The sequence below is a fragment of the Pituophis catenifer genome, unplaced genomic scaffold (assembly GCF_029215685.1).
Source record: "Pituophis catenifer annectens isolate HBS135680 unplaced genomic scaffold, rPitCat1.0.hap2 SCAF_6, whole genome shotgun sequence".
Lineage (NCBI taxonomy): Eukaryota > Metazoa > Chordata > Lepidosauria > Squamata > Colubridae > Pituophis > Pituophis catenifer.
The window spans coordinates 35,397,877-35,604,212 of record NW_027256886.1 but is presented as its reverse complement, the minus strand read 5'-3'; the positions used below and the strand labels follow the sequence as shown (position 1 = coordinate 35,604,212).

At 36.6% G+C, this 206,336-nt stretch overlaps 6 protein-coding genes across 11 annotated transcripts; 3 read left to right on the top strand and 3 right to left on the bottom strand.

Annotated features, from left to right (window-relative positions):
* Positions 1 to 4,486: 4,486 nt before the first annotated feature.
* On the bottom strand, positions 4,487 to 23,783 carry SEPTIN2 (septin 2). 3 transcript variants are annotated; one of them, XM_070946379.1, is made up of 13 exons: positions 23,714 to 23,783; positions 21,308 to 21,337; positions 19,784 to 19,907; positions 19,318 to 19,404; positions 18,538 to 18,661; positions 17,961 to 18,095; positions 14,994 to 15,111; positions 14,548 to 14,649; positions 13,487 to 13,632; positions 11,964 to 12,047; positions 10,387 to 10,444; positions 8,741 to 8,853; positions 4,487 to 7,332 (listed from the first exon to the last, which is right to left on the bottom strand). In XM_070946379.1, the coding sequence occupies exons 2-12, from the start codon at positions 21,314 to 21,316 to the stop codon at positions 8,749 to 8,751; spliced, it is 1,092 nt and encodes a 363-aa protein (XP_070802480.1). In that variant the 5' UTR covers positions 21,317 to 21,337; positions 23,714 to 23,783; the 3' UTR covers positions 4,487 to 7,332; positions 8,741 to 8,748. The 3 variants fall into 3 exon arrangements, with proteins under 3 accessions (XP_070802480.1, XP_070802483.1, XP_070802481.1); XM_070946382.1 differs by having other exon boundaries at positions 19,318 to 19,353; XM_070946380.1 differs by having other exon boundaries at positions 23,676 to 23,728.
* A 273-nt stretch (positions 23,784 to 24,056) lies between these two features.
* Positions 24,057 to 90,428, top strand: HDLBP (high density lipoprotein binding protein). 2 transcript variants are annotated; one of them, XM_070946182.1, is made up of 28 exons: positions 24,057 to 24,123; positions 54,277 to 54,341; positions 56,821 to 56,933; positions 58,278 to 58,429; positions 59,012 to 59,227; positions 62,802 to 63,008; positions 64,893 to 65,108; positions 66,265 to 66,471; positions 66,937 to 67,044; positions 67,606 to 67,710; positions 68,133 to 68,211; positions 68,619 to 68,758; positions 69,790 to 69,894; positions 70,370 to 70,483; positions 71,663 to 71,749; positions 71,931 to 72,062; positions 73,861 to 74,079; positions 75,390 to 75,611; positions 75,725 to 75,943; positions 77,079 to 77,217; positions 78,920 to 79,074; positions 80,589 to 80,693; positions 81,663 to 81,797; positions 85,941 to 86,084; positions 86,279 to 86,464; positions 86,941 to 87,057; positions 87,177 to 87,305; positions 88,265 to 90,428. In XM_070946182.1, the coding sequence occupies exons 3-28, from the start codon at positions 56,858 to 56,860 to the stop codon at positions 88,349 to 88,351; spliced, it is 3,801 nt and encodes a 1,266-aa protein (XP_070802283.1). In that variant the 5' UTR covers positions 24,057 to 24,123; positions 54,277 to 54,341; positions 56,821 to 56,857; the 3' UTR covers positions 88,352 to 90,428. The 2 variants fall into 2 exon arrangements, with proteins under 2 accessions (XP_070802283.1, XP_070802284.1); XM_070946183.1 differs by lacking the exon at positions 24,057 to 24,123 and adding an exon at positions 32,989 to 33,061.
* Positions 90,429 to 90,709: 281 nt separating this feature from the next.
* On the bottom strand, positions 90,710 to 137,866 carry ANO7 (anoctamin 7). The gene is made up of 23 exons (XM_070945105.1): positions 137,582 to 137,866; positions 135,823 to 135,886; positions 134,285 to 134,445; positions 131,698 to 131,805; positions 129,753 to 129,892; positions 126,989 to 127,046; positions 126,686 to 126,796; positions 125,236 to 125,401; positions 114,689 to 114,779; positions 112,532 to 112,628; positions 111,245 to 111,388; positions 111,026 to 111,163; positions 109,745 to 109,843; positions 109,556 to 109,658; positions 105,746 to 105,857; positions 104,162 to 104,216; positions 102,902 to 102,999; positions 99,489 to 99,628; positions 98,693 to 98,898; positions 97,883 to 98,025; positions 94,303 to 94,393; positions 93,566 to 93,685; positions 90,710 to 91,345 (listed from the first exon to the last, which is right to left on the bottom strand). Exons 1-23 carry the CDS (start codon positions 137,864 to 137,866, stop codon positions 91,283 to 91,285), a joined length of 2,793 nt encoding a protein of 930 aa, XP_070801206.1. The 3' UTR covers positions 90,710 to 91,282.
* Positions 137,867 to 145,986: 8,120 nt separating this feature from the next.
* Positions 145,987 to 164,102, bottom strand: PPP1R7 (protein phosphatase 1 regulatory subunit 7). 3 transcript variants are annotated; one of them, XM_070945879.1, is made up of 10 exons: positions 164,003 to 164,102; positions 160,827 to 160,949; positions 156,918 to 156,973; positions 154,230 to 154,295; positions 153,343 to 153,473; positions 152,161 to 152,323; positions 151,248 to 151,364; positions 150,455 to 150,559; positions 147,694 to 147,780; positions 145,987 to 146,382 (listed from the first exon to the last, which is right to left on the bottom strand). In XM_070945879.1, the coding sequence occupies exons 1-10, from the start codon at positions 164,070 to 164,072 to the stop codon at positions 146,206 to 146,208; spliced, it is 1,095 nt and encodes a 364-aa protein (XP_070801980.1). In that variant the 5' UTR covers positions 164,073 to 164,102; the 3' UTR covers positions 145,987 to 146,205. The 3 variants fall into 3 exon arrangements, with proteins under 3 accessions (XP_070801980.1, XP_070801983.1, XP_070801981.1); XM_070945882.1 differs by lacking the exon at positions 151,248 to 151,364; XM_070945880.1 differs by lacking the exon at positions 154,230 to 154,295.
* Positions 164,103 to 168,284: 4,182 nt separating this feature from the next.
* Positions 168,285 to 194,994, top strand: PASK (PAS domain containing serine/threonine kinase). The gene is made up of 17 exons (XM_070945477.1): positions 168,285 to 168,450; positions 169,015 to 169,250; positions 171,440 to 171,610; positions 173,709 to 173,849; positions 174,401 to 174,535; positions 174,733 to 175,044; positions 175,875 to 176,025; positions 177,348 to 177,519; positions 179,817 to 180,970; positions 182,612 to 182,793; positions 185,490 to 185,657; positions 186,943 to 187,068; positions 189,283 to 189,417; positions 190,842 to 191,041; positions 191,690 to 191,823; positions 194,340 to 194,486; positions 194,804 to 194,994. Exons 1-17 carry the CDS (start codon positions 168,285 to 168,287, stop codon positions 194,992 to 194,994), a joined length of 3,921 nt encoding a protein of 1,306 aa, XP_070801578.1.
* Positions 194,995 to 199,119: 4,125 nt separating this feature from the next.
* Positions 199,120 to 204,797, top strand: MTERF4 (mitochondrial transcription termination factor 4). The gene is made up of 4 exons (XM_070946559.1): positions 199,120 to 199,188; positions 200,970 to 201,471; positions 202,566 to 202,750; positions 204,083 to 204,797. Exons 1-4 carry the CDS (start codon positions 199,153 to 199,155, stop codon positions 204,425 to 204,427), a joined length of 1,068 nt encoding a protein of 355 aa, XP_070802660.1. The 5' UTR covers positions 199,120 to 199,152; the 3' UTR covers positions 204,428 to 204,797.
* The last annotated feature ends 1,539 nt before the right edge of the window (positions 204,798 to 206,336 follow it).

The window sequence follows — 206,336 nt, the reverse complement described above, 5'->3', positions numbered from 1 at the left end:
CCAAGTGTCTGAATTTTGATCATGAGGATACTGCAATGGTCATAAATGTGAAAACATCATAAGTCATTTTTTTCAATGCTTTTGTAACTTGGCACTAAAATGGTCACTAAATAAATTGTTAAGTCCAAAGTATGATAATTTTAGCCTTGCCATTTGTGCCTCCACTAAGAACTGTGGGTTGATTTGTATAATTTTTTTAATTTTCTTGGCTCTTGGTATTTTCAGTAGTTTAACAATAGATTTCAGAAGCAACAGTATTCTTTCTATCCTGTTTCCTCAAAATCTCATTTTCATACAATGTCACAGAAAACTTGCCTGAATGGATATATATTTTATTTATTTATTTATTTATTTATTTATTTATTTATTTATTTATTTATTTATTTATTTATTTATTTATTTATTTATTTTTCAAACTTCTATACCACCCTTCTCCTTTCAGACTCAGGGCGGTGAACAGCCAAGATAAAAAACATTTATACATAAAAGTTAAAAATAGATTTAAAATAAATAAATTTGGCCCGTAATTTAAAACTTATCAATTAAAATCCATATCAAATTTTAAAACCAACCATAAAATCAGGACAGTCTGGCTAACTGAAAAAAATAGGTTTTAGGGCCTGACGAAAAGTCCGGAGGTCGGAGATCACTCGTATCTGAGGGTAGATTGTTCCAAAGGGTAGGTGCTACCACAGAGAAGGCTCTCCCCCTGGGGGTTGCCAGCCGACATTGTCTGGCCGACAGCACCCTGAGGAGGCTCTCTCTGTGGGAGCGAATTGGCCGGTGGGAGGCAATTGGTGGCAGAAGGCGGTCCCGTAAGTACCCAGACATATCACAGACATCTCTTCCAAGAGGTATTCTACCATATGCTAGCCTGTGGTATATTTTTTTTATTCCTATTCCTTTACTGTTGACAGCCAACCTGGTCCTGTCTTGTGTCAGAAATGCAGGAACTAGAAAGGGGGAAATTATTAAATTTAAAAAGATTAAAAACTTTAATAAAAACATAGATTTATAGCGTTCTAGCCCAATGCCAAGCCACATCAATAGCAGGGATATTTCTGACCAGCAAGTCATTCTGTGTGCATGTTGATCCCAGGGGGATAGCTATAAAAGATTGATAGCTATTTGAATAGAGCCACATTTGCAATAAATATCCTAGTCGTTTAGGAGAAACCTCCATTTTTCCATGTCCTTAGTTCTAGCCAAACTAGTGCACAGTCTATTTAAACATTCTTATAGTGGGGACGAATGAAAATCAGGATGGTTGGGCTAGTAGGATATGATGTACTGTGACATCACTAATGGTGACTGAGAGAAAGGAGGAAAGATGTTGAGATCAGTGGGTGCATGGCTAGTGGGATATATTGTGTTTGGAGCTGCTGAGACAATTGAAAAACATATACAGGCCATTCAGAAGAGGCATCAGTGGCACCATCTTTGTTTCTAAAGAAAGAAAGACTGAAGCATACTTGGCTTTGCTCCAAAAAATTCACCCAGAATCACTTTTTTCAACTCGGGGCAACAAAAACATGTTGAATTTTATTTCTGCTGCATTGTGACAGATCTAAAAAAGTGTAGAACTCATTGAACGTGATGTATTTGTTTTGGACTGAAAATAAAATTCATTTCTGATTTGTGCATATTGCTAATACACATTAAAGTAATATTTATTGTGTTTAACATTGTAAAAATAATTTTTAAGTAACAGAGCAAATAAAATGTGAGTTAGGATTACTGGAATCAATTACGTAGGAAGATGGTAGACTCCCTTTTAATAGATGTATTCAAACAGAGACTAAGTACTTAGTTTTAGTTTCTGTAGTTATACTGGACGGAATTGGACTCTATGTCCTAGGATTTCTTCCAATATTCTAATCAAGTAGCATAGGTAAACAAGCAGTTAATGGAAGAAGCAGAAACTGTTAACATTACCTATATAAAATCATACATCATGCAAAAGGGTCATTTTTTAATTTCTTGTATTTGTTATGTAAACACACACATTTGACATAGTCTGTACTGGCCCCATTACGGGGCAAAAAAGTTAACCAGAATTTAGACTGTTATCATCAAGTCTGAAAATAAAATGGCCTTTTGGTTGCCAAAAATGAAGTCTTTTTTTGGCTCTTATTCCACCACAGTATTAAAACCCCTAATTTGCAATGCTTGCAAACTGCACTTGGGCTCCTGTCCACATGAACCAATGTAACTTTGTAAACTTAAAGAGTATTGTAATCTTTTTAAATACTAAATTTAACATTATGCGGTAAGCTTGAATGATTGCTTTTGAATCTCTCCCACACATTTGCATAGAGTAGATGCAAATCAGAGCTGCAAATGGTGTGATGTACTCACTGGCCTACTCTATGCTTCATTTAACTGTAGATTAATGAATGTAGAAACGGATGTTCTTGGAAGCATCTGGTGATAATATAGCATTTTCCCTCTGCCTCAATTTCATTCAGACTTCCTCAAAAACTTGAGGCATCTAAGGAGACATGATGAAAGATGAACAATGTTAAGGCACCAAATGTGTCTGGCAAAAGCTTAGCTAGACTGTCACATACTCCAACACCAAAACAAAATAAAGCCAAATAAAATGGAAATGCTAGAACTAAGTTTGCCTGATACTTATTTGCCTGATACCTTTTCTTCAGTGTTGTACTTATTGTGGGTTATTTAAAAAATGGCTAGAGTTTACAGTAGCTTACAGAATCTTCAGCCAGGGTAAATGTTCTGGTAAGATTCTTCCACGATTGAAAATACAGTTCAATCATGTTTGGTGCTTTTATATCAAGAAACATCCTATAATTACAAAAATGAAATATAAGTAAACAGACTCAGACACATGTAAAATAGTAATTAAGTAATAAATACACAACGCCAAATGAATAGATTAACCAACTGCTAAAACAGTTCAAATTATTCAAATTAAAACCACTTGTACTTGTACTTGTACTTCTTGCTTAACCCTGAAGAAGTTACTACCCTGCCCAAACTTACAACCATTGCAGTGTCTCTGGAGTCACATAAATAGCAGATGGGTCACCTAAAATGTTGTGTAGTGTCAAGTTTGACGTGTGTCATAGATACACCATTGCTGGTCTATATTGTGTGTTTTTTTTGGCAAGCAATTTTGCCAATATCTTTTTAGTACAAGAATTCACCTTTGTGATTCATATCAAGTAAAAAAAGTATTTCAATTAATTGATTTATTACCTTTATATCTGGCCTTGGAAGTTGGTTAACATGACTGGTCAAAAATCAGAGCTAGCTTTCATGACAGAGAGCTACAACTTAAGTCTTCCCAATTTCTAATCTAATACTTTCCACCACTAGTACAGCTTCACTTCTACTCGTGACGAGTAGAATATACCCTAGCATTCTGCCAGAGATTCACTCCTGTGAACAGTTTTCACTCGCAGAAGAATGAAACCGATGTAAAAGGTGGTGGGAATTAAGATCCCAGAGATCGATAGACAGAAATTACCTGAAAAAGTAGAATTTGACATTAAGACAATTGGTACTTTTATTAGTAAATATAGAGCTGTCTATACTTGGTGTGTGTGTACGGTGGCTAGTGGTTGAAGATACTGAGCTTGTCAGCTGGAAATGCTATGCGACAGAGTGAGCTCCTGTTCCTTGCCCCAGCTCCTGCCCACCTAGCAGTTTGAAAGCATACAAATGCAAGTAGATACAGTTGCAAAAAAAAGTATGTGAACCCCTTGGGATTACGTGGAGTTTTGCATGAATTGGTCATAAAATGTGCTCTGAACTTCATCTAAGTCACAACAATAGAAAAACACAGTCTGCTTAAAATAATACTACACAAACATTAGATGTTGCCATGGTTTAATTGAATATAACATGTAAACATTTTATGACCAATTCATGCAAAACTCCACGTAATCCCAAGGGGTTCACATACTTTTTCTTGCAACTGTAAATAGGTACTTCTCCGGTGGGAAGATCAGTGTTCCATGCGCCTCAGCATGTTGTCATGCTGGCCACAACCACAGAAATATCTTTGGATAAGGCTGGCTCCCTTGGCTAAGAAATGGAGGTGAGCACTGCCCCCTAGAGTCCAAAATGACTGGGCAGGGGAAACTTTACCTTTATCTATACTTGGGAAACTTTTTATGCATATATCCAATCATTGTTGAATTAAGTATTAACCTGTAATATCATTAATGACAATACTGGAAGTTCATGTCAATATTCTGAAAATGAAAATGGGATAATAACAGTTGTGAAACAATGAGGTTCATATGGAACCGAATGTTATGTGTATTTTGCCCAACTTCTAAGAGTATCAATATTTTGGTAACACATGTACTCAGCAAAACAACTGGTTGAGGTAAATGTTTCTGTGTAATGGAACATATTATTTTAAGCTCTGTCATCAACAGTTTTTGCAAGAAACTATTTTTAATTAGCCACCATACCACCTACATCACTCACTTAATATAAACACACACTTCAGCAGATTTGTACATAACAGTTTATTGGGTTTATTAATAATTTGGGCTAAAATAAGGTACAGAAAATCAATTATAGGTTAATACTGTCTTATACAAAAAGTAGCCCTTTGAATACCCCCGTTATAAAAATCCAGTAAAAGTGTTAAAGAATATAACAATATAATCCTAAAATTGTAATTATATTAGTTCGAAAAACAAAGACAAAGACCATTTGTGATGCTAACCATTTTTCAGGTTCCCAAAACCTTGAGAAATTCATTTTTAAATTGTAGTCTGAATATTTAAATGTAGCTTAGTTCATAGAAATAGGTACAGATACTTTGTTATTCCTATATCAGGTACAGACTGGAAAACATCATTCAACCTCATGGAAATACACTGTTAAAAAAAATTAACCTTACTTAAAAGGTACAGTTTAAATTAGTAAATTACTGCTGTTCAGGAATTAACTTTTAGCAGTATGGATTTTATAAGTGATCATGAAAGCCAAAATTCTTAAAATGTAGCACCACAAGTAGACTAAGTTACAGTATATAATGAAGGTCTAATTACAGCAAATGATACATGCAGATGATGTTTAAAAATACTGAACAATTCTTTAAAGTCAGTTAATGAAAACTAATGTACAGTAGGGTTAGGTTTATACTAGTTATTTGGCACACATATTCACATTTTCACAGGTTTTCAAAATACTAGGAATTTTTCTCCTTGCTATTTAATTATAATTACAGCTTCATACAAATAATACCGAAATCAGCCCAGATCTAAAACATTCTAGGTAAACAAGTGTGTTCAAATCAAGTAGCATAATTTAACCCAGTAATATAACCTATGTAGGACACAAAAAGATTGTAGGTGTTACTTCTGAACAGAAGAGGTATTGAACAATTATCATCTTTCTAAGGGGGGAAAAGTACTATTAGTGAAAACTCTTCAGATTAGTATTATATTTTCCAAATAAATTACAAGATCAAAGTGAAATCTTTCTGTGATCCCATTTTTAAAATTAAAATTCTGGATTAATAAATGGCAGAACATTTTTACTATGTTTATATATCATTCATTGCAGATTTCAAGAAATATAATTTGGATTTTATTTTTGAACATAGTAAATACAGACTAAAATATGGACATCATCTGGTTATCCTTATCTGTGTGTAACAACAATCAAAATGAAAATGCCATAATTACTTTTTTTAATGTTAGAAGCCTGAAGGACATTAAATTAAGTCATTCTCTTTCCAGTATTTCCAAGTACAGTATTTATGTCTGTCAGTATGTATGTATGTCATGGGTATACTGGGGTCATCAGGGAGTAGCTAGTTTCTTCCATGATGAATACTTATGCTCTTCCTTTGTAGAAACACATGCCTCGGGTACAATTTGACCTTGCTTTCTTCGAAAATTAAATACAAATTTGAAAATCTGAAAAAATACACCTAAAAAGTCTGAAAAAATAACTGATTTTTTTTTTCTAAATTATACTACTTTTAAACTCACATACGTCACAAAATGCTATACACATGGAAATTACTTGAAAATATTTACTGTATAGCACTGGTAAAGTACAGCAGTCCACAAATAGTCAAGGCATACTGATACGTTACTTCATACAGGTAGTTCTTGACTTACAACTGGCCATTTCACAATTGATCATAGTTATGATGGCCTCGGAAAGAGTGTTTTTCTAAGCCCGTAAAGCACTTCCAAACATTGTAAAGTGTAGCACTGCCCCCCTAATCACATGACCATATTTCAGGCTCTTGGCAGCCTATTCGCAGTTACAACCAGTTTCCAAGCGCCCTACAATCATGTGAATGCCATCTGCTATCTTTTTTCCTGGGAAAGTGGCAGGGAAGTTGCAAGTGAAAGGGACAGAGGGGAGCAACTCACCCAGCCACCTGCAGCAGCTTTGTACATGCTGGTAGCTTCCATAGCCAGCCTGAAGCTCCCTGGGTGGCTGAGCGGCTGGATTGGGAACCAGCTGAAACCTCACAGACATCAGCAGGTTTATGTATCCCTGTAGATCCCAGGCCTCCCTACCTGGTGCAGCATCCCCTCATTCTGCTGAATGATCCACATGGTCACTTAACAACTGTAAATGAATGAGCCAGGATGGTAGTCATTAAGGGAAGCAGTTATGTGATGTGTCATTTAACAACTGCTTCACTCAACAAAGATTCCAGGCTCAATTATGGTTGTAGGTCAAGGACTACCTGTATATAAAAAGAGTAACATTGAAAAAAATTGCAAATATTATCACTTATTTTCTTGTAGGTCAGTCTGCACGCAAAGGTCTCTATTCCAAAAGAAATGAACATTCCTTTAAGACTTTCTTAGTCTTTCCTATGAAAACCTTTACAATGATTTCAAAGAAATAGGCAATACATAATATTTATAGGGTAGGTAACTTAAAGGGACTTTCAAACAATCATGTCAGCTGCAAAAAGGAAATCAGGAAAAATTAAGAATAAGAAATTAAACCATAAATATAATGTGGTTATTATCAATTTATATATTGAGTGCAAAAAAACTCCAAACCCCTCAGTGGCATTAATCCATAGTATTAGATGAACAACAGGTTAGGGAAAATCTAAACATTTGTGTAATCTGCATAGTAAAATCAGGTCAATAAAATATTAGTAAATCTTAACAAACTCATATTGCATTTAACATTTTAAAAAGATTAAAGAAATCTTATTTGTTTATAAAATAGAGAATACATCAACTATATATTTGTTTGCTGAATGTTAAGAGACCTTCCAAGTGACAGCAGGATAAGTAGTAACTCTCCCCACAAAATAAGCTGTGTCTTAAATCTTAAATGATTCCAATTAATGAAAGTTATCTGCAATGATGAAAAGAGAATATTGACAGGTTACATGGTCGTGCATATTTTTTAAAAATGAATAATAGTATATTTTATAATGATATATTTAATTATATAATAATATAAAAATATAATTAAAAGTAACAATGATAACCAAACTTTTCATTTACAAATCTGGGAAGTAGCAATACCTATAGATTCCTCCTACAAATTTTTACTAATAAAATAATAATGGCACCATCTCATAGATATATACTATAAAGAAAGATTACAGCATAAAGATCACAGGGAATCACAAAAGAGTATATTGTTCTAGTCATCTTTCCTCTCTCTATTTTTGTTAGCCTATGTTAACTCCCTCTTGTTTTTTGCAATGTATTGCTAAAAAAAAGGAAATATCCCCAACTATCTATGCATACACTGTCTCAATTTCTTTTGGTCGCCATAGTAGCGACCAAACATTCCATTGTTACAGAATGTTACTGCATAACATTCTGTGATGCCCACAGCCATGCCTGTTTTTATGACCTTTTTTTGCAGTTGTCGTTAACCATATTAAGCATATATCACAGTCATTAAGCAGACGTGGCAGATATTAAATGAGTCTATTTTTTCAATGGGTATTTTTTTTGCTGGAAATGGGAAGTGAATGTTGAAAACCAACAAAAACACAGAAAATCATGGTCATGTGACTGCAGGACACTGCAAATGGCTATAAATGCAAGCTGGTTATCAAGTGCCCAAAATGTGATCACAGGACCGTAGGGGGAAAAAGTTGAGGTGGTTTGGCCCCCAGAACTGTGGAACTGGATCACAAGTAGCTTTGTAACTTTGACTGGTCATTAAGTGATTGGTCATTAAGTGTAGACTACCTGTATGCTGTGTTAAATGTTGCAGTTCATTACTTGCTTGATCGTTTAGGAAAAAAAACAGCCTGCCCTGCTCTCTTCCCTGTTTCATTCTATGTTTTGTTTAGGTTCTTTCAAAGTGAGGAAGGGAAGTTAAATTGTATTACATGCTGGTACGATAGCTGAGGAAATACAGAAAATGGACAAAGCACTATCTCATTTTTCTTGATTTTAAAAGCTATTCCTCCCCTGAAGAACAGGATATAGCATACAGGGAGCATTAGTAAATTGTATGCTGTCCAAACATTTGCAAAGTTGATTGAGAATTGGTTCTTTAGTCTATTAAATTTAATTTTTTAAATTTAACCCTTATGGCAAGTAGACAACTGTAGCACTTGAATGAATGAGCAAATAATTAAATAAATGGATTCCTTTTTGTTTCAGAATGAAATATTTATGTCACTCTTAAAGTTATTTATCTAAAAGTCAAAATCATGATAAAAAGATCAAATCTGTAATACTATAATTTTCAAAGCAATATTTTATATATAGTAGTTTGAATATAAAAGTGTTCTTACCAAATAATTCAAACTTTGTACCCATGAGTTGCACTGCTATCTCCTTCACCTCCCTGCCTTTGCATCTGCATCTGTGCCTGCATCCTTGCAATCATTTCCTGCATGCGGCGAAGCTAAAAACAAAGAATATCATTTCTACATTGGCTAGAATTCCTCCAACTAAAGGAGTGCTTTGGCAGCTTACAAAAACATTAAACCAGAATATCACCAATTAAAAAAACCAACAGATTTTATATCTTTCATCTAAAACTATGGTTCTTTTGTAGTACCAGTGTGTGATAATGGTATCATACGGCCAAATTATTTGTCCACTTTTATCTTCTACTCCCTCCAACTGATGTGCAGTACAGGTAAGAAACCTATGGCTCTCCAGATATTTTTGAATTATAGATACCATCATAACCCAAAGCGAAGACATTGGTTATAGATGCTGAGAATTAAAATTCAGCAATTTTCCAGTTTCTGGTTCAGTTTTTACATTTTTAATATGATGCTTAAACAAATTCTATAGAGATCAATGGATTCAATTCACATGAATTAACATCAAGACCATCATGAAATAAGGCTTTATTTCATTATACAAATCTAAGAGATACAAACCAGATCAATTATGCTAACAGGCAGCAATAAACCATAGTTTGAATGACAAAATTCAGTATGACATTTAAATCCAAATAAAGAGTTACCTGTCCATATTTGGTTATTAAAAACTGGGAATGAAATCTCTTTTGAACTGAAAGGCTGCAATAAACTGATTTTAAGTCACCAGTATCAATTTAAAATTCCGTATTTTGTATACCTGAAGAATTACCAAATGATGATCAAGTTTCTTTCAAGTATACTTTTAATTATATAGTTGCATGAATTACTTTCCCATTGCTACTATATAAATCTAATCTACATAGCATTCATGATTTTCTGTCAAAATACATAAATTCAGTTTTTACTTGGAAAACAGTCATAGTAGATCACATCAAATTAGGGATTTATTTATTTATTTATTTATTTATTTATTTATCGTATTTATATGCCCCCCTTCTCCCATAGGACTCGGGGTGGCTCACAAAATAAAACAACACGACAATAAAATGATATTAAAATAATCCAATTTAAAATCCCCAAGCAATTAAAACTCCCGACAGATCAGGGAATTTGCTGAAAAAGCCATGTCTTCAGGCTGCCGCGAAAAGTGTGGAGGTTGGGGGCCATTCGGAGCCCAGTGGGTAACTCATTCCAGAGGGTCGGTGTGACCACAGAGAATGCCCTCATCCTGGGTGCCACCAGCCGACATTGTCTTTGAATCTGGATTAAGCCTTTGAATCTGGATTAAGCCATACAGGTCCATTTGCCTCTCCTTTCTCACTAATTATAAATCAATAAATGGCTGTAATTGTTTTAATTTTAAATTTATGGCCCCTGCAAAAGGGTACCTTTCACAGAATTCAGATTGAGAAGTGTTTGTGCTAAATGCCTTTTAAGTTTTAATCTTTACTTAAAAAGCTTACTAATAACTTTGTAATTTCTTGGCAAAATCCTGCTGAGTAATATTCTGTCCCTATGGTGTAGGAATTCAGAACTGTTTATGAATATCACATAATTTGAAGATCCAAAATACAGTATATTTTTTTAAAAAATGAAGTCCTTACTTCTGCTTCCTTTTCAAGCAAGATTTGATCTTTATTAACTTCTTCATCTTCAACTTTTCTACATTTAGGAGGGGGAAAAAAGAAGGCTTAGAAATATACAGCAATATTTTCTTAAAAGCAGCAACTTCTTACAAAGGAATTTAATGCAAACATGTAGTTCTAGCTAAATACTGTTTTCTATCTGATAGTATTTAACTACTACTGACCAATATTTTCAAAATGCAGATACAATGGTAGTAAAAGAAGGAAAAAAGATTGAGTAGTTATTACTATACTGTATGTATTTCCTAGGTGATGGGATTTTCTTTTATTTATTAAACTTATATGCTGTCCATTTCATTCTACAAAGAAACCTGCCAAAGGAATATTGGTTTACAATGAAATCTCTATTTTAGAGATACTGGCTACACAGAATAGCATGGGAATGCTTAGACTAGAGTAAATCAGTATATGACTTATCAAAACTGACTGGAATTGTATCTTTAGTGATAGCAGAAAATTCTAGTATGGGTATTAAAGCTAGTAACCTTTAAGAGTCATCTGTGATGAACATGGGAAGAGCACAACTTGGAAAGAAAGAGGAGTAGATAAAGAGCATGAATTCATCAATGAAACATTACAAAGCTGAGTGTTTCTAATACTAAGCGAGAGTAAGAATGTTGTAGATGTATATGAAGGTGGATCGATTTTGGGAAATAGAATTGAGGAATATATGCATAAATTATGGAAGTAATATAGGTTCAATAATTATTACACGGTAAGTCAGAAAATGAAATTATATTATTTAAATTATGAAAACAGAAATTAATATATTAATGAAGGTAAATTTTACTTTCTACAAATATTTCAGGTACAAGTATATATGCACCTTGCTTGAATAGTGATAATGAAAGAACCAGGGATGTGATTTGTATATAAATGTCTTCCTGAGGAACAAAGCTATTCTATTAGGTAACACAAACAGATAAATGGGAATGAGGTAGGAAAATACAGCAAAAATTATTGGAGCATTCAGACATTTCAAAATGAAAAAGTATAGCTATTGTTTTTGAAGTATTTTAGTATTTTGAAACTGGGGGAAAGGGCTAACAAAGAATCTCCAACAGAATGAAATAAAATAATCAATAAAATCAATAAAAAATAAAAATTACCGAATGGAAGTACATTTTAGAATGGTTGGGAAAAAAGTGAGATGTTAAAGTGGAATTAAAAAAAATACTTTGAATCTTAGAATGTTAAGAAAATTGATGAAAAGGGAAATCATTAATACAACGAGAACACTGAAAAATATCATGGCTTCAGGTTTAAATGGCATAACTAGAGAAACATTAAAATATGAATGAAGTTTGCATACAACATGTTTAACACGTGTGAAAATTGCATCTGTTCCTAATAACTGAAAGAATGCTTTTGCTGACCCTTTACAGAAAAAAATATAATAAGAATAATACACCCAAATACATTGTTAGATATGCTTGGAGAGTATTTGACATATATTCAAAATGGTAGCAATCAAAACATGACAAGAAAACCTGAAATATAATGGAACCATAGACCATTTAGTAAGAGATGCTTACCTGCCACCCTTTTTAAGTCTTTCAGAACGGAAGTTCTCATAGTGAAGATCTTGAGTCACTTCTTGAAGATCCTGCATATGAGTGCTGGAATAACAAAAAAACTATGGTATAATAATTATTTAATACAGCTCAACAAATTTTATTTTAATCCTCAAATAAAAAATTATGCATTAGAAGCAGTGAAATGGAAAACAAGATATAAAATTTGACTACCCCAATGGGTTAAACATGCTCAGAAATGCATACATTCTACATTGTTATTGTGTTTGCTACCCATCCTTTAATAGTTATATAACATAACTTCATATATAACACAAATAATCAAAATTTTTAAGAATGTTATTTTTCCACAAATAGATGTATTGAAAATATGAACACCATGAATGGACATTTTATCATGAGTGATGGACATGTAAAAAAACTAAAAAAAATGGATCCAAATACATACTTTAATACAGGCAATTTGAAAGATTAATATTCAATTTAAGCCACAATTTTTCATTTCAGGACTAACAGGCAAATAGAAAGGGGTCACGGAAGATTATTTCAATATATGATCACAGCAGCCAGATTACTCTATGCATAGAGATGGAAAGATTCGACATTATGGGAGAATGGTAGGTGAATTTAATAGATTTTGCTGAAATTGATAAATTAATTTCATTACAGAAGAGGCATTATCTACATTTATTGCTGATTACCAGCCTCTTACAGACTTTTGTGTAAAAATCAAAAGAATGAAATTTTGACTTATGGTTTTGATATTTAGACAGAATGGATTATAGAAAGAATAAAATGATGTAACTTTAAAGGTCAAAATATATTTGCCCTTATATCTGCTATGAAGAATACGTGAAGCCATTATTTTGTCTTTTTCTATTTTTAACTTTTTTCCTTTTCTTACACTTTTTTCTTTTATTTATTGCTTTGTTTTCCGTGTTTACTTCTATTAATCTGTGTTATCTTTTACTTTCTTATTAATAAATTTTAACAAAAATTATACTCATTATGATGATGTTGGAGGATGAGGGAAGAGATGCTTTTTAAGAAACAATGAGTCAAGAAAGGGTGGAGTCCCCTGTGACTTAAGATAGGAAGAAATTTGGGAAAGACCTGTCTTATTGATTGGGCAGTTAAAAGTAGCGGGGGGAAATTTCTACCTTCAGCCTTGCAAGATTCCTTCAATGCAGCCTTACAATAAAATGGAATTATTAGCCTCTAATTTTATTTCCGATCTGGTTTACCTGGAAAGATTGATATGTGAAATCTCACTTAAGAGACTATGTGTGATTCACTTTGTAATAAAAAAGGTTGTAAAAGTGGCCACAGTCACATAGTGCCTCACTTCACAATTACACTCCTTAACAATTAATTTTCCAGTCTTTACTGTGGTCGTAAGTTAAGAACTATCTGTATCTCCTGTTTAACAGTTCAACAAACAATAATCATTTTGCTTTGTATTGTGTAGGATAAAAAAAAGGTGAACAATGACCAAAGTACAGGGATAAATGCACTTTACTTACATCAGCATGGTTCTTAGTTTTAAGAAGTCATTATGTTCTGGATTTTCCACTTCAACAACACCCCAGGGATAAAGACGACCTCTAACTTTTTTACCCTTAGCTTCAATTAATTGATTGGATCCCACAACACAAAATGGAATGCTGGTCTGGAATTGAAGAGAAAAATAATCTTACAATCTCACTGTGCTTTGCAATTAGAAGTTTGATAACAATCAACACCAATTTAAATTTCTGAAAAGAAAGCCAACTATTTATTAAAAACACAAGACATGCCATTGACTAGAAACTCCTTATGGACTTTATGCATAAAACAGCAAAAATGCGCTTATGATTTTGTTTTGATAATCAGATTATAGACAGAAGGATAAGATTGTAACGATAGAGTAAGAAGTAAATTTATAACTGTACTTACAACTGCTGTAAAGAATATCAGAAGCTACTTCTTTGTATCTTTTTTCTTTTCTATTTTCTTTACTTTTTTATATTTATTTTCATTTTGATTTATTTCTTTTTCTTACATTAGTTTTTATCTTCCTTTTTAAATACTTTTCAATAAGATACATAACCTCTTGTATCCTACCATTCTCCAGTTAAAAATTTCTTGCCTAACCTTACTGCTTTCATCTTTTCTTCACAATGATTTCTGATAAAAGTTCTGCTGGTTACATTCATTATCTTCTGTTGCCATCATCTAATTCTAATGCTTCTGTTAAGTTTCTGTTACTGCGCCCTTGCATTCCTTTTCTATACTTTTAATTGCTACAATTTACACTGTCAAAAAAGATGCAAAGAAAGCAAAATTAAAAAAGGAACTCTTGCTACAAATTCCTGCTCCATACTCTCATTCTGAACTCATATTAAAAAAAAAATTGCAATCAAATTTGGATGACAAAGCATTTTCCAATTCAAAGATCAAAATTCCCTTTAGTGTGAAGAATTCTCTTCCTTCTGAGATTAGAAACAGATTAAAGGCACTAGCTTTGATAAGCAAAAATAATAAATTCTAGAAATTAAATAAGATGACAGGATAAACTATTTCTGACTTAACAAATTGTCCTTACTTTCAAAAGTCTGGTCTGTTCTTTAAAATCTTCATCTTCGTCTGATTCTGCATCAGGCAAGTGATAAATCTTGATGCTATGTTCTTCAATTTCATCCAAAATCTGACCCCAAAGGACAGTAAGATATAATAAAACATGGGCTGAGATTCAACATCTGCAAAATCAACAGGGATTTTTTGCTTGCTTTTTATATATGCCCCCTCCCTTCTCCGCTTACACCCAAACAGCTTCTGAAGGCCAGGAAACCATACCCCTAGAATTACACATTGTACAAAGTGCTGCAGTTGGAGAAGCCAGCAATTATTCCCCTTCACTTCAATACATTACAGCTATACACATTACCTAAAAGTTCACAGTGTTCATTAGATTCCGACCGGCCTATTATGCACAATATATGAATCATGTTTTTCTTTATGCTATGCTTATATTAAAGAAAAAAACCTCACCCTTTTCTTCAGTCTTTCCCGCTCTTTCAGCGTTAGGGTATCAGCTTTTGCAATCACAGGTACAATATTCACTTTGTTGTGTATAGCTTTCATGAACTCAACATCCAAAGGCTTGAGACTAAAAATACAAATTATGAATTCCTAACATTTAGACTATTTCTTTCACAAACTAAAAATCAACAGAAGCAGTTAACATAGAAACTTAAACATTTCTAAAAACATTCAGATTCTTAGATCAAATTACTGCTTTGTTCACATCAAGGAAGCAATATGCATTATTATTGTAAAACATATCTCATTTTTTAAAATGTAACTCTATAAAATAGAGAAGTTGTGATTTTGGCTATCATCTCAAGTATATCATGTCACATGGACATCCCCTGCAAAACTATGGGTGGCAACCAATAGTTGTGACATATTCTGTCCAATATGCCACAAACACAACCAAAGCCCAATTTTATACCATTACTGAAACCATTATATGCGGAGTTGAAACCAGCCTGACCAAAATCAACCCCGACCACGCTAACAGAATCAGACTCGAAATCACCAACATCCTCTGCACCAGCAAGCCACCCAAAAGCAACTTACCCAAAGAGGAACAGACAGCACTACTTAACTTGAAAGAAGACACCAGCATAATAATCCTACCAGCAGACAAGGGAAACGCCACGGTGATTATGAACACATCTGACTACCAAACCAAATTAACCAACCTACTCCAAGACTCCACATACAAACCCCTAAACACAGATCCCACCACCTACCTGGAAAAAACCACTAGATCCAAAATAAACGCTTCCCCCATCAGCGAAGAGATCCAGCAAAGAATCATTCCCAGAGATAAATCATCCAGATACCCTAAGCTCTATGGTCTCCCCAAGATACACAAAGAAGGAACCCCACTTAGACCCAAAGTCAGCTCCATAGGCTCACCTCTACAAAACCTAGCCAAATTTCTCGCCAAACAACTACAGCCCTATGCAGAATCCATCACCTCACACGTAAAAAACTCATTCCAGTTCATAGAGATCATAAAGAAACAAAACTTACAGCCCAGCGACCTACTCGTGAGCTTCGATGTCATATCCCTCTTCACCCAAGTGCCAAACAAAGAAGCCTTGACAGCTATCCAAAACAAATATAACCCCCCCAAGTACATCCTAGATCTGACCAACCACTGCCTATACAACACATACTTCATCTATAACGGACAAAAATACAAACAAATAGAAGGAGCACCTATGGGATCACCCCTCTCACCTGTCATTGCAAACCTCTACATGGAACACTTTGAAACCCAAGCTCTAGAAAAATCTGATCACAAACCCAAACTCTGGCTCAGATACGTAGACGACACCTTCATAATCTGGCCACACGGGAAAGAAAAACTGGACAACTTCTTCACACACCTCAACAGCCTACACCCCAAAATAGAGTTCACCATGGAAACAGAAGCTAACAACCAACTTCCCTTCCTGGATGTCTTAGTCTACAAGAAATCCAATGGCTCCCTAAGACACACCATCTACCAGAAGAAAACACATACAAACCACTATCCGCACGCACTCTCACACCACCACCCAGCACAGATCAATTCCGTAGCCAAGACACTCATCTCCAGAACAAAATGCTTAGCTGACGAACAACACCTAAAAACCGAACTACACACTCTCACTAACGTACTAACATCCAACTGATTCCAAAGAAATAAGATTACCAACCTAATCCAAAAAGAAACCCCCACTAAAATCCAAGACAGAGAACAAGAAAACGGCAAAGCCCTCCTCCCATACATAAAAGGCACCACAGACAGAATCAGCAAGATCCTCCACAAACACAACATCAAGACAGCATTCTGCACAAACCGAAAAATACCCACCATCCTAAGAAACCCCAAAGACAAAATTGAGTTAGAAAATCAAGGAGTATATGAAATCCCATGCACTGCCTGCCCCACCACATACATCGGACAAACCAACAGAAGAATAAGTGCACGCATTGAAGAACACAAGAACTCAGTCAGAAAAGAAGAACCAACTTCTTCCCTGGTCCAACACCTTAAAGCCACAGGACATGAAATTGACTTTAAAAAGACCAGAACTATCGCCAAAACTGAACACTTTAACAACAGAATAATCAGAGAAGCCATCGAGATAGAAAAACGCCCACACAGCATGAATAAACGAGATGATACCTCCCGCTTACCAGCCATTTGGAAACCCGCCCTTATTGACAAATGAGTCCCTAACACAAAGAATGACACCAGACCCACACTCACGAAAACCACACAGGATGTCACCACCACACATCCATGCAAAAAGCAAACCAAAACCCACACCGATGATGAGGCACAACCACAAACCAGAAGCCAGACCACAGCTGCATCATTAGCCATTTTAAACCCCTCCAATCCATACATGAAGCAAACTGACACCCACCGTGAAGATGTGGCATGACCACGAACGTGAAGCCAAACAACAGCAACACATCTCACCAGCTCAAATCCCCCTGCAACTCAGACTAACCCGAGCACAACCACGCCCCCACCTAAACAGAACACACCCCCACCCAATCAGAGCACAGCCAACCCCCCCCATCCAATCAGAGCACAGCCAAGCCTCCACCCAATCAGAACACATCTCCACCCAATCAGAACACAGCCAAGCTCCCACCCAATCAGTTCACACCCCACTGGCAGTTAAAAGGAAGAAACAGCTGCGATCACACATTGCTCTTAGAAGCACAAAGCCGAAAACACCAGCCTGAAGATGATGAATGAGACTTCGTCGAAACGTCGCCAAGACACTTCCAATTTTACGCGGGAGAAAACCCGAATAACCAAAGACCATTCATTCATTCATTCATTCATTCATTCATTCATTCATTCATTCTGGTATGAATGCACTGATCCCTTATAAATTGCCTTTTTGGAATTGAATCCAAAGCACTGTTCCTAGTACTTACCCATGACCAAATGGTGAGATGAAATAGAAGCAGCAATGAACTCGGTTATCCACAATATGCCGTCTATTCAAGCCACTCTCATCATGAAGATAACGTTCAAACTGCTCATCAATATAGGAAATAATGGTCCTGAAACTATTAAAACAAATATGAAACATGATTGTTTAAATGTTCATTATCAGAGATGCTTTATAATTGTTGTTTAAACCTAAGGAAATAATAATGTTTAAAAATAATAATTCCATAAACTGAATTGTTGTCAAAAGAAATGAATATGCATAATACAGAAAGAAATAAGAAGGCATTAAAATGTTTTATAATAATCCAAATCCCAACACCTTACAAGACTTTCTGCTATTTTCTATAGAGTTTTGGTTGGTTAACTGTTCATCCATGAATGGTATCGTTTTTATTCTACATATATCTCATTAATCTGGAGACTTTACATAAAAACATATGAAATATGTAATTAAATTTAGCAATTCTTAACATTAAAGCTAAGAATTATAAACAATATAACTCTGTTTATATTATTATAGTTTGTTTAAATAATTTAACACATCCACTGAATACATACCAATCTCGACAATTAATAGCATCACCATATCCTGGTGTATCTACTACAGTCAGACGGAGCTTTACACCTCTTTCCTCAATTTCAACTGTTGAGGCCTCAATCTGTACAGTTCTTTCAATTTTTTCTAGGAAAGGAACAAAACTGGATTTCAGAAGATTGCTGACATCGAGCCTTTATGGCAGGATCAGGAATTAATTATTCTCAGTAGATAGCTGATTAAGGTATACCTCATAGACAAATCAATTGTGATGCTGCAACCCAATATATATTTTCAATTATAAATTATGCCATAGAATTATAAAGCTGAAATGTTCCAAGGCAATCTAATTCAAATATATGGTTATTACTCCACATTTGACAAACCTATCTGATTTAGATAGGAGCACGGTTTGAGATGAATGATTTTCTAATAATCCAATACATGTAGCTGATAAAAAGAAAAACATCCTACAACTGAAACAGCAAAAAGATCAAGTCTTGTGCTGCAAGAAAAATTAATTGCAAAATGTAGATCAGGTGGCAGATTTCACCAAAATTATTGCAATATACTTTTTCTATACTTTAAAGAATCATAAACACCTTTTTTGAAGAAGGATGTTTTACAATGAATACATTTGTGATTCTATATAGAAAATTATGTATATAATAAAAATGGACAATTTCTAAAACTATACCCCCTCAAACACTTCACATAAATCTTTTTGCATTAGAATCCATTTAATTTTTCTATTGCAATATTAAGATACAAAAGATTGTACTGAAAGGACAAGTTAATCTTACCAGCTGCTCCTGGGATTATTCTTTCTGGGTAGAGATCTGTTAAGAACAAGCTGTTTATTAGAGTAGATTTTCCCAATCCAGATTCACCTATTAAATAATATAAAATACAGTCAGAAACAAGCTTAATCATAAATAATTACCTTAACTATTTAAATGGACTATTATTATTCATTGAATTTCTGCATTGAAGCTCATATTTAGTGTTCAGATTTAGGAATTTAAAAACCAAATACCTTTTTGATTATAGATCTAATTTTCTGAATGAGCAATTATAGACCATATATAACAGGCTCTATGACGCAGTTCTTTGAAAAATTTATTATTCTGAAATATTGATGCATCAATTAAAAAGAATATACCACAAGAAATTTTTACAAATTAAGAGTACATTTTACTACAACAATTGAACTGGCATCTTGAAGGGTAATAATGCATATATCAATTTAAAAAATTGTAATAATCTTACCAACTACCATAAGGGTAAATTCGAAGCCTTTTTTCACAGACTTCCGATGAACCTGGTTTGGAAGGTTTGCAAATCCAACATAACCAGGGGTTTCTGGATTTGCAAACTTTTCAGCAGGCTGTTGCTGAAAAGAAAAATAGAATACTAAAATTAAATAAAATTGTATAATTATTTTTGTAAAATTATTGAGGAAATGGTTAAAATTACAGATTCACTAAATTTATTCATTTGGTGTTATTTGAAAAGTATAGTTCAATAATTGGTTTAGAATTAGTAATTAATAACAAGCTATCAGAAGAAATGGTTAAAGTTACAGGGGGTTGGACTAGAAGACCTCCAAGGTCCCTTCCAACTCTGTTGTTCTATATTCTATCTTGACTTTGCACAATCATTATTGACTCAAATCTCATGTTCCATTTATTTCACATTGGTTTCTGAAAATATAATTTATTGTGAAAAATGTCCTAAGAAATATTTAAGTATAACAGAAATATGATTTTAGATTCTGATTAACTTGGTAAAATAGATTAGCCTTGACATTTCTGAAATGAGTCTATTTTTATTACACAATATAAACAAATTATATCTTAAATTCAAGGATACAGAAAGTACTGAATTTATTATCTTTAAGAAAAATGAGCCTTTTATAGAAGAAGAGCAGTCAGAGCTAGCTGCTGTAGTTAAATGCACCATCAGTTTAGAGTCCCGGAGTTACAACAAAAGATCCAAATCCAGCCACCTTGAATTCTGTTGACTATTATCGACCACCAATTTAGTGTTGACCATTAATTGATCAAATTCTTTTATATGATCAGATTCTTTTATAACTGTAGCTCAGATTTATGAACAATAAATCTGAGCTACAGTTCAAGCAAGGGTCCTGATCCTTTTTGCCTGATACTCTTAAAATTAATGGTCTGGCTCAACTCCTTGAATGCAGATTCAATATAAAAAAGTATTTTAACTGGAATTGTATCAAAAATATCACATGCAAAAATGTGAGGATTTAAAAAGCATTTTTTTCCTGACTTTTAAAAAGCATTTTTTTCCTGACTTATTTCCTAACAATCAACTCAAGAAATTCAACCATTATTAAATAATCTTCACTAGCATATTAATCACATTCTTTTAAAAATGTATCACCTGTAAAGCTAATGAATTTTAAAAATATGTGTTCTTTAAATTAAAAGTTTTTTGCTTACCACATTAGCAAATATATTTCTTTTATTGCCAGTGTAATATATGGAACTAGTATAGACTGTAGGAATATTAAATAAATGCATCCATGAATACATGAGTAGTCACAAGATGAGAAATTAGTTTTTTAAAGTATTTTTTGCATAAACATTAATTATAAAAATATTTAACTAATCTAATCTATTAATTATAAAAACCTACATCTCATATTATGATTCACATGCTCTAAAATAATGAAATTATAGAATATAAACTACAATTTATGTATACAAATTGTCTATTATATGTAGAAATCAACAAATACTCATTAACAAAGGCATTCTTTACCTTAGACATGTTTCTGTAGATTCACACAAACTAAAAAAAGCCCAAAGTAATATATTGTTAGAAAAGACATGTCTTATGATCAAGTTAGGTTTGTACAGCAAATATACATACATAGATATACTTATATGGAAATAAAGCTAGTGAACTCTAAGAGATTCATTTGTTGATAAACATGTAAAATATACAAATTAGATTCTAGCCCATCATTCTCTTGGATAAGGGGAAAAAAACTCTGATTTTAAATCTATAACCAGAACTGCAGAAGCTGTGAACTGAGGCTGGGAAACTTCCCAGCAAACCTAAAATTAATTTATTAAAATCTGCAGGAAGTTCAGGAAAACTGAAGCAGAATAATATTTCAGGTAACATTATTTCTGGAAGAAAATAAAATAAAGCATAGCAGAAATTGTCTTATTTTTTCTTTCTGTGTGGTATAAATTTATTCCTCTGTAAAAATTAAGATATTATTTTACTATGTATTTATTTTAGACTTGAAGCATATCTGCATGAGGATATTCTTTCTTTAAAATCCTATAATCTCTCTCTCTCTCTCTTTCCTTAGCAGTAATGCTCTATTTGTAATACACCTGAGACATCTTGTGACCTGCTGGTAGCATTACATTTTCTAATTTTTTTAAAAAAATTCAAGCTACAGATCTTTTCTAAACATCTCTATATTTATGAATGAAGGCAAATATACATGTCCCATGATAATGTTGCCGAATCCAATCTGGGTCTGTCTCTAGGACCAGAGGTCTTCCGAGCTTTTGGACCCATGCTGTAACCCATCTTCAAGGAACTTCTCTCTAGCAATGTATATCCCCAAATGAATTAGTTAAAAGGACAGCAAAAATAGGACTACAAAAGGCATAGCAAATGCAGATCCATTTTGATAGAAATAGAACCCAAATGTTACAATGAATGTTAGATTTTATTATATAGAATAATTATATAGGCCCATTTTTAAAAAATAAGTAATATTACATGTCAGTTGTTTAAACTGAAAAACATACCGAGAACAAAGAACATGTCAGTTATTAAAGTCAGATTTTCAGTATATATCCTTAAATGGCAAATGTACCATTACTAATTATTCAAAACAAAAGTACTTAATAAAAAATTGAGGGAGTAAAATTAAGATATGAAGCGTTGTGAAAATCAGTTTGAATACAATCAGTCATTCCAGATTTCTTTACAAAGAGAGAACCAGAGAAAGAACTCATCTGACAAAGGGTTCCTATACAACAGAATGGACAAAGGAAGCCTTTGAGAGGTGATTTTCTTCCTTAAAAAATCTGGAATGCAGGAAACAACAGTCCAGTGCCAGATATAGAAACTATACTCTGCTACAGAGAATTTTTCTGAAATGCCAGGATACTTGGCCCAAAAGGAATAAATAGGGAACAGAGAAAATCCTGACTCGTATTATTACTGGAAATTAATTTTGTGTGATCTGTAGGAACCACATTGATGTTTTCAAATGTTGGAAAAGAAAGATGCCCTAAATTGTAAAATAAATATAATCAAGATTTCTTTGCTTAGGAATGACCTAGGAAAACATCAACATCTCCAATGTAAGAAAGAGGAACAGTATCTTTCTTATCCCAGAGGTTAGACTCCCCAACATGTCAAGCCGGGAATGTCACTTAAACCGAGCAATTTCTGCTTCCTCTCCTCCCCACGCATTTTTAAGTCTCTGCCTCTTTTCCACTTCTAACGGACTCTTTTGCATCCAGGTGACTTTTAGATGCATGAAATCCAAACTATCATGACTGTGGCGGTGTGTGTGTCTGTGTGAGGAGAACAAAAGATCAAAATCCGATTCATCGAAATCATTTCTTAAGACAGAGTGGGAGGGTCCTCCAGCCAGGCACCCGAGAAATATATTTTTTTTCTTTTAACACCCAGCCTCTCTTCAACACACTTTGTTGGGAGTCCAAGATGGAGCGGCGGAAAGTATGTTCAAATCGTCCCCCTCCTCCCCGCGACTTTTTCCTATATATATATATATATATTTATTTTGAGAGGCGGGATCCGTTTCCTAATCGTCCCCTGGAAACTGAGGAATGCACTGCTGACTCGCTAACCCTCTTGAACGAAATAACGCTCGTTACACCACAGCCTCCCCCCCCGATTTTCCTCACCCTCCCTTTCCTCCGCCCCCTTTTCCTTTATTGCACACCCAGGTACGGCAAGAACGGCGGCTTTAGAGAATGGGGAAAGGGGGGGGGGAAGAATGCAAAGTAGGGAGTGGGACGGGCAGAAGGCGTCTGCTTAGAAAAAGCAGGAACGGTCCCCGCTCCCCGTTTGTCTCAGAATAAAAAAAAAACTGCGGCCACCGTCACCACCGTATATCCCTGCAAGTTACCCAGTTCAAGAGAAGCCGCAGAGCAGGAGATGCCGCACCTGGGAGCCGCCCCAAAGTCGATCCTAAATCGCCGCCGCCGCAATCTCCGAACCCGCCCAACCGCTTCACAGGGTCCCGCAACGCATGCGCAGGCTTGCCTCTCTTCACAAACGCATCTCCACTCAGCTCACGAGGCAAAATCATTTCTCCTCCCCCTTGAAAAAGCTTTCACGGCTTTCGCGCGCGACAAAACAACGTCAGGGCTGCTGGTAACAAAAGCGCGTGCGCTACCCTCCTGCCAACACGTCACCTCTTCCGGTTGCTATAGTGATTTATAAAAAAAAAAGGCAACGATGGAGGAGGAGCTTCCTCCTCCTGATATTAGCGGGTGACGGATAGCTTCTTTCCTTCACCAAGATGGCGGCAAGCTCTTCCTATTCGGCTTAGGAGTGTTGCGAGTCCATGCGAGGTAGGTTTGTATGGTTTTTCACATTCTGAGCACTATAAAAGAAAGAAATTAACAAGAGGCTGACGGAAGGATTGTTATGTAGGCACCGCTTTTATAAAAGATTGTTGTAAGGTCGAATTAGTGAATAGGCCTTCAAGTGCGGGAACTCTTCGGTAGTCCTCAATTGTAACTCTATGGTGTCTTTAATTTCAATTGGTTTCTGAGGGACACGTGATGTCTCTCGAGGTATTCTCATTCTGCACAGTGGAACGGTTTAGGCAAATGTATTATTAGAGGCATTTCTTGAAAAATACGAATCCTACCAATTTTGCCTTTGAATGCAATTCACCAAAAAGTGTGGACTTGACGAAGAATGTTGACCTTGCCTTTAGCAGCCGTGTAGAAACAAATCGACCTTGTAACTTTCTTACATACAATGCTCGGGTGCAAAGGAAGAAACGCCCCGATACCTTTACAGCCGACATAAAAGAAGGAGGCACTGTAGCTTTTTTCACTGCAGCATGTCACCTAGCAAAATACAGTTTTTGAAAATACTAATTGGCCAGCTGTTATGGACACATGATTTTTCTCCAACTGATCTATCGTTGGAGACTTCTAAAGCAGAGAAATTAGCAATTGTACTGATTTTAAAATATGTGTACATCTATGTGCTGTTAAAAGATAATCTTAATTTTGTGCTGTTGAAATTAATGACAACATTTAGTGTTCTATACGAAAGTATATTCCCACTAGAATGAGCCAATTCATTATTGCTTCCTAATATATGTTGTACATTTATTGCTATATTTATTGAATATTCAATACAGGCAGTCTTCAAGTTATCACTATTGGGACCAGATTGCCTCTTGCTAATCAAGGCAGTTAATTGAGTCATACCCAATTTTACACCCTTTCTTTGCACAAGTTATTAAACAAATCACAAAGTTCTTAAGTGAATCATGTGGTCATTAACTGAATCTGGCTTCTCTCATTGACTTTACTTGTTGGAAGCCAGCTTTGTAGGTTGCAAAGGGGATCACATGACCGTAGGATGCTGCAACCATCCTAAATATGTGTCAGTTGCCAAGTGTTAAAATTTTGATCATGTTATTTTGGGGATGCTGTGACTGCTGTATTTGTGAGGACTGGTTTTAAGCCATTTTTTCATTGCCATTGTAAGTTGGTCACTGAATGGTTGTAAGCTGAGGACTATCTGCATAAACAATACATTTTATTTATAATTTAGACTTATAAGGCCACCCAGCTCAGGATGGTGCACGGATTAAAAAAAGTTAAATGGGGAGAACACATTTCTTTACCAAAACAGATACTGAATGCCAGATAAGCACCCCAATCTTGGGGAAAGCAAACAGACTTTCCATGATTGATTAAAAGCTTATGGAATTGGTGCAGTCTGAATCTGGTGGGATGGGGTGGGTGATGCTTTGACGAAGAAAGTACATTTACTACGTTCCATCAGATGGCATTTCTTAGTGGATGGAATCTAAAGCGCCATTGTGTCAGATTTTATGGGGTGGATAGAAATAATGAATGAGAAACAGCATGTCAGATAACTTGGCCATAGGGCTATATATATGAATAACTAGCAACTTGGATATGTAAATTATTAAAAGTAATAAATAATACTAGTGAGAAAATATTTTAATCACATAGTTTCATATTTGAAACAGTTGTTTTCTATTCAAAATTAGTTGTTTTAGTTATATTGATAAGGTTTCAAGCTTAAACTGGTGCCAGTCTCTAAAATGGCCCAAAGAGCCAGTTTCACATATGAAGCAATTATTTGGAATTTCCTAATTCTAAAGCATATGATTTGAGTTTAATATGGTGATTAAGGTATTAAGTTAGAAACCAGGAGTTTACGAGTTCTGGTCCCGCCTTGGGCATAAAGCCACCTGGGTGATCTTTCAGACAGTCATTCTTAGCCCTAGGAAGGACACAATAGCAAGCCACTTCTGGGGAGCAGTGGGGGGAGGAAAGTTGCCAAGAAAATTGCAGGGACTTGTCCAAGCAATTACCAGGAGTCAACACTGAGTTGAAGGCACAAAAAATGCTAAATCATGTAAACTAAAAACAACTATATTGAATGATACCTTGGGATAATGGTAAAAAAATATTTGAGAAGGTTATAGTTCTGCTTTGCTGTCTTACTGTGGCAGTGACTGATCTTGAGAAGAAATGAAGCAAGTTGGGAGCTTATGTCAAGAGTACATACGGCCAGCAGGGTCACCCAGGGTAATGAAGGTAATCTCAGATGTCCAGCTAAAGCAAGCAAGCTTCTATATTGGGCAGGAGTGATACAGGAAAATGCTAGAGGTGGATATTCACTTTAGTGATATTGGCAATGGCATCATTTCAGACTGCATAGAAGTCACTGGTAAACCTCTTCTGTACTTTATACAAACATACACACACAAACATGAATAGACAATATAAAATTATTGACAATATAGAAGCTGTATGATGGGTCCTTCAGGTCTGATGGCATTGACTATGCTACTAGGAGCAACTAAGGAGCTTTTAATATGCCAGTGGTAATTATGATACAGCTAGACTAAAGCTTCAAGAGGTATAATTGCAGAAAAAGAAAATTCAAAGCTGCTAAAGCAGAATTGGGAATGTGGAATGTATGAAGCTGAATGTGAGAATGGTCAATACAGTGAATGATGAAATGAAGCATTTATATTTTGACATCTCCAGCATCAGTAAATGGGCTGGAAATGGATGCTTTTGATCAGAAGATCATAATGTTTATCATTTAGACACAAACAGGAAAAAACAAGGAACAATGTTGATAAAGTTCATGCTGCATCTTCTGATATAGCAAAAAGGGAGCTTGGTCAGCTTTATCCTCAAGTTCAAGCAAGCAAGGAAGATGTGCTGCTTGTGGGTAGAAACTGGAATACCAACGTTAGAAATATTGAGAAAAATGTAACTTATATGACTTAGGAAACTAAAATGATTGAGGAGAATTATTTAAAGCTCAGTTATAACCGCAAAGACATGGCTACGAAAGGAAACTGGATGTTGGAACAAATGACAGAAATTGCCAAGAAGAGAAACCAAAGCCAAGAATGACAAATATCTTAGAACAGAAAATATCAGTAAACTATTAAAAGAGACAAAGAAGGAATATTACAACAACGTATTTAAAGACACCAAGAATCAAAGTGAACAAAGTAGCCAAATGAGATCTCAACACTCAGAAGATGATTCCAACTTTCCATTGGTGTACTAAAGGTTATCAATGGACAGATTAAATGATTCAAAGAAGATCAGAGGTGAAAGTATACTGAAATTCTGTACAGTAGAAAAGTCAAAATTAAGACATCTTAGAATATATTCCATATTTACAAGAAACTAGTACTAGAAGTGAAGTTAGGTCTGCAGTCTGGTTATTTCAAAATTAGAAGGCTACAAGAATTGTCAAATATGTAAAGAAAATGCAATGGAAGAAAGAATCTGTAAAGGTTCTAACCCAAGTATGTCAGCAAATCTGGAAAACGACAGTGGCCAATTGGGAGATTGGGAGAGGTTAGTATAAATACCAATATCAAAAAGGGGAAAAAAGGAGACAGTGTGCAGACTATTATACAGCATTCTTAATTTGATATGTTAGCACAATTGTGCATAGAGTTATACAATGCTGATTAGAGCTCTTCATAGAAAGGGAAATGCTTGATATTCAGGCTGGCTTTAGAAAAGGCCGAGGAACATAAGACATTATTGCTGATGCTTGCTAGATGAGTGAGAAAGCAAACAAAAAGAAGTCAATGTGTACTTTGTTGATTACAAAAAGGTATTCAAAATATGCTTAGGAAAATGGGAACCCCAGAGCATCTCACTGTCCTCAGACAAAATCTAGGCACAAGTCAGGAAGCCACAGTCCAAATGGCACACGATCAAATAAAGTAGCTGTAGTTCAAGGGAAAAAAAACAATAACTCTGAATGTAGGCCATTTAGACAATATTATTCTCCTTAAGACACATGTGAAGACCTAGTTCTGGATAAGGCTCTAAGACTGAGAATGATGGAAGGAAAGAGAAGATAAAAGGCAGCAAGGTGGATAGACTCACTTAAGTAGTGATGAGTACATTATTGGAAGAACTGAAGACAGATCATCATGGAGAATATCTAAATTATATGGTTGCTAATAGGTGACATCAACTTGATGACATGTAATCAGATCAATTAAATTTTGTTTTTAAAATTCTTTCTTTTTGAGGATTTTTATTTAATCCCAACATGGTGTTCCTTTTCTTCTTAGCTCATTCATTCTTAATATATTTTTTGTGATTCAATCCTCATTTTGTCTGAATTATAAAACCGCCTCAAAATACTTCATTTGTTCTAGTTGTTTATTTTTCTATCCATTCAATGTTCATTTATCACCCCTCTGTTTTTATTATTAAAAAGAAAAAAAAAGTGAAGCCGTGCCTCTATCATCGTCAAAGGAATCACACAATTGCCTAATTCTTTTTACTTAATAGCATTTCATAGGGATATAAAAATATAGACTTATCTACCAGCAATTGCATTACTTAAAATTTGTCTATATATCCCCCACCCCTTCAGTAAACATTTTACCAAGGTACGGTAGATGGTATTGTCTCTATTTTAATTTATTTTTTTGCTGTTTATTATAACTTGCACTTCTTCACTTCATTTGTTCTATAAAATATACCTACTTTATTCTTTGATGCATTACTTTTCAGATATATACTTCTGATTGCAGCATTCAGGTTCTCATCCAACAGCTGGATGTCCTTTGCATGCAAAAATTTCAATGTCTCTAAGTGATGCACTTCTAACTTCACCATAAAAATTCCATTTACATTTATTCATAATCTGTTAAACAGTCAAAGGGACATCATACATTCCAATTCAAAGGGAAATAATTTAATATATACTCCATTAATTACACACATGCTTTTCCATTATACACAGTATTGCCGTAATTACATTCAACAAACCAATTTTCTACTCCATGTCACATGAAACATTTTCTAATTCAAGCCTATTCACTTTATCACACGTCTAAAGTTAACAATGTGAAGTAAACTTTCTTTTCCCACATTCATACTTTTCTGAATTAGTTGGTGAAAAACCAAAAATCTGGTTTACACACCTCGTGCAAGATATAAAGTCATATTGCACCTTTTTACAGTAATTATATATTGTGGTTGTTACCTCTCATACTAATACAGGTAGTCCTTGACTTACAACCAGAATTGAGCCTAAAATTTATGTTGCTAAGCAAGACAGTTAAGTGAGTATTGCCTCATTTTATATCCTTTTTTGCTACCATTGTTAAGTGAATCACTGCAGTTGTTAAATTGGTAACAGTCTGGCTTCCCCATTGACTTTGCTTGTCATAAGGTCACAAAAGATGATCACATGACCCCAGGACACTGAACTGTCAAAAATATAAACCAGTTGCCAAGCATCTAAATTTTGATCCCATGACTAAGGAGATGCTGCAGTGGTTGTAAGTGTGAAAAACATTCATTAAGTCTTTTTTCCCAGTGCTGTTGTAACTTCAGTCACTAAATGAAAGGTTGTAAGTCAAAGACTATCTGTCTTAGTTCAGTGATTTTGTTGTTCTGTTTTAAATAGTTTTATATATTGTAGTCTCATATTATAGACAATGAGAAGAAATATCTATTAAACATAGTTTGTTTTGCCCAAACCAGGAAAGTGTGTTTTATAGAACAAAATTGGATGGTAAATCATCACTGAAGCTGGTGCAGTCATTACTCCTTTATATCCTTTACCTGAAAAAGTGCAGAGTTAAAAATGCTGGGCTGCATTCCAGTAATTGGAACATTAACTCATATAGCTGGTTCTTGTCTTATTATATATAATATTTGGGTTGACATCCAACATGATTGTTAATATGACTTTGGACAATCACAGTGCATTATATGCTTTACTTGTTATATATTTTCAGTATATATCAAAATATCAGTAATTGGATTCTCCAGCAAGGGAGCTAATTAACAAAAGTTAATTACAAAATTACAAAAGTTTCTCCTTCCAGACTGGAAGGAGAAACTTATACCTGATATGTCGTGATGGATTGTTGATGTATTGTCTATTGTTGATATGTTGTATTTTTTTCCAAGAAGCAGGTAAGAAGACTTTGAACTATATTGTCAGAGTTCTTGGAGTTGTTTTGTTTGTAATTTTTGATTACAGTAAATGCTATCAAGTCATTGCTGATCCTTAGCAGCCACATAAATTGCAATGTATTTACCAACCTATTTTTGTATTTTTTTCCTTTTTAAAAAAGTATTATGTATTTTTAAGTTTGAATTATTTTATTTCCTTGTATATTATAAAATGTATGCTTTTCTCTTATTAAAGCAACAAAATTAATTAAAAACTGGATCCATTGAATTAGCAGAACTGACATTGCTGACCTGTGTTGATTAATTGTATTTTTCTGATTTGGATGAATAGAGAATAATAGCTGTCATTTAAAGATTTCCTTTCATCCTGGGAAAGGAAAAACCAACAAAGCTGCAAGTGCAAACATATAACATCTTATTAAGTAAAAATGGAATTATTTGAACATGAACATGTTTATTCACATGATTAAAGCAAATCTTAAATTCTCCATTTGGAAAATTTACTTTTCCTTTATGTGCACCTAGGAATATGTTTGATATGCAGTTTAATGGCTTTGGAAAGCCTTGTTGATAGATATGTTCAGCGCAAGCATCCAATGCCAGGAAGTGTTACCATTCCTCTTGAATATGACTGTTTCATCTGGTTATATCTCATACACAGGAGACCCTACATTTAAAAAATATTTTGGTCATTCTGATAATTGGAGAGTGGTAATAGTATAGAATTAACATTTTTATTTTAAGAATAGAAACTATAGGTATTTAGGCATGAAGTTGGTGATCCGTTGAGTTTCACATCTCCTTTTTAGTTATATACTTTGATGCTTGTACCTAGTGAATGCATGATAGGAAGTTAGGCATCTTAGATTATGAAACTTTAAGCAGTCCAGATGCAGCCTATCATGATTCACGTATATTAAGCTATGGTTTGCTTAACATATCATTGCATAAACTACAATACCTAATTTACATTATACTAAGACATAGTTTATGCAACCATATTATAAAATATGGTTGCATAAACCATAAGCTAGCCATAAATAAACCGTATTTTAATTTTATTTATTTATTTATTTAATTTTTTATACCGCCCTTCTCCCGAAGGACTCAGGGCGGTGCACAGCCGAAAATAAAAATGAACACATATAAAATTTAAAACAGTTTAAAAGGAATTAAATAATTTGCCCATTTCAATTAAGACAAAGACAACCCATATAACTTAAAATTGATCTTGGTATTCAGGCCAGCCCAGCTTGTTGAAACAACAGCATCTTGAGGGCACGACGAAAGGTGCGTAGGTCAGGGATCATTTGTAAATCCCAGGGCAATTCGTTCCAGAGGGCAGGTGCCCCCACAGAGAAGGATCTCCCCCTGGGATTTAGTGTGATTTAGTGTGGCATATAAAGTATTAATGAAAATTTAGGTGACTACCAGCAAACATTCAAAAATAGGTTCAAGAATGATTGTATAGTGCAGAGAACTGAAGATGCTAATATGATTCTTGGCATTCTGGTTATTAAGTGTGAAGTGAATCTCGCCAACATTTCAAGCTCTGAATTATAGAAGTATAAAAATCTTCAGTTTGTAGAATATGGTTGTCAAAAACAGTTCCCACTGGGAATTTATCTTGTTGACAACTGTAGCTAGCAGATTTGAACAGTGCCATGTTGGGGATCATTTTAAAATGATGGTTGATTGAACTGTATACACCCTGCAACATGCCATTATTACTGTGTTTGGCTCTTTATTGCTTTGGAGGGATGGGGTTTGCTTTTTTTTTTTACAATCTTTGAGTATTTATTAGAAGGGCCAATAAATTGAATAAACAATACTGTAACTCCAATAGTTGTCAACAAAAGAAAAATTGTAGTTGAAAATTAGAATGTGCTTAAAATTTACTCCATTGTTCCAGCAATGTGGCTTACAACTGTGCCATTTATCCCCACCACTACTTTAAATGATTTTCTTTACCCTTGCTTACAAACAACCTGTGAATCATACTTCAGCAAAGCTGAATACAGTGGTCAAATGTGTTGACAAGTTATTCCCAAGTGGCTATCTGGATTTTGTCTTTTAAGAGTATCTTAGAATTCCAGAAAAAATATTTTAATGTGGAAGACCTTGAGGGCCGTGTGTGCAGAGGGGGACATATCCTGCAAAAAAAAATTAACCTAAAAGTATCCTCAAGTCCTATGAAACTATTCCTTAATCTATTCACACAATACATTAAATTAGTTTGTGGTACAATGTATTTTGTGAACCCAGACAAATTAATTCAGTAAATTGTAATCTGGTTAATTATGAATATGGGAACCCAGCCAATGAATTTAAGAATAAAGCTTGCAGTTCGTGTTTGCTATTAAGTCGGTCTTGCAAACTCATGTAACTTATTCCTACATTTTACTTCTGTTTTAACATAAATCAAGTAATTTGTTAATAAAAGTAGGTTCGCCCTAGAGATGGTTGGCGTGTACATATATTACAACTTGGACCGATCTACTTGCTTACATGTTATTGCGACTCGTGCTCTTCTGGGCAGCTGGGGAATCAGACTAGGGGACAGGGTCCGGATAGTGTCGATCGTGGTTACGAAGCATTGCTTCCACCCTCACCGAAGCTTTGCAGTTGCTCTCAGCTGGGCCGGGCCTTCCCAGGAAAGGAAAGGGAAGGGGCTCGGCTTTTCTGACGTGTGAGCTCGGGATTGGCAATTTCGGTCTCATATAGCAGACGAGAAGGTGCCTCACCGCTTTCTCGGGAGCGCTTCGGGGCTTCTCAAGCAGAGCGAGCTTAGCAGGCACGGGCCGGAGTGAGTGCCACGTAGGGGGGCAATCGGGTGGGCCAGAGAGAAGGGGATCAAATCGCTGGGGGAGGGAAAGGAGCCGGGGGTCGATCGCTTCGGCAGTGGAAAATCCGGAGCCTTGCTCGGTGCCTTAGGAGGAGGAATGGGGTCGGGCGGGATTGCCGACGTGGAGGTAGAGAGGAGGTTCTGGCACCGGCTGCCCTTCTGTGTCCTCCAGTATAGCTGCCCCTCGTTCTCTCTCTCATTTCCTTAGTAGTCAGAAACTAATCCGAGCCAGGCGCACTCTTCGCGTCTGGCCGCTCTCTTGAAGAGGAGAAGGGGGGCGGGGAAACGGATCGGACTACGTGTCATAGGCGCGCACGAGCCGGATCTTCTCCCCCTCCCGACTCAGCCGCAAAACTTTTGCACTAACTTTGCTACCTAGTTTCTGCCTGGATCTACGAGGAGACGTGGAGGGGAAAGTAAGCCTACCTGGCTTCAGCTTATGCTGTTAAGTTGGGCGAAAGGGGGGGGGGGGGAGAGCGCGATTTGGGACTTGGTTGCACTCTGTCTTTCTCATTCGATTTACTTTGGACTGGGCCCTTGGCAGCTTTCCTAATCTCCTGGAAGATTGAAGTAGCCATCATGCCAGTTAGTCCCGTGGCTCTTTCCACAGTTGGTTCCAGAGCATAGAGCAGACTTGGAAGCATCCATTAGGGAATACTCTTCAGGTTCCCCCCTCCCCTTGGAGATGTGGCAAAGAGAACGTGGCAAATAGACAGTAAAGGATTGATTGCTGGCATGGTGGTAGACTGGAAAGTGTTGACCTCCATGATATTGTCTAGAATCCATGAGGGAGTTGTTTGCTGTCTTCACCACTGTGATATTCATAAGGTCAACGTTGGCATGCAAGTAGGCAGAAGTGATTGCTTGCACAAGGAACTGCCATTTCCTTCACTAACTTGATCATCTGCATTCTCCCTCCAGCCAGAATAGGAGTAGGAATTGAGCCCCATGAGTACATGTACTTTTTTCTGCATTGCCAGAAGTAGAGAATGAGGGTTGCAAGGTAAAGGTAGTTTCTCTTGTAAAATGAAGGTGTTTGGCTTGCTATGTTCTACCTAATCCTTGGGCCTAGTTGAATTTACCAGCAAATTTACAGCCCATATGATACTGTTATCTGATGAATATGATCAGTATTCAGCTTCTAAATAACTTTGAAGTTTTAAAATGGGTGGACATGCATTTGCCTCCTGCTTTTGTGACGGTCACCTCCCTCCAATATTGAGAAATAAGCTAGGAGTTGTTTGGCAGCTTGGTGCACAAGGTAATTGGCAATGCTTTCCCCTTCTCAGGCTCTCCAACCCGAAAGCTAGAAACACAGAAGGCTGGGTAAGAATTGGACACAATATCAAGCATCTTTAGTTGACCAGTTTAATTTGGTATCTAGGTCAGTTGAAAAAACAAAGAATAAATACCACATTAGTTCCAATCCCCCACCATTGTGTGATTCAGAAGCTAAAAGCAAAACAGCAGGCAGGAATATGTAGTTCCTGAATCTTGCTCTCCCTTTAGGTACTGCTAGGAGAGGATTGGCTCTACAGAAGCAAATCTTTTTGCAGTATGCAAAGGCATTGAGGGCAGGAATGTAGAATTTGTGTGCCCCAAGTATTCTGAATTATAGCTCCCAGCAGTTCTCATCATAGGCCACACTATCTGGGATTACTAAAATTTGCAGAGTCCTATAGGATTTTTGTGTATGTAGTGTTTTGGTAATGTATCAGTTAATTTCTTTTGTGCTGACTAAAGAGGTGGAAATGTTCAAGTCTGATTTCCACGCTCTGAGAAATCCAGTTGTTTCAAATTCTCTGTTGCCTTTTTATGAAAGAAGATGAATAGGTGGGTGTAACATAACTCATGCTGATGTGTAGTCTCCGGGCAGCATTATGCTTCATTTTCTAAACTGAGAGGGCAGTTAAGTAATTGGAGATAGTAGCAGTTCTGTGCAACCATACCCAAGTTTGCATTATAGGACATATAAGCACTGTTCATTAGTTTTGGTGTTGGTGGCCCTCCTGAAGCCTTAAAATGAGGATACTGGAAGCTTGGATAGCTTTGATTTTATTTTCTTTAATTTGAGCTTTTATATCTGTTGGGAAATTTCAGATCTCGCATATGTAGGCCTGACCTTCATACACAGATTGATTTTCTATGGACTATTGCCCTTACGTTTGTATGGGCAGTTTTCCAGGGATTACAGTTTTCCAGGGATTACTGTAAATTACTTACAGCAATTCGGCGGTTCTAATACCTAGTATAAGTCTCCTGCGTGAGCAAGCGGTTAGACTAGATGACATCCAAGGTCCTTTCCAACTGTTACTGTTACTGTAGAAATGCCAATTTTTTTAATCATTCAAAACACATACTCAGAGTATGTGAAATTTCATTTTTATAATATTCATTGAAATAAGTCTTCTTGAAAGTCTCCAGTCATTTCACAAAAAAACCTGTGCCTTCCTGGCAAACATAGTTCCATAAGTGAGTTATTGCAAGGTTTAACTATATATCTTGATTTTTTCCCCAGCAGATACATAAGAATTGTGTACAAAAATCTAAGGAAAGGGACATGTGTATTACAAAATCTGTATTCTGTTACTTAGTGACATAAGAATAAAAATGGTTGATTTAGAATAAGTCCTTGCTCTAAAAGTAGTTCACATACAAAAGTAGTGTAGAAGTCTATCATAGAGGCCTTGCTATGCTTTAGATGTTCTTGGACTGGGTGTTGTCTCACAAGGATGTGTATATTTTTGTGCATATTAATAAAATGTCAGAGTAGAATGTGAATGTATTGGATGTTTTCAGTTCATTCATTCATCCAATTTTCAATGTTCTTTGTGTCTGGCCCCAGATTTGGAAGTAAATTGATGTCATATCTGAAAGCATATTTATGATTTTGCTGATTTGGCAACTCCATATCTTTAATGTCAGTTTGGATTTGATCTAAGCATGGAAAGCTGTGTTTTTTTCTTTAAACTTCCCCCCTTTTTAAAATGTTGGAATTAGTGTTAAGATTTCAGACATCATCAGATAGAGACCAGTGACAGATGTTTAGCAATTAAGAATTTATGCTTTAGTCATTTACTGTTTGGATTACTGCAATGTGCTTTATATGGGACCACCTTTGAAGACCATCTAGAGCAGGGCTGTCAAACTCACGGCCCATAGGCCAGATACGTCATGCGCTGGCCACACCCACATCTGGTTTAGTGAAGGGGGGGAAAGTTGCTATACATCACGTGACACCGCCATGACGCCACAAGTTTGACACCCCTGATCTAGAGGTTGCAATTGGTCCAGAATGCATCAGCATGCAATTTTGGGTGACCCAAATTTACCTGAGTAATACTATTGCTCTGTGAGGTATTTTAGCTTCCGGTTTCTTTCCAGGTACAATTCAAGGTGCTGGTTATCACCTTTGAAGCCCTATATGCCAAAGGGCCAGGTTACTTCTCAGGATGCCTTTCCCTGAGTAGATCAGCCCATCCTACTAGGTTAGATAAAGTGAATGTGGTCCCCTCTCTTAAATGTTGCCATATGATGGGACCTAGGAAGTGTACTTTCTCTGTGATTGCCCCAGTTCTCTGGAACAGCCTCCTGAGATAAGCGGGACTTCTACCATTTTAACTTTCTGAAGGCTGTGAAGATTTGATTCTTCCTCCTTTCCAAGCATGGCTAGGATGAGGGGTTGAGCTGTGAGAAGTTTTGTCTGCACCTGAGGAGAAGAATACCTTTGTTTTTAACTATGATTTATGGATTGTTGTGTGCCATCTAAAGTCATTGTATGAGATAGGACAGCCGTATAAATCTTATAAATCTGTTGAGTGAACTAATGAAAATTTGTGATACGAGATGTTTGTATCTTTGTTGTTCATGGTATTCTAAAGAAAAGTGCTATAAAACTATTACAGTTTTGTATCTGAGTATATTTTCATTTTTGAAGCTATTTCTCAACATCTTTTTTTTCCTTTTTATGCAATTTCAACAATTTTTAAGGCTTTATATAGGCTAGGTTCTATATAATCCTAATTAGTTTAGTCGGCTGTAGATGCAGATTATTAAAGAAATAACCGCTCTTTAAAATACCAGCATTATTGTTTCCGCTTGAAATAGCTGTTTGTTTCCTTCTGACCCATTGAATTGTTTAAAAACAAATGTAGCAAAGCATAACTTTAGTTACCTTGAAGTCTTCCTTGATGATGCCTAGAATCTGTAAGCAGCTTAAAATTTAGTAATTCTAAAGAAAAAAATAAATATTGTAGCCCACACAAAAAGATATTACAATGCTGTTTAGTAATGACCTCTGTGAAGAGACTTCTATTATTTTAGTTAGAATGATTTGTGCTCAAAACACAAAACTAAACATACACCTTTAACCATTATTATACCATAATTTTAATAGGGTCAGCATTTTTAAAGAGCAAGGCAAATTATGTGTTATTTTAATTTATTTTAAATGGCTAGTCTAGTATTACATGTAATTAAGTGCAGTACAAAAAAGCTGAAACAGTGCACAGCTATACTTTGAAGCTTTACAAGATCAAATAGAACAATGATCTAAATTCCTAACTATTAATTCTGCGAAACCAAAATATCCAAGAAACATATAACACATTTTTCCAGATCCTTAGGTTAAGTCACATAGAACACAACCTCACACTTTCAAAAAGGCAAGGACTATTGAACACAGTGTATTTACATCTATAAAAAATACGATACTCTCTAGATCTCAAATAGGGTAGGTTTTATTCGATACATTTTAAATATGTTGAATATGTTTTTTAAGAAATAGAGCTATAGTCCACAATCCTAGTTAGAATTCTTTAAGACACCATGGTGCATTTTACTCCCTCATCCTCTATTTCTGCTATTTATACATTTTTTACTTCTTTTTCATATAAAATGATTTATCATTATAAATTCAACAATAAACCTTACACCCAAAAAAAGAAATGCCAGGAACTTATATAATTTCAGCATCCCTTCTTTAAAGTTTAACACACCTATTTAGGATGATCAAAGCAAAATTCTCAAACGTTTAAGATAAAAGTAGTACATTAAGATTCAATTTAGATTGCAAACATCTGTAGGCATAACCTGTCTTTTCCAAGAAATCATTTTCTAAAGTTCTATGCACGATCAAAAGAACAATGGTTAAAGATAAACAAAAGAGCCGACATGGCTTTCCGCCTGGATAAAGTCATCTTCATTCAAGGAAGAAAGGTGTTTCTGGTTTAGTTCTCATAAACAGCAGATGAGATATTAAAGCTATATTCAGATGAATTACAATGTTTATTTGGTTTACTTTGGTGTATGAAACCAGACACTGTGGTTTATTATAAACTTTGTTTATGACTTAGTATTGTTTGAATTCAGTCCGGAATACGATTACTTTAATCTTATTTTATTTTTTTATTTGACATATTTGCTGTACACTGCCCAAAACTTATTAGGTTGAATACATTAAAAATTGCTAAATAAACAGTTTATCAACTACCTTGATAAAACTCATTATAGACTAACAATGCTCAATAAAAGTCAAAACTGCACATACCTGACTTCGATCTGGGATCCCCATATGTGCTGAATCCCACTTCCTCAACCACTAATCTTAACATAAGGTTTCTATTATTTGTTCAAATATGAAAATAATTCATAGATCCTAATGGCTCCAGAGCACTCTTTAAAGGATAAAGACAGAGGAATCCAGAGTTAGCTTCCCAATTAAATTTATTATTGACAGATTAATAACAACCCCACCTCCCCCCCTGCTTATCCTACTCCCTCCCCCCTTCCCCATCTTTAGTTAGGGTATTTATATTTTTATATTTATTTTTATTGTACTTTGTTTGTATTATGTATTCATTGTATATAATTTTATCCTTTTAATACTGTAAGCCACCCAGAGTTACCCTGTGGTAAGATAGGCAGACAATCAATCAAAATAAAGATATAACCTCAGTATTTGCCAATTCCACAACTTGGAAAGTTTACTGAAATCAAATATTTAATAAATTATTATATCAGTGAGATGTGGATTCAATAACTAAACAAGGCATTACTTATGTTCAACATTCTGAACATAAATATGCCTTGTTAAACAAACTTGAGGAATAAGAATAGACTGTAAAACTGAAGCTCTCTCTTCTAAACCAGCGGTCCCCGACCTTTCCGGACTGATGGCAGCAAGGGCGAGGTGATGGTTTTGCATGTTCACTTGCCGCTTGTGCAAAAGCAGTCTCACACACTTGCCCGCTGCTTGCACAGCCCAATTTCCAACAGGCCGCATCCCAGCCCCAGGCTGTGGCCTCGGGATTGGGGACCCCTGTTCTAAAACATCAACTTCCATCTCAACTAACTCCAGTACTTTCATACAATTTTTATTAAAGTCTGTACTGATAAAAATAATACAAAGTATAAGAGACAAAAATTTAAAAATGCAGAAAAAGAAGAAGAAAGAAAAATAGCTTCATCCTTTGTTCCCAGCAAGTGTTTTTGTGGAGAGAAGGGAGTAGAAAGGAGTGTATGTATTTTCACTGCCTTGAGTTATTTATAAAAATAATAAAGCTGGAATACAATTACATAAATAAACTTATCACCATGTCTTATAATACAACAAACTATCTGTTCATCGCATACATTGTATGCAAACAGATCTTTAAAGCATCACTCCTCTTAATCAGCAAAAGTCCATTAAGGGTTATCAGAAAAAGCAACAGAACTATTACAAGCTGTATCTAATAAACCCACTTTAAATCTTTCCTTTTACATTTATTAATCAGATAAACTTAAAATTTAACAACTGTATTCTCTATCCCATATCTAATCTCTCATACTTAAACAGAACCTTTAAAATACCATCCCAGTCCTATCAGAAATCAATCAAATATTACTAGGGATAGCAACCTATCTATTTTAACCTTGGTCAAATAAATCCACTTTATATTCTTTCCCTCTTTCCCCAAAAATCTTTAATTCCCTCAGATAATGTCCTAGCATCTGCTTTCTTTTCATGTTTATCTTATCTCTTCTCACAAAAATGTTGACACCTTTAACAGGTCCCTTTTGTAAATCTTGTATAAAAAGTTTAGGCAGGTCACTCTTTATACTCTCACTGTCTCTTCTCACAAAATTGTTGACAACTTTAACAAGTTTTATTTGTATATTCAATATATATTAAATCCACACTGAAAGTTATTTCAATCTTTTCCAGGGAAGCTTGTTCCTCTTCCATGACATCATCTAGTTTATCTCTAATACCAGATATCACTGAAATGCATCCACTGATGTATTAATTTTCTTCTGGTGCCCTGTAGTGACCAACCTTCAAAATCTCTTCCCAGGATTTTTTTCCTCAGATACAAACATGAAAAGTTACCCACTGGAAGGATTTTTATAGTTAATTTCAAAGTCTTAATTCAAGTCCACTTGAACACAGTCCTTTTAAAATGCTTTAAACTCAACACTCCAATCACTCTTTTGCTATATATCCCCCCCCCATTGTTTTGGAAAATCTTTTTTTGAATTATTAATTCAAATACATTTTCTTAAAAAAACCTCACCCAGTGAATACAATAAAACTTGCCATTCCAAAGGTTTTCAATCTCTAAAAAGCAATAAAAAAATTAAATCCAAAGAGGTGAGGTTCAGCTGAACTTGAGTCCAATCAATTATTATTCCGGTCACAGATCAGCAAAGAACTTGTGTCCATATAAGCTACATTAAAGGCAATGAGATTGGTGGAATCCCATGACTCCCAACTGCATGCAAGGTTACCTCAAAAACATCAGTTTCTGCTATCTACTCATGAAAAACAACTCTTTGGAGTAATAGTACTTATATGTGCATAGTATTTACTTGTAAGCATTTTGTCCTTTAGAGATGTGTATGGTCCCTATCCTGCCCTTGTTTAACAGTCCTTAAAAATGGCTTATGAAGGCCTTAGGCTAGGAAGACGGCTCTTATGGGAATGTCCGTTGTTAGGTTGAACGTTTTGTTGTTCTGTTTGGACCTTATTATTATTTTATACTGTTTTAGTACATTTTTTGTATTGTACACTACTCAAAGTCACTATGGAATCAAGTGGCCTTATATTTGACTGATCAATAAATAAATTTACTGTCCTAATCATATTACTTCAAAATCGGTACCATTCAGTTCATGGTGCTCATTTTCCACTAACCAGGTATAGGATTACATATTTTTAACATCTTAACTTGAAAAATGGATAAAATCCCAACTTCCATTTATGTTCTTTCTCTTTCCCACAGGCCCTATGCTGTCAATGGCTATTCTAGAAGGTTGAAAGACATTTTGGGAAAGATTCAGAGTATCTTGTGTGCAAGTAAATGCAGAATCCCTCCTTCCAATTTCCCTATAAAAACTATTTTCTTTGACAGATTCTTCCCATTCTAGTTAGGTTTAGAAAATATGTAAAGTATCCCTCAAGTTGCATTTGACCCTGAGACTACAAAGACATGCAGAAGTAATTTGACACAATCATCATCTTCAATTCTTTTTCCAACTTCCCTCTAGTTTATAGTCTTGGGATTTGGGGTATACCTAAATATACACTCAAGCATGTCTTTAGAATTCTGAAATAATTATGGTGAAAGGTGGAGAAGTAGAAAAAGATTTACATATGTACAGACATATTTCATCCTCTATAATATTTGGACATAAGCCTATCAGGAAAAAAAAGAGACAAACTTTCTTTGGAATATTATCATTTTATAACCCTGTTAGGAAATACTAAAACTGATCTCATTTTTGTATACATATACATAAATGTCTCATACATTTATGTATGAAAAATTGTAACATTTAATTTAATTGAATGGATATTCAAATACCAGGAAGCACACAACAGAAAGACAAAATTGAAATTACAAATGGCTTCCCACAAATCTTTGCAAATGATTCAAGACCATCCATTTCAATCACATCTGCAAGAGAAGATTTTTTGCTTATGGAAATAAGCTTTTAGTACATTATAAACATTGATATTTAATAACAGTCAAAAAGGAAGGATAGCGAGTAATAATTCTGATTTGAAATATTAAAAATCTTGTTTTTCCCAATCCCGAATCTTTACATCATTTTGATTCATCTTCTCTCCCACAAAAAATTATAAATTAATACATGTTCAAATGTGTTTGGAAGAAGGCAGACATACATTCTTAACACTTCAGAGTGTCTTTCACAATATAAGTATCAGCAAAGAACCAGGTGTAATTTTCATAAATGCCACCTCATCACTGTCTGTACCAACAACCATTCATAGCTTTTGAGGGGGAAGGGAAATTTTAAAAAGTCAGTAACTCTCTTATAAAGAACAAGATATTACGAGCCAACCAAATGTAAAATAATGAAGGGGCAATGATACAAGAAAATGTCATTATATTGTTGCTCTTCATTAACTTCTTGAAAAGGCTAACTTTTATATTGGTACAGAGATTTATTGATTGGTTCATAAAAGGTGCCAATTATGATTAGCAAACCTAAAATATAAAACCATTTCTATACCTGCAGAAATACTACTGAAACATTTTTCTAAATCATGTATCACAGTAGTAAAGTTTTATAACAAATTTTTTAATATTAAATCTGTATCTAGCAGATACAACAATACTGCCTATGGACATATTATTTAATACAACCAAAAAAACAGCACTATTTATCAACATTAGCATTACACAAAGAAATGTCACACTTTTAATGAAATGTAACAGTTTATAGTTTAATGTTACAGATAACTTTTACGAGAGACTGTCAGATCAGCAATAGTTATCAAACTGAAGAATATGTTCTTTTCACATTTTTCAGGGCTCCAGTGCATAAATCCTCCAGCTCCCATTGAGATTTTTGCAATCTAATGCCCAGTGATTCATCTCTTTAATATTTTTTCTTAGTTCACTTTTCTACAATCTGGTATCTCTCTGGGTTTTTTAAGCTACTATGCTCGTCATCCTTGACTAGCTATCATGCTGCTTTGAAATAGATTAGAGTTATACTTTAAACATTCTGAAGCTAATCAGGTTGGGAAAAGGCTGTATCCTTTCTCTTGAACTTAACTGTTCTGTCATGTTTTCCTGATGCAATTTTAGACATATATAGAAAATTCAATGCAGACTATATTTGAAGAGTGCACACAATGGCTGCTTCAACTTCAGTTGAAGCCGCCTTATATCTTTCATCATTAAAAACTACCCTCTCCATAAGAATCAGTTGGGTCCCTTATTTAAGGAGTTTGTTTTGTAAATCTAAGTAAGGTTATGATAATTTTTTTGCTCAACTGTTCCGAAGGAGACAAAAATACATTCCGGTAAGATATTTTATACCACATCCCTTTTGACTTTTATGATAGTAGTGCTGTTTGTCTCAATGACTTTCATAAAAGAATATTATAATTAACTGTACCTTTAGTGTCTAACTTTCTAATAGTTGCTCTATATTTGGAGAAACATGGAATATAAGTGAACTATGTATGTTGTTTTGGAGCTATGTAATCCCAGAAATTTGACCAGCCACCTGCTGACATGATCTCAGTTTCTGTCCCTTTGAATAGTTCCTTTTCTGCTGATTAATATAAGGAAACAAAACTCAATTCTACTCTGATATTGTATGTGTATAAAATAAAAATCCAGTTTATTTGGATATCTAGCTTCTACACAATACTAAAGTATAATATGATGAAATGGAAGATACACATCCTTACAATGTTTTAAATTAATTTTGTTTTAATCTTTTTATTGCTAAATTCTTTCATCCATAATACCAAAATACAGATAGATAGTAGATTGTGTATAACAAGTTAACAAGAATAGGGTAAAGGTGAAATGTCAAGACCTTTTAGCTGATTCTGCCACTTTAATAGCCAGGATTGTGGTAAAATCTATAGGTAGTCCTCAACTTAAAACAGTTCATTTACAGTTGCAAGAAAAAGTATGTGAACCCCTTGGGATTACGTGGAGTTTTGCATGAATTGGTCATAAAATGTGCTCTGAATTTCATCTAAGTCACAACAATAGAAAAACACAGTCTGCTTAAAATAATACTGCACAAACGTTAGATGTTGCCATGGTTTAATGGAACATAACATGTAAACATTCACAGTGCAGGGAGGAAAAAGTATGTGAACCTTTGGATTTAATAACTGGTTGACCCTCCTTTGGCAGCAATAACCTCAACCAAACGTTTCCTGTAGTTGTAGATCAGACCTGCTCAATGATCTGGAGTAATTTTGGACCACTCCTCTTCACAAAACTGTTTCAGTGTAGCAATATTCTTGGGATGTCTGGTGTGAATCGCTCTCTTAAGGTCATGCCACAGCATTTCAATCGGATTGAGGTCAGGACTCTGACAGGGCCACTCCAGAAGGCGTATTCTGTGCTGTTGAAGCCATTTTTTTTGTTGAATTACTTGTATGCTTTGGGTCATTGTCCTGTTGCATCACCCATCCTCTGCGGAGCTTCAGTTGGCGGACAGATGGTCATATGTTTTCCTGCAAAATGTCTTGATAAAACTCTGGAATTCATTTTCCCATCAATGACAACAATCCGTCCAGGCCCTGAGGCAGCAAAGCAGCCCCAAACCATGATGCTCCCTCCGCCGTGTTTTACAGTGGGGATGAGGTTTTGATGTTGGTGTGCTTTGCCTTTTGTTCTCCACACATAGTGTTGTGTGTTCTTCCCAAACAACTCAATTTTGGTTTCATCTGTCCACAGTATATTTTGCCAGTAGTGCTGTGGAACATCCAGGTGCTCTTTTGCAAACTTCAAACGTGCTGCAATATTTTTTTTGGACAGCAATGGCTTCCTCCGTGGTGTCCTCCCATGTACTCCATTCTTGTTTAATGTTTTCCTTATTGTAGATGTGTCAACAAAAATGATAGCATGTGTCAGAGATTTCTGTAGGTCTTTAGTTGACACTCTAGGATTCTTCTTTACCTCATGAAGCATTCTGCGCTGAAGCAGTCATTTTTACAGGACGACCACACCTAGGGAGAGTAGCAACAGGGCTAAACTTTCTCCATTTGTAGACAGTCTGTCTTACCATGGACACATGAACATCAAGGCTTTTGGAGATACTTTTGTAACCCTTTCCAGCTTCATGCAAGTCAACAATTCTTGATCGTAGGTCTTCTGAGAGCTCTTTTCTGCAAGGCATGGTTCACATCAGACAGTGCTTCTTGAAACCAGTAAACCCAAAACAGGTGTGTGTTTTTAAAGGGCAGGACAGCTGTCAGCAACACATCCAATATCATCACACTGATTGGAGTCAAGGTTGGCTCACTACTGTCTCCAATTAGCTCTTGGAGAAGTCATTAGGCTAGAGGCTCACATACTTTTTCCTCCCTGCACTGTGAATGTTTACATGTTATGTTCCATTAAACCATGGCAACATCTAATGTTTGTGTAGTATTATTTTAAGCAGACTGTGTTTTTCTATTGTTGTGACTTAGATGAAGTTCAGAGCACATTTTATGACCAATTCATGCAAAACTCCACGTAATCCCAAGGGTTTCACATACTTTTTCTTGCAACTGTAGTAACCGTTCAAAGTTACAACGGCATTGAAAAAAGTGACTTATGACTGTTTTTGACACTTACAACCATTACAGCATCCCAGGGGTGAAATGCTACCAGTTCCCGCCAGTTCGGGCAAATCGGTAGGTTAAAAAAAGCTGCCAATTCATTCGAACCAGTATTTCTGACAATCAGTTGTGCCGCACGATTTATATTCGCTAGAAAGCAGGAAATCCTGTTCCCCCCCTTCGCTGTTCTACTTACCTTCAAACGGCTCCTTTTTCCACACAAAGCACACGTTTGGTGCGCACTGCACATGCGAGTGCGCACAGTGTGAGTTTGGTGTGCAGCGTGCATTTGGCATGCAGTACATGCATGCACACAGCATGCATATGGCGCGCATGCATGGGCAGCAAACAAGTGGCAACCCGCAGAGGATTTCACCACTGCAGCATCCCCATGGTCACATGATCAAAATTCAAATGCTTGGCAACTGACTCATGTCAAATGTTTCATTTAGCCAAAGAAATTTGGGGCTCAGTTGTGATCGTAAATTGAGTACTACCTGTAGTCTGGAGTCCCAGGAGGAAGGGGCTCTTTCCTAGAGGGCAAAAAGACAGTGGTGCTTGAAATGTCTAGTGGGCAGGAAGAAAACAAATAAAATTGACTTTGTTAAAAGCAAGAGAAAGGGATATGAGGTTAGTTCATTTGATTAATGTTAAACTATAGGTGTTATTTCTAGTAATTCTTAATGGACTTTTGCTGATTAGGATGATGAGGCTTTAAAGTTTCTACATAGATAAGAGATGAAATATGGAAGAAGAGATCTTTTGTTGCAATATCAGAAAAGATGTAATTACTGAAATTGTATTTGTCATGATGAGTACAGATGTTATTTATATATATATATATATATATATATACACACACAAACACACACACACGTGCGCGCACACACACATAGTCTTAGTTTTTTGTTTTTGTAACTATACATTTTAATAAAATTATAAAATACACAGTTAGTTTAATTAAGATTTGCACATGAGCTTATGTTATTCTAATTGTGCTCCAGTATCTAAATAAGCTATCTACTTTTTCTGAATAAAATACAGTAGAATCTTTGTTTGAAGGCATGCAAGTATTCCTTACAGTACCTCAGCCAGTAAGCATACTGTACTTCCTTCTCTTGATAGAATAGATAAATGAATAAGTAATTATTTTCCCTCACTGAACTCAGATTCTGCCTTTAATATTTTTCTTTGTTTGGGACATTCCTATTTCTCTAACATTCTTTAATTTATATGAGACAAATTTAACAACGTCCCCATATTTTCCAGAACAGTATAAAGTGGAATGTACATTTATTTTCCAGTGCGCTGCTCCGACAATCCATGGATGGGTTCTTTCCTCATATGTTGACAGACTGAGTGTGAATTTTTTTCTTCCTTCTTCGCTTGACGACGCCTCCTTTGCTCCCGACCCTTCTGTCTTTTTCACTCAGTCGCTGATGAGACTGGTTTCTTTCTTCGCTCTGTGGCTTACAGCCAATTTTTATAGTTTCGCTTAGGTCTTTGCTTTATTTTTCTTGCTTCATTTTTTTAGAGAGAACTGTCTGGTGTCCTTGCTAGCTGCTGAGGTGCGTGAGACGAGCCTGGGGCTCCAGGCCGTCCCACACCTCCCTGAAGACCCTGTGGAGCAGCATTCTGGATTCTGTCCCTGCGGGGCAGCTCCGTGAGTAGCTTTCTAGCCGCTGGTGCGTGCGCTGGTTTCCCGGTCCACCGGCACAACAGCCACCACCAGTTGAGCTCTCAGTTAGTTGGCGGCTCTGGAGTCACTGCACGGTCTCCGTGGCAAACTCTAATGTTTCCTTTTGCTTCGCAGTGCTGACGAAGTTTTTCTACCTCACGCCAAGTTTCGGCCGTGCTCAAGCCGCTGCTGGGTCGTTGCACTTTCCCGCTGCGCCCACCATTTTGTTTCTCGCTGATGCAGCTGCTATTATGATTTTCACTGACGTGGCCACCATTTTGTTTTCACTGAGGGAGCTGGCGGCCGCCATTTCAACAGCAGCAGTGGTGCCGTTGTGGATTGCTTGAACGTTGGGGGGGGGGTTTTCCCGCCTAATCCACTTAGTGAAGCGGCACGTGTAGGCTTGTATTTGAGCCTGCGCCTTGGTGGCCTTGTTGTGGCTTGGACTTACACACTGGGAGAGCAGGCTGCTCTCATGCTACACGGCACATTGTTCAGTACCTTTCAGGTCTGGTTTGTGACCCAGGGAGACTTGATCTAGAAGTGGTAGTAACTTTGGGGGTTTCTTAGTCCCACTTCTATGCCCTACGCAGTTATTTGGACTTTGCCTGGACTTTACTCTTTCAACACCTTAACCATGGCCGATTCGTCCTTATCCTCGGACTTAGAGCATGAGGCCAGCCCGCCTAAGGTTCTGAAGCCTCGCCAGGCTGCCTCCAAGGGGTCTGGTGTTAAACTTAGGTGCAAGGCTCGCTAGACAACATCAAAGGATGTTTCTAGTCAGGACAAGGATGCCCAGAGGTGCCACGCCAAGGTGTTGGAACGCCAATTCAACAAGGCCAAACAACAATCTAAAACCACGGCCCAAGGGGACAGTCCTCAGAGTCGGATCCCGCCAGTCAGTTGAGCGCAAATACAATGTCTCGCCACCTGCAAAGTGGCATACCTCCTTGTTCTTTGGCTGGGATTCGTGATTATCCTTCTCATTCGCTAGGGTTATTGAAAGGGTTTTCCCTTTCTCTGCCCAATGTTTCTGTTGTGGGATCTGTCATACCCCAATGGAGGCAGCCAGAAGCCACCTTTACTCCGACAGCTACGGGGCTCGGTACTGAGGAAGGACATTTACCTGGAAACCAGTTGGATCTTCAGACTATGCTCTCCAATGCTTTGTCTCAGATCCTGGCTGCTGGTATTCAGCAGGCAAACCAGTTACCATCTCAAGCCTTACCTTTACAGCTCCAGGTTCAGGGGCAGTTACCCGGCAGGCCTCGCTCTCCATCTCAGCGAGATTCCATCTCCTTGGTGGACTCAGCACAGGGAGACGACTACCCTGAGGACATTGGAGTTCTCTGAGGATGAAGGTCTGCTGCCAGACTCTCCAGCGTTTACTGGCCTTTTTCGTCCTTCACTATTCAAATCCTTGTTACACAAAGCTAGGATGACAACTAACTTCGGAATTACCGAAGCTTCAACTGGTGGGTCACAGTTGCCTGCAGGTCCACATGACGCGCTGTTTCAAGTGTCCAAACCTGACAAGGATTTCATCCCTTGTCCCCAGCTGTTTTCCAAGGTGGTTCAAATGCTGTGGGGTCAGCCGGGATCCTTGACGGCTCCAAGTAGCCAAGACAAGAAACTCTATTGTTCTGCTCCTGAGCTTGACGAACTATTGACCTTGCCTTCTGTCGATGTCCCAGTCGCAAGTCTCTCCTCTTCCTCGGTCATTTCTACTGACTCCGTAGATGGCCTTAAATCCGAGGATAGGAAGGCTGAGCTCGCCTTCAGAAAAACGCATCAAGCCGCGGCATGGGCGATTAAGGCCGCCACTTCTACTTCCTTTTTCAACAGGGCATCACTAATTTGGTTACACAAATTACAAGAGCGTCTTCCCCCAGAGGAGACTAGATTACACCAGGACATTAACAAACTGGTTGCTGCTACAGAATATTCGGCCGATGCATCTTTGAATGCAGCCAGATTTGCCTCCTGTGCCCTGGCATCCACCGTCACCTCGCAACGCCTTTTCTGGCTGCACAATTGGAAGGTGGATTTGAAAGCCAAGTGGAAGCTGGCATCGGCACCTTATAAAGCCCCCAATTTATTTGGAGCCGCCCTTGATCCCATCTTGGTGGAGGATAAGGACAAGCGCAAAGTTCTCCCTCCTCGTATCGCAGACCTGATCGTAGAGACACACCATATTCCCAGCGGCAGCCCTTTTGGTCATTCTCTGGGCCCGGTGGGCCCCACTCCCAATGCTCCTCTCATGGAGCCAACCGTCCGTCTGACTGACAAACCTTTTGTGACCGCAGCAGGCCCCAATTCCCGGCTAAACGGCCGTTTCGAGGTTCTGGGTACAAACCTTTTCATAGAGGCAAGTGACTCCCAGTCATCAGGTCCCATTGGCAGTCGTCTCCAACTCTTCTACCGGCAGTGGGAGCTGTCAACATCAGACGCGTGGATTCTTCGCATGGTGTCTCACCATCGAATTCCACTCCAGCCCTCCCAACCGATTCGTCCGGTGTCTGGTCCCTTGCCTTCCTGCAAAGAACATCTGATCGACACTGAAATTTGCCACCCATTAGACATCAGGGCCATCGAACCGGTGCCCAACGGACAGGAGAGAACTGGATTTTACTCCACCTTGTTTCTGGTGCCAAGAACTCCGGGAGCTGGAGGGGGATATTGAATCTCAAGCAGCTGAACCTACTTGTCCTCTACCGCAGATTTAAGATGCAGTCCCTCTGATTGATCCTCGGGGGAGAAAGAGAGGGAGACCTCTTACAGTCTGTGGATCTCAGAGAGGTATACTTGAATGTGCCAATTCATCCTGCTCATCAGAAATATCTGAGGTTTGAGTATGCCGGCAGTCACTTTCAGTACTGCGCCATGCCCTTTGGCCTTTCATTGGCCCCAAGGACCTTTATCAAGTTGGTAGTGGCAGTGGCAGCGACGCTCAGGATACTCCCAGTACGCGTTCTCTGTTACCTGGATGACATCCTCGTGCTGTCGTCCTCTCCGAACCAGGCAATCCATGACATGGACTTAGTGATCTGTGCGTTTCAACTGCACGGCTTCTCCATCAACCTGGATACTGCCTCCTTCACCTCAGGGCGGTGATCGACTCTGTCAAAGGTCAGATGTTCTTATTCCCCGACCGGGTCCTCAGCATCACAGACTTGGTGAAGCAAGTGGTTGCCCAGAGGTCAGTTCCTTTATTACTTCTGTCACAACTGCTCGGGAAGATGGTCTCGTGTATTGCCATTGTTCCCTGGGCTCACAGATACACGCGTCCAGAGGAAGGGGCGCAGCAATTCGACATGCAAGGTGAATTTACCACCTCAAGTGTGTCTGTCCCTCAGATGGTGGACGTCATCGGCTCTCCTGAAGGGCTGTATTTTTCTGGAACCAGAACGTCTAGTGCTAACATTGGACGCAAGCCTCCACGGCTGGGGTGCTCACCTTCTCGATCAGGTGGCTCAGGGACAATGGTCCCCAGTGGAGCGGGCGAACAGCATAAATTGGAGTTGCGGGCTGTTCATCTAGCTCTTTGTCATTTTCAAGCCATCCTGAAAGGGCAACATGTGCTGGTCGTCACGGACAATATGTCCACAAAAGCACATGTCAACCAGGAGGGGGCACTTGATCCAAGCCCCTGGTGCTCGAGGCGGAGAGACTGATGAACTGGGCGGAGTGTCACATGCTGTCGATCAAGGCGGACCACATATCCGGCATCTCCAATGTGCGGGCGGATTGGCTGAGCAGGGAGCGGATCGATCCGGCAGAATGCAACTTCATCCCCACCTCTTTCGGGAACTCTCGCAGATCTTTGGCCAACCCATGGTAGACCTCTTTTCCAGCCCGCAAAACGCTCAGATCCTGAGATTTTACACTCGTTTTCCGAGCCTGGTGGCAGAGGGGTGCAACGCTCTTCGCTGTCGTTGGCTGCCCGGCCTGCTTTATTCATTTCTGCCCATCCGTCTCATCCTGAGAGTCCTTCAGAAGATGCTGACCAAGCGGGCGGAACTGCTTCTGGTGGCTTCTCATTGGCCACGCCGGCTGCGGTTCGCCGACCTGGTGGCCTTCTCCGTGTCCCAGCCCTGGATAATTCCTCACCAACAGGTCTCGCTCTGCCAGGGGTCATCCTCCACCCGGAGCCTCAATGGCTCAAGTTGACCGTCTGGCACTTGAGAGGATCCTGCTGAGGAAGGACCGTCTTTCAGCAAAGGTGATCCAGACCATCCAGGCGTTCATCGACGGCCCGTATCTACGAGGCTTCATGGAAGGCCTTCTGTAACTGGTGTTCGAAACAGGACGTCAACCCGACTTCTGCCTCGATCCTGGAGATTCTCGACTTCCTGCAGGCCGGTCTGGATAAAGGCCTTGCTCCAACTACCTTGCATCGGCAGGTAGCGGCTTTGTCCACGGTTCTCACCTGTGTACCATACCAGTCGCTCTCTCACCATCTGAGGATTCGGGGGTTTCTGCACATCTTCGTGGGACCTACCCTTGGTTCTCCAAGCTCTAATGTATGCCCCGTTTGAGCCATTGGGCTCCATTAGCCTCAAATTTCTGTCCTTCAAAGTCGCCTTTTTCCTGGTAATTACATCCGCCAGGAGGATTTCGGAGTTGACGGCCTTGTCTATCCGGAAGGACCTCTGTATATTTCATTCCAACAGAGTAATTCTAAGGTTGGATCCTTCATTCTTGCCCAAGATGAACTCCTGGTTTAACCGAGCCCAGGAGCTCATCTTGCCTGACTTCTGCCCGGCGCCGCAACATTAGCTGGAGAAACGTTGGCACACCTTAGATGTACGGCGGGCCTTCCGCCGGTACATTAGGCGGACGGCCTCTTTTCGCCAGACGAGGCCCTCTTGGTGTCCTTTCACCCATCCTCTATTGGTAGAAAGGTTTCCTCGTCCACAGTGGGCAGGTGGATTAAGGCGTGCATCTCGACTGCGTACAAATTCAAGGCCCGGCCTATACCTAGTAGGATTTTGCCCCATTCCACCTGCAGCACAGCTACAATGGCGGGTTGGGCTACCCAGGCTTCCATCAGTGACATTTGTCGAGCGGCCACTTGGTTGTCCATTTCTCCTTTTATACGTCACTACAAGATTGACAATTATGCCTCGGCTGAGGCGTCATTTGGTCAGAGGGTTTTACAGAGTGTGCATTCTGCCCTGGACCCGGGGAGCAGTCAGCCTCCCGCCCAGGAGTCTTGAGCTTGGGTATATCCCATCCATGGATTATAGGAGCAGCGCACTGGAAAACAGATGTTGTCTTACCTGAATGTCCCTTTTCTGGGCGCTGCGACTACAATCCATACCCTCCCCTTTGTTGGCTTCCTGCTCCGGGTCTCGGGAGTGGCCTTGGTTTCTGTTTTTTTCCACCTTTTGGATATAGACTATTGACTGACTGCGCCTTCGTGGCAAAAGACTGAAGGGTCGGGAGCAAAGGAGGCGTGGTCAAGCGAAGAAGGAAGAAAAAAAATCACACTCAGTCTGTCAACACATGAGGAAAGAACCAATCCATGGATTGTAGTCGCAGCACCCAGAAAAGGGGCGTTCAGGTAAGACAACGTCCATTCACCTGTCACATATGTAAGACAAGAGGAAACAAAAGGCTGAAAATTTGGAGGTTTAGAGTACTGGAACGCCTAGGTATTCATTTGACATGCACAACTGGCTAACTCTGGTAAGAGTCGCCTTTGATCTTTTTCTCACATTAATAGTGTGTTATATGAATAGCCTATATCTATGTAACTCTCAGGTGTGTCTTTCGATTTCAAGTTCCTGATTGATTTGCAGTCCTTTCATGTGACTCCAGTCTTCCTCTTCGTTTTCTGTTTTCCAATTTTTTTTTATCCCATTTTAGATTTTTACAGAGGAGACTTTCGGACTGTTTAGGTTTTCCTTTATTTCCCTTTGTTTCTGATTTTGTGTTTCTAATAGTTTTCATTTATGTGGAAATCTAGGGGGAGGGGTTGTCATTGTAATATTCAGTTCAGCTTTTTTGCTTTGCTTTACCAATATTTTATCCTTAATCGGTGGTTCATTGTCCAGAGTTTCTTTTGCAAAAGAGCACCAGAAGATGATTTTCCTTGAGAAACATTCTACAGATAGTCCTTGGCTTATGGCTAATTGCTTAATATCTGTTTGTAGTTATGAAAGCTTGGAAAGGGGAGCTATATGACCTGTAAAGTACCTCCAACCATAGCAAAATATCACACTCTCAGTCCCCCACCATCACATGATTGCAATCTGGGCACTTGGCAACCCGTTGACGTTTATGACAACATGCTTCTCAATCATATGATTCCAATTTGTAATCTTCCCTGAAAATGATTGAAATTGATTTCAGTGTGGATATAAACAAACATATGAAATATTGGATATACAAATGAAAGTGACTTGTTAAAGTTGTCAGCGATTTTGTGAGAAGAGACAATGAGAATATGAAGTGACCTGCCTAAATGCTTTACTTAAGATTTACAAAAGGGACTTGTTAAAGTTGTCAAAGGTTCTGTGAGAAGAGATAAAATAATTCCATTGAGGATGGAAACAAGGAATCCTATTTGATACCTCTCTTAACTATGATTCAGAACTATTTACAAACAACTTTCGGTTGCAGTTGCTCAAGCCCTCCCACATACAAGTTTCAACGTATAAACTCATTTAAATTAACTCTGAAAAGCTAAACCTTTGACAGGATTTTAAAACTATGGGGCATTGAAATGTCCGTTAACAAATATTACTCTTGTTTAAAACAACGGATAATAGATAATGTACAGTTAGGGTGTTAGTCCTGTCTCAGGACTAGTCCTGTCTGTTTATTAGTTTTCATTATATTACTTCAAATTATTGCACATGTAATAATATTACCAACATTGGGTACCTTTGTTCTCTCAAACAGAAGCTGGCAGGCTGAAAAACAGGCAGTGCACAGGACGGACTTTCTGGCTACTGACCATTTAGCTGGTAAGTTTACAGATCTCTATTAAAATGATTCCCAGACTTTGGTCTAAGAATCCTTCCAACAATTGGCCTTAGTAGTATCTTTTGATTCTTTATGGAGTCCACAAGATATATGTAATCTGCCAATTACCGTGGTAGGATATTTATCACATTTTTGTTACGTTCAACCAATAAAGTTTGCATTCACGCAACACATCTTATCTTTCCACAGAACTGGAAAATTTTAAAAACAATTTCCAGGCTGTTTTTTTAAGGACAGCAAATATAATATGTACAATTAAAGAGAAAATCTTACCTACTAGGTCTTACCGTATTTTCCGGCGTATAAGACGACTTTTTAACACATGAAAATCTTCTCAAAAGTCGGGGGTCGTCTTATACGCCGGATGTCGTTCTCCTGTAACCAGGCAGACCAGCCCGAAAGGCTCTGGCGATCCAAGCTCTGACGATCTGCTAATCAGGCAACTCAGCTGGGATCGCCAGAGCCATGGAGAAGGAAAAAACTTTTCTCCTTTCACATGGCTCTGACGATCCAAGCTCTGACGATCTGCTAATCAGGCAACTCAGCTGGGATCGCCAGAGCCATGGAGAAGGAAAAAACTTTTCTCCTTTCACATGGCTCTGACGATCCAAGCTCTGACGATCTAGATCGCTAATCAGGCAACTCAGCTGGGATCGCCAGAGCCATGGAGAAGGAAAAAAGTTTTCCCCCTTCAGCTTGCTTACCTTAGCTGCTAGTCGCAACACTTGCCTTGCTTCGCTTGCCTGAATCCATTCCATCAGCAAGCAACTCCCTGCCTGCAATCAAGCAGGCAGGGAGTTGTGGACTTCAACTCCCAGAATTCCTCAGCCAGCAAAACAAAGCTGGCTGAGGAATTCTGGGAGTTGAAGTCTACAAGTCTTAAAGTTGCCAAGGTTGGAGACCCCTGTTCTATTGGGTAAGTTTTTTTCCCCTTTGGGATCTTTAAAAAAAATAGTTAATTGGGGTTTTTTTTAGTTGTTCTTTTTTAGACCTAGCCATTTAAAGTTAGGAAGTTTTAAATTTAGCTTTCATATAAAAATAAAAATAAAATAAAATAAAATAATATTTGTGCAGCTTCCTGAGATTTAGTGTGTTTTTGTAGTGTTTCACTCTAACTACACAAACACACAAAATCTCACAAAGCTGTATGTGGAATTTTGTGTGTGTAAAGTGTGAAAGTTGGGTTTTTGGGCTTTTTGTGGCTGTGTGAGGTTCCTGCTTGTTGCAGGGGCTCTTTTGGGTCTAGCACAGCTGCTTTTACATTGTGGGTGAGCCAGTTGTGTTGGGTTGGGTTGTGTGTATGTAAAGTGTGAAAGTTGTTTTTTTGGGCTTTTTGTGGCTGTGGTTCCTGCTTGTTTCAGGGGCCATTTTGGGTCTAGCACAGCTGCTTTTACATTGTGGGTGAGCCAGTTGATGTTTTTTAATTTTTATTTGGTGTGCGTTGGAAGAGGGGTAGTCTTATACAGCGAGTATAGCCCAAACCCTATATTTTAACAGGAAAATTCGGGGGTCGTCTTATACGCCCAGTCGTCTTATACGCTGGAAAATACGGTATCCTTCCAGGCTTCATACGAACTTATTCACATATGTACATGCACAGTTTTTTTTATTATACAGTAGAAGGGAAGTTTGTGGTCAAACTCCATTCTTATGCCCTGCTTCCAGAATTCATTCTCTAGCTAATTTATTTTCTTGGGTCTGGCAGTTTCAATGGGTACAGTTCATGTCCAGAAATAATACTATGATATTCTCTCAAAATAAATCAGAAAAATTGGGCAATCCACCAATCAGAGTCTGTTTGTATAATGAAATATATTGTATAATTGGATCAATAATATTTTTCTATAGCCATTCCTATCTTGATCATTCTCTAGATGTGTGGATTTTTGTTCCCAGAATTACAAGGTCAATTTTATCACTGAGAATTCTGGAAATACATAAATATGAAAAATGCCAGGGTAAGAAGGTACTAATTATAGTAGACATTCCAAAGAGATACTGATTTAAATTATCTTTGGATATTTATCTGAATGTGAAATATTTTGTAAAGCTAAAAATCCAATATTTATTAATGTAAAAACAATTGCAGATGATATTGCATCTCTGTGTTTTGGAATTTGAACCCAGTAGGAAGAAAAAAATGGTAGCATTTCATGTCTGTTACTAACAGAAAAATAATGCTACGATGTTGTAAAAATAAGACCAATTTAAAAATAAACTGTTTTCATTGTATCAATCTTTTACTAAATAATCTAGGAAAGGTATTACAATATTGATAAATTATGTTGTGATTGAAGACCTCCTTTGTTTCCTCAACCAAGGTCAATTGTACATCTTCAAAAGAAGTGGCTAACATTATTCCTCTGTTATAATGTATTTTCCTATTTTCTGTTTCTTTCCTTTTTTAATGTCACTATACTGGGAGTTATCATGACAGTTTCTCTTTTTTCCTACCATCAGTGGCATACCCGGATTGTGTGTGAGTGGGAAATCAACCATGAGCTCCGTGGCAGTTTTGACCCAGGAAAGTTTTGCTGAACATCGCAGTGGCCTTGCTCAGCAGCAAGTGAAAGGTAAAAAAGCAAAACAAGGTTATTACAAAATCCCATGTGCACAGAAATATTATCTTGCTGCTATTTAATTGCTTTGTTACAGGAGGATGGTAAAGTTTTTTTGTTCTTTGATTCTGCAGAGACCATCCATATTTAGATTAATAATAATATAAGGGTTAAGAAGCTCTTGGAGCATAAGTTAGATAATCTATAGATAGCATTTTTTTTTCAATTTTACCAAGCTATTTTTAGAAACACCTGTGCATTATAATCTTCATTCATTTTCTCTTTATATTGAATTTATATGCTGCCCATCTCAATATCAAATGCGTCATTGAGCAGCTTGTAATTTTAAAATATATACTATTTTACATCTTTTAGACCAGTCTTTTCCAATTTAATAGTCTCCAGATATTAGACTATAGATCCCACTATCTGCTATCCTGCTAGTACGACCAATGTCAGCTGGAAAGACCAAGCTGGGGAAGGTTTCTTTTGACAGTATAGCTTGAGGCAAGATTAATGTATAGAGACCCTCATTTTGAGGAAGTTATTTGCCAAAATTATATTCGAGCATTTTCAAATTGCCATTCACAGTACCCATAGCACTGAGTTCAGAAAGGCATTACATAGGATAAAATGTGTCTGATTTTTTATTATGATATTTAATTGTTCTTTAGTACAATAACATCAGTTCTTTATCCAGAGAATAAAAAGAAATTAAAAGTGGCATTCCAATTGTATAGCATTAAATAAAGGACTGTGTAAATAAAATAACACTGAATATAAGAATCCATGGAATCTCAGTTTGTGTACATTTGTAATTAAATATCAGATAAATCTGTGGTTGGTGTAGAACAGATCAATACAAAAATGGGAATATAAAATATCAACAACTCAAACAAGAAAAAATGTTAATCTTCTGATCCTTTTGTTTAGTAACAATCTGAGGTCTACTATAGAACCACTGAGTGTTTGGAATTAATTCTCATGTATGGCAGTTTTGGTATTATAGGAAATTGATTTGGTCATTATTTATAACCTGCATATTAAGATACTGTCAGCCCACAATAAGTGTTAGTTATAAGTATAGATTTCTCTTGATGGGATAAAGTCTAGTTATCTGTAAAACATGTTTTCCTTGTCTCCTGATAGACAGAAATTATCATTGATGGATTAGTAAAAAGAAAACAGCTTGATTTCAATTTGGTGTTTCTCAATAATACTCAATAATAAAGTCTATATTTTTAACTAACAAATTAAGAATATCATATGTTAAAAGTCAGTTGGTTGCAGAAAAATAGTATAGTCTGTTGACCATTGTCTATAAAACCATTCTTTGTTTCCTTGCTTTTGCCACTGTAGTTACAGCTTTAAATGCTGAAGAAGAGAATGATCCTCCAACATACAAAGATGCCTTCCCCCCTCTCCCAGAGAAAGCTTGTTTGGAGCCAGCCCAGGAACCTGCTGGTGCCTGGAGTAAAATCCGACCAATCAAGGCTTCTGTTATCACTCAGGTCAGTACAAAGAACGTTTTCTCCCCTTCAGTATCAAACCCTGTTCAGACATTTAGAAAAACATCCTTCAGGATGCTTTTAGTCACCTATCTCATTGTGGGAGAGAAAATGTAAACAGAAGAACTGTTTGAATACGCCTAAGGCCTTTCCCTGAAATATGCCAACAGATAAACGTTATACAGTTCTGGAGAATTCTGTAATTATACAGTGAGAATCTTCTGTGTATTGATCCCTTTAAGTAAATAACATGTTCTCTCAAATTAGATGCTACAACATTACTCCTATGCTATTAAATGTATGTATTAAAATATATAGAAAAGCTAGCCTTATAAAATAACTTAAACTGAAAATGTAAATGTAAATGTAAATGTATTTTCTTGGTGGGATGGAATAGTAGATTCCTGTATTTATGCAGCATTTTGTTCCCAGAAATTCAGTCCTGTAAATTTAAATGAATTCAACAGAATTTGCTGTTTAAGATTATACCAAAAATATTTGTTGTAGAACTGGCTGCAAATTGAGAGAGGGAGCATGTCCTTTTAGAAATTTCAAATTGAAGAAACATTTGTTTCACATGAGCAGGTATTCCATGTGCCACTAGAAGAGAGGAAGTACAAGGATATGAACCAGTTTGGGGAAGGAGAGCAAGCCAAAATCTGCTTAGACATCATGCAGAAGACAGGAGCTCACCTGGAGTTATCTCTTGCAAAAGATCAGGGATTATCAATAATGGTCTCTGGTAAGCTTGAAGCAGTGATGAAGGCTCGGAAGGAAATTGTAGCTCGGCTTCAGACTCAGGTGAGTGACTTGATTCTCCCTATGATGTTATTTTGCAATGGAGATTTAAAGGCATGGTGCCCATTGAGCCAATATTTTATGAACCAATTCATATAGTATTGTAGAGCAGGGGTCCCTAATCCGCAGGCTGTGGACTGGTACCTGTCTGTGACCTGTTAGGAACCAGGCCATGCAAGCGAGCAAACTTCATCTGTGCATGCACGGAATCTAGGTAGCATGTGATTCATGTAAAAATTTGTTTTCCACAAAACCAGTCCCTGTGCCCAAAAGGTTGGGGCCCACTGCTGTAGACTTCTTGGTGCTTTCTGGCCTTAGTTATTTTCTTGCAGACATTTGCAGGTGTGGTATGAAATATCTGGAAGAAAACAGTCAAGTTCAGAGAGCATCAAGAATTCCACAGTTCAACCTTGAGCTACAAATATTCTCTTTTATTGGTATCATATGTGCTGTATCTTAAGAGCCCAAAAGGAAGGCTTAAAGAATGCCAGGTTTTCCATAAAATAAAGTTCAAGTATTTCTTCATTCCATAGCTTTATTTCTGGCCATATACTTTACCAGGAGCCACCAGAGCAAGGGATGGGTTTTGAAAGCATGAATTTAGTGATAGTTATTGAATAGAATAGCTGGCTTTTTTAGGATATTCTGTATAGTTTTTTATAGTAAAAGCTGATCTTTTGAGGGTGCTCTGATAGAAAAAAAGAATACAATCGTGTCTTTTTTGTTGAAGTTGGCAAAATATATTTCTTTTGTCAAAATTTAAAAGAAAAAGATTTCAACAGTAGGCAGAGCTATCTATATGCATTATTCTTTTTCTCTTGGAAACTGAAAGGTGGATCAGATTCTCTGTATTGCTTTGAGAAAGATATTGCTTCTATTATAGGTGCCATTATAAAATACAGAATATATATTATCTGCTTGTTGGAGATTTTATCCTAAAATATTGCCAAAATTGAGGCAGAATATACTTTGAAACATTTACATTTGTTATGCGTTACCAAACTATCTTATTTAATTATTCATACTGGTAGTTGTAAGTATTTAGGGTTTTTTCTGGTTGTTTAGAAAGGATTAAACAAGGAAGTAGCCATGATAGAGGTTGAAAAATCCAAGAATGATATGAAAAAGGAAATTCCTTCTGTCCTTTTTCCCTTAGAATCCTGGAAGTCACTTAGTGAGAGATAAATTCAGATGAAAAAATGTACACAGAATATGTAAATAACTTCCTCCTACAAATGACAACCGTGAGGCTGTCTAATCCCATGAGAACCTCATTCCCTGCCTATATTAACAACTGCCAACCTCCGATCTTGGAATTTTTCACCTTTTGAAATTTTATATTATTTTTATAATTTTAAAACTTTTAAATCTTAATTCTGATTTAATGTTAATTTTATACATTGTTTATATATTGATTATATTGTACAGAGTCCCTTTCTGAAGGAGATGATGGGTTAAGAAATGAGCCATGAAAATAAGTTTTTTGGTTAAATGAAAATTTCATATGCAAAGATATTAAATCTTGCAATATCGGAAACAGAAAGTTGGCATGAATGGACTTGTGGCCTTATAAAGTAATGTGTGCAGTTTGTTCTTAGCTTTATTATTAAGATCTTGCAGTATTTTAGTTAATTCCATAAGCTTTTCTGATAAGTGAAAGATCTTACTTGTATTATTCCACCCTGAGCAGTATTAATAGCTCATTTTAAAAGGGTACAAGAAGGAAAGAGGTTTTTGCTTAAACCTGTTTTTTTGACTGTAGACCTGTCTGTTTATTTATCTTTATAATATATTTTCTATGGTATCTATATCATACGACCCTAGGTATTTTACAAAAATAGGTCCAGATCATGTGGTTGAGCTCATGTTTCATCTTACATTGATGAGATTGGTGGTTTTATCCCAGTTCTTCTATTTTGTGTGTGTGTGTGTGTGTTTGTTATTTTTACTTTTCTGTAGGCCACACATAGACATATGTTTGGAATGGATGACCATAAAAATTAATAAATAAGAACAAGACAGAAAAATTATAGAAGCAAATTAATGAGGGAAGAGATGTCCTAACTCCTAAAGTTATTTTGTAAGGCTGGCGGAAGCATGGAAAAGGTCTCTTTCTAGGCTCCCAGTCCCCTAGCCTCATGAAAGATTGGGTTCTGCAGTATGTTTTCCTGAGAGAAATATACAGATAGTCCTCAGTTTATTACCACAATTGAGCCCAAAATTTCTGTTGCTAAGCGAAACATTTGCTAAGTGACTTTTGCCCCATTTTATGAACTTTCTTGCCACAGTTCTGTGAATCACTGCAATTGTTAAGTAAGTAACATGGTTGTTAAGTGAATCTGTCTCCACATTGATGTGATTGTCACGTCAGGTCACAAATGGTAATCACATCACCCCAGGATACTTCAACCGTCATAAATATCAGTCAGTTACCAAATGACTGAATTTTAACCGTGACTGTGGGGATGCCACAATTGTCATAAGTGTGAAAAATGGTCATAAGTTACTTTTTTCAGTGCCATTGTAACTTTGAATGGTCATTAAAAAAACTGTTGTAAGTCAAGGATTACCTGTACTGGATGGGCAAATTCAGCTTAGAGAAAAGAGTCTCAATAGTAACAGGCACCCAAGCTATAAAAGACATTATAGGTAATAGCTAGTAACCAGCACTTTGATTGTACAGTAGAACCTCTGGTCATGAACATAATTCTTTCTGTAACTTTGGTTGCAAACCAATTTGGTCGTGACCCAAACCTAATTTTGGGAATTTGCCGCTTACAAAAAATGGCGCAGAAGGGGAAATCGGCTGTGGGGAAAAAATGTAAATGTTTTTGGTCAGAACCCAATTTGGTTGTGGTCAGAAGTGTTCGTGATCAGAGGTTCTACTGTACCTGGAAACCATTGGTTAGCTTGTGAAGTAACCAAATAAGTGCTATTCCTCCACAGGTCTGACTTTCATTTGTCTTGTTTACAATAATAAGCAATAAAGTTTATATTGGAATTTTTATCACTTTGAGTAGACAGGCAGGCAGGCAGACAGGCAGACAGACAGAAGTGGATGGATGGATGGATGGATGGATGGACGGACGGACGGACGGACGGACGGACGGACGGACAGACAGACAGACAGTTAGATAGATAGATAGATAAGAGACAGATAGGCAGCAGGTAGGCAAGCAAGCAGACATCAATGTTGTGCTAGAAATATGTTATGAATGCAATTGAGTAAGTCAGTGACTAGATACATACAGTACATGAGAGGGCAGAGTAGGATTTTGATTTATTCTAAAGTGGGGGGAAATAATGCAACCTGCAGTTTCCCTCTCAGTTCCTTGAAGTGTCTCAGTTTTGTTTCTGCGCAATATATGAGCAAACCCTATATCCCATATGTTTGTTTATAGTGCTGAAATTTGACAAATACTCTTTTCCATTGCTAATCTATAATAATGAAAGAGAGATTTCCTCCTATCTTATCACAGTTAAAAGAAAATTTCTATACTGAATCGGTTGGTGAAATGCATCTAGATTGTTGAATTAAAAGTGTGATTTCACTGTAGTGCATGCTCTTTTTTTAAAGGCTTCAGCAACAGTTGCCATTCCCAAAGAACATCATCGCTTTGTCATCGGAAAAAATGGAGAGAAGTTACAGGACCTTGAGCTCAAAACTGCCACAAAAATTCAGATACCCCGCCCGGATGACCCCAGCAACCAGATCAAGATCACTGGCACCAAGGAAGGGATTGAGAAAGCTCGACATGAGATCCTTTTGATTTCTGCTGAGCAGGTAAACTATATTTTTAGTTCTGTAATTGCTGAAGTGATTCTGAAAATAGTAGCTCAAATAATCCTTTTTATAAGGGAACATTCCTTAGGCCAAGCTGGAGTTCATCCAGACTTATGTTGAACAGTTCATTGTTTGAAAAATACTTCCCAAATTTCACTGTTTAGGAAGATACTGTGTTTCACAAGAGTATTGCTGTTTTAATGTTCGTGGCAATTTATAATCCTTTAATTATCTAAAATCAAATTCTGTTAAAATTCATTAAAATTATTTCTGATATGCCTAAAGGTAAAGGTTCCCCCGCACATGCATGCTAGTCGTTTCCAGCTCTAGGGGCGGTGCTCAGCTCCGTTTCTAAGCCGAAGAGCCAGCTCCATGGTCATGTGGCCAACATGACTGAATGCCGAAGGCGCACAGAGCGCTGTTACCTTCCCACCAAAGTGGTTTCTATTTTTCTACTTGCATTTTTTATGTGCTTTCGAACTGCTAGGTTGGCAGAAGCTGGGACAAGTAATGGGAGCTGACTCCATTATGCGGCACTAGGAATTCGAACCATTGAACTGCCGACCTTCTGATCAACAAGCTTAGCGTCTTAGCCACTGACCATATCCCCTCCAATATGCCTACTGGGGATTTAGATGATTTACATACAAAGTATAAAATAAGTAATATAATATTTCTTTTAGAAGGGAAAACAATATAAAAAGTCATTCTGAAAATCTGGCCATTTGCCTTCTTCATATATTGATGATTGCTGCAGTTTCCTATCGTAGTTACAATTCTCCTTTGCCTCAGATTTTTCTAACGATAGTTATTTTTTTATGCATGCATTTACAATGTTTTTGTGATGAAGATCACATCCATAATTCCAATCTCTGCAAATATCACGATGTGGCAAGCAATGTTGTTAATGAAGTATCATGCAAGTAGTTCTCGACTTAAGACCATAATGGAATCTGCCCATCACAATTATAAAATGGGTCACCCATACGGCTGACCTGATTTAAGAACATTTTTATGGCAGCTGTTAAGTGACTGAATGGTTCACTATGGGCCGGTTCAGCCAAAAGCCAGAAATAAATTCTGGTTTTCAGAAAAACCATTGTAAACTACAGTCACCAGATGATGGGATGCAGCAAACACACATAAATATGGGTCAGATACCGAGGACCCTTCATGTGACCATGGGATAGACTAGCTGTCAAAACTTTGGAACAAGGTCACAAGTACATCCAGGGAGGTCTTGAAACCATTGCTAAGTAAGTCGAGGACTATTTACTTTATTAAATTTTTATCTGGCCTTTATTATTTTATAGATAACTGAAGTGAACATAAATAAATACTCCTTCTTTCTCCTATTTTCCCCACAACAATCCTGTGAGGTGGGGCTGGGCTGAGAGAGAGTGACTGGCTTAAAGTCACCTAGCTGGCTTTTATGCCTCTGGTGGGAGAAGAACTCATAGACTTCTGGTTTGTAGGCCAGCATCTTAACATTATAACGAACTGGCTCTCAATCTAAGTTGCTACATAATCACAAAATATTTGGTTTATATGGATTGTTAAACTTGATCACATTATATGAAATAATATGTCTTCATTGCATCATTGTCACCTCAATTTTATTTTATTTCTTTTTGTTCTTAATTCCTTTTGTCTTAAAGATTATTTCTCTCTAGCACTTCTGACATGTTTAGCAAGGTTGCTCATCCAACACCTACCCACCCCTGCCAGTCATTCCTAGATCAGATACTTTCTGATAAAGTGAAATAAAGTTTCAAAATTAGGATCTATAGAAGTAGGAGGCACATGCAGAAGCCTCACATTCTTTTCTTGTAGTACTGTAGTGTGTGTTGTATATATGTATAAAAATGTGATTTCATTTTCCAGGATAAACGTGCAGTCGAGAGGCTTGAGTTGGAGAAAGTATACCATCCTTTTATTGCTGGTCCTTTCAACAAGCTAGTGAGTGAAATCATGCAGGAGACTGGGACGCGCATAAATATTCCACCACCCAGTGTCAACAGAACTGAGATAGTCTTCACTGGAGAGAAGGAGCAGCTGGCCCAAGCAGTGGCTCGTGTTAAAAAGATCTATGAGGAGAAGGTACGATCTTTCATTGGGTCTGTATAAAGCTGTATCTTTCATTTTAATTAACTTGAAACACTAGTATTACAAGTGAGAACATGGGACTCTTCCTTCCCCCTGCTACAATATTTGGTACACTGATACACAAGAAATAGCAGTGCAAAGATCATGATAGTGGTGCAAGGGAGACTAGCTGTTGCATCAGGATTGGAGAAATAAGTGACTGAGGGGGATGTGATGAACTATAGCTTGGGATTTGACTTCCATTCAAAATGGCCAATGCAACCACCAAAAATAAACTCTCTAAGGTACATGCAAAAAGAGAGTTCAAATTTTTTGGTCTGCCTGTTCTGACATGATTGATCACAAAGTGCTGTTCTAGCAAACACAATGCAGTTCCAGCATCAAATAAACCATGACTTCCTGTAGTAGACTATAGTTTTTCATTTATCATATAAAGCATATATAAATCAAAGCGACGTGGCGCTCCCATGTGACCCCCCTCCTGCGCGAGCTGCACTGGCTCCCGGTGGTCTTCCGGGTGCGCTTCAAGGTTTTGGTTACCACCTTTAGAGCGCTCCATGGCATCGGACCGGGGTATTTACGAGACCGCCTTCTGCTACCAATAGCCTCTCACTGACCAGTACGCTCCCATAGAGAGGGGCTCCTCAGGGTGCCGTCGGCCAAACAGTGTCGACTGGCAGCCCCCAGGGGGAGAGCCTTCTCTGTGGGGGCACCTACCATCTGGAACGAGCTCCCCCCAGAGATACGGAGGATCCCGGACCTGCGCACGTTTCGCCGTGCTCTCAAAACTTTTTTATTTCAGCAAGCTGGCCTGGCCTAACTCCCCTCTTTTAAATTTTTAATTCGTGATTTTATAAATTGGGTGTTTTAATCTGTTTCGGCCAAAATATTTAATAATTTTAAGGGATTTTTAATATTTGTATTATCTGTATTTTATATTGGCTGTTCACCGCCCTGAGTCCTTCGGGAGTAGGGCGGTATAGAAATTTGATTAATAAATAAATAATAAATAAATAAAGGCTTGTAGGGTACCTGCCCTTTTTGGCACCTATTTGGGCAAATTTAGTTTCTCTGCTCTTCAATCTGTAGCTCCCTTAGTTCAATGCCTTTTCAAGTAACTTGTTATTTCCTGGCTGATACTTCCCCACAGAAAAAGAAGACTACCACCATTGCTGTGGAGGTGAAGAAATCCCAGCACAAGTATGTCATCGGTCCCAAAGGGAACTCCCTGCAGGAGATCTTGGATAAAACTGGAGTCTCGGTTGAAATCCCCCCCACTGATAGCAGCTCAGAGACTGTGATACTGCGCGGCGAACCTGAAAAGCTTGGACAGGCATTGACTGAAGTTTATGCCAAGGTATCGAGAGTGCACTCAGCAAGGCCTTTCTTTTATGGACAATTGATTAACATTTGACTAATTAGACTTTTATAAAAAAATAATAATTTCTAACCTGTAAGTGTTCAGAATACAAATAATGTGCTCAGCAATAGGATTTCCCCAAGCCCTATACAAAGTTTGGGATAATAATCAAAATCAATTGTGTGATCAGTTGCCTGTGGTTTATGTAGCAGACTAGTTTGCCTCTGAAGAGGTCAGCCACAATTGCCAGCAAAATGTCAGGAAATGTTTTCTCTAGTCTAGCCAGTTGTGTGATAATTTTATTATTGTGACATATGAAGGCTGGAGCATCATGTTTGGAGTGAATTTCAGAAGTCAAGGTATTGGATTGGGAAAGAAATTGTTGATATCAGTATCAGTTGGTGTAAATATGTACTGCTTATGGAATGATAAATTTCTTCATACCACCAATGTATTTTATAGGCAAACAGTTTCACAGTCTCCTCTGTCTCAGCCCCCTCTTGGCTTCATCGTTTCATCATTGGCAAGAAGGGGCAAAACTTGGCCAAAATCACACAACAAATGCCAAAGGTATGAGTTTGTAAACTTAAGTTATCTGTAAGTTAAGTAGTAGAAAATAAAAGTTGACAGCAAGCCTTGAAATGAGAAAGTAGGTTGCGTCTTTCAGTTTTAATAAGGATAGAAACACTTAGGCATTCTAAAAAACAAAGTCAAATCAAGACCAAATTGAAGTTAATAAAATGGCAGTTAAAACAAGCTGTTTTCATTGAAAAGTGTGAACTCCTTAGCCAATACTTACATCGTAATTAGGGAGAGAATTCCACAGAGAGGGTATCAGGACTAAGAAATTTCTATTCCAGATGGCTTCTCATTTCTTCTTTGAAAGCATGGGTATGTAGATGGAGTCTTAATGCTTTAACTTTTGGTAGTGGCTTAAATTTCATTTTTCAATTGTGTCTACATACTGTTTTGTTTGAGAGGCTATCTGAGTCGCCATCTTTAAAAATGACAATAGAATAGAGGCTTTTAGATGTTTTTAGTTGCAGATTAGGAGAAGCAAACAGTTTAATTTGTTTGCTATTAACTGATTTGTCTTTCATTCTGGTGCTGAATTGCGTCTGTTTTTAAAAGGTTCATATAGAATTCACTGAAGGTGAAGATAAAATCACACTGGAAGGACCCACAGAAGATGTGAATGTGGCTCAAGACCAGATTGAGATCATGGTCAAGGATCTGGTGAGTTGAGAAGGCATAACATCTAGGTTTATCAAATGGAAAATACTAAAAGCTATCAATACAGCTTGAAAACAATTACTCCTCTTAGAATAAAAATGTTATTTTGAATATTGTAGCAAAGTAAGATCGCTGTGTTCAGTGGGGTTTTCAGCTAGTGGTATATGTGCTTATGGCTGCAGTCCTGGAGACAAAAAGTAACTGTTAAGCTTTTCAGTGAATGGAGAGTAAAAAGGGCTGTATGAGAACAAGTTCTGAATAAGCAAAGTAGCTCAAAAGATATAGTATGTACTCATGCTTGAATTAATTTAGCTGAACATATGAATTTAATAATGATTACTTAACTATATAGGTTGATATTGCTGCCATGTTTCTTTTGGAGTAGAGACAATGTCCATAATTTTGATTAAATTCTGCTTTTACAGATTAATCGGATGGATTATGCAGAAATCAACATAGATCACAAATTCCACAGACACCTCATTGGAAAGAGTGGAGCCAATAGTGAGTTAAATGTTATTTAGGTCTCTAGAAGTGAACTGTCCTAGATAATTAATTATATATTTGGCAACTGTAACGAGGGTCCTTTATAAAGGAATCATTTGTAAATATAATAATTTGATATAGAGAATAAACATTTTAGAAAAAGGTATTTTAGAAACATCTTTCTTCCCTTTTGCATCTCTGTTATTTTCTTCTGTTAAACAATAGTTTTCCAATAGTCTTTAAAAATTTCTATGTTTATTAAACATTAAACTTCAAATTCTACTCTTCTGCCTTATTTTCTATGAATATATATTGCCTTAAAACAATAGTAACCCTTAAACGTCCCATGTTCTAAAATCCAGAAATCTTGGGTATAGCATTTTTGCAATACAAAGTGGTGCTATTAACTTTTGCTTAATTTGTAGTCAACAGAATTAAGGATCAGTATAAAGTATCTGTGCGGATCCCTCCAGACAATGAGAAAAGCAATCTCATCAGAATAGAAGGAGACCCTCAGGGAGTTCAAGAGGCCAAGAGAGAGCTGCTGGATCTTGCATCACGTATGGTGAGAAGGAAGAGAAAGTTCATTATTACTGAGGATTTTTGTTAGTCTTTAGTACACATGATGATACAGCACGCTTAACTAGGTCAGATGAACCCCTAGCAATTCTGTTCACATAGCAAGCTAACTGTTCTTTGTTAACTTTGATTTGGTTTTTGGGGGAAGGATTAATATTTTGGTTATTTTGGGATTTATTGTAGTATTGGTACTCACAGGTGGATAAATTCAGAAGGCAAAAGTGCATTGTGTGATCGCAGCCATACATTCTGTACCTGAATAATAAAAAGTTGTTATGAAAGTGTAAATTGTCTAAACAAGGTATGGTAAAGTCTTAGTTTAACTGCTCAGGGGGAGGGATTGTCCATTAAATCATAATTCCCTTATATGTTTAATTATGATTAAACAGATAAACTCTCAATTGAAACAACAATTTCACCTATATACTAATAAAATTCTCATGTCTATAACCTTTAACTGGGCAAAACAGTGTATCGCAGGGCAACACTTTTCCAACCAAAAACACCTCAAATGGATTAATTTACAGAATATGTTCAAAATCCAGAGGCCATGACTCCCATGGAATTGAAATTTGGCAAATTTTACAAAACATTTTATGACATAAAAATTATCATAGAGCATTTTGTGACCTAATATAAAATTTCATAAAATATTTCCTATGTGCAACTCATGTTTGACTATGCTTACAGTACAGTACGTGCTACTTTCAAAGCAGATACATCTCTAAATAGCTCCCTGATTTTTAAAGAATTTTTCTAATACATTAGAAACTCTGCCATTGTTGAAGGCATTGGGGAATCTAGTAAGGAAATATCTTTGAAACAATAACCCAGGGGGTCATGGGTTGTCTAGTTATATTAAAAGTTTGCAAAATGGAGTTCTGTTCAGCCAAGGGTTTACTGTGCTTTGATTAATTGATAGGTCAAATGAACTATACTTTGGAAATAGTCGATATGTATTTTCTTCTAGTACTATTACTCATACAGAATATTTTTCTTTCTTTCACTACCCCCTAGGAAAATGAACGCACAAAAGACTTGATCATTGATCAGAAATTTCATAGAACTATCATTGGACAGAAAGGTGAAAGGATTCGGGACACCCGAGATAAATTTCCAGAGGTACCAAAATTATACACACGTATATTTATATATAATTATTGTGTATATAATGTATAGGTATATTTTTTAAAAAAAATATATACCCATACATTATACACAGTATTTTTTTAAAAAAATTGTGTATACACACATGCATATACAAATATGTATGTAGATAAATGCTTGTATTGTTATTCATATCTTGGTTCTATAAAGTTCTCTAATAGTGGCAGAAACCATCATCCCTGACATCCTCCTATTTGGCCCATAGGCTGAACTGATTTTTTACAGTTTTTTTTTTCATTCTGCTTCCTTTACATCTTAATCCAGCAGATCAAAATGATGTTATTTATAGCAATAAATAGCACAGAGCAACAAGAACCACAGAAAAATAGGGTGACTTATGGATTCCACAATTCAGAAATAGTCTCTGAAGTGTGACAAATGAATAAGTAAATGCAGTTGTCTGAAACATTAAAATTGAGCTTTCTTGCAGGTTATTATCAACTTCCCAGATCCGTCACACAAAAGTGATATTGTCCAACTTAGAGGACCCAAGAATGAGGTGGAAAAATGCACAAAGTACATGCAGAAAATGGTGGCAGATTTGGTAGGTGATCTTTACTTTTTGCCCCCTCTGTAACTGCCTCAGAGCTGTGGCTAACGTTAAGAAATCAATATTTTTAAAATAATTGGAGATACTTTGCTGTCTTTTATAACATTAATGTCTTAGATTTATTTATATGTTTGAGAACAAGGCTAATCAACCAAGCAGGAAGTATGGAATATAAAATATAACTGATATTTAGAAGATTATCATTTCTATTGTACCTAACTTGAAACTAGAGTTTACATTTCAGTCTAAGGGCTAATAGCTATTGATTGTTTTATCCTTCGTGAGTATGCCCAATTCCAATTATCTAGGCCAATTTGCTACACAACATACTATATGATAGCTAGGGTGTGCTTTAACTATGAAGACTTCAAGGAGTGATTTCTTTAACTATCCTGATTCTGCTATTAAGTGCATTTTAGTGAGTTCTGATGTGAAAGGAGAAATAAAACTCCTCTTCAGTCACAATATTTATAAAGATAATCCTTCATTCCTTCACAAAAATAAAAAGGAAAAAAGAGAGGAAGAAAGAAGCAGCTCCCCAAACATAAGAAGTGGTTCATTCTAATTTTTGAGCACATAATTAATTTTTGACGCACAAAGTAATATTGATCAATCTTTAGTATTACATCAGAAGGGAGATGGCACATGACTAAAATAAAAAAATTATTTTATATATGGGATCACACTATTTTTCCAACCTTGAAAAGTATTGTTTGCCCCTCCCATGCTTGATAGATCCATATACTGATGCATTTCCAGGTTTTTCTAATAGGATTTAAAAGTACATTCACATTTTTAATCACATTGATTTTTTGAAACATCATACCAACAAACCTATAGATTTCAAATCAAAAAGGGGCAATAGTGGGACAAACTTGTGTGAGTTTTGTATCACTTCATCCATTTTACACTTTCAACATATTGAAACATTTTGTTAAACATTGTCTGGTATGTGCAGTAAATGTGCAGAAATAATATTTTGCTGAATTTATCTCATGTTCTTACTTAATATTCTTTCTCAGTTCTTTGCCATTGATTTCTAATATTTATTTTAGAATTTTATTGATTTTGTTTAAGGATAATTTATGAGAATTGTCATAATCACATAAAATACAAATGGAGTGGTATTTGTTTGTCCATGATTTATTGATCCTAACCTTTCTTTCTTAAAAGGTTGAGAATAGCTATTCTATTTCTGTTCCCATCTTCAAACAATTCCACAAGAACATCATTGGCAAAGGAGGTGCAAATATTAAAAAGGTAAGGTTACTTGAATTTTCCTTGAAATTATAGACTTTTCATTGCTCCAAATTATTGATACTATCCCCTACTGATAGGATTGATGTGTCACTTTTACAGCAAAAAGTGCAGCATTTAGTTTAGAGTTTAGAAAATAAACTATGCCTGTCCTCTCAACCTTTTTTTTAAACATTCACCATAGATCCGTGAAGAATGCAGCACTAAGATAGATCTACCAGCAGAGAACAGTAACTCAGAAACAATTGTCATCACAGGAAAACGAGCCAATTGTGAAGCTGCTCGCCATCGGATTCTCTCCATTCAGAAAGAATTGGTAGGAGAAACGAGGGTTAAGGGGTATAATTATAGGTAGTCCTTGACTTACGACTGTAATAGAGTCTGCCCCTTTATGGTTGCATGTTACAATTGAAGCATCTCACTTAATGACCCCCATTTCTGCTTTTCCCATACAATTGTTAAACGAACATGCCGGTCATTAAGTGGGGCATGGTGTGCCTTGAGGTGGGGGAGACCTTTGGAGGCATAATGCAGGCCCAGGGCCACCTACTATGAGTCTCCCAAGACTTCCCCCACTCCCAAGGCACTCAGTGCTCTGCTTCCTGTCCCTTGAGATCCCTCCAGTCTTGTACAAGGTTATCTTTTTCAAAGAGGCTCCACAAACAAATGATGGGTTGTGGGAGAGAGCAAACATATTTTTTATGTGTTTTTGAAGCAATGAATTTCAGTTATCTTTTTTCTCTTTGTTCTGAGGGATCCTTGGTACTCTCTGAGCTTGATTGTTTTCTTGCAGATGTTTCAGTACGCAGACTAACGTCATCAGTGCTAGTAAGGAGTAGGGGTTTGCTCTCAATTTGTATTCTAATGGCTTGCCTTGTCCATGTTGGTTGGAGTGGTTTTTTTTTTTTGTTGGGCTGTTTACTGTCAGCTTGTTTGGCAATTCCTTGATTGGGGTATTGTTTACTTCTTGATTGTTGGTCTGATGCTAATCTGGGTGTTAATTGCTGGTAGTGAGGTGTTTTGAACTTTTTGTTCCCTTTTTGGCTTATGATTGTCTCCTTTGCACAGTATGTAGATGTTGTTTATGTCTATGTGACTATTAATAGCTAATTTGCTGGAGTACCAGGTTTTCAGGAATTATCTAGCATTTTTGGACTTGGCTTGGTATTGGATGTTCACAGTTTTCCAGTTGAAACTATGGTTAACTCTGTCCATATGTTGGGAAATTAAAGAGTTTTCAACAAAACTTCTGGCAGTCTTGAGAGCAAACCTCACTCCTCACTACTGCTGATGATGTTACCTAGTTTGGGTAATGAAATCTCTGCAAGAGTACAACTAAGCTCAGAGAGCACTAAGGACTCCTCATTTCAATCCTGAGCTACAAATACTCTCCTTTAAGCAGTCCTCTAGGTTTTTTTTCTAGATATTTTATAGGCAGTTGGAAAAAGATCAAAACAGGCTATTTTGTACAGGTAGTCCTTGAGTTATAATGGCAATTGGGACCAGAATTGCAGCTGTACAGTGCAACATCAGATAACCATATGGCTTAGTGAAGGCAACTCCTGCAAATTGCAATCATATATCCTCAGAATGTACAACTGTCTTAAGTGTAAACTGGTTGCCAACCACCCAAATTGTGATCTTGTGGTCACGGAGTTGCTGGGACCATCAGAATCTCAAGGACCAGTTGTTACACCACGTGTAAAGCACTATTGTAATTTGGAATTGTCACTGAATTGAATGATCAATAACCAAGGACTATATATGCTCATTATACAGTGAACTGATCACTAAACTAGATTTAATATGAATTTGAAAATTCAGTATATGTTTTATTTTCCCATTAGTTCTTTAGCTAGGTGGTGTTATTCCATTTTGTTGTGAAAAGTATAATTTAGTAGAATTAGATAGACACAAAATAGATATGATAGTAATGCTGCCTGATACAATTCGGGACTGTTAGTTATAATTTGGCTCATATTTCATTCACTATCAGTTCTAAGTAAAAATGAATTAGAAACTTCCTAAATTCATTTTCAGAGGGAAGGTACCCTTTGTACTTTCCAAATATTTTTATGTATGAGGGAGATTTTTTTAAATATTTCTTTTTCTAGGCTAATATCACAGAGGTGGAAGTCTCTATCCCTTCCAAGCTACACAACTCACTCATTGGAGCCAAAGGTCGTTTTATCCGCTCCATCATGGAAGAATGTGGTGGAGTTCATATTCACTTCCCCACCGAAGGCTCAGGTAGTGATACAGTCACTATCAGGGGCCCTGCTCAGGATGTTGACAAGGCGAAGAAACAACTCCTACAACTGGCAGAAGAAAAGGTGATAATATGAATTTGGAAAAATAGATGCACATATATACTGTATTTTCTCTCTTTCTTTATAGAATGTGGCTTTATTTGTTTTAAAGCCTGAAACAAGTATATATTATATTGCCTGGCTCACTTTTTAATCTTCTGATTGGCTGCTACATAAGTCATAATTCCTTAAAATAAACTATGTATCAAAAGCAGACACAGTCTTTTTTTATAATAGATCAAAGCTGTAAATAACCTGAGAATTGTTGCCTTGTTTCTTCCCTACTAGGTTTCAGATGTCTGCATTTTTGCTTGCCCCCATTCTTTCCTAAGATTGTCTTTTTATTGTGGTGTTATAATTATACAGTTTATCATTTTATATCATACTTTTATTAGAAACTTAAAGTCTTAATAACATTTGAAATATGACAATTGTAATATTTCCTGAAACTATTTAATCCTGCTATTTTGTTTCCTCAAGATAGTAACCAGTCATGATGAGAAATTTTAAAAATCCCAAAAAGCCATTTTATGCATTCCAGGAGCTCAAACCATAGTTATTTGGCATTCTTACTGTTCTCCTTTAGTTTCAAATAGACTAAATATTTAATTTCTATTTCATTTGTCTATATCTGTCTCTCTGTATAGCCCAAGGTGGTTTATCATAACAATTTTTCATTGTAGAATAAACTTAGAGGACAGAGTACATTGGGTTGAAAGAAAGAACTTTACCCAAGGTCATAAATAAACTGCGGTTCACAGCTAAGCAGGTTTTCCTGACCGAAGTCCAGTTTAATCTTTCTTACCAGTTTATTAAGAAAAGCTGAAACTCAGTAGAGATTATGCTTTACAGGGAAAGCATCTGAGTTTTATAGCTGATTTCCTGATAGGCAGAGAAAAAATCCAGAGTCTTGTTGCCTGTCTGTGTGTAGACAATACTGAATTACATGGTTCACTGGTAACATTTTGTGTTCCACAATAATTCTGTGATTCTTTGAAAACTGATAATGCATGCATATACTTACGACGTGGCCTTCCCTGGTCTGAGTGGATGAATGTTTTTGAAAGTCCAGAGGAATCCATTCAAGGAAAATGAAACAATAGAAACATAGTTTAATTTTTGCATGATTTATACACGAAGTTTACACATAATTTAATTTGGGTTTTCTTGCATATATTCTTGTAGAAGTTTCCCTTGAATATTATAAAATTAGACTTACTCTTATTCAAATCAGTTGTTAGGCTTCACAAACATGTAGGCATGTTCATTTCTTTTTTTAAAGAAAAAACAAAAGGGATTTGGACAAATAGCTTCCATTTCTTTCTTTCATGTAGCAAACCAAGAGTTTTACTGTGGACTTGCGGGCCAAACCAGAATATCATAAATTCCTGATTGGCAAAGGTGGTGGCAATATTCGCAAAGTGCGGGATAATACTGGTGCTCGGATTATCTTTCCTACTTCAGAGGACAAAGATCAGGAACTGATTACTATCATGGGAACAGAAGAAGCTGTCAAGGAAGCCCAGAAAGAACTGGAGGTGCTCATTAAGAACTTGGTAAGGAGAACATCCTAATTTTCTTATTTATATTGTAAATGCATTTTTACATTGGCATGGGTTTAAAAACACTATTGTTACATACAGCAATTATATGTCTTATGTGTCTATAGGATAATGTAGTTGAAGATTCTATGACTGTGGATCCAAAGCATCATCGGTACTTTGTCATTCGGAAAGGGCAGGTACTGAGGATCATTGCAGAGGAGTATGGGGGTGTGATGGTCAGTTTCCCACGCCCCGGTACACAAAGTGACAAAGTCACTCTTAAAGGAGCAAAGGATTGTGTGGAAGCAGCAAAGAAACGTATCCTTGAAATAATTGATGATTTGGTAAGTATCCATCTTTAATAGATCACAGAGAATAAAGACAATGTATGGTTCTTATTTCTTATCCCCTTAGTTTATGTTACTGCAACAGAAGAAAAAAACTGGCTTCATTTTAGCTTTTCTTCATGCCTAAGTGATAAAATTCTTACACAAATGTGTAAGATATATACTGCTGAAAAAAATAAAGGAAACACAAGCAGAAGACATCTGAGATCTGAATGAATGAAATAGCCTTATTAAATACTTTGTTCTTTACATACAGTAGTTTATACACTGCTCTAACAACTAAAGGGAACACAAAACTACTGTATGTAATGAACATACAGTATGTACGGATGTCTTCTGCTTGTGTTCCCTTTATTTTTTTGAGCAATGTATATATATGTGTGTGTGTGTGTGTGTGTGTGTGTGTGTGTGTGTGAGTGATTGGGGGAAAACCACATCTCTTTTTCAGACCACATTTATTTTAGTCTTCGAGTCATCCTATGTCCCTTAATAATTCCATCCCACTTAGTGATTGTGCTCATTCCTGTTGTCATTCTGCATGCAAGTTTCTTATTTATTTATTTATTTCTTATTTATTTATTTATTTATTTATTTATTTATTTATTTATTTATTTATTTATTTATTTATTATTCAAACTTCTATACCGCCCTTCTCCTTTCGGACTTAGGGCGGTGAACAGCCAAAATAAAAACATTTATACATAAAGTTACAGTTAAAAATAGATTTAAAATAATTAAATAGATTTGGCCCGTAATTTAAAACTTATCAATTTAAAATCTGTATCAAATTTTAAAACCAACCATAAAATCAAGACAGACGGGCTAACTGAAAAAAATAAGTTTTTTAGGGCCCGACGATTTCTTAATCTTGGAAATAACATAATAGTTTTACAAAAAGTACATTTTTGTGAATTAGTGTTTTCTTTGCTTCATTAAACTTGTTAAAGGAAGATAGAATTTATTAATACCAAAGGACGAATACCAAGCAGATTTAATAGGTCTACCTTGGTTTATGTCTTTGGCTCCAGCTGCATATGCATTTTTGAGATTTTCCTATGTTCCCCTTGGAATTATATTTTCAAAAGGATAACTTAATCTGTAAATCATATTGTAAGACTTTCTTCTTTCATAGGAAGCCCAGGTGACAATAGAATGCACTATTCTTCAGAAATACCATCGTTCTATTATGGGCCCTAAAGGTTCTAGGATCCAACAGATTACTCGTGACTATGGTGTTCAGATCAAATTTCCAGACCGAGAGGAAAGTACAGGTACAGTAACTCACAAATTTGCCCTTAGAAGGAATGTCTTTGGAACACTGACCACTATTATGCCATAATCCAATAACAGTAACTTTTAAAAAAGATGGAAAGATGGATGGATAACTGATAGATGATTGATAGATAAATGGGTATTGACTATTCATGGAAGTTTTCAGCAAAATTTTTATCAGTATGTATAATTCCATGTGATACCAAGGGGTGGCTTAAAAACAGTATTTTTGTGTAAAGAGCAGCAAGCTGAAGAACTGGAATAACTGGATGTTGCAAACCTTCAGTGCTTCCTTGCCTCATAAAATTCTGGCCTTCTGTTGCACATTGCGATCTGTTATATATCTATTGATAGTGTTGCTTGCCAGGAATTAATTTTATTATGTATGCATAGGATGTGAATAAAATTAGGTAGGTTTTGATACTCCAAGCTTGACAGACTTTGAACTGCTTATTCTTGTATTAAAAAAGAGGGTGCTTGCTGAATAGATGAACAAGGTGAATTAACAGGAATCTGGCAGGTCACTAGAAATCTTCTCTCAAAATAGATAATGCAAGAAATAGAAAATAAAATGTATGAAGATGATTATGCACACAGGACCTGGTATATGTTTATATTCTTTTGTGGAACAGCACAGCATGGGTAGGAAGCAAAGAAAACCCAACGCACTGCTTTAAAAAAAAGAAGAAGCTTGGGTCAGGAAATAGCATTACTTCAAGTTATAATAAGGGTTGGGAAGTTGATTATCTTGTTCCTTTCTAAACATTTTAAAACCACTTCTTTGATTATTATTTTTTTAGAATTTTACCAGGTATTAATGACAAGTTGATTGGTCTAAAATTTCCTGGGTCTGCTTTTTCCCTTTTTTAAAATATTAGACCGTTAGCTTTCCTTCATCGTCAGGTATTTTCTCTGCACTCCAGGAGTTATCAAAGAGTTAATGATTCTGAGATAGCAGTTTCCTTCGTACCCTGAAAAATAATTCATCTGGCCTATTAATTTAAATTCACTGAAAACAACTAAGTTTTGACTCTTCTCCCTTGATTGTTTTGACCTGCATTTTTTTCTTCTAACATTTCTATTGAATACTGAATACTGAAAGTAATTGCACAACTCTAGCAAGAATCTCCTTGTTCTCTTGGTCCTCAAGGTTAGAGGCTGCTAGGCTTTCTCCCATAGATGTCTTTTCTTCGTAGCAGCCTCTTCTTCCCGTGATTGTTTTGCAAACATCCTTCTGCTTTATCTAGAAATTTCTTATCTTCCTTGATTAGTCTCAGAGTTGCCAGACATGCATCCAGGTCATCCACTTTCTCCTCCAGCAAGATAAATTTGCAGGTCATCACACTACTTGCCTCATTACCCATGTCACTATGAAGACAGCTGTCTGGGCTCTCCTGAAAAAAAGAAAAAAGCTAATTAATTTGTTTTCACATCCCTTTAAGAATGCAGGTTGTTAATTAGAGCTGATGAAATAAAATCCAATTTCTTTATAGCTTGTGATGACTTTCCCAGCATACCTAGGAATATGTAAACCATCTCAGTGGGATCTCAGGCTAATAGCTTGAATTATGAGACAGTATGGAATAACAAGAGCAGAATACGAAATCATGGATTTAAATTAGAAGAAGGGAGATTCTAATAAATGTTTTGAATGTAATCGATATATAGTAACTAAGTTAGTATTCTTATTCCTATAAACAGCTTCTGTTGCAGATGTGGTAGTACATGAGAATGACAAAGAGAATAATGAAGGAAAAGAATACAAAGAAATAGATCCTGGCTCCCCAAAGAAATGTGATACTATCATAATCTCTGGTCGTCGAGAGAAATGCGAGGCAGCAAAAGAGGCCCTCCAGGTAAGTGAGATTGGATATCTGTATTATCTTAGAGGCCTTCCATATCTCAACACAGGAGTAAAATCAGTTTTGTTTATAAGCACTGTAAAGTGATCTTCATATTAAATCTCAAGGGCCTATTGTGCAAGATGTCCTGTCTTCTGGAGACACTATTTTATTGACAAGTACGTAGTGTGTGTTAACCGCTCACAGAAACAGAATAGTCACTTAAATGAAAAGTGTAGTAAAATGACTTCTAATGAGTTGTGACTTACATTATGGAGTAAAAGCATTTGATAGCCCAGATACCAATGCTTCTTTCAGTATTTATTTTATGTTTTATGGTTTGAATTAAGCAGCAGTGATTGGGCAAACTGTTCTGTTGTCAAGGTCAGGCCAGAATCTCTGATATGCACAGGCTGCTTGCCAGACATAGAATCAGTGTTTTCATGGGGGAGAGATTCTCTGTCATGTAGGCACAAAGATACTCCCCAACTTTCTCTCAACTAGGGAGAGACACTTTGAATGGTTTTAAAACAAAGAAATTCCAAAGGGGACAAAAGAACAATATGTTTATCAAAATTAGCAAAAGAAGTAAGGTAGGAGCAGTTTACAGCTTCTGATTAAAGCAAACTTTCCAGGGAAAAGGAATCTCTATATAAATTGAAGTAGAAGAAGTAATTGTTTTAAAAGTCTTACCTTTATAAAATTGGGTGAATGCCTAACTAGAAAACACGTTAGGATTCTTTTCTTTTTGTCTCTATATTTGCTAAGTATATTTTTTGGGCAGAGTATAAGACAACATGGCTCCCTCAGCCAAGAAACAGGGATGAGCATTGTGCTCTAGAATCGGACAAAACTGGACAGGGAAACTTTACCTTTTATAGGAAGCTTTATTCATTTCATTTTATTTGTTCATTTAAATTTATTAGTTACCCGGCTCCAGTGGAGTTGAACACTTAATGTCATCTTTCATTCTTCTTTACCATAAACTGGGTAGAATGTTACTAATGTTATTAGAATCTTTTGTTATCAAGCACGGAAAACCAGGTCCACACATAAAGGCTCAAATTAACTGATTTATTGCTGAAAGCCTATGCACAGGAATCTACTCAAGCAACAGTTAGCACCTGGTTAGTTAGATAAGGGTCATCGACACTCAAGGGGGGTTGGACTTTATTCTTTTGTAGCTGCATAAGGGCTGTAAACTGATGCCTTGTTTAACTCCTCCCCCTAGTTCTGCCAGTGTCTCCTATGGCTGTCCATATATTTAATTAATTAATTAATTAATTAGATTTCCCAAAGAAAATTATGCTGCTTGTAGCAGACGCTGCATGTACCTTTGTAAATTTCTTACAAAGTTAAAAAAAAAGATTTGAAATCCATAGATATAAGCCAGCTATACAGCTGGCTGGTGATTATATTATATAAACTATTTTATTTTCTCCCTTTTTAGCCTTTTAATTGTTGGTTTAATTCATGTGTTTTTTGTCATAATTTACTTACTTGATATAATTTTCATGTTCGTTTTCAAGGCTTTGGTTCCAGTTACAATTGAAGTAGAAGTTCCCTTTGACCTTCATCGTTTTATCATTGGTCAAAAGGGTGTTGGAATCCGAAAAATGATGGATGAATTTGAGGTGAGTATAGGTAATCCTTGACTTATGACCACAATTGGGACTGGAACTAAATCACTAAGCAGTGGAGTTGTTAAGTGAACCACACCCAATTTTACAACCCTTTTGGCCGCAGTCATTAAGTGAATCTGGTTTCCAGCACTGATTTTATCAAGTCCCTTGGGAAGGTTGTCAGTGGTGATCACATGATCCTTGGATGCTGCAAGCATCATAAATACATGCCAGGTGCCTGAATTTTGATCACGTGACTGCAGGGATTCTGTGACAGTCATAGTCTCTGACTATTGTGGGGTGAGTCATTGGGCCCCACAGAGAGGGCTCGAAACTTGGGCGTCCTCCTGGATACACGGCTGTCTTTAGAAGAGCATATGACGGCTGTGGCCAGGGGGGCTTTTTATCAGGTTCGCCTGATCCGCCAGTTGTGTCCCTTTCTGGATCGGGATGCCTTACGCACGGTCACTCATGCTCTAGTCACATCCCGCCTGGACTACTGTAACGCTGTCTACATGGGGCTCCCCTTGAGGAGCACCCGGAGGCTCCAGCTGGTTCAGAATGCGGCCGCGCGGGTGGTTATGGGAGCGACTCGGCACTCCCAAGTAACACCTCTCCTGCGCGAGCTGCCCTCGCTCCCGGAGGTCTTCCGGGTGCGCTTCAAGGTATTGGTTACCACCTTTAGAGCACTCCATGGCTTAGGACCCGGGTATTTACGAGACCGCTTCTGCCATCGATAGCCTCCCACCGACCAGTACGCTCCCACAGAGAGGGGCTCCTCAGGATGCCGTCGGTCAAACAATGTCGACTGTCGGCCCCCAGGGGGAGAGCCTTCTCTGTGGGGGCACCTACCCTCTGGAATGAGCTGCCCCCAGAGATGGCAGATCAACTCATTGAATAATGACATTTGTGAAGGTTGAGAACATCTGTAAAAATGCTCATTTGTGATAAGATAATCAATTCCTTATCTGCATTTGTTAGGTAAACATCCAAGTTCCTGCTCCTGAGCTTCAATCTGATATCATTTCTATAAGTGGGCTTGCTGCTAATCTTGATCGTGCCAAAGCCAGACTTTTAGAAAGAGTGAAGGAACTTCAAGCTGAGCAAGAAGATCGGGTATGTATTGGACAATAATTATAGTGCTTTTATCAATGTCCTTCACTTACTTTCCTAGTTAAAGTTTAAAATAACTATTAGTAAAAATGCTTTAATTAAGGATGTTTGTATAGAGAAAAATCTTAGCAGGAACCTTATGTAGGAAAGATCTTGGGAGATGTGGGGGAAGATACTGCCTAGCAAATGGTTAGATAAGAGATAAGTTAGATACTTTTCTGAAAAGCATAGATCCTGCTCAAGAACAGATATTATTTGGATTTCAACATCAAATAATTTGACTACTAAGGTTTCTGAGGGATCTGAAGGTTTAACCCTTTTTGGGATCATAATTATGTGATTTTGGTTTATAAAAGGAAATCTAGTTCTTTTAGATGGATGCTAAATGAAATATTGCTATAGAAATAAGCAATAGTGGAGGATTGTAAAAAGAAATTAAAATATTTTTTAAAAAAGTAATTTAGATCAAAGATTAATTGTTTAAGAACAATTTGGAATGCAAGTAAATATTTTATTATATGTTAATGTATACTATACATTGCTCGGGGTGTGTGAAATCCACCCACTGTTCATGTGATGGCCGATCTCCGGAATCGTTGGCTCACATCGTATTTACATGCCCCCATTATCGGGAGGCAAGGTCAGAACTTAACTCTCCCATTTGCCAAAGATTTCCTGGATTATCTGAAAATCTTAGTCTTCGCTTCCTACTCCAAGATACTGATTCTAAGATTACACTAAAGGTAGCAATTTTTTTTTTGCTGCAGTCTTGGGATGTAAGAGCCGGGGGAAGGGATGGGCTGGACCCATTGACTGAGGTCAGCTTTATTGATCGTCGATGGTTGAGTTAGCTGGTGGTTGTATAAAGTGTCGATGTGTGGATTTTATGCAAATTGCAATATAGTATTTTCTACCTATGTACAATTTTAATCGACTATAGTCCATATAGATTGGAGCTAAAAATTTAAAATACATTAACTGTGAGTTTGACGGTGTGGTTTCTACTAATGATCTTGTTGCCGTTTTGCACTTCAGTCTGGTCGTGTGTCAGCTATGTGTCTTGGATGTTTTGATTTTTTGGTCTATGACCGCAATAAAGTATGCTATGCTATGCTATGCTATATAATAGTAAACTCAAAAAGAAGAGTCAAGGGAAAAAAAGCTATTTTGGATGAGATAAAGAGAAAAGAAGATGAACTAAAGAAATTTCCAGAAAAGATACATATTTTGTTTACAGTGATGATCTATGTAAGAATAAATCTATGTAAGAGAAATGGAATTAAAATGAGCTATGTGAAGCTAAAAATAATGACTTTGTAAACAAACCAGAGAAATTGGCATATATATATCAAAAATACGTGGAAAAGAATGAGAGATTGAAATTACAAGAAGAAGATAATGTACTAATTGGCAACATGGCTATACAAAACTCTTTTCATCAAGATTATCCCAACTTGTATAAAGAAACTTGATATCTCTCTGGAGAAAATAGATGAATATCTAAAGAATTTACCAAGGATTACAGAGGTACAGAGACAGATTGTAAATGGACCTATAACAATAAGGGAAGTTTCTGAAGCTATAAAAGATATTAAACTAGGAGAGATACCTAGAATAGGTGGATTATTAGATTCTTATAAATGTTTTGACGATGAACTTTTACAACCTTTACAAAATATGATGAATTTATCTTTCAGCGAGGAAAGATGCCAGAGAGTTGGAAAGAGACCAGTATAGCACTAATACCCAGAGAGGGACAAGGTTTAACAAAAAATTATAGACCAATATCATTATTGACTGCATGACTTGAATGTCTGCAAGTTTTTCACGATTCAAGCTGATAGAATGAAAATAATTTTTCAAGAATGTATTCATAAGGATCAATGTGACTTTTTACCTAAAGGACAGTAAAAGGACAATGTTAGAAATGCAGTAGCCATTTTGGAATATTTGCTGTAACATAAAGCCAGTTTGGTGTAGTGGTTAAGGCATCAGACTAGAAACCAGGACAGTGTGAGTTCTAGACCTGTCTTAGGTATAAAGCCTGTTGGGTGATTTTGAGCTGGTCACTTTCAGTCCTGGGAAGGAGACAGTGGCAAATTGCTTCTGAAAACCTTGCCAAGAAAACTGCATGGATTTTTCCAGACAATCCCCCCAAATAAGACCCAATTGAACAGAAGAGAGAAAAAAATGAAAAACAAGTAGCATTGAGATTCTTAGATGCAGAGAAGGCCTTTGACAATTTGAACTGAGCTTTTTGTTCAAGATTTTGGAAGAGAGGAATTTTGGAGATAATTTTATAAAATGGGTAAGATCAATTTACACTTCACAGAAAGTGTAATTACTAATTATAATTACTAATTTAGTAATTATTTAGTAATTACTAAATAATTACTAATGAAGATCCAACAAAAAACCCTGTAAGATACAGAAGATAGGGATGCCTACTGTTTATTTGTTTATTTTGGTTCTTGAAATACTATTATAGGATTGTGGGATTAAAGTTCTTTTTAAAAAAAATACGTTTTTTATAAGGCTTGTGCAGTTGATTTGGAGCTGCTTTTGGAAAACTTTTTAAAGAGAAGTGAAACATTAATGGGCATATTAAAAGAATTTGGTACATTAGCAAGTTTACCTGATTTGGAATTGTATTTTGCAACTTGCTGTTTGGTTTGGATGAAAGAGTACATGTTTCTGAGAAATAGAAGGCTTTTGGAATTAGAAATACATGACGGGTATGGAAATTGTGGCCCAACAAAGTCAAGGTTAATGTGGATTTTAAAAATCATTACAGTATATTAGACATGCTGTATTGAGAATATGAAATAGATACAAACACAAGTTGTTCCTGAAAATGTCTTTGTGGTTAATAGCATATGAAGTACGAGAAATAATAGACAAACACAAATGGCTAATTTATTGTGAGATATTAGAATTTTATCAAGAGAAATGTAAAATAAAATCAAGAGAAGAACTGATGGCAGACGGACATAGTTATCAATGCTTTTCTTATCTACAGTTATTACAAAGATTTAAAGTAGAAAACAGACTTTGTTTTGAATATTGTAAGACTGAGTTTGAAACAATTGTAAACAAATGATGAACATATAATTGCTAATATGTATAAACATTTATTGAAATTAAACAGGAGAGGAGCAAGTGAAAGAATTATAATAAAGTGAACTAAAATGTGGGTTATAATATACAAATAGAACAATAGAAAACGTGGTTGAAAGGATTAAAATTTATATTATTTTATCATCTTAAGGAGAATTTTTATAAAATTATATACTGTTGATATATGCCACCAGAGAGATTATTTAGAATGTATAAAAGAATTGCAAATTTATCATGGTTGGTGGAATGTGTAAAAACTTGTAAAATTTTGGATTCAAATACACTCACTGATTTAGAGGATTTTAAAGATTAATATACAATTGAGACCAGAGGTTTTTCTTTTGCGATTCATGGACAAAAAAATCTGAAAAATTTATGGAAATTGGTTTTTTTATATCATAAATACAGTGAGATTATTGTAGGCAAAAATATGGTTTTTTTTTTACTTTATATTGGTTTGTATTAGTTTATATCTTTCATTTTAATTTTTTACAGTAAAATTGTAAAGCAATTCTCAAGGATTGAGCAATCACCTTTTCCAACCTGGTGTAACAAGATTGTTAAAACTCCTAAAATTACCAGTGTTCTGTTCCTACTGGACACCAATTGAGGAGAGCAAGTTTACAAGATCAAATTGAATAAAATATATCCAATTTAATAAAGTAATAGCAAAATCATTTTAAAATGAATATCTATATCTATTCGAGATTAGTACAGCCAGATCTTTAAGATCTATTATAAATATTCACGGCACAACCATGTATCTTCCTGTAGTAAGATATTCTGAAAATTGAGGCCATCATAGAAAAGCCCCAGGCTCTTATGATCACCACTATAAAAGTCTATTAAGAGTAGCCATAAAAGCAGAACCTCTGTAGTTTGGAAGGAAGTTCATGTAAGTACAGACCTATTATTATATCAATAGCTCTCTTGTTAAATGTCCATTGTACTGTATTTGCCAAAGTAGTAGTAAAATTGCTTGATTAGAGGTAGAAAATGTTTAAAACTTAAACTTCTTTATTGTTCTAGGCTTTGCGAAACTTTAAGTTAACTGTTGCTGTGGATCCCAGATACCATCCTAAAATCATCGGCAGAAAAGGGGCAGTGATCACCCAAATCCGCACAGAACATGATGTGACTATACAGTTCCCAGACAAGGATGATGAATCTCAGGTGAAGAACTGGCTGTGGAAGAAAGGATGGGAAACAGTCAAAAAATTTGGAGTGGATTTGTTTTGTTTAGCATATATGTTACCTGGTTTGTTCCCACTGCTGTCTCCGCAGCAGGACTTTTCAGACATTTTGCTTGAATTGCTTGCTACCAACTTGAAGAGCCTAGCATTAAAGATTAACATTTCCTCCCTTAGGCCCAGGATCAGATTATCATAACAGGCTATGAGAAAAATACTGAATCTGCGCGAGATGCCATCATGAAGATTGTTGGTGAACTGGAACAGATGGTATCGGAAGACATCACCCTAGACCATCGTGTTCATGCCCGCATTATTGGAGCACGTGGGAAAGCTATCCGCAAAATTATGGATGAATTCAAGGTGATTAAAACATTGTGCCATCTGTTAAATGGCTAGAAATCAATTTATCAATAGCAATAGCTAAATTGTTTGGTTTTTTTGCTTCAGCAGATGAATGAGAATCAGTGCAAACAAAAACAATTTAATTGAATAAAGAAAAACAAGATTATACTGACCCTTGTGGTGTATAAGGAACTTCTATGTTGTATCTTTCTACCTTCCGTTTCCAGAATAACTGTGACTGTGGTCTGAATACTATTCAAAACACAGCAGATATGGTTCTTATGATGCACATAGATTCCCTATAAATATGGCATTATTTGTTGATTTAAGTATGAATAATCCTTTCTTTGAGAAACCAAACAATTTAGTTGCTCCTTGCATTCTGTAACTGCATTAGTCACACAATTTTTTGGGGGTATATAACTTCAAGGGAAATGGGAAAGAGAGGCAAATATATCAGGCCACCATATATGAGATAATTGTTGTCTTTCCAGGTGGATATACGTTTTCCTCAAAGTGGAGCAGCTGATCCCAACTGCGTGACTGTGACTGGACTCCCTGACAATGTGGAGGAAGCCATTGATCATATTCTGAATCTGGAGGAGGAATATGTATGTGTATTACTTAATTACATGGATTCAAAATATTGTAAAGGAGAATTACAGCATTACTCTTGTGTTTGTGTATATACTCTGCTAACTAAGCTATGCTTGTTTGTTTGGCATTGCAGCTGGCTGATGTAGTAGATAATGAAGCAATGCAAGTCTACATGAAACCACCTGGTCATGAAGAAGCTAAAGCTGCATCAAAGGGATTTGTGGTTAGAGATGCCCCATGGACAGCAGGCAATACTGAGAAGGTAGGAGTTGTTTATGTAGTAAACTTTTCTTGGGCAAGAGAAAACATTGGGACATGAGTCCCAAACATTGAGTCTTTCATTTAGATTCCAGCAAAAGCCAAGGCAAAGTGAGATGCTGAGAGAAAATTGTCTTCCACCATAGCTGTTGTTAATTTAACAGAGTAACAGAGTTGGAAGGGACCTTGGAGATCTTCTAGTGCAACCCCTTAGTCAGGCAGGAAACCCTATACCATTTCAGACAAATGATTGTCCAATCTTTTCTTAAAAGCTTCTTGCTTTTTTGAGTGTTCAGATTTTTAGTATTTTTTTTGTTATATTTTCAGTAGTTCTAGATTTTATTTACTTTTACTCTTTCCAACAACATTCATTTATTTTCATTTTGAATCTCATAACCTCTTATAAAAATTGTATAAAATACTGGTCAGTGACTAATAAAGATATTACTAAATGTTGGTCTAATATACTCACATTTATAGTGGGGACTTAAGACCTGTGTGGGCGGAACATAAAAATACAATGGTCTGTAGGCTTGAAATTCATAACTGATATATGAAAAAAATCATTTCAACTTTGGAAAAAATAAACTCTTTTTAGGTAGCCCACTAGTTCCATTTTGCATTGATTTTGCACTGGTAGGAAGAGAATAAGCTATATATTTTCAGCTACTGCTGTACATGACGTGCATATTTTTTTATTCTGTCCTGCACACAAGAACATTTGGAATATTACACTCTCAGTACTGGCTGCTGAATATAATTTTGAATCCAGTGAGTTTTTGTTGATTTAAGTTTTATTAATTGGAATTACCTTTGCAATATCTGCATTGTCTGTACAGTAATATAGTATCTGAATTACTGATGTCTTTTCAAAGCTACCGGTGGTTTGATTTTTGGAAAAGGGAAATTACTCTCACAGTTATTAATCAAACACTTCTGTCCTTCCTTTTTATTTCCCTGCAGGCCCCAGATATGAGCAGTTCTGAAGATTTCCCAAGTTTTGGAGCTCAGGTGGCTCCCAAGACTCTGCCATGGGGTCCCAAGCGATAATAACATGAAAACAGCAATCGTATCCAGCCATTTGCCACAAAAAAAAATAATAATAATCCTGAATTCTGCCCTGCTGGCTGGATCTAGTGCAGATTGTCAATGAGGGGTCTCTTAATGAAACTAGAGTGCTTATTCCCTCTGTTATCCTTATACTCAGGCCTCGCTATGCTTCTGTTTGACATTTTTTTCTTTCCCTTGACCTGGAACAAACATTTCCATATTAATTCCAACCTGAAATACATACAGTTTTTCTTTCAAATTTCAGCCTATCATGTGAGTCATTGTGTTGTAACCAAGCCTCCCAAGCCCATTATATAAAGCACTCTAAACTCCATTAGGAGATCACCTTACTGCACCTAGGAATATACTTCCTGTCTCTCAACCTCAGGAAACACATTTCCTTGACTTTCTAAAAGCCAAAATATCTGCTCTTTCCCTTCCCTGTCGTTTTTCCAAGGCCTTACCTTTGTAGTGTGCAATCAGTTTTTCCTTTTCACTGCCAAGCTCTCCCCCCCCCCCCGCCCCAATTGTCCATCTAATTCCACTATTGGTAAGATAGTGAGTTTTATCTGAAAGAGCAATGATTTGTCCTGGAGTTTGAGACATCAGAAAGCACTAACAGGGTCACAGTCCTTGTCGTGCTAATTGTAGCACTAAGTGCACAAACATTCTTTCACTGGGTTGAGTACTGAATTGCAACTCATCATTTTCCCCCCCTTTACTTTTTTGCATTATCCTTCCTTCCCAACTGTAGTATGGCTAAACAGAGCCGGAAAACTGACAGTATTATTAGATCTAAGAAAACTTGGTTCAACCAAAAGTGCCATGTTAGCATGTCACAAAGGATGTTGGGTGACTAGTGCAGTGTTAAGAGTGCATTGCCCTTTTCCCCCTAGCTTGATAGTGATGGCATTTAAGTACCAGGGTTAAGGTGTGTCTTTTGCTTTTTACTATTGCCTTCTTTCTACCTCAAGCCAGTATGACAGTGGCCTGCTTCTTCAGATAGCTCCTCTTGCTTCCTGATATCATGATTATTGTTCCTCTGTGAGAAGAGGAATATATATGTGTGTGGCTTTAGCTATGTATGTGGCAGTTAGTTTCTCCGCTGGCAAAAATGATCTTAACTATTGCCACATAATTTGGTCTCTCGTCTTGCAACAGAGATTAAGCCTTGGAGGGAGGCAAGTGAGGAGTGGCTTTCACTTAAATTGAAAAATTTGATTGCAGTTCAGTCTTAAAGATGAAGTATTTCTTTGATGGCCAGCGGCAGGGATGGGAGATTAGACCTATATTCAGCAAAAGCCTTCTGTAGTTGGCAACAAGTGTTTGTCCTGTTGTCTTGACACCAGTAGTTGCTGCACTCTAGCTGCTACCATAAACTTGATACAAGGCTGCTTGTATTTTAAAGCTGCTCTTCTAGCCACAATTCTCTTTTCTGCTGAAGGTGCTGGTGGCAGTTCTGGGTCTGTTGCCAACTTTGCTCTCTGTCTTTCCTGCTCTCTTCTGAAGAGCTTTTCTGAGCCATTTGTATCTTTCCCCAAGGTCCTTTGTGTCCCAGAATATATGCTGAGAGATGGTTTATAAAGCATCTAGCTTTTTAGTCCAATAGAAAAGAAAAAAAAATCCTCTCAGTTTAAATAAACCTAAGTGAAAGGAGGAGAAATTGTTTCTCTAGGATGGTTCCACTTGGGACAGGAGAAGCCCTATCACTATCTGAGCAGGAGTCTAAAACAGGGTAGAAGTATTAATGCCTTGCCAGTGGGACCTGGTGTTTGAATGTCACACATCACTTGCACATGTGTTTTGGGCTTAACTGCCATCGAGCATGGCTCTAATGCTGCCGTCTGTTCAAATTGTTAAAAATACTTCACTCTTCTGTCCCATGTAGTGTGCAGCAGTTGATCTGTGGAGTTGTGCTCCATGTCCTCTTAATGTCTTCCATATTACGTTTCCATGGCAATGATCCCTTGGCCTTAACTTTGGAATTTGGAGATTATATGCAAAATGTGTATAAAGGCTCATGAGTATGGATGACACTGGAATTTTATAAATTCTAAAAAATAAAACCTGAAACAGCTTTTGTGTGATTTTTATTTTTAAAAAAGTCACTCCAAATTACAATTTCTACCTGTCCTAATAAAATATATACCCTTGCTTCTCTATATTGTTCCAAAGAGTAATAAGCAAATTTATACCTATCTCAGCTGCTTATTCAATTTTTGTCAGCAAGGGTATTGATTTAAGCATGATAAAGATTGCAGGTTCACGATTCACACATATTGTTGAAACATATTCCAGCTAAAAGAGATTTGGATGTGAAGATGATTACAACCCTATGTTTCCTTTGTAGGCAAAAAACCCTCTTAGATAGCTGAAAGCAAGTTTTCTTTCATAATTGACTTCATGTACGGGAGTAATCTTCAGCATATGACTAGAGTCATATGCTAGAGAAGTCATGCTGCTATATCCACTAATCTGCTTTTCTTTTACTAAAGAAAGCAAACCAGTATGAGCTATTCTAGTGTTGCAAGTTCCTACTGTTTGGAAAATGTACTGCCTCTAAACCCAGAGATTCCTATATTATCATAAATAACAGCTGAGCTTAGTAGTAGTCAACTGCTGAATTTCACTATATTTAGAAGTCACCTCTGTGGTAGGAGAGAAACAGATTGAAAATTCTTATGTATGTCTTGTAATTTTCTCTGTACTGTTTTTCTCAAGAAACATGAAATTGCTACTTTGGTAAATATGGATGAAATTCCTGAGGCTTTAAAGATTTGAGGCACATTTTACACCTGCAATATGTTACGTAATTAACAGCTCTATGTCCATACTATGCCAGCTTACACAGTGCTTCCTCCATGAAGGTTACCCTTGTGTGGAAGCTTGATAATCTGATCTTGGCCACATCCTTCCCAGATCTTCAGAGGTTTATTTTGATACCTTCTCCCCAGGCTGGGTTGGATTGACAACATCTATCACTTCAATGAGAGCCTATCCCAAAAAGAAAAAGAAATGTATAATGCATTTTTCCATCAAAGAGAATGTAGCTGAGGGAGGCTATCAAAGAAATATACATGACCATTGTAATAACACATAATTATTCAAGTTCCATTTTATACAGTGATATGCATATCTGACAGGATCCAATCTCAGTTTAGCCATTATTTGTCACATTTAAATTCTTACTCAGTTGCACCTAAATGTAACTGCATATAAGATAGATATACAGATGCTTTAGAATTTGCAGTTTAAGCAGAGGTAGTGTTCCCCTTCCCACATTTAGTTTATGGTGACAAAATATCACCAAATTTGTGATGACTTCTCCAACATTTTTCAGGTTAAATAGTAATTCAGTTTTGGAAGACAAAAGTGTTCATAATGACGAGCTTGAACAGGAAAAAACAGGCTAGGGTTGAAGCCTTGATCTTCAGACATTTAAAATAATGCTAACCTGTTTTTTTGGTTAGGTCTGACCGAGAGCAAATTATGATTAATTCTCCATGTTGGAAACTTAAAATGCAGGAAACATGACTCAAATTAGCTTTAAAAAAAATTAGCAAAAAATTACTAACTTGACATTAAGACTAAGTGCCGGGATCTGAAAATTAGTGATGGGACACTAGGACTGCATGCTTTGATTTAGTTTTGTACTGCAAATTCTTAGTAATTGAAAAAATATATACATGTGCGACAACAAAATATAAGGTATCCTAAGAAGTTTTTTTGTTTTTTGTCCCTCAAGAGGTTCTGGTAATTCAATAAAGGCAAACAGAAAGTAAGGATGGTTATGCCTTAGCACAGCAGTGTAAATGAGTGTGCCAAGCTTTGCATTTTGTATTCCAAAATTTGATACAGCATCTGGTTGTGACAAAGTGGATTTTATTGGACAAAATATTTTAACAAGGCTCATGAAAACAAAATTATTCCCTAAATGTTTCTGCCATTCCAGAAAATGTAAAAAAGCTCTCACCAAAAGGGATGCTGGATGTTGCATGGTTTAATATATGCAAATATTTTGGATCAACAAAGTTGTATAAGTAGTGAGTTTACCCTAAAGAATAAAGGTTTATTCAACTATCAGATAAAGTAATGAGTTTGATGGTTTGATGGCTAGTGTGGTTGAGTGGTTAATATCCTGGAAATGAGGAGGAATTTTCTGATGGGGAGAATGATCAGTGGAATAACTTGTCTCTTGGAGCTGTGGTATTCCATTGCTGGAGGTTTTCAAGAAAAGATTGGTCAACCATTTGTCTAGGGTGGTGTAAGGACTCCTGCCTTAGGCAGTAGGTTGGACTAGAAGACCTCAAAGACCTCCTTTCCAGCCCTATGAATCTGAATTTTTGTGGGGCAATTTTCTATTAAAATGTAATTAAGGCCTGTGTTAGGAGTAATCTGAAGGGGAGAAGAAAATGATACTCTTTCATAGACTGCAAAGTTATTTTATTAAGGGAGGAAAAATGGACTACGATGAAAAGGTACTGAAGTCCTAATTTTTATTAGTAAATCTGTATTTCAGCCTTCAACCAGCATAAGGTAAGACAAAAAAGCAACCTAAACTACCCTGTTTCCCCCAAAATAAATCCTTCCCTGATAATAAACCCAATCGGGCTTTTGAGCGCATGGCAATAAGGCCAAACGCTTATTTCAGGGTTCAAAAAATATAAGACGTTCTTATTTTCGGGGAAACACGGTATATAACATTAGGAATAGCCTATCTAAAAGACACAAAAATGATAAATTACAGAGTAACAGCATGGATATTATAACAATTATAAAACCCAAAACTCTTTGATTCCTATATAATTATTAAATTTTAATTAAAAATAAACCATGACACAGTAAATATGGTAAAGAAATATATGTATTGTTACAAAATAGTGGGAAGTTTTCATCAATGGAAATGTGAGGCTTCACATAAATCATTTTAACATGTTATTAAGGTATTCTAGGTGACCCAACCTAAGGAAAAGAAATGGAGGGGGAAGAGCCCAAGAGATAATTAATTTTGCATACAAAGTTTATTTCAAGATCAACTTTACTACTCAATATTTGTAGTTTCATCTAATTTAATACAAAAATTACATTTCTCTGGAAGAAATTGGAATATGCAGTGTAGAAATTAATTACCCATAGAAGTACAATGATCTTAAGCAATTTGTGTCCTGTTTTTCAAAGAAAGGGTCTTCATTTTCATAATAATAGAGTATTTACCTTATTCTCAGCCAGGGCTTGTTTAGCAAGATACTGTTCTCGCTTTACTTTTATTGCCACTGCTTCTGGGATGTCAGGTACCATCATATCAATCATACGTGCAATGAAGAAAACTACATGCTATGAAAAGACGTAAAAGAAAGTAAGTTGGAATAATTTATTGTGAATGGACAGCAGGCTGGGCAGAAAATGGAAACCTCATGCGTAGAATTATGATGACCCCAATTAGATATGGTATTCTGCAAAAAGGTTATGATTTTCCATTAAGCCAAGGAATATGAAAATTGATAGAGGTGTCTTTAGAATGCCTATTTACTTATTTGGCAATTTTTGGTGATGGTTCATTTTAATGTGAACACATGATATGTGGATGTGCATTCTCTCCATAATCACCAATTTTCTTTCCAAAATTTTACAGAATTCCTGGCATTGAAGAACCTATAGTACTTTTAACACTAGAACAAAATTTTAGTGCTACATCCTTTCCAAAAGCATAACTTATACCATAATTTTGATGTATTTTATGTCCAAATAATTTATTTAATTTCAGAACAGCACAAGTTTTTTTCAAGCAATCTAAAGTATGCAGTATGACTCATTTTTAACATTCTAGTGCTAACACAAGGAAGAAACAATACTACAAATAGGATTTTTAAATGTGCTAAATTTTGCAATGGCCAATATAAGGTCTCTAAGAAACAAGTATATGGAAAATAGTATCTTGAAATGCAATGTACCTCAAATACAATGATGAAGCCAAGTTGGATTGCCAGTAGATTCCAATAAGGTAGTGAATACCTGCCATTTTGTTCTCTATAGGCTCGGTACCTGTGGAGATAAGAGCTTCAAAATTAATGTAAAGTAACAATGCAGCGATCCTCTTAGCAATCACAAGTTTTCCAGATTGATTTCTGATGTCTCTTGCTGCCACTTTTTAAATTCACAAATTTTCTTTAGTTGAACTAACCCAGATGAAATTTAGTGCAGTACCTTCTGTCTGCTATTCTATGAATTAATATAAGGCAGTGTTTCCTGTTACAGGTAGTCTTTGACCTATGATCCACTTTCTTCCTCTTGGGATCCCCCCTGCCCCACAGCTTTCCCTACACACCAGATCCCTGCAGGTATCTCCCTCCCCGTAGGGCCCGAGCCTTCTCTGCACTCTTGAAGATCTCTGGAGTTCTAGAGCTTTCCTCAGCACCATGCAAACCATGTCAAAGAAGTAGAACTGGTCCTTAGGCCAAGTGGTGGTCTTCCGGAAATGGCCACCATTTCAATGCAACCAAAATAAATTGTGGGTGTGCTGGAAATGGTGGTTGCTTTTGGGAGGCAGCCATGTGGTCCACTGATGAGTGCCCTGCTCTCCTTCCTCAACATGAGATCCAGAGATCTTCAAAAGATAAGTGTGTAATGGATGATGGGGTGGGGTGGGGAGCAGGCCCAATATCTGCAAGTACTCAGTGTAGTGGGATGGGGGAGGCTCAGGGCCGGATTTTCCTATAGGCTAACTAGGCTTCAGCCTAGGGCCTCAAGATCAAGAGGGGCCTACACAGTGGTGGGATTCTGGGGGTTCTAGGGGATTCGGCCGAACCCTTTGTTAAATTGCTGGCTCGCCCGCCCCTCGCCTCCCACCCGTGCGGCGCCAGCCCACCGTAGCCAGGGGTGGGCAATTGTGGATCTTTTACAACCTGTGGACTTCAACTTCCAGAATTCCTGAGACAGCTTGGCTGTCTCAGGAATTCTGGGAGTTGAAGGCCACAGGTTGTAAAAGAGCCACAATTGCCCACCCCTTCCCTAGCCTGAGTTCCGCTGCCTGGGATCCACGTGAGCTGCCACGTGGTTCCCCACCGGCTCCGGACACAAGAGAGCAGGATGGAGAAAGCAGCTTCCAGCCTTCACTCACCCTCACTCTCTGCTCTGTTGGATCGCCAGCCATTCGCTTACCCCGCCCACTCCCAATCTATTGCTGCCTCCGATGGCTAAAGGAAAAAAAAACTGTTTAAATTCGTGCCGCGGGGCTTCAAAGGGCCGCCCTAGAGCCAGTGGTGCAGCTGAACCCTTTGTTAAATTGCTGGCTTGCCCCGCCCCTCCGCACCACTATTTATTGCCAATAAATAGTGGTGGGTGAGGGGTGGGGGAGCCAGCAATTTAACAAAGGGTTCGGTGTTTTTTTTATAATTTTATTGGCCCCCGGAGCTTCAGCATAGCCTAATTAGCCCTTGCTTAGATTGGCTCCGACCCCCAGCTGATTTGCTCTCAGCTGTTTTGCTCACGGATCTGCTCCTTGCTTGCAAAGAGTGCTGATTTTTTCCCCCCTAGCTATACTGAAAAACGAAAGAGAAAGTAAAGCAGGCTGTTGGCTTTGCATGTTGGAAAATTAGGCAGGCAGATTTCTTTTTCCTCACCAAAAAAGGTAGGTGCAAACAACAGGAAGTTTAGGGAAAAAGAGGAGATTTTAAAACACAAAAGAAAAAAAGCTCTATTTAACTAGGGAATTGTAATAATTGAGATACTATTAATTGTATATTGTGTTGAAAGCAGAAATGGTTAAGTTGTGGTTTGGAGGAATATATGGGGGAAATTATTTGGTTTATTATTGGTAAATATAATTAATTGATTTGTAAGAATCAATTGGATTGCATGGAAATAATTGGAATATTCATGTTCATATTGATTAATATACAAAAAAGGTAGTTATATAACTAATTGATTTGTATTAAAATATTGAATTCATATTAAACAACTGTAATATTACATAATTAACCAATGTGAGGATGGATATAAAAATAGATGACAATGGGAAGGGGTATAATATAGAATAGAAGAGAAAAATTGAATTTGATTAAGATTAGAGATGAGGATGAGGGTAATATTGGTTTTTTACAAAAATAGATGAGGAATAAATATGGCAAAAAGGAAATATAGAAATTGTAAATTTAATTGAAATGACTAAACACTGTTTAAATTTGTGAACCAGCCAAATACTTTGTTCAATGAAAATACATTGTATGTTTGTATGTGTGTTTCTAATTATTGTTATTTATTCATATTTGTTCTCTTATTCTTTAAAGTTTAACAATTCATTCTTTATCTTAATATCTTTATATTTGTTTGGGGTTGGCTTTCTTCCCTTTCATCTTTTTTATTGTACAGCAATCTTTCTCCTCAAACCTACCACCTCTCTTTTCTTTCCTTCTTACTTTCTCTTCCTCCCCCTCTTCTTCTCCTCCCTACTTCCTCTTCCTTTCTCCTTCTCCTCCTCTCTTCCTCCCTCTCTCTCCTACTCTAATTTCCCTTCCCTTCCTTCATCCCTCTCTATTGCTGTATCCTTTTATGCATATGGACTACTCAGAGGGCTGAAAAAGTTATTTCTGACTAGTCCTCGCACTTTTGATCAGTCCTCGAACTTACGACTGTCCTCACATTTTACATTTTTGCTCTATCTTGTCACCATGGTGAAGAGAAGCAGTTGTGAAATGAGTGACATGGTTGTTAAGAAAGCTGCACGGGCATAAATGTGAGGATGGTCATAAGTGTGAGGACCGGTCAAAAGTGCGAGGCCCAGTCAGAAATGACTTTTTTCAGCCCTCTGAAAAAAGTCTATGCACATAGGCACGCCCACCCGGTCACATGACGAGCTACCCACGCCTACACAGTCACGTGACCAGCTAGCCACGCCCACCCGGTCACATGATTGCCAAGCCACACCTCCAACTAAGCCACGCCCACAGAACCTGTTGTTAAAAAATTGAATCCCACCACTGGTGAAAGGGCCTCATAAGTGGAATAGCCTAGAGCCTCTTTCAATCTAAATCCGGCCCTGGGGAGGCTGCTTCAGTATTCCTGCAGTCAGTTGTAAGGACACATGACTGAGAGTGTTGCAGCAGCTGTAACTTCAAAACACGGTCGTAGGTAGCTTTTGGGAGATATGTTGTAATTTTTAATGTCTGCCAAGTGACAGGTTGTTAAGCGAGGATTACCTGTACTTGACTATGACCAAGGAAAGAGAACTGCATTTCCATGTTTGCAGCACAGTTGAGACATTTGGCTTTTTTAAAAAAGTAAATACATAATGTAGGAAAGATATTTTCATATGTTTGGCAATTACAGAGTAAACCTTAATTTGGTGTATACTACTACTTTACACACAAATATCTCAATATGTAGCAAGCCAGGACAAAAATCATTCAAATTCTGACACTATTACATGAGAGAGCTTACTTTGAATTTTAAACAAGCAATTTAGTTCCAATAGATTCACTCACTAATCATCTTTAAACAGCTATCCTCATCAGCTACAAGAGTAGGAGATCCCACCTGCATGTGATATTGTTCTTCAGGTCAAAAGATTTAGGGGCATAAGCCAGGGTGAAATCAATGTAGCCCTGTAGATTGCTAGACCGAGTGTACTGGTAATAGAGCCGAGGAAGAAAGTCAGAAGTGAAGGCAATCAGGAAGGCCTAAAAGAAAAACATGTTTATTTTTTTAAGTATTGTGTGAGTGACACACAGAACTTTTGCTTCTTACTCGTGGCACAATAGGTACTTATTGTACTTTCAGCAACAGTCATAGAAACACAAACAGGATCATTCTAGATCAGGTCACTGAGCATCTAGTTAATTGCTTCTTACCTAGCCTTTCCCAACCTAGTGATCACTTCCTGTATTGGGACCCAGTACTAGAATTTCCATTCATGATATCCAAAAGGAATTTTTGGACTGTAGAGAGAGACACCAAGAAGCACTTCTCTCCAGAGTGTTTCTGTCTCTCAGAGCATCCTTTCACCAGGACACCTGCTAATCCAATTTCACCTTTCTCCAACAACCAACCCAGCCCGCTCCATGATGATATGTTCTACCAGTAACTTACAGTGTCTTTCCTTTACCACTTGGTATTTAAATAACTCTGTAAGCCAGTTCTGTCACCAAAGAACTGGATCATTTTGAATTCACCTTAAATCCTCATCTGCTTTGGGAACAGGAAACTACAATGTAAGTAAACTCAATTCAATCAAAACATCCTTGAATTGTAAATTCAGTGTAATCCAGCTGCAGTATTTCAGGGCTGTAGCTGCTATGCTTGTACAATTTCTGTTGATTGCTTCCCATATGCACCAGTATAACTCACATTACTAATAACTGCAAAGTGTGTGATGACCTCCAGGATATGAAACCAGATGCCAATGCCCTGGGTCCGCTCTGCAACTGGACGTCGATATTCACAAACAAACTTCTGAGCATCCAAACGAATTTCCACCCAATTGTTAAGTAAAGCAAAAAGAGGGGCCAGGGGGCAGGCAGCAACAAAGATAGTAATGAAGCCAAATTGCAGAACTGAAAGGGAATAAAACCTGTTAATTTCCAGAGTTTGAGGAAAGAAACCTTATCAAAAAATAATTAGGAGGAGACCAAGATGAGATTTCAGTGAGAGCAGGACTGAAATGCTCTTTCTGAAACTCCAAATAGTACAGTAATAGTTATTTTTTCACTAAAATGCATCCACTTTAACTTGGATAAAACGAATGACCTTTCATTTCACATATTTTAAGCTGATTGGCAAACCTATAATACAGAAGTGTTCAGCTCAGAGAAATTCTATACACTCCCTCAAATATTTACATTTATTGCTTGAAAATATTGGAGAAACTCTATAATAGGGCTTTTCAGTCTCTCACACCACTTTTTCCAAGTCTTACTTCATAAAGATTAGGGGAATTCATGAGACCTCAGAAAGATATTTTCATATTTCTCTCCCTAATTACTCATTTTATCCAGAGTTTTTTTTCCTCACTGTTCTTTTCATTCTTGTATTTTTCAATCTCTTCAAGAATATGCATACTCACCCCCCTTCATAATCAGGCCACAGTACTAGAAATTTTCAGAAAACTATTCTTAAGTTTCCCATTTGCCCAGGTGGCTCATACCCATTTCCAGATATTCATCGAAGAGCCCATTATAGGACAGCAGTTTATAATCTCTCTCCCAGGGTTGCTTCATGAAGTTGTCTTGGCCTGTTTTATTGCTTTCAGAAAGATCTCGCTTATGCCACCATGTTTTCAGCTTCCTATGGAGAACAAAAAATGTAGTTACTAGAATATCTAGGATAATCATCTTTTTCAGGCAGAGAGAGAGATGATCAAATAATATCTGGATGCATCTAGATAAAGTATGTTTTTATTTGTGCCCCATTATTTAGCCATAGGATGGTCTTTTTGAGCTTGGTGTCCTCTGAGAATTGAATCATCATCATTCTCTCTCAGCCCAACTCACCTTACAGGTTATTGTAGTGGGAAAACAGGAGAAGCAAGAAGTGTAAGACATGTTTGAGTTTAGGTGGGATAAAATAATATTTTTAAAATTCTAACGTTAGTAGTGGTGCTTCAGTTTTATGGAGGTCTGGACAACTGTATTCCAAGGACTTGTCCTACAAATCTCACTAACTAGTTCATTTTCTTTCTCTCCATCATGGATTTGCCACCTTAGCACCTATTTTAGTGCCTCTGTTGGATCTAGTCTATCTGACATGTTCCAGATGTAGCAGAATCACTAGATGGGAACTGTGGCCATAATATAGGTCAATATTAGGGTTGCTGGTTATGATTCAGTGCATTCATGATCTTGGACTCAGAACAGATGCATGATAGAAAAACAGTAGCAGCAATACCAGTTCTCTCTCTTTCTTTGATTTAGTGTAAGTGGGTACAACTTTCTCATGCTTCTTCCACATAAAGTCTCCATCATGACTTGTCAACAAAAACATGGCATCATGGAAATGACATTTTTGTAGTGATACTGTAATTATTATTATTATGTGGTAGCAGTGGAGTCATGCAAGTTAATACAGCTATGGAAAAACTGGTAATACTAGGCAAGGTGAATGGAAAAAGAAGAATCCAAGAGTGTATGAGTTGGCTAGACAGAGTATTGGAGGCTAAAGGAATACAACCATGATGCAAGAATTGTATAATGTGGTAAGAGACAGAGTAGCTTTTATCCACAGAGTCACAAGGAATAGGTACAGCTCAATGAAACACCACTGGAATTGATGCAAAAGTAACAATCCTGCAATGGCTACAACCTGCTGGCAATACTAAGATGACAACAGAAGTGCTTGGATCAGAAAGAGATACATCCAAAATGTAGAGTGAAGATTTGGGAGGAATGTCATCTAAAATACTGACAAAAGCTGAATGTGATATCTAGCACAATGCAGTTGTTACCATGTCAAGGGCCTGTATGGATGGGTACATTTTTCTCAGGCAGAATCCTCATTTGTCTTCATCAGATAAATCAGGAGGTATATCAGACTTAAACTAGCTGGTACACAAAACAGATGTTTTTATTGCTGGGTCTCAACATTTTCAATAAAGCAATGAATTGTACTTGGAGATCCATGAGAGAAAAAAAACACCTTGGAACACTGGTGAATAACACATTTGATAAATGCAATTGATCTCTAATCTCTATCAGATAGCTCTGAGAGGTAATCTGAGTCACCTCTTCAGGCTCTTACTACTGTCTCAATTAGAAACTAGAAATTATACAACAAAAGTGCAAAATGGAGCAATGTGCATTGGAACTCTGATGGTCAGGTAGGGGAAAAGTTATTGCATAGCAGCCTGACTGTTAAGAAAGTCAAAATTTGTCTAGGAGACAGGGATCTATTCTGACACTATTCTGACAATTCCAAACATTTTCTAAGAGCAAAATATTTTGCACAACTGTAGGTAAATTATGTAGGAAGAAACTAGTGTTATTTCCAGCAGTGGAACATTTCACAGTATGGTCATAGAATTATGTTCCCTTCTCACAGGAATACTGTGGAATACTTCTATATTCATTTGATCTGTTTTTTTACACAGGGGCAGTGATGAGTTGCCCCCGGTTTGGACCAGTTCGCAAGAACCAGTAGTAAAACTGGCAGGAGGCTCCGCCCACTGATCCGGACGTCATCATAAGTGATCTGCGCATGCGGCACGATGCGAACCAGTAGTAAAGGTAAGTGGAACCCACCTCTGCACAGGGGGATATATTCCGTTATGAATATTAAATTCAGATATTTCTTCACTGCACCCTTTCTGATTAACAAAATTACAACTTCTAGTAAGGAAGCAATTTTTGGAATGCTGAAGACCATCTCATACAGCAATTTTTATGTAGATATAAACAGCCCAAACTTCATTCAGGCTAAGCTAACAAACATACTACCTTGGTTCATCTATAAAGCTGAACCCAAACCAACAACAAACTAACATTTTAATTTTCATTTGTGGATCTGGTACACATCAGAAACACTTGCGAATACTCATATCTGTGTTTGCTCTATTCACAGACTGTATTTGTCAATGTTTGCACATATTAAAAAATAATTATGTCTTGGCAAAAATGCAGAACATTATTTTGTGAAGCAATTGTAATTGCCAAAGTAACTAGGGAGTGGCTTCTCTTTTCCCACACTTGCATTTCTACAAAGATTTTTGCTAGATTTTACAGGGTTTGTGACTTCAGGCAGTTGCCAAGCCTCTTTTTGTATCTCCCGCATTCTTCTCCAGCTTCATCTCTGAATTTCAGTAGCATGATTGCCAAAAATTAAGGGTGGAGTTTCTTGACATTTTAAGGCAGAAGATAATATAAAAATTATAAGCTAAGTCTATAGCAGGCTTAAGAGAGAACATTTCCATACAATCGCTTGCCATGTTCTCAGACCCACTGCAGAAGTTTTGTCCTATCAGACAAATTTTCTTAATACTTTGCTCCTCCTTTGATCAAGCCTAGCAGCTGCAAAAAATGGCAAGATTGTTCTCATTCTTCTCTTGCTGGATTTGTTTTTTAGAATTAAAAAAAAGAGAGCTTGTAGTCGTACACTATGGAAATGAACTGGCAAAGCCATCCCTCAGAACAACTGGATATGGACAACAAACATACAATTGTGCTTTGACTATAGAAATGAATGAAAAATCCCCAGAATGGAAAGAAGGATGAGGCAAAAATTCTTTTCAGCAGAAAATCGACTGTTCCATAATTCTAAGGAAATGTTGGCACTACAATTATCTTTGCAATGTTCCATATGGAGCAGGAGATGAGACAGTCGTTAATTGCTTCAGCTTCCCAGGAACTATTAAGGCCTATGATTACATATGGGAGGAACTGGAAGTTTTTTTTAAAAAATAGAAATGAAATCCCTTCTCTTGTACAATGATGCAGCACCAATATATTGCAAAGCTGTAGCTTCCATCCCTTCCATATTAATTGCAGCACCTGTTTGCCGATCCTGCTTTGTACAAGAACATTGATTGGCATGGATAGCAAAAGTATCAAATCAGAGCATACAACTCACGGGATAAGGATTTCTTGAATGTTGTTAATTACTTGCTTTCCCACCATGATGACAAGAAGTTCCTGAGCAAGTTCAATAAGGCAGCCACCTGGAGCACACTGGACAAAACAGACAGAAAGGCTTTTGGGTATGGTTGGTTGCCTAATGAACACTGCATATAACTATGTAGAAATCTTTAAAGTTTCATATGTAGTATGCAATAGGCATCTATTAAGAATCACTCATGTACTGAAGCATCATGCAACATTATTGGAGTTGTTGAATAAAGGCCTCCTTAATGGAATATATCTACCAGGAAGGAAAACTTGACCAAAACCAGAAAGTTTGAATGCTTTTCCTCAGGATCCAGCTTTCTACATAAGGAGAATATTTGTGATTGAGCAGCATTCAGCCACCAGATTCCTATTTGCAGGGTCCCAAGGTTATAACTTCTTCGCTGTTGTTGAGAACTAGACTTCAGTCCTCTCATTTCCTCAGGAAATACCACTTACTACCATAAAGGGGTAATTACAAAGAGAAGGGAGATCTCTCATAAATTTTATTAAAAAATAAATGAGTTATTAAGAAGAGAACTAACAACGAATATACTATTACAGTAAGGTTCTTTGATATAGATAAATCTATGGTGAGTTCATACTTGGAAGGCCATGTACAGTTCAGGTCACCCTAGGACTGTAAGGGCCATAAAAAGGCAACGGAAATGATAGAGGAAAACATATACTTTGGGATTTTTGCTTAGAATGAAGGCATAACTTGGTAGAGATATGCAAACCATGCCTGACCCAGCAGAAAGGATCAGGTTGGGGAAAAGAGAAGTATTTTACACACTACATAACTAATGTGAAATTCACGCCCATCAGATTCAGTGTCAAACCAGCCCATTTGTTATGGCTATATGCAGGCAGCATCCAAAGGCAACAGAACTATCTCCTTCTTGTCCATGTAAACTTCTCAGATGCCTCTGGTGAAATCCAGAATATTGTGGACTTCTTCTAACATGTTTACAAATATGTTGTGGATATGGGTTCTTTTAAGCTCTAAAAAAGATACCTGTTCCACTCCTTGGTCTGAGGCTAACAGTCCTTCTATTTATCGCTGGAATGGTTGGGTGAGCCTGACTCTATTTATTAATAATTATATATTTGTCACCTTGCAATCCAATCTAATTTGCACAGGTTGCCTAGGAATCTGCTGCTCTAGAGGATTACTCCACATTTGTTCAAGAACTCATCTCTTTCTCATCTCTTCTGAGATACTTACATCCTCATTGCGTATGCCCAGTAATTTGTTATAGTGGCCTGGATAACCAACAAACCTGAAAGGGAAAAAAGGAAAAGCACCAGGGCAAGAAATGAAAAATGTATTGGTTTTAATTGTCCATTTGTTGATTCCAGGTACTAATATATTTGTTAAATGCAGCCTACCCTGTAACACCCATTCAAGATTTACATTATTATACTTTTTCTGAACAATAGATGGCAGACATTCTTAACTTTTCCCCATCTTTCTGTCACTATTATGAAGAATCCTGTTGAATTACTGTTATGAGATATTTAAGAACTTTTTCTGAAATTATCCTCCCAGGTTAATAAAACCTCCAGTTTTCACTCAAGCAGCAAACTGTGAGACAAGCCCAAAACTACTTTTGTAGACATTTATAGTGCTTGCACCATCTGCAGGTTTTGAAAAACTCTCAATGGTCCAGCATTCTATAGGAATAGCAGGATATATCAGGCAACATGTTGCCAAAATTGAATATACATGCCTAGTCTGGTTATTTAGAGAGAATCTGTTGTGTGTCCCCCTTCTCATGATCTTTGTGGAACTTAAACCACATAATCAGCCTTTCCAGTGGTGGTCCCCATTTAATGAAACATTCTCCTCCCCTCCCCAGAGTAAAATAGCCATACAATCTATTTTGAAAAGATCAAAATGGCATTATTTCATCAGATGTTTGGTTAGACTAAATTAATGGCACCTCTGATATACTTGTTTGTATTTTGGTGGAGATTTTTACTGGTGATATACTACTGTATGTATGTATGTGTATGTATGTTAAAAATTCTGTTACATTCAAGGCAGATTCTGTCAGGATTAGTATGGGTTATAAATTCAGCATAAATTCATCATATTAAAAGTTATTCTACACTCTTCCTCAATATAATATTAGCAGGATGTATGGAGGCCTACAGCATCTATACATCTTGCTGTCTTGTGCTACCTGGGATTATGGATATTGTAATTCAAATTAAGTAAGTTTCCTCTATTACATAAGAAAACAATTCTACAAAATAAAACTTAAAAGGAGGGAAAGAAGGGAGGAAAATATTGCATAAACAAAAGCAGGAAGCCAGGGCATTGTACAAATTGTGTCTTTCAAGCCTTACCACTATAAAGAAAATTATTTCCACTATGAATTAGGAAAATTCTCAAAACAAATTTTTGAAAACTCTGTATCTAACATCATCATTCCATCTGTCTGCCTGCCTGCCTGCCTGCCTGCCTGCCTGCCTGCCTGCCTGCCTATCTATCTATCTATCTATCTATCTATCTATCTATCTATCTATCTATCTATCTATCTCTATCTATCTATCTATCTATCTATCTATCTATCTATCTATCTATCTAACTATCTATCTATCTATCTATCTATCTATCTATCTATCTATCTATCTCATCTATGTTTCTTTCTCTCTCTCCCCCTCCCTTCCTCCCTCCCTCTCTCTCTCTCTCTCTTGGTTTTAATTAATTTTATGATTGTTTGGCACCAGAGTGTCTTGTCTGAGAGATTAAATTAAATCTTGGCTACAGAAATTAAATTAAATAAAAAATAAAGAAATTTACCTGCCCTTAAAGAAGGCAATGTAGATGGGAGATGAATAGAAATTGATGAACTCAAAGATAAAGACTTTAAAGGTGAACGCATCTTCAAATGTGGTCTGGGTGCGATGCATTTCTGTGGCAGAAAAATGAATGCATCATTTGGAATAGTGTTTATCTTTCAAGTTTCTCTGAACAATTCCTTATTTTCGTCATCTATCCTTATCTGTTTTCACATCACTATGTGATGTGTTAAGATAAGTTGTGCATTGAAAAATATTTTCATGTTATTATATATTATGGCTAAGTTGCAAAGCAAGTTGGAATACATTCTGATTAACTTTTTTTTTTTCAAACCTTAAGTCTGATTTATTGGGGGAAAGGGTGGAACATTCCCTTGATGTATGCAAATTGAATGCAGATATCTTTTAAGTGGATGTTCTTGATCCTAAAGTTCCCAGATGAAGCATCTATGTATGAGGGATTGAAGAGCATTAGTTCTGGGCAAGGACAAAATACCTGCATATTGCTACAATGATTATATGTGCAAAATATATGTCATATATAATGCAGTTAAAAATTTAGTGTGGCAATGACATTTGCCTGAGAATTTATCACCGAGAGAAAAGTGCTTTGTCACAAATTATATTTTCTAACACAAGGACTATCAAATCTAGGCTGCAAAAATCCATATGATTAGAGGTTAAGATCTAGAGTTAAATTTAAATTTTGTATCTTGGATCTAGTGCCATACTGGCTCGTTTTCTCAACATTCCAAGAAATAGATTAGGAGAGGAAGGATGATACAAAAAAAATGTATAAACTTTCCCTGCTTGATAATACAGGTTATCCTCAAGTTATGACAGTTCACTAAGCGACTGTTCAAAGTTATGACATCATCCCCTCCAAGTACTTATGACACAGTCTCAAAGTTACAAATGTTGCAGCACCACAGCAGTCATTCACCCTTACGAACAACTGCAGAGGCATTGCAACTTTTACTCTGCCTATTCTCCCCACCTCGTCAAATCTCCACTGGCACTGGGCCTGTGATGACTCACTTACCTTGCAAAGATCTAGTGAGCTGTGTCCTCTCCAACCTCTCTGCCAAGGTTTCTTTGCCTGTGTCCCTGCAAGCTCCGGTCATCTTTGCAAAAAGTTTTTGGCATGAAAAACAGAGGCCTAGAGGGACATGGAGGATGCAATCACTGGCTCCTGCAAGGTTTGGCTGACTTTCATCAAGGCTTTTGCTTTCATTCTTTTCACAAAGAATGAAAGCCGGGAGTGGCGCACACACCCCTCCTAGCCTCCATTCTTTGCACCAAAAACTTTTTGCAAAGATGAACAGAGCCTGCAAAGAAGACAGGCAAAGTAACTGCAGCAGAGAGACTGGAGAGGACAGCTCACTTGATCATTGAGACATTCAAAAGGTAAGTGCCTGTTGAAACCTGGTTGGGCTGGATAATGGGGGGAAACATGAGATATCTCAGTGGATTGGGGAGGCCTTAGGTGGTTGGAAGCACAACATCCCCCCCCCATGGTCTTCCCCACCCTGATACCTCATATGCACTTAACAACCCGAGCATTCAATTAGCAAGTGCATTGAGTATTTCAGGGAGGGATCACGTTCAATTAACATGATACCATTAACATTTTCCTTGGGTTATAAATGTAATTGGCAGGCTCCATTACATTCGTAAATCAAGGAGTACATGTAAATCAAGTCACCACTAGCCGAACTACAAATATTTTGAAATCTTAGAAATTGTGTATAAATTTCTAACAAACTATTGAGTAATCCTGATGCTACTGAATGAAAGACAGTAAAATTCTTTGAGATATGCTACAACTCTTAGATAATTTTTTTCAAACTGGAAATTTACTGCATTATAGAAACTTTATTTTTGCTTTAAATTTATTGGTGATAAATGCATTTAATATAGGACTCAAAATGTCCTCATTTTGATTACATCTCCTTAACTACCTTATTTCTATAAACAAGACCTACTGTAGTTTTATGTTTTAGGAGCTAAGAGACAGGGCTGAAAGTGATGTTTTGCTTGATGTCCAAGCCAATAACAGTTTACTCAGTGGTGGAATTCAAATAATTTAACAACCGGTTCTCTGCCTAAGGACCAGCTGGGTAGCCATGGCTGGGTGATCAATGGACTGGGTGGGTCTGGCCAACTCGACATCACTCATGCCAAGGGCACTTTGCCTCGCCCGGCCTCTTGTGACAGTGGGGATGCTGCAACGGTCATAAGTCACTTTTTTCAGTGCCATTGTAACTTTGAATGGTCACTAAATGAACTATTGTAAGTCAAGGATTACCTGTACAAAAAATACAAAAAGCTTCTTTGCTTGCAAAAAACAGCCCTAAATACCAATCATTAGATTAGAAATGATGGAATACACACTGAAAATCAATGACAGTCACAGCCATCATGGAAACCTAAACCATCTGTTCGAATACCTTCCTTTTCATCAGCAATACCTGCAACCCAGAGTTACAAATCAGGCAGGGTGCCAGAGTACCTTGAGGAATTAAAATAGTTAAAATGCAACGATAACTATCAGCAGCCAACTCTTGCTCATAAAGTGAAACCCTTTAGCAGAGAGGTCATTTAAGCTCTTCAGAAAATGGATGGGCATACTTGGATTACAAAATGCCAAGCTAAAGAGACAAATTAACAAAGTATATAGGGGACCCAGGTTCAAGTCTCTGCCCTCTCAAGCTTGTCAGGATCACAAAATTAGTACATGCCATAGATATCTAAATAAACTTCAAGCCTGGTGCCATGTTACTAAGCCTTATTATCATGAGAGAAAACTAAAATGAATTGGACGGAGCATCCACATCCCTACCTCCTATTTTTTTAAAGAATCTTACTATCTGTGAGCAATCATTTGCCTTGGCCACTCCGAAGCAATGCAAGAGACTCCTGTCCCAAAGTTGCTTTTTCAAGAGGCAACTGGACTTTCTGGTAACCAAGAAAGTCTAGTTGCCTCTTGAAAAAAGCACCTTTGGGACAACCATGACCTGGATGACTGAAGAATCCCAATAGACAAGAGACTCCTGTGCTCAGTGAACTGACAAAGCACCCTTTTTCACCCAGGAGAAGCAATCCTTAGATCCATTTGCACCACTTAAAGGTACCAGCTGGTGTCACTCACCTCACAAGATATCCTAAGGCAGGGGTGAGCAGGGGTGGGCAAAGCCAGCTTGGCTGTCTCAGGAATTCTGGGAGTTGAAGTCCACAGGTTGTAAAAGAGCCACATTTGCCCATCCCTGTCCTAAGGAAATCATCCAGATTTAAGGAAAGATCACATGCCCCCAGAAAGGCAGTAAAAAAATCAGACAGAGTGCCAAGCTTGCATCCAGCCTCTTGGAAGTACATCCCAAAAGGACAGTGCCAGGAACCAGTAAAGCAGTGTAAAAAGCTTAAAACAACCCTTCCCATTTGAGAAAGTCAAGCCCCTAATAAAGCAAAGAAAAGCAAAGTACCAGCAAAGAAAAACAAATCTGGAGAAGCTCAGGCTACAGAAAGTATGGGCATACTGCCAAGAACCATTAGTTGTAACAAGGCTTAACCACAGAGGCAGTTTCTGAAAACACTTAAGCAGGGAAATAAAGATAAAGATTAGGCTAGAAACAACACAGAGGCACACCAGAATGTCTCCTTCCTGCCTTCCTGACAGGATTGACTCTGTAAGGTGGGAAAAACAAAAGGCTGTTTCTTCCAACAGCTGGTTCGCTGAACTGCTCAGAAAGTTAGCTAATGGTTCTCCTGAACCAGTGCATACCGGCTGAATCCCATCACTGAGTTTACTTACCCCACTTCGTAAGAAAAAGTGCCAGTGCAATGTAAATTTTCGAGAGGAGGATGATGAAAAGGAGATTCACTACTGAGCCTGTCAAGCTAGCAATACGAGAAGCCTAGGGGGAAAAAAGGAGTTAAAAATGCAAATGAAGTCCAATATCAAAACCAGACCAAAAGGGATAGAGACATAGAGGTCCCTTACCGAAGATACAAGTAGGAAGTTCCCAGACCTGGATACAATTACAGCAATGATGGCCCGGTAAAGGATTACAGAAATCAGGAATATTATTACCACAGCAATCTGTAAACAGGTAAAGAAGAATTAGTAATGTGCTTTTGTTGTCTCGCTATTGCAAATAATTAGTCAGCCTGGCTGTAGAATTAAGTTGTCCCAATCTATATTCCTCATATGTGATGAACTCTGATTCCCGTTACCCACGGCTAATAAAATATGGTGTGGTAGATGGAGGAATACTGGGTTGGTGAAGGCTAGACTTGAATTTGGAACAGAAAATGCTGATCTTCCTTAATATCCATACATATTTCCTCTAAATAAGCAATTCCTCTGTCTATGTAGACCCAAGATGTGAACACATATTAAGCCATAACATATTTATATTTAGCTTAGTGTCATAGCAAGTACACTTGTTATGGCTTGCATTATATCCAAATCAAGCCGTAGTTTATTCAACTATGGTTAACATAGCTTGGCATTATGTATCAATAGTTTATGGCTTGTTACTTACATTCTCTAAGCCAAGGCTAATTTTAACTATGGATTTTTAGATAAACCAAAGTGGTTGGATTCACAAATAACTTTATGCTTTAAACCATGTTTGTACCTTTGCTTAGCCCAAACCAGTCTAGTCATATTTTAGTATTGCATTATGGATAATTGGATGAAGATGAAGAAACCTAAACAATTTTGCTAAATACTGGAAAAGTGAAATTGTTCACTTGTCCATATATTTTCTTAACTATAATTAATTGAAATTATTAATAGGAAATTGGAAATCTGTAAATAACAGTTGGTAAATAACAGTTTCTAACAGAGGAAATATTCCAGACTAAATATAGCCAAATAGGTTTCTATCACTTCAATACAATCAAAGCTTGATGAATACTCTAGGATGTCATTTAGAAGAATGTGAGTTGAATTATTCCATTTCCTTCAATGCTCCTATAAAATGCATGAAAAATCAAGGGGGGCGTGTTAGACTCTTAGCACTTGTTCTCCCATCATGCCTCAGATATTCCCTTTGACTATAATAGTTCAAAAGAATAGGGACATCTGCTAGACATTTAAGGTTTATATTAATCCTTTTACATGATTTTTCAGATAAAGGTTGAGCCCACAAGCTGCAGAGGTGCCTTGCCTGAAAGAAGATTGCTTTGCAAAATAAATTATGATTCAATTGGCATAGCAGAAGAAAGAGATCATGTCTCAAGATTTAGTTCACTTGGGGTTTCCAAACTCCCTCACCATAATGATGATGACCATTGATCCAGTGATGATTCTGTTGAATCGAGTCCGCTTTGGGAAATAGGGCTCTTCTTCTCCAGTAATTGGGTTTATAGTTGTCATGGGAGCCAAAGCAGCAAACTGGGGTCGTGGACGTTCCTATCAAAGAAGGAACATGAATATTGTAACATATGCCAGTTTGGATTCTGAGTTATATAAGAAGCCCTCTAAATTCAATACCTCAATGTCCTCAAAATCTGAACAGTCCCAGCGGTATGTCAGGGTAGCATTCATTCGTTTCCAGTACTCAAGAAATGTGACTGCCCACAGAGACATGAAGATGCTGAAGAAAACAGTGCCACCATGGTCAAAAAGACGGCCAGCCTGGAGGAAAAAGAGAGAGATTACTGTTATTCATGTAGCAAGATACCCAGATAGGGAAGAGAAGTGAGTCAAGTGAGCAAAGCTCTTGAATGCAGGGTCTGGACTTCCACATTATTTCAACACATTGTTTTAACCAAAAGCTTGCTGAATAGCTGTGTCCAACACACCAAGTAATTAAACCTGTTATTCAACGCTTACACAGTATGCCAAGTCACCTTGGTGACATGGGTGGCATAGAAATCTAATAATAAATACATAATTTAAGAAGTCCAAAACAAAGCAGAAGCATCATATTATGCCATAGTTGCTTGAATCTACTTAGTGTCTTGCTAACTACCACATACCTGTATTTCTTCAATTCTTTATTTCATACATACCCACTGCGGATGTGTTACAGAAATGGGCCTATAGCTGTTTGTAGTTTAGTCTCTAAAACTACAAGTAAGCTAAATTGCCTTTGCAACAAAAATAGGTTACAAATTGCAAATATTGCAATATATGCATATATTAAAATTGCTAAATGGATGGAACCTATATCATATTGCTTTGGAAGAGATAGCTAAAAGCATAAACTTTACAAACTATAAACTATAAACTTTACAAATAAACTACAAATGACCAATCATTCAAAGAAGGGAGACTGAGAAAAAAAGGAAAAAAAAAACCCACAAGAGTGTAGATTAACTTAATTTCAAGCAATATATTAGAAAGGAACTAACTGAGGAAAGGCTGTTTAAACAACCTCACATTAACAACGTTCTTGTGAGTTCTCAATGAGAAGGTGAAGAGGAAAAGACATACAGGTTTGTTTACGGAGTGGCTATGCAACTTTATGTGTAAAGACTGTATCTCTGCTTGAATAAAATAGTGGGATTACTGGTCTCACTTAGAAACAGAAGAGCAGCAAGGATGAATACAAAAATGACAGGTGAATTAGTTTAGTAAGTATGGCAGAGTTCTGACTGAAAGTTAAATACACGACAGTGATAAAATTATGGGGATTGCAATGTGGTTTGATCCCAGAGAAGGTTCTGCGGACCAGATTTTTGTTCTTCAGCAAGTCAATGAGAAGTATGTAAAGTTGATTATAAACCTGTTGATTTAGATAAAGCATCTGAAAAAATTGTAACATTATAACCTCACCTGAAACATGGGGCAGACACTAGATAGATTCCAATAAGGGCAGACTTTGCAAATTGGGCACATCTTGTATTTGTCACCACTGGAACAGATCTCCTGTCTAGTTCAGAAGGAAAGAAAAGTGTGAGAAAAAAAAAATTGCTATGGACCCAGATTCCTTCTTCCACATCTTTGCTATTGGTTTTAGAATATAATAGAATAACAGAGTTGGAAGGGACCTTGGAGGTCTTCTAGTCCAACCTCCTGCTTAGGCAGGAAACCCTACACCACTTCAGACAAATGGTTATCTAATATCTTCTTAAAAACTTCCAGTGTTGGAGCATTTACAATTTCTGGAGGCAAGTTGTTCCACTGATTAATTGTTTTAACTGTCAGGAAATTTCTCCTTAGTTCTAAGTTGCTTCTCTCCTTGATTAGTTTCAACCCGTTACTTCTTGTTCTATCCTCAGATGCTATGGAGAATAGTTTGGCTCCCTCTTCTTTGTGGCAACCCCTGAGATACCGGAACACTGCTATCATGTCACCCCTAGTCCTTCTTTTCATAAGACTAGACATATCCAGTTCCAGCAAACGTTCTTTATATGTTTTATCCTCAAGTCCCCTAATCATCTTTGTTACTTTTCTCTGCACTCTTTCTAGAGTCTCGACATCTTTTTTATATCGTGGTGACCAAAATTGGATGCAGTATTCCAAGTGTGGCCTTACCAAAGCATTATAAAGTTGTATTAATACTTCACGTGATCTTGATTCTATCCCTCTGTTTATGCAGCCTAGAACTGTGTTGGCTTTTTTGGCAGCTACAGCACACTGTCAGTTCATATTTACGTGATTGTCCACTAGGACTCCAAGATCCCTCTCACAGTCACCACTATTGAGCAAGGTACCACAAATACTGTACCTGTACATTTTGTTTTTCTTGCCTAAGTGTAGAACCTTACTTTTTTCACCATTGAATTTCATTTTGTTAGATAGGGCCCAATGTTCAAGTCTGTCAAGATCCTTCTGTATCTTAATCCTATCTTCCGGAGTGTTGGCTATTCCTGCTAGCTTGGTGTTGTCTGCAAATTTGATGAGTTCCCCATCTATTCCCTCGTCCAAATCATCGATGAAGATGTTGAAGAGTACTGAGCCTAAAACAGAGCCCTGGGATAGCCCATGGCATACCTCCCTCCATGTAGATGCAGTTCCATTGAGGACTATATGTTGAGTGCAGTTGGTCAGCCAGTTATGAATCCATATGGTGGTGATGCTGTCTAACCCACATTTTTCTATTTTATCAAGTAGTAGGTTATGGTCTACTTTGTCAAATGCCTTACTGAAGTCCAAGTAAATTATATTGACAGCATTCCTCTGGTCTACCAGTTTTGTCACTTTGTCAAAGAATGCAGTAAGATTAGTCTGTCATGATCTGTTTTTGACAAACCTTGCTGTGTTTCATTTTTGCTTGCTGTGTTTCATTTTTTTTTATTTATTTATTTATATGCCGCCCTTCTCCGGAGACTCAGGGTGGCTTACAATGCATTAAGCAATAGCTTTCATACTTTTGTATATTTATACAAAGTCATCTTATTGCCCCCACAAACTGGGTCCTCAATTTACCTACCTTAGAAAGGATGGAAGGCTGAGTCAACCTTGAGCCTGGGGAGATTCGAACATGCAGTAATTGCAGGCAGCTGGATATTAATAACAGGCTATTAGTCTGCTGCGCCACCAGGCTCTTTATTTATTTTACGCTTTGGGTTTGTTTTTGTTTTTTTGGTTTTTTTTAGTAATTCTGTAACTCTAATCTGCTACTGAAAATTTTTGGGGTGGAAGATCAGGATAAAAATGTTAAAAATCTATAGATCTGTCATTTACATATTGAGGAACATTTTTTAATTTTTTTTTTATAAATTTAAGCAAAGGGTGACTCAGTCATGCTCAGTGGTGGGAGTCAAATAATTTAACAACCAGTTCTCTGCCCTAACGATTTCTTCCAACAACCAGTTCTGCTCAGAAAATTAACAACCGGTTCTCCCAAAGTGGTGCAAACTGGCTGAATCCCACCACTGGTCATGCTGGTTGTCAGTCATACTGGTTGATGAAAAAGGCTTTTATATAAGTTGTCTTCTTGCTAAAAACAGAATAAAAGAGGAAGAGAAAAGATAGTTTGCCACTTACGTTGGAATGTCATGAAACATCATAAAAATGCCAATTATGAAGACTAGTGTCCCCACTATAGCTGCTGGAAGAAGCCATGCTGTGTAGAAACCTAAACAAAAGGAAGAAAGGCAACAGCATTTTCATACTCAGTAGCACATGCTGCCCTACCTCCTGTGATTGAGAACTATCAGCCTGCTGTCCAGAAAATCTAAGTCCAGTTTGTGATATTTTGCAAACAGAATTCAAAAACAGAATAACAGATAACAGGATGTTACAAGTTGGGGGCTAGTTGTTAATAGTAAATCAGTGGACAGGTTTCTGACAACCAGATTGGTTCCTAGCACCAAATAGAACAAATGCATCATATGAGAAAGAAATAGCACCATAGTGAATGGGTGGCAAATAAATTTAACAAACAAACAAATATATAGTATCAGTTAGGTTTTTGCCGTGTTATAATCTCCTCCTTGAAACCTATTCAATCTTAAGAAACAGGTCAGAAAATATTCCTTGGGGTATGACTGATTAATTGCTATCACTGAGTTATGCCCTCAGAAGCAGGAGTTCTCTTGAAAGCCATAAAGCAGCAATTGAAGGATCAAATTTGGATTTCTGGATCAAATTTCAAGCCAGGTATTTTGGGATCATCCAGAAAACAGCAAGTAATAGTAGCAAACTGGTCTGGGATCAATCTTCACTAAGGCTCCTTGTTTTTTCTTTATTTTTAAAACCACTTTAATGTCAGCAGATAAGTGGCACGATACCTATGACTGCAGATCTACACACAATCATTACCCTGTTTTTTTAAAAAAACAGTCATTATTGTGAAGTACGTATGCTTACCTTCTTGAATTCATAATGGTGCTGTGTTAAATGAGTTTAAAATATGAAAGTACAAATGCTTCAAAATGTTCATCGAAGCAAAACAGATTTTTTTATTGCTTGCATTTAGGATATTTTCCCATTTGCCCTAAACAGCATAAATATGCCAGGACAACATGTTTTGTCATATCCCTCCCCCAGTGTCATTCTTATTCTACCAATATTAAAGTAATAATTTTCCACATATCAAGATTATACCCATTATATTAGAAGCAAAGTGTAGTGACTAGTAAAGGATGGGATCAAAGTAATGCTTATTGGACATTTCAGATGATGTGGGTACACCATGTCTCCTCTTGGCAGACCACTTCTCTGTCGTCATTTTCTACCTAAACAACTGGTGACCTATCAAAATTGCACAATAGCACTTAGATGGCTCAGTAAGCAATACTGTAAGTGCTTCAAGTCTATGACCCTTATTGGTTTAGTGCAGGGGTCAGCAACCTGCGGCTCTGGAGCCGCATTTGGCTCTTTCATCCCTCTGCTGCAGCTCCCTGTTGCTGGTCGACTCTACAATTGATAGGGCTTTCAGTTAGGACAGGTAGAGGAAAAAGGACGCCGTGCTAGGAGGAGACCCTATGGTAGGGGAACCGGACTTCCGATCGGCAGATGAAAATAGACACCGTGTAGGAGGAGACTCTGTGGTGGGGAAACCAGACTTCTGGTTGGCTCCAGAATTGAATGGGGGCTTCTGGTGTGAGAAAATAGGAATTATTCCTGTAAAAGCATAACCTGAGTTACGCCATTTTGAAATCATGTTAAGGTTTTGTTTTACCTTGTATAACCTGATTATATAATTTAGCTGACATTTAAGAACATGAGAAAGGAAATGTGTAATTTCTGTGTTTTTTTTAGAGGATGTTTGTTTTGCAGGAAATATGTTCTTGGGTCAACTTGCCCTCATTAATTAAAGGAAGTACGCCATTGATGTTTTTGAGGGGTATTTCTGTTGGGAATTGGGGAATTTCCAGGGTGGAATTATGTACTGCATATGTTATATAAGATGTTATGTAAGATCTGAAACTGATTCCCAAGGTACTTTAGTGACGTGTATTCTGATATTCCTGAAGACTATAAAAACTCGTGTAAATTGTTTTATTTTCGTCTTTCTCTACTTTAGAGAGAGAGGCCCTTTGCAAAGAATAAACTTTGTTCCAGGATTATTTTGGTCTTTGTCTCTTTAAAACGATAATGGGATTTACCTGTCTACCACAATTGGCGCCCGAAGGGACTGAAAACATTCTGTCTGGAATGGAATTCCCTGATACGTGCGCACAAACACTGATTTCAGTGAGATGGGGTTATTTCCTTTCCAGCCGGAATTGCTTTTCTATGAACCTTGAGACGGAGACCTGAATGCCTGGACAGAGAGAGGAACGTTCCTGAAAACTTCGGTGCACCAGGAGTGAGTATATGTTTTCTTTTTGGTGGTTTGGGTTTGTGTATGTTTGTGTGTGTATGGCCTGTATGATTTGTGTATAATTAGTGTAATACAGGTTGGAGAAAGTATGGGGCCTTTACTAGGGAAAAGTGCTGCTGAGACTGAAATATCCTCCATCCCCCATATCTCCATTAGGGAAATTGTTAGTACAATAGTCAGAGGATTGGTTGAAAGTTTGTACAAAGGTATTAGATAAGGTGACTATGATTAATTATTGTAAGGAGGTTTGGTTGATGTTTGTGTTGATACAGCCTAATTATAGATGGAGTAAGTTTGGGGAGTCAGACCCATATTGGATCAATGCTTTGAAGAAAGTTTTGGTGAAAGAAGAAGTTGAAAGTTCAATTGTTATATATTGACCTCAGTTCCACGTTCAGTAGTTTAACCCCTCTTCCCCGAGAAGTTCTAGAGTTTTGTATGGGAAGGAAGAAGAAGAGGAAGGTTGGAATCCTTTAGCTTATGCTACATGCCCACCTCCCCCTCCTTCGTATAATGGAAGTTGTGGGTGAAATTGATATTGTTGCTGGGAGCAGAGAGGAAGAGACTTCAGCAGGGCAGTAATATAGGCAGCTGGAGAAGGAGTTGGGTGAATTGTCAGTAACTGTGAAACAGAATCCATCCACTTCTCCTCATGTTAAATGTTCACAAACTAAAGGAATGTTTCCTTTAAGAGGAATGCCGAATGGTATTGCGGCTTTTGTGAATGGGTCTTTGACATCTTCTGATCTGGAAGATTATAAAAGAAATATGCCGTCTTTATAGGCGGATCTGATCAAGTTGTCTGAGTCATTGGATTTATTCCTGAGAACCAATCTGTATACTTTTGCAGAGTTACAGTATATATATATATTGGGTTATTTGTTCTCCCCTGAGGAGAGGTCACAAATTCGAAAGGCAGCTATGGCTTTTTTGGGGATTAAACCCAAGTGGGGGCTGTTCAGCCCGTTGCTGCAGATGTTAAGTCTCCATTAGTTGATCCTGGTTGGAATAATAATAATTTAGCTGATCGGGAGCAAATGGAGGGAGTTAAGACAGCTGTACCTCAAGGAAGAAACTCTAATAAAAGTTTTTGAGGTGGAACAGTTGTGGGAAGAAACACCGTCTGTGTTTCTGGAAAATATTAAGGACAATTTGAATAAGCACACTGGTCTTTCTCCTGAAACGCCAGCTTATGAGTCCTTAATGAAAATGAAATTTGTGACGAAATCATGGCCAGACATACAGAAGCTACTACTAATATTGCTGCTCTGTTGAAAGAAGCTCAAAAGGTCTATGTGAATAGGGACGAGGCCAAGACTAGAAGGGAAAAAGAAGGAAAGAAATGATGAATGATGGTGTCTGTGTTGAAACAGACAGGAGAGGGAAAGGAGTTAGGTAGAAGAGGAAAAGGGTTTGTGAAACTTTGGTTGCAATGTGGCGACAGTGTCCTGGAATTGGGAGAGGATTACTCCAGTGGAAAAAAGTCTAGTGTTGGTGGATTGGAAAGCAAAAAGTGCTTTGTGTGTGTAAAGGAGAGGCATTTTGCTAGAATTTGTCCTGAGAAGAGGATGATTAGTGGGTCCAGAAGAGGAAGATCATGTGTTTCTAATAGATACGGGTGTGACTAGAACCTCTATTTGTAAATTGCCTAGAGGAGTGCATCCTACAGGTGTAACTATTAAGATAAGGGGTGTCAAGGGTATACTTTTTGATGTGCCATTGTTGAAGAATGTGAAATTGAGTTGTGGAAAGTGTATTATATGTTTGGATGTGATATTTGTTCTAGAAGTAGGTCTTAATCTGCTTGGGAGAGATGCATTGTCTCTTCTGGAATGTGAGCTTGGTATTCAGATCGTTCTTGTTCTTGGATGAGGCAGAAAACTCTGTAGGAATGTGGTAAGGAAGGTTTGTTGTTCTTCTTACCTGAGGTTGAATGTGAATATTTTGTCTTTGATTAATGTGATGTGATGGTGATATGTGTGTGCCGGCTAATTAAGTGACCTTCTTGGCTTAAGCCTGGAGCTGTGGAGGACAGGTGTGGTTAGGGCCCGAAATCAAGTTTTTGATTAAAAACCGCATTCTGAAGTTTTCCACTGCTTGAGGAATGGGCTACAAGATGTCAAGGATAAAAATGAAATGGGTATCTGAAGGGATGGAACCTTTCCAGGTTTTATTCCAGGTTTGCAAATGTTGTTAAATGGTATATGTGTGTGTAATGAGAGTTGTTTAGGCAATAGAGCTCATTGTCTTGTAAAAAAAATAATAATACTGAGAATGATAATAAAGTTCCCTGAAGTATTTATGCTGACTAGTTGGTAGGGAAAAGGCATGTGTGTGTTGGAATACACTAAAAGGTCTGATTGCAGAATAAATATGAGTGAGTGTGGTAAGCCCTTAAATGGGGGTGGTAAAGTGATCCTGATATTTGTGAATGCCTGTGCGTTGAACCACTGAGAAATCTTCTTTTGTATATTGAAATAGTGAGTGACAAGAGTTTGTTGTTGTAGTTGTTGTTATGTTGTAATAGCAAGTGTTTGAATGAGCAAGTGAGAGATGAGAGAGATCCTATGGAGAAGTAGGATTAGGTAGAGGTATTTGCGATGTTAATTAGAGACAGGAGTAGTATTTTTCTTCTCTATATTTCCCCCGTCTTTTTGTTCTGAACAAGAGAAGTAAGAAAGGGGGGAGGGAAGGTGCGGTTTGTTTTCCCTTTTACACATTTTTTTTTCCTTTGTTGAGTTTGTCTGAGAGAAAGGAGGGGCGAATGGGTGATTTGATCCTGCATTGTTTCTGACTGCATTGGCAGCTATGCAGATGTATTTCCTGTTCTGCTTTAGAGAAGTGACATTGAAAGTTTGAAAAGTTTTTGGGAGTAGAGATCCGGAGTACCTCTATTAGGTAATTTTCTTTTGCTTTTTGAAGTTTTTTATTACCCTCTTTTATGTTTTTGTGTCTGTGTATTTTGAATGATTTTGAATGCTGAGAAGGAGATTTTTAGATACTGGATAGTCTGGGGAATAGTTGACTATGTTATTTTAGCTTAGTGTTGTCTAGATAAGGGATGTTCCCTTGAGGGAAGAATTATTGGTAGAAGGTAAAGATGACTTTTGGTCTGGTTAGCTAGGAAGTTACTTGTAAGTTAGTCTGTATAGACTTGTGAATTTAGATTAAGCTTTGTATTTCTTTGAAGCTTGTGGAAATAGTTTAGCTAATTTTTGATAGAGGTGTGGTGTGATTCCTCTGAAGTGGGGAGAGTTGAGTATTTATTGAGACTTTATTGATTTATTGATAGTTAATTCTAAACTAAGTTGTTTGGAAGAAAGGTTAAAGAGTTGAAGAAAGTAATAATATAGTGTTACTCCAGTGTTATGTTTGCCTAGTTTAAGGAAAAATTTCCACTTGTCTGTAGTAATGGAAGATGGTATAGCCAAAGGAGTGTTGGTTCGCATGTGGACTGGGAACTAAAGGTGGTGCACAAATGCTAGGTTTTTTAAAATTGTCTCAAGAGAGTTTGGTTCTCTTGACCAATAGGAGAGAGAGATGGGAAATTGTGTGGTTATGAATAAATGAATTGAGACTGGATGAGATGCAGTTGTGAATGGAGACGCTATTGAGATATTGGAAGGTGGAAAGTTACCGTTTGAATGGTCAGTGCAGATATGTGAGGTTTTTGCTTTATTGTAAGCATTGCACATATTAATGAGGTAGGGAATATTTATGCTGATTTAAACTATGCTTATGGTATCTTACATACTTTTGGGATAATCTGGATTGAAAGGGAGTTGATATTTAGTAAAAGGAATTGCGATAGGTGGAACTTATCACAGCTGTTTTAAAGGCAGCTGGGGATCCTTCTAAACTTGATATTATATAAATAGTGGATGAAGGGGTGTGTAAGTGAATGGGAAATGGATTAATAAGAATGGAGTGCAAATTTTTACTAAAGTTGTGATGTGGAATGTGATTGAATGAGTGCATGAGGGAACCTATTGGGGAATGCAAGCACTTATTGATTTTATTAAATGTATATGCATATATGTGTCTAGGGGTGTGTATATAATAGTTATATAAATGGTATGGAAATGAATACATTGTGTATGTAAAAAAATATGTAGAGATTTGACCATTTGGCCTTTTCAGTGAATCTAAGTAGATTACATTGAAATGCTGGTGGTGTGACTATTGATATATGTAATCTTTGTGTAAAGATACAATAATCTTTGTGTAAAGATAGGTGCTCAGAAGATTGTTAAATTATATTGGAGTGAATAATACTCAAATATGTATTGGTTGATCTTATTGATAGTGATAGGGGTATACATTTCATTGTCCAAGGTGATGAAGCTTATGGAACAATTAGGAATTGATTGGCAATTACATTTATTGTTTATGTGCTAATCAGATAAGTAAATTTATGTTATAAAAATTAATGTTAGAGTTTCAATTACCTTGAATGAAGTGTTTGCCTTTAGCTCTATTAAGAATAGGAACTAGTCCTAGGAAAGATCTGGGAATATCTATGTATGAAATGATGTTTGGATTGTCATATGTGGGGAACGTTGGAATGCCTAGGATAGAATTGAAGGATGTTTTTTCTGAAAATATATATACAGGGACTGTCCCAGTGTTTTTCTCATTTAAGGTAAAAAGGACAGAATCCACCGCTTGATTTCCAAATCCATGAATATAAAAGTGGAGACTGGGTCCGATAAAAGCCATTACTGAGAAGAAGTTGCAGCTGGTGTGGAAAGGACCGTTCCAAGTTTTGCTGACTACTGAATCGGCTGTAAGGACTAAGGAACAAGGTTGGGTATGCTATTCCAGAGTCGAGAGACTGGTGGCTTTGCCTTATGGAAGGACAGTTGCTACGGAACCTGCAAACCCTTTTAAATTGACTTTTTAATGACAAACCTTAGACGATTGGGGACCAATGGATGGAAGAAGAGTTTTATGAAGAGATTTGTATTTGGCTAGGAGTGGTAATAATTCTTGTTGTGTTTTTGATTGTATTGAGGAAATATATTATTGATTGGTGTAAATCTATGTTTTGGTATCCAGTGGATGTAAGTTCTCCTTGATTGATTGACTGATTGATGTTGGGGGAGCTAGTTCACTAGGAATAATGGGGTTTTTTGTGGTAGTGTTTGTTATTCTACAGGTGTGGATAGGAATGGGGATTTTGGCTGTGTTGCCTAGTTATCCTATAACATGGTAGCAGCTATGTTTCCATACTGAATTCGAGCACCGTTATTCTTTTATAGAAACACCACTAACCCTAATAGACACCACTGAGGAAGCTGAGAAATGTATTAAGTCATCTTTTGAAGATGGTGTGTGCCAAGTGCAAACGTACATATGAGATAGTTCCTCAATACATTGGCCTTACAAATAGAATGGAATTTTTATATAAGCAATGCACTGAGCTATTTGGTAATTATATACCTTCATACAAGAAGTTTTGAATTTTGGAGGAAGGGTTACATTTTCTATGTCTAAGGATACAAGTTCCCTCCAAGTTAATGTTTTTATGTGGTAACATGGCATTGACCAAATTACCTATTGTATGGAGAAGAGTTTCTATACTGTTACAGGATGTTCATAGTTTACAGGAATAAAAGATAATGAAGAGGAGAATTGGGGATTGTGAGAAAATAGGAATTATTCCTGTAAAAGCATAACCTGAGTTACGCCATTTTGAAATCATGTTAAGGTTTTGTTTTACCTTGTATAACCTGATTATATAATTTAGCTGACATTTAAGAACATGAGAAAGGAAATGTGTAATTTCTGTGTTTTTTTTAGAGGATGTTTGTTTTGCAGGAAATATGTTCTTGGGTCAACTTGCCCTCATTAATTAAAGGAAGTACGCCATTGATGTTTTTGAGGGGTATTTCTGTTGGGAATTGGGGAATTTCCAGGGTGGAATTATGTACTGCATATGTTATATAAGATGTTATGTAAGATCTGAAACTGATTCCCAAGGTACTTTAGTGACGTGTATTCTGATATTCCTGAAGACTATAAAAACTCGTGTAAATTGTTTTATTTTCGTCTTTCTCTACTTTAGAGAGAGAGGCCCTTTGCAAAGAATAAACTTTGTTCCAGGATTATTTTGGTCTTTGTCTCTTTAAAACGATAATGGGATTTACCTGTCTACCACATCTGGTTAGAACATTTGTGGCTCTTTGAATGTTTAAGGTTGCCAGCCCCTGGTTTAGTGCAAGGCTGATATGGCAGAATAGTGGGATATCATAATAGCCTGAAAGCGTTTAACAGCTGAAATTACAGAACCAACATCTCTCCACCCAAGAAAGCACAAAGCAATCCGGAAATTGGAGTTTGTTGCCAATACAAAGGAAAAGAAGCAAAAGGAGATAAATGATGCTTGCGCCTCTTCAACCTTCATGATTATAAACTGTTGCTGTTTTAACTTTGTTCAACTTGAGTGGCAATAAAATGGAGTCTAGAAGAAGAGCACAGGAAGGAATCTACAGATGGGTCTGCCCCATTTCTGTTTCAGTGATGTGACTGGGGGATATTTTCCTGCAAAGTGATGATTTGCACAAGGAGAATAGCAAAGCTGGGGAATTCAGTCAATCTCATGCTGTGAATGCATCCTAACAGCACCATTTGCGAGATGTCAGAATGGTGCAATAGAGTCAGTATAGACATGGAGGCAGTGAATTTTGTGCTGGTATAGTTTTTTGTCAATCTAAGGCTGAGTGGATAATAGGGATAGGGTTTTAGTCAACGTATCAGAAGTGTAAAAACAGCAATAGAGCATGGGAAAAAAACAAGACAAGTATCATATGTACATTTCCCAACAGAAACAATACAACTGGTTACATTTAATCTGCTACTACAGGTAGTCCTCACAACTGAATCCAAAATTTATATTGTTAAGTGAGAAATTTGTTAAATGAGTTTTGCCCCATTTTAAGTCTTTTCTCACTTAACATTTGTTAAGTGAATCACTGCAGTTCTTAAATTAGTAACACGGTTGTTAAGTGAATTTGGCTTCCCCATTGACTTTGCTTGTCAGAAGGTCGCAAAAGGGGAGCACATGACTCCGGGACACTGCAACCGCCATAAATGTGAGTCAGTTGTCAAGCATCTCAATATATTAAAAAAAAAAAATCACGTGACCATGGTGATGCTGCAAAGGTCATAAGTGTGAAAAATGGTCATGTCACTTTTTTCAGTGCTGTTGTAACTTTGAACCGTCACTAAATGACCTGTTTTAAGTTGAGGACTACCTATGCTAACTGGGTCCTTGTGTTTTTATCAATTTATCTTTCTATCCCAACAGTAATACTACTATAAAGTACTATTTCAGAACCATATGACTGGGATCCAACTAGAGACAGTTAGATTTGGTGATTATATTTGATTACCATAGAGAAAAAAGAAATAAGCAGAAGGTAGTCATAGTCAATTTTTTCAGTTTTTAGGAATTCATGCTGATCAGATAACAAATGGATTATTGTAATGTGTTTTACTTGGTGCTTTACCTGAAGACAACTTAGAAGCTACAGTTGGCCCGCAATGTGGGAGCACAGTCAATGTTGGGCATGCCTGATTTTGCTTGTGTGATCCAACTATTCTGTGAGCTACACTGATTACCAGTTGGCTTCTGAATGCAATTCAAGGTGTAGTTATCACCTATAAAGACTTGCATGGCATAAGGTCTGGTTATTTGTGGGACCATCTGTGTCCATTTTTTCTGCCCATCCAATGCAAACATGGACACTCTGGGTCCCATCACTTAAGCAGTTCTTTCTTATGGGGCCATGAAATATGCTTTCTCTGTCATGCACTTGCCCTCTGAATAATCTCCCCCAGAGATTTTGATGGCTCCATTCTGATGAGTTTCATGAAGCTCTTATAGCTGGTTATTCTCCCAGGCTCTGGGGAAGAGCAAAGTTTATATCTTGGCATGATATATCAGATATACTGTATATCCTTTACAATATACTTGATGGTATAACTCTAAGACAACACTAACCTTTAATGAGGATTTCAGCATTCAGACTTGGTTACCAACAACTTTAATTCTCATAATTTCTTAAGACAAAATAATGACTGCAACACCATATATTTTCTATCTATTGACATATCCCAATGTTTTGCTTATCACTGAAGGTTACTTGTCTTTAACATGACTTTTTTTGGTAACCTTATTCATGGGGTGGGGGGGAGTAGAGCATCCACATAATTTTAGAAGTCAGGAAGCTGGGGATCCATTGAAAGTGTATGTACTCACCAAGCCAGGCAAAGTAGAGAGCAATCTTCTCTCCAAAGTATCTGCGGATATGATTCAAAGGCTGATATTTCTTCCACTTACTCCACCGGGCCCAATAATGGAAAAGAATCTGCCTCTGATTAAGTAGGTTAGTGGGTTCTTCCTCTGATGAAATCTTGTACGGGCCCTTTGGCAGAGAGTGATATTATCCACATAAAATACAAATTTGTATAGTGTATGTTGCGTTTTACATGAACTTTCTTGTACACTGTAAATACTTTATAAAATGCAATAATTAATAATACTAACAGCATTACTTATTAAAACTATAATGATAATTAGATACCCTGTTTCCCCCAAAATAAGACATCCCCTGATAATAAGGCCAATCGGGCTTTTGAGTGCATGGCAATAAAGCCAGGCGCTTATTTCAGTGTTCAAAAAAATATAAGACGATCTTATTTTCGGGGAAACACGGTATTATATAATACTTATACACACATACATTATACTATTTAAACTTCTTTTTGTAACTTTTTAAAACAAAGGTGACACAAGTTGTTTTGGTGACATGTCAACATTCACCAAAACATCACAAGTATTCTCAAAAGCACACCTCATACTTGCACAATTTTTGGAAATTGAGAGTCTGTTCTGCCATAGCCAGTCATGTGGCCTCCAAAAAACGTATGAGAATGTGCCATGCTTTTGTGTGATTTTTGGAAGCTGCAAAGGCTGTGTTAGAGTGGAATGTGCTTTTGTGCTGCCTCCAGGTCTTTCAGAACTCAAGTGCCCCCCACAGCCTCCAAATATCACGCAGTAACAGGGTGTGCTTTTTTACGGAGTTCAGAGACTGAAGAGGCCGTAGAAGAAGTTTCTTCTTCAAGAACAAAGGCCTTGTGGGAAGTAGAGCAGCCTTGGATAGGCCACAGCGGCCTGTCAATAGAAAGAGAATACTGCCTGAAGGTAAGCGGCACGAGGCAGATCCTGGAGAATGGTAGGCCGTGGGGGAATTGCACCATTCCCCAAGGCTCATGCACATTGGGGAATAGTGAAAGACGGCCTTTTGGAATGGCAAGGATAGTGCTAGGGCTGAAGTCAGGGCCCAGCCTCTACTTCAGGCTCAGCCTTGGGGCTGCTGCCGAGTGTCATTGTTCAGTGTGGCCTAGATTGAAGGGAGTGGGGATAGAGGCTTGTTTCTCTTTTGTTTGGGGGTGGGGGATGACACACCAGCAGAATCAAACATCGTTTTCTCAATGTTTGATACACCAAGCCCAAAAGATTTGCCATTACTCTTCAGCGCCCACAGACTTTGTCTCATTAAACTGAACTTATAAAACTATCCAAAGTCAATAACACTTAAATTATTATGTTAGTCTGGAAACTAACTAGATGCTAACTTATGGCAGACTTCTCAAAAGCCAATACAAGTGCTGTCTCCTATCTGAGAGAGGACTGCTTGCAAACGTACGTCATGTAGTGGAAATGCAGCTGTGAAGACTTCCTCATTCAGCATCCTTTCTATTCCAACCTGCCCTGCCTTTGTATTGCCATAGGATGTAGTGGACAGGATCTCATATAGCTGAAGAAAAGCAAAGAAGAGTTAAAGTAAACCATACTTTGATTTCCACAATTAACAGCAACATCACCCACATTACACATTTTAAAAGCTCCAATAGTCGCCCTCAATTATACTTAACATTAACATGCTGCACTATGATTAGCTACACATATATACACATGTTACCCTGCATTTGTTTCACTCCAAGCTTACTATTCTATGCCGTTGTGTACTACTGAAGAAGGTCTCATGGTTATCACTTCCACGGAACCTGGGGGGAAAAAATCACTGATAAATTACCAGACATAAAACAGAAGCTATATAAAAGAGAGACTATGATATCCTAGCTATCATTTCCATATACCCTTACTGGTTCTATTAATACCTAACCTGAAGCCAATTTTTGCTTTAACTATGGTTAATGTCACGGCACATAATGTTAAACTATAAAGCGATGTGCTGAATTTTAAACTATAAAGCGATGGCTGAATTTTTCACATGTACTTGTTCAAAACCTATTGCCTTCTTGCTTGCTACAGAGTGTTACTCTAGTCTTACTCTGTTTCCTCTCTATTTTTTCTTCCAATGTCCACATTTCTGAGAACAGAAATAAACTAGGAAAATTCATGGCTCTGGATTGGTTCAGAAAAAAATGTGATGCTAATTTCATAAACCTCTAAGCTGTGGTTCTATAGTACAGTTTAGCGCGAAAAATAAAAAGCTTTCCTGGGATAGGTTCATACCAGAGGTGGGTTTCAGCAGGTTCTGACCAGTTCTGGTAGCAGAAATTTTGAGTAGTTTGGAGAACCGGTAATAAAAATTCTGACTGGCCCCACCCCCATCTATTCTCTGCCTCCCGAGTCCCAGCTGATTGGGAGGAAATGGGGATTTTGCAGTAACCTTCCCCTGGAGTGGGGTGGGAATGGAGATTTTACAGTATCCTTCCCCTTCCATGCCTACCAAGCCATGCCCACCAAGCCATGCCACACCCGGTAGTAAAAAAAATTTGAAACCCACCACTGGTTCGTACCACATTCTAAGTGATAAGCAAACAAACCATATTTAGTGTAATGTGCTAAACAGGCTGCTATGGATGTTGCTTGGTTATTTCTGGCACAGCTAGGAAAATGCTGAGTTTTGGAAGCCAATATACACAGCAGGGAGAATACTAGGAAAATTATATAATTCTCTATTATATCAAGAAAGCATTCACAAGTTCTGGGCATTACTATTATGCTGGTGGGACAGGCATGCATGAAGCCACAGAGTCTTCTTCTCTGCAACATTTATTGTTGCTGCCTGATCTCAAGGGTAAGGGATTATATTTATTTACTCCATCCATGCAAAGTGTAGGCATCCATGTAGACATTTAGAAGTCTCCTGTCTAATGAAAACACTTAGAACAGGCACATCTGCCTTTGGTGCAATCATGTAAAAAGCACTTTTGTTTTAAACAATGGAAAAGATCATTGCACATTTCTCATGTTCTGTTTGAACTGCATGGACCAGTGGAATCCAGGCACATTGGAAGAGGACTCAGCTAAGAACCCTGCAGGATTAGAAACTGTGATCTGCAGGACCGACTGGCTGGAGCAGCATTTGCGAGGGACAAGCCAGATGTCACTTGAGAAAAATACAAAGGGGCTAGAATTCCAAGCAATGAAGAGTTAATTTTCTTTCTTTCCCTTCTCCTCTCTAGATAAAAAGCAAGTCAGAGAAGTAAAAGTACTGAAGCTATCCACAGATAAGTTTCTGATCATGAGCACCTATATAAATCAGGATGCAAGGGAGAGATACGTTTATGAAAAGGTAAAAAGCCCTGTATAGAATTGTATGTATAATCTGCTAAATCAAGATCACCATATAGAATAGAAATCAGCCCAAATTATTTACTGAAAAAGTACTATACTGTAATATTAATCATCGTTGTACAAATTGTGGAGATTTTTGCAGTGATGTATCTGAAAAATCCTTACTCTTTGCAGAATGCTGCCGAGGTCTGAAAAAAGATGAAGCATGAAATAGGGGGTTTTCTGATAAATGTATTTGCAAGAGACAGGTTGATTTTTCTTTATATAACTAGATTGATGTTCAGAGTGATTTTTTTTTTTTTTTTGAGAAAAGAGCAAATATTGGGATATTACAGTTAGGCAATGTTACTATTGGATAATCATTTTGTTGTTGTGGCCCGCCAGCGGCCTGCGCGGATTGTGGCTGATCCTGATGACGAAGAGGCTGGTGTGGTGTCGCGCCAGCAGCCTGTGCAGCCGGGGCTTGAGTCGGACAGCGAGGAGGCTGAAGAAGATGTGGTGCCAGAGGCAAAGATTCAGCCAGGGCCTTCAGATCCTCCAGAGGCTCCTTCAAGTGAAGAGAGTGAAGTTGAGGAGCCTCTTCTCAATGCATGAGCATGCAGAGCTGCCAAAAGGCAGGTGTGGTTACTCAGGAGGAGGTCTCCTCGAGAGTAAGGCTTGGGGCTAATTGGCCACTCCCTTAGCCTATTTAAGATTGCACACAGCTGGCAAACGTTGCAGGAAACAATGTGTGTTCGTCCGGTCGTTTGTTGAGCATTTGAGAGTGAATTTTCCTTCCAAACCCGGTTTCTGGGCTAATTGCCAACTCTTGTAAGCCTTTATCTAATCTTTGGAATTTCTGGCCGGCTGTTAAGGACATTTTTAGTAATAGCCTGCATTTGAAAAAGACTGTGTTTGTAGTAAACGGAGTTGTTTGGAGTTTTGTGTGTGCTACATTTCTTGGGTTCCGTAGCTGGGGCAGAACATTTGTCTGCAATGGTATAGTGTTTCCTGCCCAAGCAGGGGGTTGGACTGGAAGACCACTAAGGTCCCTTCCAACTCTGTCATTCTATTCTATTGTAATCTAATTATAATGAAATAGGGGATAATAACTGTAAACTAGGAAAAGTCAGTATAGTTTGAAAAGAGGAAAGATCAAAGAAAGAAAACTCATACCAAAATCTTACCAGGGTAACTTGTTTGCTTTAAAATGACAGGTGTAGTTATCCAAGGGAATGTCAGGAACCTCCTCATAGAGTAAATTAGGGATGCCCAGTTTCATCAGAATCCTGTGAGACCAGTTGATTTCAGGTTCAATGGGCATAGCCTAGGATACAGGAAAAGAAATATTCTAAACAAGAGGTCCATTTGTCAGTAGTTTATTTCACAGAGTGAGAGAGAGGGAGTGAGAGAGAGGGAGTGAGAGAGAGAAATATCGGAAGTCAAAATTATTAAGTTCATGAACAAAAGCATAACATATAAAAGAAGGGAGAGTTTCTGATATTTTATCCTTTACTCCATCGCAATCTTTTAAAATATATAATCTATTTTTACAATCACACATAGAAAAGTACAGCACATGAATCACAGAAAATAGGCATTAGAGATTGGTGAAAAGCTGTTTGTTCCAATACAACACTCATTTCCTATTTTATCAAAAGAAATACTTGGTGATAAAACTATCACTGAAAAAATTAAAAGAGTGATGGGGTGAGGTGAAGTAAAGAGATAGAGAGGCAGAAAAGGGACAAGAGAACTTGTTTCTTTCAATGCTTTGTTTCCTCCAATTTTCATAGTTATTTTCTGGATCGTTATTTGTTGAATTCTGTGTGTGTGTGTGTGTGTGTGTGTGTGTGTGTGTGTGTGTGTGTGTGATGGTAGATATTATATTGGAGGAATAGCATGTGAGGGCACCTCTGATATGTTCTTGTTGATACAGATATGGGAGCAAGGTAGACATCTGGAGTTGTTGCAGAGTCTGGTACCCATTTTGGCATTATCCTACTGTTGTTGCTTGTGAGACTCTTTAGGTTGGATGCTTGTCTGTATGCAAGTAGGAGCCTGCCACCCAATGCCTGAATAAGTGCAGTATCATTTTCTAGTATGAGTTGTAGTTTATTAATAATGGCATTAGTGTGACTTGAACAGCGAACTGTAAGTGACAACCAGTGGCTTTCAGTTTCTCTTTTTCTGGTCTGTCTTTTAACTGGGAACTGGCCTGGTAACATTCTCTATCGATCTCATTGGGTTGGTAGTTCAGTTTTGTGAATATTGTTTTTATTCCATCAGTTGACTATTTCTGTGAAGTGGGCAAAAACAAATGCAGTTGCTGTGTAAAACATGGTTCCTAAATCTTATGCTTTTTAACAACATCTGTTAGAAAAGGTGCTGGCCAGGCTACTTTTGATTTTTCGATAACATAAATTAAATCAGTTTTTTTTTAATTTGATTTATATGCCGCCCTTCTCCGGAGACTCAGGGCGGCTTACAATGTGTTAAGCAATAGCCTTCATACTTTTGTATATTTTATACAAAGTCAGTTTATTGCCCCCACAAACTGGGTCCTCATTTCACCTACCTTAGAAAGGATGGAAGGCTGAGTCAACCTTGAGCCTGGTAAGATTCGAACCTGCAGAAATTGCAGGCAGCTGTGTTAATAACAGGGTGCATTAAACCACTGTACTACCAAGGCTCTCCTACAAGTTCTCTCCTACTAGTTCTTCTCCTACAATTTTTGCATATTTTTTTTCCTTTATTTATTTACTTATTTACAGAAATTTTTATCTCTGCCAAGCTTCCCAAGATACTGGACAGTTTACAAAAGTAAATAAAAACAAAATGTTTTGTTCATTTAAATGAACAAAAATCACTGTTCACAAAAGGAAGATACTGCAGAAGAGGGAGATGGATTGCCTTTCTGTCAACTCGTAGTTTCCACATGGAGATAGGTTTTTTTAAACGAACTAATGTTTACATAAGCAACTTCCTTCCAATCAACTGTAGTCTAATGTAATATAGCTAACAAACAACTAACACCCCCAACCTCTTCTTTCTTGAGATCAGACTATAATAAATGATTTTAACTGGCAGCAAAGTTTGATCTACGGATATTAGGTTCCACAGCATTCTCACCTGCAAGGGGACTCTCAGCCTGAGGTCTTCAGCATAATAACATAGCACACTCCAGGGAGCATTCAACAATATAAAGTGGATCACCTTCTTTGGATGTTGGGCTGCATGCTGCAAAAGAGACCATTAGAGTCACTCAGCTACATCAAAATTTGGTACTTTAGATTCCCTTAGAAAAATGTATTCAACTGGAGAGGGCAAATATTCCTTTTCCAAAACACTCATGAGCAAAATAAGTTTAACAGCACTTTTCTGAACCAGGGTGTTTGTGTTACTAGCCCTATCTGACCCCAATTATTACTAACAGCTCTATTGGACTGAAATGATTCTCTTTGTCAGCCCAATTTAATACCACAGTTCTGATATCAGAAACATATTAACAGTCCCAGATCACTAGGAGAGAAATGTTTGTAATCAGTGCATTCAAAATAGAATATGAAATAGCATTTAACAAAAAAAAAAACAAAAAAAACCCCACAGAATTGGAAGGGATCTTGGAGGTCTTCAGTTCAACCTTATGCTGTTGCAGAAGACCTATGACAGTGATGGCTAACCTTTTTGCCATTGCATGCCAAAAGCGGGAGGAGCGCGGGGTGGTGGTTCATATGTGTGCGTGCCCACACCCATAATTATATGTGCCCCACCCGTTTCCAGCCTCCGGAGGGCCACCGGGGTGATGGTGGGGAAAGCTGTTTTTGCCCTCCCCAGGCTCCTAGAGAGGCTCTGGAGCCTGGGGAGAGCAAAAACAGGCCTTCCCTACCCCAACCAGGCCCTCTGGAGACAGGAAACAGCGTGTTTCCCTACTTCTGTGAGCCCAGAAGGCCTCAAAACCAGCTGGCCAGCACATGCATGCACACTGGAACTGAGCTCACGTGCCCACTGATTTGGCTCTACGTGCTACCTGTGGCACGCGTGCCATAGGTTCGCCATCACGGCCCTATACCATTTCAGACAAATGGTTGTCCAATTTCCTCTTAAAAATCTCCAGTGATGGAGCACCCACCACAACTGAAGGCAAGCTGTTCCACTGTTTGTTAAGTGATTCTGGCTTCCCCATTGACTTTGCTTGCCAGAAAGATGCAAAAGGTGATCATGTGACTCCGGGACACTGAAACCATCATAAATATGATAAATTGCCAAGCATCTGAATTTTAATCACATGACCATGGGGATGCTGCAATGGTCATAACTCATTTTTTTCAGTACCGTAACTTCGAATGCTTATTAAAAGAATGGCTGTAATTCAAGGACTACCTGTAAAGTGAGTTTATTTGGCCAAGGTAAAAATATATACATTGTAGTTTCTGTTAGCTATTATAGGAATTTCTTTTTGAGCAGGACTGAATATTGATGATTTAAAGACCTGATTATAAATGGAGAGAGATTTCTTTTGCTTTATTTCTTAGAAAAAGTCATACGTTGGAATACAAAATGGATTTAATTAAGGTTAAAATATATACGTTTACATTTCTGGTAGCTCTTAACACACACAAATGAAGAATTAGTTTTTCCAATTTGATTTAGGAATGAGATACAGGAATGATAAAATATAGGAAGAAGAGTTTTTTAATTTAAATAATAGAGAAGTTGTTAAATTATTGAGGTTGTTTATATCTTGTCTGGAGGGGGGAGTTATTTTATATACATGCATACATATATACATACATATGGCTAAATAGAACCCCGTAGCCCAGGGGTGGGTTCTAAATTTTTTTACTACCGGTTCTGTGGGCGTGGCTTATTTTGTGGGCATGGCTTGATGGTCATGTGACAATTATTTAGGATTTAGCAGAGGTATTGGTGTACCAGGCTTTTAACTGCTTGCAGAGTTGTACTGATCTACCCATTTATTTTTGCAGGCACTGATCTACTCATGTATTTTTGCAGGCACTGGTCTACCCATTTATTTTTGCAGGCACTGGTCTACCCATTTATTTTTGCAGGCACTGATCTACTCAAGTATTTTTTGCAGGCACTGGTCTACCCATTTATTTTTGCAGGCACTGGTCTACTCATTTGTTTTCTTTTAACACTGATCAGCTGTAGGGCGGCCTTTTGAAGCCCCGCGGCAAGAGTTTAAACAGTTTTTTTCCCTCTAGCCATCAGCTGGGACTCAGGAGGTAGCAATAGATTGGGGGTGGGGCCAAATAAAAGATAAGAATAACACGGGGGGCTGGAGGGGTGGGGTGGGCAGAACCAGTTCGATGATGTCATATCATCACTGCTACCGACTCGGCAGAACTGGGCCGAACTGGGAGGAACCCACCACTGCCGTAGCCCCGTAGAGACTAAGTATTTGCTTTCTTCCTACGAAGACCTACGATAAGAGGTCTTCCTACAAAAACCTACGATAAGAGAAGAAAGCAAATACTTAGCCTCTACGGGGAGGGAAAGGGGTGTGGCTAACTGATGAGGACCAACCAGTCTGAAATAGATCTATATTAGTCTCCCAATAGTCTGAAAGAAGGTGAGACCAATAAAATTGAGGATGATACAATGAAAATTTAAAGGGAAGAGTGTTTCTCTCTCCGGTCAACTTCCCACTCTCCCACCCACCACTCTGTTGCCAGCAATCCACTTTTTTGCATGCCTTTTCAATTTTGATTCCCTTCATCTGGAGCTTATGCAGAAATTTCTCCCGCCATTCTTTGTGAATTTCAATTGATCTCTTTTGTTTGGATTTTGGATTATCATTCTCTTCTTTTTGGCCTTCTGGATTCTGGCCATCTGATTCCCATACAAGGATAAAGTCTGTGGCAAAACACATAGACAGTAGAAATATTCCATTAGCCATTTTTTCAGGAGTAAAAAAAGTAAAAAGATAACCAGATACATTCATAATCTGAGATGCATTTGTAAAAATGGAGAATTACATGGAATCAGCAAAAGGAAACCTCAAGATTGTTAAGTTTCCTCATGAAATTTTTTTTAAGTGCCTGTTTTTGTTGGCCAGCCAGACAATATAAAATCACCAGAAAAACTATAATAATTTAACTCCTAAGGAAAAGTACAAGAGGAAAGGAATAGAGCTCTCAAACTATGTTGTATGTCCACATGACAAATGTTTTGATAAAATAGGGCATTATACTTATGATTCCCTGAATACTATGTAAATGTTGAAGGAATGAAATTTTAAAAATGAATTCTTCTAATCTCTTTCCTGCACTGGAAATACAAGAGTCATCATTAGAACTTCAAGAGTCTGAGATCAAATCCAATTGTAGAGCAACTTTCTAGTCCTAATTAGAGAAAAAGCTCTGAGAAAATGAGAAGCAGTTTCCATTGTAGTCCCATGGGCCGCTTAATGCTTTATATTTGGTGAGATAACTGGACACAAGAAGTATGTAAAGGTTCAGTACATTTTCATTACATTGTTTTCCATTGAAAATGTCATTCCCTGTAATTATCTTTTATCCAGGAGGTGATTGTGCATGAAAGGAGAAAAAAAAATTGAAAGTGGCTAAAGAAAAATATTGTGCCCAGAGGAAAAATACTGACAGTGACTAAGAGGTCCATAAAGGGGGCGTGCATAAGCATACCAGTATGCCTAGCGTCCTTGTCCTACTGTCCCCATTTATTTGTACTCATTTCCTATGTTCATGTCCATACCTTTTATCTTGTACATGTTTGAATGAATGAATGAATGAATGAATGAATGAATGAATGAATGAATAAATAAATAAATAAATAAATAAATAAATAAATAGTACTTTTTAAAGAGAAACAGTTGATTGGAAAAGGATTAAGCACACAAGAATAACACCTGCTAAACTCACCACTTTAAGGTGTATTTCAAATAAAACATGGAATATGTGATCTCCCATTTCTTCATAATGTCTGGTTTGGACCTACACTTTTCATTAAAAATTTAGATGTAGAGATAATGCTATATAAGTCCAGTTTCCAACCAAATTTTTAAAACATTCCCCTAGCCAAATTGAACATAAATCAACATTTCTGCAATAACAGGACAAATGATAGACTAGGACCTAGACATTTTACCAATAGCTACAAGACAACTGATTTCAGATAAATGGAAAGGGGCATGAAAAAAAACAAGTATTCAGTCATTCTTTAAAAGGAAATATTGGTATTTTGTGCTTTGCGGTGAGCTATTTCTTCACTTACCTATCCTGGTCTTTTCATCATTGAAGAAGTTTGCAGTGCTGTTTACAAGGCAGTCCTTATTCCACTGGGGAAAAAAATATTAACAATCAACAGAAAAGCAGGTTGGTTCAGATTTCCCACTCCAGCTGAACTGATGGCAAAAGATTAGACTGCAATCATTACTGTACTGATCAGTAGGTTGTTCCTGACCTCTTCTACGTTTGAAAACAGCAAGATCCTCTTTGTGAGAATACGTGGTAGGTTTAGAGTGATTTATTACTCTATCCCTGAGTATTTTCTTCTGCAGAGGCATTACACAGGTATATGTACACAGAGTTGGGCAACCAGCTAGTCTGAAGCTCCTTCTCTACAGCTCAGATGTTTCCTCTGACCACTATTGTGAAAAAGAGTGGAATTGTTTCTTAACATTTTGAGGCAAGAAACAATATAAATGAGGGGTAAGTAAAGTCTCTTTTGATTTGAGTTTAGCTTAGATGATTTAATAAATTTGGCCCTTTTTATGACAACTTTTATGGCAACTGTAGAAAATTGGTTTGCCATTGCCTTCTGGGATTTCTTCCCTAAATTGTGAAAGTATCCTACTACCCTATTCTATTGCAATAGCCACAGAAATAGTCACCACATAATAGCTATGCTGATTTTAACTTTCCTATTTAAAGTAAAAGGAAAGGATAAATAAGTTTCTTTTACTGAATATATGAATATGTATGCATGTATGTATGTATGTATGTATGTATGTATGCACAGAGACACAAATTCTATAGTCTCCTTATAAATGTTGACTTAAAAAAATCAACAGTATGAATCATATTTAAATCATGAAATATTGGAACTGTTATTCCAAAATTCAAGCTTTCATCCTGCTGATATTTCTAAACTTAGTTACATCAGAAAAGCCTGTCTAATAGATCCTGCCTCTTACTGATTGAAATGAAATAAATTGCAAGAGAACTAAATAACTCCTCATTCTTCCCCTCCTTTCAGACAAGGAAGAAATGAGGGGGAAAACACTTTTCTTCTTTAATTCTTTTTGCCTAACCAGCTAAAATATGTCCCTATTCTAATGGCCTATATCAGGGGTCTCCAATCTTGGCAACTTTAAGACTTGTGGACTTCAACTTAGTTAAAGTCCACAAGTCTTAAAGTTGCCAAGGTTGGGGACCCCTGGCCTATATTGAAGTAAGAATGCTGCTTTAAACAAAAAACTATGAATTCTCCTAATGAAGAGATTAAAAGACTTCCCATTGGGGAGAACAATCCAAGAGGAATCCTTAAACTTGCTGCTCAAGTTATTAAATCCCATTCTCTCTCTCCTTTTTACTGAAGCTCTAGCTCTGTTTAAAATGATTCGAACAAGCAGACAATTGTGTAGTTTTTTTACACATCTATTGGTTTATAAGACAATTAATTCTTCACTTTTGCTTATTTATTTCCTTGGTTTTTAGCATAAACCTAACACTGGCAAATATTTCTCGATCAACAATTTTCAGTAAGTTCTTTCCATAAGACTGGTTAACAATTATGCATTTAAAAATTTTCCCCATCTCTTTTTAAAACCTAAACAATCCTTGGCTTTGCTACTTTTTTCTACAACTCTCCTTTCTATGGTACATTTTTTTTAAAAAAAACCTATCGTTTCTAATTACAGTCTGACTCAAATACAAACATTAATTTAACTGGATCTTGCTCTTTTATTACTTTTTAAAGATTTTTAAGATTTAAGAGTTAAAGAACTACCGTTCCTGTACCATTTCCCTACCTGTGGGACCTTAAGAGAGGTTGTGGATAACCTCCAATATCTGTCACCCTCCACGTTCTTCTGCTTGGACTGGTTAGCATCCTTTGAGTTATGTTCAGAGCTGCCGTCTAGGCTTTCATAAGAGGACAACTTTACAATCTTCTCCGGCCCAAAGGCCATGGTTTCATAAATGTACTCCTTTATTTTTGACTCAGAATTCTTTTTTAAGCTCCCATAATTGGCTTCTTTGAGATCATGTTCTTCTGTAAACAAGCTGTCATCTTCTCTGTTCTTTCTGCGCTGCATCTTTAGTCTTCATGCCAATGACAAGAAGAAATCTAGGATGTCTGGATGGTAAGAAGCAACAAACTGAATTTGCCCTTATAGCTCACAGAAGTTGTAGCATTGTGCGCTGCAAAAGGAGTAGCCTTCTTTCCCATTTTCTAGTCTACTGGGATACTATCAGTGTTCACAAACTGATCCTGTCTAACCAGTCCTGTCACTTACAAAGGCAGGAGAACTTCCTTGTAAGTTTATATCCCTTGGGGGAGGGAAATATAGTACAGATAAATGGCCAGAAGTTGAATTTAAGGCTTCTTCTGTGAGAAAAGCAGAGATAAACACTGTCTTCTCAATTCACATCTTAATCAGTTGTCATTGTAAAAAAATAACCACTCACTTACTGAATGTTTCACTTTATATGAAAATATTTGGGACACTAGGAATGAAGGAAATAGCCCAATGCTATCACTGACAAAAGAATCAATGCTACAAACTCCTTATGGATAATGGCAGGTAAACTATTGAGTCATTATAGATTTTAAATCTCAGGGTCCAATTTAAAAACACAATGACATTTATATATATATATATATAGAAACTTAACTCCTATATGCTCAAACTGGCATATAGTCAGTTTCTCAAGCAAACATTATTTTTAAAACTCCTTCAAAGATGATTGGAGTTCTAATTTCATAAGATGGGGATAGGGTAAAAGTGCTGCTTTGGGGAGGTAGGCCCAAACTGTTAAGTGATTTATGATAGCAATCTTTGTGTTATATGTTAATGCACACACTTTGAATTTAGTATGGAATTCTATATGATGCCACTGAACTTTGCATGTGCTCCCAATGGAAAGCACCCCAAAGAGATCTGGCTGTTACATTCTGGACTTTCTATAATTTCTGGACCTCTTTTAAGGCCATTCTTCATAAAGTTCATTACCATAGCCTGGAAGATAACCAGCTTCTCTTTCTTTTTTAATTACTTTTTGCTTTTGTATTTTATACACTTGTAAAGGGTATCTTTCTGCTACTAATGCTGTATTATTTTTCATGCTAGGTTAAAATGTATTTTTTCAGTACCATTGTAACATTGTAACGGTCACTAAATGGACTGTTATAAGTCAAGGACTAACTGTACTACAAAACAGTACTGTATAATTATTCTATATTACAATTATGGTAACCAAAAGCTTTACTGGAAAATGAAGGTGATATAAAATGATACAAAATAAAGATGGACACTGGTAAGAGATGCTGAATGAGATCCCAGAAAAGTATTAGATGAAGCATTGGCTCTGGGGGTAAGAAGGTCAAATACCATACAACAATAGTGTTGGACAGAGAAGATATGGCAGGGGAGGGCCATCTGATGTTATAGAAGGAGGATTTGCACATTGGTCCAGGTTCCTTTTTCTAAAATAGTAGCCCTAACTATGATATTGAATGGTTGAATCATTGGGCACCTTGGATGCTGCCTCTATAAATGACACTTCTGTACAGAGGAGATACCTAATCTATTCACTCAGAGTTTTTTGGATCAGACTGGAGTTTAAAAAGTGTTGATAATTTTTTAAAATAAACAGATAAATGTACAGACTTCATGCATATTAGTGGACAATGAAGGAGATATAACCCTATCTGAAATCTGGCTGGCTGGGCTTCATGTTCTGCAGTATCTATAATGATAAGATTTGGGAAAAGGGGTTGTGGTAATTCATGTGATTGTGGCAGTAATTAGTAATACTGCTCCAGAAATAAATGGATGTGGGATACAGGCTCAGCTTGAGATGCTGGCTACCCTCCTGTCTAGCAGTGGCCCTTCTGGAGCTCCTCAACTTCATTGATTGAGTAGAATTCGATTTTCCCAGATCTTTATTAATTAGCGTTTTCAAACTCTATGCCTTTGGGTTGAGTCTATGAGCCCTAGAATTTCATAACCTCCAGGTGACCATAAGATTGTCTTGGGTAATCTTGCCTCAAATCGTAAGAGTGATTTCATGCAAGTTTGAATTTTTATTTTGGGGCAGGAATGACATGATCTGGAGAAGGAGGACATTATATCTGTTCTTTGTGTGGTCAGGTCACTTTTTGTCAAGATTGTGAGTACCATGACTCTCCAAAGGCCATGGCCAATTAGGAGAGCCCACATTGGTTGCCTGATGGATTATGAAAGTTTTCTGAAGGCATCTGGAAAATTCCATCTATCTTGAGCTTAGTTGACCTCTAGTGATTCAATCAGTTGATAGAGAGATGGATGGCATATAAATGTAATAAAGTAAATAAATAACTATAGCTCTGGATGAGATTAATTAACAATGAGATTGCCTCTTTCAACTCACCAATCCTGATTAGCTCCCTAGTTCTCAGAAGAGCTACAGGAACTGAAATGAGTGTAAAGACACCTAGAAGAGCTACAGGAACTGAAATGAGTGTAAAGACACCTAGAAAGACAAGAGCATAAAATCAAAAGTGAATACTGAATACTGAATACACATCAGATTCAGAATACTGAATCTGATGTGTAACACTGCATCTGTAATGTTCCTCTCTCATTGCAGCTTCAGATTCCTGCCTGACTACTCTATTCAAATAATCCAGAGTGTTTTGAAGGGAGGGGAAGGATAAAATTATTAGACCCAATTGTGATGCTTTTGTAGGTTTTCTTGCAGAAAGCTACTCATATTACTCATATTTGCTCAGGTTTTTGATGTCAATCAAGCAGTCACGTCAATAAGTAGGCAATATTTTGCAATACAGTGTTTCTTTTGGGCGTCTGGAATTTGCGAAGTGTGTAAGGCATTTTATTTTACAATCTCAATCAACTGTGGAATGGACCCATGCCCAATCTGACTCTCATCAGGCAGCTAAGGATGTGTGTGGTAAGGTGGATTCAGAAGTGACATCATCTGAGGGGATGAGGTGCTGTGTTCATTGAAAGAGGCAGTGATCCACCACTTGAAGAGACCTTCTCTTACTCCAGCTCTATTGAATAACTAACACCCAGAAACCAACTTTTCCTTTTAGGGAAAAATTGTTGACATGGTGGAAAATCAGCTAAATCAAGATCTGTCTAGGATCCTCTTAGCATATTCCATAATATCAGGCCCTGCCTTCTGGTTCACAGTCATCAGTCATGGAGAGGAACCCTTGATCAAACTATCTAAATGTTCTGGCAGAATGGGCAGAATCATTTTGGGCAAGATGGGATGGAAGGAGGTAGCTAGGGCTCCATTTACGGAGTTCTCCTAGTAGCAGTTAAAAAGCTCCATATCCAGATGATGTATGGTGAAAAGTTTGTAAATACTTCATCTAAGGTTTAATTAATATTTTAAAGGGTCTTAATTCTTGCTATGCTATTTTCATTTCAGAAGGCAGACCATTTAGCAATAGTTGAATATTTTAAATTCAACTTTTAAACAGCAATATGTGTGCCAAGAACTTAAGAGTTTCTGCCTGGTTGTCCACAGGGAGGAAAGATGAACAAATGATGCCATGAACATTGTTATCAACACAAAGATCGTTTGTATCACTTGTTCAATAATAACATGATATGCATGATATCACTGTTTAGGAATATCTGTCTCTTCTAACAAATATTGTATTAGCACAATATAGCTTCTTCATAAGTTTACTGAATTAACTCAATTGTCTGGGGCCACATAACACATTGTCTTCTCCTGACTTGGATTTATACAATACATCAAGGCAGAAAGAAGGATTATTATATTTTATAATTATAACAATTATAATTTTTCCTGGTTTATTATTATAAATTTAAACTAAACAATTAGCTTAAGATGGTTCTCATCCCATCTATCAAATGTCAATTCTTACAAAATCTTATTGCAAGCCTGGAAATGCACAGCACACATGAAATCTGAAGTCCCATTTCAAAAATATTAAAACACATCCTGCATGGCGTGACTCACAAAGCTTCATTTTCCAACACTTCTTGCTCCCTGCCTCCATTCACCATTCACTTTGTTGCAGGCCAGGGGCTGTTTTATATAAAACTGAAGAAATCTACAAAATAGGTAGACTTACCAGATAGAAGCCCAGAGAAATGTAAAGAAAAATCTTTTGCAATAGTGTAATGTTGCAATTCTTTTCTTTTTTGTGGGGTGGAGGGAGAGTTTAATAATTCCTTCTTCCTTTTCCTCTCCCAACCAGATAACTCCTCCCCAAACCCAACAGTAGAAATGTTGGGAAATGAGGGATTAAAGTAAACATAACAAATGTACACAAAAGAAATATACACTAAAATACTCTCAGCAAAAGCATTGCAGAGCTGTTGCTAATTAAACAACTTTTCGAAACTATTCAACCTGTTGGTAATCACACAATCTGAATGTGGGGGTAATCAGATCTGAATTTCTCCAAAATTTCCCACTATGGATTTTTTACTTTAGCAAACCACCTGGGAAGTATTTTACTGGTCTCTTGCAGATAATGAAATGGCTCATTTGCAATTTTGGGTGAAAAATACGGAGATATTTTACTGTGGTATAGTTACTTTTCAACTGTCGCATACTGAGGCCAGTATTCTATTGCTGGTTTTTAAAATAGGAGGAGCATTACGTAAGAAACATGCTAGAAGAATGCCTTTCAGTTTTCCACATATCAACAAATCTTTAGCTAGAGATAGGGAGGGAGGGTCATGTAAAAATTGTGGAAATAGGATTGGGGATAAGATTAAGCCTGTCATACAACAAGATGAGGAAGCAGCTCTATACACACTTTTGTATTGTGTCAAGGCAAATTATGCATCATATGACAGACATTCTTATTTACAAAACTACCTGTTGTTGTGATGGGCTTACTGCACCTGAACCCTCTTTCTCTGGGTTGAATGATTATCAGCTGACAAGTCCATCTGACAAATCTGAGCCATTCCAAGGAAATGCAAAGGATGCTAAGTACCGTATATCATGTTGCTTATTTCCTGCCTTTATCTTCACTTGTCTTTACTTTAGAAGGCAGCAAATGCCATTGATTGGCGGTGCCTTTCTGACGTTGTTCAACATACACTCCAGCAGGATTCTTCTTTGGTTAATACCTGGCTGTATGCATAAGGTGGGGTAATCTCATACTTGCAAGTAGTTTCCCCAGAGCAATCCTGTTTAATAGCTTTTAGTAGACCTTGCCTTTGTTTGATATGAGGGTGCGGATTTGCAGATTCACGCGTAAATGTAAGCAGACACATTTTATCAAAATTTTTCTTAAAGGAAATATATAAAGAAAAAAGGCATGTATAAAAAAAAGGAGAGGAGAGATAGATTTCACACTTCAACCATTTTTTTTCCTGCTGGGTAAAAGAAAAGATGTAGGGAGAAAAAAAATGAGAATCATGTAACAACTGAAGATACTGAGAAGCCACTGATTAGCCTCTCGCTCCATATCCTCATCCCTAATATATATTTTATTAGATTATAAATCTGTAGAAAGGGCTGACCTCACTTAGTGTTTTAATAAAGCAGTAGTTGAGCTTCAATAACAATAAAAAGATAGAACTATATTGTAATTAAATATCTGGTCCATATTAAACTTCCCAAACAGGGTAAGCAGCAAGTTTTAAAGCTCCTGCTGAGAACATCTGGACAGAGGTTACAGAGATCATCCTGGTTTTAACACAAAGTTGTATTCCTACTTAAATTGTAGAATTTCTATTCATCATTATTGTAATAATCCTATTTCTCATTTACATGTAGAGATTTATGTAATGTTTGCATTTAGTTATTATTGTATTTTTCCTATTTGGGAGCACTACATTAATCGCTCTCCTAGTTTCTCATTATCAGTGCTATTCTAAAAATTTCTGCTGAAACCTGATTAGAATATACATGTATGCATGCTTATGTGTACTTGTGCACAACTGAAAAAAGCAGCTTCTGAGATATTAAAGTGAATGAAAATTAATAACATAGTGAAAGGGTGAGAATTAAAGAATCAAGTTTACAATAATCAGTAGAACAGAATCATTTTATCACTGTGAACTGTAAGGGGCAGTTTAAAATCTCCATATGCTTTTTAAAAAGGCTCCACTGGAAGAGAGTTGTAAAGTGTAGAGCAAGAAAGATATTTGGGAAAGAGAAAACCACATTTAAAATTTAAAAGGTAATTGAATAAAAGGGCTACATTCTCTTGGTCAGGAAAAAATATGTAAAAATCTTAGGATTTCTGGCACTGCCTAATTTTCCTTTATGTATTTTGCCAAAGGAGTGCACAAAATTGTAAACCTAATTCAAAGCCTAAGAGATGTCAATGGCTCTTTGCATGCAAAGCTCCCAAACCAAAACATAAAATGCTCAAACATTGCACAGTATTACAAATAGTCTAAACATCTTAGTGCATTTCCTGAACCGTTTTGCCTGTCTGATGTTCAGAAGCATAGACTACTAATATAAAGATAAAAATTTGGAGCAGAAATTGTTGATTTGATTAAAACTTGTCAAAAAGCCTAAGGCAGGTCAAAACATATTAGTTTCAAATTGCAAACTGCACCTTAACTAGCTAAATAGATCTATCCTATAGAGTTATTAAAGCCTCACCTTCTGTTACTGATGTAAGAGTTCTAATGCCATCATTTATGAGATCATAACTGAAGAATGATGGAGTGCCTGGCATTGGAGGACTACAAAGCAATGCCAACAAAGCAAGTTTAGAGTTCCTCTTCAGACAACAGAAAAACATTTAAAAGGAGCCCAATTATTTTCCTTAAAGGTATCAGCAGCATATTATAATTAATAATTCTCCAAAGCAAAGAATGCTTTATTTCAAGACAATTTTTAAATGGGCATACATTCATATAAATCAATGGAAATCCTGAAAAATTTGGCAAAACCAGTGACCTTGATGATATAGATATCAGCTAAACTTTTCAAACTAAGCATCTTAATGTAGACATTGGAAAAATTATATTTCTAAACATCAAATGTATTAATTTCTGTTGTTCTATAAATACTAATATGGGATCAAAACAGATTTCAGACCAATTTGTCTAGATGACCAGAGATTTCAATCAATGAATTTTTGCAATATTAGTATAAAGAGGCTGGAGATTATTTTATTTTTACATTTAAAGCTACCATATTATCATCTTACCCTAGACAGGCAATCTGCTGGCTTCTAGATGTATTGGGCTTACTGTTGCTATGCTAATTAGGGATGAAAACTGGAAGATCAAAATATTTAGAGAAATACAATTGACTATTCTTGATTATATTTGTAATAATCAGGGTGTTTTTTTCTATAGAAAACAGTCAAAAGCATGAATGTTTAAACTCAGCAGTAATATTCATTAATATAGCACCCTCTGTTACTTAGAAAAAAATGCAAACAATTTGACTACTTGCTGTGGTTTTATTCAGATCTGTTTATCATGTGAATATTTAAAAGAGGGAATCATACACCTTTACTGCCAGCATCTTTCCAAGGCAATGGCATGCTTAAAGGGCCTCTGTGAAAATAAACCATGTCTTCGACCCTTGGCTGCAAATGTCAGTTACTCATGTAATCAACACTGTTTTTCTGCCTATCAGGAACTGTTGGCACCCAAATACATTTATATTTCACTTATACCATTCTACCACCTGTAGTTACTTGATTGGTTTAGGAACAAATCAATCATTTATAGGATTGTGCTTTCTTCCTTTAATATTTAGTGTCTGAAATTCATTTCATGTTGATTATAAAGCTTGCTCTACCATCTTTTGCAGAACAGAAACAATGTATAGAACAGCATGTCAAAAGCATAAAGCTTTGCAGATCGGGCAATCAGAAAAGTAAATAAAGCCATATTGAATATATCCATCTTTGTATAGTGAGAAACACAAAGATGTGTACATTGAAAAGAGCAAGTCAATTACATGGTGGAGAAAATGTACATAGGTGAAAGCAAATAACTCAGCAATATAATGCAATTTACTCTATACATCCGATTGCTTCTGTGTTCACTGGATGATTCTAAGTTTTCCATGTTCACCTTAAGAAAGAAAACAAAATGAAAGTAATACATTTCAATACATTAACCCCTGTCAGAGGCTATTTTAGTTCTAAGCAGGCTGTCAGAGCACTGAAAAAATTTAGAGGACAAATGATTTGATAGTTTGCCTAATTCAGACAGACACCTTTATGACCAGGAAATTTCACATGTTAGGGTTTAATAATAATAATAATCATAACAACAATATTCAAAAACAACAATAGTGTGTGCATTGTTATGCAAGGTCTGATATCAGTGCTTCTGGTTGGCCATTTGCTGTGTGTCAGCAGGCTGAAGACAGAGGGCACAGTATGTGGATAAAAATCCCAGTTGTGACACTCTGAGAGGAAGAAAGGCAAAGGCAAAGGGCCAGGGAAGGTTCAGAATCGGACAAAGGTGGCATCTATCTGTCGGACAGATGGAAGAGCCAGCATGATTTTGCGACGGTACTGGGGATCCTTCTGGAGAGGGTTTCGCTCTAGATAGACTGTTTCCAACTTCTTGGCTCCTTTCAGCTCATCTAAGTCACTCCAGCATTCAATGAAATTATCATTCATCTGAGAAGCATAGAGAAAATAAAAATTGCTAGAAGTTTAAGACATGGGTTAGTAACTTTTCATAGCTGTCATCATTATCTCATGTTCCTTCTACTGCAATAGGAAACTGTTGAGAAGGTGAAGCTTATTCTGCCTCATCACCAATTATTTGGTGATGTGAGTGATGGTGCCCCTAGAAGGGGAACTAGGGTGATGGACTACAATGAAAAGGCCGTTTCCCAGGAAGAAGGGAGCATATTCCAGACAGGAGAGTAAGAAGAGGCAGTGCAGCCTAGTGCTGAGAGACAGAAAGTGAGTAAGGATAGCCACTCCCTAGAATCTCCCATGGTATATCCATTAGACTTTGAATAGTAAGGGTTTGCTCTGGCAAGATGCTGTTTGCTATGTGAAAGCAAATAAAGAAATGTTCCACATTCTTGAGCTTAGCCTGATAAGTCCTGAAACCAGAGTCCTGTGCATTAACTATTTATCTACATAATGTGGGAGCTCATGCATGCTCTGAAGCCCATTTTTCATAGTAGATAGGAAATAACAGTGAAAATGAAAAGTATTATCTGTCAGGAGTTCACAATGTACTCACACTGGAAAATGAAAGATTCAATATGGATTTAAAAGAATGATACCACTATTCTAAAATCTGCATACAAAAGACAAAAATAATGATGCAACACAAAAAACAAAGCTCATTCAACATCATGTAGATCCTGAAGATTATGGCAACCTCCTCTTTGTTAGAAGGCTTTCATTGCAACTATTCCTACCATTTGTAAAAGCACACAAAAGCTTATTCCAGCATTGTCTATTGTGATATGATAGGAATCTTCCAGAATTCCCAGGAAGCATGATCAGAAATTCCAGGAGAAATAGTTCAAATATATTTAGATGGCCCTATGATGTGGAAGGTTTCTGTATGTTTGTATTTTACTTGCTACATGGATATTATTTTAAACTCAACAAGCTAGTTAAGGAATCTTGTGGTCAGGTGGAATTTGTCTGTATTTTGACATCAAAATCAACCTTTCATAGTTTTACAGGACAGAAAAATGAAAGATTATAGTAGGGGCTTGTCCCACATGAGCAAGGATTTCACAAAGTGATCAGACAGCAATGGAAGGATTCATATTGAAGCAGCTCCCAACCCTCTAAGAATAGTATGAGGAAGCCATTTAAAGGCCATCATAAACATAGGGGAATGAACCCAACTATCAGAGAGAAGCATTTAATAGTGTTTACTCAGTCTGCTGCTGACAGAAACAATAGGGAAAGATATTGTTGACTAAAGTTACTGCAGATTTAGGACTGCAGACTTACCCAAAATTCCTGGAGTTCTGTTAGATGGGTGATATTTTCAATCTTTTTGATCCTATTGGCTGCAATGTCCAGCATTGTAAGTTTATTCTAAAACAAATGCATAGAAAACTGACATTAGTTTTCTCACATATTTTATACTCTTGCATAGAACATTATTAAAAGTTAAAGGACATGCCATGCAGTAACATACTGTACATAGAGTTCAGCAGTTACATATTTGGGCCCTTAGTTGTCTTCCTCACAGTAAACATACTGATTGTTTGTACCCAACTACAGGAAAGGCAAAACATTTTTCTTCCTGATATCGATCAATCTAAGTAACAAGACAGTTTGGACATAATTTTACTAAGGTACCACAGACGAGTTGGGACTCTCTCCATATTGCTTTATTGTTCGAAATGTGATTAAAATATTTATGTCCTTATTACATAGACAAGAAGAATAAAGGAACCAAGAAATAAAAGAGATATATTTAATTCATGGAAAACCAAATCAAATATGTTATTTGAGAAGAGGATTAAATTTAAGAAACCTTTACATAAGATACAGCAATATTTTAAAATACATTTTTCTTTTTACAAATTTTCAGGTGTATGAATACTAGAAAAGCATAAATTAATCCTTCTTTCTATTAAAAAAGAAACATTAACTCTTATTATTTAAATCAGAAGGGAGAAAGTGGAGATCCATATGAGACCTGCAGCTTCTGCTGCTTCAAATGACCTTGATCTCTCTCCTTTGTTCCTAGACTACCTTCTTAATAGCGTCTCTTCCTTCAAGTCCATCCACAAAACATACCTTTCTTAGTACAACACACTAGTCATAATAAATTCTCATAGGATATAGTAATGTTCTGGTGTCTGTTTATACATTTGGAATTTTCAAAACATGTAGCAGGTACTCTTGTAAAATGGCTGATTGTGGGTACAGTTAATAAATAATATAGCTTATCAGAAGGAAAAGTAAAGAGCATCTTCTAGCATTCTTTTATTGCCTCCTATATGCTACATTTTTTTCCTGGGCAAGCATGCCCTTAAACATACGATTTTTATTTCATAAGAATAACTAGCCCTGAAGGAAGTATATGCGGTTACATTCATATCCAGAAATACTCTATTCCTGCTTCAGTTTATTAAATTTTAATCCTTTTCTTCCTCTTCTCAAATGTTTACATTTCCTGGTCTTCCTCTCTCATCTCTGCTCTTATCTATTTCTACATGATAAACCTATGATTTAGAAATTTGTATGGTCCTTGGTGTTCTCTGAGCTTGGTGGTTTTCTTGCAGATCTGGTTACTACACTAAGTAACATCAGTGCTAGGAATGGACTAAGACAACTAAGCTCAGAGAGCATCAAATACCCAACAGTCCAACTCTGAACTATAAATATTCTCTTCTATCTGTAGAAATATGTCATTTTCTTTGCATTTTTCATCTGGCCTCAACCATTTCCTGCCTAGGTCTTCCAACCTTGCCCACAATTCGTGAATCCCTTCATGCTTGTTTTAAGTGTAACTCCTGATAGGTGTTACACCTATAGGTGTAGGGAGTGAGATCATACCTGTATAAGATTATCTCTTTAACATGGGAATAATCCATTAGTTCTCTTGCTGGAAGGCTGCTATGAGCTCTCAAAGCCTTTCACATTAAACATGGAGCTACTCTGGCTACCCATTTACTCTTAGGGAACTTATAAGACACAGTAAAATAGGATTGTATGTCCTCTTCATCCGACAACTTGGGAATTTTTTGTATCTTTTCTACATTTTCTCTCTATATATTCTGAAAATTTTAGAGCTGAATTGTCCCTTCTGGTGACTGCATCCCTTTAAGTAGGTCCCTCAACCCTCTAAACTTTCCTCTTCTTGTCTCTTTTTCACTCATTTCTCATTCTAGCCTATTTTTCCTTTCTCTCTCCGTCCAAAGGTGCTCCCCTTCCTCTTTTTTAATTAATTGAAGTCTTTTGTCTCTTTCTAATAATATTGGCTGAAGTATCTGGACGTGTTTCTGGCTGATCTACCTTCTGCTTTGGTTTAACCATAGGCCTAGGGTATACCTGTCTCTACCAAAGCAGTAGCCTCTTCTAAGGGAGAATCTGTCCCTTCTGCCTTTTCCGTGTCTTTTTTTGTGGTGGAGGCTCTGCTAAGCAGTCTGGTTTCTGCAGCCAGGATATTGGCCAACTCCTGCAAAGTCCGAGCTTGTGTGGTTGCCACCTTGAGTTGGATATCCCACCTTTTTATAGATATTCCACCTTTTTGGATATCCCACTGCTACCACCACTTTGTCACAGGTTCTTTTAAGTATACCCAAGTCAATAGGTTCCATAAGCATAAAACAACCCACACAACAACATAGATCCCTAGGCAACACACACACAAGCATTCACAGGCTAGTACTGCTCACTATCACTCCACTCTTCCCCACTGCTACCACACCTCCTCCTACTGCTGCTCCAACTACTAGTCCCCGTGCATCCTACTACTAGAAGAAACTATCTCTTTCTAGCTGCTTTATTCTTCTCTCCCCCACACCTCCTTTCTTCTCTCTTATACATCAACACCACCAACAACCATCTCTCAGCTCAGTGTTTATAGCCAACACTTGTCATGCTGGCTTGGGAGAGGGCTTAAAGAGGGAGGACAACAGCTGCAAGGTGCTAGTCATTTTCTAGGCAACCTGTCCTCTCACATTGGCTATCCATCCTTTACGAAGTGCCATGGTCAAGGGTAGGACTAAGTAAATAATAATAAAAAATAGCTCACATTATTCTCCAGGCCCTCAATGACCTCTATACCATTATGGCTAAGGTACAGCTCTCGCAGATTTACCAGATTCTGTAGTCCTTCAATCTTTGTTAACCGATTGCTCTGGAATAGATACAAAATCTGGATTAATTCCATGTAAGGATCATTCTGGTGTCATCTCAGAACCAAAAAATAGTAATAATGATCATACTTGGAAGACATATCTAAAGACTTTGGCCCAAATACATATTACTTTCCTCTTGTCACACTTTCATTAATACTTTAACCCATTAGTTCAATTCAAAACTGTATTTATGCCTTTTTAAAAGAAACTAGATGACTAGTACTAAGTTAAATCTTTTCTGGTCAGAACTATGCACAACTTTCTAACTTTGAATTAGCCAGTTATCCTCCCAGAAAGCAGATTTATGATTCTATTAAAGAAAATCATAATTTTCATTTCAATTATATTGTCTTGTTTTTACTGAACTTCTTAAGGTTCTATGAAATCGTATTCTCTACTGGCATTTTGGGGGGGTTAAGTACATACATTAACAGGCTATTCTATGGCATAATTGCTGTATTTTTGGGAAAAAAAGAAATATATGTACCAGCTATTCTGTGTGTGAAAGAAAACGCATACAATTTCAATGATAATTTAATGAAGGTCTGAAAAATAAATATTTAAATTCAAATATTCAAAGACAAACAGCATTTGTCATTTCATTGTAGTTAGAAATTATGCAGACAGGAAAGGCAATTAAGTTAAATCATATAAGGATAATCAAAATAGAAAGCACAGGACTGGTACCTGTATGCTAAGCACTGTCAAGTTTGTCAATGCATCCATGTTCTGCAACTTAGTGATTTTGTTTTTCCCCAGAAATAGGCTATCCAGGTTAGTCAGGGTATCAATATTCTGGATTGCCTAGAAAACAACCATATTGAACAAGATTCCAGTTTCTGACTCCTGCAAGCAACACATGACTAACCTGTTTTATCTTTTAACATTGTTAAGCCGCCCAGAGTTACTGTGTGGTGAGATGGGTGGCTAATATATTTTACAAATAAATAAATAACCTCTAATATATTAACCAGGAAATAACACTGTAGCATAGCTAGCAAACCCATGTTGCTGTACTTGTCCTTTTCATCATGATTACATGCTTATATTTGTGAGATTATTCAAAACTAAACAGTGCCATGCGATAGTCTGTCATACTAATTATACTTCCTATCAGCCAATTAAATTAAATGGACACATCAAGCAAGTAAGCCATGGGAAAAAGATGGAAAATAGCAGCCTTCACATTTCAAAGTCTGTATTTTTAAAATTTTCCTCATAAAGACATTTCATAACAAATTTGCTGATATTTTTTTGCATTGAATCTTTATATAGCATTTGCTTTGTTACAAAAGATTTTCATTGTTATTTCTAGCAGCACAGTTCATATCAATCCATTACTCATAGGTTCCTACTTTTTAGGAAAAAAGCACTTTTCCTAAAAGGAAAGGAAAATCAGCCAAAATAAAAATCTCTGCAGCTGAAAATGTTCTACAAATTGTCATTTTACAGACAGGATCTGCTTGTACTTTTATCATTTCCTTGTGTATAATTAACATGATATGGAGTTTGCTCTTAATATTCCAATTCAGATTTATTTTGAAAGTATTGCCTGGATATTAGCTGACTCTTGTGCTGTTTAGAGAGAAACAAATCTTACCCTGATTCGATTAGATCCTAGCTCTAACATCTGCAACTGTTGTAAGTTGCTTAGGTTCTCAATTTTGCTGATTTTGTTGTTGACCAGGAAGAGTTTCTTTAACTGAATGAGCTGATCCAAGCCTTCAATGCATCGTAAAATATTAAATGAAATATCTAAGATCCTAATAGGAAACAAAGAAAATAATTTCAAAAAACAAAACCAGACAGCTTCTATCATAAGATACAATCTGGTTTGGTCACTGGGACCAGAGGTTTTGCCTTCCAAGCTTTTGGACTCATGCTGGAGCCCATCTACTGGAATGTGTGCTTTGGGCTGTTCTATGCGTCATATTTAGGTACCTGTTGGGTGTGGCTTCCTATTGGTTGATTGCTGTGTTGATGGCTGGCTATTGGCTGTTGTTTCCTTGTGCTGCCAAGTCTTTGGTTCCTAAGTACCTTATAAGCTGGTGGCAAATCAGCACTCCTGTTGCCTGACAAGGGGCCTGTTTCAATCATTTCCCTGGCCAATTTTGCACCTGTTCAGCCAACAATCTTAGTAGCTGTGAAATTGAATGTATGTCTTTCTTCTGTCATATGTTGCTGCATTCTCTCTCATGTGTCCCATCCCCATTTTATCCTGACCATTTCCCTATGAAGAATATGCTCATGAATGCATTTCCCCCCACCATTTTCTGGCTTAAAAATGGCTATAATTAAAAAAAAAAACAACCAAAATTGACAAGCTAGACATTGAAAAAGCACCAGGAAATCTAATAAATAAATATAACATTCTGGTGAGAGAAAAGTTCCCTGAGGATGGGCTCCAGCACGAGTCCGAAAGTTCAGAAGACTAAAATCTGGTTCCGGTGACTGACCCAGACTGGATCCTGTAACAAATAAAGCAGGACAAGAGAGAAGAATTGAGAGGGAAGGGGTCATCTCAACTATGATTCTTTACTTGTCGGACTTTCTCCCAATTGGTACTAAGTAAAGATGCTTCAAACCTACACCAATCTCTTAAAGTGGTACACTTTTCTCTTGGTGCATTTTTTTTTAGTAAGTAACCAGTCTGCATGAAGACCAATATATAAACCAACCAACATTTTTTAAAAATAAAAACAATTGCAACCTTTATGAAATGAACCAGCCAGTTTCCCATCAACCACTCAGATAGGGACCCACTGTTTATCCAGATACTTACTCAAGATCTGTCAAGGCCTCCAAGTTCTCAATCTTACGAATCTGATTGTCATAAAGATCCAACTCTTTGAGAGTTTGCAGCTGTTCCAGGTTCTCAATGCACTTAATCAAGTTCTGCCGAAGACAAAGTGTCTAAAGAGAAGGAAGAAATAAAAAAAAAAAGAACAATTATATTTAAAGATTCTTTCACCAAGATTCACATGGAGGAGAACTAAGTCAGAGTTCTAGTTTTAAAATTCTACAACTTTCAAATACAGGTAGTCCTTGACTTATGATCGTAATTGAGCACAAAATTTATGTTGTTAAGGGAGAATTTGTTAAGTGAGTTTTGCCCCATTTTATGACATTTCTTGCCACAGTTGTTAAGTGAATCACTGCAGTTGATAAGGTAGTAACCTGCTGGTTAAGTGAATCTGGCTTCCCTTTTGACTTTGCTTGTCAGAAGGCTGCAAAAAGTGATCACATGACCTTGGGATGGGGAAATGCAAAGGTTGTAACTGTGAAAAAAGTCACTTTTTTCAGTCCCATTGTAACTCTGAACGGTCACTAAATGAACTGTTGTAAGTAGAGGACTACCTGTACCTTTGAAAAGCAAACATTTTTGCCACAATAAGTAGTTTAAACCTTGGTAAGTCTCAGCTGGTGATACCCAGCCTGATTAGCCACCATTTCCATCCAATGCCAGTCTGCAGATGGTCATTTGGGATCCTGGACTTTGGCTTGAGATTCCTAGTTGCCTTATTGTTTGGATGTCCTCTTCTCTCAACAACTACAGCATTAGACTATGGCTACCAAGTAGAAGAATATACGTAATTCAATGAACTGCCATAAAGACCAATGCAACAGTATGTCATGCTTGTGATGAGATGGGTGCCACAAGCATCTCACCTTCACTTTCTTGAGCACCTCAAACCCTTCTATTTTGCCAATTCGGAAATGATTCAGATCAACATCCTAAAAGGCAAAAAAATAATGGAAAAATGGAAAATCAAATTTATTTCTAAATCAGGAAGATACAGAGACTTACCAATGTACACGTCAAGGAATTTACTCAAAACAAATGTATTGACAGTATAGACACAAGAAATACATTTATTATATAACAATGAGAATATTTGCAGCTAAAGGCCTCCACAAGAAATAATCCATCCATCCTTGTTAATTGTGATTCATGTACTATTCAAAATATATAGATGTTTAATCTAAAGAAAGAACATTCGTTCTGAATTCCCAGTTTTTCAGCATTTAAAGAAGAGCTATTAGTATATGCAAATATATTTCAAAATCTGTATTTGCCCTCTTCTGCATTTGAGAGGTTTCTACCAAATTTCTTAAAGGAACAGAAATATATAGATACTAATTGCAATTCTAGTTTCAACTGAGAAATTGTTATGTCCTAATCCAGTGATGGCTAACCTTTTTGCCATCGCGTGCAGGAGGGGGGGGCGGGGCGGGTCGTGCACGCACATGCCCACGCGCATTTGCGAGCAAATCCCCACTCCCGCTCTTGGCACATGATGGCCTGGTAGGCCCATTTTTCTTTCTTACCTGGTTCCAGATCCTCTCTATTTATCTTGGAAGGGGAAAAACAGCCTTTCCCACTCCCTCGGAGGCCCTCCAAAGGCCTGAAACAGCCCATTTCCCAACTCCCGGTGGGACAGGAAGTGACATTTTTTGCTGTCCCCAGCCTCCAGAGCCTCTCTAGGAGTCTCTAGGAGTCTCTGGAGGCTGGGGACAGCAAAAAAGTCAGGCCTTTGGAGGGTCTCCGAAGGAGTAGGAAAGGCTGTTTTCGCCCTTCCCAGATAAATAGAGAGGATCTGGAGCCAGGTAAAAAAGAAAAACGGGCCTCCGCCCCCCCACAACCCCTCCAGAGACAGGAAACAGCCTGTTTCCCTGCTTCTAGTGGGCCCAGAAGGCCCAAAAATCAGCTGGCCGGTGCGCGCATGCACCCGAGCTGAGCCGGTATGCCCACTAATATGGCTCTGCGTGCCACCTATGGCACGTGTGCCATAGGTTCGCCATCACGTACTGCCTATTCTCACACTCAGTCCATTTTTTTATTATTATTATTTATTTAAATCCTGTCACCTATGTTACACAATATTACTGGTGAATAAGTTATTCCCTCGGCCCCTGAAGTGATAAAAGTAAGAAGTAAAGAAGTTATTTATATTACTGAGGTTTATATTGCTTAGTAATTCTGCATAGCTTTTCCTCCTGATCCAACCTTCTATTCCCACAGAAACCATCAAGATGTCTTTTAGAAGCATAGAAACAGTACACAAAAATGTTGTGTATAAAATACAGTGAAGGGCATTATTTTTCACGCCTGATGCATCAATGCAAGCAATGCTGCTACTAGTCAGTGATTCCATTCTCCTTCATGAATTCAAAGAAATTCACTGTGTTTTGTGGCATTAAAATCTTTAGTTGCATATATCCTGAACCTCCCATTTAATTAAGCTATTATGAAACTCTCAATTCTTATAATGCAAGAATATATTTAGTGGCCATAAAATGTGACTGACTGCTTCAGGGAAGCCTAAAGAAGCTGTGAAGGGAGAACGAGGATTGAATAAAATTGTTGAAATTATCAGAACTGTTCAGTGTTAATTAACTGGGACTTACAAAATTGCACAAAATGTCGTAACATTGGACATAATAAAGGAAATCTTTAAAGAATGAAACCAGATATCAATGTGGGAATGACACATATGGAGCAATTTTTTTCTGACAAGACAGACAAAGTACTGAAATTGGAACTAAAAATGACAGGTCAAGAGAACAATTTGGAAAAGATGCTTTTTTGGTGGGATATACAAAAAAACTGGCTAAAGTTTTAAAAATTTAAAGGGAAATACAAATGACAAACCAAGAAAATGTTTTCTCATTGGATCTAAGAAAAGAGGGTTGTTAAATCCTTGATGAAGTGGGATGGGATAAAGAAGAATTAAAGAGAAATCAAATCTTAATATTTGAATGCACCAAAAATTAAGACTATTAGATGTAAAAGGAAGGAATATAAAGCTGGTTTAGTTGATCAAGATTAAAATAAGATATTTATTATTTCTATACCACCCTGAGTCCGAAAGGAGAAGGGCGGTATAGAAATTTAAATAATAAAATAAATAAATAAATAAAATATTTACACAGTTACTTTTTGCTGACACTAGAATCAAAAAAGTGATATTTTATAGATTTTCTTATAGAAAAAGGATGAGATGTCAGATGAAGAGATAAATGTTTGTAATTTTAGAGGGGGTAAAGAGTTACTTAATTTGTCTATGCTTGTAATGAAGATCGGAAGTCACTACTTTATATATTTCTTTTCTCATTTTTCTTTCTTGTAGTTTTTATTCTTTTTTTACTATTCTTTTTTCATCAAGGTTAGCTTGCATTAGTTTTTAGTATTGTAATCAAACTCCTTAATAAAAATTATATGCAAAGCAGTTTAAAAAATAACAACTCAGGAATTATTCTTTGCCTAAATTTCAGAGATGTATCTCCAAAACCTTTCACATAAGCCGGTTGTGTGCAGCTGTGTGTGTTTTAGTGTGAAAGTGACATTTACAATACCTCGGCCTCTGGATCCAGGCTAATAGTTTCCATATCCACTGGAATCTCTGAGTCACCTGTAAAACAGCAAGCACATCCTGCATAAATCCATGGTGTTCTCCAACCAAAAGCAATTTTGCAAAGTGAGCTCTTCTCCAAGAGAAATTAAGCCTTAGGGCAAAAGGAAAGCTAATGGATTTAGATTTTATTGTTATAATGCAAATGTCATATAAAGCCTTCTCAGCTAATGATCACTTTGGCTAAATCTAAATATGGGGAAGAAATACCAATGCACTTGTGGAAATTGTACATTACCTAATACTGAATTCAATTAGGAAGCAAGAACTCAAATAACTTAACAGCTATCCGAGCAAGCAATAACTATCAGAAATTTTAAATTACTCTCGCATTCTGGTTATCGTCTCAGTTTTGCAGTGTGGGTGGATTTGCTCTTACATATTTTTTTGAGCACAATACAACAGTACTAAGCATTATAAAGCAGTAAGCCAATGTTGTTCAAATTCCTGGATTATCAGTGAATGAGCAACATGCACATACACCCTGATTCACAGGACATAATAATAAAAAACCTAAACCTAACAATAGAAGAGCTATTGCGTTTTGATCACCATGCCCAACAGAAGAAGGAGTTTATTCATCAGCAAGTTAGTAGTTTACAGGAAGTCCTCAAATTACAACTGTAACGAAACCCAGAATTTGTCTTAAGTCAGGATAGTCATAACTTGAGAACCCACACAACAGGACCAGATTTTACAATTTTTTTGGTGGCATTTGTGAAGCGAATCAATGTATTCTGACGGCTGTTTTTGGCCAGAACCAGCAAAACCTGGTGTAAACTGGGGTCATGTGACTATGGAGTACTACAACCAACCATAAAAATGAGGCAGTCGCCAAATGCCCAAACTGTGGTCATGTTACAGAGATGTGTGCAGCCACTGGAATTCTGGAACTGGCTTGTAAATGACTTGGGGAGGCGGGTTCATTGTAACTTAGAATGATCACTATGCAACCAGTTGTTAAGTGAGGATTACCTGTAATTACCTCTTTTCATGAATTTGATTATGTAATCTGTAAAACAAAACCCTGCAGATATTTACTGAACATTAAAAAGTCTCTTGTTCTTTTAAACTGTATGCTTTACACTCCTTTTCATATTTTTTCATTGTACCAAATCTATTTTTGGAAACTTTGTGATTTTTACCTTATCAGATAGTAATAAAATAAAAATATATGTATATATGTACATGTGTATATATGTGACTTAATTTCTACTTCCATCTCATTCTTCTACTATATACCATCAAAACTTTTTTCAGCTTCATGTCATTAGGGCTTAAATTCATAAGGGCATTTGTTAGGTTAATATATTCATTATCATTGTTTTTATGCCACTTTAATAAAAAGAAACAAAGCTAGTCAGTTTATAAAAGCAGTACAAAATAAATAATACACAATAACATCACAAAACTTTCATCACTAGCACTGTCCATGTAGCTCCAAAGTACTTAACATAATTTATCTCTCTCTGCCCAAATGTTTGCTCAAATAACTTTGTTTTTGGTAATATTCTATATATTAACAATGGAGTCCTAATTTTATTTTGGGGATAGCTGAAAGAGGAGGAGGAGATCTGGCAATAAAAACCCCTGAGTCATCACCCACTGTAACCTTATGGGAATGGAAACTTGGCAGAGTAATCCTAATATAAAATAGCTTAAAAAGGTTCTGCAACACTGAGCGAAGTTGAAACTGTATTCTCTCTCTCTGAATTCTCTTGCAAGAGGAATAGGGGAAGTATTGTTGGCTAGCAGAAATATACAGTAACATATGACTCTGTTTGGGAAAGCAGCCAACATTTACCTTGAAATAAAAAGATCCAAATACTTTCCCCTTTCCAAAAATATTATGGAATTATTTAGGCTTGCTTGCACAGTCACTCTCTTTTGAAAATATTGTTTTGGATAAAAGAAGGTAAAATTTCACATTAATTGGCACATAGAGCAACCACTGTAAAGAGATTATTATGTTTGGTAAGCCTAGAAGTGAAGGGTGAAAAGTATGCATATGAAGCAGCAATTAGTCCCAGACGTTGAAGTATGGGGCACAGGCCATGTTCTTTTAAATTTTGATTGAAGAAGCAGAAAAGACTTATTTTGTTATTTATTTATGAAAAGATTCTTCTATCTCTAAGTCCCCAGTTTGTTTGACCGATAAGCAATGACCGGAAATGGGACTATTTTCCCCAGATAGCTTCTTTTGTAAAGGACATTTTAGAACAGAAATGTACAATCAGGGACTAGAAACCGGTTATACTCATATGACATGTTGGGCTGAGACAGTATTTCTGGTCCAAAGTCACACAAGTGGCTTCTGTGTCACTTTCCCTTGGTCTCCCCACTTGTATTTCCAACACCTTAACTAAACCTAGAGTCTTAAAGACTTCATGGACATATCCATGTAGTTTCCTTGGCAACGATATGAAAATGGTTTACCATTTTTGTCTTCCAGAATGTTTTTTTTTAAATTTTCCCAGTTAGCCTATAGGCCTGGATTTCCAGTCAGTCTTCCACTCAAGAATTAGCAAGAATTGATATTGCTTAGCTTATCACTCACAGTTGCTTAGGTACTGCCATCTATTTAGAATCATCAGTGTTAGCTAAGCAATAAAATATCCTTTGTATATTTGTAATATAGAAATCACTTAGAAATCCTTAAACTTTCCCCATTTGTTCTTTCCACTTCCACTATTTTGTATTGTCTTTGTCACTTGAACAATAAACTCCACTGTATTCTGTTAATATCTGTGACTTACACTAAAGATTATTTTATTGCTAGCCATTTTCTTATGTCAAAAGCAGTAATTCAGGGTAAACCACTTTAAGCGGTTTATAGTATTAGCATGTTTTTCCTAACAATCTGGGTCCTCATTTTACACTGACTTTGGAAGAATGGAAGGCTGAGTCAACCTTGAGCCTGTTAGGATCAAGCTGCTGGCAGTCAGTAGAATTAGCCTGCAATACTGCATTCTAACCACTGCACCACCAGTTAGAGATAGTCTTTGCTTAGTGACCAGCCTTTCAGCAACCATTAGAATTTAGGACAGCACTGAGTGAAAAGCTAGAGAAGTGTGGGATAATGGAAATGGAATACAGAGGAAAGGATACTGTTATAGAGAAAAAAGAGAGACCAGGACTGAGAAAAAGAAGAGAGGGATAAAACAATCACCCACTTATTTTGCTCCTTGATCTTCTTAAAAATGCTCTTTAATATGCTTTTCAATAATATATTTCAATTAAGTGTGAATCTGAATAAAAGTTTGATGAAATAATCATTTCTATTATTAGAAACTCTGATTGTCCCATATACCATCTTCACTTACCCAACAAAGTGAAACATACTATTTTTTTTTAAGGGGAAGCAGTCTGGGCAGCCCTCAAACCCAGTAAGTAAAATAAAATAAAAGAAAGTATTTTTTCATATTAAACATATCTACATGTAATTGCACTGCAACTATAAAATAATAATTTTTAAGAAGCAGAGGGAATTTGATATCTTACCACCTTTTATTATTCATAGGCAAGAGAATATAGAATATAGAAATATAGAAAAAACTCCTCATAAAAATAACAGCCAGGAATCTTTGCAATATTAATTTATATGCCTCCTTTTCACTTAAAAAGTACAAGAGGATAATTTCTCAGTGTTTCCAAGAGCTATAATAGAATTAAAAACCATGCAATGAATAAACACTGAATATGCAAAAACATTAATTATATGCAGTGGGAAAGTGTAACATTAAACATATTCAATTGCATTCTACTGATTCAAAGAGATGGGCATTGGTAAGTCTTCAATTCTACATCAATCATATTATATGCTACAAAGGGCATACTCCAAATAGTAGCTTACTTGTTAAATTTTCTCCATTCTGCTCTTCTCTTAGACTTTGTTGACTGAGGTCTGTTACTATGCAAACTGCTTGTTTCTTCCCTTCATCATCTCCAGATTCTTCTGATTCAATTCTTTTATCAACTGTAGAAAAGAAAATATAATTGTTTATTTTAGAATAAGTAAAGGTATAATGACAGAGAACAAAACTGATACTATATAAGTTACAAAGCATATTGTGGCATCCTACAGAAAAACAATTAGGGCATATGTTTTTATGGACTAAAACAAACCTTGTGAATGCTTATGTATAATAAATCTGTTATGACACGACTTACCTTTCCTGCAACAATTTAACACAGCTAACACTCTAAAGATAAACTAATAAGACTGGAGTTTCAGGAAGAGGCATGAGTATTGTAGTAAGCCCCTCCCCCAAGTAGATTTACTCCCAAGTAACAAAATCTAAAAAAAACCCGGCTAAATGGAATTCTAAACATGCAACATGGCAAAAACTAACTTGCACATATTATGAAGGCCAGAGTAAGTTACATCTGATAACTTTTCAGAGGGGTAACCACAATAGGGTTTTTGCAACAAATACAATAACTTTGTAACAAATTAAACACTAATAAAACTATTGTACAAACCCTTGGAATTATAAATTATTTTGCTACATGTGTATTGTCCATTACACATATGCATAAATATGTACACTCTAGTTAGGATCACAGAGTACCACTATATATTTAAGATATGCAGTCTTTGTTTTTGAACAAATATGCATTTGGATGTCACATCTTGGCTTACTGCGCTAAAATATGAAAAATCCTGTCATGGCACACAATCACTTTGTTTTCTTCTTACAAGTAGGAGTTGGTTGACTATATACAATCAAGTTGCTTTCGGCTCTTAGTGATGAATTTCTCTAATCTGTTCTTTCAAGTTTCCCATTGGTGCACTCATAGCCACAGTTACTAAGACCATGCACCTTGCTGCTGGTCATCTTCTTCCTCCCTTTGTAGAATTAGAGCCTTTTTCAGACAGTTGGGTCTTCATATAATGTGTCCAAAATAGAATAATTTGAGCCTAATTATTTGTGCCTCAAGTGAGAACTCTGGGCTGATTTGTGCATTGGTTTGTTTTCTTTATTCTCAGGAGTTTTCCCCAACACCAAAGTTCAAAGACATCAATACTCTTCCTATCTCGATTCTTTAAAATCCGATGTTTGCTTTCATAGAATGTCACAGGGAATGTTAGGTAATTGCACTAAATGTGCCAAGTTATTAAGAGAATTTTAAATTGCAACATTATATCCTAAATAGCTTCAAAGAGATTATTTGCTTGTTTTCATAGGGTTTTCCCCTCCTAGATCAATATATATTCATCTCAGTTCTTGGCCCAAGATTTGGGTTTCAAATTCTTATCACAAGATGCCCAAGAATTGATCTCTAGTTAATGAGCTACTACAGTTCTGGTATAGTTTATTATTATTATTATTATTATTATTATTATTGTTGTTGTTGTTGTTGTTGTTGTTGTTGTTGTTGTTATACTGTATTCAGATACAAGTAAAAAGCATGGCACAAAAGTCTTGTCAGGCCAGCCAAGAATATTTTCATCTCCTTTGATAACTTCCTTTTCAATATGAAGTCAATCAGATTGACAACTTAACCTTAGTTCAACAATGACGGGTAGTACCCTGACAATGTCAACAACCACACTCAAGCATGGTAAGCCATTCACCTGATATTGAAAATGTCACAAGAACTATAAAGCTCCATTCTTCTTCAGTTTGCATTCTATCTGCATCTGTGGCAGTACTCTCATTATGCCTAAGATTTTAATACTGTTCCAGATATTATATTGCTACTCAAAGAACTCTTTTCCATATGAGCCCCATACAAACCATTTAAACTTGCTATACACACCCTACACTTCTGGCACAGAAAGTAATTTAGATAAACTTACTTGGAAAATATTTAAATTCCTCTCTATAAGGAAAAGTTGCTGGACAAGATTCCTCAATTATTAATTTTTTTTGCTAAGTATATGGACATTTTTAACTGTTCTGTCAGCATCATCTCTCATTTTATAAGAAAATGGGTAATAACTGACTTTATAGAATTTTTATAAGATTATATGAACAGTATGTAATGTACTTTGTTTATTATCATTGATGTCTATGAAGCATCCAACAGGAGGTAGGGGATGGTCTCCTTATTGATATGTTACACCTTCCTTCAAATTTTGGGAAGCCACAATATAAGTAATAAAAACAGGTTATGTAAAAATAGCTGTCATAAAATTATTTTGTTGCTCTGTAAGCAGCAACAAAATAAAACCTGAAACACAAAGCCATGATTCCCATTCCTGAAGTTAGATGCACCTCCTGAAAGATGCAAATAAAACCCTTTTGCTGTGGATAAATTTAGAATAGGTTGCTACAAACTCTACTCAGATCCACAGCAGGCAGTGAGATTACCACTCTCACGACAGTAAATTTGTAACAATAATTCATATTGCAAATCCATCCTACAATGCTGTCATTGATGTAATAACCCTTTCTCTCTTCACGATAACACTTAGCAGGAAATTGCTGAATTTAAGGCATGAGTGAACAATATGGAAGTCCTGAAATCTTGATGTGAATAAAAGGTGGGATTTAAATGAAGTTTGATGAGTCAGTGGCAGATTAAATCGTCAACCTCAAGAACTCCTGCACCGACTCAGTGGTGACATCTGAGCTGCTGTAAGGCAAGGGTTTATAAAAACACTTCTTACTCAAAATTATTAAGGTTTTATTCCAGCATCATCATCTCACAAATGACAACGTGCGTTTGCTTTGCATGCCATGCCAGTAACGGCGAGACCTGGCAATTTGCAGGAGAGTAAAAATAGCTGATTTAATTGATGAAGTAGGGTGGAGATGGGGATTATGAGACCCTACTACAGCAATTCTGACTCCGGGAAACAGCCCCAGCTTTTTTCACAACATCCCTCTCCCGAAACGCTTCTCCCACTGTGCTGACCACCCCCTAAATAGATGCCCCGACAATACTCCGGCGTATCTCTCTCCCACATTAAGGCCAGCAGCCTCAAACCACAACGTCCCCTATGTCTCTATAGTCGCTGAACGGAATCGAGCCAACCCTTGCCTAGATTCGGACATCGCGCGCTATAATCCGGTCTCTCACCCTCCATCATCTCTTGAGCGCCCTCCCCACTCTCAGGCTCTGCTGTCGTCGTTGTCGTCGTCGTCGCCATAACGCTTCGCGCTCCCCCCTCCTTCCGGCATCGGACATGGCCCTGGGATAGCCAATGAATAACGGGTTCGGGATCTCCTTTACCCAATCACAGAATTAGCTTCGCTGCAGAGGTACCAATGGGACATTATGCGCCTGCGTTTAGCCCTGTAGCTTCCTGGGAAATGTAGTTTTTTCTCAGAGACGTTAACTTGCCGATGAAACGAGCAGAATTATTTCAGGAAAGCCGCGCGCGCGCGCGCGTGTGTGTCTGTGGTTGTGTCTGCGATTGTGTGTGTGGGTATTGTGGTCGTAATTCATGTTTGCTTGGCGTTTCTAGCAGCGTTGTGGATGTACTGCCCTTCTCGCCATTTAATTGGAAATTAATTGAGGTAACTAGTAGACAGAAAAAAAGAGAGAGGTAATAATAAAATAGAATGATAGAGAAAAAAGGTTGTAACTTAGTGTCTTATCTATCCTTGGATTGCTTTCTTTTCCTTTGCCAGATAACTGGGTTTTGTCTATAATCTATTTTTGTGGCCCAGTATGAATTCTTTTTAAAAAATATTCTTTTTGCCCTGTTTTCTTTTCTAAATGTCATTTAGATATATTAGAAGAATCATGCTGTATCTAGTGGAAGATCCAGCCTCATGCTTCCAAGCAATCCTCTGCACAACAGGAAAATAGACCTTTGTGACTGCTGTTCCCCACAACTAATACATTCTGAGACTTAAAAAAAATAGTATCTCATGCAGTATATGAATAATTAATATAATTCATCATTGCCATAGTGCTATTTATATTAATGCCACAGATATTGTGATGGCAGAAAAAAAAAACCTAATTTTTTATCTAAGCAATGTACTGTAACATTTTATAGATCTGTTACATTAATCCTTTTGAAAAAGTTAAAATAAGTTATTCTGTCCCCTTCCTGTCAATTAGTTTTTCAAAAGTGACAATGACGTTTGTAATTTGCTTTTTTTTGTGTGTGTGCTAAACAATGACTGATACTTAGTACCTGGATGGATAACCATCAAGTAATCCACACACTAGAAGTAAGAAATAAAATAAAATCAACCTGGAAGAAGGCAACTGGAAAACACCACAGCATAAAAATCATGGTCGTGATCATCTAGTTATTGGGACTTGAGCCTGACTTGAGTCTTATGTTTTTAGCAAATGATACTACAGTGAGAAATCTCTTTCTCTAGTCTACACATTATGATTGGTTTCATGTTTTGTACTAAGTCACAATTGGCTAAGTACAATTTGCATAACATACTAAGCAAAAATCAAAGTGACCACATAATGAATTAGTGTGATGTATGAAACTAGTGGTAAGTCTGTACTGTCTGATGAAAAGCTAATAAGTACAATTGGTTTTCTGCATGCTGTAGAAGGCAAATCATCTTGGAGTTAATTTTATCATGTAGAAAGGAATTAAAAACCCAATAATTGCATTTTCTTTTGATATAAGAGTTTAATATGCCAGATACATGTGATGGCAGCTTACAAGTCAGCCTTTATGACAAGCTAGCCCCATTTGAAGGGAGAATTTTAACTGGAGTATGAATGGAAAAGAACTGTTTTGAAATACATATGGTAAAGGTTAGGATAAGAGGTTTTCAATATGGTAGAAAAATGGGAGTTTGTTTTGAACCCTTATTGACTAATGAGGATTATGTGTCATCAAGTTGGTGGGACTCATCACAACAACAGAGAGAGATTTTCTCCAGGATGATCTGTCCTTCAGCCTTGTTGTGCTGCTCATTGTAGCAAGCAGGAGGCATGATGAAGAACCATGGAAGTGTTTACTACAAATATATATTCCCAGCAGAGATGAAAACCATCACAGCTGCTCAGCAAGAGGCTCTTGTATTGGGCAGCAAGAATACAGGAAAATGCTTGAAGCAATACTTGAGTGAGAATAGCAAAGGCATTGTTTCATATTGCACAGGAGAAAGCAACGGAAAACTACCCCTGTATTCTATAAAAAACCTACTTGAATAGGTGATATAAACATTGTTGCAAATCTAAAATGTGCTGCTTCTGAGGTTTAATCAAACAATCCATTTATGAACACTACAGTATGTTTGAATACTTAAAAATAAACATTGGAAGTATGTGACAATGCTGTATCTAATCTTTGTATATATTTAAATTTGTTTGCTTTTCAATACTTTAGAATATATTATTTTCTATGCAAAAAAGGAAAGAAAATAGAAATTAAAAATAGCCATGTCATATTACGTTCAAAAGTTAATTCACCTGAAGAGTTAAATAATTAAGAATGGATTCAAAAAAACAATACTAATCAATCTTTGCAACAGTTCTAGTATGATTCAGTACTGGATTAACAGAAACATACAGCTGCTCATAGTAAATGAAATATTCGGTCCAATTATCATTTTCTGGAAGTAGTCCCCCAGAATTTTATACGCCAGCATTTTTTGGAAGCTTATTATTACTTAGAGCATGATGAGAAATGAGAACATGACAGAAGTAAATATATATATATATATATATATATATATATATATATATATATATATTTACTTAAATATATATATATATACTTACTTATATATATTTACTTAAATATATATACACACACACACACACACACAAAATACATAGTATTTTACTAATTTGTCTGAGTTCAGAACCAAGCAATGCTAGCGTAGTGTGTATTTAAGTGAAAGATAATCAGGCATAGGGATGTTGACTAAATTGGGAAAAAACACATCCTGGAGAAAGGTAATGGCAAACTACTTGCCTATTATTACCAAGAAAGTTGTATCGTGCTCATAAAATCACCAAGAGATGAGTTTGACTTGGACCTTCCCCCCCCTTTTTTTTAATGGACGATTTTGCTCTTTTAAAGTATTTATTATTGGGAGAAAAATCCTAAAGAAAAATTATTAATTATATCTGGAATATTTATTAGAAAGGCTAGAAAATCCATGTTACAATGTTTTGAAAAGTACGGAAAGGTTCTTAGGGAAAAAAAATCTTATTTTTATTAGAGAAAGTGGATAAGGATCCACAATAGTTTAAGCTATATTTTTAGACTATAAAATGCCACGACTATTATTTACGACGTAATAGATTAAAAATAAACCCCCTACGGATAGTTAGAAACACCGCCCTCCTTTCTGGGAAAGATCTGAATGGACGAGTTTCCTCCGGGCTCTACCGAACAAAACCTGCTCTGCGTCCCTAGCAACAGTTTGCGCGGGATCTTTTTGTCTTTGAACGTCGGGGAAGCTCCACCCCTCAGAATTGGTTGGGTTATCGAACTGTCGGCTTCTAGTTCCGTCGCGTTGCTTGGCTCCTGATATAACTACGTAGTCATTCCCCGCCTACTTGGCTAGGACTGAACACTTCTCCCCTCGGGCAGACAGTTGGGTAAGTTATTCCGTAGGAGTAGAGAGTTCTGATGACTCCGGGGGGAGGGGGGGGTGGACTCCTCTATGGGTTGTTTTTAGCATCAAAGAAAATCTCGTGTGATAAAATGAAAGGGATCCTCTGAGCATATGTGTAGCGACCTAATCCTTCCTAGTTTAAATAGCCATCGCAGCCATTGAACAAGAGGCACCCTGCCATCTCCTGCGCTTGTCGTGGAGCCTCGTGGTGTGACAATCCACCTGTTGGACTTGAAAGCAGTTCCATTTGTGTTAGGGTTTACCTGACGGAAGGTGTCCAATTGCTCCTCCGGGTCTCCACCGCTATCAGGTTAGTAGAAACTAGTTGAGATGCCAAATGCATTTCCTCTGCCATTCTCCCTCTCTTCCAGATTATAACTATCTTTGAAGTCATTGCCCCGTTAGGCATTCCTGGCTGGGATGCTTAGAAAATGAATACAAATTTACTAATGAATTTTGTGCTAAATTGGAATTAACCGGAACACATGCTTTCTTTGTCCTCTGATATAAAGCTCCCAATGAGTATGCATATTTATGCATATCTTAATTCTTCTCTTCCTGTGGATTTGTATTCTGCTGTGTTTACTATTTTTCTCATTTTCTTTTCCTGCAAAGTTGTGTCAGAAGCACCACTATTGCTATTGGCAATTCAACTCTACTACCAATCTTTTTATAAATATAAAATAAATATTTATAAGTATCTCAAAACCTGATTTGAAAGAATATATCCAGTCCTAGTATAACATGCTGTTTTGTTTCAGAGCCTGCAGTTTCTGTGAAGAATTTCCTGTAGTTCACCTACAAGCATGACAGATAAGGAGTTTGTCACTTCTAAAGAAATCATTTCAGGCGCCTCTGTCTCTGTGACTGATCCTGGGATCTGTGAAGAACTGAGCAAATCTTTTCCCTGGACAAATAAGAAAAGGAAGAGTTGGCTTTCAAGGCTGTGTAAGAAAAAAACATCTTTGTCAGGTGATTAGCTTGCCTAGCAAGGAATATAAAGCAATTGTTAATTAAAGAGAACAGTAACTACTCAACAAGAAGATATTCTTTCTTAGCAGATTTTCTGGAGAAAGAAAATAACAATGGATGGGAAAAGACTGAAGGCTTATAAACAGAAAACTCTTTTGAATTCCTTCTAAACCTCCATGAATAGTAGTACTACAGCTCAATTAAGCATTTGATGTCTAAAGCACTTCAAAGGAATGGAAACTATAGAAAATATAAGAAATTGGGTGTAAATAGATTTGAAGGAGATAGGCAGTTTAGAAATAGGAAATATAAATAAATAAACAAATAACTATTTTAAAATCATATATGTGCTGATAGTGTTTTTTGGCAGTCCTGTTATTTTTGCTTGTTTAAGGTGGTAACTGAGGCAAACATTTCTTGCTTATACTATTTTTACCTAGTATGTCTGAACAATGCTTTTCTGTAATTTTGTCTTTAATAAGTTGTTGGTACTTTGCAAAATTGTCTGGTTGTCTTTAATTCTAGTATTTGTGCATCTATGCTTCTTTTTCTTTTTGTTCTTAGAAAATGGATGGAATTCCTACTGCCTATCTTCATTAGCTGCCCGGAATATCTGTACTGGCAAACTTCATAGCTCATGGGATCATTTGGAAACTGCTTCCCTTTGTTGTTCCATATGTAGCACCTCTTCTTGTTCTCTCTTAAATGCACTGACTTGGGGAGAATCCATTCAGGCACTGTCAAGTAGTATCCGTAACCCAAACAAGGCCATCTTCACTGTGGATATTAGAACAACTGAGGTACTAAATGGATTTTCATAACATTGGCATTCCCATAGCGTGGCACAGGTGTATATATAGAGGTTCAATAGATATGAAAATCTCTTGTATTTACAGAATGTACTGTATCAAAATCAAACATTTGAATAATTGGAAACGGAAAAAGATTAAAACAAAAACATATCTTTTATGGTCTTGTACCAGCGTGGATAAAATTTGATTTTTAATTTTTTTAAAAAAATCAGATTTTTTAAATTTAAATCAGATTTTTTTATTTTTATCAAATTTATTTTAATAAAATGCTTTTGGAGTAAAAATATATCTGAAGATAGTTTTCTATTTAAGATACATTAATAATTTAGTTTATTCAGCATTAAATGGATCTTAGTTATGTAGCATGAGGTTGTATATGCTGTAATATTTACATTTTTGGTAAACTCATTCAATGAATCCAAGCTCTGCAAGCTAAATAGGAAATCTTATTTTGTTTGCAAATAATAATATTAAACATTCTAATTACCAGCAAGAATGAGTCCTTACATTTAAAGAGCATCTGTCATTTCAGATCCATCAAGGCAGTGCCTGTTAGCGGGTATCCACTCACCTGCTGCCCGTCACATCCCTCACCTTGCTGTGTCACTGCTGCATCACCAGCCATCCCATTAAAATGAATGGGACTGTCAGTGAGTCAAAGCAGATCAGAGGAGGAGCCGTTGTGGGACAGAGATGACAGTTGCTCTTTAAAAATTATGATTTAAATCGAGTTGATTTAAATCAAGCGTTTATACTAATGATTTAAATTGTGATTTAAATCACGATTTAAATTGACTTGATTTAAATCAAACCCACTCTGCGTTGTACAATACTGATTTAATGATACTGTAGAATGTATAATTAGGGGCAGAAAGCCTTAGATCTTACTTCATACTTTCCAAAAGGGCATTTTGTAAATCTTACAGATTTCTGATATTATACCAGGTATATTAAGGATTTCCTCCCATCAATATTAATATATTAATATTACACAATATTAAGTGTAATCGTTAGAAAGTTATATTTGAAAAAGCACAGCTAGAGAAGATTTTATATATTAACTTTTACTTTTGGAACAGAGGATCTGTTACAAATCTGTTTTGAAAATGGAATAAGGTTCCATGTCAATTTTTATTCCTTTAATAATAGGTATTTTGGAGTAATTTGTGTCAGAGCTATAACTAGCTTTGTTTGGAGCCAGCTTTACTTTGTTAATAACTGTACTTGGCATGCCACTTTATTGTTAAGAGCCAATTAAGTATTTTTACCAAGATGCTACTGCCTGGATTTAACACCCATAAAATTGCAGTAGTCTGATTACTCATTTGTTAGCATTTGCTGATTATTTAAGCCTGTAGTACCTAATGAAGACATGTTTGTAAACAAAACTGCAATGATATATTAATGAGTACTGATTTTTAACTAATAGAGTAAAATAGACTAGGCTAAAACCTCTGTGACTTGATTCATGTATTATGCTACACAATTGACTTGGGCTTACTGTATGTAACAAATCCAGCCAATTATGATTAGTTCAATAAACAAGCCAGATTTAGAGTAATATGTGAACACAGATGTAAATGATAAATCAATAATTACTGAAGTTCATCTCATGGTATATCTTGTGCTCTACCTACAAACTATTAAGGTTATGTTCATGTTACAGTTAACAGTGATTAATTCAGGCCAATTCCCCTGAAACAGTGGATCATGACCTAAACAAATAATAAACTAAAATAAGGCTCACATAACAGGCTAAATTAAAACATGGTTTTAATCTTTTTTTAAAAAAAACTATTACACATGTTAATGATTTATTTAATATCACATTAATTAGTGTTACTTTTGAATAAATATATATTAGAATACTTGTGTATTATTAGAACACATTGGAATTCAATCCCAGGAAACTAGCTTTTTATTTGTGCCCATCATTTGCTATAGAATCAAATCAAGAAACCTTCAATTCAAATTTGATTGAATAGATGCTTCTATTTAATTTTCTTCACAAAATATGGAAATAATTTGCTACTATTTGCTTCTGGAATAGTTTTGCCTTATCAAACTAATGTACTGTATCTGTATTCCTTGGCAGTCTCCCACCCTAATATGAAGAAAACCCAACTAGGCTTAGCTTCAAAGTCCACCAGAAGATAATTTTTCTTGTTCTTTTTTAGATTCTAGTTGCAAATGATAAAGCCTGCAAGATTCTTGGATATAGTACCCAAGAAATGATTGGGCGGAAATTAACTGAAATGATTTCAAAATCCAACTGGGATATTGTGGAAGCTCTGAAGGAAGGATATACTGATATTGAGGAACATGGACCAGTAATTCCAGGAACAGTGGTGTGTGATTTCTTCGATTAAATATCTTACACCTGAAATACGCTTATCAGTATTTCAGATTTGTATTTTTCTATCATAGAAGCTTTAGGAATCCATGGGAACCCTATTTGTTTCAATATAGACTTAACTTTGTTCAGATTTATTGATGAAGTATTTATAAATTTGGCATTTAAATTTCTAAAGCTATAATAGAGGTAAAACAATGTGTTCGCTTTACATGTAGTAAAGATAATGTGCTTTTGTTTAATATTTCTGTGTAGTGCTAGAAAAGTCTGAATGTACTTAAATATACATAGGAGATCATGTATGTACATGCAATGTGATACTGATTTTTTATTATTACCAGAGCACAAGTAGTCTAATTCAAGAGGACATCTATCTGTTTGTGATTAGTACTCATCTAGCTGTTAACAAATAAAACATAGCCTCAGAATTAGCTATATTAAATAATTGTTTTTAAATAATGTCCTTTATGATAAAGAAGCATGAGTAGTTCATAAGAAGTCAAACCTTTTAAATCCTTTTCTACTGATGACAATCAGACAGAATTGATTTGTTCTGTTTTACTGCATTTCACTGAACATTAAATTCTCTAGTTATTCTATAGCATGGTAGCACTATCTTTAAATTGCTTTTAAAGATAGTGCTACCATGCTAGTTGAAAAGCTGGCTATTTTATTGAGAATTTCACATACACACAGAGCTACATTTGCTTCGATATATTAGTCAGAAATGTAGGCTATGAACTGTGTTCTACAAAAACCAATAATTCTTGTGGCATCCGAATAACATATTTGTTGCCAGGGTGAATTTGTTTTAAATCAAGTCAATTTAAATCATGATTTAAATCACTAGTAAAAAGGCTTGATTTAAATCAACTCAATTTCAGTCATAATTTTTAAAGAACAACTGTCATCTCTGTCCTGCATTGGCTCCTCCTCTGACCTGCTGTTGACTCACCGACAGTCCCAATATTGCAGAATATACAGCCTCATGCTACATAACTAAGCTCCATTTCATGCTGTATAAACTAAATTATTAATGTATCCTAAATAGAAAACTATCTTTAGATAGATTTTCACTCCAAACGCATTTTATTAAAATAATTTGATTAAAAATAAAGAAAAATCTGATTTAAATAAAAAAACATTTTAATTTTTTTTTTTTAAAATTATCAGTTTTTATCCACCCTGCTTGTTGCATAACCTTTCCACAGTAAGGGGAATTACTCTCTCTGACTTGTGTGTTATATGCAATAAGAGAGATAATAGAAATTGGTCAATCTGGAAATCTTTGCTTTATTTTATGCCAACTAATATGTGTAAAATATTCAATCCTGTTCATACTGCACAAATTTACTCAGAAATAAACCTCCCTGGATTTTATACATTTATTTTTGACCTTTAAAGAAAGATCTAATCTGAAGGTTCCATATTGTTACTGCTAGTACCTGACTTAATTTACATTATACTTGCTTCTGTGATAAATTTGAAGTGGGATAACATTACTGACTAATGTTGTCTATTTGTAGTGAGGATTATTGAGAATCTATGTGTTTTTAACTTAAAACAGTTCTGCGGACCCCTGAGGGACCGCAATGTCACAAGGAGTCTGTGAAGTCTTGAAGAAATTTTATGATATAAATCTTGAGTTAAGTCTTGGGGGTCTGTGGCCATGGTCCATGGTCATAAAAGGTATTTAAAGGGGGCCTGTGGTGAAGAAAAGGTTGAGAACCATTAATTTAAAATATTCAAAAACTGCTATTTAAATATGTAAAATTTTGATAAAATTCCTTGCAGGATGTATCTTAAATCTACAGAATATAAATATCATAACTCAAGTATTTGAAATCTTGAATAATCATGGCAAAATTTTATATACAAAATTAATTATGGTGCAGTTATCTGGAAATAAAACTTTTGATAAAACTTGCTAAAGTAGTTTGCATATAATTAGTGAAAATTCATATCTACAGATATGCATATATTCATTAACATTAAATATGGATGAAATATCGAAACACATTCTAAAAGACAGTGGTTAAAGGCTGTCTGTCTAAACCTGCAATTTAGAAAGCTAACATGTATTTTATCACTAGGTAGATGTCATTTCCCAAAATAATGAAAAGATCCCTGTCACTATATGGACAAGAAAAATTAAAGGCCATTGCAATCAGTACTGTGTTGTTGTTTTGGAACCTGTGGAAAGACTCTCTGCTTCCGTTTCCTTCAAAAGTAATGTGAGTAAACCAGCAAAATAATGGAATGGAAATTACAGAAACATGCTTGCTTCTTAACATGGACGTCAAACCTTACGTTAGCCAACTTTAACAAAGAAAAGAAATAGGAATGTGCTTGTTTGTGTTCTTTTGTAATTGTATACAAGAACCACTGATCCTAAAATAATACAGTGGAACTGAAATTCTTTAAATAAATGATTAGATAGCTGTACAGCTATTGATGTTTGTTGATGTGAAGCAGTTGTAATGAATAGTCTATGATTCAAGGAAATAAATGAGACTTTTTTTTCTTTAAATGTTATTGTTGCCCTTTTATAGAAAGGCATGATATAAATATTTTAAGTAAAATTAGTATAAAAATTAGAAATTAGCGGGGTATAGAATCAGTGTGGAGGTTCATCTGTCCTAAAGTAGTTTTTTCTAGGCTCTATTCCTTAAATCAACAACCAACAATATTGTGTTTGGTCACTTTAATACTGCTATAAAACCAGTGCTTTAGAACTGAATACTGAGCATTTGTAATACAAATTATGTTGAACTCTCATATTAAGGGAGAGATTACTTCTTGTGACCCCCTTTTTGCTCACCTTCATGGATATTCATCATCAGAAGATGTGGTTGGTCACTACATAAAAGATTTGATACCTTCTATCCAACTTCCTGCACCTGGGAAAAACATTCCAAAGGTACCGTTAAGTTTATTACAGACAATTATTGCCATGAATGAATGAATGATTTTTACATAAAATAATGTTTGGGGTTAACTCCAACTATATGATAGTAATTTGAAACCTTTACTCTTCATTTTCTAGTCAATGAAAATTTTAGATTTTAGAAAAGCTTAGATTTGCATTATTGTGTGATTACAGCTTTCTTCTTTCAGAATATCAAAATTCAGAGATCTGTTGGCCGAGCAAGGGAAGGAACAACATTCCCTCTCAGCTTGAAACTCAAAGTAAATCCCCTTGTTGACGAAGTTATTTCAGTATCAGGTGACCCTCCACCAGCTATGGATGTTGAAGCTTTGGAAAACAGCACTTCTTTACCAATAGATTGTTGCTTCTGTGCTACCATCTGGGTGTTCACCACTATCAGCGGATTGGTAACCGTTCAGGCAGATGGTACAATTTATGGAATTAACAATACGTTTTCCCTAATGCTATTTGGTTATGAGAAGAAAGAACTATTAGGCAAGGTAAAAATCTTGTAATTCTCTACAGAAAACATTTTTGTATAAGTGCAATCTTTCCTAGAGTGATGTCCTCTCTCAAAAATGTATTTAGTTTCAATTACCAGATTTCTACTCTTTCATATTATCCATTGTCTAATCCCATGCTGTTTGGAATTTCTACAAATTAGAGTCCAATCATTTGAGGGCTATCAAATTAGGAAAACTGATTAGTGCTGCAAAATGTTGGGGATTTTGACAGCCCTTTAAAAGCAGAGCAGAGGTCTCAACCCCCAGGCCACCGACTGGTACTGATTCATGGCATATTAGGAACTGGAGATGAGTGTTGGGCGAGCGAGTGAAACTGAAACCATGCCCTCCCAGTCCATGGAAAAATTATCTTCCACAAAACTGGTTGAGGAGTGGGCAAGTGAGCAAAACCAAAATCACCAGCCTGGTCCGTGAAAAAATTGTCTTCCACGAAACCAATCTTTGGTGCCCAAAAAATTGGGGACCATTGATCTACAGCAGTGCATTCTTGACCACCCAACTTTTGGATTACAATTATGGCCAGAGATGATGAATCAGAGGTAGACAAGATCTGGGTGTTGAAGATTGGGAAAGACTGTTCTTGATACCAGGATATTATTAATTAAATTACCATTTTTTTTTTTCATTTCAGTTAAAGGATGGGAAAACTTTACTTATAAATTTCCAGCAGCAAGTTGCATTTTACAACAGTAGTCCCTATGTTCGTCTTTTTTTTTTTAAAAAAAAAATAAAGAATTGGTTTCTATTAATTGCCACAGAATAAGACGAAAGGGATGAATTTTACAATTTCTCATTTTCTGTTATAGAATATCACTTTCTTAATTCCTGGATTTTACAAGAACATGGATAAGACTGATTCTTCTTTGCAACTTCCACAATCTAGAGAAAGCTATCTGAATGCAGAAAACACGAATTCCTCTGAAGGAATACAGAAAGATGGATATGCTATTGGGAAAGGTAAGTTTTATCCACAGATAATATTATTCACCCAAAATAATGTTTTGTTTTTAATAGATTGTGTTCGGCATCTGATTTTATAGCGGTGGGATGTTACATACTGTATTCAGAACATAGCAATGTCTAGACTCTAGTTTTTATTTTATTTCTCTGAGGCAAATACATTTATAATAAGTTTTTTTGTAATTGCACCCTTGATATTAGGAACTGTCATCACTATTAGAATCAGAGTATATCTTTGGAGTATATAGTGGAAGGTGGTTGTTAGTGAGCTCTTAGCTGCATTAAATGACAATTCTGAATAAAAATACAGGATTCAGCATTATTATATAGATTACAGGTAGACCTTGACTTCCAATCATTCATTTGGTGATTATTTCAAGTTACAATGGCACTGAAAAAAATGACATATGACAATTTTTCACATAGCCATTGTAACATCTCCATGGTCAAATACAGTAGAACCTCTGGTCACAACCATAATTCGTTCCATAACTTTGGTCACAAACCGATTTGGTCGTGACCTGAACCTAATTTTGGAAATTTGGCGCTTACAAAAAAAAAAAAAAGGCGTGGAAGGGGAAATTGACTGTGAAAAAAATTGTGAATTTTTTGTTCAGAACCTGATTTGGTTGTGGTCAGAAGCGTTTGTGACCAGAGGTTCTACTGTAATCAAAATTCAGATGCTTGGCAACTGGCATGTTTTTATGACTGTTGCAGTGTCCTGGGGTCATTTTGCAACCTTCTGACATGCAAAGACAATGGGGAAGTTAACAATCATGTTACTAACTTAACAACTGCAGCAATTCACTTAACAACTGTGGCAAGAAACATTGTAAAATGTATCAAAATTCACTTATCTGACTTGCTTAGCAACAGAAATTTTAGGCTCAATTTTAGGCAGTAATTTGCATTTCCCATCCTTTAATTTATTTTTAGCACGTTTCATTCTTATTGAGTCAGTGAAAACAATAGTGTTCCTTGCCCCCATTAATTAATGCATTATTCATTTATTTTTTTCTTGAATTTACTATTATATATATATATATATATATTCAATTAAAAGTACACATCTATAACTAGCTAGTTATAATATGCGTATTTTAGGGATGAATCAATGGTAGAGATGTAGATGTTGTATCTGCCAATTTTGCAAAGTTATAATTATACATGTTTGATTGTTCAAAAAATGGTATCTTCTGTATGGTATAAAAATGCTGTCAAGAGCCATGTAGCCACTTCATGTGTAAAGTGGAATTAGAGCCTCTTGGGGCATATCTTGCTGAAAGGATTGTTGCCCATACTGTTTTCTTTTGATGCAGTCATCAGCTCATTCTTTATTGAAGACATGGATTTGCCAGATCTGAAGGAACAACAGGAATTAGGGAGGAATGGAGCTGAGCTCCCACCTAAAAGGGAAATCCAGCTGGAAAGTTTGGGAAATGTGTCCTGTGCTCTACTGTCTCCTGCAGTGGTATCTTCATCCCTAATTTGGTAGGTTTCAAATGCACAAGTCTGTTTTACTGTTGCCACTGTTGGAAAAGTTATATCATGGGATGGAAGAGTGAGAGTTTTAGTCTCTTTAAATAATATATATAATGAGTTCAATATTACAGGAAAACTCTAGTAGCAATAGTTGTTGTTCAATGGCTAAGTTGTGCTTGACTCTTCGTGACCCCATGGACCACAGCACAGCAGGTCCCTTTATCTTCCACTGTCTCTTTGCCCAAATTAATGTTCATTGTGTCATTGACACTATCTAACCATCTCATCTTCTGCCATCCCCTTCTCCTTTTGCCTTCAATCTTTCCCAACCTCCGGGTCTTTTCAAATGAGTGTGCAGTGGTTAGAATGCAATACTGCAGGCTACTTCTGCTGAGTGCCGGATGCCAGCAGTTTGGCAGTTCAATCCTGACCGGCTCAAGGTTGACTCAGCCTTCAATTCTTCCAAGATCGGTAAATTGAGGACCCAGATTGTTAAGGACAACATGCTGACGGTGTAAGCTGCTTAGGGCTGTAAAGCACTGTGAAGCGGTATATAAGTCTAAGTGCTATTGCTTTTGCTATTCTTCTCATTTGGTGACCAAAGTATTTGAGCTTCAGCTTCAGTATCTGTCCTTCAAAGAACAGTCAGGGTTGATTTCCTTTAGGATTGACTGATTTGATTTTCTTGCAGACCCAGGGAGTCTCAAGAGTCTTCTCCAATATCACAATTTGAAAGCATCAGTTCTTCAGCACTCAGCCTTCCTTATGGTCCACCTCTCACAGCATATACATTACTACTGGGAAAGCTATGGGAAAACCATAGCTTTGATCATAGGACCCTTGTCAGCAAGGTGATGTCTCTGCTTTTAATATGCTGTCTAAGTTTGCCATAGCTTTCCTCCTGAGGAACAAGCATCTTTTAATTTCATGGCTGCAGTTACTATGAAGCTCTTTGGTTTCTCTTCATTTTCTGCCATTAGAGTAGTATTGTCTGCATGTCTGAGGTTGTTGATATTCCTCCCATAATCTTAATTCCGGATTGTGATTCATCTAGCACAGCATTTTGCATGATGTATTCTGCATATAATTTAAATAAGGAGTGTGACAATATACAGCCTTATCATACTCCTTTCCCTATTTTGAACCAATCCTTTATTCCATGTCTTGTTTTAATTGTTCTTGACCTGTATAGAGTTTCTCAGGAGACAGATAGGGTAGTCTGGTACTCCCATCTCTTTAAGATCCATGCAATCAAAGGCTTTAGTGTAGTCAATGAAGCAGAAGCAGATGTTTTTCTGGAACTCCCTTGCTTTCTCCATAATCCAGCGAATGTTGGTATTTTGATCTCTAGTTTCTCTGCCTCTTCAAAAACCAGCTTGTATTTCTGGTAGTTCTCGGTCTACATACTGCTGAAGTCTAGCTTGCACAATCTTAAACATGACCTACTAGTGTGTGAAATGAGCACAATTGTACGGTAGTTTGAATATTCTTTGGCATTGCCCTTCTTTGGGATTGGAATATAAACTCCCAACCCCCCAATAATGTGGTGGTCATTGTTGAGTTTTCCAAATTTGCTGGCATATTGCTGGCTTTACCTGAGATGTGATTTTTGTTAATTCTATGTTGGTCAGATCTCCCAATTTGTGTCATCTCCAAATTTGATAATAAACTCAATCCTATTTTCTAGATCATTAATAAAAATGTTGAGTAATACTGGTCCTAAAACAGATTTCCCTGAACAGCCATTGGTTCCTACTTTTGAATACAGTGTTGAGCTATTAATGCTGTCTTTCTGAGTACAGTTAGCTAAACTTACTATAGTGCCATACAAATTATACTTTAATAGTTTGCAGAATCATTTCAAAACCTTTGCAGAAATCAAAGTAGATTACATCTATAGCATTCTTCTTGTCACTAGAGTAGTTATTTTTATCAAAGGAGACAAAATCTGTTTAACATGATCTCTTTTTAACAAAGTCAGGTTGGTTCTCAACAATCATGGCATTATTTTCAGTGTTGTTATTTTATTTAATTGTGCTATGTGAATATATCAGTGAAGATTCTCAGTCATCCAGGAAGAGTTGTTTGGAAGTTGAGTCATGGCAACTGGACTTCTTTTCTTTTTTGGTTTGAAACATTTCACTGCTTATCCAAGTAGCTTCTTCAGTCTGCTATGTGAATAGTTTTATTAATACAAGTTCTTGTATTCTAAAGAAGGAATACAAATAAATTATGGGTGAGTGGAGAACACGGTGAGAAAGATACTGGGTTCTTCAACATAACAAAATAAATCTTCTTTTTTGCAGTGGAAACCACATACCTAGCAATACTGTGCTAGCTACTTATGAAGCGATATCTTCTGAGAATCTATATTATGAAGATGGTACTGAAAAAGAGACTGGAAAATCTGCTATTCATCAGATGAATGAACTACATTCTTTAAAACTGAATCATTCAGAATCAAATGTATTAGATGATAGAAGTAAACTAAATAATTGCCTTTCCAGAAGTACTTATGACCTAATTCAGGAAGAAAATGACAATTTGAATATACACGATTCTACTTCACCACAAGATATGAAGTACCAGCCTTCCACAATAAGAAGAGAAAGGAAACATTCTCTCCTGGGTAGTGAGACATTTGATAATAATTTATTAAAAGCTGAATTACAACTTGAGACAAATGTGCCTTGTGAAGCTGTACATGGATCATTTGGAACTCCAACAATGGTTGAGCCAAATGACGATATAGCATCTAACCCAAGGCAAAGCCATGAAGTTCCACCCAGAACTCTAATGAATAGAACCAACAGCTTAACATATGAGAATAATTCCTTAGAAAATTCAGCTATTGATTCTACAGTTTTTCTGCCTGCAAAAAAGAGCAATAGTCTTCCTATACATGGAGGATCATCAAAACTTTATGATGCCTCTATAATTATGGGAAGTGAGAATGTGGGTAGTAACCATTCTGTTTGCTGTGAACTGATGAACCTGGGGATTAATGAAGAGGTGAGATCTGATTCATGTGCTGCCTTTGGACCAATAAAACTTTCCTTCTTAGATGCGAAAGATCTTGTCCAGTCCCTGGATCAGACAAATAATATTACAAGTGATCCATTGGAGTTTTGGTTGAGTGGTATATCTCCATCAGCCAGTCAAAAGAACTTGTTTGTTAATAAGCCTTCTGAGTACTTTGACAGTGATTTCTCTATACTTTGTACTTCAGAACTTGAAAACGCTGTACCAACTATAAGGGATGATCTAGAAATTAATTCACTAAAAAGTAATGTTGAGTCTCAAGAAGACTTCCTGACATTAAACCAGCAGCATATGGCACAGGTAACATCAACGCCTGTAAAGCTAGAAAATGTGCTATCCCCAACAACTGTTTCGAACACTGAAATACTAGAAGGCAGCTATACTGGTAACTGCTACCATCGAGATGGTTCACGACTCAGTAAGTTGGAAGCAATTGTTACTGCTCTCCCTCTGATCTTTAATAAACATTGTTTAGAAAGCTACAGGGAATGGGAGTTTATTATGAAAGGGATGAATATTGAATACCAAAGTAAATTTATGAACACTATCTAACCAAACTAAACGTTAATCTGATTTTGCTAATTTCTCTTGGTCGATAGTATTCCTTATTTATTGTTATTTATTTATTGGTTCAATTTATATGCCGCCCTTCTCCGGAGACTCAAGGCGGCTTACAATGCGTTAAGCAATAGCCTTCATACTTTTGTATATACCTGCTTAGTAGGGCTTTCGCCCCCCCCCCCAAAGCAGTGTTCTTTTTTATACAAAGTCAGCTTATTGCCCCCACAATCCGAGTCCTCATTTTACCTACCTCGAAAGGATGGAAGGCTGAGTCAATCTTGAGCCCGGTGAGATTTGAACTTGCAATAATTGCAGGCAGCTGGTGCTACTTAACAGCACTTTAGTCTGCTGCGCCACCAAGGCTCCTTGCTCCTTATAGACCAATCATGGCATATTGAGTGCCATACCTAACCAGATACTGCAACTGGATTAAGAACAATACATAGAAAGATATAATCTAAAATTCCTAATCACAGTTAACAACAATTTGGCTATAGATTTTCTTTTGTTGGTTGGAATAAAATAACATACCAAGTGCTAATGTATGCCAGGACGTTATAGTTTTTTGAAAACACAAGTTCCTAGAGGAACAATCTAAATTTCTGTGGCGGATGTTGGAGAAAGCTTTTGGAAGAATTTGGCTATTTGCCAACTCTTCCAACCTTGCCTTATTTTTTTGTTAAACAAATTTATACTTATAAAGTTTTGGGCTGGTTAGATATTAAAGATCTTGATTCACAGCATTGAACACATCTCAAGGTGTTTTGTAAGTCGAACCTGGTTTGACTTACAAAAGCTTTTCCTACCAGGTTTCCAATTTCCAATATGCATTGATTGAGAATTTTGGCAGTTACTGTCCCAGCAACTCTAGAACATGCAATATTCAGAAAGGCTGACCAAAGCCATGCTGTTTTGTCATGAATTATTTTAGAATTATATTGTTAAGTATGGATTTAAGCTGTGTAGTGGCCTAGTGGTGAAGACATTTGCTTCCTACTCAGAAGACTGAGAGTTCAATCCTAAGTAGCAGCAGATGTTTCTTTCCTATGGCGCAAAGAAAAAATATCTGCTGCAAAGTCCATGTAGGTGTCAGGAAGGGCATCTGGTCAGTAAACTCAGCTCCATCCAGTTGCCCTGACTCTACCCTGAATTAAGGGATCATGGGGTCATAAAAAGGGAGTTTTATTGTTAAGTATGAATTTCTTTAACAGTAAGTATATTGGTTTCTATTAAAAATTCCCCAGGAAATATTCAGTTTTCCTCTAGTGAAAAAAGACTAGTAGTAATGCTTTTATTTCACTGTTCAATTTGTTCTTACATTATCCCATGTTGGTCATGTTTATATACTGTATTTCTGAAAAGTTTAGCTGCAATATTAAAATCCGCAATATATGTAGGGGCTTTAGAATCTAGCTCTTGGATAAGTGTTGTTCTTCTTCTTTTCTTTATCTCACTTTATGTGTTTTATGAGTTTTTACCTTGGTTAATTATTTTGCAGGCATACTCTTTGAAGTGAAACGTGTGGAGTTGCATGATCCTGCTGCTCTTTTTTGTATTTGGGTTATGAGAGATCTTTTCCAAAGCCAGAAACAAGCAGCAGCAAAGACACAATTACTTCTTTCTAGCTTGGCCAGTTCCTGCCAAACATTAGATGAAATCTCAGCTGTTAATTTGGCAGAAGTAAGTATATTGATTTCTGTATAACCATAGACATTAGCTATTGCAGTATTTCTTAGCATTAGCCCAGACAACCCTGCTCACTGTGGAGTTCTGGGAGTTTAAATTCACACATCTTAAAACTTGTTGAAGTTGAGAAATACTGATCTACAGGGATACAATAATTCCTGTGAGCAAACAGTAGCTGTTTGAGTGTTACTGATATTAATGTGATCAACTGACTTTACTAAACCAAAGGATAATTGCACTGCCACTTACTAACAACCAGTATTTAAAACATGCTGCCTATGATTTAGTAAGTAATAAATAATTAACTTTAATAGCCACTGACATTCTGATCTTCCATAAACTTGTTCATAACTTTTTAAAAACCATCCAAATTGGCTTGCATTACAATTGTTGAAAACAAATTCCACGGTTTAACTGCACACAGTGGTTTTAGGATTTTTTTTAAACTAAAATTTAAGGTTTTTGAACTGACTTGAAAAACCCAAGTTCAAAAGAAGATATAACTATGAATATTCAATGGATGAGTAGGCCAGTCATTCTCTCTCAACCCCATCTACTTTACACAATAAACAAATGTTTAAATATCTCCTTTTGCTGGTCCTGAATTTCTCTGAATTTAATTTTAATTAATGTCTTTATATTCTGATATTATAAGAATGAGAAAAAGTCTCTACAACACTAGTGCTGTACACAATTTTATACATACCATTAAAATCCTCCTCCCCCCCCTTTTCTAAGCTAAATAAACCAAATTACCATAGTATACCCTCATAGGGGAGCTGCTCCAGCCAACGAATGATGCAAGATAAATATGACACATAATATTTGCTCCCTCTTGAGACATGAATGGCAAGGTAACACCATTCTCCATATCTGCTGATTTTGACAGGGAGATTAGACTTGTATTTAGAGAATTTAATGACAAAATTATTGTTTCTAAGCAAAAGAATCTTGTCAGGCAGAAAATAAAAGGGAATGCTCATTCTTTATAATGAATTTTTGTTTAACTGAAAGTAGGAATAAAACTGTTGAGGAAGGCTATAAAGTGTGATTAAATTAAATCATCCAATAGGAAATTATTTATATATCCTAGAAAGGGCAGGGACCTTATAGCTACATTTTAATGCTAGGATTTTTGCTGAAAAACTTTCCCTGGAATTCCCCAGAATAGATTATTTAGCTTCTCTCTCTACACTGTCTAATTCTTATGGCTCGTAAAAATCTTTTGCCCCTCTGTTAACATTTTTTCTTTTTCTTTTAAAGAGTTTTTTCTTTATTCATTGTTTTAATGGATAATGTGCCATGTTTGAGCTTGTAAACCAAGAAGTGTTCACAAAACATTTTTGTATTGTCAATAGTGAAAAACCCAAACTATCCAAACTTCTGTACTTTGGGCCAAAAAACCAGTGCCTGAAAAGATGAAAATCAGGCCACCAGATGGCAGTGGATACCAGGGAATATGCCCTGTTTAATGTGACATTGATTGCCTAGTCTTTCACTGATAATCCAATTAACTTTCACATCTGTTAAATTGTTAAAATCCTCTAATTAGGGTCAGGTCCCAAAAATTTGTTTGAAAAAGGCTAAAGTTTCTGCTATTAGTTGCTCAATATCTCAGCAAGATGAGGACAGTCATTCTATAAATGAAGTATGTTATAGTGGCTGCAGCAGTGCCATCATTACTATAAAAAACAATGGGATGATGTTTTTTCTTAAAACTATTATACAACACAAATTATACAAATTTCTTCTTTGAAAAGTTTCAGAAAAGTTGCCTTTTGCACCAGACATACACATTTCCATTTGTGCATAGATTTTTTGGGGGGGCTAGATTTAGTTCCCTTTGGAAAAAAAAATAGGAACACAAAAGATAGGAAACTCAGAGCATTTATATAATATTTTTGTTTGTTTGCAAAGATACTGCTCTGCACAGTATATGCAGACAGTCTAACTTTCCTGAAATGTTATATATGTCTTTACCACATCAGATTCCCAATGTTGTAACCCTCAGAAGTGTCTTATTGATTCAGAATTACTGGTAACTATCTTCCCATTATCTATGTAACATACCATGTTTGCATTGATTTTTCTCTATTTTTGATTCTCTCTCCCTGTACCCCTGTTCAATAGACACACACACAGGCAGAGTTACGTACCTGGAATTCTTAACTCAATAGAAGAATAATCTCACTCACCCTTTCAGAACATCCATCAATATTCTAGGCATTTCTTGGCAGTTCTGCACAATTTGCAAGAAATCTCTAACAAACACAGACAGAATTGGATGATAATTTTGACAGATAAAGATTGTTGCCATTTTAACTAACTGAAACGGCCACATTTTCAGGATTACCTGGTTACAAGTACATAGGTTAAAACTGGAGCAAGTTTGGTTAATCTTTGGATGGTTTTAAATAGTATCTACATTATTTATTTATTAGATTGATGCCCCCGCTTTAGGCTAATTTCAGGAGCATCCTCTTCAATTTAGAGTAATAATTGAATTTATTTCAGAATTAATTAATGATTTCAAATACAGAAATAGCTCAAAAAACAACAATTTGAAGACAGCTACAGATGAAATATTTACCTGTTTTTAATATATTTCCTACATTTTTCCTTGTTTTTATCTTTTGGCTGTAATTAGTTCACTGAACTGTTATAATGTGCATCAATTCTTTCTTCTGCAGTTAATCAAAACCACACCCTTATTTGACAATTCACGAAAAGCTGAAGAATTAGAAAGACTGAAAGCTTGTGAGGGATGCTATGGAGAGAAATATGATACTCTTACTTTTATTGGAAAAGGAGCTTTCGGGTTTGTCTGGACAGGAAAATGCAAAATGGACGAGAAAGAGGTAAAAAAGCTATTTGTTTAAAATTAGTAGTCATGTTAGTATTAGCTGCTTGCCACTATGCATTATGTTTTACGTGTGCTGTGCATTATTAAGAAATACCTTTCTTTTATACAGATAGTCCTTACTTACTGACCTCTTATTCAATGGCCATTTGAAGTTATGACAGTGCTGAAAAAATAACTATGACAAAGTTATAACCATTTGCTACCTCTATAGCATCCTGCAGTCACATGATAATTGAAGAAATTTGAGCAGAATAAGGTGGCATATAATGAGGAATATATATCAAAAGCCATAAGTGCATTCGACACACCTAATGTATTCCCCATTGTGTGCCTGCTTACTCTGGTCATAAATCTGGTTGCTACTTTGAATAGGGTTTTTTTTTTTTTTTTTTTGATTTATATGCCGCCCTTCTCCGGACACTCAGGGCGGCTTACAGTGCGTTAAGCAATAGCCTTCATACTTTTGTATATTTTTATACAAAGTCAGCTTATTGCCCCCACAAACTGGGTCCTCAATTTACCTACCTTAGAAAGGATGGAAGGCTGAGTTAACCTTGAGCCTGGCAAGATTCGATCTTACTTTAATTGCAGACAGCTGGTGTTAACTTACAGTGCTTAGTCTGTTGAGCTATCCAGGCTCCTTTCCACTATCCAGGCTAGTTGCTGAATGAGTGATCAGTAAGCGACAACTATCTGTATTTTGTTTTCCAAAAGAAGAGAAAAATATCCTTTGTTTTGTTCTTGTCTGGAATGATGAATCTTACATTGATTTAAACCACTGTTTCCCAACTTCGGCAATATATGGACTTCAACTCCTAGAATTCTGAGCAACAGCCATGTTGACTAGGGGATTCTGCATGCTGAAGGCTACACCTCAAGAAGCTGCCAAAATTAGAAAACACTGATTTAAAACTAAATATTCAGTATGTCTAAATTATGAATGAACTAGTAAATGCCTACTCAGATTGAATTGCTTAACTTTTTAAGAAATCAAATCAAATTCATTTGACCAATTTCTGTTAAATCACTGAATTATTGGAAGGAAAAAGTAATGCATGTACAAATGCCCTTCCCGTGCCATCATGATATGTGATTCAGTCTATAGTTCTTTAAGCAAAACAATAAATATAAAATGCATACTATTTGAACTGCCATTGTACAGTTTAAGTATAAATTGTTTTTTAAAATCTGTAACATAGATAAAAAGTAAATTAAGTTTCTTCCTATCCTGTCCCTTCCAAATTTGGTCTAATTATTCCTTTGTATCTTATCATTCATAGGTTGTAGTGAAATTCATTTGGAAAGGAAGGGTATTAGACTATTGCTGGGTAGAAGATCCTGAGCTAGGGACAATTACTCAGGAGATTTCTATTCTGAGGAAACTTGAACATCCCAATATTATCAAGGTATAGTAGACCGATTAAGCAGATATATAAACTATAACTTCAGGAATTAAGCCCCTTGTATTAATGTATGTGAAACCATTTTATTTGGTCCTAACGGATGATATATTAGAATGTAGCAAATTTCCAAACATGGAAATTCAAGTATTGGATCATTCATCATTTCTGTATTGTTCTTGATTTGACTTATCTTCTTGCTAAGATTTGATCTGTGACTACTAAGTGCTCATTTTATACTAGTTCTCCTGAAATGTAAGATGAAAATGTCTGAACCTATTTACTGTATTTAAGAAGTAGGCAGCATAAGGCATAGACTTGCACTTTTCCATAATTTTGAGATGGAAACATTTGAAAATTATGTTAGCCTAAAATAAGCTCATAATGTTCCTCTCCAGATCAATGAGAAAAACTTATCCAAATGCCTGATATACCCTAACCTCAATACACACAGCCCCACTCAGTTCTTTGTCCCTAACATCTGTCCTCAGCCAAAATGAGAAGGTTTTATTATTAACCATCAAAATATTATTCTCCTTTGTGCTGTAATTGTAAGATGGTACCTTACTGGACCACCTTTGGGGTTTGGATTGGTGGCATAATTCGGCAGTGGTTCTGCTCTTTCATTAGTCTATCGTTTCAATCAGTGGTGACGGGAAAGGAGGAATTGGCCTAACAGCCTCTGATATGTAGTACTGAAAGGCCTACCTCTGTCCCATACTTTTAAATATCTACATCATGGGCGTCAAACTCACTGCGTCATGTTGCCGTCACGTGATGTTTCATGACATTTTTCCCATTCATGGAGCTGGAGTGGGTGTGGCCTGCATGTGACACATCCGGCTGCCAGTTGATCTATACCCGGGATCTATGTGGAACTACTAGATGAAGTTATTTGATGATTCAGGATGTGGTATCATCAATATGCTGATGATATCCAACTTTTACCACCTCGGGTTATAGAGGTGATCCTGTTGGTCCTGTTCTAGTGCTTGAATCCTATAAGGGTCTGAATGGGAAACAACAGACTATAGCTGAAGCCTAATAAGATGAAATTACTGTTTTTACACAAGGCTTCCCTGTTGATGTTAGTATTTTGCGGGTTCTTCATGTAGTGTTCTTCCTGGAGACAATAGGTGCAAGGCAATCTAGCTATAATGATTCATACTTTGATTATCCCTCAATTGGAATATATTGCAAAATACTTCACGTGGCCTTAAAATATTTGGAAAGTTAAAGCTAGTCCACAAGGCAGTGACCCATGTGTTTATCCATTCCTGACATTGGGTACATATAACACCAATTATGAGGGCCTTGCACTGGTTCTCAGCAAGCTTATAAGTACCCGCACAAGTTGGTGGTATTGGCTTGTAAAGCCCTTCATGGCTTCACTCTACAGGACTGACTACTTCCAACAAGATTGGCTTGACCTATCAGATCTTGTAGCTGCTAGTGATTCCATACTCCTGAGGTTAGAAGAACTAAGACAAGACATACTTCTCTCTATCAGCCTCCCATTGGAAATAAAACTACACCTAATCCTCGATTTATGACCACAATTGAACTCAAAATTCATGTCTAAGCAGAACGTTTAAGTGAATTTTGCCCCATTTTAAGACCTTTCTTGTCACAGTTGTTAAATGAATCACTGCAGTGGTTAAGTTAGTAACAAGGTTGTTAAGTGAATCTGGCTTCCCCATTGGCTTGTCAGGATGCAAAAGATGATCACATGACCTTGGGAGATTGCTTCTGTCATAAATATGAGTTCCCTGCCAAGCGTCTGAATTTTGATCACATGACCATGGGGATGTTGCAACTGACATAAGTCATTTTTTTTCAGTGCCATTGTAACTTGAAATGGTCTCTAAATGAACTGTTGTAAGTTGAGGACTACCTGTATTATTGCCGTTTAGGAAGCTATTAAAAACTGAATTATTTTAGACAGCATTTTTTGATCACTTTTATTATTTCGCTCTTGTTTATTACGACTTATGTTGGCATTCTGTGTAATTACTTAAATTGTCATTTCATTGTATTTATTGTAAACTCCTGAGAGTTTATTGAAGGCAGTATGATATCAGTCCCAAAAATAAATGAATATAATAAATAAATCCAGTAAATAAATAAAAATTTAATACTTTTGAAATGAGAAGGGTCCAGTGGGTTACGAAATTTGTGTTTTTTCTGGAAAGTTGTTCACACTACATTCTTTGACACTAGGTACTAGATATATTTGAGAACCAACAGTTCTTTCAACTAGTGATGGAGAAGCATGGAACCGGTCTAGATCTCTTCACATTCATCGATAATCAACCTAATTTGGATGAGCCTTTGGCAAGTTACATATTCCGGCAGGTGAGATTTTGCAATCCGCAATCTGCAGTAAAAGGCTAATAAAATGGTAAAAAAAAATGTTAGCCAGGTATAGATTTCAGGTTTGAATCTAAATTGAGGCAGAGGCAAAGGAGATAGCTTCCTTTTCTTACATACCTAGTCTTGATCTGGGGTATCTGTGATATTTTATTCTATAAAGGAACATCACAAAGTTTATAATAGTGCTGTGATGTTGTTTTGCATATGTGTCTTTTGATCTGTATTCCAAAGGGCATTCTATATTTGGTCTGACCTGTAACTTTATTCATGGAAAACTAAAAGGAATGAATGCTTAAGGTGAATACTATATATATTTGCACATCAAATTTTACCAAAACCTCTTTTTACTATTAAAAGAAAAATCGTACCTAGGAAATCTGTAATTTTGTTTCTTAGAACCACTAATGCTTCTGACAGACTGATTATGATCTAGGTGTCATATTGACCAACAAGAAAAAAGATGGAAGAGCCTTATGTATAAATGGGGGAGGGTTGGAAGCTATTTTGTTGTTGTTACAAATAGAGCATGAGAAGATATTGGTTACTGCTTTCCTTGTTATCTATTTGCTACCACTTCTTTATATACATCGCAGTAGTCTCTCCCTTTGGTAAAGAATTGATTTCTGTGGTGTACTTTTCTCCACATTAAAATTTCTGCTATTTCTTATTTTAGGTCAAAACTAGAGGCAATAATTGGTCTTGCTTAAATGTTTTTCTGCCTATAGGCAGAAGAAATATGATGAGATCTGCATTTATGGACTACAGTAAATATTAAATACTGGAGAAGAGGGAACCTGTCTATGCCGTAGTTAAGGTGCTGGCCTAGAAACCAGGAGCTATAGGCCTCCCTTAGGATGAAAGCTGGCTGGGTGACTTCAGGCCAGTCACTCTCTCTCAACCCAATCTACGTCACAATGTTGTTGTAAGGAAGATAGGAAGCAGTAATATTAAGCATGTTCACTAGCTTGATTTGATCAGAAAGATGAAATAAAACTAATAATAAATGAGTGAGTGTTTACCAGAATTAGAAAACTGTTTACCCAGAATTAGAAAACTTTGATTATTATAAGTTCTATTGGTCTCATATAATCAGAAGAGGCATTACCCCGCTCATCTTCCTAACAGAATTGTTCTAATGAAAATGTTAGTTAATCAAATAAGGTGTATAAAATATTGCTTCTAGTAATACATAAAACAGTAGTGACATTTTAAGTTTTAATCACTACAGAGCAGGATTAGAATGAAATGTGAATTTCATATTCTCTTAATTACATGTCTTTTTCAAGGCAAAAAAGAAAAAAGCTAATAATAAGATTTTAAGCAGAACATATAATGATTTCTTTGGTTACAGTTACTTTATTATCTGGAATGGGTGATATTCTGATCTCATCTTATTTGTGCATCAGCTCGTATCTGCAGTGAACTATCTTCGCTCTAGGAATATTCTTCACAGAGACATAAAAGATGAGAACATTATAATTGCTGAAGATTTCACAATCAAGCTAATAGACTTTGGCTCAGCTGCTTATTTGGAACCTGGCAAAATGTTCTATACTTTTTGTGGGACAATTGAGTATTGCTCTCCAGAAGTGCTATCAGGCAGTCCGTATGTATGATTTCGAAATAACCTTTATGTTTCAACAGAGTAAATTAGTCTGATTGAGGGGAGACGCTGTACATTAACTCCAAAACTCACATAGGGAAAGACCATGGAAATTTTATCATATTTAGAATTAATAAAATGAGTTATGAATATACTGCCAGGCTATTTAGCAAGCTGAGTAAAAATCTAGGGAATTTTTATGATGTCCAGGTTCAGTCAAACTGGGAAATCATAGCGAATATTAATCCACAATTTTAAATATGTTTAACACGTTTTTTTAAAGCTGTTAATTATAATTTCCTACTCTGAAAAACATGAGAATTTGTGATTTGTGGCAGATTTCTTGGTTATACCCAGCATGCTTATTAAATTAAAATATTATTGAACTGTAACATTTCTGTTTAATTTTGAATCTCCCTCACTTTTGGGAAACGTAACCCCTAATCAGATCTCGTCAATAATACAGAAAGCTTTAGGGGAGAAGGGGAGAAAGGACAGAACAACATGTCGTTTGGTGGGAAGAAGGAATTATATTTGGATACATTTTGTTCCTGGGTACTATTTTTCTAAGTAATTTCTTTTGTTTGTATTTCTATATTGGATTATTTTGTCTGTTAAACTGAATGAGCTTAACTATTTAATTCTCTATAGATACTCAGGACCAGAACTGGAAATGTGGTCACTAGGTATCACCCTTTATACCATAGTCTTTGGAGAAAATCCTTTTTGTGAGCTTGAAGAAACAATTGATGCTGTATTGCGACCTCCTTACAATGTGTCAGTTGGTAAGTAATTCACTAATGTATTTACAAATTATAAATCAAGGGAAAAGGAAATACTTTTTCAGCTAGGTTTTCTGTTTAATACAATTGATAGAATGACTGGCCTTCCACCTGGCATCGCCCAAAGAAACATAATTTTTTTTGAAGCTGAAATGATAATGAAATTTTTAATCGGAATTTCTCTATTACTAGAACCCTGAACTTTGCAAATTGAATTGGTAATTTGTTGCTTTTGTTAAGAAAGACTTCCTCTTTCCATGTCTATCTCTCTGAGTTGTTAATTGTTTAAAAAATGGACTTTTCAGTTCATTGGGTCTTTATTATTATTGGTAAGAGAAGGGAATCCTTGTTACTTAATACCTGTCATATATTTCAAGAAGTAGCGTTCCCAGAAGTTTCTACAAATTTCATTGGGGACATCAGGATAGTATTACAGAGGGTTAAGATGAAAATAGTATTGGTCACCCTTTGGGGTGACTTATCCGGATTTAGATGGAGGGGATGCATTCTCTTCGTTCTGCTTAATCTCTAAATAGTGTTCAGTGCCTTCAGTTATGTTTCTAGATTGCCTATTAAAGCTGGATTGAAGCTTCAATGGTTCTGATACTCCTTGAGTGGGCAGTTGCTGTTGCTGATAGTGAAGGAGGAAAGGTTTGCGTCCTTAGGCACTTCATTAAGGAGCAGAGGACCAATGCTAGCTCCACAAACATTTATAGCAATAAGATACAAAACATAAACTATAATATCTAATAACAGAACATCTAATAAGTATAAAATACCAGGCCTTTTCTGTATCTTTGCAGACAATTAAGCAGCTATCCCCTTTTATTTAAATTTATTTATACTTGCGTTACAAATATTTAGCAGTATTTAGAGACATTGAAGGAGATGTGTTACTTATATCAGATGGTAAATACCAAAGCTAGAAGGAGTCTGGCTATCCTGAACAGTTTGTTAATAGCAGTACAATAGTAAAATACCATGCATAAATATCCCTGAATGAGGGACAGTTCAGAAAAAAATGAATATTGAGATCGATGTAATATGGGCCTCAATATTACCCATACTGCATGGGCCAAGTTGTTCATTATAAGGAATATTCTTACACTTCCTTTCCAAGATAGCAGAAGGTAAAACATTAAATTTTGTTGGCATCGTAGCTCATCTTATATTTAGCAATTTGAGCTGATCTCATACCCAGTCAGATTGGATACCTCCCAACACATGTTTGAATTTTCTATATCTGTGTTGGCTTGGCTTTGGCATGGTAACAGCCTAAGGCTTTCAACCTGAAAATTTGGAAGTAGTTGCTAATTTTTAAAAAATCAGCTGTCACTTCCTGATTGGTCAGCTCTGGTATAGCAGAGTAACTCCAATATTGCAGGATATGCACTTTTGTCATTTGGCCTCTAAATCCAATTCAATGGGCTGGTTTAGATTTTTTTAGGTTCCTTGCAACTATGTGATCTAAATAGAATTGGCCTGACCATTTTGACTTGCCTAAAATGATAGAATAGGAATCCTGTTCTCTGAGATGTTAAGAGTGTGCGTGCTTAGAAATAACCCTCCTGGTAGCAGCCCTTTTGCTCTGGAATATATTGCCAAGATTAGGATGGCTGCTTTCTTACTAACATTTTGAAAAGAAGCAAAGACTATTTTCTTTCAATAATCCTTTGGCTCATGTTATTTAATAGAGGGCTAACTGTTCAGAATTAGGTGACTGCATGATATACTTCACATTCTGTATTTCAAAACACATTTATGATTTATCTGACATGTGAGATGCATAGAAACTCAGGAGGAGTGGCATAAAGTGAGTGAGCATATGTGTTATAAGTAAATAAATGTAATTACTGTACTTTCTTCAGACTTTCAGGTTTTAATTACAGTTTTCAAACTGTCATGTGTCAAAGGCTTGCTGACCTCTTCCTATAGATAGTTTCAGGAGGAGAATCTGAAGTATATAAAAAGTATAAGATAAGGAACATTTAACTCTTATTTCCCTGCTAATTCTTCGTTCTGAATTTCCATTCCATGTTGACTTTCCTGTGAGAAAAAAAAGATACATCATGATTTTTGTTATGAATACATGCCATTTCAGTGGTACTCATTTGCAGAGCTTTTAGACTGCATTGTTTTATTCTCATATGGCCTTTGGATCAAATAATGAATTGCAATATCTTAAAACAAAAAAGAAATCCATTTCAGATAGTCATAAAAGATTATAATTTGGAATGATAATTCTTCAGAAATTATGGGTGCAGTGTCTTATTCAAAGCAGATGATCCTGAAACCTTGATTCTATTGCAGTAATTTTCACTACTGAATAGAAGCCATCTTGAGAAAAGAAAGTAATTACAAATGAAGCCAAGAAGGTAATAAGGAGTAAAAAACCTTTGAAGTATGCTAGATTTCAATTTGTAAAAATCGTTCATCTTACAATTACATTCAATGAAAGTAGAATATCTGAAAGGCAAGCTGAAGGCTAATATGGCGTTGTTTCTCTTTTCTTTCTTTAGATCTGATGAATCTCCTGTCTGGGCTCTTGAAGCCTTTGCCACAGGATCGAATCACTCTAGAAATGGTCATACGGGATCCTTGGGTGTTCCAACCTGTAAACGTGATAAACTATGCATGGGAGAAAGTATTTGCTTGTGGCAAAACAGGTATGTGAAAAGATTCTGAAAGCAGCATTCCTAATTTACCATGAATTCTCAGATGAATAAGATTTACAAAGAATTCTATACAGGGGATATTTTGCATTTGACACAGTTGTTTCAAGGTCTTAGCACACAAGGGATGTGTTTGAAATAAATTTCTGTGCAGTGCAGATTTATGTGTGTTTTGCACATCAGTAAATCTTGTTCTGTTCAGTAACACTTCTGTTACATATACAGAATCACACTAAAGTATGCAGTGGCTGGTGAACTAGTATTTGCTATTCAATGTTTATTAATATTAATAAAAATATTTTATTTTTTAGAAAACAACAGTTTTAAAATTTCTCCCATTGGCTGCAATCATGGTGGTATCTGGGCAATCCCAAGCCTGAACAGTGAGCAGAGTTTTAATGATGAGGTCAATAATCATGAGCCGGCAAATTCCCAGCTACTTGGAATGATCTCTTCTGCAGAACGAGAGCCATCAACCTCTTCCCAATGCCAGAATCACTGAAATCTTAACTTTGGACACAATCTTACTCGTCTTGAGAACTAAAAAAAAATACCACAAGGATATCAATGTGATGAACATAATGAAGCAGCAAAATTACAAATTCACTCTGCCTCCTGTGAGCGCGTCTGATATGATTCTTTAATTCCGACATATGGGGATTTAGTCTTCATGGTGTCTGTCTACATAACTGTAGTGTAATGTTAGTCGTTAGATAGCATAAAATCTAGGTCTCAACTACATAATTTAAATCTGTGTATTTGATTTTTCACCACTGACATTATAAAGCATTATAAAAAAATATCAACAAATAGATCTTCAATATTTTGGGAGAGAGACTAAACAGTAAATTACCACAGTGACTAGAACAGGCAGCCACATTCTGTATTTCATTTTGGTTAGTCTATTTTCTATTAATAAGTAATAAAATTAATTTATTTATGATTGTTAATCATAACAGAAACTTTGCTTAGACTGCAGTAGAGGTAGCATTCATCTTAGATTCTTTTATATTTTAAAGTTTCCTCATACATCAGGCTTTTTTGAAAGAAAGTATATTTAACATTTTTCTTATTGGAATATTAGGACATAATTTGAGATTTTGTTTAAGTAAATTACTGACAGCTGTCCTGATAAAAATAAAAGTTAAGGATGGCCATATATTTTACCTCATCTTTCAAAATTTAGGTGATACATAACTAAAGGATTAGCAGTATTAATTTATAACACTCTATTTTGGCTTTGTGGGTGGTCTTCAGAGAAATCTTCACAATAGAGTAAACATTGCACATGTTAAGTTTAAATGCAAGATCAATATTTTCTTATAAATATCAAGACAAAACTTTTTAGTATGTTAATCAACATCTACACTAAAGTGGGCATTTATTTTCCGACAAACAACATTAGCCAGAAATTTCTGACAGGTGAGTTTCACTTAAAAACCTTTATTATGCTGAAAGAAATAGTCTCTAGAAAGTTCAATTGATTTGACCAATTCATCTTTTAAAATTTTTTTATATATATAGTTGCTGTAGATTATAAATTGGCAATTTAACTTTTTATAGTTTTTTTTTAACTGTTTAGGATCAATATCTTTTTTTCAGATTATTTTAGCACAGAAGATAATTGCTTCTCTTTATTGATTGTGTTGCTTGATGGCTTGATAGGTGAACATTTGTATTTGACTAATTCTTTTAAGGAGTATTTCCTTCAACAATGCAGCTGTCCTTAATATTAATGCCAATTTGAATGTTCTTTACTAGGGTTCACTTTAGAGGTTGTTTCAGTGGAATACATTTTCAGTTCTATTTTGGTTATATTATTAGGTTATGCCTTCCTTTCTTTCATAGTGAAGAAAGCTATTACCCAATCTATACAGAGAAAAAGAAGAAGCTATTAATCTATACAGAAAAGAAAATATTTGGAAGAATTCTATTAAAAATGTTTTTTTATGTATGTGCGTAGTATAGAAAAAGACATCAATATCTAGCAACAACTACTGTCAAATCAATCTATTTAATATATGTCCCTTGAGGTCTACTGTTTCTCTATTTTGGTGTGTATTTCATAGTAGTGTGGGGAAAATGCAGAATTTTAGATTGACATGATTCCATATTATCCAGTTTGTTAAAGAGATGCATATACTAACATTATTACAAAAGGGTGCAATTGAAAATTAATCCAAGGGAAGACCTCACTAGATAATGTCCCACTTGGGCATAATACCTAGATTTGTCAGATAAAATTAGACTAAATCACAAGTAAGACTGTAGAAACTTGTAAAAAGGTGTTTTGAAACCGATACCTGTTTCCTTTCAAAAACTGTTCCTGGCTACGTGCACATGTATTTTCATGGATAGTTGCTTGGTTGACAATTCTAATGGAAACATTAGAATGCACGCATGCACAGAAAATCTAAGATTACCTTTAAATCTTATGAACATTCCAGACGAGCTGGATGCTTTAATGCTTCAAGGAAAACAGTGCTTTGTTTAGCTAATGTACTTTGTGAAGCACCTCATTCACTTGTTTTGCACAACCATAATAATCGGATAAATCTTGTGTCTTGAATTTTTGCCATAAACTCTGTTTTAGACTATGAGAACTTTTGAATTATATTTGCTGTAATTGTGTTAAATCATTTGCTGAAATGAATGAAATACACAGTATTTTAATGTATGTCTCATATTACTTTCTTTTCATGAACACCTGAAGTCCAGTCTTTTTTTTTTTTTTTGCAGCACTTTTTTGTTCTGCACATTTTACATTATTTACAGAAAAAGAATATAAATTATTTTTATCCTGCTATTTTTAGGGAACTCATAACTGATATATCTGACTCCTTTCCAATCTCCTTTTTCTAAAATAGATTCAGTTGAGAATGAATTATCCAAAACAACTCAGTGAAATCAACAAACTAAAACTTTTATTAAAAAAAGTTAAATTTGTGAATCTGTCAACTAAAAGAGTCGGGAATATCATAACTAGATTTTTTAGGGATGTCAAAATAGCATCGTTTGACTAAAACAAAACTGGTATCAGGACATTTCTTGAAGACATGAAAACGCTTTGATTAGAATGTAATGTGTAGATATTTTCATTGACATAATTTGACAGACAGCCTGCTACAGTTTTTAAGATGTTCTTCATTTTTCTTTGTTCATCAGTATTGCTGTTTGTCTGTTTTCCTTCAAAAGGAGGAGTTAAACAGCCTAGAAGGAGAGAGTTATCCTCTCCCCTTCTACATGGTACCATGCCTCATGGAGAAATAATTGTAGGGGAAATAACTCTTCGTTCAGAACATAGATGTTTTTATTTGTCGGTTTGGGAAAATATTGGACTAGCAGAATCTGCTAGAACAAACTAAAAACAAAAAAGTCACAACAGATCTCACTAGTCCTAAAGCTCAGGGACTCTGCATTAACTGTCTTTTTCTTAGAAAGGAAAGAATTGTTGAAAACTAATTCTCCATTTCTATCGACATGCTTGAAGAATATAGGGTAACATTTCTTCACCCAGGTTATTTTTCTCCTGTTCAGTGTACAGGATTTTATTCTGTATTTCCTTTCAAGGAATCTAGGGCTTCCCACAATAAACATCTTCACAACAACCCTATGAGGAAGGCTAGACAGAGAGACTGCTGGACAAAAAGCATTCCAAGTAATCTAATAAACTTCATTTTTAAATTATGTTTTTGAGTAAGCATAATGAAATTGTAGGGATAACTGAAAACCCAATTTAATTCCTCTTCACCTCATTTTTAAAAAAATTATGAACCATTCCAATGATTGAATGGACATTTGAAGCTAGGTTTCCCTGATTCTAGTCCATCTTTAATGTTTTCCCTTCACACTGAATTTGCTTAAGAGAGAAAGCTGATGCTTTTTGGTATTGCCATAATGCAAAAAACTGGATCCCAGCTATGGATATTCAGAAATTTATAGGTTACATTTGTCTCCCATTTTTTAAAAAATCCTATGTCGTGTAAAATTGTGAATCTTCTGTGCATTTTTGTGTTGTGTCAATATCAGAAACAATTCTATAATACTAATAAGCTGATGTGATTTACAACTGTTGCTTCCAAGTAAAATTGAAATATCGTACCTATAAGGAAGTGTAACACAAATGTTCGTTTCTGTCATTTTTCTGCAGTAGAGTGACTGAAACAACTTGGTTTGTGGAGATGTAATCGGATTCATTCAGGTAGATCCTATACAGCAGGGTTTCTCAACCTTGGTAGCTTGAAGATGGGTGGACTTCAACTCCCAGAATCCCCCTGGCTGGGGGATTCTGGGAGTTGAAGTCCACCCATCTTTAAGTTACCAAGGTTGAGAAACACTGCTATTCAGTATAAATAATATGAATATTCATAAGAATCGGACTTTTATTCAAGTGGGATTCTTTACGAATATCAGGTATGATACGCCCTTAACTACTCTCGGGGAAGATAATCGCGCGCTCCTTCTGTTCACATTTCTGATTTGGCCCCGCCAGGTCTTCATTCACAACCTTTTACAACTACTTCAAGGTATTTTTATCCGTCCTTCGGTTGCCCCACGGAACGTTTTTCCCCCAGTTTCCGTTTCGGTAGGAAAGCGTTTACACGAACACCTTCCCCTTTCGTTTTCTCGCTACTTAGCCAAGCTGCGAAAGCTCTGAGAGATGCCGAATATGAAATTAGCAATCCGCTATTGGCGCGTGAGTACCCTTCGCACTTTCAGTTTGTCCACCGAAAAATAATTTTGTGAACAGAAATGCGATTTACTATTGTACTTTCATGGGTTATAAGCAGACGTAGGAAAAGCTACTCCCCCGATGAGTTCGCATATACCTCTCCGCGTCCTCTATGGACGCAGCAAGTGTAATTTGTAACCATGGTTTACGATTGAGTGACAATATAAATCAAGCCAATTGCGGCCCATCAGGCAATAATCGTTTAACTTTAACACTATTTCGGTTATAAGTGCCGTTTCCCTTTTACGGACGGCTGAGATTGAAGCATTGCTCAAGTTTTATCTAATCATTTCCAACCGATGGCTTTCCAGCAGTGCTACCACTTCATCCACAGGGTCTATGCTCATGTGTCCAGAGGAGGAAAGCGGAAAGGTCGATCGTGGTAAAGGGGCGAGGTTGAAGAGGGATTCCTTGTGTCAGATTCTGTTAAGATCACAATCTGGTTTTCATTCATTCATTCATTCATTTAACGTACATGGCGATTTCAAGGACATTAAATTCCTTGTTTTAATGTAGTAATTCATACATTACTACATGTATGGGTATGTGTATAGTGTTTAGAATAAAGTGACAAATGTAATTTATATAATTGTTTATGAAGATCAATTTTTGGTACACCTTGCATATCCATACACGTAAATGTATTTCAAAGTTAAAAGCAAAATGGGATTATTTCGTATGTAAACGTACACCGAATTGTAGATTTAATCTGAAATTAGTTTCCTTTTTTGATAGCATATACTGTATTAGATGAGTTGAGCTTTTATATTTACATAAGTTCTTTGGCCATGGTTAGGTTGTGTGCATACAGTATGCTAGACTTGGCTAAAATGGAGCCACTGTGTTTTAGTATGCTGTAGAATAACCAAGTTTTTTTAATGTGTAGATCAGATTATCACTCAAGTCTTAATTTATTTGGATGCAATATGTCATTTGAATATAGCAATCTTAATTTTTTAACCTGAGTGTGGGGCCACATTTGTGTCAATCACTAATTTTACTGTAGCTAGTTCAAATTTAAAGTCTAATAATTTACATTTCAATTTTGAAAGTGTGCAGTGAGATAGAACAGTCTGATGTGCTTTTAAATTAATGTTTCATGAGTATTAATATGGAACATTTTATCTTTCAAACAGACTAGGGCACCAACATATTCTGAAAAACTGGAGAAATATTTGGAAAAGATTGCTTCTCAATATTATTTTACATAATAATATTTTTCTTTAAACACACTTTTGAAATACCCCCCAAATGGAGTATTAGTGTTTGATAGTTTATGCAGAACAGTTTACTTTTTGTTTTGGTGTTGCCCAAAACCAAGAGATTTATCTCCTACCTATTATTTGTGAACATACTTGCCACTTATTTTCTAAAAATACAATATTTAATGTGGCCTGTGTGATAAAAGTGGTTATATTCAGTGTAAGCTTTAACACTTTTTGAACAGTTAAATGTTTCTGTAGAGTAGTGACAAATTTATCTTAATTGTGTGAAATACTGTAATTAAATACCTTAAATAAGGTAAATTGGGAGGCAATTTATAGCTTTGAAATACTGAAATACTGTAATTAAATAACTTAAATAAGGTAAATTGGGAGGCAAGTTATAGCTTTAATATTTTATAAATTATGGTGTGATAGTGGTTTTAGTTTAGTTTTGGCAGGCATCTTTGATCTGCTGGCAACTATACTTGTTCTTTCCTTTAAAATACAATTATGTTTGCTTTTTAAAATCTATTTTTGCAGATTTTTCAGAAATGCAGCTTTCCCCCCCTTGCCTATGACTGTATCCATTTATCTTCTCTCAGTGTATTACCAGCTGCCTTTTGGTGGTCTCATCAACACCTAGATTGCAGATTGATTACTACCAGGTCTTTTGTACAAAGCAAAAAAGGCTTTCCCCCTTATAGGTCAAACTATGAGTGCTCTCTAAAGCCCCAAGAAACTTTAATTAATGCACCAGTAGAAGAAGTAAAAGCAACAGATGTGGACCATTTAAAGACAGAAGAGGACACAAGTGCTTATGTTGACCTGGGATTCAGTCCTGCTCAGATAACACAGCTATTGAGCTTGCAGCTGGATGTACCTTTTCAGTCAAAATTGACTGCAATTTCAGAATTACTCCTATTGGGTTTAAGCATTACCACAATACTGAAGACCCTAGAAAAGAAGCCTGAACTGCTGAGAATGTCACCAAAACATTTGAAGGAACGTGCAAATCTTCTGAGGAGACTTGACTTAGATGCAGGTAATCCTCTCCCAATCTGTGCAGTTGCTGAATTTATACATTGAATTAGTGGATTATTTAGTTCTAATTTGTTTAGATTCTGTCCACAATATATTTAGTTTTCTGTCCCTTATATTTAGGGAAGTGTTCATGTTCAGTTAATCATATACACAGTCAATTGATATTCTTCAAATTGCTACAAATAACTACATAAATTTCTGGATCAATTTCTTAATCTATACTGAGTTTCTTACATATAGGTGCCAATTGCTTGCCAAAAGATATTAGAATATTTTACCCACCATCTTTCATTTCAGAATAACCTTTTTTGCTGCCAGAATAAATATTTGGGGGTTTGGTGGGCGTCTTCGAGGACTGAAGGGTCTAGAGTAGTGCTGTCACTCAACAAAATGGGATTATTTTGTTATATATACACACATACATACTTCTCGGGGGAGATCCTAGAGTTGGGCTGAACAAGTGCTTTAAGCTTCTGTTATAATTAAACACCTGTTTTGCTATTTTTACATACACACACATACATGCACAAACACACAAAAAAACATTTATACTCTGTATATCAATAAGGAATTGCAAGCAATGACCAACATGGAAATATTTCACATTGAAATAGCTGTGGTGGCACACAATGGTTAGAATGCAGTATTGCAGGCTAATTCTGCCAACTGCCAGCAGCTCGATCCTGACCTGCCAAAGGTTGACTCAGCTTTCCATCCTTCTGAGGTTGGTAAAATGAGGACCCAGATTGTTGGGGGCAATATGCTGACTCTGTAGACTATTAGAGAGGGCTGTAAAGCACTACGAAGTGGTATATAAGTCTAAGTGCTATTGCTGTTGCTATTTTTGCACTGAAGAGCAGTGCAAAATTAAGTACAAAACTGGGATAATGTAGTAATGTAGACTCAGAAGTACTCCAAATGCATTCTTTAGAGAGAACAATGATTAGACATTATGCGAAACACTTAGGAAAAATTGTATCTTTAAAATATACTAGTTTGCTCTTAATATTGCTACGGATACATGGGTCTGTCTATAGGGAAAGAATAGAGGATTTTAGTCAGCACTATCTTATCTCTTTCCTCTTATTTTAACAGGAAGTATTAACCAGGTGGCAGTACATTTTCCAAGTATCTTTACAGTGCCACACAAGAGAATCAAATCCCTAGAGAATCTCCTTAAAGAAAAATGTCTCTTCACAATGGCACAAGTGTCAAAAATTCTACGAACAACTCCACAGCTCCTTTTAGAAGAGTTAAATGATGTAGAATACAAATTCCAGGTATTTTCAGAATAACTTTGCTGATGTCAGATTGCATGAAGTGGTATACTTTTTCATTGCTGAACTTGAGCAATTCAATAAATAAAAATATGCTTCAAGAGATTTCATATATCTTCTAGTTTCAGAATGTGACTTTAACAGTTGCATTTATCATTTCTTCAAATATTGCCTGTAACAATATGTTAGAAAATTTTGTTCCTATGCACTTTTTTTGCTTATTAAAATCTATTATATGGATCTTGAGAAATGTCTATTGACTCTACCTTATGATATTTTTTGCTTCTGGAGTTATAATGATGACGACTTTGGCCTCATTCTTACCCCTGGAAAGCTTGCATCCTGATATTTTGATTTCACTTATCTTTAACTGTATTTTCCTTCTGTCGTTTTTTTAAAAATGTAACCTTCCATTGTAATCCCTTTTTTGTTTTAACGATTGCTGAAAATAATATATGAGTCATAAAGTCCAGATCACAGGAAATAATTGTCCTACTCTATTCTGCCTTGGTCAGACTTTATACTTGTGAAACCAGTTGCTCATGAAGCAGCACAATTCTTCCTATTGGAGAACTTCAAATAGAGACTTGATTCTTCTTCCTAAAATGCTTTAGCACATCCTCTACTGAGAAAGTGCTTGTAACCTGTTAGTTCTCAGGCTGGTTCCAGGTCTATGATTTACTAATTCTGGGAAGTTTTACAATAACCCTATTTCTCCTGGATGGCTTACTATGTCTACATTTTTATTTCCATGGCCAAATTTTAAAATTAAAATTGCTAAATCCCTTTTCATCTTTAGAACGTAAACACTCAAATGCCCTGGGTCTTAGTAAACTAGTTATCTGCTTGATTTTCCTGTAAAATATGAGGCAAAATATAGGAAATACTAAGGAATAATACTAAGGAATAGTAGAAACATGCAGCAAAAGGAATTTAGTAATTTTAAAAGTCGCCCCCCTAATCTTTCACCCCTAATCTACCACAATATGGATTGGTTACTTGGAATTCAAGCCCCATTAGTACCAGCTATCATAAATAATTATAATTATAGCAGTCTCAATTCTTCACATCCCAAATGATTCTCAGATTTAAAATAAAAGTATATTTTATGTGACAATACCCTTAGAGCTAATTTTCTTGTACACATTTCATGCCTGAGTAAAGAATGATATTTCTTGCAGGCTGCAAGTTGTGCCCATGTATATTAAGAACACAACCTTCTTGAAACTAAGACACAATTTAGTGTATTTCTGTGTTGAACTGTGTCCTTGACTTACATTCTTTGTAGTAGAATGCTAGTGTTTATTCTTCCACTTAATAATCTCTGTTTTTTAGTTTGCGTATTTCAGGATGGGAATTAAACATGGAGAGATAGTGCAGTCTGGTTTCTTCCAAGCATCGCTGGCTGAAATAAACAAGCGAATAATTTTTTTGGAGCGCTTGGGACGCTATCAAACTCCTGATAAGAAAGGACAGACCCAAATTATCAATCCCAAACTGAAAAGTATTATCAGAGCTTCTGAACAGGATTTTGTGACTGAAATAGCCTGCTCCTCAATTGAAGAGTATGAGGTCTTTAAGAAGTTGCTGGCCGATGAAGAAGAGCAGAGGAGGCAGCAGGAGGAAGCAATGGAAGAATTCTCAGATTCAGAGAATGATGATGGATCTGGTTCTGAATAATTTTGCAATTAAAAGTTTTGCTATCTGGTAGTAGTAGTAGTATTTCTTGCCTTTTTAAGATGGGAAGGAAGGAGCTGATGGATACTTCTGATAATAGAGAAATTAATATTTGTGAATATTTTTAAATGAGTTATTAAAAAATGAAAGGCAGGTTAGCAAATCAAACTCAAAGTATCAATTCATAAATATGGCTTTAAATCAAGTTTCTAAATCGTAGCCTTATTTGAAAAGAAATGGGTTTTTTTAAATGCAATTTTTATAGCTATCTTCCTTTTATTCTTAAAAAAAAGCAGAATGACTTTGAAATAAATTATATATTTGGTCTAAAACGGGGAAAAAAACACAAGGTAACTTTAATAAAATAAAACCTTTTTAGTTTATTGGTGCATTACATATGCCTTGACCTGACTACAGAGTACTGGATTGATAATGGTCCTCTTCTGCCTTAAGACAGTCTCTAGGGAAAACAGTGTGACAAACAAGGAACAAGCAATAAAGTTCTGTCATACCCTTTTGTCTTCTGCAGATACTATTTTAAAACTTTACTTTGGATTTTGAAAAATGTAATATTTTGGTGCTACCCCTTTGTTCTCTTTAGTCTTGGAATCTTTGATATTCTAGTTAAAAGGTGAGATGGTTCTCATAAGCCAAATATGTAGTGTGATTGCAGTGCTGATGTAGTGGTTCAAAATTCCAAGGATTTCATTTCCTTCTTCATTTCATGTAGTCTTCCTAACACACATTTTCTGCTGACCATGCTCAGTTCTCATTTAGTTATTTTTTTCCCCAGATTCTGTCACATCAGAAATAGAGGGAACAATATACCAATTCAACCTGATAATGTAAACAAATGTGCAAATATTTCTGCTGGTTACACTGACTTTAGCAGAAGACTACTGGGTTTTTAAAAGTTGTACTTCTACATTTTTAATGCAATCTGTGGCCCTTTAGTGTTGTGCCATCTCCCATCAGGGAAAAGAATCAAAAATGGACAGTATCACCTATTATTCACAGCACACATAAATAACTTATGTAGGAATGCGACTAAGCATCTCTTGATGACTTCTACGGTTTTAAATTTTTTATTTATTTATTAATTTCTTATACCACCCACCTCCCCTACAAGATGACTCTGGGCAGCTTAAAAGTTATAAAACAAGTAAAAAATTAGTTAAAATATTAAAAGAATGAAGGAACTTTGGAACCACTTTGTGCTATTTCTGCCAATAGCAAGGATTTTTGTCTTTCCAGTTAGAAAAATATCCCCTTTTCAATATGCTCCTCTATGCTAAATAAACAATATTTACAGCTCTTAAAATTTGCCATGAATTATGTTGCAGGCAATGGGCATGCCTTTTCTGCAATAAACCAAAACCGGCCAGAAAGGTAATTTAAAACTATGACTCTCTAGTTGTATTGCTTTATAAAATACAATGTATGTCTATTAACACAATCTTATTGTTTTAACTAGTCATATGGTTCACAAAGGCTAGGTAATAGTAAGACTTTTTGAAGGCTAGTCATCGTGTTTTGCAAAATAAACACCACTGAAGAAGGATGGAAGCCTTTTTTTCCCATCGGCATCACAATTTTGTCTTTTAAGAATATCAAAGGAAATACTTTACCTATTAAACATTAAGGTTTTCAATAAAATTCTTTATGAATGCACAGAAACCTTCATAAACAGCATTTGGAGGCCGAACAAAATCTTTTGGGTTTTTCTAAAAGACAGGTAGAGTCCTCTATTGCTGCTGCAGGTTTTTTCTTATTCTAACTTCTGAAGTGTTGATAATTTAGCAATAAGGAATTGAGGGCTAAACAAATTGGATAATTTTTCATTTACATTAATTTTGTCAAGGAACAAAAAAAAAAAAAAAACCCGACAAGGGTTTGTATATGTGATTTTAAG

Coding starts and splice junctions, on each gene's coding strand:
- HDLBP (XM_070946182.1), top strand. CDS start 56,858: ATGAGCTCCGTGGCAGTTTTGACCCAGGAAAGTTTTGCTGAACATCGC. Junction 65,109..66,264: donor AAAAGATCTATGAGGAGAAG/GTACGATCTTTC, acceptor ACTTCCCCACAG/AAAAAGAAGACTACCACCAT. Junction 81,798..85,940: donor AAGCTGAGCAAGAAGATCGG/GTATGTATTGGA, acceptor TTATTGTTCTAG/GCTTTGCGAAACTTTAAGTT.
- MTERF4 (XM_070946559.1), top strand. CDS start 199,153: ATGCCGAATATGAAATTAGCAATCCGCTATTGGCGC. Junction 201,472..202,565: donor GAGACTTGACTTAGATGCAG/GTAATCCTCTCC, acceptor TTATTTTAACAG/GAAGTATTAACCAGGTGGCA. Junction 202,751..204,082: donor ATGTAGAATACAAATTCCAG/GTATTTTCAGAA, acceptor TCTGTTTTTTAG/TTTGCGTATTTCAGGATGGG.
- ANO7 (XM_070945105.1), bottom strand. CDS start 137,866: ATGCAGCGCAGAAAGAACAGAGAAGATGACAGCTTGTTTACAGAAGAA. Junction 109,659..109,744: donor ACTTCCTACTTGTATCTTCG/GTAAGGGACCTC, acceptor TTTTCCCCCTAG/GCTTCTCGTATTGCTAGCTT. Junction 93,686..94,302: donor GCTTCATCATTGTATTTGAG/GTACATTGCATT, acceptor GTCTTTTCATAG/CATGTAGTTTTCTTCATTGC.
- SEPTIN2 (XM_070946379.1), bottom strand. Junction 19,405..19,783: donor ATTTACCCTTATGGTAGTTG/GTAAGATTATTA, acceptor ATTATTTAATAG/GTGAATCTGGATTGGGAAAA. Junction 13,633..14,547: donor AACAGACCAGACTTTTGAAA/GTAAGGACAATT, acceptor CTTCAATTCCAG/ACCAGCATTCCATTTTGTGT.
- PPP1R7 (XM_070945879.1), bottom strand. CDS start 164,072: ATGGCGACGACGACGACAACGACGACAGCAGAGCCTGAGAGTGGGGAG. Junction 160,950..164,002: donor CGCTCAAGAGATGATGGAGG/GTGAGAGACCGG, acceptor TCTTTTCTACAG/TTGATAAAAGAATTGAATCA. Junction 153,474..154,229: donor AGGTGCTCAAGAAAGTGAAG/GTGAGATGCTTG, acceptor CCTTCTCTTTAG/ACACTTTGTCTTCGGCAGAA.
- PASK (XM_070945477.1), top strand. CDS start 168,285: ATGACAGATAAGGAGTTTGTCACTTCTAAAGAAATCATTTCAGGCGCC. Junction 175,045..175,874: donor AGAAAGAACTATTAGGCAAG/GTAAAAATCTTG, acceptor TTTCTGTTATAG/AATATCACTTTCTTAATTCC. Junction 176,026..177,347: donor TGGATATGCTATTGGGAAAG/GTAAGTTTTATC, acceptor CTTTTGATGCAG/TCATCAGCTCATTCTTTATT.